Source organism: Lithobates pipiens, unplaced genomic scaffold, assembly GCF_037356315.1.
Source record: "Lithobates pipiens isolate NorthernLeopardFrog02 unplaced genomic scaffold, aLitPip1_a1.2 Scaffold_22, whole genome shotgun sequence".
NCBI lineage: Eukaryota > Metazoa > Chordata > Amphibia > Anura > Ranidae > Lithobates > Lithobates pipiens.
In genome coordinates this window covers 324,695,378-324,983,735 of record NW_027507784.1, presented here as the reverse complement: position 1 = coordinate 324,983,735, position 288,358 = coordinate 324,695,378, and the positions used below count along the sequence as shown (strand labels likewise).

Below are 288,358 nucleotides of genomic sequence, written 5' to 3'. Positions count from 1 at the left end.
GAATCACACCGCAGAGCCCTTTGGTGTGGGCCTTTTTTGAGACGAGTGCATCAGATCGCACCGCTGCTATTTGCAACATATGTCTCAAGCGTATCTCACGTGGCCAATACATCAGCCGCTTGGGCACCACATGCTTGACCAGACATATGTTGACCTGCCATGCAGCTCGTTGGCAAGCGTACCTCAAAGACCCACACCAAAGAACAAAGCGGACCTCTCCTTGCTCCTCATCAGCTGGCATCTCCAACCCCACTAGACCTTCAGTCCTCTCTGAAACCTGCTCTGAGAGGAATGAAGGTGTAGAATTAGGTGTGTCACAGCCAAGTGCTTCCGGGAACTCTGCTAGCGGTACACCCACGTCCGATTATAGCAGGCAAATGTCCCTGCCCCAGCTGCTGGACCGGCGGAAGAAGTTCACTCCCAGCCATCCACATGCCCAGCGGTTGAATGCTAGCTTGGCTAAATTGCTAGCACTTCAACTGCTGCCTTTTCAGTTGGTAGACTCGGCCCCCTTCCGTGAGTTTGTACAATGTGCGGTTCCTCAGTGGCAGGTCCCCAAACGCCACTTTTTCTCACGGAAGGCGATTCCGACTCTCTACCGGCATGTGGAAGGCAATGTCCTTGCCTCGCTGGACAGGGCGGTCAGCGGTAAGGTGCATATTACCGCTGACTCATGGTCCAGCAGGCATGGACAGGGACGTTACCTGTCTTTCACGGCCCATTGGGTCACTCTTCTGGCAGCTGGGAAGGATGCAGGACAAGGTGCAGTAGTGTTGGAGGTTGTTCCGCCACCACGCCTCCAAAATGCTACTATTGGTTGTGACACACCTCTCTCCTCCACCCCCTCCTCTTCTTCTTCCTCCTCCATGGCCTCTTCCAGTGCTCTGTCCTCAGAACCAGCGGTGCTCCGTAGGCGTTCCAGGGGCTACGCAAGTACGCAGGCAAAACAATGCCATGCCGTGCTTGCGCTGGTTTGTTTGGGGGACAGGAGCCACACTGGGGCGGATGTTTTGTCAGCTCTGCAGGGGCAGGCCGAGAGGTGGTTGACGCCACGCCAGCTTAAGCCAGGAATGGTGGTTTGCGACAATGGCACCAACCTCCTCTCCGCCCTCCGACAGGGACAACTGACCCATGTGCCCTGTGTAGCTTAACTTGGTGGTGCAGGTACCCCGGCTTACAGGATGTCCTGAAGCAGGCCAGGAAAGTCTGTGTGCATTTCCGCCGATCATTTAATGCCTGTGCTCGGCTGGCTGAGCTCCAAAAGGAGTTGAACCTGCCCAAGAACCGCCTTATATGTGACATGCCCACCAGATGGAACTCAACATTGGCCATGCTGCAGCGGCTGCACACGCAGCAGAGGGCCATCAATGAGTACCTGTGCGACTACGGCACCAGGACAGGGTCAGGAGAGCTTGGTTTTTTCTCACCACGCCAGTGGGGCATGATCAGGGATGCATGCACTGTCCTGTCACCGTTTGAGGAGGCCACAAGGATGGTGAGCAGTGACAGTGCATGCATCAGTGACACTGTACCTCTTGTCCACCTCTTGGAGCATACACTGCGTGGAATAATGGACAGGGCACTTGAGGCAGAACAGAGGCAGGAAGAGGAGGACTTCCTTGCCTCTCAAGGCCCCCTTTATCCAGACAGTGTTCCTGCTGTGCCACCCATCACACAGGAAGAGGATGAGGAGGAGGAAGAGGAGGAGGAGGATGATTGTGTCAGCATGGAGGTGGAGGCTGGCACTCAGCATCAGCAGCAGCAGCAGCAGTCTTGTAGGGATGATTTACAGTCCCAAGAAACACGTGGACTTGTACGTGGCTGGGAGGAGGTAGCTGCGGATCATGTTGTCCTTAGTGACCCAGAGGACTCCGGACCGAATGCCTCAGCTAACCTACGCTGCATGGCCTCCCTGATCCTGCAAAGCCTGCGGAAGATTCCTCGTATTCTTCGGATCAAGGAGAGGGACCATTACTGGCTGGCCACTCTCCTTGATCCACGGTACAAGGGTAAGGTTGCCGACCTGATCTTGCCATCGCAGAGGGAGCAGAGGATGAAACATCTCCGGGATGCCTTGCATAAAGGTCTGTGCAACGCGTTCCCAGAGACTGGGAGGTTACAAACTCCTGGTCCTGGACAACGTGTTGCTGAGGCATCGGTCAGAAGGAGCGGTGGAGAAGGTGGCCGTCTGACTGATGCTTTCAGACAATTTTTTTAGTCCGCAGCCCCAAGGTATGATCGGTTCCAGCACCCATCGCCACCGTCTGATTTACATGGTGCAGGAATACCTAGGGGCAAGGTCAGACTTGGACACCTTTCCCACCGAAAATACTCTGGCTTACTGGGTCTTGAGGACGGATCACTGGCCAGAGCTTGCACAGTATGCAATTGAGCTACTGGCCTGTCCTGCATCCAACGTTCTTTCGGAACGCACCTTCAGTGCTGCTGGTGGCTTTGTTACTGATCACAGGGTGCGCCTGTCCACCGAATCAGTTGATCGACTGACCTTCATCAAGATGAATCAGTCTTGGATCACCCACAGCTACCAAGCACCTGAAGCTGATGTAACCGAATAATTTTTTTTTTTTAAATACCACATCCCTTCAAGAGTGCCTATGCTGATGCTGAGTGACTGTCCTGTTATGTTGATTGTCTATCCTCTTCCTCCTCCGCTGATATGTTGGAAGAACATTTCTGGTTCTGGTTGATGCCATCAGCCCAATTTTTCTGCCCCTGTTTAACAGGGGCGTTTAAGTACAATTTTTGATGCAATGCTTTGCAGCAGGGCTAATTCCTGCAATAAAACTAGAGTATATGGCAGAGGTTGCAGTGTGGTGGCACCAGCACCAGTGCCTAAGGCCCAATTTTTCTGCCCCTGTTTAACAGGGACATGTAATTACAATTCTTGATATAATATTTCACAGGAGGGCCCCTTCCTGTGCCCACCCAGAGTAACGGTGAGGACTTATAGTGTTGTGGCACCTGCACCACAACCACCAAAGGTAAATTTTTCTACCACTGTTCAACAATGGCATGTAATTACAATTCTTGATATAATCGTTCACAGCAGGGCGCTCCAGCGCCCACCAAGAGTCACTTTGAGGGCTTACAATGTTGTGGCAAAACCAACACCTTGTTCCGCCATTTCTGCAGAGCATATAGGGCAGGCCCCTACTTTCAAACATCCAACTTACAAACATCTCCTACTTGCAAATGGAAGGAGACAACAGCAAATGAGATGAAAAAAGATGGACGACAAAACAAATTATACAGGGGTGATAACCCTTCCCTATGTTTTCCAAAAAGCTTAAAAATAGTTTTTTTGACTGGAGCTACACTTTAAAAATGTACCAGTTGAAAATTACAAACAGATTCAACTTAACACAACAAACCTACACAGTCCCTGTCCTGTATACTGCTGTTCTGAGTATATAGGGCCTGGGGGCCACACGCATTTCCTTTTTTTAATATGGGTACAGAGTTCCCCTTAATATGCGTACAAGACCCAAATAGGCTGGTAATGGGCAGGGAGGGCTACCCATGCCATTTTTCTCAATGATTTTCAACCATATTGCAGGAGCCAGATATAACATTAAAACCGCAAGCAGTTTTAAATGGTGTTATTTCCGTTTAATGTCATTTTGTGCAGGGACTGTTCTAAACACGGGAAACACGTGGCACTTCACAGGCATACTACAGACACCCCCCAGGCACCATATTTAAAGGAATATTTCACTTTTTTTTTTCACTTTAATCGTCATTAAAATCAGTGCTCCCGCCAAAACGGCCATTTTAAAAAACATTTTAGGCATTGACCCATGTCCCCTGGGGCAGGAGCCAGGTCCCCAAACCCTTTTTAGGACAGTATCTTGCATATTAGCCGTTAAAATTAGCACTTTTCATTCGAGTCCCATAGACTTCAATGGGGTTCTAACGTTCGTTCGAATTTGGGGTCCGTTCGAAAGTTCTGGTGCGAACCGAACCGGGGGGTGTTCGGCTCATCCCTAATCCCAAACACTGAAAAAGGCTTACAGCTGATGGACTTACACCCTGGCAGCCATCAGTCATCCAGGCATGAATAAATCCATTTAGTCGCCAGCTGAAGGAGAATTTTGTTGATGTCCCCCCCCCCCCTCTTTCATGCATAGGAACATATTCCAAGGCAAATAATTTAATCTTCGATACTTGGAAATGCTTGGAAATAATGGTATAGACCCATATGCCTACTGATTGGGGTTTCAATTTTTTTTTCATTACAAGGGAACATGTTTCCCTTGTAATGAAAAAAAAATTGAAACCCCAATCAGTAGGCATATGGGTCTAATCCGAAAAAAATGGCCTTTTGGTCTTTCCCACATATAATCCTTTACATTCGCACTCAATGTAGTAGACCACTCCTATTGATTGACAGTTTGCATAGAATTTCGGTCTATATTGCTCCCCTTTGGGGAGAATTAAAGATGCAGTTTTCATCAAAAATCTGCAAAAACCACACCCCCCACAGGGTGCAGTACCTTCTTGCGTTCTTGCTGCTACCTTGGTATCAAGATTACTATGTACCGTTTTTAATCTAACCTTCTCATCTTCTTTTTTTGTTTGTTTTTTTGTATGTATTATATTATCTCTATTTTTTTAATTTTGCTTGACGATATGCTTTAAGCACGATCGACTGTAACCTCTATTCATTAGACAAGTCTGCAAGGCTTTAGCCTCAGCCTCAAAGTCATCCTTCCGACTACAATTCTTTCTTGGCAATATAGATAAAACTCATTGAACAAAAGAGCATGGGAACCTCCCTCAGTCCATTACCAGGCCCTTTGGGTCTGGTATGAATATTAAGGAGAACCCCGAACCAAAAAAAATAAAAAATTGCCTGGGGGCCCCCCTAAAATCCATACCAGGCCCTTTGGGTCTGATATGGAAACTAAGGGGAACCCTGCTCCAAATAAAATAAAAAAAATGGTGTGGGGTCCCCCAAAATTCATACCAGACCCTTATCCAAGCACACAACCTGGCAGGCCACAGGAAAAGAGGTGGACGAGAGAGCGCCCCCCCCCCCCCTCCTGAGCCGTACCAGGCCACATGCCCTCAGACCCCCAGATCCCAGCCTCCCCCATGTGAATTAGTAACAGGGTACATATGTACCCCTACCATTTCACAAAAAAGTGTCAATATGGTAAAAAGACAAGAAACAGAGTGTAAGTTCATGCCGCCCGACGGACCGAAAAAGAAAAAAACAGCCACAGCCGACCCGCTTCCATGGGAGGCTCCCACCGACTGACACGTCTTTGCTGTTACAGCTCATATATAACTGAGAGCGGGGCCACCTGGTGACGTAATCGGGTGACTCCGTCCCCTCTGATGGCACAAGAACTACCCCGTGGTGTCAAAGGGAGGCGGCCTTACTCGCTTACGTCACTGGGTGGCCCCACTGTTCTCTGATGCCACGGGGAAGCAGAGGGGGTGGAGTCACCCAGTTACATTACCGGGTGGCCCCGCCCTTGGTTATATAAAAGCTGTCGTGAAAACGCATCAGGCTGCAGGAGCCTCCCATGGAGTCGGTTGCAGCTCGGTTGCGGCTTTTTTTGGTCCGTCGGGCGGCGTTAACTTTATACCGCGGGACATTTTTTTTTTTTTAATAAAGGACTTGTCCCAAGCTGCCTCTTGTCTTTTTTACCACTATGACACTTTGTGAAATGGTAGGGGTACATTTGTACACCGTTACCAATAACCACGGGGAGGCTGGGACCTGGGGGTCTCATTGTTAAAGGGAGCTTCCAGATTCAGATAAGCCCCCCACCCACAGACCACCATCACCGGGCAAGGGTTGTAGGGATGAGGCCCTTCTTCCCATCTACGTGGGGACAAGGTGCTTTGGGGGGAGTGAAGGGTGCAGTATGTGCATTAGCTCTGGAGCAGTTCTGGCACTCCACTAGGCCAAACAATTGCAACCATTTTACCCTAAGTTCTGGGATAGCACTTCTTTATTGCAAGTGTATCTCTGTTTGTTTTTTTGTTATTAATACATTTATCTTTATGACTTGATGGTGAGTATTATCTGTCATAGAAAATAAATGTGTTTGCATTAAATTCACTGTAGATCAATTTATTGTCTACGCATTTTTACCTTAATGCATTTGAGTCATTTTATCAAGCTAACCTCCAAAAGACTAAAACTAACTTTCTAAATCAAAGAAAAATATTTTTCTGAAAAAATATATCTTGAATACAGAGTACAAGGATGATTTACAGTAAGGAAACTGGTTAATGAAAACAAAAAAGGAAAAACATTGGCCTTCTTGGGGAAACAAAAACTCTCAAAAGGACTGTCTCTCTGAGGTTAATTATCAATATCTTGCAGCATTTTCTAACAATTCCTGCTGCAATTAATTGGCCCATGAGAATGTCCTATCCCCTGATTCTAATATTCTAAAATTGCCTTCATAATATTCCTTTTTTGCATAAAACACAAGGGATTACATAAAAAATGACTAACTCTTATAAATGTATTTTATGTAATTCATTCTAGTTCATTCATCCAGTTCCACCTGGATTTTATGATCTTCTGAGTAAATTAATTGGTGACATTTGTAAAACAGTATCAACGTTATGTGATAAAACTGGTATTGTATTAGGACTAGATTGTTGCATATTTTTTTCCATACATACTCATTCATATTTTCTTTTCTTTACCTATTAAACTTATTAGTATATTATATTGCTGTATTGGGAAGTATGTTTTTTTCTAACCCTCCAAAATACTTAACTACAAACCCCTCCACTTCTGTCTCCAAGGTTTTTATTATTTGTTTTACGTATAATAGATAGGATATGTGGGGGGGCGCGCGCATGTGCGACCCCCGTGGGATCGGCTACATGTCTGAGTAGCTCCACACTACTCACACGGTTTGTTAAGCCTGCATCCTGGGGCCAGATCTCTGCGAATTTCACCACAAACACCCCCAACACCCCCAGGGTCAGGCTGTGCATGTCGCAGAAGAAACAAAAGGCCAAGGGAATAGCGCAGAAGTCTCTCACTAACTACCTGCTGTGGACTCAGGAGAGATTTAGCATTTAACAAGATGGCGCCGGAGCCCTCATCACAGCTCTCGCAGGACTCCTCCGCACCTCTGCAGGACAGTGAGTACACAGCTCCTCTCACAAAAGAGGACTTAGATAAAAGTCTGGAATCTATCTATAGCAAATACCCTGTCACAAGAGATTGCTGCTTTAGGGGCCTGTACTGACTGCTTGGAGACCACGGCGGGCGCACGCATGTGCGCTACGGCACGCACAGTGACAGTTGTTGGAGCCCTCTGGCCTATTTAAGCCTGCTGCAGATGCATGCAGGTTGCTGGATTGTCGTCAGCTTCCTGTATCCCATGTACCTGCTGCCTGTATCTGATTCCTGTTGACTACTCGGCTTGCCTGACACTTCCTGCTCTCCACCTGTACCAACCTCCAGCTTGGACCTGAATATGCTCCAGTCTCCACACCTGTACCTTCATTTGTCCGCACAGTGTTTGACTCCTGGCCTGGCTACCGACTCTGTTCCTGGTTAATCCTATTGTACCTCTTCTTGGACTGATCCTGTTGTGTATGACCCCTGGCCTGGCTTGACCTTGTTCCTGGTTGCTCCACGGGGATACTTCCTCAACCAACTGCCCAATCAGCTTTACCAGCGCACCCCAGCTGCCCTGCAAACAGAATCCAGAAATCCGTGTACCTTTTGGCACCGTACTCCCTGTCTCACTCCCAGGGGTTTGCTGCACTTAGCTGCAAGGGACGCCCTCTCAGAAATCCGCGCTTGCACCAAGGACTTGACACTGCTGCTTATTATTGGCACAAGATGGCTCAATTTCCTTTCCCTGACACTATAACTGTCTGCCTTACACTTATGCTTCTTGATGTCAGAGCTCCACCTAGTGACCATTTCTGGAAGTTCCTCCCTGCAGAATACTACAGCCTGTGGATAATATCTTTTCTTACTTCCTAGAACTGCCAATAAACATAATGAACAGATGGTAGGATCACTCCATCACAGAACTTACCAAGACACTTGAGTATTTTCCTACATTGCTACCTAACGACTTATTGATGCTTTTTAAAAAAAAAAAAACCTCATCATTTAGTTGGTAATGGAGTTGTACCTGAACGCCTTCCACTCTAAGAGGTTTTAATTTGGCCCCTATACATGGAAACAGACTGCAATATATTGTCCCCAAAAACCTGATCTCTTGACATGCCTGCATATTGTAAATATTTCAGGCTCAGTGGGCTAGTTCCGCGAAGGTGGATGCTAATTCCTCGATGCTAGGTCGAAGTCACTCCGCTCATATCTTGACTTCTTTTAGAACTATGGATATGACTCCTAGAGTTAGGCGCTCCTACGCCCCTTACATATTACGTTTTTATGTTTTAGGATTATGCTATTTGCATCCTGACCCTAAATTGAACCAGCACACAACTAGATTGCTGGACTTTTTTTCTGGTTATACAGTTTATGGTTATGTTCATGTTTCTTAAGTTACTGAAGCATATCAGTCAAAGCTTAAATTATTATGGTCACAATGCTGCCCTCTTTATATGAGATTCCCTGGTGAGCACTACCTTTGTGGTGGAGAATATTTATAAGTCATTGCCTTTCCTACTATATCTTTCAGATGAACCTAACAGAATTTCATCTTATCTATGGTGATTACATGCGTTACGCATAATGTGCAAGGCTTTAATTCTCCCCACAAGCGTAAGAAAGCCTTTGCAAGTTATAAAAGGTTGGGCGCACAAATTATTTTACTACAAGAGACTAATTTTGCCTCCAATAATCATCCCTCCTACTTTCACAGAATGTACAAACTGGCTTTTTATACTTTGTACTCAAAGTGTAGAGGAGTAGCTATATTGTTAGAGAACACATTCTCCTGTGAAGTACAAAACGTTTACATGGAACCAGACAGCAGATTACTTATAATCAAGGGTCTGGTGGCAGGATGGGAACTTTACAATTGCGAATGTGTATGTTCTCTACTTCCTTTTTTACAGCCTTTTTTAAAATCCTTGAAAGATATTCCTCAGCGCCTAAGTTTGTAGGCGGTGACTTTAACCTTGTTGCCCACCCCCAGATAGACAGGAGCACCGCCTCTCTTTTCTCGAAAGCATTCCCTAAATCACTGACCAGAACACTACAGTCTTTACAATTAACTGATGCCTGGCATTCACATAACTCCGGAGCTAAGGACTTTTATTCCCACCCCCATAATTCTTTTGCCAGGGTTACAATGTTATGGTATGTAGTCCAAATTATCTACTACTCTAATTGGTTTGCAAGACACTTCCTAGACTTGGCATTTAAATGACTCTCTGCTTACAGATCCCATTATCCGCCAATAAATTTCTACTGCTATTTCTACTGCTATCCAGGAGTACTTTACCTTAAATGCCACACAAAATATATCCCCTGGTACTCTGTGGGTGGCTCACAAGGCAGTTTTGAGAGGCCATCTCATCAGTATTGCCTCAAGGTTTAAAAAAAGACTACCACAATTGGAAACCCAACACCATCAAATAGACAGCTAATATCTCAGAAACAGCTGGAGTTAAATACCCTGTTATCAGCCAAAGTGGAAGAATCCCTCCGATGGTCAAAAGCCAAATTACTCTTACGTAGCAATACGCCATCCTCTATGTTCGCCCGTAAACTTAACCATACCTTGCATACCCCCATCTATATAAATTCCACCATGCCACATGTGATTTGGTATCACTCCCTAAGGATGTCCTTAACATTTTTGAAAACTTCTTTTCCACCCTACTTGCCCATCACCACTCCTCCACCCCTCACAGGCATCACTCAATTGGCTAACCTCTCTTCCTCTTTTTTCCTTGTCATCTTCTCAGCTGGAATCTCTGAACACTCCCTTTACAGAGGAAGAAATACTGGGAAAAAACAAATCCTTAAAACGTCCGCTTGCTCCAGGCCCAGATAGGTTTACTGCCAGTTACTATAAACATTATGCCTCCATTTTAACCCCACGATTAACCACAGTGTTTAACAAAATTCTTAATGGTGATCATTTCCAGAGGGAAATTACTTATTCACCATTCACTCCCACAAAACTACAGACCGATATTGGTCATTAACCACTTACCCACTGGGAACTTAAACCCCCTTTCTAACCAGACCAATTTTCCGCTTTCCGTGCGTTCACATTTTGAATGACAATTAGTCAGTCATGCAACACTGTACCCATATGAAATGTTTGTCCTTTTTTCACACAAATAGAGCTTTCTTTTAATAGTATTTAATCACCGCTGGGTTTTTTATTTTTTGCGCTAAGAAAAAAAGACCGAAAATTCAGTTATACAATTTAGCAAATTAGTACTTTTTCTTCATAAATTTTGGCCAAAATGTATACTGCTACATATCTTTGGTAAAAAATAATCCAACTCGGTGTATATTATTTGGTGAAAGTTATAGAGTCGACAAGCTGAAAATTGATCACACCTGAAATACTTCAACCTCTGCATGTATGCGGATGACGTTATGCTCTCTTTGACTCAACCCCAATTTATTCTCCATTTTATCTAAATTTGCCTCTATCTCTGGACTAAATTTTACAAAATCTACAGCTCTACCAATCAATATACCTGCTGCTCAGTGTGAGACACTCCGAGGGTCCTTTCCATTCCAATGGTCCATTGATAAAATACCTCATCTTGGCATCTACATCACACCAAAGTTATCTTCCATTTTTGTAGTGAACTATTCACCATTTGTAACCCATCTTCGGGGTTTGCTTAAAGTCTGGAGTGCCTATTGAACTTCTTTCTTGGGAAGAGTCACCATGTCAAAATGACTCTGTTACCTAAACTATTATATCTGTTTAGAACTCTCCCAATCACTATCTCAAAAACCTTTATTGACAATCTACAAAAAGAGGTTAATAGATGTCAGGGCTGGCTCAGCCCTTCCTTCTCTGAACTGGCCGCTCAGCTGTCAGCTAATTGCCAGCTCTCATCTCTCTCCACAATTTACCAGCTGTTGTGGATCCGTTCGTCAGTCCTGCCTACTTAAGGATCACTAGATCACTTCATACCGGCCTTCGCCTTGGTCCCATCACTAGAAACCATCTCCTGCGTTTATGTTTAAAGACTGGCTTTGCTGACATCCCTTCTGGCTCCAGATCCTGCTTGCTGTTTCTCTACTTGGATCCCTGACTTCTGGCCTGGCTGATTACCCGATCTGGTTACCGAACTCTGGCTTGGCTGATTATCTGATCTAATTACTGGACTCTGGCTATGCTTTGACTACGCTTACTCTATTTGCCTTTTTATTTTTATTAATAAACAAGTGGGATTTTACTGTACTTCTGTCTCGGTCTGGTTTATGGTTTCTGATAGTAGGCGAAGGCCATGAATTCAGAAGATACAGTCAATCCACTTATTGGTAATATTTTTTCCAGACTGGATGAGCAAGATCACTGCATGGATCAGTTTGCCATGGTGTTACAAACACTCCAGAGTCACACGGCTCACCTGGACTCCCCCACTATGACTGCTTTGGTACAACCTGAGTTGCAGGCCATCCCTGCTGCTGCACCAGTCTCTGTGCAGGCAGCCGCCTTGAGTATTACCTCTATAAGAGGTATGTCTGGTTCTGCCCCGCTTCCCCAGCGATTTGGGGGCAATCCAGTTAAATGTAGATTGTTTCTCAACCAGGTTGAGATTTACTTTGAGATGCTGCCCCAGGCGTTTCCCCACAGACAGAAGCAAAGTAGGTTTCATGATATCTTTGCTTTCTGAGAGGGCCTTGGCCTGGACAAACCCTCTATGGGAGATGCAAAAACCTGTTGTCTTGAGTTACCCTGACTTTGTGGCCTCCTTTAAAAAGGGTATTTGACATTCCCGCATGCTCCGTTTCTGCTGCCAAGTGCATTATGTCCATCAAACAGAGTACGGGAACTGTTGCCGACTACGCCATTGATTTCTGTACTCTGGAAGCAGAGGTTGCTTGGAACAATGAGGCCCTTGTGGCTGCTTTTTCTCATGTTCTCTCGGATTCCACCAAGGATGAGATAGCAGCCCGAGATATAACCACTGAGCTGGAGAGCTTGATCTCGTTTGCCATGCTCCAGTCTCCAGACTCAGAGAGACTTTCTTTTAATAAGTGCTTGCGGAAGCCTCCTGTAAGTTTGCCTCCGAGCTTTGCAGTCCCACCCGTGCCTCCCTCACCTCCCATGCCTCCAGAGTTTGTGCCTTTATTGTGGCCAGGCAGGTGACTTTTTGAAGTCTTGTCCTACCCATCCAGGGAATGCTAGAACCTTGAGGTCCTGTCATGGACAGACCTTAGGTGGTGCTGTTTTATCCCCAGTTATTCAAAAGGATAAGCCCCTGGTTTCGGTAACCCTTTCTTGGGCTGAGTCGTTCATCGAGATACAGGCTCTAATCGACTCTGGGGCTGCAGCCCTGTTCATTGATGCTGCCTTTGTGCCACAGCACTCGATTCCGCTGCAGCTGCGTGACACTCCACTTGTCATTGAGGCTCTTCACGGGAGATCTCTACAGCCTGCCTATGTGAGTCATGAGATGGTTCCATTGTCCATGGCTGTAGAGGCTCTTCACTGCAAGATAATCCAATTCCAAGTTGTTTCTGCTGGTTATTGGTTATCCTTGGTTACAGAGGCACAACCCCTCTTTCGATTGGCTCCATGCTGAGGTTCTCTCCTGGTCACCACAATGCAGTGAGACATGCTTTCAGAAGGTAGCCAAGGTCCTGTGCCCCTCTTCACTCTCCTCCCTGCTGGAGGAGTACCGCGATTTTAGCGATGTCTTTGGCAAAGGTCATGCCACACCGGCCTTATGATTGGGCAATTGACCTTCAACCTGGTGCCATATGCCCTCGTGGCCGGGTTTACCCTTTGTCTGTCTTGGAGGATAAGGCCATGGAGGAGTATGTTGCAGATGCACTTCCTATATCCTTGTATCTAGAGAGACATCACCAGAAGACGATAGGGGGTTTCAGGAGGTCAGACATGCTCCCTTAAAAATGGGAGAAAAATTACTCAGATTTAAATAAACAGGGGGGTCCCCAGCATACAGGATTCAATCAACCCACCCAGCAGAGGAATAACAATGAGCACTTTATGTGAGTACATCTAACAGGTATTCCCCTCTGAGGCAGAGATCCCCAGTGAAGTATCAAAATAGAGCTAGATTCCCTCCACATTTTTATAATGGTTATGGAGTGTCTCCACGAGGAGACAGAAACGTGGATACCTATAATGAATACAGAGAAAATCCACCCTTTACAGGACAAAGATGAAAAGGAAATAGAGGGAGGAGCTATTTAAGACCTTACTATAGACCCCAATACCAATGACAGGGGGAATGGAGCGGCTGGAAAGATGCCTAGCGTCCATCCCAGGAGTCATACCATGCCCCCAAAAAGCCCCACTGCCCACCACAACACCCAAGAAAGTGAAAAAAGAGGATGTAGAGGTGGGCGCAAGAAACAAAAAAAGCGCAGTTTAGAATAAGGATTATTTAGCTTTGCAGGCATTCAATTTTCACAGGAAGAACTACAAATATTAATGGAGGGACTTAAATATGCACCCACCACATTTCTAGACAAATTTGAGTTGTACATAGATATTGAGAAATTCGCAAGGAAGCGATCAATATTAAAAAAAAAAAATGTTTTAATGAACATAAGTTTGAAGAAAAAAAAAGAAGAGGAACCGACTTTTTTTTTTTTTTTTTTTTTTTTTTTACGTAGAAATCTTACTAATAAATCTATTGTTAACCTTAAATCAACTACCCATAAATATGTAGGGGGTTTTTAAAAAAATGCTGCAAGACTAAATAAAAGATCTCCAACCTAAAAATAATAGGACTAATGGAAAAGGGATATATGCCATTAAGGAATTGGAAAAGAAAAAGACTTGTTATTAGGCCAGCAGATAAGGGGGGGGGGGGGGGGGGACATTCTAACTAAGGTTGATTATGAGGTGGAGATGTAGAGAATTCTGGGAGCTAATGACACCTATAAAAATGTAAAAGGTGACCCTTCATTGAAGCTAAAGAAAAAACATTATGGATGCATGAATAAGGGCAAAGAAATTGCAATACTGAATAAGAAAGAAGTGAAATATTTATGTCCACAAGCCCCCCGTATACCAGTAATCTATCAGGTGCCCAAAATGCATAAAAATAGCTTGAAACCCGTCCTGGGAGTTTCACAAAATCTTCCTCTATAAATATATTGGCGTCTGAATCATCATATAAAGTTCTCACACGCTGGTATTTGGTTCCTGCAAGAATCGCCAAATTCTCAACAGGCAAAACTGGCCTCTGCTTTTGTGGCTGTCCAGAAAAAGGTACCTATATACATACCTGGTGGCATTACCCAATTGTACAATCATTTTGGAAAAAGATCTGATAATTACAAAATTTTTTGATCGTCCAATTTTTCCAGACCCAATTATAGCTCTCTTTAATTTAAAACCAGCCTTTCTGAATCAGAAACAATTCAAATTAGTTCTTACACTCCTGATAGCCGCAAAGCAGACTATAGCCAATGTGTGTAAAACAGACGTGGTGAATATTGCAGAAAACAAAACGTAGAATGAATCAATCTTTCATCCATGCTAAAATGGACGCTATAGATAAAAACCAGATGACAAAGTTTGGATAGGGGGGTGTTTTATGTGGCGCTACCTCAATATTAAGTGAATCCTGAACAGGTCTCAATAAATGTGAACTCCCCAAAAAATATATAGTATATAACGTAAATCAATCTAGTCCATATACAATAATAATTAGTAAAGTGCAATAATTTTCAAAACCTGTGTGTAAAATGTGCAATAATGTAAATAGCAAAAAGGACATAAGAATCAATTCCATATATAAAAAAATACGTGCAAATGTGCAATAATGCAAATAGCATAACACACAATCAAATGAATAAATTAATAAAAACCATTAAATGGTGTTGCTAGCGGGGGGTGTTGGGTCTGCATGACTAACTTTTCCGGTCGGCGATCGGCCTTGCAATCGATCTTGCTATCTGTTGCCCCGACCGATCGTGTGGTCATGCTACATTGGCAGGCAGTCGGATGTGTTTCATGGTTCGCTTTTTTCATTGTGCGGCGGTGGTGCGTTCGATCGCGTGAGTGGATCTTGCGACCTGCAGACGATCGATCGCGCTGTCAGTCGGTGTTTTTCATGTGATCAAGTTTGCAATCTATCAGGCAAGTGATCTTGCGATCTGTCGGGCGATCGGTCATACGATTGATCTGCGATCTGTCAAGGGTACGATCTGACGAGTCATTGTAGGTTTGATCTTGTTATCTGTCATTTTATGTCAATTTGTATGTTAATGGCATGCCAATTCTGGGCCTTGCTGATTATCACAAGTTGACTGCAGTCATACCTTTGGGGGCATGCATGACCTCCATCACTGGAGTACAGCACTGTTCAGCTGTTCTTTTTGATTTGCATTATTTTCTGTTCATGATTGTTACATCCGGTGGGTTCACTTCAGTCACTTGTGATATATTTCAGGTCAGGATTTCTGCAAGGTGCATGGGAATGCTTTTCATTACGGGTGCTAGGTAGTTTAGTTACATGGGGTCTGTCACGTCTACAGATCCGTACAGGCTGAGGTTACATTTTTAATTGATTGTTGGACCACAATCTTTTCGCCTGTACCTCACACACCGCACCATCATTCATATCTACCAACCACGGTCTGTGGGTATCGTAGTGTTCGTTGTTAATTGCCTGTATTTGCGCTGCAAGTTTCTCGGGCTTAATCATTCCATACACCTTAATAAGTGACCAACCAACCTCATTTTACGCGCTGTTGGTCTGTCATCTTTTAGCGAGGCACCTAGGGGTGTTGTTGGTGGTACTGTTGTGTCATTCTCATTCCTCTCAGTTAATTTCTTCTTAGATATCGTTATGTCTTACGTATCGGAGAGCGATGAATTTGTGTTCATCCCACCTACCCCTCATAGGGTTTCAGAGCATGGCAGCTTAACTTCTTTGAGGAATTGGACAGTTCCTAGGCTGATAGCGGAGCTTCATCAGAGGGGTATTTATTTCCCGGTCACGGCTAGGAAAGCTGAACTTTTCAGGTCATTGTTTCCAGCTCCTTCTCAACCGCTGTCATCTACCAGCGTGGAGCATGCTTCGGTGCATAATTCCTTGACTCAGATACATGCAGTTTTAAATACACTCTCGACCTCCATGCTGCAGTTACAGGATAGAATGGAGGTTATTGAAGCCTGCTCCGTCAGTGCAGCAGCAGCAGCAGCCAGCTTGGGGGTGCCTGCTGCACCCCCAGCTCTGGTTCTTCCAAGCCCGGCTACAGGTAATGTCCTATTGTTACCTTCGGCAGCTCCTTCGCCGTTGGCAATATTGCCTTCCGGGTCCCCTGCCCATTTCATTCCTGCCAATATCAAAAAAATATATTTTAGAAGGAAAGGATGTCAACTTAGCCTCACTACTAATAGCAAGATGTTACTGAGAACAAATCTTTTGCTTGTGGAGAGGTGTCGGTGGTGCTCAAGACTAAGGATCCCAGGCTCAGTCGCAAACTCAGTGTGCCAGAATTTGTACTAGCGTTTGGCACCTTCAGAGACGTTGTATGTTCGGTCAGTCTGGGTAGGAGGGAAGAGTTTGACTTATACCTGCATAAGGTGGTGGATTTGGCGCACAAGTACTGTGGTTTCACTTTTTATGATTATCATTGTTCATTTGCAGCAAAGGTAGTGGCTACTTGGGCTCAGTTTCAGGTGGTGACATGTTGGGGCAATATCGACATGGAACTATTTTGCAGGCATTTCGCTAACCAAAAGTCTCCGGTTTGTGCCAACTGCCAGTCATCAGCACACACCACAGCTTGATGTCCAAACTGAGTCCTCCAGCCAACTGGGGACCTCCAAACAGGTGGCTGGTGGTTCCTCGGGTAGTTCAGACCAGGTGGACAAAATGGGTAGACCTATTCGTTATCTGGGTAAAGCCCAGCTGTGCCACAATTACAATCACACTGGGTGCAATTACAACCAATGCAGGTTGTTGCATGTTTGTGCGAATTGTTTCAGAGCTTACCCCAAATCCGCCTGTCATGTCAAGCCGTTAAATATGTCATGATTATGCCAAATCAATATCTCTTTGCTTGGGGATTATCTGGAAAATCACCCATCCTCAGGGTTCAGACGATTTTTTCTGGAAGGTTTTTCTTCAGGTTTTCATACTGGACTTATCACTCATCCTACCGAAACGTTCGAGTGCAACAATTTGAGGTCAGCGAAGAATTTCCCTGCTATTGTATATTAGTTTATATAAGTTGCTGCAGACAGAAGTGTCCAAAGGGTTCCTGCTTTGACATTTTTCATCGTCACCTTTTTGTATGTGGAGGGTCAGTCCCATCGGGGTGGTCTGTGGAAAATTTTCAAATAAATATCGCTCGATTTATGACTTATCCGTGTCTCATTCATCTCATATCCCTAGTCTCAATTCACTCATCCCCTCTGAAGAATTCTCTCTAAAATAGTCATCAGTGGATTTGACAATCCAGCATATGGTGCAGTTAGGCAGGGTGTTTGGCTGTCCAAGGCTGATATTGCTGATGCGTTTAAACTACTTCCCATTGGTCCGGCTCTCTCGTGGCGCAGGCAGTATTATTTCGCTTCCAGGTTAACATTTGGGTCAAAAAGCAGCCCTTACTTGTTTGATACCTTTGCCCAGGCCCTTCACTGGATTTTGGACAAATGCAAAGTTTGTCAGAGGGTAATCCACTATCTGGATGATTTTTTTACTTTTGGAAAACCCAGAGGAACCACCCAGGGATTTGCAGGTCCTTACAGGACTGTTTGCAGACTTAAATGTCCCTCTAGCTGCACATAAGATGGAGGGTCCAACAAAATTTATCATTTTTTTGGGGATCACGCTTGATGCCAATCTCATGGTGGCTAGCCTTCCCTTGGAGAAGTTGGTCAGAATACGCCAGACCATTCATCTGTTTGTCCGTTCACCAGTATGCTCCAAGCAGGAATTGCAGTCGCTATTGGGGATGCTTAATCACGCTATGAGAAAAATCCCTCAGGGTAGGGCGTTTGTGTCAAGGTTGCTGGCTCTTCTTTCTCAATATCATGAGTCTGATACAGCGGTCAAGCTATCAGCAGATGCCCAAGCGGATTTGATCATGTGGGATCCGTTCCTGTGTGACTGGAATGGCATCTCTATGTTCATTCCCCAGCCAATGGATAATTCCCCCAGTGTTTTTTCGGACGCCGTGTCAGTCGGTTTTTCTGCCCTCTTTGGCCCGAGAATGGTTGGCCAGCCATTGACCCCCTGAAGTTTTCCACCTGCCTAAATTTGCCCTCACCTCAGCTTTGTTTGAAATTTATCCAATTTTGGCAGCACTTGGACTTGGGGGTCCAGCTTGGTCAGGCAGTTCAGTCATCTTCTTCATGGATAATTTGGCCACGGCTAAAATTATCAATAAAGGCAGATCAGGGTCCCCCTGATCATGTCTTTTAATGTGTAGGTTGACCTGGCTGGGTTTGACATATAAGTTTCATTTTCAGGGGGAATTCATCAGTGGGGATCTCAACAGTGTGGCTGATGCTTTATCCCGTCTCAACATGCCTCGTTTTTTCTTACAGCATCAGGAGGCGGAATGGATGGGTCAACTTGTCCCCCCTTACTCACTGTTAGTCATGGACTAAAAACTTTTTGGGTGCAGGCGGTCGACCTGGCCAATAGGTCGCTGTCCAGGAATACACTAAAAGCATACACGACGAATTGGAAGACTTTCCTCAGGTTTACGTCGTTATACCCTTCCAATCACCCTGAGGACATTAACTATGTCATGTCTTTCCCTGCGTATTGTCACAGTGTACTGGCATTAGCTGCAAGTACCATCAAGACATATTTAATCGGGGATTCAACATTTCAGATCCCTGCAGATGCCTGACAGTGCATCCATTTTTGCCACTCACCCGCTGAAAGCCATACTCAGGGGCATTCAGAGAACCCAGGGCAAAGTTCAGTTATCTCAGCAACTTATCACTGCTCAGATTTTCCGTGGTTTGTCGGACATACTGTCTTCTCCCTTCAGTACAGGTCCTAGCATAGTGCTCAAGGCTGCTATTTATCTTAGTTTCTTTGGGTTCCTCCTTCCCGGGGAAGTGTCTCAAGCCAGCTGTCATGCTCCGTTTCTACTTAGAGGTAGACTCACCAGATTCCCTCAGCACTATGAGTTACAGCTGCCCAACAACAAGAACAGACAAACTGGTCAGGGGTTTGTGGTGATATACTACCAAATAAACAACGCCTGGTGCCCGGTGGAAGTTCTGGACCCACTTTGCAACCTATTTGTAGCAACTCCTGTTGGTGGGCCACTGCTCCTGTTCCCTATCCATCCTATTACTTCTAAACAATTCATTTCATATGTAAGGATTTTACTCACCAGATTAGGCATGGATCCAAGACGTTTCTCGGGACATTCATTCAGAATTGGGGCAGCTTCCAAACCGGGGGTCCCGTCTTACATCATCAAGCACATGGAGCGCTGGAGGTCATCCTGCTACAGCAGGTATATTCCCGAAACTCAAATGGAGGTTAGAAGGGCGTTTGCTACGTTATTGGATTAAATATTATGTTTAATTAAAGCTTCATACTATACCTATCTTGTGTCTTTTTCCCTCTTTTAGGCATACCGTCCAGGGAGACCGAAGCACACCGCATGTTTTGGTAGTTAGGGTTTACGATGTCATGAGGGAAGACTCTGACTACAAGTAGGAGAAGTCTGAGGGAGTATATATCCCTCCTCCTCCTACAGCTCCTTCGTCGGCTCGTCTTCCGGTTGCCCACCCACCCGTTCCCCATATTTTCATTTAATTGCATTTCACTACACACATTAGCTTACTCTCATTCAGGGTATGCCCTCTTTTAGGCGTAACATTCAGCGAGACCGAGGCACACCACAGGTCTTGGTAGTTAGGGTTTACGATATCATGAGGGAAGACTGACTACAAATAGACATATATCTCCAACCATTAGCAGCAAGGGGAAAAGCCTTCTTCAAAGATAGTTGTGATATCATGACCTGGCTGCAAGAACAAGTGGTTGATGACTCCACTCTGTTGGTTAATATAGATGTGGAGTCATTGTACACCAACACCAAACAAGCCGATGCATTGAAAGCAGCTGAATGGGCATTACATAGATTTACAGACATTAAACAGGAGCACATTTAGTTTATTTTGGAAGTACTGGACATGTCTATGTCAAATAATTACTTTTGGCACCAAGGAGAATTGTTTAACCAGATAAAAGGTGTGGCTATTGGGACAAGATATGCCCCTAGCATAGCCAATATATTTTTAAATAAACGGGAGGGGGAAGAGATTTTCCACAATATATTGCTTACGTTTAATTATGGTGATTGGACTTTTTTTTGTGTGTATTATTTATGAAGTTTCTTTCTTTCCTGGTTTGTTTCTACACTATTAGAGATATCAGATATACATTTTGATTGTAGTAGGTCATATTAATAACTATTTGTTTGTGTTCTGAGGAAGCGCCACACATTTTTATATATTGTTATTCACTTAAGTGATTATCCACTCTTAAACATAGCTAGGTGGTGCTGTGGTGCCGTTGTGTTTGGCGCAAATCCACAGAGCAGCGTGGTATCTGTAAAGAGTGTGTGTGTGTGTGTGTGTGTGTGTGTGTGTGTGGGAGCTGGGGACCGGATCAACCCCCCCTAGACAGAGACCAGGAGAAGCGAGACAAGTGACCCAGGGGGACTGAGAGAAGCCATCGGGAGTGATGGAGGACAGCGCCATACCCCATTGACAGGACCGGGAGAGAAACCGAGGGGACTGTGAGGGACAGATCTGACCAAGAGAAGGGGCAGGTAAGTGAGCCACAGACTGCAGTGGGTAAGTGACAGGCAGTCAGGGGAGCAGTAACAGGCTGACTGACCAGGGGAGACCATAGACACTGACAAGCCCTGCAAGTGTCAGATTGCAAAGGCATTTGAGCAGGAGCTGAACGGTCATAAACAATCAAAGAACTGACTGACCATGTCTAGTGGGGGCGTGTGTATTGTGGAGTACCTGAGTATTGGGAGCACCTGAGTATTGTGGAATAACGGAGGATTGTGGAATGCATTAAAAAGGGGAATAATTCCAGAGATAAAATGATAATTCTCCCACTCTACAAGACTCTGGTCCGGCCTCATCTGGAGTATACTGTCCAGTTCTGGGCACCAGTCCTCAGGAAGGATGTGCTGGAAATGGAGCAAGTACAAAGAAAGGCAACAAAACGAATAAAGGGACTGGAGGATCTTAGCTATTATGAGGAAAGGTTACGAGCACTGAAGTTATTCTCTCTGGAGAAGAGATGCTTGAGAGGGGATATGATTTCAATTTACAAATACCATACTAGTGGTGGCCCCACAATAGGGATAAAACGTTTCAGTGGAAGGGAGTTCAATAAGACACTCATTAAAATGAGAAGAAAAGAGGTTTAACCTTAAACTGTGTAGAGAGTTCTTTACTGTAAGAGCGGCAAGGATGTGGAATTCCCTTGTGGTGGTGGTTTCAGCGGGGAGCATCAATAGTTTCAAAAAACTATTAGATAAGCACCTGAACGACCACAATATACAGGATTACACCCATGTATACTCACTTGCAGTGTAGAGTGGATTTGCCTTTAGTAAATCAACCCCACAATGTAGCTTTAAGGTATCTCCCATGTATCTTACCATGTTTAATTTTTAAAGCTCTCCCTCACTTCACTGTAAATACTTTTTTGCATTAGCAAAGGTTCCTCGCTCCATTTAGGTGGCAATAACTCACCTATCAGACCTCCAAAGGGCCAAATATAAACATGAAAAAATGTTGTTGTCCCCAACTCATTTCAAAAGTAATTCAAGCCTGAAACAAGTTTGTTTTTGTTGGGCATTTTGCTTTACGGTGACTCCAAATACACTGATTAAAGAAGGTCATTCGTGTGAACTTGAAAGCAATAGTATTGCTGTTAAAGTAGTTAACAAACTAAATATGGTTTCTATGGGGCCTAGCCATCTCGACTGGCAATACCATGATTGATGTACTGTAATGCCCATACTTTTTTTTAATCTTGTATGCAAAAGGTAAGCTATGCCTACTTTACCACTAAGAGGCATCACAGAATGTGCAACTGCTTGGTTCCTGGATCCTTTGGCACGCTACTAGTCTAGAGTACTAGGTGCCCTCCAGGCACTTCCCTAGAGGCCTAAGCAATGAGTTCCTTAAAGAGGAGGGCCGTTTAAAAAAAAAAAAAAGTCGGCAGCTGCTGCACACTGCAGCTGCTGACTTAATAAACACACTTACCTGTCCAGGGCGCCCGCGATGTCGGCCGCCCGAGGCCGACCCGTCCCTCGGCTCTCGGGTCCCGGCGCCACCATTCCCTCTAAGGGAAACAGGCAGTGGAGCCTTATGGCTTCACTGCCCGTTTCCTACTGCGCATGCGCGAGTCCCGCAGCACTTTCTGAATGGGACGCGCTGTGTTCTGGAACACACAGTTCCCAGAACACAGCGCGACCCATTACCCAGAAGACGTCGCGACGAGGAGAGAAGACAGAAGATCTCCGCGGAGGAGGAAGAGGAAGATTAGGATTATGTGCCTAGCAACAGGCATTTCTGGTAAGTAAAAAAAAAAATTTTTTTTGATTTTTTTTTTTTTGATTTTTTTGTAATTTTTAATATCTTTTTGTTTTCAGTGTGGCCCTCCACTTTAACCACAGGCCTTGTTTGCTAATCATTGCTTTGTAGGGGGATGTGTTACACCGTAGTTTTATTCTGTTAGCATTTTTGGCTGTTGATCCTATCCTATACAATGGTTTACTAACCTGCCTGTTGACATTTCCAATCATTTATATTATTTAAACAAGAAAAGATCATTTCCATAAGATCGTGTTTTATATCCTTAATAAGAATAACTATATGGTCCCTGTCCCACTAGCAATATTGCCATCAACAGCCACAAATAATTTAGATATATAGACTAGAGAAAGGGGCAGTATGCATGAAATATGCTGCCATATAAACAGTATTTTAGAGTAGTAACCATCCTAAGCATCCTGTCCATGTAAGATCAGATCTCTGCTACAGTTTGCATTATAACAAATGTTTTTAAACATTAGGACTGTGCGCTATTTGTCTTCTATCATCTAAACCTTCCTTACACGATCCAAAAGTGAGAAAAATGGCTATAGACACACACTTTTCATTGTTTATATATTTTAAATAATTTAGTTATATTACTGCTACACACTGAATGTCAAACAACCTGGTTAAAAAAAGATTGAAATAAAAAACTTTATGCCAGGGGAGAAAAACTTCAGGAGGGTGGCTTTAGTTTGGCTTGATGGTAATTGGTGTTTCCCTTAGGGCTTCCCTTTGTTTCAGAGTAACTGCAGAGAGCAGAAGCATATAAAATAGCCCTGTGTTCATTTGGTGCCTAAGAAGAGATACAGAAGCTCATGTTGCTCTAGAGTTTGTGTATTCTCTGTGTATTGAATGAGTTACCTCTAGGTAATTCTGATGTTCCCCCAGAATCCCCAAAAAGGTAAGTGAACCGGCTTCACTCTTTGCTATATTCACAATATGCTACCCCTTTACATATAAACACATTCATCAGTCACCGTGGGTCTTCAATCACAGGGATGTTTAAAAAGACACATACTTTTTTCAAAAAGTATAGTAGTTTTAATTTTTTAGTTTTAGTTTTAATTTCAAATATTTAGGTGACACCATTGAGTATCTCAACAACAGGCAGCACCAGATGCTTGTGTCAGAAAATGGGTAATCTTTAGCTTTGAAGTCAAAAGCTTAGTAGCACAGGTAAAAGTGTATCAGAGCAATACAAAGAAAAGGCTTTTTGTCCAATAAGGTACTACAAGTACCTTTTGTTCGCTTCTTTTAAAGAGTATCAGGAGGTAGGTTTGATAGAAAAATTAAGATTTAAAGGGAATGTATTTTGTTTTGTTTTTATATACTTTATTTATACATATTAGGGCCCTAAAAATAATATTATTTTCAATTCAGTAGACAAAAAAAATGTATGTTTATGAATATTTCATTTTTGCAACTAGTTCTTTTAGTAATTAATAATCTTATTATTACTTATGGTATGTAAGTAATGTATACCGTCTGTTGTTTTTATCTAGTGAACAGGCAAGTCTTTTGCTTGATTATATCCTCTTGCATAATTACCTGTATATTTTACATTAACTTCTGTATTTTTGCCTCTTTAGGCAAAAATACATAAGAAAAGAAAACGTTAATGTTTTAACTAGTGATAGGCTTCAAACAACTAATGTTAAGTTGCATAAAAAGTAAACATTTAAATCTATACTTTGTCCAATTGATAATACCACTAAAATAATGTTTGTTACAAAGCAAAATAAAATGTACATGTTAATAAAGGCCTTTAAAATAACATTTAAAAAAAATGTTTTTTTTCTTTCTGATAAAAACAATAACTAAATTAAGAAAGCAAGGGGGTAATTGATTGGGACTGGTTAGGAATAACATATGATTAATACGTTATTATAGGAACAAATAGAAGTTAAGTAAAAACAATTTTTGTTAATAAAACATTTGTCTTCTTTGTGAGATTTCTAGAACTGGTGTTATTCACAGGACAAAGGACAGTGCTTTGATCTATACACCACACATTTTACATCAGGAAAACATTTCCCTTATGTGGTAATTTCTGAAATGGATCTGTAAAGAGTAAAACAAACCTTCTACACCAATTTGAATATAGTAAATTACCTTACATCAAATTTACATCCTAAACATAGGGTACCATTTTGCAAACAAATGATGTGAAATGGACTTTACAAGCCCTAGGGTTGTTCTTCATATATGTTCATATTTTCAGTTAGAGCTTCTCATTTGCCTATAGTAGGTTGCTGGTGCATATGAAGGGAACCACTATTTGTTTGACAATTTTATACCCACCACAAACTTAATGGTAATAGGGCAATAGCGTATATTGGAGGTTGATTTATAATACACATAAAGGCTGTTAATTTTGGAAAAAGTGTAGGCTCACTTGGCTTAGAACAAATATGTTTATTAGAAAGGTGCTTATTTTGAACATCCAAATCACATGCAAAGGAAATATTAGAACAGGGTGCAGGATTTAAAAGGATTCAGAGGCAGGAAAACTGATAAATAAAAATAAGAAATAAGAAATAAAAAAAGAACGCTAGGCTTGTTTTATTTGGATTCAATTAAAAAATGTAAATCTTGAAAATAAAATATTATGTTAGTTAATTTGTCATGCCACACTGACAGAGTTGAGCCAAACGCCCCCTGCTTCGGTTCGCACCAGAACTCCCAAACATGTAAAAAGTTTGGACCCAAGCTGCAAACTCTATTAAAGTCTATGGAACCCCAACTTAAAAAATCAAAAGTCCCCATTTTTTATGTGGGTTTATAAGGGTTATGTGTTATATTGGCCATAAAAAGGGCATGGGGGTCCGAGTACTGCCTTGGGGGACATGTTTAAATGCAAAATTATAATTTTTTTTTTTAAAAAGGATAGTTTTTACAGGAGCAGTGATTTTAATGATGCTTAAAGTGAAACAATAAAAATGAAAAATTCCTTTATATAGTGCATGAGTAGGGGGATAATGTACCCCATGCTCATTCACATAGGGGAAGGCTGGGATCTGGGAGCCCCCCTTGCTAACCACTTACCCACTGGGCACTTAAACCCCCTTCCTAACCAGACCAATTTCAGCTTTCGGTGCTTTCACATTTTAAATGACAAATTTCTCAGTCATGCAGCACCAAATCCCTATAAAATGGTTGTCCTTTTTTTCACACAAATAGAGCTTTCTCTTGGTGGTATTTAATCACCGCTGTTTTTTTTTTTGCACTATAAAAGAAAAAAAAAAAATGACTGAAAATTCTTTAAAAAAAAAAAATGTTTCTTCGTTTGTTATAAAATTTTGCAAATTAGTCATTTTTCTTCATAAATTTTGGCCAAAATTTATACTGCTACATATCTTTGGTAAAAATAACCCAAATTAGTCTATAATCTTTGGTCTGTGTGAAATTTATAGAGTCCACAAGCTATGGTGCCAATCTCTGAAAATTGATCACACCTGATGGTCTATCGCAATTCCTAAGAACCTAACAAGCCATAAAAGTATAAATACCCCCCCAAATTACCCCTTTTTGGAAAGTAGACATTCCAATGTATTTAGTAAGAGACATGGTGAGTTTTTTGAAGTTGTAATTTTTTCCCACAATTCTTTGCAAAACCAAGATTGTTTTTTCTACAAAATTGTCATATTAGCAGGTTTTTTCTCACACTCAGCATATGCATACCACAAAGTACACCCCAAAACACATTCCACTACTCCTCCTGAGTATGACAATACCATGTGTGAGACTTTTACACAGCCTGGCCACATACAGAGGCACAACATGCAAGGAGCGCCATCAGGCTTTCTAGAAACATAAATTACACAATTTCTTGACTACCTCTTAAACATTTGAAGGCCCTGGAACACCAGAACAATGGAAACGCCCCAGAAGATTACCCCATTTTGGAAAGAAAACACCCCAGAGTATAATCTTTAAGGCATAACGAGTCTAATGAATCTTTAAGGCAAATTGCATTTTTTTCTACAAGTTTTTGGAAAAATGTGGAAATAAAATAAAAATGCATTTTGTTTTATTTATTTTTTTACACAAAGTTGTGCATTTATACAATATTTCTAACACATAGCATTTAAATACCAAAAATTACACCCCAAAATAGATTCTCCTACTCATCCTGAGTACGGCGATACCACATGTGGTAGATTTTGCACAGCCAGGCCACATAGAGAAGCCCAACATGCAGGGAGCACCATCAGGTTTTCTAGGGGCATAAATGTCAAATCTAATTTGACTACCTATTACACTCTTGTGAGACACTGATGGGCACAGTCGGGCACTGTAGTGGCATGGATGAGCATGAATGGTGATGGCTGGGTATGGCTGAGTACAGCTGAGTATAGCTGGGTATGGCTAGGTATTGCTGGGTATGGCTAGGTATTGCTGGGTATGGCTAGGTATTGCTGGTTATGGCTGGGTATGGATGGGGGTGGATCGGATGGTTGAGTATGGATGGTTTAGTATGGATGGCTGTGAGTAAGGATGGGATTCCTGCTGTGGGCACTAAAGATCAAGCCCACAGTGCTACTGCACCCGATCTCTCCCTTCTCCGCTCATACTGTACCGATCGGCACAGAGAGAGGAGAGAGGAACCAGACAAGACGCTGGTTTGTTTACAAGTGATCGCTCCATCATTTGACAAAGCAATCAGGTGGTAAACAGCCCCTGTAAATGGCCATTTACTGTGATCGGGACCCAGCGGTCACAGATACTCCCATGTGCATGCTCCAGGGGGCACATGGGATTGCGATTCTGGGAGGGCATACCATGAGTTATTGAGCTGCGCTGTAGCCATCATTCGACTATAGCACGGTTGTTAAGTGGTTACAGGGGGCTTCAAGACTCCGATAAACACCCTGCCCCCAGACCCCGACAACCACAGACCAGGGTTGTGAGGAAGAGTGCCCCTGTCCAAAAGCACCCCCCCATGTTGAGGGCATGTGGCCTGGTATGATTCAGGAGGGGGGGGCACTCGCTCACCCCCACTTGCCTAGCCTGCATGCTTGGATAAAGGTCTGGTATAAATTATGGGGGGGACCCCACGCCATTTTTTTCACATTTTTCTATTGGCGACAATGGTTTATTTTTCATTCAGCTGTCAGGAGGGAAGCCCATTGACAGCTAATAACTCATCCATTGTTAGGCATGCAGGCATGCAGCAGCTGGATTCCCAGCCCACTCTACCAACTATTCACTATGCCCTGATTGGGCAAAGCCTTGCCCAATCAGGGGTTAGAGTACACTATGCAGCGCAAATTTGGGAGCTTGCCGAACAGTTGACGTTCGGGCCAAATGTATGCTCGATCCAAACCGCTCACCCAACACTAATGATAGACTTATTTTCTGATTATGTTGACATAAATACTAAGTGTTCTCATTCTGCATCCCACAGTAGTATGAATCTGAACATTTTATTTTTGTGATCCAAAGGACACCACACATGTCAACTAGCCTTTGTGTTAGCTGGCTGTGAGCTCCTCTGAAGATAACTTTATGTTTATTTGCTGGGGGAGAGTATGGCATCAGGAATATATATAATATATATATATATATATATATATATATATATATATATATATATATATATATATATATATATATATATATATATATATATATATATATATATATATATATATATAATCATATACACACTGCATCAGCAAGTACTAAAAAAAATCTTATAAAGATATCTATGTTTTGATTGTTTTAAAGGGGAAATCTCTCTTTTTAGATATGTATGTTTACAAAAATTGTCACACTCTGAACTTCAGAAAATGGTACTGAAATGTTATGGTTTTAGGAAGGATAAAACCTGAGGTTCTACAGGATTTACAAACAAGATAATTTTTTATTTTTTTTGCAAAATCTTTTTTTTATTAAATTCTTCATTAGCATACACAATTATGCCACACAGGGGCCAAACCTTTGCCCATGCAGGGGCAGTTATTCAGACGCGTCAACATTAATATCAAATGCTTTGGTTATTATACATTTATTAGACTATAATAGTAAAATGTCATAAAATGTATTTTGCTTTGATTTTTACATTTTCATCACCTTACCTGATTAGAAGCGTAACCCCATGGTGAGGACTGATTCCTGAATGTTGAGAATTTCAACTTTATATATTCAATTTAAGAGATAATCAAAATAATCCTCATCAGATTCCTGTACAAGTATGCACAAAAAATCTTTATATCTTTTTAACTCTACTCTTTGAAAAAAAAGCCGTGCAGATTATTATAGGAATATCTTATGGAAAGCAACAAATCTATGCTAGAATTCTACATTTTACCATTCTTCATGAAAGCTGACAATAAACTGTTTATATTCAACATTGTCTTCTTTTTCCTAATCTATTTCATTGGAATTCTGGTAAACCTCATTATCATTACAGCGATATGTTTTGATTTCCATTTGCACACCCCGATGTATCTATTTATCTGCAACCTGTCCATTATTGATATATGCTACACAACTGTTAATATTCCAAAACTTCTCTACATTTTACTCTCTGGGAATAACATCATAACCTTCACACAATGCTTTATCCAGATGTATTTTATTTTTCTATCAGGCATTACTGAGATCACAATTATATTTATAATGGCGTATGACCGATATGTTGCCATTTGTTACCCTTTAGACTATCACCGTATACTTAACAAGAAAATCTGCACATTATTAACAATGGTCATCTGGATCAGTGGTTTTTTAAATTCATCTTTGCTTACAAGTTCCATCTTAAAAATGTTCTTCTGTTCTTCTTTTACCATTCACCAGATCTTCTGTGATGCTAAAGCTCTCATCAACATTGCCTGCGGTGGCACTGAAATGTTTTACATCGTAATGTATATAGAGTGTTTACTATTTGGGCTCTGTCCAGTCGTCTGCAACTTGACATCATATGTACAGATTATCAGGGTCATACTACGAATTAAATCTAAGGATGGCAGAAAAAAAGGCTTTCTCCACCTGCTCATCCCACCTCATAGTTATGGCCATCTACTATGGATCTGGTACAGCTGTGTACATGACCCCACCATCAGATCGCTATGACCTACTGGAACAGATCTTAACAGTGTTCTACACTACAGTGGTTCCCATGTTGAACCCCCTCATATACAGTCTACGAAACAAAGAAATAAATAATTCTTTGCAGAAACTGTTGCCATAATACTAACAACACAACGTTTACTCAAGCCCTGAGACTTCTGTTTGTGGTCATACGTCAGTAACAGTAGCCTGACGTATATATGAAGAGACCTACACAAATGCTAGCAAAGAGAAACCCCTGTGGTGGTAGACTTCAGAGACACGTACAGAAAATGAAAAATAGATAAGAAACAAAATTTATTGATTAAACTATCATAAAAACATTACATAGAAAAGCAATTTAAGTGCAGTAAGCTATAAATCTCGTTACCCTACGCGTTTCAGAATACCGAACGTCTCCTTCCTCAAGGGTGTAAATATAACAAAAAGCACATTTCTATTCAAAAACACAAATAACAGAATATTAGGACATGAGAGTAATTGCATATATTGATAAACATTATAGAAATCTCTAGATAGTGTACTTACAAATCAAAGAGAAGTGTTACATTCCATGCTGTTTTTCATTAAAAGCAACAGGACAGATCAGGCAATGGGAGTGGTCCCTTAAAGAGGAGCTGCACCTAAAAAAAAAAAATATTAAAAGCCAGCAGCTACTAATATTGCAGCTGCTGACTTTTAATAAAATCACACTTACCTGTCCCAGGTTCCAGCGATGTCGGCGGCAGATGACGAGCGATCGCTCGTCTCGCTGCTGTCACCGCCGCCATCCTCTGTCAGGGAATCGGGAAGTGAAGCATGATGGCTTCACTGCCCAGTTCCCTACTGCGCATGCGCGAGTCGCGCTGCGCGTCTCTTATGGTCCCCCGCTGTGTCTCTGGGAACTGTGTGTTTCCCAGAACACAACGGGGGGGGGGGGGGGGGCGGAGCGTCTGCGGGGGTCTGCAGCGGTCTGGGTGGAAGTGGGTGCAGTTACCTGGAGTATCCAGGTAACTGCACCCCCCTCCCCCCTGAAAGGTGCCGATTGTGGCACCTTTCAGGGGGGAGGGATAAGATTAGCGGAACTTCCCCTTTAGGGTGAAGAACCGCTTTAATCTCCAAGGTTCCCAGAAAATTGGATGATGTCGAGAATAACTTGTAGATGTATTTGCCATGGGTGGAAAAAATAGGCTCCTAAAATCCCCAACTCTGAGTGGGCTGGGAGAAACACTGGGGCAAAATAGCACTTGGCCCTGTAAAAGCAGGAGTAAAAATAAATCTTTAAGGGAGGTGAATTTGAAAAGTGACTGAGTAAGTTTTAAAACTCATATATAACATCTCAGATTATTTAGGATCAATTGAATGTGTATAGTATGTAGTATTAATCTATGTGTACCTGAGGCAATAATAGAAGTATGATGTGTGTTTTGGTATAAGTTCCAAAACATTCATTTATCTTTTCATACTTTTTCTTCATAGCTACTACTGGACATTTATAAGATGAAAATGGATACGGATATAAATAAAATAAACATGGGGAAAGGAATTAAATAAACATGAAATAAGATATAAAATAATAATTAACCACTTCCCGACCAGCGCACGACGATGCACGTCGACAGAATGGCACGGACAGGCATATTGGCATGCAGGTACGTCCAATATTCAATGCCGCCCTGCCATCGGGAGCGCGCCGGCGGCGGCGCGCTCCCGCGTTGGTCGGGACCCCCGTGAGTCCGGTCGTGGGTGCCGCAGACTCGATCGCCTCGGGCATCTCCGCGATCATCTCACGGAGCGGCCGAATAAGGGAAATGCCGTGTAAACAGCATTTTTCCTTTCTGCCTAGCAACTAGTGATGCTGATCTCTGCTCCATGTGATTGGAGCAGAGATCAGTGTTCACTAAATAAAAGCCCAACCCCCCCCAGTTAGTAACACACCCCTAGGAACACTTAACCCCTACACTGCCACCCACTTGTTAACCCCTTCACTGCCAGTGTCATTTACACAGGAATCACTGCAATTATATAGCAGTGATTACTGTATAAATGACAATGGTCCCAAAAATGTGTCAAAAATGTCCGATGGGTCCCCCACAATGTCGCAGTCACAATAAAAAAAAAAAAAAAAAAAAAAAAAAAAAAAAAACGCTGATCGCCGCCATTACTAGTAAAAAAAATAAAAAAATAATAAAAAATTATTAATAAAAATGCTATAAAAAACGATCCCTATTTTGTAAACGCTATAACTTTTGCGCAAACCAATCAATCGCTTATTGCGATTTTTTTTACCAAAAATATGTAGAACAATATGTATCGGCCTAAACTGAGGGAAAAAAATGTTTTTTTATATATTTTTGGGGGATATTTATTATAACAAAAAGTAAAAAATAATGCGTTTTTTTCAAAATTGTCGCTCCATTTTTGTTTATAGCGCAAAAAATAAAAACCACAGGGGTGATCAAATACCACCAAAAGAAAGCTCTATTTGTGGGGAAAAAAAGGACGTCAATTTTGTTTGGGAGCCAAGTCGCACGACCACGCAATTGTCAGTTAAAGCGACGCAGTGGCGAATCGCAAAAAGTGGTCTGGTCTTTGACCAGCAAAATGGTCCGGTCTGCAAGTGGTTAAGGAAATCAATGTAATGTAATCAAGAAAACAAAATCCCCTAGCGCAATATGTTTAAAAAATCTGTATCTTTAACCACTTACAGACTGGACTATTTTGCTGGTCAAAGACCAGACCACTTTTTGAGATTCGGCACTGCATCGCTTTAACTGACAATTGCGCGGTCGTGCGACGTGGCTCCCAAACAAAATTGATGTCCTTTTTTTCCCACAAATAGAGCTTTCTTTTAGTGGTATTTGATCACCTCTGCGGTTTTTATTTCTTGCGCTATAAACAAAAATAGAGAGACAATTTTGAAAAAAAACACATTATTTTTTACTTTATGTTATAATAAATATCCCCCAAAAATATATAAAAAACATTTTTTTCCCTCAGTTTAGACCGATACGCATTCTTCTACATATTTCTGGTAAAAAAAATAAAAAAAAAAAATAAAAAAAAAAAATCGCAATAATCGATTATCGATTGGTTTAAGTTATAGCGTTTACAAAATAGGGGATAGTTTTATGGCATTTTTATTAATATTTTTTTTTTTTACTAGTAATGGTGGCGATCAGCGATTTTTATTGTGACTGCGACATTATGGCGGACATATCGGACATTTTTGACACATTTTTGGGACCATTGTCATTTATACCGCAATCACTGCTATATAAATGCAGTGATTTCTGTGTAAATGACACTGGCAGTGAAGGGGTTAACCAGTGGGTGGCAGTGTAGGGGTTAAGTGTTCCTAGGGGTGTGTTACTAACTGTTGGGGGCTGGGCTTTAATTTAGTGAACACTGATCTCTGCTCCAATCACATGGAGCAGAGATCAGCGTCACTAGTTGCTAGGCAGAATGGAGAAATGCTGTTTACAACGGAATGTCTTCATTTGGCCGCTCCGTGAGACGATCGCGGGTATGCCCGCGGCGATCGAGTCCGCGGGTCCCACAACCGGACTCACGGGGGTCCCGACCAGCGCGGGAGCGTGCCGCCGGCGGCGCGCTCCCGATGGCAGGGTGGCAAATTTAAAGGGACGTACAGGTACGCCCATTTGCCTGCCCGTGCCATTCTGCCGACGTACATCGACGTGTGCTGGTCGGCAACTGGTTAATAACAGAAGTGCACTTACATATTTTCCACAGAGGGGTTTACCAAGCAAGTAATCTCCAACCGCCAGTGTTTTCCGGCAGTCAGATAGCTTAAAGGCGTCACGTTCAGGCCCTGCCTGATGCACATTTTGTCAAAGAATAACATCTTCAGGGGAATTGGAGTCAGCTACACTATCACTCAATGGGGATCCCGCAAATTTAAAAAAGCAGTTAGCAGGCTTTCAACAAGTTTAAATGTATAATAAAGCTTCTTGTTAAGTGATGATCAAAAACGTGTGTTTAACCACTTCAGCCCCAGAAGAATTTACCCCCTTTCCTGACCAGAGCACTTTTTTTTTGCGTTTCGGCACTGCTTTGCTTTAACTGACAATTGCGCGGTCGTGCGATGTGGCTCCCAAACAAAATTGATGTCCTTTTTTCCCCAGACAAATAGAGATTTCATTTGGTGGTATTTGATCACCCCTGCGGTTTTTATTTTTTGCGCTATAAAACAAAAAAAGCGCGACGATTTTGAAAACAAACGCATTATTTTTTACATTTTGCTATAATAAATATCCCCCAAAAATATATAAAAAAACATTTTTTTCCTCAGTTTAGGCTGATGCCTATTCTTCTACATATTTTTGGTAAAAAAAAAAAAAAAAAATCACAATAAGCGTTTATTGATTGGTTTGCGCAAAAGTTATAGCGTTTACAAAATAGGGGATAGTTTTATGGCATTTTTATTATTCATTTTTTTTACTAGTAATGGCGTCAATCTGCAATTTTTATCATGACTGTGACATGATGGCGGACACATCGGACATTTTTGACACATTTTTGGGACCATTGTCATTTATACAGCAATCAATGTGATACAAATGTACAGATTCCTGTGTAAATGAAACTGGTCCCAAAAATGTGTCAAAAATGTCAGATGAGTCCGCCATAATGTCACAGTCACGATAAAAATCACTGATTGCCGCCATTACTAGTAAAAAAAAAATAATAATAAATTTTTACAGGCTGTCCCCGTCAGAACACAATAGCACAGCGGGGGAGATCACTGTACTAACATTGGATTGTTAGTGCAGTGGCTCCAACTTGAGCTGTGAGTTTTTTTTCTTTCAACACGATGTGTTGAATGGGAAAAAAAAAATAAAAAAAAAAAAAACACTAGTGATGTGTACTAGACTTAAAACAAAAAACAACTTAAACATAGAACAATTGTATGCTTTATAATCTGTGAACAGATACAAATATAACTGCTGCTGTAAAGATCAGAGACTTTATCTCTTTAATAGTGTAGTGAACAGCACTTGAAAACAAAAATGCCATGAAAACACGTGAAATCAGACTGCATTGTCCATTTAGATTTTAATTTAGCCTTGATCAGTTTTGAGTGGAGTATTGTTTTAATGTTTTAATTTTGGGTTGAGCACTGAGTTTCTTTATTTTTTTTTTTTATTTTTTTAATTAGAAGTATCACACTATATCTGCTGTCTATGACTGAGGTATTTTTTATTTTTTTCTGGGCAAATATTTGAAAAAGTATTTAATCTTTACATTCAAATTTGTTCACAATGTACAAAGAATTTTCTTATATATTTTCATGTTTTTAATTATTTTACCACACTATTAAAAGTTATGTATTATACTATGTATTTACGTTTTCTTGAACACCTTCAGTGAGTTTGCATTTATTGATTATGGGTGTGACATTGTATTTTTTATTTATATAAATGTTATTAATATTTTTATTAATTCATTTTATAGATTTTAAATTATTGGTGGAGCGCTGTGTTTATATGTTTTTTATATACTTTTTCTCACTTTTTAGCACTGCATACAAAACTTTACAGAGGGTTCAGTCATACTACGAACAAAATATTGTTTAAATGTGTTGCTACTTTTATAAAAAAAAAAAAAAAAAACACTTTTCTCTAACTATGTATTGTGCATGTCATTCAAAATGTAGCTTAGTGCTTTATTGGCAATTTAAAGTGTATCTAAATACCAGAACAAAAATGCAATTTATTGCAGCTCATCAGTCCTTATAGCTGGAGCCTGCATTTCTTTTTCTTTATTTCCACCTGATGATCCAGCCAGTAACACTTCCTGTACAAGGATGACAACGCTGTCTTTCACAGAGAGAACTCAGGCAAGGCTGATAACAACGTTTGAGAATTCAGTGCAGCAATGTCAGCTCACTACAGCCAGTTAGGAGCTCAATGGATTTCTGATAGGATCCATGGGGTTTTTTCAGTTATGAAGGCACTTTCACACTTGGGGGGGGGTGAGAGCGTCTGCCCCACTTTACCGTCATTTTAGCAGTGCTTTTTGGCTGCTAGCCAGGACATTTAACCCCCGCTGGTGCCCGAAGAAGTGAATAATAGAGCCCGCAAAGCACCGCTGCGGAAGCGCTTTGCAGGCGCTTCGGCAGCAGAGCCCATTCATTTCAATGGGTAAGGGCGTTTTAGGAGCGGTGTACACAATGCTCCTAAAATGCCCCTGCCCATTGAAATGAATGGGCATCGCTGCCGAAGCGCCTACAAAGATACTGCTTGCAGGACTTTTTTTTTAATAGCTCCAGTGTAAAAGCACTAGGACTTTCATACTGGAGTGACAGAAGAGGCACTTTACAGGTGCTTTGTAGGTGCTATTTTTACCGCTAAAACACCTCCTGCAAAATATTGCATCAAAAATTGTAATTGCAGGCCCCTGTTAAACAGGGACTGAAAAATTGGGCCTTAGTCACTGGTGGCGGCGCCCAGAACCAAAAATGTTCTTAAAAGCTATCAGCATGATCATTGAGGAGGAAGAGGATAGTCACTCAGCAAAAGCATAGGCAGTCTTGAAGGGATCTGACATTTAAAAAAAAAAAAAAAAAAAAAAAAAATCAGCATCAGGTGCTTGGTAGCTGGTGGTGATCCAAGACTGATTCATTCTTATTAAGGTCAGTCGATCAACCGAGTCGGACAGGCGCACCCTGTGATCGGTTACAAAGCCTCCAGCAGCACTGAATGTGCGTTCTGAAAGAACACTGGATGCAGGACGGCACAGTGGTGTAGTGGTTAGCACTCTCACCTAGCAGTAAGAAGGTCGCTGGTTCAAATCCCAACCACGACACTACCTGCTTGGAGTTTGCATGTTCTCCCTGTGCCTGTGTGGGTTTCCTCCGGGTACTCCGGTTTCCTCCCACAATCCAAAGACATGCAGGTAGGTTAATTGGCTTCTGTCCAAAATTGGCCCTAGTATATGAATGGGGACCTTGGATTGTGAGCTCCTTGAGGATAGGGATGTGGGTGTAGCAATGTACAGGGAAAGGGACAATTGTAGACACTCACTCAGGTTGAACTGGATGGACTGGTGTCTTTATTCAACCTAACTAACTAACTAGGACAGGCCAGTAGCTCAATTGCATACTGTGCAAGCTCTGGCCAGTGATCCATCCTCAAGACCCAGTAAGCCAGAGGATTTTCGGTGGGAAAGGTGTCCAAGTCTGATCTTGCCCCTAGGTATTCCTGCACCATGTAAATCAGATGCTGGCGATGGTTGCTGGAACAGATTATACCTTAGGGCTGCGGCCTAAAAAAATTGTCTGAACGCAATGGTCAGACGGCCACCTTCTCCATTGCTCCTTCTGTGACTGACCAAAGCAACACGTTGTCCAGGACCAGGAGTTTGTAACCTCCCAGTCTCTGGGAACGTATTGCACAGACCTTTCTGCAAGGCCTCCCGAAGAGGTTTCATTCTCTGCTCCCTCTGCGATGGCAAGATAAGATCCAAAACCTTATCCTTGTAACGTGGACCAAGGAGGGTTGCCAGCCAGTAATGATCCCTCTCCTTGATCCAACGAATATGAGGATCCTTCCACAGGCTTTGCAGGATCAGGGAGGCCATGCAGCGTAAGTTAGCTGAGGCATTTGGTCCGGAGTCCTCTGGGTCACTAAGGACGACATGATCCGCAGCCACCTCCTCCCAGCCATGTACAAGTACACGGGTTTCTTGAGACTGTAAACGATTCCTAAAAAACTGCTACTGATGCTGAGTGCCAGGCTCCACTTCCATGCTGCCACAATCTTCCTCCTCTTCCTCCTCGTTCTCTTCCTGTGTGATCGGCAGGTCAGCAGGAACACTGTCTGGATAAAGGGGTCCTTGAGCGGTAAGGAAGTTCTCCTCTTTCTGCCTCTGTTCTGCCTCAAGTGCCCTGTCCATTATTCCATGCAGCATGTGCTCCAACAGGTGGACAAGAGGGAGTGTCACTGATGCATGCACTATCACTGCTCACCATCCTCGTGGCCTCCTCAAATGGTGACAGGACAGTGCATGCATCCCTGATCATGGCCCACTGACGTGGGGAAAAAAAACAAGCTCCCCTGACCCTGTGCTGGTGCCATAGTCACACAGGTACTCATTGATGGCCCTCTGCTGCATGTGCAGCTGCTGCAGCATGACCAACATTGAGTTCCACCTGGTGGGCATGTCACAGATTAGGCGGTTCTTGGGCAGGTTAAATTCCTTTTGGAGGTCAGCCAGCCAAACACTGGCATTATATGACTGGTGGAAATGCACACAGACTTTCCTGGCCTGCCTCAGGACATCCTGTAAGCCCAGGTACCTGCCCAAGAACCGCTGTACCACCAAGTTAAGTACGTGGGCCAAACAGGGCACATGGGTCAGTTGTCCCTGTTGGAGTGCAGAGAGGTTGGTGCCATTGTCGCAAACCACCATTCCTGGCTTAAGCTGGCATGGTGTCAGCTCTGCAGGGGCAGGCTGAGAGGTGGTTGACAGAATCTCTGCCCCAGTGTGGCTCCTGTCCCCCAAGCACAGCAGCACAAGCCCCGCATGGCATCTTTTTGCCTGCGTACTTGCATAGCACCTTGAACGTCTATGGAGCACCTCTGATTTCAAGGACAAAGCATAGGAAGAGGCCATGGAGGAAGAAGAAGAGGAGGGGTGGAGGAGAGAGGTGTGTCAGAATCACCAGTAGTAGCATTTTGGAGGCGTGGTGGCGGAACAACCTCCAACACTACTGCATCTTGTCCTGCATCCTTCCCAGCTGCCAGCAGAGTTACCCAATGCAACGTGAAAGATAGGTAACATCCCTGTCCATGCCTGCTGGACCATGAGTCAGCGGTTATATGCACCTTACAGCTGACCATCCTGTCCAGCGAGGCCAAGACATTGCCTTCCACATGCCGGTAGAGAGCCAGAATTGCTTTCCTTGCGAAAAAGTGGCGTTTGGGAACCGCACATTTTACAAACTCATGGAAGGGGGGAGAGTCTACCAACTGAAAAGGCAGCAGTTGAAGTGCTATCAATTTAACCAAGTTAGCATTCAACCGCTGGGCATGTGGATGGCTGGGAGTGAACTTCTTTTGGCTGTGGAGCAGCAACTTGGACAGGGAAATTTGCCTGGTACAATCAGACATCGCTGTACCATTAGCAGATTGCCCGCCTAATTCTACACCTTCATTCCTCTTAGTGCGGGTTTCAGAGAAGACGTGCGAACAGCTGGTGTTCGAATCGAACATGCATTCAACTCGAACACCAAGCTGATCCCTCATTTTTAAGAATACTAGAATGTGGAATGTTTTTATAAAATATATTTTTCTGTCACTTTCACTTGTTGCTCTCCATCTCACAACAATCTTTCCCCAAAACTCACACAGGTGTCTTTACAATCCACAAAACAATACCAAATTTTAAAATTAATAATTTTTTTGTCCTTTTTATTATTTCCAAATTTATTAATATTATATATATATATATATATATATATATATATATATATATATATATATATATATATATATATATATATATATATATACATACATACACACACACACATACACACACATACATATATATATATATATTGTAATGTTCGGGGGACCAGGTAGATCGCAGGACACAGGCTTTGCACACAAAGGGTTTATTAAACTTAAATCGCTTTACAGCAGCCAAAAACAAAAGGAAAAAGGTTTGTAGTCTCACCGACTTGCAAAGTCCAGAACAGCTGTCTTTATCAGAAACAGAGCTTGATCTTGATCTTGATGGCAGGTAGCTTCCCCTGCCAGGAGACTTCCAAACAGGACACTGCTGTCCACTTCAGTTGCTGCAACCCAAAACAAACACCATCCACCATGTCTTCTCCACTCCTCCACACCCATCTACCACTTCCTGTCTTGTTTTTTAAAGGCACTCCCTTAACAGGTGGGTTAATCAATTTTATTCATTTAAAAAGACCACAACCCAAACAGAGGGGAAATATAGCGTCCTTCCAGGACCCAGCCACGGCGTCCTGTACAATATATATATATAGTAATGTTCGGGGGACCAGGTAGATCGCAGGACACAGGCTTTTCATACAACAAAGGGGTTTATTAACTTAAAGTGGTTTGGTACCTGAAAATGAAACTTCAGGTTATTAAAATCAACAGATAGCATACTTACCTAAACGAACCCTGAAAAAAAAATATATTATTTACTTACCTTTTATTTCTGATGTTTCAGCTGACTTCCGGGTTGTCCTCCCGTGGGAGTAGGCATGGCTATCGTCCTCGCAATGGTCCCTGGGAAATTTGTAAGCTATTTCCCAAGAATCCATGGGGGACAATGAAATTGCGAAATCTCGCGAGATTTCGTTAGGACGCCGGTCACGTAACGAGGGCGTGTACGAATTTGCCATTTTTAAAGTGGGCAGGCAGCTGTATCTGCCATTACCACTATTGCACACTGAGCATGTGCAAGATGGAGCGGAGCATGCTGGGAGCCAGACGTCATCATATACCAGGAAGTAAATGCCTGTGGGCTTCAGACGCCCACAGTTAAAATGGAAAACGCCAGAGCAGGTTTTTATAAGTCATCCTGAGGAAAAGATTCGTCGCGCCGGGGGTCAAATAAACGCCGGACGTGGATGCCAATCGAAGGTAGCACTCGCCCACCTGTGACACAGGTAAGAAAAAAAAAAGAGCGGAATCCCGCTTTAAATAGCTTACAGCAGCCAAAAACAAAAAGGAAAAAGGTTTGTAATCTCACCGACTTGCAAAGTCCAGAACAGCTGTCCTTATCAAAGCAGAGCTTGATCTTGATGGCAGGTAGCTTCCCCTGCCAGGAGCCTTCCAAAAAGGACACTGCTGTCCACTTCAGTTGCTGTAGTCCAAAATAAACACCATCCACCATGTCTTCTCCACTCCTCCACACCCATCTATCACTTCCTGTCTTGTTTTTTAAAGACACTTCCTTAACAGGTGGGTTAATCAATTTTTATTCCCTTAAAGAGACCACAACCCAAACAGAGGGGAAATATAGCGTCCTTCCAGGACCCAGCCACGGCGTCCTGTACAATTATATATATATATATATATATATAATTTCCATAATTTGAGCCCAAAAAAATGTGATATGTGTACCAACATCAGAAATCAAAATGTAATTTCCAAAAATGTGAGGATAATATTCTGCTCTCACCCACAAAAAAAACACCAAATATCACAGAATAAATCAAGAAGAATAACTCCTGAGTAATGTAATTCCATCACCTGTCCAAAGAAATGCAGTATTTATGTGTAGGAGGTTACAACATGTGGCAGCTCCATGGCTTAGAGGTTAGAACTTCTGCTTAGCATCACTGGGTTTAAATCCCCAACATGTTACTTCATGTAGAGAAGTTGTCTAATCTCCCATGTCCTATAACTATGTCGAAATGTAGTATTTATGTGTAGGAGGGTTCCACCACCATTGTAAATCTTGCCAGATACACTATTTAGCCAAAAGTATTGGGACAACTGCCTTTACACACACATGACCTTTAATGGCAGTCCAGTCAGTCCGTAGGGCTAAAATTTGATTTGGCCCACCCTTTGCAGCTAGAACAGCTTCTGGGAAGGCTGTCCACAAGGTTTAGTGGGTCTATGGGAATGTTTGATAATTCTTCTATAAGTGCATTTGTGAGGTCAGGCACTTATGTGGATGGGAAGGCCTGGCTCGCAGTCTCCGCTCTAATTCCTCCCAAAGATGTTCTATGGGGTTGAGGTCAGGACTCTGTGCCGGCCAGTCAAGTTCATCCACCCCAAACTCACTCATCCTATGTATTTGGAGTGGAGGAACTTAACTGGCCTGCAGAGTCCTGACCTCAACCCAATAGAACACCTTTGGGATGAATTAGAGCAGAGACTGTGAGCCATTCCTTCTCATCCAACATCAGTGCCTGGGAGAATGGTTAAACATTCCCATAGACACACTCCTAAACCTTGTGGACGGCCTTCCCAGAAGAGTTGAAGCTGTTATAGCTGCAAAGGGTGGGGCAACTCAATATTGAACCCTACAGACTAAGACTGGGAGGCCATTAAAGTTCATGTGCATGTAAAGGCAGGCGTCCCAATACTGTTGGTAATATAGTGTATTTTGTTATAGGAAAACTGTTTTTTTATATATCAATTCACAGTCCTGGTTCTTTCAAACTCGGGCCAAACACATAACTACAGTTCTAGAATAACTCTTCTAAATCTTGTAAATCATTTATATGGATAATGTCCATAAAGAGTACTATGCCATTTTATAGTTGCACTTCACAGTTCTTTTTTATAATGAATGTTAAACTGACTCATACCTGAGCAGTCCATTCCTAGCATATGGAACCAAATCTTAAGACAAATCAACAGATACAGAGATAGCAGTAGCTGAATATATATTTAAATCATAACTTTTCTATAAAACTGCAGTTTGTCCCTTCCCACCTCCTGCCTCTAAACTCAAGAAGAAAAATGGTATATATTGCAGATTACTAGTCATTAGGTGTGGTGACTGCATTCATTTTCCAGGGTTTTTTTTCCTTTCACCTGGTGATCCTGTCAATACCACACTTCCACATGGAGCAGAGATCAGTGTCACTTGTTGCTAGGCAGAACGGGGAGACAGCCTCCCTGTGAGACGATCGCGGGTATCCCCGCGGCGATCGTGCCCGCGGGACCCACGACTGGACTCATGGGGGTCCCGACCGGCACGCGCAAGACGGCAAATACAAATGGACGTACCTGTACACCAATATGCCTGCCAGTGCCATTCTGCCAACGTACATCGGCGTGCGCCATTCGGGAAGTGGTTAATGGGATTTATTTTCCCATTTTTGCCAAAATTCGGTTTTATTGGATTTCTTTTAAAATACAAAAAAATATATATTTTTTCCAAATTTCGCTCTTTTTTTGCTTATATCACAAAAAATAAAAAATGGAGTCGTGAAAAAAAAAAATACCACCAAAAGAAAGCTCTATTTGTGCAAACAAAATGATAAACATTTAATTTGGGTACAGTGTAGCATGACCATGCAATTGTCATTGAAAATGTGAGCACACCGATAGCTGAAAACTGGCCCTGGAAGGAAGAGGGCGAAAGTGCCCAGTATTAATATGGAGCACCACAAATATCTGCTTGTGCATTGTGATGCGCTGGCGTGTGGGTGCATTGCGCTCTGTTATATTGCATTGGGGCTGCCATTCAAAATGACCGTTTATTGCATTTTATTGTGCATTACCACAAAGCAAAAACACAGTCTATCGCAGGATGTTTATAGAACTGTCATCAATGACATGTCATTTTCTGATCATTTTTGAAGAAGAGCTGTGGTCAAGGATATTATTGCATTTGCATTGTATATTAACGCTCTTTGAAGTTTCCACTTTGTGCGTTTTTTCAATCCTGTGAGCTTCTCTCTTCCCAAGAAACCATTATACACTCAGCTCTTTTGTTGGCTATTCAGTTTTCAATCTTTAGTCAGTCTCCAATAGATATGCCAACACAATGTCATTAAAAACCCCACCTATTCAATCTATTCACTCTGTATGTAGATAGGTATGTCCTTTCACTACATAATTAGTAGTGTAAACTGTTAAATCAGATTGTAAGATATTTAAACAGTATGTAGATGCTGACAGCTAAAAGGCTTCGGGATTGATCTACTCAATGAATGACTTAAAAGTATTGTGAAGACAGCGTTGGGTTGATTTAGAAGATAAATTCAGTAAACAGTACTCAAAAGCCTCATACAATGTTGTACTAGAATAAGAAACTACAAAAAAAAAAAAAAGAACAATTAATAAAATCAAATTTAACGGAAAAGCAGAAAAGTTTTATCGCCTCCATTCTCTGCACGACTTGCCACTAGGGAACTGAGGGAGATCACCAAAGTTTAGGGCTAAAGCCCAATGAACTGCTCTAAACAATGTGTCAGCCAGTTTCTGGCAGGGGGGACAACACCTCTGGTATACCAGCAAAAAATTGGCACATAGGAAATGTGAGAGATAATTTAACCCATAATACAGGCCACCATCGATGATGCATGCTGCCATAAGGGTTTAATTGCTTTGCAACTGCAAAAAATAGGGAGATGAGTCCCCATGTCAGGACAAAATCCCTGAAGCACGTGTCAGGTTCAAGCAGGTACATTTTATGTAGCTTAACAGGGGTGTAAGTGCCACCTGGTGTGCAGTTTAACCACAGTTTCCTTGATTGCAATAAATTTAGTGCACCTGTGCATATTGGACAATATAGCCTGCCAGTCCTTGGCCCGAAAAGTCTTGGCCTGTCTCAGCCTCCCACTGTACCATAGCCAAAGACTTAAATAGTGCCTCTATCCCTGGAAGAAACACTCTACATCTGCTCAAACGCTGAGGTCCGGCTCCGCCTGCCAACCTAAAGTATTCAGAAAAGTGTCTAATTTGAAGGTATCTAAAAAATAGAACAGAGGAATAAGATAAAAGTAGCATTATGTTGAAAATATTCCAAAGTGACTGTCCCCGATCAATCCAACTTTTGCATTAACAATCATTTTCTATCTAAATGCTTCTCTTGTGTAAAGTACTTTGTTATGCAGTTTTACAAAATATCCATTGTGTATTTGTAACGGTACATCCCAATCAATAAATCAGTAATTAAAGTGGAGCACCACCGAAAAGGGGAAGCTCTACTTTTTTGTCTCCTCCTCCCATCCGCTACCACATTTGGTACCTTTTGAGGGGGAGAGGGAAGCGGGTACCCGCTCCCATTTCCTGCTCAGTTCACTGCGGCAAACTGAGCAAGAAGTTAGCCCCTCCTCCTTCCCCTACAGCCATCTGGGACAATTCACAGGTCCCAGAAGACTGTGGCTCATTCACAAAGGTCAGCTCCCATTGGCATATGCACAGTAGGAAACTAGGCTTTGCTGCCGGTTTTCCTCAGTCAAGATGGAGGCAGCAGTACCTGATAGCAAATCTAAGAATCGGTTTGGGGAGGACACTTCTGGATACCTGGACAGGTAAGTGCCCTATTTTTAAAAAGTCATTAGCACGGAGCCTTCCACGTGACCAATAGTGACCCGCAATCGATCAAACAAGCGGAGCGCTGCGCTCCAAGCCTCTCCAACACACAAGGTGGACGCCACCTTGTGTCCAACTTGGATTAACATCCTTCAGCGTTTACTGCACCTCCGTCCCGGAGCACAGGGAGCAGGATTGGCCCTTTCTCTTCCACTCCTCCAGCTCAGCATGACGGCGCCCCAGCCCTACAGTCCAGCCATTAACAAAAGTGAGTGACTTTTGGAACTCCGTTCCAACCATTTTTTTACACTTGTATATGAACTCTACTGGTTCCCCCTGTCTCTGGGAGATAATCACCCACAATCATTAAATCTACGTGCACAATAGACTACACTGACAACACAGCCCTGTTTTTACCAACATCTCAAAGTCACGGATAGAAGATCCCAGGGTTAATTTATCATCAAGCAACTGTTGTTTTATTGTCGTGATTGACTGATGTAAAGGTTTTAAGATCCCAGGAGGATCAGACGTCTTTTATTGAGTTTTTTTCTTTTTCATTTAATAAATTGTCTTTAAGCTTTTTACATCAGACTATGAGTCTCTCTGATGCGCTGTTCTTCTGATGGTTCAATTTTTACAGTATTTGTAGCTGCTGACGTTTCATTTTTGAGGGGGCAGCCTGGAGCTCCTCTTTAAAGAACTTATCTCTACAGGGAAGGAAGGAGGGGGCATATCCCCATTGGACAATCTGTACTTCTGTTTTGCCTGAAGACTGGGAGCTGTTAAACATTGCAGTACCAGAAGTTCAGAGCCAGGAAGAAGACTGGGCATCAATTACATTCTTAAAGCCTAACTCCAGGTTTTAGTGAACTTTAAAAAGTTAATTTGGACCAAGCTGGTCCAAATAAATGATTTCCTTCATTTACAGATGCAGCAGCTGTGTGAGCTGATTAAACCTTATGTGCATCAGCTACATACAGTATACAGCACTGTGTTTCTGCAGCGGGATGAGAACTTTTGGTACTACCCCTGAAACAAGAATAAGTCAGGCTGGCTTCTAAATCTCTACCTCAGAGGAATCCTTGTGGTAATTTATTAAATTCAAAGCTTTATGTGAATGGCTGAGTAGCATTCAGCCCAACTCGATTTTGTACTAGAAATGGGACGGGAAGGCCACAGGCCGCTGCAAGAACACAGTGCTGTATGCTGGATGTAGCTGATGCTTCGTCCAGTTCATAAATCGCAAACAGCTGTGAAAGGAATAGTTTGGACCAGCTTGGTCCAAGTTAACTATAACCTGGAGTTAGGCTTTAAATCTTACAAACACAGGGATCTTATATTCTACCTACACAGAAAGTTAGCCATCACTGGGTGGACCCTGGTGAAGTCTGTCAGTGGACACTGTGGTCATGCCTGAAAAGTTGTATTATATATATATATATATATATATACACATACACATTTTTTGGGCATTTGTTTAAAAAAAAATCCCGGTGCTTTTTTTTATTCAGCCGTCAGCAGGGAAACCCATTGACAGCTGATGATTCATCAGTTGTTAAGGGAGCGGCAGCTGGCTTCCCGGCCTCGTTCCTTAACGTTCCTGGCAAACACCCTGCAAATTCTGGTGTTCAGCAAATGGAAAACCCCAAGCCTTCACTAGAGTGTATGTATACATTATCTTACAAAAGTGAGTACACCCCTCACATTTTTGAAAATATTTTATTTATTCAGTGTTGTCACAGGAAAAGCTATAATAACACTTTGCTACAATGTAAAGTAGAGAGTGTACAGCTTGTATAACAATAATTTTATAATAAAAATCCCCTCAAAATAACTCAACACACAGCCATTAATGTCTAAACCGCTGGCAACAAAAGTGAGTACACTCCTAAGTGAAAATGTCCAAATTGGGGCCAATTAGTCATTTTCCCTCCCTGTGTCATGTGACTCGTAAGTGTTACAAGGTCTCAGGTGTGAATGGGGAGCAGGTGTGTTAAATTTGGTGTTATCGCTCGCTCTCTCTCTCTCATACTGGCCACTGGAAGTTCAACATGGCGCCTCATAGCAAAACTCTCTGAGCATCTAAAAAAAGAATTTTTGCTCTACATAAAGATGGCCTAGGCTATAAGAAGATTGCCAAGACCCTGACCCTGAAACTGAGCTGTGCATGGTGGCCAAGACCTTGAGGCGATTCAGTTCATATTGTGTGCTATACAAGTATTTACCGTATATACTCGAGTATAGGCCGACCCGAATATAAGCCGAGGCCCCCAATTTACCCCCAAAAAAACTGGCAAACTTATTGACTCGTGTATAAGCCGAGGGTGAGACATGCCTGTCCATCCCTGTGTGTGTGTCCGTCCATCCCTGTGTGTCCGTCCATCCCTGTGTGTCCGTCCATCCCTGTGTGTCCGTCCATCCATCCCTGTGTGTGTGTGTGTCCATCCATCCATCCATCCCTGTGTGTGTGTGTCTCCATCCATCCATCCCTGTGTGTGTGTGTCTCCATCCATCCATCCATCCATCCCTGTGTGTGTGTGTCTCCATCCATCCATCCATCCCTGTGTGTGTGTGTATCCATCCATCCCTGTGTGTGTGTGTGTCTCCATCCATCCATCCATCCGTGTGTGTGTGTCTCCATCCGTGTGTGTGTGTGTGTGTGTGTGTGTGTGTGTGTGTGTGTGTCCAGCCTACCTGTGTCCCGAGCCTTTGTCCCGAGCCTCCGTCCCGTGTCGTGCCTTGCCTTCGTCCCGTCCCGTCCCGTCCCGTCCCGTGCCGTGCCTTGCCTTGCCTCCGTCCCGTGCCCTCTTCGTCGGCGGCCATTGTAAAATTCAAAAGCCGCGCCTCCTCCTTCGCCTGTGATAGGCGGAACACTGAATTTCCCAGCAGCCTGTGTTCCGCCTATCACGGACGTCGTATCATCCTCGTCCGTAGTAGGAGGATGAGACGATGCCCGTGATAGGCGGAACACAGGCTGCTGGGAAATTCAGTGTTCCGCCTATCACAGGCGAAGGCGGAGCCGGAGGCGCGGCTTTTGAATCATAGAATGGCCGCTGTCTGTCTGCTCGACACGCTGATCGAGCGGGCAGACAGCGATGACTCGAGTATAAGCCGAGGGGGGCACTTTCAGCCTCAAAAAAGAGGCTGAAAATCTCGGCTTATACTCGAGTATATACGGTAATTCATTCATGCAGCAGTTTAACAGGACGTGTTCCACTCAGAACAGGCCCCGCCATGGTCGACCAAAGAAGTTGAGTGCACGTGCTCAGCATCATATCCAGAGGTTATCTTTGGGAAATAGACATATGAGTGCTGCCAGCATTGCTGCAGAGTTTGAAGAGATGGGTGGTCAGCTTGTCAGTGCCCAGACCATACGACGCACACTGCATCAAATTTATCTGCATGGCTGTCATCCCAGAAGGAAGCCTCTTCTAAAGATGATGCGCAAGAAAGCCTGAAAACAGTTTGCTGAAGACAAGCAGACTAAGGACATGGATTACTGGAACCATGTCTTGTGGTCTGATGAGACCAAGATAAACGTATTTGATTCAGATGGTGTCAAGCGTGTATGGTGGCAACCAGGTAAGGAGTAGAGTGTCCTGCCTATAGTCAAGCATGGTGGTGAGTGTCATAGTCTGGGGCTGCATGAGTGCTGCCGGCACTGGGGAACTACAGTTCATTGAGGGAACCATGAATGCCAACATGTATTGTGACATAATGAAGTAGAGCATGATCCCCTCTCTTCGGAGACTGGGCCGCAGGGCAGTATTCCAACCTGATAATGACCCCAAATACACCTCCAAGATTACCACTGCCTTGTTAAAGAAGCTGAGGGTAAAGATGATAGACTGACCAAGTGTGTCTGCAGACCTAAACCCTATTGAGAATCTGTGGGGCATCCTCAAACGGAAGGTGGAGGAGCGCAACCTCTTCCAGCTTCGTTATGTCATCATGGAGGAGTGGAAAAGGACTCCAGTGGCAACCCGTGAAGCTCTGGTGAACTCCATGCCTGAGAGGGTTAAGGCAGTGCTGGAAAATAATGGTGGCCACACAAACTATTGACACTTTGGGCCCAATTTGGAGATTTTCACTTAGGGGTGTACTCACTTTTGATGCCAGCAGTTTAGACATTATTGGCTGTGTTAGTGTAAATTTGCTGTCCCCTCAAAATAACTTGTTATACAAGCTGTACACTCACTACTTTACATTGTTTTATTACTGAAAATTGAGAATCTTTTTTCCCCCCCCATTTGTCTTTTTTAGTTTATTTAGCAAAAAATAAACTGGTGATTAAACACAACCAAAAGAAAGCTCTATTTGTTTAAACAAAAATGATCAAAATTTCATAAGGGTACAGTGTTTCATGACTGCGAAATTATCCTTCAAAGTGCGACAGCGCAAAAAGGTGGAAATTGGCCTTGGCAGTTAGGGAGTAAAAGTGCCCAGTATTGAAGTGGTAAAAAAGCACACACACACACACACACACACCCTCTCTAAAGGTTCCCTAAAATAGAAGACACTTGGAGGGGTCTGTGGTTTTTTAAATTACTTTTTATGAAGCCGCCAATTAAAGCGGAGTTACGCTTTAAAAAAAAAAATTAAAGTCAGCAGCTACCAATACTGCAGCTGCTGACTTTTAATAAATCAGACACTTACCCGTCCCAGGGTCCAGCGATGCGGGGGATCGAAGCCCCGCTCATCTCCGCCACTCGCATTGTAACTGTGGACGCCCAGCTGTGGCTTCACAGGAAGGCACCCACTGCGCATGCGTGAGCCGTGACTGGCTGTGCAATCATCTGGGACCTGTGACGTGTCTCAGATGATTGCCTAGAGCAGTGATGGTGAACCTTGGCACCCCAGATGTTTTGGAACTACATTTCCCATGATGCTCTGGCACTCTGCAGTGTACTGGAGCATCATGGGAAATGTAGTTCCAAAATATCTGGGGTGCCAAGGTTTGCCATCACTGGCCTAGAGGGAGGGGGCAGAGCCGATCTCCCTTCCTGCGCTGAGGAAAGTGATGTCAGGTGCCCAGGCGCTGAAGGAGGCAGATTACGAGGGACCCCCTAGCAACAGTCATTAAGGAGGTTAAGTTAAAAAAAAAGAAATTTTCTCCAAATTCATTTTTTTTTTTTAATGCACATTAATAAAAAATAAATAAATTCTTCTGTGCAACTCCACTTAATTTTCCAACAGCTTTAACAAATGAAAACATTTTAATGTCAGTGCTGCTGTAGCACTTTCTGTACATCAGAGATGCACCCCTTAACAGGCAAGATTAAGACCCCACACAAACGTTATTGCAAGTAAATGGACAACTTTTATGTTTTAAGCGTTAAAAAAAAAAAAAAAAAAAAAAAAAAAACAGACTGCTCCTTGCCAAATTTTTTTTTTTTTAAACCCTGGGGTCCTGATACTCTTCATTTTGACATGTAAAATACTTAATTTGCCTACCATGTAATTATTCTAGTAAATAGGTGAATTACCGGTATCTGAATAACACAGCAGTGCTCACATTCAAATGCAAGAGGTGAGATCAGATGTACTAATCTTGTGTAAATGGAGGTAGTTTCTGTGATGCTCCTCAAGCTTCACCCCCCGCCCCCACAACTGGCTTGGTCCCTGGCTTGACACAGAAGGCTGCTCTGCAAGCGTCTCCTTCGCTGGTTTGGGTCCCTGACTTGCTCACCGCCTGAAACTTCCCGATTCTCTACCGTGCCCTTCGGTGAGAATATGTATTCGGTCAATGGCGGCTGGTGCTCAAATTTTTTTTTGGGGGGGGGCATAAACAAACTGAAAAAAATAAGCATCAATTACAGCCACCGTGCCATCAAAACGCAGCTATTGTGCCCATCAATTGCCACCACTGAGCTATCAAACGCAGCCACTGTGCCCCATCAAATGCTGCCAGTGTGCATCGCCCGGCACTTACCCGTCTCGCAGATGGTCAGCGGCATTGTCCTGCATGCTCCTCGATGTCTTCTTCTGTCCTCTCTATCAGGCGTTCAATCACAGCGCCTGATGTTTCAGCCAATTAGGTAACAGACCCGAGCACCTGATTGGCTGGCTGAGAGATGGTTCAGTCTTAGCAAAGCAAATTCCTTCGCTTTGCTATTGCACAGCTGAGTGAACAGCGAACACACAGCATTGCACCCGCTGTTCACCTTTTTGGGCGCCTATTAGAACCTATGGCTCTAATCAGGTGCTTCCAAAAAACACCCCCGCCGCTGTAATTCAGGTGCCGGACACCTGATTATGGAGTTTCAGCGGCAACCATAGATTCATGCAATGCATGAATCTATCTATGGTGATAGGGCTGTGCCAGAAGAGAAGGGGTGGTGCTCCTGGGCCCTTTGATCACCTCTGAGTTTTTATTTTTTGCACTATAGACAAAAAAGTGTGACAATTAAAAAAAAAAAACATAATTTTTTACTTTATGTTATAATAAATATCCCCCAAAAATATATAAAAACATTTTTTTCCCCTCAGTTTAGGCCGATACATATTATTCTACATTTTTTTTTTTTTTAACAAAAATAATTGCAATAAACGTTTGATTGGTTTGCACAAAAGTTATAGCATCTACAAAATAGGGGATAGTTTTATGGCATATTTATTTTTTTACTAATAATTGCGGTAATCAGTGATTTTTATCATGACTGTAACATTATGGCGGACACATCGGACAATTTTGACACATTTTTGGGACCATTGGCATTAATACAGCGATCAATGCTATAAAATTGCACTGATTACTGTAAAAATGTCGAGTGTGTCCTGGGGAGTGTTTCTAACTGGGGGGATGGGCTGTGTGTGACACCACACTGATTGCAGATCCCGATGACAGGGAGCAGACGATCAGTGTCCTGTCATTAGGCAGAACGGGGAATTGCTGTTTACATCAGCATCTCCCTGTTCTTGAGCTCCGTGATGCGATCGTGGATATCCCCGTGGCGATAGAGTCCGCGGGTCCCGCTGGCATGGTCACAGTGCTCGCGCCAGATGCGCACACGGCGGGAAATTCAGAGTAACGTACAGGTACGTTCCTTTGCCCAGCCTTGCCATTCTGCCAACGTATATTTGCTGACAAGTGGTTAAACTGATAACCTGTAAAGGCTTTTAGCATTAAAGTGGTTCTAAAGGCAGAAGGTTTTTTTTTATCAATATTATTATTATAAAGGATGTATATAGCGCCAACAGTTTGCACAGTGTTTTACAATGTAGAGCAGGGCAGTGCAATTACAATACAGTTCAAAACAGGAGGGTCCTGCTCGCGGAGCTTACAATCTAAAAAACGGGAGCGGTTGCATTCTCTGCATTAAGGAAAAAAACCTTCTGCATGAAGCTCCCTGACAGCCGCCTAAAAACTTTCCTGAGCCCGATCTCGATCCAGAGATGTGCACGAGAGCCAAGGCACTTTCCATTCTCTCCCTCCTAATTGGCTCAAACAAAGCAGCTTGAGCCGTTGGCTCCTGCTGCTGTGAATAACATCCAGTGAGGAGGAAGCAGGGGGCGGGGCTGAAATGCACAGAGTGTTTCAAAGCACATACAGAGCGTGGCTCGGAAGCAAGCCATGTGAGTGCCCCATAGTAAACAGCTTGCTATGGGGGCACTTGGCAGGGGGACGATCCAGAAGTGCTAACGGGACACCTAAGAAGAGTTAACGGCTGTTCTGTGCAAAACCATTAAAGAGGAAGTAAACCTTGATGAGTTTACTTCCTCTTTCATTCCCTGCAAAGGCAAAGCATAATTAACTACTATGCATCGCATAGTAGTCCATTATGTGTCACTTACCTGACACAGGAGCCAGCGATGTCACCGCTGTCCCCTGTAGTCCGGCGTATCCATCTTCTCGGTGGGGTCTCGCTGCTCTGCCGCTGTCATTCGGCGAAGCCGCAATGACGTCACTCCCGCGCATGCGCACGGGAGTTGACACGCGCGCCATCTTCGACGTAGACAGCGGTGCCTGTCTTTCAGCAAATATCTCTTAAACCGTGTAGGTTTAGGAGATATTTCTTGGACCTACAGGTAAGCCGTAGGCCGCGTACACACGGGCGGACTATCCGTCCAACTAAGTCCGTCAGACAATCCGACAGACAGTCCGTCCTACTTTTGAATGAACGGACTTGACCACACACGACGAACAGACAGTCCGCTGAAAGCTTGCGCGATGACGTGTACAGCACGTACGACGGGACTAGAAATACGACGTCCAATACACTGCAATGCAACCTTCGGCCGTGTAAATCCTTTCTGAGCATGCGCCATACTTAGTCCGTCGAACTAGCCTACTCACGAGCGGACTGTCCGCTGAAACCAAGTTTGGACGGACAATATTACGGAAATTCCGAAAGGCTTAGTCTGCCAGACTGTCCGCTGAAAAAGTCCGCTGAAGCCCACACATGAGCGGATTGTCCGCTGAAACACGTTTCAGCGGACCAAGTCCGTCAGACAGTCCGCCCGTGTGTACGCGGCCTTAATCTAGGCTTACCTGTAGGTCAAAGTGTGTTGTAAGGGTTTACAACCACTTTAAACAGAGCAGGTAAGTATCACGTTTGCAAATGCTTGTTTTTTTTTTGTTTTTTTTTACGTAACAATCACTTTATCACTGTGAATTATGTCCCTGAAACGACTGCTCTCACTCTTTGCAGCGATTGCTCACATGTGGGCCGCAGTTTACAGTTTACAAATTCTCACACTGAGTTGTGCTTTTTATATGGGGTGTGTGTGGGGGTGCTTATTAAAAAAAAAAAAAAAAAAAAACCTTATATATTTAACTTTATTGCTATCACAAGTGAACTAATAAACACCCAATGTGATAGCATGGGTAGGTGACAGGTCCTCTTCATGGAGACACTGGGGGTCTATTAGATTTCATACCAGTATCCCAAAGGCTCTTTCAAAACCTTGGGGACTACATTCTGCTTCAGTATAGGTGTGACAGGCAAATTTACAGCCCAACCAGATATTTGGATGGAAACTGAAAATGTTGCACAGATGTCTTTATTTTCTCTGCCAATTGTTATGCAAGGAGTCCTAAGTCTCTTTTAATTCTCCTAAATGGTTCTTCTCTTGCATGAAATCTCAAATAGACATGGGCGCTGTCAAAAAATTAGTTTCGTTCCCTTCAGTTTCGTAATTTGTGTACGAAATTCAATTCAGATTCGTACGAAATACGAATTTGTTAGATTTGTAAACTTTTCGTAACAAAAGTATGTTATGATGAATTTATCATTATGAGGGGTTCCCACCATCCCTGTGCTGCGCTGACTTCCTGGGTTTTTAACTTTTAGGTTTGTTAACTTTTCGTAACAATTAAGAATGTTTGTTATGATGAATTTATCATTATGAGGGGTCTCCACCATCCCTGTGCCGAGTTCCCGGGTCTGAGTGTACATCCGCTGTGCCTATTATGAGGGGTTCCCACCATCCCTGTGCTGTGCACAGCATTGGGCTGTCTCCCAGGGGTATGCCTTCATTGTCTCCACAAAAATACTTGTACCTTTAGTTTCTATATGCTGTTTGGCCATACTATTGCCGCGTACACACGGGCGGACTGTATGGCGTACTTAGTCTGTCGTACAATCCGACGGACAGTCCGTCATACTTTCGACTGAACGGACTTGACCACACACGGATGCACAAACAGTCTGTCGAAAGCTTGCGCGATGACGTGTACAGCACGTACGACGGGACTAGAAATAGGAAGTCCAATACACAGCAAAGCACCCTTCTGCCATGTAAAGCCATTCTTAGTCCGTCGAACTAGCCTACTGACGAGCGGATTGTCTGCTGAAACCAAAGTACGACGGACAGAATTTCGAAAAATCCGAAATACTTAGTACGCCAGACTGCACGCTGAAAAAGTCCGCTGAAGCCCACACACGAGCGGACTGTCCGCTGAAATGTGTTTCGACGGACTAAGTACGCCATACAGTCCGCCCGTGTGTACGCGGCATTAGTGTCACCAGTAACTACTAAGCTCCATATGGATTGGATTATGTTCTCTATTGGCCATCCCCATTGATGGTAATATACTGACTGAGACTTCTTTCCTGCCCCTGCTATAAGCAACTATCAATTTTTGTTTGTACTCATCAGAATGTGCCACTTGCTGTCTATTCTATCACAGCATGGTTGACCGCTCCATATATTTGGATCTGTCTTGGTTGCTATGACATTTGTACTTAAGGCGCAGCCCATTAGAAGATAGTGAGATTTATTGTTGCTCTCTCTTGCTACATCTTTGAGCCTTTTGCTGTGGAAGCCTTTAGGGTGAAACGCATAGACACAATGCACAAGGGCTCAATGTACAATTTATATAATTTCATATGATTTTTATATTGTTTTTAACACTGTTATGATATTGTATTTTTCAATAAAATAAAAAAAAATGTTTTACTTTCCTATTTTCTTCCATGCCTTAAAAGTCCAACCTGTTTATCTATTTGGTATCTTCTTTGTTTTCCCTTGATATATTATGGATGTGGCATTGTGGGTGCTCCCTCCTTCCTATTTCTCGAGTTCCCGGGTCTGTACACCTGCTGTGTCCATTATGAGGGGTTCCCACCATCCCTGTGCTGTTCTGACTTCCTCTGATTGGTGAACAAAACACCAGTCATGTTTCTGTTAACGAATTTCAGATCAAAATTAACGAAATTTCGTATAAAATTCGTAAGCATAGAAATTCTCATAGGGTTCCCACCATCCCTGTACTGACCTGGAATTTTAACTTTTAGGTGCGTTAACTTTTCGTAACAATTATGAATTTTCTTTATGAATTTGGATCCGAAATTCGTAAACGAAAATTTCATATTTCATACGGAATTCGTATGCATAAAAATTTTTATTTCGGATTGGTACGAATGTACGAATTTCTGGAAATTCGTACGAAACGAATGCACATGTCTAATCTCAAATGCAATAGTTTTGGGAGACTGATGGGGTCACTTAAACCTAATCCCTAAATTGAATCATGATGAAAAAAGTACTACTATGCCAATAAAGCACATTATAATACCTCTTATGTGAGATCCCTTCCTAGACGTTGAAAAATAATTGATGAAGTCATCGCTTGCAAACTGCCCATGGTGGGCAAAAGATCTGTTTTGAAACAATAGCACATGGTGATACCTGCCCCCCATTGTGAGACAAAGACACAAATCCTCAAAGTATAATGAGTGGCATAGCCAGCAGGGGTGGCTAATGGGATATAAAAAGACACCAGAGGTCAGAGCAAAATACTGACTTTCATTGAAGGAGTTCCTACAGAACACCATAGAAAAAAATGAAGACCCTTCTAATCCTTGCTGCTCTTTGCTATGTGTGCATGGCTTTACCTGTTCAGGTGAGTAAAAAACTCATTTATATCTTTAATAGCTGCAATGACAATGTATTTTTTTTTTTTTGTATGGATTTGCCTAACCTACATGTGCAGGTTTTAGTAGTATGGAACTGAAATCTCCATCTATAACTCGTTTCTGGGACTAGTTTTAACAAAGTTTGTCTTCTCTATGAAAAATGTAATAAATAGTCCCATATTCATGTATGTGGCACAGACAACTCTTTGAATTTTCCTGAAACTGCCAGAACTGATGTAATGAATTAAAAATATTTACAGGTAAAATGGTTGTTTTACATAATTAGCTGATCGTTTCCATTGTCCAATTAAAATAACTCCAATGATCTAATCTAATGATCTAATTGATCAAATACATAACTAGCTTATTACTTCTGTTATCCAATTAAATTCCAATGATCCGATCTATCTAATGATCTAATTAAGCTTATCGTTTCTATTGTGTTCACCTAATTCCAATAATTGATAACATTAAAAAATATCAAACATGTTTTCATGAAGTACTAGAAAAATAATATAAATTAAGCATTTATTAAGTGTACTCTCCAGACTTCTCCAGACATCAACCCAACATTTTATTTTTAGTATCAGATTAAACAATCTTGTTGTGTTGGTCTTTACTTACTAATCAGGCTTAATTGAATCACTTATTCTGTTGTCCTGCCTAAATGACCCCCCATCAGATTTTAAAGGACCTAAACTCTGATCCATCATGTAGGGCAGGTATAAAGTATTATACTGGTAAAGACTTGTTGGTTGTGTCAACATGAAGGACAAATATGATTACTCAGTAAGTTATATTGAGGCAACATGTATGAAATTTGAAAATAGGAAAACAATGGAGCCAAAACTAACCAATCAGCTTATATCTTTCTGTAATCCATACTAGATGAATTGATATGCAAGATGTTGAGTAATGACTACCTTTGTTAATGGAATTCTATGTCTATTTCATCAGAACTTACAACAAAGGAAGAAGAGGGAGATAGATGAGGAGACACAAGGTAAGACCTGAGGGGCTGGTTAAAGTTCTAAACATGAGCTGGAGGTCATACTGGACTGGTAAAATAGTTTGTCCAGTTATGGAACCATGCTCCAAAAAATCTGTACACGGACCAGAATACTTATGTAGCCTGATCGTATGTTGCCTAAATGTTACCCATCTTTGGATTATTCCAAGCAATCTACAGATTTGAAAATCCAAAATAAAATTTTCCTCTATCTGGGTTTCACAAAATAAATGTTACCATTCAGAGGGTATGTTTAGTGCAGTGTTATTCTTTTTAAAGTATTTATTCAAATATCTTGATAATTTTTTCTGGTTCATTAGTTATAAAGCATGCCATCTCATACAGATATGCGTACAAAACATAAATCACAATGTTCGATGTTCCACTCGTGGGGGAGTCATGGTAAAGATCACAAAAGGACAATATGGGGGGGGTACAGATTTGGAAGACAGTGGAAAGATCGTTTAGGGCTCCAAGGGGGTAGCATCAAAATCAGGAGGAAAATACTGTACTTTTCGATCCACGGCTTCCAAACTTTAGTGTATGGCTTCTCCTTATCTTGGAGGGTTGCCGCTATCTTGGCATGTATCATTGCCTAGGTAACTTTCTATAATAGAGAGTGGAAGTTTCTGACGCGTTGCACAATTTCTGACAATGGTCTGTTTTCCAGCAGTTGTGATATAGAAGAGGAAGCGAGATCGGTTCCTTGTCAACTATGAGGGTGTGACATTGAGTGGTGCTGTCTAGGGGTCTGGAGGAAATGATTCGTCATATAAGTGGAATAGGATAGAAAAAAATATGCCAGCCCAAAAATATTGTACTGGGATCCACCTTCTTTACTATTTGTCTATCTCTGCAGAACTGTTCACAAAGCTTGATCCGAACATCTGAGCATAAGTCGGGCCTGTAATACACACATATGTATATATAGTAACATTATAATACATGTAAGCCTTACTCTGTCTTTCTCCTCTTTACAGATGACACAACAGACAATAAAACAGTGACTGATCTGATTGAGGAAATCAATAAAGGTAAGATTCTGTGCTAAATATTCTGGCCCATTAAACCTTAAAAGGGAGATTCCACTTTACAAGTAAAAGGTGTGTGATTATATATATATAATCACTATCTCTAATGAAAAAGTTATATAGATATAGTAAAAAAATATAATATAAATATATAATCTAGAATTAAATGTTATAATTGAATAGTAAATTACCTGCTCAATCTAAAGCCCTTTTATTACAATCTTCTAAAACTGTCAATCAGTGAGCCAATGACATGAACAGTAAACATAATCTTTGGCGGTGTTCTGTACACCAACTGTGTGGAGAACACCATATGTCATTTTTTTATCAGAAGTCTGCACTAAGATGCAAGTGACATTTTAGGTATCCTAGGAAATGGTAATTTCATTTTGGTGAGATACTCCTAAAGGTTAGTTACTTCTAAAGAGATGAAAACACTGCTGCAGCTTTCCTCATTAGAACACTAGAAGTGCACCAGGTGGCTGTAATAAGCAAAGTTTTACATTCAGAAATTTATTTTGAAATGTCAGATTGGTAGAAACTGCTTTTTCTCCAGAACAGAGAAAGGTAGAACTCTGCTACAAAGTTAAAATCCTTGCAATGTATATGGGTCACCCACAGAGGATTTTGTTTTTCTCAACAAAAGTGGCGGTACCCTTGAATAATAAGCTTCACATATTTACTCGCTGCTACATATACCATTGAAAGTGTTTGTTATATCTGTTTGATTAGCGCAAAAACTACCTGATGATTCTGATGGAAATACAGTAAATGTGTAACTTTCTGTGGCATCAGACCTGCCCATTTATTTCTGTGGGCTATAGGACACCTCTCCCATGATATGGTAATAGAGGGGGAGATGTTCAATAACCCAAACATATTTAAGTTCTAACTGACAACTCTACTCGTTTATACATAAAGTACTGTAAGTGAGGGCTGTTGACCTAAGAATAGGAAGTGTATACTGGCTGTATCAGATGAATAAAAGACGAGAGGGGGGCTTAAAGAAACTTAATAAAGCCCCCACAAGTAAGAACTGGTAAATTGCAATATATTACATTTTTTGTTCTCGAGTTTAGATCATCTTTAACCACTTCAGCCCCGGAAGTTTATACCCCCTTCCTGACCAGTGTGTTTTTTTTGCAATATGGCACTGCATTACTTTAACTGACAAGTGTGCGGTTGTGTGACTCTTTATCCAAACAAAAATTATAAAATAGGTCTCTTTTTTTTCCCCACAAATAGAGCTTTCTTTTGGTGGTATTTGATATTTTTTTTGTGCTATAAACAAAAAAACACTGACCAGTTTAAAAAAAAAAAAAAGGTTTTACTTTCTGCTGTAAAACCTATCCAAAAACTTCATCAATTTAAGCCAATATTTATTCTGCTACATATTTTTGGGAACCGATAACACCAATACAGTGATTAGTGCTTAATGCAAAATGCAATGTCACTGCATAAATGACACTGGTAGGGAAGGGGTTAACATTGGGGCGATTAAAGGGTTAAATGTGTGCCTAGGGGGTGATTTTTAACTGTGGGGGGGATGGTTTGACTGGGAGAAGAGAGAGAGATCCGTGTTCCTGTTTAACAGGAACACAAGATCTACCTCTTCCCCAATGACAGAAAGGCCATCAGCCTTGTTTACCGCCATTCTGTCTCTCTATGAACAATCGATGGGTTCCCGGCAGACATCGCATCTCCCGAACCCAGCAGATTGGCTCCCGCTGTGTCCAATCACAATGGGAGCGGGTAACGGGGGGCATACACCCAACACTCGGAAGAAGCGAACAATGTACGGTATGTTGATTCACGCAGCCGGGTTGCCCTGCCACAGTACATATACGGTGGGTGTTCCGGAAGCAGTTAAAGGATACATTTCATAAGAGCAACAACATTTCATAAATGGTTCGACTGCCTACTTCTAGCTTTAAATGTTGGTTGTCATGTTGACTCTTTCAATTCATTGGGTAACTGACCTGGAACAAGTATGCAGATGAGGTTGTTCTTATTTTGCTGATTTGCACACTTTATTCCAGGTCTGTGACAGTTAAATATCATAATTTTTTAGGACACTACCAATGGCAACTCCCATTTAAATTTTTTTTTACCCTAAAAAGGACCTTTAGTGGGCATGTATATATGATTGCGATAATGGGAAATTCCCAGGACAGCACATGGGATCAAACGACACAATCCTGTTTAATTTAACAAACACTGGGTATTTATCTTTTAGGACTAATAATGTCCGGGGAATATGTCGTTGAGGATTTGGACATCGCTTACAGCAAACAAAGAAGCACTAATGATTGCCCCAAGGACATCTGCCTGTGGCCAAAATCCAGCAATGGAAGCGTTTATATTCCATACGTTATATCCAGCAAATACAGTAAGTACTTTTTTTGTCCATCCATGTTCAAGTGAAACTTTGGTCAAAGAGCTTCTTTGGCAATTATTTGGTAATGCGGTGTGTTTTATTGATTGAGAACTATGAATGTTAATGACTTATTCACTTTTAAAAGTACCAATGCATAAAATAGCTATTGCAGTCTTACAGAGAATACTAACTCCATCAACTTGGTGGTTAATAATGTCAACCAGAAAGAATTGTCTTCATTAGTGGGACAGCAGTAACTACCAATGGAAAGTTATTTGAAGTAGAACTGTGACTTCCCATTAAAAAAAAGCTACCATACTTAACTGTAAGCACACCTGAACTTGAGGTTTCCTGTAAAGCTGCAGTGTCTGGGAGGGTGTACATGTGAGATACGACTGAGTTAGAACAGCCAAATTCATGTGATCTAGATTGAAGAAAAACAAAGATATTGGGCCAAGTCATGCAAATCATTCCCTTTTTTTTTGCTTTATGGTTCGCTGTGCGTGTAGAACCCACCAATGTATACTAGAGGACAGAGCCAGTCACTTCCCCTTGCATACAATGGGTTTTGATTTTGTGTGGGGGTTGGGATTTTTATTTTTTAAGATATGGAACCTATGATGCAATGAAAGAGGAACTTAAAATGTTTATTTTTTGCACTATGCTGTGTTTATAATTGTGGTAGCAACTTGGACATCCATTTCTCAGCTTTGTAATGGAAAACTTGCAATCACTGCAGCCCTCCTTTTAAATGACCCTTTAAATACTCCACTCACAGGATCAGCTTTGACCAACACTCCGCATAGGTGTGTGTTTGTTGGGCCAGCCTCCCAATGTGTGCACACATTGGGGTTGATGGTTAACATGTTGGGAGGCTGCCCCATGGAGTATGTAGACATACCAATGTGTCTGTTAAAGCAGATCCAGCTGGTGGTGTAGGGATTAAATTCTACCTTTGGTCTTCCCTTTTAGCCTTGGCTACAGGGGCCCGGAACAGTACACAGAATGAGATGGGTGTTACTTATTTTCCACCAATAAGGGGTACATGTTTGGATGACTTATTCCCTTTATAATAAGGGTAAGATCCCATACTCATTATTATCCAATCATAAAATACACTTGTTAGAATACATTGAATTATACATGATAGAGGCCTAGAGACGATTCAGTTCGCATTGTGCGCTATACAAGTATTTCATTCATTCATGATATATACCAAGATTTTCACTAAACTTTTCCAGCAAACCAGGGGCGTAACTAGAAATCACAGGGCCCCATAGCAAAATGTTGTATGGGCCCCCCCACCAAAAAAAAATGAACTAATGCCATTAAACAACAGACTACCACACTCATGTGGCACAGTACCCAGGCAACAGCTTATATTAATTTTGAACAACAAAGTATGCAGTATACTGTATGCAGCCCCTGAAGGGAACACATTGCTGACCTCCAGGCCTTCTAACCAATTTCTGTTCTGTTATATAAAATGAAATAGTTCAACTCACCATAATGCAAAATCAGTGGGATCCCTGAGCGTGTCACTTGCCATCATCGCCTGCCACCAGATGCAGATTGTAACTTGTCACACGTTGCGAAATGTCACCTACCACATGCTGCGGATTGTACACTTGCCACATCCCAGATTGTCACTTGCCAAGTCACCTGCCACACATTATGGATTGTCACTTGCCACGTCCTGGATTGTCACTTGCCACGTCACTTGCCACACATTATGGATTGTCACTTGCCACGGCCTGGATTGTCACTTGCCACACATTAAGGATTGTCACTTGTCACATCACCTGCCACGCGTTGCGGATTGTCCACTTGCCACGTCGCCTGCCACCAGATGCAGATTGTCACTTGTCACACATTGCAGAATGTCACCTGCCACATGTTGCGGATTGTCCACTTGCCACGTCCCGGATTGTCACTTGCCACGTTACCTGCCACACATTACGGATTGTCACTTGCCATGTCCTAGATTGTCACTTGCCACGTCTCGGGTTGTCACTTGCCACGTCACCTGCCACACATTACGGATTGTCACTTGCCACGTCACCTGCCACACATTACGGATTGTCACTTGTCAGGTCACGGATTTTCACTTGCCACGTCACCTGCTACATGTTACGGATTGTCACTTGCCACATCCAGGTTGTCACTTGCCACATCACCTGCCACACATTACGGATTGTCACTTGCCACGTCCTAGATTGCCACACATTACAGATTGCCACTTACCACATCCTAGATTGTCACTTGCCACACATTATGTATTGTCACTTGCACGTCCCGGGTTGTCACGTGCCACGTCACCTGCCACACATTACGGATTGTCACTTGTCACATCACGGATTTTCACTTGCCACGTCACCTGCCACATGTTACGGATTGTCACTTGCCACATCCAGGTTGTCACTTGCCATGTCACCTGCCACACGTTACGGATTGTCACTTGCCACGTCCCTGGTTGTCACTTGCCACGTTGCCTGCCACACATTATGGATTGTCATTTGCCACGTCATGGATTTTCACTTGCCACGTCACCTGCCACACGTTACGGATTGTCACTTGCCACATCCCGGGTTCTCACTTGCCACGTCACCTGCCACACATTACGGATTGTCACTTGCCACGTCACCTGCCACACATTATGGATTGTCACTTGTCACGTCACCTGCCACATGTTACGGATTGTCACTTGCCACATCCAGGTTGTCACTTGCCACGTCACCTGCCACACATTACGGATTGTCACTTGCCACGTCACCTGCCACACATTACGGATTGTCACTTGTCACGTATTTTCACTTGCCACGTCACCTGCCACATGTTACGGATTGTCACTTGCCACATCCAGGTTGTCACTTGCCATGTCACCAGCCACACGTTACGGATTGTCACTTGCCACGTCCCTGGTTGTTACTTGCCACGTTGCCTGCCACACATTATGGATTGTCATTTGCCACGTCATGGATTTTCACTCTCCACGTCACCTGCCACACGTTACGGATTGTCACTTGCCACGTCCCAGGTTGTCACTTGCCACGTCGCCTGCCACACATTATGGATTGTCACTTGCTCTGCCACTTTCCCGCTGTGTCACAGAGTCAGCCAGCAGATTATCAGTCAGGCAGCAGAGAGATAATGTCATCTCTCTGCTTCCTGGCTGCCTGCACAGTGAGGGGGAACTGCACTGCAGGGATGAGAGGGCGGCGAGAGATGATGTCATCTCTATGCTCCCCCGCCCGTCAGCTCCCTGATTGGCCAGCCCGCTCACGCCCACTCTCTCACCAGCGGACCGGCCACTCTCATCTGCCTCCCACTATCACCCGCGGAGCCGCCCGCGGACCACCCGCGGAGCCGCGGAGCCGCCCGCGGACCACCCGCGGACTACCCGCGGGCCGCCCGCGGACCACCCGCGGAGCCGCCCGCGGAGCCACGGCACCTATCCTCACCGGGCCCCACTTGACTGCGGGCCCCATAGCGCCCGCATGTGTTGCTATGGCGGTAGTTCCGCCACTGCAGCAAACAATTTAATTTAGCTGCCTGGCTGCTATGTTAGTCTTAATAAAGGGACTTATAATTCAAGTTTCAATGACTTAAGTAGCACTCTACAGCCTAAAATATTATTCATCATTAAACAATAATTTAACTCTTCAGGTAGAATATCTGAAAGGCCGAATTATGTACTAGATTTCAAATTTGATAATTCATCAGCTTATGGTAGAAAAGTCCAAAATGAACCCAAAAGTCCTTCCTTTACAGCACTGCAAAGTGCAAAATACATGAAGCTATTACGTCCACTTGAATCTATGTACACTGAGAAAATACTACATTTGTTTAGCTATATACGCGTCTGTATCTTCTACAGGTGTCTATCAATCGCAAATAATAAAGTCTGCGATGGCAGAAATTGAAAACCTCACCTGCATCCATTTTATCAAGCAGACATCAGAGACCGATTACCTTAGTTATGAGACTCAGGATGGGTATGTATGAATGGCACGTGTCCAAATATGCCTGTACAAAGCAAATTAACAGGTTACTTTAAGTTTTCCACTCCTAGATAAAGGTATATTCTATTACAGGGGTCTCCAAACTTTTTAAAGTGCCAGTTTACTGTCCTTCAGACTTATGGGGGCCAGATTGCGGCCATCTGGAGTACAAAATCCACCACCATTGGTGTCATTGGGAGGAACTGTGCCCCTTCATTGGAGTCAGCAAATAAAATAGCACCTTGTGCCCTTCTGTTTCTTGGCTGTCTATCTGTGGCCCCACCTACTGATCTCTGAGAGGAGGAAGAGCCAGAGCTGCAGAAAGTAACAAATACATCCAGGGAGAGGGAGAATGGTGGTAGGCTGTGCAGGGGGAGGTTGTTAACCTATATTGTAAGAAAGCCAAGTTCAGGGGTCAGTAGTGAGTGACACAGACTTTAGGAGTCATCAGGGTTTCAGAGTTTAGTGGTCATTACCAAGTGATGTGGCATTCGGGGGGTCAGTAGAAAGTGTTGTAGAGTTCAGGGGTCAGCAGTCAGTAGTAAGTACCACTGATTACTGACCTAACATGTGCCATGTTGGTCCTTGGCCCCTCCAATATATCTCCACAGATGCTGTGCTCTACCTTTCCCTATTCAACACGGCCTTATTCTTTACCAGGGGTCATCAAATTTTCTAAACAAATGGCCAGTTTACTGTGCTTCAGACTTTAGGGGGCTGGAATATGGTCAATGGAAGTAGAAAATATCTTGGGATCAGTGGAAGTAAACAATGCTTCTTTTTTTAATTCATTGAGATGAATTGTGCCCCATCGTTGGTGTCATTGGATGGGCAGAATCATGCCCCATCATCTGTGTCATTGTGAGTAATGGCACCCCTTTGTTGTCAGTGGGGTGAATTATGCCCTATTGTTGGTGTCAGAGGATGATATATCCTCCCCCCCAAGGGCCGGTTAAAAGCAAGTAAAGGGCAACATCTGGCTCCCAGGCCAGTTTGGAGACCACTGTTCTATACTATGTGAATCATAATCAGACTCTGTTGGGTTACATCTCTAAGTTATTCCTGTCAGAAACCATGAAATCAGACCGAGACAGAAGTACAGTTAAATCACACTTGTTTAATAAAAGTAAATAGAAAAAACGTAGTCAAAACATAACCAGAGTTCAAGAACCAGAGCGAATAGTCAGACAAGCCAAAATGTCAGGGAGCCGGAGATGAGCGTAGTAAAACATCAAGCAAGATGTGGAGCAAAAGGGATGTCAGCCAAGCAAGTCTTTAACAGGAAAGCATGAGAGCATCTCTGTGATGTTGACCAAGGTGAAGGCAGAGATCCTTTGGGCTGGACAGTTTAAGTAGGCAGGACTGACGAGTAGGATATCAACAGCTGAGTAACTGTGGAGAGATAGGAGCTGGCAATTAGCCGACAGGTGAGAGGCCAGTTGTGATAAGGAAGGGCTGAGCCCAGCCATGACAATTCCTAACATTTAGTGCAATGAGAAAACACTTCATGTTTAAGGCAAGGGGCCCAACACTTAACAAAATGCCTCTGAGAAAGGTCTAATTTACATAGAAGTTGTGTTCCAGCCCACTGTCATCCTCTAGGTTTCAGACTAAAGCTGCAGTTTCTTTTCAGATGCTGGTCTATGGTGGGACAAATTGGAGGTGTACAGACCATCTCTTTGGATACTTCAGGATGTATAATGAAGGGAATTGCCATCCATGAATCCCTACATGCCCTGGGTCTCCACCATGAACATGTGAGGAAGGACAGAAACAACTATGTGAATGTCCTGTTAGATAACATCATAGAAGGTATGTCATTTTGCATGATTTTCAGCTGAGACACTGAGTACTGAAGTCATTGAATCAGTATGACCTCAATGTAGATGGCCTTTTTTGGTATCAACTCTTGCCATGTGTACATGCAGCCAAGTAAAATGTTTGCTAACTTACTAGAAGTTAGAGTCATATGACACAATTGAGAACATTCCATCATAAAATCTTCTATCAGTGGCTGCCCCTTCCATTAGCTATCCTAATGACAGTACAGGAAAGATTATATTCCCACCTGCTAGCTTAGCTCGGGCATGTTTACAAAGAGGCAGCAATAGGTCACTTTTTTTTTTTTTGCCATAAGTGACATGTGGATGCCAGGGCAGTATTTATTTTCAAAACGAAACTTGATATCTAGTTTTGTATGTTAACTGCTACGTTAGTCCTGCTAGGATGGATAACCAAAAGGCTAAAAATTCACCTTTTCCAAGGCAATACTTCCTGTTCATGATGGCCCCATGTCTGATGGCCTAAGCACTGGGTCACATTTCTGCTGAAGGTGAGAATAAAGCCCAGCCCCATACACACTATCAGATTTTCTGCTGATTTATTTATTTTTTCCTTCAGATTTACCAAAACCATATGAGGTCAAACCTTAGGAGTTTCAATTTGTATGCAATCAGGCAGGCCCTTGCACTACATGGTTTTGGTATATCTGAAGGAAAAAAATCTGCAGAAAATCTGATAGTGTGTATGGGGGCTTAAAGAGGAAGCAAATCCTAATGAGTTTACTTCCTCTTTCATTCCCTGCAAAGGTAAAGCATAATGGGCTACTATGCATCGCATAGTAGTCCATTATGTGTCACTTACCTGACACAGGAGCCAGCGAAGTCCCCGCTGTCCCCTGTAGTCTGGCGCATCCATCTTCTCATGGGTCTTGCTGCTCCGCCGCTGTCATTCGGCGAAGCATGCGCACGGGAGCCACCACTCACGGCATATCGCCGTTGACCGCGGCACGCTCGCATGCACCGTAGACAGCGGTGCCTGTCTTTCGGCAAATATCTACTAAACCATGTAGGTTTAGGAGATATTTATTCGACCTACAGGTAAGCCTTAATCTAGGCTTACCTGTAGGTCAAAGTTGGTTGTAAGGGTTTACAACCACTTTAAGTTCTGATTGCCTGATGAGAGAGATATATATATTTATGTTTAATATTCTCATCCACTGAGTGAAAACAACTAAAACTGAATTGGGGATGTTCTTGGGTGATAAGCAGTGTCCAGGCTTCTCTGGAAGGGGATCAAACCACATAATGAATGCATTGTGTTTCATTGTATAGACCAGGGATATGCAATTAGCGGACCTCCAGATGTTACAGAACTACAATTCCAACGAGGCATAGCAAGACTTAGAGCCACAAGCATGACAGAGGCAGAGGCATGATGGGACTTGTAGTTTAGCAACAGCTGGAGGTCCGCTAATTGCATATCCCTGGGATAGACTAAATAAGTGTCATCTGTAGAAGATGGACAGTGCTATAGCTAAAGACTTGGTCCATAAAAAAAAAAAAAAGTTACTCATTCCTTGTTTTTGTCACTGGTGTGAGCATCTGTTATCTGTTTTGTTTTCAATTTAGGCTACACTTATGCTTTCACGGAGATTGATACCCTCAACGTTGATCTAACCGACTACGATTACGGCTCTATCATGCATTACGCTAGGTGAGTCTACTTAGATTAACTTTTTTTGTAAAAAGCATCAATCTTTCAGATGAGCAAACAGAAGTGTTTAGGTGGCTTTTTTTTTTGGAGGTCTTATATTAGTTTTCTACTCTTACGTTTCCACTGCTGTCTGTGACCCCGTTAGTAGGATTTTACTTCCTGTTCTCATGACTGCAGGAGAAGAAATGAGGGGAGTAGTTGTTAAAAGGCCAGGAAGATGCAGGCAGTATTAACCAGACACCGGGTCTAACACCTCATGGGTTTTACTGAAAAGGCATTACTGTTTGTAGCTCCATAGGGAAGATTTTTCATTACATTCTATCCAGACACCCAACTGGAATTTGGGGGAAATCTACTCCACAGGGATGCAGATTACAAACAAAAACCAACAGTACTATTTCTATTTCTTTCTTAGTCTGCTACCATTCAGCACCTTTTGAAACGTAGAGTCTCATTTAGGATAAACAGCAGATAACTCTCTTCATCATACTTTGCCATTTTACTGCAAAATGTATCTTACAGAGTTCTTTCTGCTTTACACAGAGAAGCAATGTTCTTCATAATCATAACTAATACCCCTTTCACACCGGGGCGCATTTTAGCGCTACAAATAGCGCCTTTCATACCTCCCCAGTGTCAAAGCCTGAGTGCTTAACACTGGAGTGGTGCGCTTGCAGGGCAGGGAAAAAAAAAATCCTGCAAGCAGCATCTTTGGGGTGGTGTTACAACGGTGTATACACTGCTCCCAAACACCCTGCATTTACTGCTAACGCACCCTACCCCATTGTGAAAGTAGCCTAACTGGGCCATTTTTTTTAATTAGTGGGCCAGGGCTAGCAGCGGTATGTATAGCGTGCCATGCCAAAACGAAGGTAACGGTTGCAGATTGAGCAAATGGTTTTGGCACACCGCAGCAAACTGAAGTTGAAGAGCAGAACACATACTGTGCCATAGTAAAATACAGGGCCAACTAAGACAAAGGGGGGAAAAAAGGGGTGGAAAAAATGCCGCTGTGTCTAGGGTGTCTGTCTATGGTATGGTGTCATTGAGATTAAGAGGAGGACTGTGCCCCCGTTCATACCGGTGCAACTTGCCATGTGATTTGGACCTGTCAAATCGTATGACATGTCACACCCTATTGATGGCAATGGAACTGTTCAAATCTGTGGGATGCTCACTTTGCAGTACTGCACCGATTTGAAAAAGTAGTTCCTGCACTACTTTTGGTGATTTCAGGTGCGACTTGCATAGACATCTGTACATAGTGCGACTTGGCTGACATCTGTGTGACTAACATGCACCTTTGAAATAGTGCGATTTGAAGTTAAGTCACATGATTTCAAACTCAGATTAAGAGGGAACCAGGGCTAAAGTACTATGTGGGTAGTATTGGGCCTGGTAGACTCTAGGTGAAGGAGGATTGAAGGACTCTTTAGGGGCTTAGAGTGGTAAAGGGGAGCTCTGAACTGAATTTCCATCGCCTGCATGGCAGTAAATCTTGGAGCTCACCTGTGTCAGACCAACCAATACTTTTTTCCAACAGAAACATTCAGGGCACTCTTAAGCCTTGTGTACATTGGCCAAATGCGGGGAGACATCACCTGGTTCAATAAAAAATAATAATAATAAAATGGGCAACATTTGGCCTGTGTTTAAGTCAGTTGGTCCAAAAGAAGCCATCCTGTGAGCAGAAAGAGGAGGGCCGATCCGAGTCTATAGACACCCACAAGTTGTCTCAGCATTGAGCCCATTTGGAAGCAGCTTCTTATGGTGGCACACAGAGAAGAGAAGAAGCCAGGAGTTCCGGAGTGGGACTCGAGAAGGAGTATTTTTTTTTCTCTTAAGATAAACATGTTATACTTACCTGCTCTGTGCAATGGTTTTGCACAGAGCAGGTAAGGCCCCTTTCACACATGCTGATGGTATGTCCGTATTTCATCCATCCGTTTGCGGATGAAATACGGACATACATTCATCCCTATGGGATAGCGGGTGTCTGCGGATGAGCATCCGCAGACACCCGATTTCGTCCGCCTCCGCAACAGTCCGATTCTGCAGACGGAGGAAAATCCTATTTTTCTATCCGTCTGCAGAGCGGATCGGATGAACACGGACACACGGTCCGTGCTCGTCCGATCCCCATAGAGGAGAGCGGAGAGCTGACAGGGCGGTCCCCGCACAGTGTGCGGAGACCGCCCTGTCCGCAGCAAGCTCAGCGGGGACAACGGAGCGATCCCCGCTGAGCGAGCGGATCTTCACGGGGCGGATCATTACTGATCCGCCCCGTGTGAAAGAGGCCTAAGTATAAACATGTTTATTATTTTAAGAGAAAAAATATTGAGCGTTAATCACTTTAAGTCACTCATTTTTGGTTTCCTCCCTACAGATATGCCTTCACCAAAAACGGCCTGCCTACACTGAAAGCCATTCCCGACAACAGTGTCAGTTTTGGACAGAGGTTTGCCATGAGTGCTTTGGATATCAAAAAACTGAATAACCTGTATAAATGCTGTAAGTTTTTGTCAAACTAATGTAAACTATACTAAATGGATGCCTTTTCTTTAACAGTTTTCCAGTAACCTTAACTTATCGCAAACCATTTTGCACTAGGCTTGACTTCTTTAGGGTAATTCTGATTAACTGCAATGTGGTCCTGTACTTTGCTCCTAGCATTTTGCCCCCAGCAATGTTTGTCAGATGGTATTCCTGGAAGATACAAACCTGTTAAATGTATGCATTACTTTATTAGGCTATAATTTGTTTTCCCCTCATCTCCAAGGAGGGGTGTTTCACAGTTACATTATGAATAGTGGGTAACATTGATCATCCATAACGTTTTGATCACCCACCATAACCCATTGAACTATGGTCTCCACCAGACCTTTGAAGGTATGCGGTGGTATTGTATCTTGCACAAAGTCATCAGTAACCATCCTTTAAGTACTATAAATTGTGAGGTGAGGCCTCCAGGATTGGATTTGTTTTTCCAGCACATCCAACAGATGCTTGAATTGATTGAGAACTAGAGAATTGGAGGCCAAGTCAACACTTAGAACTTATTGTTGGGTTCCTCAAACCATTCTTGAATTCATCAGATCAGGCCACCTTTCTTCCATTGCTCTGTAGTCCGGCCCTAATGTTTACATGCCCATTGTAGGCACTTTTAGCGGTGGATACGGGTCAGCATGGGCACCATGACCGGTCTGTGGCTATGCAGCCCATGCACAACAAACTGCAATGTAACCATAATTTCTGACGCCTTTCTACCTGAACCAGCATTAACTTTTTCAGCCATCTGAGCTATAATAGCTCTTCTATTGGATCAGACCACAAGGGCAAGTTTCGCTTCTCACATCCTTCAATGAACCTTGGCTGCCAATGATACGGTCGCCAGTTCCCCAGTTTATCTTCCTGGGACCACTTTTGGTAGGTCCTGACCACTGCAGACTCAGAACATTCCATGAGAGCTGCAGTTTTCGAGTGGTCTGGCCCAGATATCTAGCGGTTATACCTTGGCCCTCGTCAAAGTCACTTAAATCCCTTTGAGTGCACATTGTTCTGCTTTCAACACATCAAATCCAGGAAAACATGTTCACTCGCTGCCTAATATATCCCACTCATTTCCATGTGCCATTATAACGATTTAAATCGGTGTTTATCACCACTAACAGGTAAAGTGAATGTTATGGTTGATTGGTGTCTACTTGTAGATTGTAAAATACACACTGGCAAAGCACCAGGGTCATAGTCCTCTTTAATCACTTGAGACCCGCAATACGTCTATTGACGTCATGGGGTTTCGCTGGTTATATCTAAATGATGCCTGAGTCCACAGACATCATTCAGATATTGCCGTTTTCAGCCGGCGATTCCCTACACCATAAGAACGATCATAGCGGCTGTTCCGCCGCTTGATAGTTCTTGCGGGAGGGGACGCCCCCCCCTCCCTCCGGTGCTTCTACCGACTCACCGTTTCCATCGGTGAGCCGGCCCCAGCATGTGATCATAGAGATTTCCGGCAGACTAGATTGTCCCCGGAGTCTCTATGATCGTTCGGAGGCCTCGGTATTCAAATTAACGGCGCCGATCTGGCTAGGAAGCCATGATCGTGTTTTTTTTTTTTTGTTTTTTTTTAATTCTTCCCAGCCTAGAGGTGAGATATGGGGTCTTATTGACCCCATATTTCACTGTAAATAGGTCCGATCGTGTCATATTCCTATTACAGGGGATGTTTACATTCCTTGTAATAGGAATAAAAGTCATCAATTTTTTTTTTTTTAAGTGTAAAACTAAAAAAATAAAAATAAAATTAACAATAAAAAAAATAAAAATAAATTTTAAGCGCCCCTGTCCCCGTGAGCTCGCATACGTAAGTCCCGCCCACATATGAAAACGGTGTTCAAACCACACATGTGAGGTATTGCCGCGAATGTTAGAGCAAGAGCAATAATTCTAGCCCTAGACCTCCTCTGTAACCCAAAACATGTAACCAGTAAAGAATTTTAAAGCGTCGCCTATGGGGATTTTTAAATACCAAAGTTTGGCGCCATTCCACGAGCGCGTGCAATTTTGAAGCGTGACATGTTGGGTATCTATTTACTCGGCGTATCCTCCTCTTTCACATTATGCCAAAAAATTGGGCTAACTTTACTGTTTTTTTTTTTTTAAGCATGAAACTTTTTTTTTTTCTGAAAAAAACGCGTTCGAAAAATTGCTGCGCAAATACCATGCGAGATAAAAAGTTGCAATGACCGCCATTGTATTCTCTAGGGTCTTTGCTAAAAAAAACGTATATAATGTTTGGGGGTTCTATAATTTTCTAGCAAAAAAATTAGGAATTTTACATGTAGGAGAGAAATGTCAGAATTGGCCTGGGTCTGAAGTGGTTAAAGCTGAACCCCTGGCAGGTGTAGCTCTGTGCCAAGACATCATCACTTAATCTTTATCCCTGTACAGGAGATCTCAAAGAGGGAGACAATCGGGTGTGCTGCAGTGCAAGGCACATGTTGAAGGGAGGAGAGCAGAGTGACCAAGATGACCATATTTGTTTCCTGCTTCTCCTTTCACTGTCCAGTCAGTGTTGGTAGGACCTGTAAAAAGTGAACTGCAACACAGAAAGATGGGGCTATGGGACTGTGTAAACCTCAAAAATGTATGAACTGAACTTCAGTTTCATTGCATTTCATCTATTTTTGCGGTTTGCCTGGAGCAGTGTTTCTCAACTCCAGTCCTCAAGGTGCCTCAACAGCTCATGTTTTCAGGATTTCCCTCAGATGAAATGGCTGTGATACTTCCTAAGGCAGGGAAACTGATCAAATCACCTGTGCAAAATAATGGAAAGCCTGAAAACATGACCTGTTGGGGCTCCTTGAGAAACACTGGCCTGGAGTTCAGCTTCAATTATTGATGTCTGAATTGTTTCTGATTTATGTTTAAATTGCTTCCGCTTTGTTTTCTGTTTTTCCTTTTTTCCTTAACAGCTTCTATTGGTCAGACAACCACCAAAACTCCAACTACTACGACCACCACTGCAGCACCTTTGTTCATACCCAATAGTAAGATTTTGTCAGGCTGAGTTTAAGTATGTGTGTATGTCCAAAACGGGGTTTTTTTTTTTTTTGTTTTGGTTGAGTAGAGGGTTAAAACTTTTTATATGTATGTTATACTCTGAACTCTAAAATATTTGATTTGCCATCACTTTCTGTTTTAGTGACAGTGGTCAGTAGGACAAACAGTGGGGGAAACCTCATCAGCAGGATCACAGATAGCAATCAGCTGTCAATGGATCTAACATTCTGTGCTCTATCCAAAACTAAAAACAAACTTACTTTGCATACGTTTAAAAGAGTAATTAGATGAAAAATGATATTTGTAATTGGTTTTAGACGCTCTTATACCTTCTATCCAGCTACATGTTCAGCTGTTATGACCAGCGTGGCTATATGTTTGGCATTTTCAAGATGGAGCAGCACATTCAGCTCAATATGCAGTGATTAGAGCTATCACTTATATCCAATATTGCTTCTCTCATTACTTGATTTGCTGCAGCTTGGCGACCATATATCCTAAAAAAAAAAAAAAAAAGACTATAATTTTTTTAAAGCAAAATGACAAGAACTCTTGGGAAGATCCCTTCCCAGGGATACTCACTTTAGCTGCATTCCTCCAATTCTCCTTTCCTCCAGCGTCAGGAGTTCAAACTCTGTGGTATGATTTGTCAGAGCTTACACATTGAAACTTTTCCCCCCTCCGCCCATATGGCAATGTTTGGGCCTGATTGGTCACTCTGGCCTGAGTCTTGCATCTGTGTATGAGGTCACATGCACCTCCTTATCCAGAAAGAACAGGCAAAGCGACAGATTCTTTAAACCCCGACTTGACTCTTTAGGTACTGCAAACACATCACATAAGTGGGTCAGATGTACAAAAAAAATGAGAAATTCTAAATGGTAATGCCTTTACAGTATTCTGTGACCATGTAAGCACAGGATCGCATAAAAAAATATATATATCTGAGTAAGTTTTGATACTTGCCATTATGTTGGCCTGTTGGTTGAAACACCATCTCTTTGATGCCTTTAACCCATCCAGTCTCCACCATGTGCAATAGCCCCCCTGTTGGCTTGCACATCTGTAGTGATGTGCAAGCCAATGGGAGAAATTGCAGTGTTCGGTGAAGGAGCAGATAATGAACACACCAGAAAGTGTGGAAAAATTCCAGCCTCTCTTTTAGGAATATATAGTCCTAAGCACACAGCAGAGGTAGTATTAACATACATCTATTGCTGAGCTCAATCTTAGCAATGGTTAAAATGCTGCTATTAATGTCAGCAAGATGCTAAGTAGATATGTCTGAATTGCCTGTAGCCAATCACCCAGCACTTACATGCCCTTGGACATCCTTCAAACAGCACTCTGTGCACAGCAATGGCTTATACAAGCTGCCGGTCTGCGTCGTGAGAAAGCGTGCACGCCAGGCCTCACCGGGCCTGCCCATGACTACCTCTCAATCCAGAAAATGAAGGAGGAGTGCATGTACATGTAACAGCAATCCGGGGGGGGGGGAGGAGGAGGAGTGAGTACACTGATGCCTGCTGGATCCCCCCCTATCCCCCTATGAGTAGCTGCTGACAGGAGTCTAGAAAACAGACCCTCCACAGGTACTGCTTGACACAGCTATCCATAGGGACTAGTATGAGTTTAACACTACATATGTTAAACGCCCTCTAGTGGTTATAATTATAAATGCAGGCAAGACAACATCTTCTTAAAGAAGTCCATAGGAATGTCCCAGGATTAGGGATGAGCTTCGTGTTCGAGTCGAACGTACGTTCGACTCGAACATTGGCTGTTCATCCGTTCGACGAAATCCGAACTCTTGGTCCGTTCGCGTCAAAATTCGTGTGGCGCGCACGGCCCACAATGCACTGCGATGGCGCAGTGCATTGCTGGCTCATGATTGGCCAAGCATGCACTGTGACCCCGCATGCTTGGTCAATCGCAGCGCCAGTAGCGAGGAGAGCCATGATTGGCCACAGGCATCCTGCCTGTGGCCAATCATAGCTCAGGCTGTGTAGTGCACGCCCCACACTATATAAGGCCGCCTTTGAGGCGGCCTCGTGTAGTGTGTTGGCATCTGAAGCAGTGGGTGTTCTGTGTACCTTCAACACAGTACACACCGATCGTTTTTGGCAGATTTCCTATCTTGCTGTTGTGTAGTGGTTATTGTCTGTGCCCTGACCGCAGTATACACCACTATATTCACCTCACCTATATAGCTAGTGATCTATCTTTAATAATAGAGCTTGCAGTCAGTAGTGTTAGGAGCTGTCTGCGTGCTCTGTACCCAGTACATACCGCTATAATCCACCTACATAGCTGTTCTCTATTTGAGCCCAATTGCCATCTGCAGGAGTTATTGGAAGTTGTGTGTGTGCCTCCAGCACAGCACAGTATACATCTGTATATACCCCTTTTATCTCTGCTGTTCTATAAAAAAGGCATCTGCAGGAGTTAGTGGGTGTTGTGTGCCTCCAGCACAATATAAACTACCCAACTACTGTTTTACCCAACTCCCTTCAGGCCATTACCATGTCTGGAAGGCCAGCAAGGAGAGGCAGACAGGCGCGAGTCGATAAAAGAGGGCAAGCAGGCTCTGTGTCTAGAGACAACAGTGCTGGTCGTGGACGTGGTGCATTGTCATCAGCACGTGGCCATGGGACATGCTTGTCCTTCTTTTCTGCAGCTGGACATGTTGAACCGCAACATGCCAACGACTTGGTAGAGTGGATGACCAAGCCCTCTTCATCCTCCTCATCCTCTCACCCAGTCTCAGGGTAGTAGCAAAGCAGCTGCCAACGCATCGTCTTCCCTCCTCTCAATGTCATCATCAGTGACTCTTTCCCTAGACCCACCACGTCCTCCTGAGGAGTCTCCTGAACTCTTTGAGCACAGTGTTGGGTACATGCTCCAGGAGGATGCCCAGTGTTTGGTGGGCTCTGATGATGACACTCAGCTAGAGGAAGGCAGTAGCGTGAGCGCAGAGAGAGGGGATGCTCAAGAAGGACAGCAATCTGGCAGTCATGTTCCACAAGCTGCAGCATACTGCCAGGTTTGCTACAGCGATGAAGAGGGAGGGGATGATGAGGGCACTGACTCCACGTGGGTGCCTGGGAGGAGGAGGAGGCACATGTCCAACGAGGCAGGATGCCCTCCGGGGGCCAGCTTAGGGGCAGCACACCGACTGAATCACACCGCAGAGCTCCGCCTGCGCAGAGCGCTTCCTCTGTGCGTTATTCTAAAAGTTCTTTGGTGTGGGCCTTTTTTGAGACGAGTGCATTAGATCGCACCGCTGCTATTTGCAACATATGTCTCAAGCGTATCTCACGTGGCCAAAACATCAGCCGCTTGGGCACCACATGCTTGACCAGACATATGTTGTTGACCTGCCATGCAGCTCGTTGGCAAGCGTACCTCAAAGACCCACACCAAAGAACAAAGCGGACCTCTCCTTGCTCCTCATCAGCTGGCATCTCCAACCCCACTAGACCTTCAGTCCTCTCTGAAACCTGCTCTGAGAGGAATGAAGGTGTAGAATTAGGTGTGTCACAGCCAAGTGCTTCCGAGAACTCTGCTAGTGGTACACCCACGTCCAATTATAGCAGGCAAATGTCCCTGCCCCAGCTGCTGGACCGGCGGAAGAAGTTTACTCCCAGCCATCCACATGCCCAGCGGTTGAATGCTAGCTTGGCTAAATTGCTAGCACTTCAACTGCTGCCTGTTCAGTTGGTAGACTCGGCCCCCTTCCGTGAGTTTGTACAATGTGCGGTTCCTCAGTGGCAGGTCCCCAAACGCCACTTTTTCTCACGGAAGGCGATTCCGGCTCTCTACCGGCATGTGGAAGGCAATGTCCTTGCCTCGCTGGACAGGGCGGTCAGCGGTAAGGTGCATATTACCGCTGACTCATGGTCCAGCAGGCATGGACAGGGATGTTACCTGTCTTTCACGGCCCATTGGGTCACTCTTCTGGCTGCTGGGAAGGATGCAGGACAAGGTGCAGTAGTGTTGGAGGTTGTTCCGCCACCACGCCTCCAAAATGCTACTATTGGTTGTGACACACCTCTCTCCTCCACCCCCTCTTCTTCTTCATCCATGGCCTCTTCCAGTGCTCTGTCCTCAGAACCAGCGGTGCTCCGTAGGCGTTCCAGGGGCTACGCAAGTACGCAGGCAAAACGATGCCATGCCGTGCTTGCGCTGGTTTGTTTGGGGGACAGGAGCCACACTGGGGCGGATGTTTTGTCAGCTCTGCAGGGGCAGGCCGAGAGGTGGTTGACGCCACGCCAGCTTAAGCCAGAAATGGTGGTTTGCGACAATGGCACCAACCTCCTCTCCGCCCTCCGACAGGGACAACTGACCCATGTGCCATGTGTAGCTCACGTCCTTAACCTGGTGGTGCAGCGGTTCTTGGGCAGGTGCCCCGGCTTACATGATGTCCTGAAGCAGGCCAGGAAAGTCTGTGTGCATTTCCGCTGATCATTTAATGCCTGTGCTCGGCTGGCTGAGCTCCAAAAGGAGTTGAACCTGCCCAAGAACCGCCTTATATGTGACATGCCCACCAGATGGAACTCAACATTGGCCATGCTGCAGCAGCTGCACACGCAGCAGAGGGCCATCAATGAGTACCTGTGCGACTACGGCACCAGGACAGGGTCAGGGGAGCTTGGTTTTTTCTCACCACGCCAGTGGAGCATGATCAGGGATGCATGCACTGTCCTGTCACCGTTTGAGGAGGCCACAAGGATGGTGAGCAGTGACAGTGCATGCATCAGTGACACTGTACCTCTTGTCCACCTCTTGGTGCATACGCTGCGTGGAATAATGGACAGGGCACTTGAGGCAGAGCAGAGGCAGGAAGAGGAGGACTTCCTTGCCTCTCAAGGCCCCCTTTATCCAGACAGTGTTCCTGCTGTGCCACCCATCACACAGGAAGAGGATGAGGAGGAGGAAGAGGAGGAGGAGGATGATTGTGTCAGCATGGAGGTGGAGGCTGGCACTCAGCATCAGCATCAGCAGTCTTATAGGGATGATTTACAGTCCCAAGAAACACGTGGACTTGTACGTGGCTGGGAGGAGGTAGCTGCGGATCATGTTGTCCTTAGTGACCCAGAGGACTCCAGACCGAATGCCTCAGCTAACCTACGCTTCATGGCCTCCCTGATCCTGCAAAGCCTGCGGAAGGATCCTCGTATTCTTCGGATCAAGGAGAGGGACCATTACTGGCTGGCCACTCTCCTTGATCCACGGTACAAGGGTAAGGTTGCCGACCTTATCTTGCCATCGCAGAGGGAGCAGAGGATGAGACATCTCCGGGAGGCCTTGCAGAAAGCTCTGTGCAACGCGTTCCCAGAGACTGGGAGGTTACAAACTCCTGGTCCTGGACAACGTGTTGCTAAGGCATCGGTCAGAAGGAGCGGTGGAGAAGGTGGCCGTCTGACTGATGCTTTCAGACAATTTTTTAGTCCGCAGCCCCAAGGTATGATTGGTTCCAGCACCCATCGCCAGCGTCTAATTTACATGGTGCAGGAATACCTAGGGGCAAGGTCAGACTTGGACACCTTTCCCACCGAAAATCCTCTGGCTTACTGGGTCTTGAGGATGGATCACTGGCCAGAGCTTGCACAGTATGCAATTGAGCTACTGGCCTGTCCTGCATCCAGCGTTCTTTCGGAACGCACCTTCAGTGCTGCTGGTGGCTTTGTTACCGATCACAGGGTGCGCCTGTCCACCGAATCAGTTGATCGACTGACCTTCATCAAGATGAATCAGTCTTGGATCACCCACAGCTACCAAGCACCTGAAGCTGATGTAACCGAATAATTTTTTTTGAAATACCACATCCCTTCAAGACTGCCTATGCTGATGCTGAGTGACTGTCCTGTTATGTTGATTGTCTATCCTCTTCCTCCTCGGCTGATATGTTGGAAGAACATTTTTGGTTCTGGGTGATGCCAGCAGCCCAATTTTTCTGCCCCTGTTTAACAGGGGCATTTAATTACAATTTTTGATGCAATGCTTTGCAGCAGGGCTAATTCCTGCAATAAAACTAGAGTATATGGCAGAGGTTGCAGTGTGGTGGCACCAACAGCAGTGCCTAAGGCCCCTTCCTGTGCCCACCCAGAGTAACGGTGAGGACTTGTAGTGTTGTGGCACCAGCACCACAACCACCAAAGGTCAATTTTTCTACCACTGTTCAACAATGGCATGTAATTACAATTCTTGATATAATCGTTCACAGCAGGGCGCTCCAGCGCCCACCAAGAGTCACTTTGAGGGCTTACAATGTTGTGGCAAAACCAACACCTTGTTCTGCCATTTCTGCAGAGCATATAGGGCAGGCCCCTACTTTCAAACATCCAACTTACAAACATCTCCTACTTGCAAACGCAAGGAGACAGCAGCAAGTGAGATGAAAAAAGATGGACGACAAAACAAATTATACAGGGGTGATAACCCTTCCATATGTTTTCCAAAAAGCTTAAAAAAAGTTTTTTTGACTGGAGCTACACTTTAAAAATGTACCAGTTGAAAATTACAAACAGATTCAACTTAACACAACAAACCTACACAGTCCCTGTCTTGTTTGCACCGCCTGTATACTGCTGTTCTGAGTATATAGGGCCTGGGGGCCACATGCATTTCCTTTTTTTAATATGGGTACAGGGTTCCCCTTAATATGCGTACAAGACCCAAATAGGCTGGTAATGGGCAGGGAGGGTTACCCATGCCATTTTTCTCAATGATTTTCAACCATATTGCAGGAACCAGATATAACATTAAAACCGCAAGCAGTTTTAAATGGTGTTATTTCCGTTTAATGTAATTTTGTGCAGGGACTGTTCTAAACATGGGAAACACGTGGCACTTCACAGGCATACTACAGACACCCCCCAGGCACCATATTTAAAGGAATATTTCACTTTTTTTTTCACTTTAATCGTCATTAAAATCAGTGCTCCCGCCAAAACGGCCGTTTTTAAAACTTTTTTTTGCATTGACCCATGTCCCCTGAGGCAGGAGTCAGGTCCCCAAACCCTTTTTAGGACAATATCTTGCATATTAGCCGTTAAAATTAGCACTTTCCATTTCGAACGTTTGAGTCCCATAGACTTCAATGGGGTTCTAACGTTCGTAACGAGCGTGGGGTCCGTTCGAAAGTTCTGGTCCGAACCGGGGGGTGTTCGGCTCATCCCTACCCAGGATCTTCTTAACTTACCATTCCCGTTGCAGTGTACAAACTGGAATACTCACAGTGACCCAATCTTCACCCATCACGGTGGGGTCCCCCTTTTTAATGTGGGTGTGGATATTCTGCAGCAGGAAAAAAGGAGAGGAGGTTATTATGACTTCTATTTCTTGTATAGGAACTTTGGTGAACTCTGACGGCGCTATGAGGACTTTGCCATATCACACCTTTTGTGGTTGCAGTTCATGGTGCCTGCAATCTAGCTGCATCATTGGGTTTCATTATTATTATTGGCTTTTACAATACTGCGTGTTTTTATTATATATTATTATACCGGCTTGTGATTTACATTTTACCAAGTTCATAAATCTATGCAGTTGAAAATAGAACCAAATACATGTTATATACTGAGATATTTTCTCTTCCAGCTTGTAAGGGCATTCTGACGCTGACTGCCCCACAGGGAATTATCACTTCCCCCAACTTCCCGAAAAACTACAACAATAATACCTACTGTCAATGGACAATCAGCACCACCTCTAAGGTAAGGATGTGCAATATAGCCACATTTTTATGTATGATGGCTAGTTAACTAAATTCTCTAACTAATTTGATATGTGCCAAAGCATCATCATAATAATGTTAAATCCAAAAGCAAACATTTCTCATATTGCAGCTTACCAATTTGTATATGTAATGGCTGCATTTTTTATTTTTAGGCTTTCTTTCTTCTATTTTCATCTTGTGACCTGGCCAGTAAGTCGGTTGCTTTTCGAAAAGAAAAAACCCCTCTCTTTCAGTTATAGGGATGAAACAAACCATTTAACGTTGGCAGGGGTTCATATATTGATCAACATTTATGTAAAACCTTTATCCCAAAAAAGGAAAAAAAACTGTTTGCTTTAACTGCCTATAAAGTGTTAACTGGAGTTTGGCTTCAATTTTTTTAGTGTAGTTAAATCTACTAGTAGTAACACTGCCCCCTGTTCTTCATCCACAAAGGAGACACTCTAAAACAGGAGGTGTGGTACTGGCCAGATGATCAGGTGAAACACAGAGGGAAAAACTCTTAAGAAAACAAATGCAGCCATTACATCTAATGATGGCTAAGCTGCAAAAATTGCGGTTTTGATTTTGGGCTTAATACTGCTTTAATGGAAAAAAATATTTACGGTACTTATTTTTGTTCTCAGTCTTATTTTTCAATATTGTCCTGTCTTTTTGTCCCGTGTCACCCTACAAGGTTCCTGAGATATTAAATTTGCTCATTTTTTTTCCAGATTAAAATCACCTTCACAGATTTTGATGTAGACGGTGACATGAAGAGCGGCTGTACTGATGAGCTTAATATCTATGACTCGCAGTATATGTTTGTTGCATACGGGAGGTTCTATTGTGGGCAGACATTGCCAGCATCCTTTATATCCCGGGGGAACATCATGCAGATCATCTTCACCAGTGATTCCACTATCTCTAGGAGAGGGTTCAGACTTATATATGGACCAGGTAAGCTCAGTCACAATCCTTGTCCTTATTTTATCATCGCCTAAAATAGCAAATTTTATAGGTCTGATGGCCCAGCTTTGATATGATGATCCCAGCTTTAATATGGTAACATTTTATTTGACCTTTACATGGATTAGGGATCAGAGTTAAAGTAGAGCTATAGACAAAGAATTTTTTCCATTTTGGATAGAGTATTTGAGTCACTGTCTGTGTCCTATTGGAGAGATATCCTTTCACTTCCTGTCCCATAGCCAAAACGGGAAGTGAGAGGAAATCCCTGCAAATTAAGTGAATTTCTTGGGGAACCCCAGGTCACTAGAACTAGTATCCCCATTGAAAGATTTCCCCTCAAGTCTAATTTTGGGTTTTACCCACAAAAGTAGTAATTTTCACTTTCAATGATAATGGTAAACAGGACAAATGGAGGGTGAATCTCCTGAAATGACAGGTGTTCCAATTCATCTCCGCTCTATCCAAAACAAAATAAAAGTTTTGCCTTTAGTTAGTTAGGTTAGTTAGTACTTTAAAGCTTGGAGGTGTGTCAACTTTTTCTTTGTTGATTGTAGGAAAAGTTAAAACTCCTTATTAGGCTTTTCGTAGCTCTCCGGGACTCATTGTTATCAAAACAGGAAACTGTTTTACCAGACCACCTATTTTCTCTGAACTACGGACCTCAAACCGAAAACTGGTCTTAAAGCTGATCTTCACCCTTAAAGCATTAATTCCTCCTATCGACCCCTTCTAGGCATAGTGTTTTTTGTTTTTTTGAGCACATTGATCCCTTTGCCTCCTGGGTTATGCATCTCAAGAGGCAGAGCCTTTCATTCAGCAAAAGAGGAGCAGGCAGGCCCAGCAACACATCATTGGGAGCTGGCAGCATCCTGTTGATGTCACACATCGGCAAGTGGGTGACCCAGGACAGAGGGATCGCAGAAGAGAAGAGGATCTCAGCAGGAGAATTCTGGATCCACTGGGTGGGTAAGTATCCGAATTGTGCAGGAGGAGACCTTTTGGTAAGCAGGGGTTAAAAAAAAATAATAATTTGGGGAGGGGTTGGTGGTGATCAGCTTTATGTAGAATAAAAAATAGCCTAAATATTTCTACTCCCATGTCTAGGCAATGCATGTAAAACTCAATTAGAACGTATTCAAATTGTGTGGAATAAATCTTCAAAGGGTCACAATATACCCAATAAGGGTCTGGCCTACTTGGAGACACTGTCCCCTTTCCCATGCAGGACAAAGGGACATCTCTTTACCCACCTTATCAGTTGGGATGAGTTTCAGGTAGACCACGAGTTCAACTTGAACACATAAAAGATAAAAGTGCAGCGCTTAACCTATGAAAATAAAAATGTGACTTAATATATAAAAATTTATAAACTTTGGCAAAAAACCCAAACAATGAAAATCAAAATATTAGTGAATCCAAATGCAGTGAAAATCAATAGTGAAAAAGTATTCTCAAAAGTTAATTATCAAATAAAAAACCTTCTTCAGTAATCCAAAAGTCCAATACATTTGAAAAAAATTGTGAAAAAATTCAGAAAGTGTATAGTAGAGCTACACAGTATAAATGTCCTATGTGAGTGAACAACAAAAAGTGTGGTTGATCATTGTTTGTTCAAACAAAAAATAGTGCTTGACCACGTGGACCATTCACTGCTATAGGTCAGTAATGAATGGAGACTTACCAGATCAACGGTCGGTATACGCAAATACGGTCATCCAGACGGTTCGATGCGGAAAGCTGGAAAACGACCCAGTCCCTCAGATGTTCCACAATCACCGAATCAGTTCGAATCCTCTCGTGAGGCCGGTCTGCGCGGGTGGGAGTTATAAAGCTGAGGGGTCTGGCTTCTGCTTCCTCTGGAGCTCCCTGAAATCAAAACCTTTTGATTTCGACGAGACGAGGGGATTCAAACTGATTCGGTGATTGTGGAACATCTGAGGGACTGGGTCGTTTTCCAGCTTTCCGCATTGAACCGTCTGGATGACCGTATTTGCGTATACCGACCGTTGATCTGGTAAGTCTCCATTCATTACTGACCTATAGCAATGAAGGGTCCACGTGGTCAAGCACTATTTTTTGTTTGAACAAACAATGATCAACCACACTTTTTGTTGTTCACTCACATAGGACATTATTTATACTGTGTAGCTCTACTATACACTTTTTGAATTTTTTTTTCACAATTTTTTTCAAATGTATTGGACTTTTGGATTACTGATGAAGGTTTTTTATTTGATGATTAACTTTTGAGAATACTTTTTTACTATTGATTTTCACTGCATTTGGATTCACTAATATTTTGATTTTCATTGTTTGGGTTTTTTGCCAAAGTTTATAAATTTTTATATATTAAGTCACATTTTTATTTTCATAGGTTAAGCGCTGCACTTTTATCTTTTGTGTTTTGTTGTGCCTAGTATCTTGGTTATAGTGTTCAGCTGCTGTTCTTTTAATTTTTAATTTTTTTTAAATAAATTTTTGTTACTAAGCGCAGATTTTTTATATTTTTTTTCTCAACTTGAACACAGCCTGCCCATAGTTCTATGTACAGGAAAACAATTTGGACAGTTTACTTGCCTGCCCAAACACCTCAAGCTGACGCAGACAGAAATCTGTAAATTATCAGTGGTAACCTACAGCATCTAAAATTTCAATTCTTGCCATCTTAAATTGTAACATGGTATCATTGACCAAATATGGCCATGACTATATTTGTTCAATGATATTGTCCAGTTCCTGGATCTAGGTTCCAAAAGCACCTGGGAACTTTCACTTAAGATAGGAGTAGCAGCATGGAACCATCATGGCACTCATGGTTGACACTGGATCTACATTGCTGGACACCTTGATTAGTATTGGATTGACATAGTGGGACATATTTTTTTGGTGGGAAGACTTATTTTTAATAAAGGACTATAGTGTCGTTAACTGAATGAGTATGGGGCAAATAGTACTCCTTGTACGTGAAGTAAAGAACAAGGGCTTGATGTCTGGGGGTTCCTTGCTGTAAAATGGCTTCCAGATTCCAATAAATTGCCCCTTCCCACTCCACCCATAGTCTGTAGTGGGGCTCAATGTTATGAAGTTATGTAGTGTTCGAATTTCAAGATGTGTTTGTAAATCCTCCTCCAAATTTAACCCCAGGCTAATTCACTAACATACCCCATACCTTGCTGCTTTGTGATAATTTTGCAGCCCATGCTAAGATTGGCTGTTAACCTTCTAACCAGGGAGAATTGACAGCAACCCCCCATTCATAACCATTCTTGTGCCTATGATCAGCTGTTAGACAGGAGCATTGTTACAAGGAGCAGGTCATACAGCATGTTCATTATTCATGGAAGCTCCTAGTATTTTCCAGGTTGTGGAATATCAGGGAGCAGTGGAGGACTACAGGAAGGTGAGTATATGTGGGTCAGGAAATGGACATGCATGCATGAATGCATGAACAAAGTAACGGCATTAAATTGCAAATTGGGCACTTTAGTGATGAACATTTTAGTTACTGAAACATTTTTGCCAAGAGTTAAACCGGTGTTTGCGCATAAAACATTTCCTAAGCAGTGGACTGCAACCTAAAATTGATAATAAAAAAAAGCAAACCTTTAGTAACAAACATGTTACAATTACCTGCTTTATGGAATGGTTTTGCACAGAGCAGCTCTGATCTTCCACCAACTCTCCTGGCTCTTCTTCGTCTTCGAGTGCCCCCATAGCAAGGGGCTTGCTATGAGGGCACCCGTGCATGCTCGTTTACGTGCCCCAAAGAATGAGGCTTGGGCCCACCCCTGCTCCCTCCTCACTGGCTGTCTCTCAGCCAATGAGGAGGCAGAGACCCAGGAAAGCAGATGCTCTTGTGCACATCGCTGGATCGTGATCAGGCTCAAGTATTGGGGCTGTGGGAATAGCTGCATACTGAAGTTTTTTTAACCTTCATGTAAACCTTATCTGCTATAAGGCCTCATACACTTTTTAAACGACTGAGCACCTCACCAAGGTGCAAAATGGCCACATGTGACCCCCCAAAATCAGGTTTTCCTTCTTTTATAGGTCTTAGGGCAGGCATGTCAGAGAACCTTTGTCATGTGAAGGTAACAATAGATACCATTCTGTTTGGCTCATGTACTTGGGCCAAAGTGCTGAAGCTAGCTTAGGGAGCAGGCAGAATTCATTTAGAGCTGCACATGTAAGCTAGGGATAGCTGTATACCACTTTCTAGGATGGGTTTCCCTAGTAATAGTGGACCAGGCCATGTAATGTATGCTAAAACGATGACCTGTAGTCTCCATTACAAGCCTTCGTGACAAGGTAACAATGCAAGGGCACAATCTGAAGACTAAGCATTATCACCTTATAAATAAAAGAGCCTAAACAAGGATCTTCATGGCAGGATCACCAGGTTTTGATGAAAGTAGTAGATTTTTCATTTAAAACATTTTAAAAAGAATATCACAAGATTGAATTAACTGATTTTATATCTAGCTGAAACTTTTTTTTTTCTCTTGCAGCATAATGTATGAAAACCTCCAGGACTGATTTTTTTATTTTTTTTCCCCCGATTTTGAAAAGGGGCAGATTTACAAAAAAAAAAAATACATGATTTACAAAGCAGTATTTTACAGTACAGTGTTTTAATGTTACTTTTTATGCAAGTGTCTTAAGTGTGTGTATATATTTTAATGTAAAAAACTTTTTTTTAATGGGTGTTTTGCGTAATACAAACACCCAAAGTTGTAATAAAGAATAAATGTTTTTTTCTTGCTTATGTATGGAACTTTTTGTTTTATCATGTTTAACACCTTCATGACTAAGGGTAAAATGAACCTTAATGCACACACCCAATATTGTAAAACTGTACATATAACTGCAACTACTTTGTTTATCCAGGTGGGACTTTACCTTGATGACAAATTAGGCTTTTATTTGATAGTAAATTGTAACAGATATGATTTTTTTTTTTTATTATTATCAAAGGAAACCTGGCCCAAAATGGCAAACTTTTTTTTTTTTAATGTAGCTGCAGATTTCTACTACCATAACCTACCACTAAAGAACAGAAATCAATTCTCCTGCTCATCACAGCAATACCATATATGTGTGTGTTTGTTGTATGTACTCGTAGGAGGGCCATAAAACACTATGGCATCCAGCAAGACACCACATATCTGCATGTGTGGGAATGCTGTCTCCTATGGCAACAGTGTTTAACCGTTCCTAACACAAAGCATAACAGTTCTTTTACTTCCACTACAATCACTCCTTGTAGTTCCTCAGGCCACTGAGCTCCCGGTCCCTCACTAGACCCACTTATTTACTGACACTGAATCCCTTGAGCTTCATCAATCTTCATCCCCTCCTCTGATGGGTCCCTAGCTTGGCACTCAAGATATATCTCAAGCTTCACCCCCGCTGGCCAGCTCAATCCCTCACTTGACACACAAGGGTGCTCTGCAAGAGTCACCTCTGCTGGCTGGGTCCCTGGCTTGATACCCACTGAAGTTTCCCGGGTGGTGATAATGCTGCTCCGGGACTTGCTTCAGTTACTCACTGTGGTAACTGATAATAAGGTGGATGGTCGCATAATGGCAACCGCTTTCCTTCCGTCCCAACCCTGCTCTGCTCTCCTGCTTCTGGATAGACCCTCAGACAGCCTAGCAGCTAAATGTGCCGGGATAGGCCCAATCTCCAGCCTAGCAGTCCAGGCAGTACATTACACGTCCACCCAGACAGCCATCCAGGTGGCACAGAACCAAGATCACCTGACTCTACTCGAATATATAGAAATCCCCTGCCCATTGGCTTAGATAACCTATATAACCTGCCTTTGCGTTTTGCTTCTCGTATCTAGTTACACAAAGTACCCAGCCACTTAGTGGTAGAAGAGAAAATTGCAAAAAGGCCAAACTTAGGGAGAAATAAATAGATCTCTAACAAGCAACCAGGATAATTATTCCTGGCAAGTAAATTAGTGAGGAGCAACCCTGCCTAAACTCCAGGGTGCTACATCTTTTTTTTCCCCTGCAGGGAGAAAGACCATGCATTTTCTCTCCATTCAGAAGAGAAAAACCACATGGGCTGGTAGCAAAATGAATGATGACTTTTTTTAATCCACGGTTGTGCAAAAACCTAGAACGAAAATACCATGTGAAACACACACAAAAAAAGGGCACTTATGGTGTGCTTTGTCCATCCCCTGAAGGCAGCTCCTGACAGGGACATAGGATACTACTGGAATGCCTAGCCATGAGGCCTGGCAGACCCTGTTCTTATAGATCAGCCAAAGCCAACAATCAAATACTAGGTCAAGGGGAATAAAAATACATAGACATACCAAAACCTAGTTAAAAAAAAAAAAAAACATATATACAATCAGCCACAAAAAAGGGATCAGAAATACCCAGATTGTGGTTAATGCAGCATTGTCACAAGTGCTTGAGCCCCGTGTCTGTGTTTCGCTGTCCAGCTTCATCAGGACACACATAGGGAGATGTACACACGGTCAGAGATTCAGACGGAATGTGTCCTATCGGACCGTTTTGTCAGATATTCCAACTGTGTGTGGTCTCAATCGGACTGTATCCATCGGAATATCCGATGGACCAACTTTTCCAACTTTCTGGTAAAATTTTCCGACAAAATGCTCCGATCGGACATACTCCGATCATGTGTAGCCTACTCCGACGGGCAAAGTGCCACGCATGCTCAGATCAAATTCCTACACCAAAGCTATTGGCTACTAGCCTGAACGTAGTCCCATCGGAATGAAATAATGTTATCACGTTACGTACAATCAGATTTTCCGACCGTGTGTATGCAACAGTTTCGGACAAAATCCAACGGATTTGGTTGTCAGAATGTCCGACCGTGTGTACAAGGGCTGACATATACATAAACAACAACAAAATATACATTAGTAACATTCTTTACAATGTAAATGGTCATGCACTCAATCTCCTGGCCTAGATGTGAGGGCCTGCATGTAAAGTTTCCCTGGGAGGGCACCAGACAGGGCCGGATTAACATAGGGGCGTTTGGAGCTGAAGCTCCAGAACCCCATCATATTATAGGCCCAAACACTTTAAGTACATACAAATAAGCCAATCACCACGGCCCGGCCGTCGGCCGCTATATATCTTTGTCATTGCCAGGCAGCTGCATTATTTATAGGCCCACATATGACATTTCAGCCAGCTAATGTAATTGCGGCACGGCCGGCTGATATAATGTTGCAGTTGCAGACAATGCTGGCGGTACCAGTGCGCCGCCGAGGCTGAGCGTGCTCGGCATACTGTAGGCGGAGCTTGACGTCCCGACTGGTGTGACGTCATCCGGAGGCCTTCCCCAGCGTCCCGAGGCTTGACTGGGAAAGGACTGGACGGACTCTTGTGTGCAGGCGCCGGGCGGTACTGTGAGCGGCAAGCCACAAGAAATATCTGCATTAAGGACAGCCTGGACAGCACAATTAAGTTCAAGTAAGCCACGGGCACTAGACTCAGGCTGAAGTGGTTAACTTACATTTTGGGGAGGGGGGGGCGGAGTCTATATAACTGCAACTCGATAGTGACTGTGCATCTCGTCAGTGTCCTCTATCAGTGCCACCTATTAGTACAGCTCATCAGTGCCATCCAATCAATGCTAGTGCCACCTATCAGTGCCCATCATTGCAGCTCATCAGTGCTGCCTATCAGTGCCACCTTGTCAGTACCCATAGGTCCTGCTTGTCAGTGCCGCCTATCAGAGCCCATTAGTGCAACTTATCATTGACCATCAGTGCTGCCTGTCAGTGCCGCCTATCAGAGCCCTGTCAGTGCCTATTCGTGCATTTAATCAGTGCCCATTACTGCAGTTCATCAGTGCCACCTATCATTGACCATCAGTGCTGCCTATCACTGCAGATCATCAGTGCCACCTATCAGTGTCACACATCAGTGCCGCATAATAGTTTTGTCTCACCAGTGCCACCTTATCGGTGCCCATAAGTGCTGTCTGTCAGTGCCACCTATCAGAGCCCATTAGTCCAGCTCATCAGTCCCACCTATCAGAGCCCTATCGGTGCTGCTCATCAGTGCCACCAATCATTCACTATCAGTGCAGCTCATCAGTGCCACCTATCATTTACTATCAGTGCAGATTATCAGTGCCACCTATCAGTGTCAGTGCCACCCATAAGTGCCCATCATTGCCACCTTATCAGTGCCCATAAGTGCTGTCAGTGATGCACATCAGTGCCCATTAGTGCAGCTCATCATAGCCCATCGCTGATGATCTGCATATCAGTGCAGATTATCAGTGCTCCATATCAGTACAGCCTCATCAGCGCCCCCTTATCAATGCCCATCAGTGAAGAAGAAAAATTACTTATGGCAAAATTTTATCACAAACTAAGAAAAACTTTTTTTTTAACCGGTTCCCGACCAGCACACGCCGATGTACGTCGACAGAATGGCGCGTACAGGTATGTCCAATCTTCAATGCCGCCCTGCCATCGGGAGCACGCCACCAGCAGCGCGCTCCCGCGCTGGTCGGGACCCCCATGAGTCTGGTCGCGGGACCCGCGGACTCGATCGCCGCGGGCATACCCGCGATCGTCTCACGGGATGGCTGAATGGAGGAAATGCCGTGTAAACATTCTGCCTAGCAACTAGTGACGCTGATCTCTGCTCCATGTGATTGGAGCAGAGATCAGTGTTCACTAAATGAAAGCCCAACCCCCCCACAGTTAGTAACACACCCCTAGGAACACTTAACCCCTACACTGCCACCCCTGGTTAACCCCTTCACTGCCAGTGTCATTTATATAGCACTGATTACTGTATAAATGACAATGGTCCCAAAAATGTGTCAAAAATGTCCGATGGGTCCCCCACAATGTCGCAGTCACAATAAAAATCACTGATCGCCGCCATTACTAGTAAAAAAAAAAAAAAAAAAACATTATTAATAAAAATGCTATAAAACTATCCCTATTTTGTAAATGCTATAACTTTTGCGCAAACCAATCTATCGCTTATTGCGATTTCTTTTACCAAAAATATGTAGAAGATTACGTATCGGCCTAAACTGAGGGAAAAAAGTTTTTTTATATATTTTTGGGGATATTTATTATAACAAAGTAAAAAATAATTCAAAATTGTCGCTCTATTTTTGTTTATAGCGCAAAAAATAAAAACCGCAGGGGTGATCAAATACCACCAAAACAAAGCTCTATTTGTGGGAAAAAAGGACGTCAATTTTGTTTGGGAGCCACGTCGCACGACCGCGCAATTGTCAGTTAAAGTGACGCAGTGCCGAATCGCAAAAAGTGGTCTGGTCTTTGACCAGCAAAATGGTCCGGTCTGTAAGTGGTTAAACGTGTCTTTTTTCATGTTTAGCAAAAAATAAAAACCCCAGTGGTGTTTAAATACCACCAAAAAAAGGTCTATTTGTGTAAAAAAATTACAAAAATCAAAACACATTCATTTCAGTGGGTGCAGTCTTAATCAATGTGACTCAAGGTGCAGGGACAGTTATTTTATGGGATTTTGGTGCAATTTGGGTGCCGTAGACTACAATGTTAAATCATAAAAGTTGCAAGAAATTCACACAACTTTGGGTCTCAGCAGTGTGAATCGAACTTTGCCATCTTGGAATCCCTCCACAGTGGATGGACTGCTAGGGCCCAGTCGCAAGAGCAACCTTTATGGCCCTGGTAGTTCCGCCATTGCTGCAGGTGGTCCCTTGTTGGTGTCTTTTTATTCTTGATACATTGTATCTCTGGTCTGTGGTCATTTTTCGGGTGAACATATTTGGTCATTTTTCGGGTGAACATATTTGGCCATTTTATGGGTAGGTTTTTGGACTTTTTTGCATGAGTTTCTAGTTTCTAGCTTTTTTTTTTTTTTATAATTCTTTTTAGGCAATTGAAAGTTACCAGATAAAAACACATGCCTTTCAGACCCTCGAAGTCTACTGGGGCAAAAACAGTTGACTCTGATCTAGAAGAAGCTCATCTACTTTTTTGAGCTGCTGTCTTCAAGCGGTACTACACTCAGATGTGAATGGGCACCATTCAGTATAATGGCAATACTAGTGTTGAGCGCTAAAACACTTTTGGTGGAGCTTCAAATAGCTCAGGTATTAAAGCGGGAGTCCACCGGGACTCCGCGTTTTTTTTTTTTTTTTAAAAAGCCAGCAGCTACAAATACTGCAGCTGCTGACTTTTAAAATAGTGACACTTACCTGTCCAGCGCGCCCGCGATGTCGGCACCCGAAGCCGATCTCTAGATCGCTCTGTCAGGTCCTGCCGCCGCCATCTTGGGTATGGGAATCAGGAAATGGAGCCTTTCGGCTTCATTTCCCGGTTCCCTACTGCGCATGCGCGAATCGCGCTGCGCAATAAGGACGGTCCCCGCTGCCTCTGGGATCTGTGTGTTTCCCAGCAGGCAGCGGGGCACTTGCGGGAAGGGGCGGGCACTTGCGGAAAGAGGCGTAAGTTACGCCCCTTTCCGCAGAGAGCTATCCCGGAAGTGGGTGCAGTTACCTGGATTATCCAGGTAACTGCACCCCCCTCCCCCCTGAAAGGTGCCGATTGTGGCACCGGAGGGGGGGAGGGTTCCGATGAGCGGAAGGTCCACTTTAGGGTGGACCTCCGCTTTAATGGGGCCTTAAAGTGGTTGTAAACCTCAGATATGAAATATGAACAAAGCATATCCCCTCTATAGTGTGTACATATGTAAATTAAGAGCACTAAGTGTTATTTCTGCCAGCTGCTTTATTCCTCTGCTGTCAACATGAATCACTTCTGTCACCATTTTTTTTGGTTTGGTTTCAGGAAAACTTGTCAGAAGTGATTCATGTTGACAGCAGAGGAATAAAGCAGCGGGCAGAAATGACACTTAGTGCTCTTAATTGACATTAAAAATGACAAATGTTGTATGAGTACAGTGTTGCATGACCGCGCAATTGTCATTTAAAGTGTGACCGCGCTGAAAGCTGAAAATTGGCCTGGGCAGGAAGGGGGTGAAAGTGCCCATAGGAAAGTGGTTAAAGGACAAATTCACCTTTGGGACCATGTAACATGTTTCCACTTCAGCATATCCCCTATCCCCTATCCACTGGATCTAGTGACAGCAAGAGGAGAATCTTCTCCCTCAACTCGCTGTCACTATTTAAAAAAAATACATTGTGAAAATAAATAGTGGAATAATCGGATATAAGGGAATGTTAATCTATGATGCTGGGGGTTATTATTGCTGCTACTGACACCAATGATGTGGGTTGTTACTGTGTAAACTGCCACTGATGTCACGCTGGGGGGTTATCATTGCTGCTACTGATATGAATGCTTTTGGTTATTCTGTAAATTGGCACTGATGTTTTCGGTTATTATTATGGAAATGGGGGTTATTTTTTACACTGGCTCTGATGCTGGGTGGATATAATTGCAGAAACTGGTACTAATGCAGTGGGTTATTGTGTAGACTGGCACTGATGCTCCATCATTAATTATAGCTGATGTGTCAAAAAATATGTTTATAGCAACCATATGAACTGTGCAGGGTAAAATAAAGTATTTTTCAGTAACAACCCATGCAATCCATAAATACAAACAAACCAAAACAAATCGGTTCAGAAATGAAGTTCTGTGTAATAAAATGGAAGGACATGGGGGGAAAAGTATTGAATCTGCTAACTGAAATGTATTTAATACTTGGTACAAAATCCTTTGTTGGTAATGAAAGCTTCAAGACACAGGCTCCTGTATGGAGAAACTAGTCGCATGTGTTGCTCAGATCTTCAAATCTTGTCTTCAAACCTTGAAGGTTCTGTGGACTTCTTTTATGAACTCAGATCTTTAGTTCTTTCCATATATTTTTTATTGAATGCAAGTCAGGTGATTGGCTGGGCCATTCTCCCAGCTTTATTTTCTTTCTTTGAAACCAATCAAGTGTTTCCTTGGCTTTGTGTTTGGGATCATTGTCTTACTGTAATGTCCACCCTCATTTCATCTTCATCATCCTGGTAGATGGCAGCAGATTTTTATCAAGAATGTCTTTGTACATTTTTCCATTTATCCTTCCTTCAATGATATGAAGTTTGCCAGTACCATATGCTGAAAAAAAGCCCTGTCCACACCATGATGTTCCCATCTCCAAACCTCACTGTTGATATGGGGGTGTTTTTAGGGTGAAGTGACCCCCAAACATGGTGTGTATTATGGCATCCAAAGAGTTCCATTTTGGTCTCCTCTGACCAGACTATTTTCTCCCCGTATTTCACAGGCATGTCTAAATGTTGTGGAGGAAATGTTAACCAAGCTTCAACATGTTTTTTATTCAGCAATGGAGCGTGCATACAGGCCATAGCAAGGAGTGTTTTCTTCAAAACAATTGTACCTGCCAATTCCAGGTCTTTCTGAAGCTCTCCACAAGTGATCCTTTGCTCTTGGACCACTTCTGATAATTCTTTTTACGCCTCTGTCAAAAATCTTGGGAGGAGCACATGGTCATGGCCTGTTTATGGTGAAATGATGTTCTTTCTACTTCTGGATTATGCCCCAACAGTGGTCACTGGAACATACAGAAGTTTAGAAATCCTTCTGTAACCAATGCCATTGTTTTTTTTCCAACAAAGTTGTGAAGGTCTTGAGAGATCTCTTTGCTTTTACCCATCATGAGATGTTTCTTGTGTGACACCTTGGTAATGAGACACCTTTTTATAGGCCATCGGTTTAAACTGAACCAGCTGATAGTAATTTGTACTAACAAGGGACAAGATTGCTTTCCAATTACTGATTGATTTCAGCTGGTGTCTTGGCTTTCCATGCCTTTTTGATCCTCCATTTCTTCATGTGTTTAATACTTTTGCTCTGTGTCATTCCATTTTTTTTACACAGAATTTCATTGCTGAACGTATTTTGTTTTGGTGTCTTTGTATGTATGGATTGCATTTGGTTAACATTTCATGTCAATAGCACCTTTAGAAATATATTTAACTAGAAAAACGATGGCGTGTTCAATTGTTATTTTACCCGCTGTATATGTAAGTAGAGCTGGCTTTACAAATGCCAAATAAATCAATGTGGCCTTCTGCCCGGTTGCATGGGCCTAAGGTGTTAAGGAGCTCCTGGAGAAAGTACTGTAATTTTTATTTTATTTTTACACATAAGGATGATAAAACAACGTAGTGGTTGGGAGAAAGTGAAAGCCAAGAAAGAGGAAGAAAAACAAATCCAAAAACTCTTGTCTAACACCAAAAAAATTACAGAATTTTGTAGAAAGAGCACACCTAGAACAAGTGGTGCAACTGATATACTTGCTTGAGCTTCAAGTTCAACCAGTGCAGCTAATGTCAGTACAAGTTTGGTTGTTTCACATGCATCAGATGAAAGTGAAACTAGTGCAGGAGCAAGTGGATCCACTGAGTTGGGCTCAGAACAGCAAGATGAAATTTATTCAGATGATATTGGAAACTGGAATATCTGATTCTTTGAGGGAATATTTTTGCCAAAAAGGAGTTGATTGTCAACATAGGGACAGTGATTTTAGAGCTTCAGAAAAGACATGTCCAGGTGAAACTTTTACAAAACACTGTACAAAGTCTGTTTTTCCGAGAACAGTTGAACGGAGAAAAAATTAAGCGTGAATGGCTGTTATTCTCCAAAAACTGGTTTGTGCTTTTTTGCAAACTATTTTCAAAAGAGGAAATCCATTTGGCTTCAAAAGGGTATTCAGATTGGCGACATTCCACAAGAGATTTAAGCAGGCATGAAAATAGTGCTGGCCATGGAAAAGCAATTGAAGACCTCATCAGGAGAAAAACTTCTGGCCAACGAATAGACAAAGGTCTTGTTAAACAGTTTGAGAGTCAGAAAAAATATTGGCATGAAATACTTTGTCGCATCCTGAGTGTGATAAAACTACTGTCATCAAGAGGTCTTCCTTTTCGAGGAAGTGATGAAATTATTGGATCCGTACATAATGGAAATTATTTGGGCTGTCTTGAACGGTTAGCTGAATATGATCCATATGATTCTTGCTGACCATATTCAAAAGCATGGCAACAAGGGAAGGTGTCACATATCGTACTTATCATCAACGATATGTGATGAGTTTATTGAACTGATTGGTCAGCAAGTGCTACAGCAGATTGTAAAAGAGATAAATAAAGCCAAATATTATTCAATTTCTGTTGACTCAACCCCTGACATAGCACATTTTGACCAACTGACAGTCATATTTCGCTATGTACTACCTAGTGGTCCAGTGGAGCGTTGTACGAAATTCATTCCAATATAATGGACACACTGGTATGGAGCTAACAAACATTCTTCTTCAATTTATGGATGAAAATGGAATTTCCATCAAAGATTGCAGGGGTCAAAAAAGGCTTTAGTACCAGAGATGTCCTTTCAAATGTTTTCAATTATGAATCCACAAAGGGAGAGATCTGCTTACAAGCAAAGGGCCTAAGCAATGTCATGGATCAGCTGGAAACTGGAATAATGGTTTAAGTATGGTCTGTCATTTTACATAGGTTTCACAGAACCAGTCAGGCCGCGTACACACGCGGGGACTGTTCGCTCAACTTTGTCCGCTGAACAGTGTTTCAGCGGACAGTCCGCTCGTGTGTGGGCTTCAGCGGACAGTTTGACGAACAAAGTTTTTCGGAAATCCCGAAAAACTGTCCGCTGAAACTTGGTTTGAGCGGACAGTCCCCGCGTGTGTAGGCTTGTTCGTCAAACTAAGTTCCGCGCATGCTCGGAAAGAATTTATACGCTGAAGGTTGCATTGCAGTGTATAGGACGTCGTTTTCTAGTCCCGTCGTACGTGCCGTTCACGTCATCGCGCACGGTTTCAGTGGACTGTTCGTTCGTCGTGTGTGGGCAAGTCCGTCCATGCTAATTTTGAGCGGACTGTCCGCTGAAACTGTTTGACGAACAAAGTTGAGCGAACAGTCCCCGCGTGTGTACGCGGCCTCAGTGTCTCCAAGATACTAAATTAGATTTGCACACAGCAACAAAACATGCTCAATTCTCTGAAGGATTTTGTGCAGTCTCTCCGTTCTAGATTCTCTGCATTTGAAGAGCAGGGTAAAAATATTTCCGGCTGCGAGGAGTACCAACTACAACGTGGAAGCAAAGTGAAAAGAAATAGGAGGTGGGACTATGGTGATGCCGAAGATGCTGATGCTGATATGACACCCTCTGAAAGGTTTAAAGTGCACACCTTTTATCCAATAATTGACCAACTGACAGAATCACTGAGGCCGCGAACACACGGGCGGACTGTTCGCCCAACTTTGTCGGAATTCCCGTAAGACAGTCCGCTGAAACTTGGTTTGAGCGGACAGTCCGCTCGTGTGTAGGCTTGTTCGTCAAACTAAGTTCCGCGCATGCTCAGAAAGGATTTACACGCCGAAGGTTGCATTGCAGTGTATAGGACGTCGTTTTTCTAGTCCCGTCGTACGTGCCGTTCACGTCATCGCGCACGCTTTCAGCGGACTGTTCGTTCATCGTGTGTGGTCAAGTCCGCTCATGCAAATTTTGAGCGGACTGTTTGTCGGATTGTTTGACAAACTAAGTTGGGCGAACATTCTGCCCGTGTGTACGCGGCCTGAGGCACAGGCAAGCAGCATACAGCATAATCCAAGAGAGATTTGGCTTTCTATCAGAAATATGCACTCTAGCAGCTGATAGTCTACGTTCCAGAGCCAGTACACTATTGACAATATATCCTGAAGATCTTGAACCCCTATTTGCAGAAGAAATTGTACAGTTTTCCTCTATTTTTAAAATGTACCAATCTTCCCCTGCAAATAAAGACATTCATGGGAGTCAAGAAACTCAAATGTAGGGATGAGCCGCACACCCCCCTGTTCGGTTCGCACCAGAACCTGCGAACAGACCTAAACTTCGTGTGAACTTTAGAACCCTATTAAAGTCTATGGGACTCGAACGTTCACAATCTAAAGTGCTCATTTTAAAGGCTAATATGCAAGTTACTGTCCTAAAAAGTGTTTGGGGACCCGGGTCCTGCCCCAGGGGACATGGATCAATGCAAAAAAAAGTTTTAAAAATGGCAGTTTTTTCAGGAGCAGTGATTTTAATAATGATTAAAGTGAAACAATAAGGCCGCGTACACACGGGCGGACTGTTCGCCCCAACCTTGTTCGGCAAACAGTTTCATCAAACAGTCCGCTCAAAATTTGCATGAGCGGACTTGCCCACACACGAGCGGACTGTTTGACGAACAAGGTTGGGCAAACAGTTCGCTCAACTTTTGAAATGAACGGACTCGCCCACGTAAGGCGGAGGCAAATCCGCCCATTTCGAGCGCGTGTACAGGTAGGCGGGGCCCGCGAAGGAGACGTCGCGGGCTCCGCCGCCTGGAATGGGCTTAAAGGGGAACCCCAACGCCGAAAAAAATCGGCGTGGGGGTTCCCCCCAAGTCCACACCAGACCCTTGTACGAGCACGCTACCCGGCCGGCCAGGAAAGGGGGGCGAGCGAGCGCGCCCCCCCTCCTGAGCCGTACCAGGCCGCGTGCCCTCAACATGGGGGGTGCCTTGGGGAAGGGGGGGCCGCGCGGCCCCCCCACCCCAAAGCACCTTGTCCCCATGTTGATGAGGACAAGGGCCTCTTCCCGACAACCCTGGCCGTTGGTTGTCGGGGTCTGCGGGCGGGGGGCTTATCGGAATCCGGGAGCCCCCTTTAAGAAGGGGGCCCCCGGATACCGGCCCCCCACCCTATGTGAATGAGTATGGGGTACAATGTACCCCTACCCATTCACCTGTGAACTAAAGTACAATAAAAAACACAACACAGAGAAAAAATATTTTATTGCACAGCTCCGGGGGTCTTCTCGCCGGACTCCTCCGCTATGTGTGTGTAGCTCTTTTGCTAGCGGAGGAGTCCGGCTTTCTTCCTCCCCGCCGCCGGCCTCTTCTCCCGACTTCGGGGGTCTTGTCCCCCTCTTCGGTTCTTCTGCCGGGCCACCGCGCCTGGTCCGGTGGCCCGGTCTTCTGTCGCCGTCTTCCGTTCTTCTGTCGCCGCCTTCGGTTCTTCTGCCGGGCCACCGCGCCTTCTTGTAGCTCTTTTACAGGCGGTGGCCCGGTCTTCTGTCGCCGCTGTCGTCGCCGCCGCCGCCGCCTTCCGTTCTTGTTCTTCTTCTTGTTCTTCTTCTTCTTCTCCTGGAGATGTTGACTCGACGATCTCTCCGGCCGGAATGCCAGGGACACGCTCCGCTGCCACTTATATAGTGACAATGGGGCGGTGTCACATGGTATATGTCACATGGGTTGGTCACATGGGTTGATGTCACATGGGGACTATGACATCGTAAGGGGGCGGGGTCACCATGTGACCAACCCATGTGACATATACCATGCGACACCGCCCCATTGTCACTATATAAGTGACCGCACAGCGCGGCTCTGGCATTCCGGCCGGAGAGCTCGTCGAGTCAACATCTCCAGGAGAAGAAGAAGAAGAACAAGAAGAAGAACAAGAACGGAAGGCGGCGGCGACGACAGCGGCGACAGAAGACCGGGCCACCGCCTGTAAAAGAGCTACAAGAAGGCGCGGTGGCCCGGCAGAAGAACCGAAGGCGGCGACAGAAGAACGGAAGACGGCGACAGAAGACCGGGCCACCGGACCAGGCGCGGTGGCCCGGCAGAAGAACCGAAGAGGGGGACAAGACCCCCGAAGTCGGGAGAAGAGGCCGGCGGCGGGGAGGAAGAAAGCCGGACTCCTCCGCTAGCAAAAGAGCTACACACACATAGCGGAGGAGTCCGGCGAGAAGACCCCCGAAGACCCCCGGAGCTGTGCAATAAAATATTTTTTCTCTGTGTTGTGTTTTTTATTGTACTTTAGTTCACAGGTGAATGGGTAGGGGTACATTGTACCCCATACTCATTCACATAGGGTGGGGGGCCGGTATCCGGGGGCCCCCTTCTTAAAGGGGGCTCCCGGATTCCGATAAGCCCCCCGCCCGCAGACCCCGACAACCAACGGCCAGGGTTGTCGGGAAGAGGCCCTTGTCCTCATCAACATGGGGACAAGGTGCTTTGGGGTGGGGGGGCCGCGCGGCCCCCCCTTCCCCAAGGCACCCCCCATGTTGAGGGCACGCGGCCTGGTACGGCTCAGGAGGGGGGGCGCGCTCGCTCGCCCCCCTTTCCTGGCCGGCCGGGTAGCGTGCTCGGACAAGGGTCTGGTGTGGACTTGGGGGGAACCCCCACACCGATTTTTTTCGGCGTTGGGGTTCCCCTTTAAGCCCATTCCAGGCGGCAGAGCCCGTTACGTGTCCTTCGCGGGCCCCGCCTACCTGAACACGCGCTCGAAATGGGCGGACTTTCCGAGCGGGAACAGTCCGCTCATTTCGAAAGTACAGCGGACAAGCCCACACACGGGCGGACTGTTCGCTCAAACACAGTTTCAGCGGACAGTTTTTCGGAATTTCCGAAAGACTTTGTCCGTCCAACTGTCCGCTGAAACTGTCCGCTGAAAGCCCACACACGAGCGGACTGTCCGCCCAAACACTGTTCAGCGGACAAGGTTGGGCGAACAGTCCGCCCGTGTGTACGCGGCCTTAGTGTATTATTCCTTTAAATTTCGTAGCTGGGGGGTATTTATAGTATGCCTGTGAAAGGGCGCATGTTTCTGGTGCTTAGAACTGTCCCTGCACAAAGTGTCATTTGTGCAGGAAAAAAAGTCTTTTAAAATCACATGCGGCTAAATTGTCGGCTCCCGTAATACAGGAACACTCAATGAGTGTTCTCTCTATTAGCCGACAATTCATTCATTGATAAAAAAAAAAAAAAAAAAAGCGTGGGGGTTCCCCTAAATTCAATTACCAGGCCCTTCAGGTCTGACATGGATATTAAGGGGAACCCAGTGTCAAATTTTAAAAAAAAATTGACGTGGGGGTCCCCCTAAATATCCATAACCAGACCCTTCAGGTCTGATATGGATATTAAGGGGAACCCCGCATCAAATAAAAAAAAAAAATTGACAAAAAAATCCTTCTTCTGTCTCCATTGCGGAGACACTGCGGAGATCCCAGCGCTGACGTTTCTTATATTAGGAGGGCGGGGCCACTCGTCACCTGACCCCACCCCCTCTGACGCTGGTGAAGGGAGCCAGGGGTTCCCCAGTGACGTATGGGTGACCCCGCCCCCTCTGATGTAACGGAAACCTGCGTTACATCAGAGGGGTGGGGTCACCCACACGTCACTGGGGAACCCCTGGCTTCCCTCTCCAGCGTCAGAGGGGCGGGGTCAGGTGACGGGTGGCCCCGCCCTCCTAATATAAGAAACGTCAGCGCTGGGATCTCCGCAGTGGAGACAGAAGAAGGATGTATGGACAGCGCTGGACTGAGAGATCCCCCGTCGCTGGATATGATCATCCATCGCTGGACCCCGGAGACCCGTCGCTGGATAGCAAGAGTGGATTAGCACCGCTGGAATCTTTTTTTTATTTTTAATAAAGGAATTTTTCAAAAGTGCGTTTGTCTTATGTAACCATTTTGACACTTTCTTTGTGAAATGCTAGGGGTACTTTTGTACCCCCTTGCCATTTCAAACAGGGGGGGGCCGGGATCTGGGGGTCCCCTTGTTAAAGGGGGCTTCCAGATTCTGATAAGCCCCCCCGCCCGCAGACCCTCACAACCACCAGCCAGGGTTGTGTGGATGAGGCCCTTGTCCTCATCAACATGGGGACAAGGTGCTTTGAGGGGTCACAGACCCCCAAAGCATCCTCCCAATGTTGAGGGTATGTGGCCTGGTACGGTTCAGGAGGGAGGGGGGCCGCTCTCTCATCCCCCCCTCTTTTCCTGCGGCCTGCCAGGTTGCGTGCTCGGATAAAGGGTCTGGTATGGATTTTTAGGGGGACCCCCACGTCAATTTTTATTTTATTTGATGCGGGGTTCCCCTTAATATCCATGTCAGACCTGAAGGGCCTGGTAATTGAATTTAGGGGAACCCCCACGCTTTTTTTTATTTTTATTTTTTTATCAACGAATGAATGAATTGTCGGCTAATACAGAGAACACTCATTGAGTGTTCTCTGTATTGCGGGGAGCCGACAATTTAGCCGCAAGTGATTTTAAAAGACTTTTTTTCCTGCACAAATGACACTTTGTGCAGGGACAGTTCTAAGCACCAGAAACATGCGCCCCTTCACAGGCATACTATAGATACCCCCCAGCTACGAAATTTAAAGGAATAATACACTTTTATTTTTTCACTTTAATCATTATTAAAATCACTGCTCCTGAAAAAAATGCAGTTTTTAAAACTTTTTTTTGCATTGATCCATGTCCCCTGGGGCAGGACCCGGGTCCCTAAACACTTTTTAGGACAGTAACCTGCATATTACCCTTTAAAATGAGCACTTTAGATTTCTCCCATAGACTTGTAAAGGGTGTTCCGGCTTTTCGAATTTGCTGCGAACAGCCCAAATTGTTCACTGTTCGCTGAACAGGCAATGTTCGAGTCGAACATGCGTTCGACTCGAACTCGAAGCTCATCCCTACTCAAATGTACAAGTTTATGATTGCACAATCCCTAGTCAGTGCATTTCCAAATACATATGTGACCCTCCGCATGTATTTGTGTTTGATGGTCAGCAACTGCAGTGGTGAGCGTTCATTTTCAGCATGACGTGTAAAAAATGAACTAAGATCTTCCATGGGTCAGGAACGTTTAAATGCACTTTCTCTGTTCATTGAAAATGGGTTGCTGAACAAGCTTAATCTTGATTCTACAATTGAGGAATTTGCAAGTAAAAAAGCAAGAAATGTAAATGTGTAGTTTTATTTTGATTCATATAGGTTAAATGCAGTTTACAGCTCAGTGAATAACCTGTTTGTGTGTTTATAACTAGTGGTTGCGATTTATTTCAAGAGTTACTCTCTGCACCATAATCATAACAGCAGGCTGTATTGATTATGATGCTTTAATAATAATAATAATACTTTAAAGCGGGATTGCACTGTGGAAAAAAATATTAAAAGCCAGCAGCTACAAATACTGCAGCTGCTGACTTTTAATAAATGGACACTCACCTGTCCCGGGGTCCAGCGATGCCGGCAGCCGAGGCCGATCGATCGGCTCTCGGCTGCTGCCGCCACCATTCTAGGTGAGGGAATCAGGAAGTGAAGCGCTGCAGCTTCACTTCCTGGTTCCCTACTGCGCATGCGTGAGTCGCGCAGCGCAATAGGAATTGTCCGCGGGACCCGTGTGTGTCCCAGCAGACAGCGCGCAGGGACAGGAAGAGACATAGACTACCGTGGGAGTCTATGCACGGAAGGTGGGTGTAAATACCTGTCTTTGACCGGTATCTGCACCCCCCTCCCCCCTGAAAGGTGCCAATTGTGACACCGGAGGGGGGGAGGGTTCCGATCAGTGGAAGTTCCACTTTAGGGTGGAACCCCACTTTAAAGGAACATATTTTTATGAGCCAAACATCATACACATATAATTTATATTGTTTATATGGTTTACGTTTATTTAAAAAAATGGTTGTTGTGTCTGTTCTATTTATAATGGTTTTATTTAATTAACAAGTTTTCTATTGATTACAAAAAATAAATATTTTCAATATATTTCTGTTTTGGCACTTTAATGGTAATTAAAATATTTAATTTGTTTTAACAAAAAATGTTTGCATCTTCATTTTATTTCCATAAAAAGGCCCACCGAAATCCTCAGCCCCAGGCCCATGTTGCTCTTAATCTGGCCCTTTCACCAGAGCATAAAGTACCAAGCAGTATGTATCCAAAGTTATCTGATTTAATCAGAGAGCTAGAGGATGAGATAAAAAACAAAAAAAACAAAAGAGCAATGGAAAAACATGGAATGTCTACTAATAGATGCTTCAAAGGAGTACAGTTATGCAGTCATTTCATGGACCATTTTAGCCATAAATAGCACCCCAGAACAGACAAGATATAAGAAGAAATGAGATATATATATATATATATATATATATATATATATATATATATATATATATATATATATATATATATATATATATATATATATAATATTATTCCATAAAAACATACTTGCTAGTTTTAAGAACAATCCATGTATTGAAAGCTACAGTGAACCTGCTGATACTTCTTTCTCTGTATAGGCAGCAACCATATCATAATGACAAGCTATTCATTGCATATTTTTAAGGAAGGGATTAAAATATAAGGTATGTTTCCAGTCGCTGCACTTCATATATGCCCAAAAGAGCCAAAGCCTGTATAAATCCAAACAAAATAAATATCATTCATCCAATGTCCCATTAAAAATGTACACAACCAAGACAATAATAGCTCAAGATGTCCAGATAACTCGCCTGTAGCCAAATGGTGGCCCAGTAAAAGACATGGGACAGACATCTCGGCATTAAAGCGGGAGTCCGCCGGGACTCCGCGTTTTTTTTTTTTTCTAAAAGCCAGCAGCTACAAATACTGCAGCTGCTGACTTTTAAAATAGTGACACTTACCTGTCCAGCGCACCCGCGATGTCGGCACCCGAAGCCGATCTCTAGATCGTCTCTCGGGTCCTGCCGCTGCCATCTTGGGTATGGAATCAGGAAATGGAGCCTTTCGGCTTCATTTCCCGGTTCCCTACTGCGCATGCGCGAGTCGCGCTGCGCAATAAGGACGGTCCCCGCTGCCTCTGGGATCTGTGTGTTTCCCAGCAGGCAGCGGGGCACTTGCGGAAAGGGGCGTAATCTACGCCCCTTTCCGCAGAGAGCTATCCCGGAAGTGGGTGCAGATACCTGTACTGTACAGGTATCTGCACCCCCTCCCCCCTGAAAGGTGCCAATTGTGGCGCCGGAGGGGGGGAGGGTTCCGATGAGCGGAAGGTCCACTTTAGGGTGGACCTCCGCTTTAAGTAAGCTCCCTCCACCAGAAAAGATGCCTACCAGGGCCAATGACCACCATAGCCATGAGGGGTGATCTCCTAGGGTGGCCGATTGATGCAAAAGGCAGCATCAAAGGGTGCAGTGGCCATCCCTATCCAACCCCAACATGACCGAAAATATCCATACAATACCTCCAAGTTGGAGCCGCTAAAGCGCGGCAAATAAGCTGCTCACATGTAAAAGTAGTGGATCTGGATTTCCCTTTGTTAAAAGCCTTAAGGCACGTTTGGCTATAGCCTCTATCCAGTAATCTGTCACGAAGGAGATCAGCTTCTTGTTGAAACACTCGATCAACAGAGCAGTTTCTCCTTAAGTGGCTAAAGGGGATACTTTGTATCAATGGGCGAGGATGCTCACTGGAAACATGTAAAATTGTATTCCCCCCGTAGGTTTATGGAAAAGAGAAGTATTAACCAAGCCATCCAAATTAATGTTGACATTGATATCAAGAAATGCAATACTTGTAGAGCTACACCCAATAGTAAACTTTAGATTGTAGCTGTTTATAATACACATGAAATGTTCACGCTCCATCTGTGACCCTGCCCACAATATAAATATATGTTGGATAGTAAATCGTTATGTTTCTCAGCTGCAAATAAATCATGTTCCCCCCAGGTACAGCTTAGCATAGGAGGGAGCACAACAGATGCCCATTGCAACTCCCTGTACCTGAACGAAGTACATCAAACAAACACATTCTGTGTAAGAAGTTTCAAAATTAATTGGTTAATCTTGTAAGTTGTTTTGCCTATTTCAATGAGGAATCTTTGTATGGTTTGAAGGCCTAACTCATGGGGTATAGAGGAATATAAAGCCTCAATATTGATGGCTACCATAAGGCAGCTGTCAGGAACATGCAGGGCTCGAGTCCTGCGGGAACGCATGGGAACGGTGTTCCTGTACTATTTCCACAACAGGAACAACGTTAATATTAGCCGCCTGAGCCTATCCTGTGTACTCCGCAGCCGCCTGAGTGACTGGTTGCTAGGCTGGGGCTGCTCCGTGTCTAGCAACCGGTCACATGAAGTCGGCCATACACATGGGCACACACTGACAGGAGTCAGTGGGCAGCGCACCTACGGCCCGGTCTACGGCTGAGCAGCACCTCCAGAGCAGCCAGCCACAGACACACCGCTTGGATTCGGACTGTCCCCTCCCTCCCCTCTGCCCAGTGCCAGACAGTCCTGGCCTCCTGGGGCCACCACCGATCCAGAGCCGCTGCACTGCTGCCAGTTTACTTCTCTCCTGAGAAGAGAATACCAGGTTAGTGTGTTAACTAAGTTGCAATCTGCAATACATACCCTGCCAATACTCTGCTGTACTCACCCTGCCAATACTCTGCAATACCCATCCATGCTCAGCCAATATTACATTGGGGGAGATGACGTGGATATTACAGTGGGGGAGATGTATATTGCAGTGGGGACTATATGGTGGTGGCATTTTAACAGGTTTTTGCAAATTCAATTATTTGCTGATCCGAAAAATGATCCGATCCGAAAAATGATCCAATCCGAGACTCTGATCTGAGGAACGATCCAATCCGTGAGTTTTTTGATCCCTTGCCGATAATCTTGCACGGCAAGGGCAACGTTATTCCAGTTTGTGGGATATTTTCTAATGGGCTGTGTAGCATAGAATTTGGAACAGGGTGTATTTGTGTTAGAATTTCCCTGCGAGGGAAAGATCATCACCCGTTGTTTTGATTATTCTGTTTGACAAGTTAACTTATTTTGTTTTTGTAAACTGGCACTTTACAATAAATGTTGTACTGTATTTTCTGTGAAATATATATATGTATATGTGCGTACTTTTTTTTTTTTTTTTTTTGGTGGGAGAGTGGATCTTGGGTGGGAGTTCCCACACTTTTTCCCCAGGACTTGACCCCTGGGTACATGCATCCCATCCAATGCTTTCAAAAGATACGGATTATCTTTAACCACTTAATAACCGCCCTATAGCCGAATGACGGCTACAGGGCGGTTTCTTAACTCTGGGAGGCCGTCATATAACTCCCGGAATGGCGCACACTCGAGAGCATCCTGTGGACCCGGCGCATCACGGATCACGGTAAACGGCCCCTCATAGCGGCCGTTTACCACGTGATCGCTCCGTCAAATGACGGAGTGATCACTTGTAAACAAACCGGCATCATGTTTTGACGCCGGTTCCTCCCTCCCTCCCCCTCTCTGTACCGATCGGAACAGCGGAGGGGGAAGAGATAGGTGTCAGCAGCGATGTGGGCTGCATCTGCAGTGCCCACATCGCTGCTCACCGAAAATTAACCCCTCAATTCCCTGCAAATACTCTGCAATACCCTGCCATTACTCTGCAATACCCTGCCATTACTCTGCAATACCCTGCCATTACTCTGCAATACCCTGCCATTACTCTGCAACACTCTGCAACACTCTGCAACACTCTGCAACACTCTGCAACACCCACCAATACCCTGCAATGCTCTGCAACACCCGCCAATACCGTGCAACACTCTGCAATGCAATACTCTGCAACACCATACTCTGAGATACCCAGCCATACTCTGAGATACCCAGCCATACCCAGCCATAGTCGGTGATACCCTGCAATACCCAGCCATAGACACCCCCCCCCCCCCTCCCGCCGCCCTCCGATGCTTCTACCGACTCGCCAATACAATCAAATCCAGAATCTTTTTTTTTTTTTCAGGCTTCCCAGCTTAGAGATGAGATGCGGGGTCTTACTGACCCCATATCTCACCGTAAAGAGGACCTGTCATGCCATATTCCTATTACAAGGGATGTTTACATTCCTTGTAATAGGAATAAAAGTGATCAAAAAATTTATTTTTGGGGAAAAAAATGTCAAACTAAAATAAATAAAGTAAAATGAACAATAAATTATTATTATTATTTTTTTTTTAAAGCGCCCCTGTCCCCATGTGCAGAAGCGAACGCATACGTAAGTCCCGCCCACATATGAAAACGGTGTTCAAACCACACATGTGAGGTATCGCTGCGAACGTTAGAGCGAGAGCAATGATTCTAGCCCCAGACCTCTGTAACTCAAAACACATAACCAGTAAAAAAAAAAGATTATATCGTCGCCTATGGGGATTTTTAAGTAGCGACGTTTGGCGCCATTCCACGAGCCTGTGCAATTTTGAAGAGTGACATGTTAGGTATCGATTTACTCAGTGTAACTTCATCTTTCACATTATGCAAAAATTAGGCTAACTTTACTGTGTTTTTTTTTTTTAAGCACAAAACAGTTTTTTTTCCAAAAAAAAGCATTCGAAAAATTGCTGCGCAAATACCGTGCGAGATAAAAAGTTGCAACGACCACCATTGTATTCTCCAGGGTGTTTGCTAAAAAAACATATATAATGTTTTGGGATTCGATGTAATTTTCTAGCAAATAAATGATGATTTTTACATGTAGGAGAGAAATGTCAGAATTGTCCTGGGTGCTCCAGAACGCCTGATGGCGCTCCCTGCATGTTGGGCCTCTGTATGTAGCCACACTGTGTAAAAGTCTCACACATGTGGTATCACCGTACTCGGAAGTAATAGCAGAATGTGTTTTGGGGTGTAATTTGTGGTATGCATATGCTGTGTGAGAAATAAACTGATATGACAATTTTGTGAAAAAAAAAAAAAAAGTAAAAAAAATCTTGATTTTTGCAAAGAATTGTGGGAAAAAATGACAACTTCAAAAAACTCATCATGCCTCTTACTACCGTATATACTCGAGTATAAGCCGAGATTTTCAGCCTCTTTTTTGAGGCTGAAAGTGCCCCCCTCGGCTTATACTCGAGTCATCGCTGTCTGCCCGCTCGATCAGTGTGTCGAGCAGACAGACAGCGGCCATTCTATTCAAAAGCCGCGCCTCCGGCTCCGCCTTCGCCTGTGATAGGCGGAACACTGAATTTCCCAGCAGCCTGTGTTCCGCCTATCACGGACATCGTATCATCCTCGTACTACGGACGAGGATGATACGACGTCTGTGATAGGCGGAACACAGGCTGCTGGGAAATTCAGTGTTCCGCCTATCACAGGCGAAGGCGGCGGCGCAGCTTTTGAACTTTACAATGGCCGCCGACGAAGAGGGCACGGGACGGGACGGGACGGGGGCAAGGCAAGGCACGACACGGGACGGATGCAAGGAGGCAAGGCACGGCACGGGACGGAGGCAAGGAGGCAAGGCACTGGACGGAGGCTCGGGACAAAGGTAGGCTGGACACACACACACACACACACACACACACACACACACACACACACACACACACACACACACACACATGGATGGAGACACACACAGGGATGGATGGATGGATGGATGGAGACACACACACACAGGGATGGATGGATGGATGGATGGAGACACACACACACAGGGATGGATGGATGGATGGATGGAGACACACACACACAGGGATGGATGGATGGATGGATGGAGACACACACACACAGGGATGGATGGACGGACACACAGGGATGGACGGACACACAGGGATGGACGGACACACAGGGATGGACGGACACACAGGGATGGACGGACACACACACAGGGATGGACAGGCATGTCTCACCCTCGGCTTATACACGAGTCAATAAGTTTGCCAGTTTTTTTGGGGGTAAATTGGGGGCCTCGGCTTATATTCGGGTCGGCCTATACTCGAGTATATACGGTAAATACCTTGGAATGTCTTCTTTCCAAAAAGGGGTCATTTGGGGGGTATTTGTACTTTTCTGGCATGTTAGGGTCTCAAGAATTGAAATAGGCCGTCAGTACTAGTGATGGACGAACTTCCGACGGGACGTTTCGCGAACGCGAAACGCGAACGGGCACAAACGTTCGCGAAAACGACCGTTCGCCGCGGGCTCCATTGACTTCAATGGGAGGCGAATTTCGCAAACCTTTAGGTCGAATTTGCGGCCACGGGGTAATTATTAGGGGGTAGCACGTAGTCCCACCACCTGGACAATAGCATAATACATGTATGAGGTGAATTTGGGATCGATAACTACAAGCATTTTTTTTTTATTTGGGAAATTGTTCTGACAATTCAGGACTATGGAGCTAATGAAGGCAATGGAGGAGAGGGAAGGTCAGGGACCAGGGTAGGCAAACAAGAGGGTGCAGGAGATACAGAGCACTGACAGCAGCACCGTAATACAGAGCACTGACATCAGCACCGTGACATACAGCGCTGACAGCAGCTCCGTGACATACAGCGCTGACAGCAGCTCCGTGACATACAGCGCTGACAGCAGCTCCGTGACATACAGCGCTGACAGCAGCTCCGTGACATACAGCGCTGACAGCAGCTCCGTGACATACAGCGCTGACAGCAGCACCGTGACATACAGCGCTGACAGCAGCTCCGTGACATACAGCGCTGACAGCAGCTCCGTGACATACAGCGCTGACAGCAGCTCCGTGACATACAGCACTGACAGCAGCTCCGTGACATACAGCGCTGACAGCAGCTCCGTGACATACAGCGCTGACAGCAGCACCATGACATACAGCGCTGACAGCAGCTCCGTGACATACAGCGCTGACAGCAGCTCCGTGACATACAGCGCTGACAGCAGCTCCGTGACATACAGCACTGACAGCAGCTCTGTGACATACAGCGCTGACAGCAGCTCCGTGACATACAGCGCTGACAGCAGCACCGTGACATACAGCGCTGACAGCAGCTCCGTGACATACAGCGCTGACAGCAGCTCCGTGACATACAGCGCTGACAGCAGCTCCGTGACATACAGCGCTGACAGCAGCTCCGTGACATACAGCGCTGACAGCAGCTCCGTGACATACAGCGCTGACAGCAGCTCCGTGACATACAGCGCTGACAGCAGCTCCGTGACATACAGCGCTGACAGCAGCTCCGTGACATACAGCGCTGACAGCAGCACCGTAAGCAGCCCCAGGAGGAAGTCAGCACAGCACAGGGATGGTGTGATCCCCTCATAATAAGAACCCCCAGGAGGAAGTCAGCACAGCACAGGGATGGTGGGAGCCCCTCATAATAAGAACCCCCAGGAGGAAGTCAGCACAGCACAGGGATGGTGGGAGCCCCTCATAATAAGAACACCCAGGAGGAAGTCAGCACAGCACAGGGATGGTGGGAACCCCTCATAATAAGCAGCCCCAGTAGAAATATGACACCGCTCAACCTCTTCAAAGAGGAGGGTAGGGGCATATAGTACGGTGTGCTTTTTTGGGTCAGGGAAGTGAGCCAAATGAATTAAGAAGGTCTGTGTGCTTGATTCCAAAAATTGTTTATAGACATATACATGGTCTACTGATCACATGTGTTGAATTCCTCCGAGATCCATGCCTCATTCATTTTTAGAAATGTGAGGTAGTTAACACTGTCGTGAGCTAGGCGAGTACGCTTATCGGTCACAATCCCCCCTGCTGCGCTGAACGTCCTTTCGGACAGGACACTGGATGAGGGGCAAGCCAACAGTTCGATTGCAAATTGGGCAAGCTCTGGCCAGAGGTCAAGCCTGCCCACCCAGTAGTCTAGGGGTTCATCACTCCTCAGAGCGTCCACATCGGCCGTTAACCCAATGTAGTCGGACACCTGACGGTCTAGGCGTTCCCTGATGCTGGATCCGGATGACACCTGTCGATGGGTCGGCTGAAAGAATGACCTCATATCCGAAGTCACCAACACATCTTCAAACCGGCCTCTTCTTGCAGGCGCTGTTGGATTGGTACCCGCAAATCCTTCTCTGGGAGTGGGAATTGCTCCTCTGCCAGCGCACGCAAAAGCAGAATGCAGCATTTCTCGAAGCAAGGCCTGGAAGTGCTGCATTCTGACAGCCCTCTGCGACGGCGGTAACATTTCCGCCATTTTGTGTTTGTACCGGGGATCTAAGTACGTTGCCACCCAGTACTGGTCCTTGACCCTCATGCTTTTTATACGGGGGTCCCTATTAAAACACTGGAGCATGAAGGCCCCCATTTGCACTCAAGCGGAAGGTATGTGGTGGTGGTGGTGTTGTTGGTGGTAGTGTCTTTGGGGGTGCACATAGCAGAGAGTGAAGAAGAGGGTGCAGATCGAGAGGATGAGGAGGGTGCAGAAGAATAAGGCTGAGTGAGCCACTCAACCAAGTCTGGTGCGTCCTTTAAAGTAATTGAACGCACCTTCTGCAACTTCCCACTTTGGCTCAAGGCTGTTGCTCCTGCCCTACCCCTACCACCCCTGCGGAAGGGCCTGCCTCTTCCTCTGCCTGTCATTTTTTAAATCACCCTGTGACAAAACTCTTAGTCCCTATACCGCTGAAGGACTGCTGCAGTATAGGGCAGCGGTCAGCAGTAGTGCACGTCAACCCTATGTATTGTGGACCGATAGCGGTCCTTACAGAACAGCAGACTGTACTGCACTCAGGCCTATGTACCGTAGCACCCTATACCAAGTTACCAGTCCTTATAAAAACTTTTGTGGACCAAGCAGGTTGTGTGTTAGTGATTAGCAGACTGTACGTCAGTCCCTATACCAATGAAGGACTGCTGCAGTATAGGGCAGCGGTCAGCAGTAGTGCACGTCAACCCTATGTATTGTGGACCGATAGCGGTCCTTACAGAACAGCAGACTGTACTGCACTCAGGCCTATGTACCGTAGCACCCTATACCAAGTTACCAGTCCTTATAAAAACTTTTGTGGACCAAGCAGGTTGTGTGTTAGTGATTAGCAGACTGTGCGTCAGTCCCTATACCGCTGAAGGACTGCTGCAGTATAGGGCAGCGGTCAGCAGTAGTGCACGGCAACCCTATGTATTGTGGACCGATAGCGGTCCTTACAGAACAGCAGACTGTAACGCACTCAGGCCTATGTACCGTAGCACCCTATACCAAGTTACCAGTCCTTATAAGAACTTTTGTGGACCAAGCAGGTTGTGTGTTAGTGATTAGCAGACTGTACGTCAGTCCCTATACCAATGAAGGACTGCTGCAGTATAGGGCAGCGGTCAGCAGTAGTGCACGGCAACCCTATGTATTGTGGACCGATAGCGGTCCTTACAGAACAGCAGACTGTAACGCACTCAGGCCTATGTACCGTAGCACCCTATACCAAGTTACCAGTCCTTATAAGAACTTTTGTGGACCAAGCAGGTTGTGTGTTAGTGATTAGCAGACTGTACGTCAGTCCCTATACCAATGAAGGACTGCTGCAGTATAGGGCAGCGGTCAGCAGTAGTGCACGGCAACCCTATGTATTGTGGACCGATAGCGGTCCTTACAGAACAGCAGACTGTAACGCACTCAGGCCTATGTACCGTAGCACCCTATACCAAGTTACCAGTCCTTATAAGAACTTTTGTGGACCAAGCAGGTTGTGTGTTAGTGTTTAGCAGACTGTGCGTCAGTCCCTATACCGCTGAAGGACTGCTGCAGTATAGGGCAGCGGTCAGCAGTAGTGCACGGCAACCCTATGTATTGTGGACCGATAGCGGTCCTTACAGAACAGCAGACTGTACTGCACTCAGGCCTATGTACCGTAGCACCCTATACCAAGTTACCAGTCCTTATAAGAACTTTTGTGGACCAAGCAGGTTGTGTGTTAGTGTTTAGCAGACTGTGCGTCAGTCCCTATACCGCTGAAGGACTGCTGCAGTATAGGGCAGCGGTCAGCAGTAGTGCACGGCAACCCTATGTATTGTGGACCGATAGCGGTCCTTACAGAACAGCAGACTGTAACGCACTCAGGCCTATGTACCGTAGCACCCTATACCAAGTTACCAGTCCTTATAAGAACTTTTGTGGACCAAGCAGGTTGTGTGTTAGTGATTAGCAGACTGTACGTCAGTCCCTATACCAATGAAGGACTGCTGCAGTATAGGGCAGCGGTCAGCAGTAGTGCACGGCAACCCTATGTATTGTGGACCGATAGCGGTCCTTACAGAACAGCAGACTGTAACGCACTCAGGCCTATGTACCGTAGCACCCTATACCAAGTTACCAGTCCTTATAAGAACTTTTGTGGACCAAGCAGGTTGTGTGTTAGTGATTAGCAGACTGTACGTCAGTCCCTATACCAATGAAGGACTGCTGCAGTATAGGGCAGCGGTCAGCAGTAGTGCACGTCAACCCTATGTATTGTGGACCGATAGCGGTCCTTACAGAACAGCAGACTGTACTGCACTCAGGCCTATGTACCGTAGCACCCTATACCAAGTTACCAGTCCTTATAAAAACTTTTGTGGACCAAGCAGGTTGTGTGTTAGTGATTAGCAGACTGTGCGTCAGTCCCTATACCGCTGAAGGACTGCTGCAGTATAGGGCAGCGGTCAGCAGTAGTGCACGGCAACCCTATGTATTGTGGACCGATAGCGGTCCTTACAGAACAGCAGACTGTAACGCACTCAGGCCTATGTACCGTAGCACCCTATACCAAGTTACCAGTCCTTATAAGAACTTTTGTGGACCAAGCAGGTTGTGTGTTAGTGATTAGCAGACTGTACGTCAGTCCCTATACCAATGAAGGACTGCTGCAGTATAGGGCAGCGGTCAGCAGTAGTGCACGGCAACCCTATGTATTGTGGACCGATAGCGGTCCTTACAGAACAGCAGACTGTACTGCACTCAGGCCTATGTACCGTAGCACCCTATACCAAGTTACCAGTCCTTATAAAAACTTTTGTGGACCAAGCAGGTTGTGTGTTAGTGATTAGCAGACTGTGCGTCAGTCCCTATACCGCTGAAGGACTGCTGCAGTATAGGGCAGCGGTCAGCAGTAGTGCACGGCAACCCTATGTATTGTGGACCGATAGCGGTCCTTACAGAACAGCAGACTGTAACGCACTCAGGCCTATGTACCGTAGCACCCTATACCAAGTTACCAGTCCTTATAAGAACTTTTGTGGACCAAGCAGGTTGTGTGTTAGTGATTAGCAGACTGTACGTCAGTCCCTATACCAATGAAGGACTGCTGCAGTATAGGGCAGCGGTCAGCAGTAGTGCACGGCAACCCTATGTATTGTGGACCGATAGCGGTCCTTACAGAACAGCAGACTGTACTGCACTCAGGCCTATGTACCGTAGCACCCTATACCAAGTTACCAGTCCTTATAAGAACTTTTGTGGACCAAGCAGGTTGTGTGTTAGTGTTTAGCAGACTGTGCGTCAGTCCCTATACCGCTGAAGGACTGCTGCAGTATAGGGCAGCGGTCAGCAGTAGTGCACGGCAACCCTATGTATTGTGGACCGATAGCGGTCCTTACAGAACAGCAGACTGTAACGCACTCAGGCCTATGTACCGTAGCACCCTATACCAAGTTACCAGTCCTTATAAGAACTTTTGTGGACCAAGCAGGTTGTGTGTTAGTGATTAGCAGACTGTACGTCAGTCCCTATACCAATGAAGGACTGCTGCAGTATAGGGCAGCGGTCAGCAGTAGTGCACGGCAACCCTATGTATTGTGGACCGATAGCGGTCCTTACAGAACAGCAGACTGTAACGCACTCAGGCCTATGTACCGTAGCACCCTATACCAAGTTACCAGTCCTTATAAGAACTTTTGTGGACCAAGCAGGTTGTGTGTTAGTGATTAGCAGACTGTACGTCAGTCCCTATACCAATGAAGGACTGCTGCAGTATAGGGCAGCGGTCAGCAGTAGTGCACGGCAACCCTATGTATTGTGGACCGATAGCGGTCCTTACAGAACAGCAGACTGTAACGCACTCAGGCCTATGTACCGTAGCACCCTATACCAAGTTACCAGTCCTTATAAGAACTTTTGTGGACCAAGCAGGTTGTGTGTTAGTGTTTAGCAGACTGTGCGTCAGTCCCTATACCGCTGAAGGACTGCTGCAGTATAGGGCAGCGGTCAGCAGTAGTGCACGGCAACCCTATGTATTGTGGACCGATAGCGGTCCTTACAGAACAGCAGACTGTACTGCACTCAGGCCTATGTACCGTAGCACCCTATACCAAGTTACCAGTCCTTATAAGAACTTTTGTGGACCAAGCAGGTTGTGTGTTAGTGTTTAGCAGACTGTGCGTCAGTCCCTATACCGCTGAAGGACTGCTGCAGTATAGGGCAGCGGTCAGCAGTAGTGCACGGCAACCCTATGTATTGTGGACCGATAGCGGTCCTTACAGAACAGCAGACTGTAACGCACTCAGGCCTATGTACCGTAGCACCCTATACCAAGTTACCAGTCCTTATAAGAACTTTTGTGGACCAAGCAGGTTGTGTGTTAGTGATTAGCAGACTGTACGTCAGTCCCTATACCAATGAAGGACTGCTGCAGTATAGGGCAGCGGTCAGCAGTAGTGCACGGCAACCCTATGTATTGTGGACCGATAGCGGTCCTTACAGAACAGCAGACTGTAACGCACTCAGGCCTATGTACCGTAGCACCCTATACCAAGTTACCAGTCCTTATAAGAACTTTTGTGGACCAAGCAGGTTGTGTGTTAGTGATTAGCAGACTGTACGTCAGTCCCTATACCAATGAAGGACTGCTGCAGTATAGGGCAGCGGTCAGCAGTAGTGCACGGCAACCCTATGTATTGTGGACCGATAGCGGTCCTTACAGAACAGCAGACTGTACTGCACTCAGGCCTATGTACCGTAGCACCCTATACCAAGTTACCAGTCCTTATAAGAACTTTTGTGGACCAAGCAGGTTGTGTGTTAGTGTTTAGCAGACTGTGCGTCAGTCCCTATACCGCTGAAGGACTGCTGCAGTATAGGGCAGCGGTCAGCAGTAGTGCACGGCAACCCTATGTATTGTGGACCGATAGCGGTCCTTACAGAACAGCAGACTGTAACGCACTCAGGCCTATGTACCGTAGCACCCTATACCAAGTTACCAGTCCTTATAAGAACTTTTGTGGACCAAGCAGGTTGTGTGTTAGTGATTAGCAGACTGTACGTCAGTCCCTATACCAATGAAGGACTGCTGCAGTATAGGGCAGCGGTCAGCAGTAGTGCACGGCAACCCTATGTATTGTGGACCGATAGCGGTCCTTACAGAACAGCAGACTGTAACGCACTCAGGCCTATGTACCGTAGCACCCTATACCAAGTTACCAGTCCTTATAAGAACTTTTGTGGACCAAGCAGGTTGTGTGTTAGTGTTTAGCAGACTGTGCGTCAGTCCCTATACCGCTGAAGGACTGCTGCAGTATAGGGCAGCGGTCAGCAGTAGTGCACGTCAACCCTATGTATTGTGGACCGATAGCGGTCCTTACAGAACAGCAGACTGTAACGCACTCAGGCCTATGTACCGTAGCACCCTATACCAAGTTACCAGTCCTTATAAGAACTTTTGTGGACCAAGCAGGTTGTGTATTAGTGTTTAGCAGACTGTGCGTCAGTCCCTATACCGCTGAAGGACTGCTGCAGTATAGGGCAGCGGTCAGCAGTAGTGCACGGCAACCCTATCTATTGTGGACCGATAGCGGTCCTTACAGAACAGCAGACTGTACCGCACCCAAGCCTATGTACCGTAGCACCCTAGACAGACCAAGTTACCAGTCCTTATAAGAACTTTTGTGGAACAAGTGAGTTGTGAATGATTAGCAGACTGCAGCAGAAGGGCAGCAGTCAAGTATAATATTCTTTCTATATTTGGAAGAAAGAATATTATACGTGTACAAGCCTATTACCGTACCACTGATACCAGTCCTGAAAAGAACCTTTGTGGAACTAATAGTAACAGCAAGTCTTTAAAATTATCCTCACTGCCTGACACACTGCTTCCTGCCTGTCCCTATACAAATTGGCAAAAAAGAGTAGGCTGGAACGATTAGCTGGAACAGCTCTTTTGTGGACCTGATAGTAACAGCTAATGATGATGATGATGATGATGATGAAGAAAGACTAATCTGGCTGAGCTGTCCCTAAAATAGCAGCATACAGCGCTCTGTCCCTTTATCTAAACTGACAAAAGAAACTCAGGCTGCTGACCTAACACCTATACCAGTCCTGAAAAGAACTTTTGTGTACCAAATAGCTAGCGTTTTCTCTGTCCCTACTCCACACAGGATCCTTTCCCTACAGTGACAGAAGAAAGAATGTAAAATGGCCACCGGATCGGGTGTATTTATAGGTTAGGGGGAATGTCCAAGTGTCCATGAGCTGTCATGTCTCAATTGGTTGTCCTGTAACACATGATAAACGTGTCACGAAAGGTTAAAGTTCTTGTATACATTAAACACGTAAGTCCGCCGGGGCGAACGACGGAAAAAGGCGTTCGAACCCGCGGACGGCGAAAGTCGGAAATTCGCCGCGAAACGACCGCCGGGCGAACCGTTCGGCCATCACTAGTCAGTACTTCAGGTGTGATCAATTTTCAGATATTGGCACCATAGCTTGTGGACTCTATAACTTTCACAAAGACCAAATAATATCCACCAATTTGTACTTATTTTTACCAAAGATATGTAGTGGTATAAATTTTGGCCAAAATTTATGAAGAAAAAATTACTAATCTGCTAAATTTTATAACAGAAACAAAGAAAAATTCATTTTACAGAATTTTCTGTATTTTTTCTTTTATAGCACAAAAAATAAAAAACCCAGCGGTGATTAACCACTACAATACAGGGCACTTTCACCCCCTTCCTTCCCAGCCCAATTTTCAGCTTTCATCGCTCTAGCGCTTTCAGTGACAATTGCGCGGTCATGCTACACTGTACCCAAATGAAATTGTTATCATTTTGTTCGCACAAATAGAGCTTTATTTTGGTGTTATTTATTCACGACTCCGTTTTTTTTTTTTGCGATATAAGCGCAAAAAAAGCGGAAATTTGGAAAAAAAACTATATTTTCTTTTTTCTATTTGAAAAGAAATCCAATAAAATCTAATTTTGTCATAAATTTAAGCCAAAATGTATTCTGCTACATGTTTTTGGTAAAAAAAATTCCGTTAAGTGTATAATAATTGGTTTGTGTGAACACGGACATATGTACGCAAATGATCATGTACATATGTGTGCAGGTGATCACGTACATATGTGTGCAGATAATCATTGGGACATGTGATTTTAGTGGGACATATGTGGGGGACATGTTTTTATTATTAGGGACATGTGTTTTTATTATTTGGGGACATGTATGTTTTGGGGACATGTGTGTTTTGGGGACATATGTGGGGACTGTGTTTGTACTGTGTGGTGTGTTGTGTGTTGACACTACACTGATGATCAGTGAGTAAAAAGCTGTAAAAAGCAGCCCATACTCACTGATCATCAGCCGGCTGCAGCGTTCTGCTCTCCTCTCCTCAGCGATGACTTCCGTGTGAGGAGAGGAGAGCCGATTGCCTAGCAACCGGCTGTTTGTTTACATCACATGACGGCCGTGATTGGACACGGCCGTCATGTGATCAGGAGGGCCAATCACAGAGCCCTCCTGCCGATCCGAGATGTGCCGTGTCCGGGTGACACGAGCACATCGGGATCGCGCCGCTGCGCGGGCACGCGCGCGATCCCGCTACTTCTGAAGGACGTTCCTGAACGTCCTATCAGGAGTAGACGGCTCCCACCCGGCCGTATATATGCATTGGTCGGGTGGGAAGTGGTTAAATACCACCAAAAGAAAGCTCTATTTGTGTGAAAAAAAGGACAAAAATTTCATATAGGTCCAGTGTTGCATGACTGAGTAATTGTCATTCAAAATGTGAGAGCACCGAAAGCTGAAAATTGGTCTGGTTATTAAGGGTATTTAAGTGCCCAGTGGTTAATAAAGGATGGTAGAGTGGTCACATGTGGGTGGAAATATTTGCCTACTAATTAACTAGCTCATTTTGTTTGAGACCCCATTCCCGAGATTATAGGCAGTCCTGGGGGTTTAGAGATATTTTTATGGGTTTTTGGGAGGGCGTAAAATGTAGGGGTTCTGGGGTATGGAACCTGGATACCTTCATAGATTTCTTTATTAATTATACCTTCCACATATGCTTGAAGTGACATCCCCAAATTCCCAATTAAAATGACCTATTACATCCTCTTTTGGGCATATATGCAGTGCAGCGGCTGGGAAAATACCTTATGTCTGATCGCTTACTTAAAAATATTATATGGATTGTTCTTAATATAGCAAGTAGGTTTTTATAGTGTGTGTATATATATATATATATATAAATAAAATGTGTCAAGAGGATAGAACTGGGTGGGCATCACCATAAAATATACCTCTTTGCAGAGGATATGCTCGTCTTCTTGGCACATCCTCATACTTCCACCCCTAATCTGTTAGCCATACTAGACAACTTTGCTTGGATATCTGGACTGCATGTCAACCCCAATAAATCTAAACCCACTTAACACTTCCCTATCACAATCAGAGCTCAAACAGGCTAGGTCCTCCCTGACATTCACTTGGGTGACGCACCAACTCCCTTATTTTCGTATCCCTAGATACACCCTATATCTTCCTAAACTGAGTGGAGGCTTAGGCATTCCCAATTTCTCATCTTATTATTATGCTGCAGTACCATGCAACAGTAGAAACACCACTGTGGGTAGCTATTGAATCAGTAGACTGCGACCCCATTTCAGTAGCAAACATGCTGTGGCTACAACCGAAAGACAGAGTTTACATCTGAAACCCCATTACTAAACGTTCCCTAGCCATAAATCTGTTAAACTTGATTGAGGCTTTCGGACTACCTAGATCGGAAATCTTCTGCTACTTGCAAGTTAACATTTTTTACTTGCCATACCTCAGTGCTGGATCCCCACTGAGCCAGCTGACACAATTTGAATGCATCTGCAAAAGTGACCCACACATCTGGGGACTAATATTAATCCTATATCAACTCTTGACTGCTAACCCTGACAATACATCACCATCCTACACACACACACACAGTGTATTCTGTTAGAAGTTATATTGTGTAATGATTGTCATCAAAGGCTATTTACATCTTTATTTGCAAAGAATGCTATCTCAACCTTTGAAAGCCTGGTCAGCCAATGAGCCTTGGAATTGACAACTATGTTAACAAGTAATTTGCATTTCAATCAAGATTTGACTTCAAAGACTTAAGCTAGCTAGTTCCCAACCGTTTTAGTAAAACATAAATTGTATTGTTCTTCCTAGCTACGCAGAACAATTCTGTTGAAGATATCGCCATGCATTGTTTTCCTTCCTTCAGGGCCGTAGATAATTACTTTTTTCCTGGTGGAGGGGGGGGAGGGGTTTCAGGTCTTTCAAACAACGCTTGAGCCTGAGCGACACACTAAGAAACTGTGGGTCACAGTGGTTACCTGCTGTTAGGGACACATTTCTGACCCTGGAGGCAGAGAGATTTTATCCGAGGGCAAAAAATGTATCCCTACCTGCAGGTAACCACTGGATGTGCAGATACAGGAAGATGCATGTTTACAGCAGCAGACAGCCTTGACTCTTTTCAGGCCATCACTCTGTTGTACAGGCTGAGCAGATATTGGAACATCTAAAATCCCGGGTGCAGGTATTTGCAGTATACTTGCTGCCCCATGGTCATGTAGGATGTATGAATGAGACCTAAGACTAGATTGTAGCTAACCTTACTATGCAAGTTGAGCAAGGGGCAACATATTGTGACAGCCAGTAAATTCAGGGATTTATTTAAACCTTAAAAAACTGTGTTCTAAGAAATTTTATGAAATGTTTTAAGAGATGGAAAGAAATATATATTGTACACTGCCTACCACATAATGGTGCCCATTGAATAAAAGCCAACCATATTCACCAGGTGCAGTCTTGTGGTAAACCCAGCTTTTGAACTTGTACCTACAAGTAAGCCTACAATAGCGCTTACCTGTAGGTACAGTGAATATCTCCTAAACTTGTTGTGTTTAGGAGATATTCACATGGAAATTATGTGATGATGTCACCGGTGCATGTGCTCTGAAGGGACGGCATACCACTTGGTTTTACTTCTCCTGGGGAGGAGTGCATTTCGCTCTGCACTTTTGTGACCCATTTTTAGCAGACAGCCATCTATAGCCCACTGTTAGGGATGAGCTTAGTTTTGGACTCGAACATCGGCTGTTCGGCAAATTCCAAACATTATGGGCCGTTCGCTCCAAAGTCGAGTGGCGCATCACGGCCCATAATTCACTGCGGCATCGCAGCACATTGCTGGCTGATGATTGACCAAGCATGCACTATGACCCGCATGCTTTGGCCAATCACAGCGCAGAAAAGACGGAGAGCCGTAATTGGCCAAAGCCAGGGTGGCTTTGGCCAATTATGGCTCAGGGGGTTTAGTACATGCCCCACACTATATAAGGCTGCCTGCAGCTGTAGCAATTACAGTCTGTGTGTTATGCCACCTGCATAGTGTACACCAAATCTACCCAAATTGCTGGTGTTCTGCTGATCCTATACCGCAGGCAGCTGCAGTAATTAGTCAGTGTATTGTGTATTGTGCACCTAAAGCTACCCCAATTGCTGGTGTTCTCATAGTAATACTACTACAGGCAGGCAGTTGATTCTGCTAGCTGCAGTATAATCGGTATATTCCTCCCAGCTTTGTGCAGCTACATCTCCCTGCAGGCCATTAGTATGTTGGGAAGGCCAACAAGGAGAGGCAGACAGTCACGAGCCAATAAAAGAGGGCAAGCAGGCTCTGTGTCTAGAGGCAACAGTGCTGGTCGTGGACAAGGGGTATCCTTATCATACTACTGGTGATTCTGACACACCTCTCTCCTCCACCCCATCCTCTTCTTCCTCCATGGCCTCTTCCTGTGCTTTGTCCTCTGAACCAGCGGTGCTCCGTAGGCATTCAAGAGGCTACGCAAGTACGCAGGCAAAACTATGCCATGCCGTGCTTGCGCTGGTTTATTTGAGGGACAGAAGCCACACTGGGGCAGATATTTTGTCAGCTCTGCAGGGGCAGGCCGAGAGGTGGTTGACGCCATGCCAGATTAAGCCAGGATTGGTGGTTTGCGACAATGGCACCAACCTCCTCTCCGCCGTCCGACAGGGACAACTGACCCATGTGCCCTGTGTGGCTCACGTCCTTAACCTGGTGGTGCAGCGGTTCTTGGGCAGGTACCCGGGCTTACAGGATGTCCTGAAGCAGGCCAGGAAAGTCTGTGTGCATTTCCGATGATCATTTAATGCCTGTGCTCGGCTGGCTGAGCTCCAAAAGGAGTTGAACCTGCCCAAGAACCGCCTTATATGTGACATGCCCACCAGGTGGAACTCAACGTTGGCCATGCTGCAGCAGCTGCACACGCAGCAGAGGGCCATCAATGAGTACGTGTGCGACTACGGCACCAGGACAGGGTCAGGGGAGCTCGGTTTTTTCTCACCATGCCAGTGGGGCATGATCAGGGATGCATGCACTGTCCTGTCACCGTTTGAGGAGGCCACAAGGATGATGAGCAGTGACAGTGCATGCATCAGTGACACTGTACCTCTTGTCCACCTCTTGGAGCATACACTGCGTGGAATAATGGCCAGGGCACTTGAGGCAGAACAGAGGCAGGAAGAGGAGGACTTCCTGGCCTCTCAAGGCCCCCTTTATCCAGACAGTGTTCCTGCTGTGCCACCCATCACACAGGAAGAGGAGGAGGAGGGGGAGGAGGAGGAGGAGGAGAAGGATGATTGTGTCAGCATGGAGGTGGAGGCTGGAACTCAGCAGCAGTCTTGTAGGGATGATTTACAGTCCCAAGAAACCCGTGGACTTGTCTATGGCTGGGAGGAGGTAGCTGCGGATCATGTTGTCCTCAGTGACCCAGAGGACTCCAGACCGAATGCCTCAGCTAACCTACGCTGCATGGCCCGCCTGATCCTGCAAAGCCTGCGGAAGGATCCTTGTATTCTTCGGATCAAGGAGAGGGACTATTACTGGCTGGCCACTCTCCATGATTCACGGTACAAGGGTAAGGTTGTCGACCTTATCTTGCCATCGCAGAGGATGAGACATCTCCGGGAGGCCTTGCAGAAAGGTCTGTGCAACGCGTTCCCAGAGACTGGGAGGTTACAAAGTCCTGGTCCTGGACAACGTGTTGCTGAGGCATCGGTCAGAAGGAGCGGTGGAGAAGGTGGCCGTCTGACCGATGCGTTCAGACAATTATTTAGTCCACAGCCCCAAGGTATGATCGGTTCCAGCATCTGATTTACATGGTGCAGGAATACCTAGGGGCAAGGTTAGACTTGTACACCTTTCCCACCGAAAATCCTCTGGCTTACTGGGTCTTGAGGATGGATCACTGGCCAGAGCTTGCACAGTATGCAATTGAGCTATTGGCCTGTCCTGCATCCAGCGTTCTTTCGGAACGCACCTTCAGTGCTGCTGTGACTTTGTTACCGATCACAGGGTGCGCCTGTCTACCGACTTGGTTGATCGACTGACCTTCCTAAAGATGAATCAGTCTTGGATCACCCACAGCTACCAAGCACCTGAAGCTGATGTAACCAAATTTTTTTTTAAATATCACATCCCTTCAAGACTGCCTATGCTGATGCTGAGTGACTGTGCTGTGTGACTTTTATGTTGATTGTCTATCCTCTTCCTCCTCCGCTGATCTGTTGGAAGAACATTTTTGGTTCTGGGTGATGCCACCAGCCCAATTTTTCAGCCCCTGTTTAACAGGGGTGCTTAATTACAATTTTTGATGCAGTGCTTTGCAGCAGGGCTCATTCCTTCACCACAACTAGAGTATATGGGAGAGGTTGCAGTGTCGTGGCACTAAGGCCCAATTTTTCAGCCCCTGTTTAACAGGGGCATGTAATTACAATTCTTGATATAATATTTCACAGCAGGGCTCGTTCCTGTGCCCACAGAGAGTAACTGAGGACTTATAGTGTTGTGGCACCAGCACCAGCACCACAACCACCAAAAGCCCAATTTTTCTACCACTGTTCAACAATGGCATGGCAATTCTTGATATAATCGTTCACAGCAGGGCACTCCAGCGCCCACCAAGAGTCACTTTGAGGGCTTACAATGTTGTGGCAACACCAACACCTTGTTCCGCCATTTCTGCAGAGCATATAGGGCAGGCCCCTACTTTCAAACATCCAACTTACAAACGTCTCCTACTTGCAAATGGAAGGAGACAACAAGAAGTGAGATGAAAAAAGACGGATGACAAAACAAGTTATACAGGGGTGATAACCCTTCCCTATGTTTTCCAAAAAGCTTAAAAAATAGATTTTTTGACTGGAGCTATATTTTAAAAATGTACCAGTTCAAAATTACAAACAGATTCTACTTAACACAACAAATCTACACAGTCCCTGGCTTGTTTGCACCGCCTGTATACTGCTGTTCTGAGTGTATAGGGCCTGGGGGCCCCACGTCTTTCCTTTCTTTAATATGGGTACGGGGTTCCCCTTAATATCCGTACAAGATCCAAAGGGGCTGGTAATGGGCAGGGGGGCTACCCATGCCATTTTTCTCAATGATTTTCATCCATATTGCCGGAACCAGATATTACATTAAAAACGCAAGCAGTTTGAAATGACTTTTTTCCCGTTGAATGTCATTTTGTGCAGGGACTGTTCTAAACACGGGAAACACGTGGCACTTCACAGGCATACTATAGACACCCCCCAGGCACGATATTTAAAGGAATATTTCACTTTTTTTTCCACTTTGTCATTAAAATCAGTGCTCCCGCCAAAACGGCCATTTTTAGGACAGTATCTTGCATATTAGCCATTAAAATTAGCACTCTTTATTTCGAACGTTCGAGTCCCATAGACTTCAATGGGATTCTAACGTTCGTACGAATTTGCGGTCCCTAGCTGAGATGCCCAATATACCCATAACCTGACCTTGGGTTGCCCTTCTCATACCAAGTACCCGGCCACCTAGTGGTAGAAGAGACAAGTACAACAAGGCCAAGCTTAGGGAGGAATCAAAAAGATCCCTATCAACCAACCAAAATAACTACTCTTTACAAGTAAATTTGTGAGGCGCTCCTATACTCCAGGGTGCTATACACACTTTGCAGGGATGGATGGGCAGATGTATAGAAGATGGTCACTATTTGGTGTTTATTTGCACAAGGTTGAGATTACCTTGTATGTTATCAGAGTTAGAGCAGTGCTGCACCTCATTTATTTCAGTTATTTTCAATTTTTTTTTCATTTGGTGTTGGCCAGGGCAACTTTTTAAGCAGGGACAAGCAGGGTTTCAATTCATGTATGGGCAGGCTGGTTGTACTAAATTTGATCGATTGACAATTTATTGTACAACCAACCTGCAGGATCTTTTACATGCGATTGCTGCTAGCAGTAATCATTGTGTTCTGCCAGCCAGGAAGCTCCAGCAGAACACAATAGTGCTGTGGGAGTGATTCGCCCATTAATACTGACTGCGTTTCTAGGAAAATCAAGCAATTTTCTTTCCCTCCACCATGATAATCAAATCATCTTCAGCTTGCCTAAGTTTACGATTGTGGTTGGGGAGAAGATTGACAGTTGAGCCACATTTTTAACTCCCAACTGTCCCCTATAAGCTGCAAAGACGGATGATTGGGGTTGTATAATTGCCACAGCTCCCCCCCCGTCATATGCTTTGGCAGTACTATCCCACTAAATACAACCTATTTAAGAGAATGGGGCTGAGCCATAACCACCCTGCAACCGTAGTTGTGGAGAGGTGGTGGGGCTATCAGAGGTGTTGAAGCAGCGAGGAGGAGACATAACACCTTCCAATTGCCTGTCAAAAGCCCTCTGAAAAGCAACCCATTGTTGATCTTCAGAGAGCAATGATTATGCAGCAGAGTCCTAAGTCTTTATTTAATTCTCAAAATGCTTCCACTGTTGCATGAAATCTCAAATACAATATTTTTGAGAGACGGATAGGGTCACTTAAACCTAACCCCTAAATTGAAGCATGATGAAAAAAAATTATTACTATGTCAATAAAGCACATTAAAACACTTATGTGCGATCCCCTCCTAGACGTTCCAAAATAGAAAAATAATTGGATGAAGTCATCGCTTGCAAACTGCCCATTGTGGGCAAAAGATCTGTTATGAAACAACAGCACATGGTGATACCTGCCCCCCCATTGTGAGACAAAGACACAAATGCTCAAAGTATAATGAGGGGCGTAGCCAGCAGGGGTGGCTAATGGGATATAAAAAGGCACCAGAGGTCAGAGCAAAATACTGACTTTCATTGAAGGAGTTCCTACAGAACATAGAAAAAAATGAAGACCCTTCTAATCCTTGCTGCCATTTGCTATGTGTGCATGACTTTACCTGTTCAGGTGAGTAAAAAACTCATTTATATCTTTAATAGCTTCAATGACAATTTTTTTTATTTTATTTTTTATCTACATAGGCAGGTTTTAGTAGTATGGGACTAAAATCTCCATCTAGAACTCATTTCTAGTTTTAAAGTTTGTTTTATCTATGAAAAATGTAATAACTAGTCCCATATTCATGTATGTGGCACAGATAAGTGGTGTAATGAATTAAAACTATTTACAGGTAAAATGGTGTTTTTACATAATTAGCTGATGATTTAATTGATCAAATACATAACTAGCTTATTACTTCTGTTATCCAATTAAATTCCAATGATCCGATCTATCTAATGATCTAACGGATAAAATACGTAATTCGCTTATTGTTTCTATTGTGGTTTCACCTAATTTCAGTAATTGATAACAAATATCAAACATGTTTTCATGAAGTAGTAGAAAAATATAAATTATTTATTAAGTGTACCTTTTTTAAATTTCATTATTCACTTTATTACTAATTTAAACCGGAAAGTGATAACCCACAGCTTTATTCATTTCTTACCAGAGATCAGCTCGGGCATGGTTGGACTCGAACTGTCCAGAGTAATTGAGTCTGCTCCATTGTTTATTTTCACTTTTTTATTTTTACTTTTTTGCCCGAGTACAGATCTGTTTGTCTTAAGTATGTTTGATATATTTAGGCCGGCTATAGATCAAAATAAACTGGTCTTATATAAAGGCATCTGAGGCCAGACTGGTTGTTCTGAAGTCAATCAATTGATGGGGAAATCAAGCGATTTTCTTTCCTTCGACCCATGGTTAAAGGAAGGAAAATGCATAATCCATGGCTTGCTTTACTGTTGACTGACTCACTACGTCTACTGGAAGTCTATTCCAAGCAATACCTATTCTTTCAGTAAAATAACGCTCTCTTATTCCCCATACACACTATTCGATTTTCTGCTAATTTTTTTTTTTTCCTTCAGGTTTACCAAAACCATGTAGTGCAAGGGCCTGCCTGATTGCATACAAATTGTAACTCCTTATGCCCTGTACACACGACCGGACTTTCCGGCAGAAAAGGTCAGATGGAATCATTCTGTCGAACATGTGTGGGCTTCATCAGACTTTTTCTTTCTAAAATTCTGATGGACCTAGAGATAGAACAAGTTTCAAATATTTCTGCCAAAACCAGTTCCTATCGAGAAAACTATTTGTCTGTATGCTGTTCCGACGGACCAAAAACGACGCAAGGACAGCTATTGGCTTACTGGCTATTGAACTTCCTTTTTCTAGTATCGCATTCTAACAATCGGACTTGTATGGTCGTGTGTAGGCAAGTCCGTTTCAGCGGAACTCCAATGAAAACTCCTTCGGAGTTCAGTCCGACGAGAAGTCCGCTCATGTGTATGCGGCATAAGGTTTGACCTCATATTATATCGTTTTGGTAAATCTGAAGGGAAAAACTCAGCAGAAAAATGGATAGTGTGTATGGGGCTTAAGATTTTGTTTTGAACGTAATGAAAATACTGCCTTATTCACCCCTTCAAGGTATTTAAAGGTTTCCATCATGTTCTCACCCTTCTTTACTCCAGAGTGTACACATTCAATTTCTAAAGTCTCCTCTGATATATTTTTATCTCTCAGACCTTTCCCCATTTTTGTTGCCCCTATCTGAACTTGTTCTCTCTTATCCCTATCTTTTTGTAAGTGAGGTCTCCAGGACTTGACACAGTATTCTAAATGAGGTCTAACTAAAGATCTATATAGGGGATTACATAGTTTGGTTGAACTAGATGGACTTGTGTCCTTTTTCACATCCTATTTAAAAAGGAAAAAAAAATGATATATTATATATATATATATATATATATATATATATATATATATATATATATATATATATATATATATATATCTACACATACACACACACACTAATAAAAAAAAAAAATGTGTGTGTATATATAATATTTTGTTATTACAATCCTGCACCCACAGTTGACCCAAGGGAAGGCGAAAAACCCTAGCAAAGCATGATCATTTGAATGACACCAAAAATCAGGGCGTGGGTCTGTCATGATTGTTGAGTCATGGCAACATGCATTGTGGGAAGCATGTCACCCAAAAAAAGTCTCACTAGCTACTTCTGGGTGAAGTGCTCCTCGCAATTTATTGTGAATCCCACGATTTGTCATTCACACATCAGTGATTTCAAATCGCAGGCAAATTTGCGGCAACTCGGATTCAAGACACAGAAGTGTGAATGCAACCTTAGCTAACCAGCACTTCTGAATTCTCCAGAAATCAGCCCAGCATTTTGTTTTTAGTATCAGATTAAACAATCTTGTTTTTTTTCTTTACTTAGTAATTTAATTAAGCCTGATTACTTATTCTGTTGTCCTGCTTAAATGACCCCCCCCCCCCCCATCAGATTTTAAAGGACCTAAACTCTGATCCATCATGTAGGGCAGGTATAAAGTATAATGGTAAAGACTTGTTGTTTGTGTCAACATGAAGGACATACATGATTACTCAGTACGTTATATTGAGGCAACATGAATGAAATTTGAAAACAGAAAAGCAATGGAACCAAAAGTACCCAATCCGCTTATATCTTTCTGTAATCCATACTAGATTAATTGATATGCAAGATGTTGAATAATGACTACCTTTGTTAATGGAATTCTATGTCTATTTCATCAGAACTTACAACAAAGGAAGAAGAGGGAGATAAATGAGACACGAGGTAAGACCTGAGGGTGTGACGTTGAGTAGTGCCGTTTAGGGGTCTGGAGGAAATGATTCTTCAAATAAGTGGAAAGGGGTAGAAAAAAATGACAGCCCAAAAACATTGTATTAAGATCCACAAATCCACCTTCTTTATTATTTGTCCATCTCTGCAGAACTGTTCACACAGCTTGATCCAAAAATCTAAGCATTCACAAGTCTGGCCTGCAATACACACATATATGTATATATAGTAACATTATAATACATGTAAGCCTTACTCTGTATTTCTCCTCTTTACATGTCACACAACAGACAATAAAACAGTGACTGATCTGATTGAGGAAGTCAATAAAGGTAAGATTCTGTGCTAAATATTGTGATCCATTAAACCTTAAGGGGATTCCACTTTTCAAAAAGAAATTTTTATTAAATTTATATATATATATATATATATATATATATATATATATATATAAATATCTGTATTAAAATATATTACATTTTGTAATTTAATAGTAATTACATGTTCATTTCAATCTACAGCCCTTTATTTTATTTTTTTTACAATCTTCTAAAACTGTCCAAAAAATGCTATATGGTGTTCTCTACACAGTTGGTTTACAGAAGACCGCCAAAGATTAGGTTTACTTCTCTTGACATTGACTCGCTGTTTTTATCATAAGTCTGCACTAAGATGCAAATGACATTTTAGGCATCGTAGACAATGGTAATTTCATTTTTGGTGAGATACTCCTAAGGGTTAGTTACTTCTAAAGAGATGCAAACACTGCTGCAACTTTCCTCGTTAGAACACTAAAAGTGCACCAGGTGGCTGTAATAAGCAGACCCTTCCATTCGGAAATTGGTTTTGAAATGTCAGATTGGAGGAAACTGCTTTTTCTCCAGAACAGAGAAAGGTAGAACTCTGCTACAAAGTTAAAATCCTTGCAATGTATATGGATCACCCACAGAGGATTTTTTTTTCTCAAAAGTGGCAGTGCCCTTGAATAATAAGCTTCACATCTTTACTCCCTTCTACGTATACCATTGAAAAAGTGTTTCTTATATATGAGTGATTAGTGCAAAAACTACCTGATGATCCTGCCGTAAATACAGAGAATGTGTAACTTTCTGTGGCATCAGACCTGCCCATTTATTTCTGTGGGCTATAGGACACCTCTCCCATGATATGGTAATAGAAGGGGAGATGTTCAATAGCCCAAACATTTTTAAGCTCTAACTGTGACAACTCTACTGGCTTATTCCTAAAGTACTGTAAGTGAGGGCTGTTGACCTAGGAACAGGAAGTGTTACTGGCTGTATCATCAGATGAATAAAAGACGAAGAGGGGGGGGGTTGAAGAATCATAATATAGCCCCCACATGCAAGGACTTGTAAATTGCAATATATTACACTTATTTTGTTCTTGTGTTTAAATAACCTTTAAAAGGGTGCACTTCATCAGAGCAACATTTCATAAATGCTTCTCCTGCCTACTTCTAGTTTTAAAATGCTGGTTGTCATGTTGACTACTTTCAATTCATTTGGTAACTGACCTGGAACAAGTATGTGGATGAGGTTGTTCTTCTGATTTGCACATTTTCTTCCAGGTCTGTGACTCTAAAGAAGTAATGAAACCAGAGGGTCGGCATAACAGCCAGTTAAATATCCTAATTTTCAGGACATAGCCGATGGCAACTGCCTTTTTTTATATATGGGCATGTATATATGATTGTGATAATGGGGATATTTTCAGGACAGCACATGGGATCAAATGATACAATCTTGTTTCATTTAACAAACATTGGGTATTTAATCTTTTTAGGACTAATAATGTCTGGGGAATATGTCGTTGGGGATTTGGACATCGCTTACAGCAAACAAAGGAGCACTAATGATTGCCCCAAGAACATCTGCCTGTGGACAAAATCCATTGATGGAAGTGTTTATATTCCATACGTTATATCCAGAGACTATAGTAAGTACTTTTTTGTCCATCCATGTTAGAGAGGGAAATTTTGGTCAAAGAGCTTCTTTGGAAATTATTTGATAATGCTGTGTGTTTTGATTATGAATTTTAATGACTTATCCACTTCTAAAAGTATCACATAATGCAGAAAAAAATGGCTATTGCAGTCTTAGCCCTTGTACACACGGTCGGAGATTCCGACAACCAAATCCATCGGAGTAATTCTGACGGATTAATTCCGGAAGAGGTCCGGAAGTGATGTTGTATACACACGGTTGGACTAAGTTGTCGGAAAATCCAATTGTACATAACGTGATGACGTTATTTCATTACGACGGGACTACGTTCAGGCTAGTAGCCAATAGCTTTGGTCTAGGAATTTGATCTGAGCATGCGTGGCACTTTGTCCGTCGGAGTAGGCTACACATGATCGGAGTATGTCCGATAAGAGCATTTTGTCGGAAAATTTTACCGGCAAGTTGGAAAACTTGGTCCGTCGGATATTCCGACGGAAACAGTCCGATGCAGACCACACACAGTCGGAATATCCAACAAAACGGTCCGATAGGAAACATTCCGTCGGAATCTCCGACCGTGTGTACAAGGGCTAAGAGAATAATAACTTCATTAACTTGGTGGTTAATAATGTTAACCATAAAGAATTGTCATAAATGGGGCGGCAGTAACTACCAATGGAAAGTTATTTGAAGTAGAACTGACTTTTTTTTAAGTGGGAAATGTGCTACCATACTTAACTGTAAGCACACCTGAACTTGATATTTCCTTAACTGTAAGTTGCAGTGTCTGGGAGGGCGTACACGTGACATACTGGCGAGTTAAAACAGCCAATCAAATTAATGTGATGTAGATTGAAGAAAAACAAAAAAAAGATATTGGACCAAGTCATGCAAATCATTCCTTTTTTTTCTCTTTATGGTTCCCTGTGCATGTACTGTAGAACCCACCAATGTATACTACAGTACGGAGCCAGTCCTTTTCCCTTGCATACAATGGGGTTTGGTTTTGTGTGGGGGTTGGGTCTTTTATGCAAGATATGGAACCTATCATGAAATGGAAGAGGAAAAGGGGGAACTTCAAACGATTCATTTTTTTACACTATGTGGTGTTTGTAATTGTGGCAGCAACATGGACATCCATTTCTGGGCTTTGTAATGGAAAACTTTCAATCACTGCAGCCCTTCTTTTAAATACTTCACTCATAGGATCAGCTTTGCTCAACACTCAGCATAGCTTTGTGTTTGGTGGGGCAGCCTCCTAACGTGCACACATTGGGGTTGATGGTTAACATGTTGGGAGGCTGTCCCATGGAGTGGACATATACCAATATGTCTGTTAAAGCTGATTCAGTTGGTGGAATACCAGAAGGGCTGATGTATGTACTATTGCTAGATTTCAAATGTGATATTTAATCAGCTTATGGTGGACCAGTCCAAAGTGAACTCAAAAGTCCTTCCTTTACAGCACTGCAAAATACCTGAAGCTCTCACGTCCACTTGAATCTATGTACACTGAGAAATACTACACTTGTTTAGCTATATACTCATCTGCATCTTCTACAGGTGTTGCCGAATCCCAAGTAATACAGTCTGCATTGGATGAAATTGAAAGCCTCACCTGCATCCGTTATATCAAGCAGACATCAGAGACTGATTACCTTAGCTATCGGCCTCAGAGTGGGTATGTATGAATGGCATGTGGCCAAATATGCCCGTTCAGTGCAAATCAACAGGTTACTTGCAGTTTTCCACTCTAGATAAATGTATACAGGGGGTCACCAAAGTTTATAAACAAAAAGGGCCAGTTTTCTGTCCTTCAGACTTTAGGGGGCCAGACTGTGGCCATCAGGAGTACAAAATCCACCATTATTGGTGTCATTGGGAGGATTTGTTTCCTTCATTGGTGTCAGTGAATAAAATAGCACCCTAAGGCCCGGATAAAAGCAAGCAAAGGGCCACATATGGCCCCCAAATCTTTTAGCTTCTCTGCTGTTCTGTTCAGCCTCTGAGGATACACCACTTGCCTCCTCCCCAATGTGTGCGGTGCTCAGGGGCCCCAAGAGGGATATGAACAACAAGTGTGGAGAAATGCCATTCTGTTCCTCCTATGTCTTGGCTGCACATTGGGGGAGGGGGCTGTTATTGGCTGCCTATCTGTGGCCTCACCTACTGAACTCAGGGAGAAGAGGAAGAGCCGGAGCTGCAGAAAGTAACAAATACATCCAGGGAGAAGGAGAATGGTGGTAGGCTGTGCAGGGGAGGGTTGTCAACCTGCATTGTGACACAGAAGGGTTACTTACTACTAACTTCTGCAGTCTGTCACTACTGGCTCTGTATTAAGTGACTCGGGGATCAGTAGTAAGTGATGCCAAGTCCAGGGGTCAGTAGTGAGTGACAGACTTTAGGGGTCATCAGTAAGTGACTCAGGAGGTCAGTAGTAAATATTTCAGCGTTTAGGGGTCATCACTAAGTGATGTAGCATTTGGGAATCAGTCGTAAAGTGGGGTTCAGGTCAGTATTAAGTTCCACTTATTACTGACCTAACATGTGCCCCAATGTGTAATGTTGGTCCCTCCAATATATCTCCACAGATTCTGTGCTGTACATTCCCTGTTTAACATGGCCTCATTCCTTACCAGGGGTCATCAAACTTTCTAAATAAATGACAAGTTTACTGTCCATCAGACTTTAGGGGGGCTGGACTATGGTCATTTGAAAACATCCTGGCATCAGTGGGAGTAAACAATACTGCTTTTTTATGTCGGTCAGATGAATTGTGCCCCTTTGTTGGTGTCGGGGGGGGGGGGGGGTTATGCCCGATTGTTGGTGGCAGAGGATGAAATATTGGTCCAAAGGCCGGTAAAAGCAAGCAAAGGGTCACATCTGGCCCCCAGGCCAGTTTGGAGACCACTGTTCTATAGTACGCAAGTCAACTCAGACTCCGTTGGATTACATTTCTAAGTTATTCCTAACATTCAGTGCAATGAGAAAAGTACACACATTTGTTTGTGTTGGCACACTGTGCACACTTCGTGTTTGCAGACAAGGGGGCCTTAAAAAAATGCCTAATAATTTACATAGAGATTGCATTCCAGCCCACTGCCATCCTCTAAGTTTCAGACTACAAGCTGCAGTTTCTTTTCAGATGCTGGTCTATGGTGGGACAAATTGGAGGTGCCCAGGCCATCTCTTTGGATACTTCAGGATGTATAATGAAGGGAATTGCCATCCATGAATCCCTACATGCCCTGGGTCTCGACCACGAACATGTGAGGAAGGACAGAGACAACTATGTGGTTGTACTGATGGATAACATCATAGAGGGTATGTCATTTAAGTCATTTTGCATGATTTTCAGCTGAGACACCGAGTACTGAAGCCATTGGATCAGTACAACCTCAACGTAGATGGCCTTTTTTGGAGGTCAATTATTGCAATTTGTAGATGCAACCAAGCAAAACTTTTATTAACTTCCTGGCAGTATCCATGCCTGCCTCTTCCATTAGATATCCTACTGAGAGCACAAGAAAGATCATATTTCCACCTGCTAGCTCAGCTACGACATGTTTATAAAGAGGCAGCAAGGGGTCACTTTTTTTGCCCAATAGTGACATGTGGATGCCAGGTTTGTGTTTTTTTTTTTTTTTCCAAAACAAAACTTGATCTAGTTTTGGTGATTTGTACATAAAATTAAGCCTCGTACACACAATTGGATTTTCCGTCAGGAAATGTGTGATGACAGGCTGTTGGCGGAAAATAAGGCCATGTGTATGCTCCATCGGACAATTGTTGTTCAGCGAACAAATGTTCGATAGCAGGTTTTAAAATTGTCCACTGACAAATGTCTGTTGGATTTTCCAAGTGTGTGTACACAAGTCCGTCAGACAAAAGTCCAAAGTACAAACACGCATGCTCGGAAGCAAGGACGAGCCAGAAGCTATCGGTCTTGTAAACTAGCGTTTGTAATAGAGAACATTTATGATGTGGCAAATTATGAAATCTCGAAATGCATTGCACAATTCTCTTCTTATTTAATGGGATAATAATGAAGCTGCTTTGCTGGTGATACTGATATAGAGTTATTGCAAACGAATTTTCAAAGGCTTTATTTTTCTAGTGATATCAAGAATATGATTTTTTTTTTTTCTTAATTGGGCCACAACACCATTATCCCGTAGTTTTTAAGATCAAAAGATACAACTATGTTGGTGTCCCTTGTCAATTTTACATTGTTTTTTTTTAAATGTAATCGCCTACTCCCAAACTGTCATTTGAAGTAAATCTCATAGCCAGGTATTATTCTCCACAATTTTTTTTATTTTACATTCAAAAAAGAAAAATATAATTTGCCAATAGAACTTTTACTTTGTACAATTCTATGCATTCAAAAATATAGAAAATATACCAAATCAAATCATTATTCAACCAAAAAAATCATGTCAAAGCAATAACTACAAGGCCAATAATAAATAACACGTTATCTCCTCCGATTCCGGAACATGTCTGGTTGACGAATGGCCATTCAGAAACGAAATTAAAAGTGCGAAATGAAAAGCGTGAAACACTCAAACTTCTACTAACCTGAAATTAGCAGGAGCCCAAAGGGTGGCGCTAAAGAGCTGAAAAACAACGTAGTATGTCACTACATTCGTATTTGTACGCAAGACAAGTTTGGGCCAACGCCCTTCGGACAAATGCCCACGGTTTTGTTGGTCAACAATGCGATCGTGTGTACGAGGCTTTACAGTCCTGCTAGGATGGATAACCAAAAGGCTACAAATTTACCTTTTCCAAGGCAATGCTGATCCAGGCTTCCTGTTCATGCTGGCTACATGTCTGATGGCCTAAGCCAGTGATGGCGAACCTTGGCACCCCAGATGTTTTGGAACTACATTTCCCATGATGCTCAACCACACTGCAGAGTGCATGAGCATCATGGGAAATGTAGTTCCAAAACATCTGGGGTGCCAAGGTTCACCATCACTGGCCTAAGCACTGGGTCACATTTCTGCTGAAGGTGAGGATAAGTTCTGATTGGCTGATCATATGATCTTTGTTTTTAATATTCTCATCCTCTCTGGAATGAAGCATTGGTTGTATGGGGCCCAGAACAACTAAAAATGTAATTGGGACTGGGGATGACAAGCAGAGTCCAGGCTTTTGTCTGGAAAGGGGATCAAACCACACAGTAATTGCATTGTAGGCTTGAAAAATGTGGTTGCATTGTACAGACTAATGCCATCTGAAGGTGGACAGTGCTATATAACTAAAGGCTGGGTCCATAAGAAAATTAAATTTAACAAACTACTCATTCATTGTGTGTTTTTGTCACTGGTGTGAGCAACTGTTTTTTTCCTTTTCATTTTAGGCTACACTTATGCTTTCGCAGAGATTGATACCCTCAATGTTGGTCTAACCAAATACGATTACGGCTCCATCATGCATTATGCTAGGTGAGTCTAGTTTGCTGCTTTTTACTAAAAAGTTTTATCTATCTCTCAGAGAGCGCCCGATGAGAACACAAAAGTGTTTAAGTGGCTCTTTTGGAGGTCTTATATTAGTTTTCTTCCCTTAAGTTTCCACAGCTGTCTGTGACCCTGTTAGAAGGATTTTACTTCCTGTTCTCATGACTGCAGGAGAAGAAATGAGGGGAATAGTTGTTAAACTGCCAGGAAGATGCAGGCAGTATTAACCAGACATCAGGTCTAAGCCCTCATGATTTTACTGAAAAGGCATTACTGTTTGCATCTCCATAGAGAGTTCTAGCAGTGCTACCTATAGCGTGCCATGCCAAAATGAAGGTAATGGTTGCAGATTGTGCTAATGGTTTTGGCACACCGCAGCAAACTGAAGTCGAAGAGCAGAACACATACTGTCCCATAGTAAAATACTGGGCCAACTAAGACTAAGGAAAACATTTCCCTGAGTTTAGGGTGTCTATGGTATGATTTCATTGGGATTAAGAGGAGGACTGAGCCCAAGTTCACACCGGTGCAATTTGACAGGTCCAAATCACATGAAAAGTCGCACTATATTGTCGGCAATGGAACTGTTCAAAATCGGTGCGACGCTGACTTTATAGTGCTGCACAGATATGAAAAAGTAGTTCCTGCGCTACTTTTGGTGATTTTAGGTGCACCTTGCATAGACATCTGGGCATTAAGTCACATAGATGCCAGCCAAGTCACACCTGAAGTCTTTCTGACATGCAACATTGAAAATCACACAAAGTCGGATTCAGTGTGAACAAAGGCTAAAGCTAGGAGGCTAGGGTGGGGGCTATGTGGGATGTATTGAATGAAGTGGCCCTGGTTGGCTCTGGGTGAAGGAGGACTGAAGGACTCTTTGGGGCTTAGAATGGTAGAGTAGAGCTCTGAATATAATTTCCATCACCTGCATGGCAGTAAATCTTGGAGCTCACCTATGTCAGTACAAACAATACAACAGAAAAATTCAGGGCACTTTTAAGCCCCGTGCACATTGGTTGAATGTGGGCAGACATTGCCTGGTTAAATAAAAAAAATAGAGGACATTTGGCCTGTGTGTATGTCAGTTGGTCCAAAAGAAGCCATATGCTTGGCCAGCTTCTGTCGGACGAGAATGCTGGAAAACCAGAAGCTGATTGGAGTGTTCTGTTGGGCGACCGTCCCCATGTCAGAAGACGGCTCAGCGGGCAGATCGCTGTACTATCGTCAGATCATTAGTACAGCAGCTCCGACCAGAGCTGTTGGCTTGTACCAGGCTTTAGCTTCCAATGTTCTTTATGTGACAATTCAGCAATTTTAATTAACAATGTATTAGTCAATGGCTATTTCACCTGAACATGCTCTTAAGGCATTGCTTGTTCACAAAAAGCAATTGCTGGCTGATAGATTGTTAAATGCTTTTACACTTTGTTGAATTGTTGCAATAAAAAAAAATGGATGCCCATTGCCCTGAATGTCTGTTGAATAAAAATGTTCACAAAATATGCTTTGTGATTCAGCAGTTTTGGGACTCTGAATTAGTTCCCGGTACCTGCAGCTAGAGAGGTCACTAAGGGCTTGTTTTAATGCATTTTTACTGTTTAATATTGTTACTATTGTGTAAACAGTTGAATGTCTATAAATTGACAATTCAAATTTAAAGTGTCTGTAAAGTCAAATCCTGTGAACAGAGAGGGGGGGATCCAAGTCCATAGACACCCACAGAGTGGCTCAGCATTGAGCCCATGAGTATGCTGCAACAGGAAGCAGCTTCTTAGGCTGGATTCACACCTATGCATTTTTTTTTTGTGCATTTTGCATATTTGCTCTGCAGAAAGTGTCCCATAGGAAACCATGTTAAATGGACTGTAGTACAAATCTGCAAAATGTGAAAAGCACTAAAAATGCGTAGGTGTGAATCCAGCCTTATGGTGGCACGCCAAGAAGAGAAGGAGCCAGGAGTGGACCCCAGAAGAGGATTGGGGCTGCTCTGTGCAAAACCATTGCACAGAGCAGGTAAGTATAACACGTTTATTATTTTACTTTCAAAGTATTTTATTTCAATAACAGAATACAAGAGAGGCTGAATCAACCAGCTAGACAAGTAGTCATAAAATAATTACAAACATATGGTTACAGTCTTGTTAGCCAACATATCATCCTGCTAGACATTTAAAGAGAGAGGGGAAGTCATAGCCAAGCACATATGAAAGCAAAAACAACGATCTAAGGTGGTGAGCCCGGTTCCCTTCCGCAAAAAAAGGGGGGGGAGAGTGAGCGGGCGAGCCTGCTTAATTCAGGACCTATAGACTATTCGACTCGACTGAGGAGTCTTAGCTCTCATGTCGGGCCCCGTCTGAATTGGTTCAATGAGGTACCCTCATCCCTGTGCCCCTCTCGGGATCACACTGCGCAGGGAGAGGGTCTCCCAAATATAGAAAGGACCCTCCCAGCCACCCCTCCGTGATGTGCAAGGTCGGATATGCGAGGATGCTGTAAAGGTCGACCCGTGCCCCGGGGGAGTGGAAGGCAAGCCTTCCAAAGAATCGGAAAGAAGAAATAAAAGGAAGAAAAGAGTAGAGAGAGAAAGGGTAAGCATGTTCGTTAGGTTCCCAATGGTCAATCCCTGCCTAGTGCGTGAGTCGGGGGAATCCCAGGAATGAGAGAGATCCCCACGAAATGGGCCCAGGGTTCCGAGATTAACTCAAATTTTTGCGTGCAATCATTGAGAGAGCTCACTATTTTCTCTTGAGTCATAATCCATGAGATTTTTCGTATCGCTCGCCTAACGGAGATTGTAGATTGCTTCCAAGCTTTAGCTAAGGTCATTTTCGCCCCCAAAAAGATAAATTGGATTAGTTTCCACTTATATTTAGGTACGTGAGGAAGATGTCCGTTCAATAAGGCAGTTTGTGGTGACCTAGGAAGCTCGTGACCTGTCACTTTCTGGATGATTGAAAACATTGTTTTCCAGTAGTGCCTAATTCTGGGGCATTCCCACCATACATGTGAGATTGTACCTAGCAGTTGACAACCCCTGAAGCACAGTGGGTCGGCTGTCGGGAACATTTTAGCTAGTCTTGCGGGGGTTAGGTACCACCTAGTGACTGATAAATTAGTGAAAAAATCGCGCTACCAACTATCAATCAAAAGAAAACAAGAAAAACAAACGAAAAAATGTGTCTTAGTGCACACATTAATACTGCTGCAGTCCTGCTGTATACCCAAAAATATACCTACTCACATGAATTACAAAAAAGAACCGCGCTGTCCTAAGTATAAACTTAGGTCGTGTATAATCCCAATAACGAATAAATCGAAAATTTAATTACCTCAATTCGTGAAATTGTATCGGTAACTAATATCTCAAAACTTAGATCTAGTGATAAAAAATATATGTGTAGGGTACCGTCTGTAACTAGAACCTAATAGGTGTAAATGGATACCCCATAAGTATTAGCTCACAGATAATAATAATAAACAAAATAATACATATAAAGGAATAATTTAAGTGTTGTTGACAAATTACTAATAGTCATATAAATTGTCCCATTAGTTGAATCAGTCCATGAAAAGAACACCACCACGTGTCGGAAATATGATTATAACTTATTCGGAATTTCCAGTAGTTCGACAACTGTGAGCGTGCACCACCACCATAGATAAAGATGGCTCCTTACCAGATGTTTTAAGATTATATGCTCTAAACGTCAGACCAGGCTGTAAATATTCCTCAGACATCCATAGGTTCCACCATAGGTCAAATGGTTAAACAGTCAGGTTCCAATATTTGACAATAACCGGTCGGCCATAAAGAGGAGGAAAAAGCTCCAAATAGTGTAAAAACGTTTTATTAAAATATTAAAAACAAGAAATGCACTTACAGAAAGTCAAGCACAATGGGGCATGTCACAGTAGGTAGCGCCGGCCGGACGCGAATCCTCCACTCCAGTACCCTTTCTCCAGTTCGTTCGTTAAGAGGCAATGAATAGCGTGTCACACCGCCCGACGCGTTTCGTGAAATATCACGTCTTCTCGGGGCTCGGGTGACACGCCATGTTGCCTCCTTTTTATATGGTGTCCCAAAGTCCGGGCCTCCCCCTCTCCTGGGCGTCACAGACATCGTGGGCGGTTCAAAGGCCGAAATTGGCGCCAAAATTGCGTCATGGTACATCAGCCAATCCCACTAGATAGATCACTTGTCCTATCATCATTGGTTCACCGCTGGACGCCAGCGGGAACCAAACCTCGCTGTCAAAACTACGTCAGAAAAAAACTCCTCCACATAGGGCCGGAAGTGACGCGCTGTTAAACGTAGCATAAAAATTTGGCCAATCGCCGTTGTTTGCCCATAGAACAACAGCGGGGACCACGCCTCAGTGTGGAAGCCGCGCCGGGACTTCCATCTCTGCGCAAATGCGGAAGTGGCGTCACGAGCGGCGTAAAATTTGGCCAATCGCCGCTGTTTGCCCATAGAACAACAGCGGGGACCACGCCTCAGTGTGGAAGCCGCGCCGGGACTTCCATCTCCGCGCAAATGCGGAAGTGGCGTCACGAACGGCGTAACCTCCCTACTGGCAGCGCGATTGCGTCATAACGACGTATCGTTCCTTGTTGGTCAGCGTACGTGGATCTACACCCGGAAGTAGATAGAGGTGTGGCAAGGACCAAGCCTCGCTTTCAGACCCCCCACTCAGATTGCAAAAATTAGAACTAAACGGAACAGAAAAAGAACGAAAACAATACTGGCCCCCCGCATAAAAATGGGCACCAGACGAACCCCCATGTCCCCACAGATGTCTTAACATAAAGGACATAAAAGACACACCACCTAGTGACTATTTTTATGTTTGCTTCCATAAGGGAAGTGTTTAAGATTCCTTTAAAGGCTGTGGCGAAAGCAGATTGCCAGGACTCAAGGCTCCAGTGAAACTGGAGGTCCTCCTCCCAGGATGACATGTAGGAGGACTTTCCCGAGGGTTGTGATAGTGAGGCATAGATGAGTGAGATCCCTCCCCTCTGCTCCACGGCTTGGCCACACCAGAGTTCATATACAGAGAAGCGTGAAGGATTTGCTTTGTCTGGTAAAAGGCTGTGTAGAAAGTGGCTAATTTGTGTGAAACGAAACCTTTCAGTACGTGGAAGGTCTAGTTTGCGAACGCAGTGCGCAAGGGAGATGGGTCCATTGATAGAGAAATAATGTCCTATGCGGTACAGCCCTTTGTCCAGCCACCACTGAAAAGCTTGGATGTCCATGCCCGGAGGAAATTTTGGATTATGGAATATATGGGACAAAGGAGTTAGGGCAGAGGTTATGTTCGGGTTCTTCTTTAATTTATCCCATAACGAGATGGAATGTGAAAGAGTAGGGGCCAGGATAGGGGGTCTGTTTTTAGGCGTGGCCCAAAGCAAGAAATCCAGAGTATTGTGTGGGACTGCTTGTCTTTCTATACGTTGCCAGTCAGGTTTCTCCCCATTGAAGTATATCGCTGAAAGCTGTGCCAATCTGGCCGCTTGATAATATCTATGCAAATGGGGGAGGCCGAGGCCACCTTGTTTGCGGGGTAAATATAGGATATGTTGAGAAAATCTGTAACCGGAGCCTCCCCAGACAAATTTCAGGACTTTGCTTTGGAACGACCGAAGACGATCGGACCGTATCGGGATTGGTAGAGCTCTAAAAAGATATAATAATCGTGGCATCAGGGTCATTTTAACGGCATTGATTCTGCCTAGCCATGATATGTTTTGTGTGGACCAAAATTTTAGGTCTTGTTCCAGCTTGTGAAACATGGATGGGTAATTCTTTTCATACAGAGTGTTGAATTTGGGGGTTAGGTTTATGCCTAAATATTTAATAGTGTGATCATTCCAATCAAAGCGGAAGTTCAATTTAAGTAGATCCACCAGAGCCGGGGGGAGAGATACATTGAGAGCTTGGGACTTGGAGAAGTTCACTTCCAGGCCAGATACTCTTGCGAATGAGGACAGGGTGCTACATAAATTCTGTAGGGAAATAAGGGGGGAGGTGATATAAATCGTCTGCGAACAGACCGCATTTGTGCTCCTGGGGCCTGCAGATTACCCCTTTGATATCTGGGTTTGTCCTGATCGCAATAGCTAGTGTTTCAATCGCAATAGCGAAGAGTAATGGAGATAAAGGACACCCTTGCCGCGTGCCTCTCGCTATTTCGATGGAAGTGGATAGGTATCCCTGAGATCTAATAGCAGCTGTGGGTGTAGAATATAGAGCTTCAATGATTCCCATAAAGCGTTCCCCGAACCCCCACCTATCTAAGAGTGAAAACGGGTATTGCCATGAGACCGAGTCAAACGCCTTTCGTATATCTAAGGAGAGCAGCATGCCTCGTTGTTTAGGTCCCCCTGGCCAGTTAGATTGGAGAATAGAAATAATATCTATAGTGCGTCTGGTCTGGTCCGGTCCCTGACGGCCTGGTATAAAGCCTACCTGGTCTTTGTGAATGTAAGAGCGTATAAAAGGAGTTAAGCCTATTTGCGAGGATTTTGGTGAGGATTTTGAGGTCATTATTTATCAGGGAAATTGGCCTATAATTGCCCACTTCTTCCGGGTTTTTGTCCGGTTTCGGGAGTACCGTTATAAAAGCTGAGTTTAAGTCAGGAAGTAGCGGGGAGCCGTTCACTTTGTCGTTGAAAAAATTTGTCAGGTGGGGAGCTAAAACTTCGGCAAAGGATTTATAATAGGGTACCGATAAGCCATCTGGTCCCGGGGCCGAGCCCCTCTTTAAGTCCTTAGTGACTGCTAAAGTCTCTTCTATAGAGATCCTTTCCTCCATGGTGGCCTTGTGGGTATCCGAGATGGATGGTATGGATAAAGTGTCTAGGAATTTCGTTATGAGATTAGGGGAACTAAGACGGTCTTCTTTGTATAGTTTAGCGTAAAATTCCTGAAAAGCAGAAATAATCTTAGTGGGGTCAGAGGTGGTTATGTGGTCGTGAGTTCGAATTTTAGGGATGGTCCTAGCTCGGGTCCTTGGGGAGAGTTTGTTGGCCAGCATGTGCCCTAGTTTGTCTTTATGAGAGTAAAATTTGGCCCCGCTCCATCTTAATTGCTTCTCGGCTCTTACTGTCAGAGCTAGGTTTAATTCTAGCCTGGCAGAGTCCAATTGGGATGAGGAAACATTATGGGGGTCCCTCTTATGTTGGGCTTTGAGTTCAGTATAGGTTTCTTCAAGCTTGCGGATGGCAGCTACTCGCTCTTTCTTGAGTTGTGATGCTATTTGAATGAATTTCCCTCTAACGGTAACTTTGTGTGCTGCCCATAAGGTCTCTGCGGAAATCCCTTCTGTCTTGTTGCGTTCAAAATACTCAAGAAGTGCGGTATGAATCTCTGGACACCCTAGCGGGTTCCGATAGGAGAGACTCATTGAGTCTCCAGTGGTAATGTTTAGGTCTGTTAAGTGGGTTGTGTAATGTGACAGTCACTATGGAGTGGTCCGAGAGGACAGTATCTATGATTTTTGGAGTTCGCCATAAGGGGCAGCAGTTTTGTGGGTAGGAGCACATGGTCTATCCTGGCATAGGATTGGTGTGGGTTGGAGAAGTGTGTGAAATCCCGTTTGGTTGGATTGGCTTTTCGCGCCATGCATCTGCCAGGCCATAATTATAAATCAGTTTAGCAAATTTTAAGCTAGTGTTGGAGGGGCGGATGAGTTTGCTTTTGTTCCGGATTGGACTTATCAAGTCCTAGGTCCAGGGCAGTATTGGAGTCTCCCCCATGACTATGCTCCCTTCCAGGTGAGGGTCAAGAGTAGACATCATGGACTGGAAAAACTTGTGTTGTCCCTTGTTAGGGGCATAATATGAAACAAAAGAATATACCTGGCCGTCTATGGTCCCTTTTAACCAGGATGAATCTCCCTTTTGGATCTTTATAATTCGCTTGCCAAGCGAAATTACAAGATCTAGCAAATAAAATTGCCACACCTTTCGTTTTGTTTTCGGTTTTTGCAAGGTAAAACTGGGGGAAATGGTGATGTAGGAAATTAGGGCTGTACCGCATAGGAAAATTAGTCTCTTGAATCAGGACAACGTCCAATCTAAGGGCTTTGTAGCTATTAAAGAGCTTTCGCCTTTTCACAGGGGAGTTTAGGCCCTGTGCGTTATGAGAAGCTACCTTGAGTGTAGAGCCTGGGTGGTCAGCCATTGTAACAAAGAGAGGGGATGCCAGCCATACCTGCTTCATGTACCTCTGGGGAGTCCCGAGAGCCTGTCGTCCCCAGGAGGAATCCATTAATCCGGCGCATAAAGCTGTGAACGACCTTTAAGTAGTCCTGGAGGAAAAAAGAATACAGAATGACCATTGAGTTAATGAGAGAGTGATAGAAAAGAGATCCCAGGTGGGAGGAGGAAAAAGAGGAGAAAGAGAGAAGGAGGAGGAGGTCTTAGAGGACAACCTCAGGTTTGTCGGGGTAACCACCTGGAGACCCTGTTGACCCCAGGAGGCTACCTCCGCTAGAAACGCCTGCTCCTCTGAGGGCAGACTTCCTTGCCCACTGAGCATTAAGGTCGGTGGGGAAGGTGGAGGCGCATGTACCGAGTCCAACGCCCCGGCACTACTGTAAACAAAATAAAGTTGTGCAACCAGCACTAAACCAGTGAATTATATAGGTAGAGCTAAACATATAGCAGATCGCTCTGCAAGGTAGCATAAGTCTAATAAACTTACTAAATGCTAAGTACGTGTGAGAAAAGGGAGACATTTCCTGGAAGGAAGAAGGGATAAGAGGAAAATAAAAGTGCAAACAAAACATAATGGAGACATCAAGATCTTGCTGTGGACCTCTAAGTGGGACCCGGGGAGTGCAGAGTCGAATAAAAATGACTGAGCTGAGATCCATCTGAAAGGAAGGAGTCCATCCTTGAACAGGAACATTCCATGTAGGGGTCTCGAACAGTTCTGTGATAAAGAGAAACTGTGCAACGGTGCAAACAACCAAACTTGATGCAGTCTAGATTGCGTCCCCCTCTATTAGGCAAGAAAAGGGCGTCAAAGAAAACTGAGGCACTTAGAGGGGAGATCGGAGATGGATCCAACAGTTGGAGGGGGGAGAGAAAAGAAAAGAAAAAAAAAAGGGGGGGGAGAGAGGGTGAAACAAAGTCCTCAAGAAAGTGTGGTGGAGCCGAGGCTCACATCAGGTGGGGGGAAGTTCCCCGGTATTACTCCATCCTGGAGTAGTATATGGGATTGAGAGGCCAGAAAGCTTGGGGGTAGCTCAGCTTCAGGTCTGCAAAAGGTCCTTTGTCCTCTTCGACAGTTGTTGGTTCCACAGGGGTGTGAGCGGACTAGTTGGTGGTGGGCGCTTGGTCGGGTTGTAATTCGGGTTAGAAGTGTCCATATCTGTTTCCGTAGCAATGAGTTTAAGAGATAGGAGGGTCCTTTCTCCATCTTGGAGGCTGGAGAAGGAGTGAAATTTGCCCTTGTATTGAAACTTGATGGCAAAAGGGAAAGTCCACCAGTATTTTATTTCTTTTTGTGCAAGGACCACCAGAAGGGGTTTAAGGGCTCTCCTTCTCTGAATCGTGGAAGGGGAGAGGTCAGCAAAGAGTTGAATAGGATGCCCTTGAAAAGAGAGTTGTTTTGTCTCCCTAGATTGCTTCATGATCTCCTCTTTGACAAGGTAAAAGTGTGGCTTGGCAATGACATCTCTAGGGGTTCCGTCTTTTCTGGGGGGTCCTAGGGCCCTGTGGACCCTATCCAGCTCCAGACGGTGCTGTGGTATATTTGGTATCAAATATTTAATGATATCTTGGGTGGCTTGTGACACATTAGAAATGGATTCTGGGAGTCCTCTGAACTGGAAATTATAGCGTCTGGATCTATTTTCGAGTTCATCAATTCTGAGTATGGCAGTGTCCAGTCTATCCTGCAGGGTCTGGATGTGTGCTGAGTTTTGATTGGTCGCAGAGACTGTCATGTCCAATTTGTGCTCTATAGCTTCCATTCTAGCTCCCAGGGTCTGGAAATCTGTTTTTATGTCCCCTGTTATCTTAGCTGCAGTAGAAGCTAAACCTCTTTCCAGGAGGGCTGACATCTTCAACAAAAGATCATCAGTGTGGGTGCCATGCTCAGAGAGGGGGAGAGATGGGGGGAGAGATGGGGGGGATTCCCCTGGTGGTGGATTGAGAATTGGGTCTGCTGGGGAGTAAGGAGGATCACCAAAGTTTCTGCTGAGCAGAGAGTCAGTGGATGCAGGTGAGGGGGTGAGGTGCTGTGCGGGTCCACTGGGTTGAGGTGGGGTGTAGGTGAGTGAGGCGGGGGCGAGTACTTGCCGCATCTCCGCGTGGTATTCTCTCCCTGAGGCGCGCTGCTGGGTCGCGGCGGCCATCTTGGTACACCCCGGCGGTGAGGACTCTTCGAATTGAGGCACTAAGTCTCTACGGGGCTTCCTTCCAAGCATACGGCTGGCTTCTCCGGACCGTCCGGGTGCCGAATCGCCCGTTTTGGCTGCTGGCAGTGCGGGTGGCCGTGCGCTGTGGGTGCCGTTGGTGCTGGACTCGGCGGAGCTCTGGCTCAAGCGGCCATCTTGGAGACTCCGCGCATGCACGTTTATTATTTTAAGGAAAAAAAAATATTGAGCGTTAACAATCACTTTAAGTCACTCATTTTTGGTTTCCTCCCTACAGATATGCCTTCACCAAAAACGGCCTGCCTACACTGAAAGCCATTCCCGACGACAGTGTCAGTTTTGGACAGAGGTTTGCCATGAGTGATTTGGATATCATAAAAATTAATACCCTGTACAACTGCTGTAAGTTTTTGTCAAACTAAGCTAAACTATATTAAAATGGATGCCTTTTCTTTAACAGTTTTGATCAAAGGGGAAAGTGCAATAACCTTAACAGCTTTGTTTTCTGCTTTTCCTTAACAGCATCTGGTTCGAAAGCTTCTAATGGTCAGACAAGCACCACAACTCCAACTACTACCACCACCACAGCACCTGCTTTGTTCATACCCAATAGTAAGGTTTTGTCAGGCTGAGTTTAATGCCCCGTACACACGATCTGACTTTCCGACAACACAACCTGCATTTTTTTCCAAAGAACGTTGGCTCAAACTTGTCTTGCATACACACGGTCACACAAATGTTGACGGAAATTCCGAATGTCAAGAAAGCAGTGACGTACAAACACATACGATGAGCTGATAAAAATGAAGTTCAATAGCAAGTGCAGCTCTCCTGCTTGATTCCAAGTATGCGTGGACTTTTGTGCATCGGACTTGTGTACACACGCTCGGAATTTCCGACAACAAGTTTTGTTGTCGAAAAATTGGAGAACCTGCTCTCAAACATTTGTTGGCGGAAAGTCCGACAGCAAATGTTCTATGGAGCATATGCACGGTCGGGACTTTCCAACAACAAGCTCACATCCAACATGTATTTTCAAAGTCCGATCGTGTGTACCTGTCATTAGTATGTGTGTATGTCCAAAATTATATATTTTTTGGTTGAGTAGAGAGGAGGGTTAAAACTTTTTTTTTTTGCCATGTATAGTATGTTATACTCTGAACAAATAATTGATTTGCCATCACTTTCTGTTTTAGTGACAGTGGTCAGTAGGACAAACAGTGGGGTAAACCTCATTAGCAGGAACACAGATGGCAATCAGCTGTCAATGGGTCTAACATTCCTTGCGCTATCCAAAACTAAAAAACAAAATTGCTTTACATACACTTGAAAGAGTCATTAAATAAAAAATTATATTTGTAATTGGGTTTAGACACTCTTAGCCCTTGTACACACGGTCGGAGAATCCGTCGGAATGTGTCCTATCGGACCGTGTCATCGGATAATCCGACTGTGTGTGGTATGCATCGGACTGATTCCGTCGGAATATCCGTCGGACCCAATTTTCCAACATACCCTGTTCAACATACTCCGATCATGTGTAGAGAATTTTGATCTGACCAAGTGCCACGCATGCTCAGATCAAATTCCTACATCAAAGCTATTGGCTACTAGCCTGAATGTAGTCCCATCGTAACGAAATTACATCATCACTTTCTGAAAGATCGGATTTTTCGCCAACTTTGTCCGACCGTGTGTATGCAACAGTTTCGGACAAGATCCAAAACGGACAAAATCCGACAGATTTGGTTGTGGAAATCTCCGACCGTGTGTACAGGGGCTTATACCTTCTATCCAGCTACATGTTCAGCTGTTTACGACCAGCGTGGCTATACATTTGGCATTTCCAAGATGGCGCAGCACATTCAGCTCAATATGCAGTGATAAGATCCATTGTTCATATCCAATATTGCTTCTCTCATTACTTTATCTGTTGCTGCAGCTTGGCGACCATATATCCTAAAAAGACACATTTTTTAAAGCAAAACTGACAAGAACTCTTCGGAAGATCCCTTCCCAGGGATACTCACTTTAGCTGCATTCATCCAATTCTCCTTTCTTCCAGCGTCAGGAGTTCAAACTCTGTGATATGATTTGTCAGAGCTTACATATTGAAACTGCCCCGCCCCCCCCCCCCCCCTCCCGGTTGACAATGTTTGGGCCTGATTGGACACTCTGGCCTGAGTCTTGCATCTATGTAGGAGGTTACATGCACCTCCATATCCTGAAAGAATAGGCAAAGTGACAGATTCTTTATACCCAGACTTGACTCTAAGTACTGCAAACACATTACATAAGTGGGTCAGATGTACAAAAATGGAGACAAATTCTAAATGGTATTGTCTTTACAGTATTTTGTGACCCTGTAAGCGCAGGATTGCATAAAAACTGATATCTGTTAGAATAAGTTTGATACTTGCCATTATGTTGGCCTGTTGGTTGAAACACCATCTCTTTGGTGCCCACCAGCCAGGGCCGCTGATAGGCCAGTACATCTGGCCCTGCTGTACCGGGCCTGACCAGCAGGGGGGCCCGGGCAACCTGAACTGCGAAAATTCTATGAATAAGAAAAAAAAAAAAAAGTTCCTCCTCCACCGATCAGTGATCGCCCCATAAATAAAGCTATCAGCAGATAACATCCAGCCGAACAACATCGCGCCGACCCTATCCCCCCAACCCAACCAAGCGCCCCACCATCCACCATTCCCGCCCCCCCCCCCCGGTCGGAAAAGTTTTTTTTTTTTTTTCTCAGATGTGCTCGACACTGTGTATGCGGCTGTAGTGGGGAGGACTCTTTCTTCTATTTCGGGCGCGGAGGAATACATATTCTGCACCCGCTCCGCACACCGCACAGCTTTAGCATAGAAAGGTTACGTGACTACACGTGACTAACAAGGAGCAGAGAGAGCAGGGGCCGGGCGATCTTGAAGTTGGGGACAAGGTGAGGGGTGTATTCATGAGGCATAAAAGATGACACAAACTGGACTGACCTGCTTTTGTGTCATACTTATAGTGATTAGAATCCTGTATTTTAAAAATCTTAAGCAATTTTGTACTTTAAGGCTGGGTTCACACTGCTGCGGCTAGGAGACCCGGATGTGATTCGCACCGCACTGCAAATCACATGCGATCTCTGTGCGATGCGAGTTCAGCCATACAGATAGTATGGCTGAATTCGCATCGCACCCGGCCCAAACTCGCACAGGACCCTTTTTTTGGTCCGCAGCAGAATCGGATCGCATGGGTGTTCACACCATGCGATCCGATTCCTGTCCGAGTTTGCAGATCACACTGCGATATGCGAACTGATCTGGGGGTGTCATTAACATTTCACTGACACTCCCAGCAGTTCGCATAGGGCCGTGTGAACTGCCGCCGGGAGGTATGCGATGCGGGAACCCGCCGCGGATTCGTGGCGTTCCCGCATCGCTGCAGTGTGGACCCAGCCTTTTGAAACATAATTTTAATAATTGCACTTTAGGCTTGGTTCACACTGCAGTGATGCGGGAACGCCGCGAATCCGCGGCGGGTTCCTGCATCGCATACCTCCCGGCGGCAGTTCACACTGCCCTATGCGAACTGCTGGGAGTGTCAGTGAAATGTTAATGACACCCCCAGATTAGTTTGCATATCGCGGTGTGATCTGCAAACTCGGACAGGAATCGGATCGCATGATGTGAACACCCATGCGATCCGATTCTGCTACGGACCAAAAAAAGGGTCCTGTGCGAGTTTGGGCCGGGTGTGATGCAAATTCAGCCATACTATCTGTATGGCTGAACTCGCATCGCACAGAGATCGCATGTGATTTGCACTGCAGTGCGGTGCGAATCACATCCGGTTCTCGTAGCCGCAGCAGTGTGAACCCAGCCTTAATGAATTCTAGCACATGTAAACACAAAAGAATACCCATTTTTTTTTTGTTAAATATAAAAGATGTTGCACCGAGTAAATAAATACCAAACATAGCATGCTTTAAAACGATGCCCACCTGTGGAATGGCAGCACACTACGGTAAATTTATATTATCCATAGACGGCGCTTTAAAAGCCTTTAGGCTGGGTTCACACTGCAGCGATGCGGGCACGCCGGGGTCTGGGGAGGGGCAATGGGTGGGGCCAGGGGTGGGGCTGGAGGAGGGACTAGGGGCGGGGCCAGGGTGGAGCTGAAGGGGGCCCCGTCAGGTAGGCTGTACGGGGCCCCATGATTTCTATCAGCGGCCCTGCCACCAGCCCATACAGGTATTTAACCCATTCAGTCTCCACCATGTGCAATAGCTCCCCCTGTTGGCTTGCACATCTGTAGTGATGGGCAAGCCAATGGGGAAATTGCAGTGTTCGGTGGAGGAGCAGATAATGAACACACCAGAAAGTGTGGAAAACTTCCAGCCGGTGGTGATCACCAAAAGGCAGCATTACAAGTAAAGAGCATCTTTTACCACAGGTATGGAATTCTTTACATGCTATCCTGTGCTGGGGGTTGCTTATAAAGCCTAATTCACACAGGCCAAATGTTGGGCATGAGCGGGTGGTTCAATAGAAACCTGCTAACATTCGGCCCCGGTGTACTGCAGCTGGTCCAACAGAAGCCAGCTGTTTGGCCGGTTTTTGTCTTGGGGCATGACCAAAAAAGATCTGCCAAATGGTTCCTGATGGTGCATTCTGGTGGGGAGGCTGCTTCCTGTCAGAGCACAATAGCAGAGCAGGGGAGATGACTGTACTAACATCGCATAGTTAGTACAGTGTCTCTTCCTGAGCTGTAAGGCTGGGTTCACAATGGAACCCACTGCGGATCGCACAGGAGCGCTGTGCGTCCCTGTTCCCCATTTCAGGGATGAATCGGGGCTGAATCTATGCCTGAATTCGCCTGAGCCAAAGACGCACAGCGTTTCTGTGTAGTGCGCTCCGCAGCTGCAACAGAAATATGTGAACCGGCTCCTTAGGGAGCCAGTCACATTCTCCTCCCATGAAAATTGAATGTGGGGAAAAAAAAATTGCATAGGTTTGAACGCAGCCTAAGGGTTTTTTTTTTTTTCAGCCCTGCTGGGTTGAACAAAAAAGAACTAGTAGTGTGTAACAGGCTTAAGACGACCTGCACTAGAACAGTGATAGCATCATATATTTTTGGTTAAGGGTGACCACACATAGCACAATAAAACGAATGCAAACATCAGTATTTGTGAAAAGTGAAAGGCCTGTGTCCCACGGAAAACAAATGCCCCTAATGATCCCAAGTGTGTAATGGGTTTATTTACTAAAACTGGAGAGTGCAAATTTTGAAACAGCTGTGCATAGAAACCAATCGGCTTCCAAGTTTTTTGGTCAATGCTTAATTGAAAAAGCTGAAGTTAGAAGCTAATTGGCTACCATGCAGAGCTGTTGCAGATTTTTCACTCTCCAGTTTTATTAAATCAACCCCGGAGTGGACATTCTTCAGCAGGAAAAAAAGGAAAGGAGGTTATTATGACTTCTCCTTGCATAGGAACTTTGGTGAGCTCTGACAGAGCTATGAGGACTTTGCCTCATCACACCTTTTGTGGTTGAAGTTCTTCATGGTCCCTGCTATCTAGCTGCATCCTTGGGTTTTTTAATATAGGCCGGCTTGTAATTTACATTTACCAAGGCTATAAATCTATGCAGTTGAAAATAGAGCCAAATAAAGTATATCTGTGTTATACTGAGATGTTTTCTCTTCCAGCTTGTAAGGGCATCCTGACGCTGACCGCCCCACAGGGAATTATCACTTCCCCCAACTTCCCGAACAACTACCCAAAAAATGCCTTCTGCCAATGGACAATCAGCACCACCTCTAAGGTAAGAATGTGCAATATATACAACTTTTTATGCATGATGGATAATTACATAAATTCTCTAATTTGCTATGTGCCAAATCATGCCAAAGCAGAATCTCAATATTTTGTTAAAAGTAATGTTAAATCCTAAAGCAAACATTTTTCATATTACAGCTTACCAATTTGTATATGTAATGGCTGCATTATTTTTATTTGTATTTTCATTTGATGATCTGGCCAGTAAGTCTGTTGCTTTTCAAAAGAACAACCTTTCTTTCAGTTACAGGGATTAGACAAACTATTTAACTCTGGCAGGGGTTCATACCTTTATCCCAAAAAGGGAAAAAAAAAACAGTTTACTGTAACTGCCTATAAAGTGTTAACTGTAGTTTCGCTTCAATTTGTTAGTTACTCCCCTCCCCCCAGACTGACACTGTCCAAAAGGTGCCCCCTGTTCTCCTTCATCCAGAATGGGGACACTAATACAGGAGGTGTGTTAGTGGTCAGATCATCAGGTGAAAACAGAGGGGAAAAGTCTTAAGAAAGCAAATGCAGCCATTACATCTAATGATGGATAAGCGGCAATATTACAGTTTTGATTTTGGGCTTAATACCGCTTTAATGGAAAAAATATTTACTTCATATTTTTGTTCTTAGTCTTATTTATCAATGTTGTTCTGTCTTTTTGTCCAGTGTCACCATACAAGATTCCTGAGATATTAAATTTGCTCGTTTCATTCCAGATTAAAATCACCTTCACAGACTTTGATGTAGACGGTGACATGAAGACTGACTGTACTGATGAGCTTTATATATACGACTCGCAGTATATGTTTGCTGCATACGGGAGGTTCTATTGTGGGCAGACATTGCCAGCATCCTTTATATCCCGGGGGAACATCATGCAGATCATCTTCACCAGTGATTCCACCATCTCTAGGAGAGGGTTCAGACTTGTATATGGACCAGGTAAGCTCGGTCACAATTCTGTCCTTATTTTATCATTGCCTAAAATGGCAAATTTTATAGGTCTGATGATCCCAGTTTCAATATGGTAATGTTTTATTGAATCTTTACATTGATTAGGGGATCAGAGTTAAAGTAGAAATATAGAGAACTTTTTTTTCCATTTTGGATAGAGTAAGGGAGTTTTTTTTTCCCGCTGTCTGTGTCCTATTGGGGAGATATCCCTTCACTTCCTATCCCATAGCCAAACAGAAAGTGAGAATAAATTCCTGCAAATTAAGGGAATTCTTTGGGGAACCCCATGTTACTAGAACTAGTGTTTCCATTGGAAGATTTCCTCTCTATTAGGCCGCGTACACACGGGCGGACTGTCCGCCCAACTAGGTTCGTCAAACAGTTTGACAAACAGTCCGTTCAAAATTAGCATGAACGGACTTGACCACACACGACGAACGAACAGTCCGCTGAAAACTTGCGCGATGACGTGAACGGCACGTACCACGGGACTCGAAAAACGACGTCCTATACACTGCAATGCAACCTTCGGCGTGTAAATCCTTTCTGAGCATGCGCGGAACTTAGTTTGACGAACAAGCCTACACACGAGCGGACTGTCCGCTCAAACCAAGTTTCAGCGGACAGTCTTACGGAAATTCCGAAAAACTTTGTTCGTCAGACTGTCCGCTGAAACTGTCCGCTGAAGCCCACACACGAGCGGACTGTCAAAGTTGGGCGAACAGTCCGCCCGTGTGTACGCGGCCTTACTCTTGTGAGAACCCAAAATTTGATTTTCTTTTACTTTCAATGATAATGGTAAACAGGATAAATGGAGGGTGAATCCCCTGAACTGACTGATGTTCTAATCCATCTCCACTCTATCCAAAACGAATTAAACCTTTTGCTTTTAGTTATATTTTAAAGCTTGAAGCGTGTGTCAACCCAACTTTTTCTTTGTTGATTGGAGGAAAAAAGTTAAAACTCCTCTTGGGCTTTTCGTAGCTCTCCAGGACTCATTGTTATATCAAAACAGGAAACTTTTACCAGACGACCTATTTCCCCTGAACTATGGACCTCAAACCAAAAACTGGTCTTAAAGCTGACCTTCACCCTCAAAGCATTCATTCCCCCTATCCACTCCTCCTCTTCATAATTAGTGGGGGTTTTTTGTTTTTTAGATTAATTTTTTTAAAGAAAGTCTTTGGTCCTGCCCCCTCTTGCATATCACTCGCCTAGGCGAATGATGAGCACAATGCTCCCTTTGCCTCCTGGGTTATGCATGTCACATATCCCAGGAGGCAGAGCCTTTCATTAAGCAAAGAAGGAGCAGGCAGGCCCAGCAGCACATCATTGGGAGCTGGCCACCTCCTGATGTCACACGTCGGCAAGTGGGTGGCCCAGGACCAAGGGATGGCAGAAAGAGACGAGGATCTCAGCAGGACAATTCTGGATCCACTGAGTGGGTAAGTATCCAAATTGTATAGTGGACACCTTTTGGTAAGCAGGGGGTTTAAAGAAAAAAAATGGGGAGGGTGAAGATCAGCTTTATGTAAAGTTAAAATATAGACTAAATATGTCTAGGCCATGCATGTAAAACTCAATTAGAACTTATACAACCTCATACCCAATGAGGGTCTGGCCTACTTGGAGACACTGCCCCCTTTCCATTGCAAGGCCAAGTGACTTCTCTTTACCCAAAGAGCATCTCTTTACCCACCTTACCATTTGGGATGAGCTTCAGGTACACCATGAGTTCAACTTTAACACAGTCCACCCATAGTTTTACATATGTGCAAACCATTTCCCAGTTTGCTTGCCTGCCCAAACCTCCAGCTGATGCAGGCAGAAATCTGCCATTTATCAGTGGTAACCTACAGCCTCTAAATTTAATTTCTTGCCATCTTAAATTGAAAAAATATAGTCATGATCATATGTGGTCAATGACACCATGTTACAATGATATTACCCAGTTCCTGTTTTTTTTGTTTAAGTTCCAAAAGCACCTGGGAACTGTCATTTACAAAAGGATCATCATGGCAGTCATGATTGAGACTGGATCTATAGTGCTGGACACAGTGGTTGGTATTAGATTGATATAGTGGGTCATATTTTTGGGGGGGCAACTTTTTATTTTTAATAAAGGACTATAATATGGTTTATTTGTTTACTGTGTGGTTTACTTCAAGCACAAGGAGTACCATTTTCCCCATACTCAGTTAGGAATGAGGGCCAGATGTCTGGGGGTACCGTATTGTAAAAGGGCTTCCAGATTCCAATAAAGTGTCCCCTCCCACCCCACCCATAGTCTGTAGTGGGGGTCAGTGAATTGGCATTGTTTGGAGGAAGATTCACAAACCCATCTTGAAATTTGAACACTAAAGCCCCATACACACTATCATTTTTTTCTGCTGAATTTTTCCTTCAGATTTACCAAAACCATATAATATAAGGTCAAACCTTAGGAGTTTTAATTTGTATGCAATCAGGCAGGCCCTTGCACTACATGGTTTTGGTAAACCTGAAAAAATAAATCAGCAGAAAATCTGATATAGTGTGTAAGGGTCTTTACACACCCCATAGCTTGCTGCTTTGTGCTATTTTGCAGCCAATGCGAAGATTGTCTGTGTCAACCCTTTAACCAGGGAGAGTGGGGACAGCAACCCCCCATTCATAACCATGCTTGTGCAAATCATTGGCTGTTAGACCCAAGCAATGTTAAAAGGAGCAGGTCGTACAGCATGTTCATTATACATGGAAGCTCCAGGAATATCAGGGAGCAGTGGGGGACTGCAGGTAAGGTAGGCATATGTGGGTCAGGAAATGGACGTGAATGCATGAACAAAGTAACAGCATGATTATTATTATATTATAGTTGGACTACAACCTTAAAGTGATATTAAAGGTTTACTTTTTTAATAACAAATATGTTATAATTACCTAGTCTGTGCAATAGTTTGGCACAGAGCAGCCCTGATCCTCCACTTTTTTGGCCCCTTGCTGGTGCTCCTGGCTCCTCCTCTTCTCTGAGTGCCCCCACAGCAAGCCATTTGCTATTAGGGCACTCATGCGTTCTCACTCCCATGCCCCAAAGAATGATGCTCAACCCGACGCCTGCTCTATCCTCACCGGCTGTCTCCTGGGTTCTCCATCATTGGCACTAAGGGTAGTAAGATACCTGAAGCATCGTGCCTGCTCCCCCCTCAATGGCAGCCTCTCAGCCAATGAGGCAGAGAGCAGCTGCTCTTATGCACATCGCTGGATCATGACCAGGCTCAGGTAAGTGTTAGGTAAGCTGTGGGTGGAGCTGCATAGCAAAGGTTTTTTACCTTCATGCATATAATGCATGAAGATAAAAAAGCCTTCAACCTTTGAAACCAGTGAGGAAGTGGTGCCCTTATCAACTGGAGAACAGCCAAGGCTTTGTTCACTTTTTAAACCACTGAGCACCTCACTAAAGGTGTAAGAGGGCCACATGTGACCCCCAAAATCAGTTTGCCATGCCTGCTCTAGACCTAAAAAAAAAGAAGGAAGAGAACCTGTCATGTTAAGGTAACATTAGATGCCATTTTGCTTGGCTTGTGTACTTGTGCCGAAGTGTTGAAGCTAGCTTAGGGAGCAGGCAGAATTTTTTTTAAATCTGCACATGTACACTGGTGATGGCTGCATGGCACTTCCCAGGGTGGGTTTGCCTAGTGACAACAGTGGACCATGCCCGTGTAATGTGCGCTAAAATGATTTTCTCTAGTCTACTCTCTATCACAATCCCTTGTGACAAAGTAACCATACAAGAACACAATCTGAAGACTAAGCATTGTAACCCTATAACGAAAAGAGCCTAAACAAGGATCTCCATGGCAGGATCACCAGGTTTTAATCAAAGCTTAGGGTCATCTTTAAAACATTTTAAAGTATAACACAAGATAGATATCAAATCAATTCATTCAATCTAAAACATCTTTCTTTTCTCTTGCAGCATAATGGATGAAAACCCTCAGGACTGATTCCTCTTCCTCCCCCCCATTTTGAAGAATTTTACAAAAACTACATTTACAATGCAATATTTTAGAGTACAATGTTTTTAATGCTACTTTTGTATGCAAATGTCTTTAAAGCTAAATGTGTGTGTGTGTGTGTGTGTGTGTGTGTGTGTGTGTGTGTGTGTGTGTGTGTGTGTGTGTGTGTGTATATATAATATGAAAATTTGTAACAAACTTTTTTTAGTGGGTGTTGTGTAATACAAAACATCCAAAGTTGTCATAAAGAAAAAAAAGGTTTTATCTTACTTAAAAGTCTGGAAATTTTTTGTTTTGCCACGTTTAACCCCATCAAACCTTAGCGCCCAGACCCAATTTTGCTACTTTGTCACTTGTGTTAGTAAAATCTACATATAAATTGCAATTACTTTGTGTATCCAGGTGGACATTACCTTGTTGCCTTCATGACAAATTGTTACAATCTACCATCAAATAAAAGCCCAAATATCTCATGATGTAAAAAAAAAAAATAATAATTATCAAAGGAAAACTGGCCCAAAATCGCAAAGATATATATATTTTTTAATCTAGCAGTAAATTTCTTGCTACTACCATAACCTACAACTAAAAGAACAGAAATCAATTTTCCTGCTCCTGACGTTAACAGCAATACCACATACGTGTGTGTCTTTGTATGTACTTGTAGAAGGGCCCAGAAACAATAGTATGCATTGTTTTTTTAACCATTTCAGCCCCGGACCATTTGGCTGGCCAAAGACCAGAGCTCTTTTTGTGATTCGGCACTGTGTCGCTTTAACTGATAATTGCGCGGTCGTGTGACGTGGCTCCCAAACAATTGACGTCCTTTTTTCCCACACAAATAGAACTTTCTTTTGGTGGTATTTAATCACCTCTGCGGTTTTTATTTTTTGCGCTATAATAAAAAAAAATAGCAACAATTTTGAAGAAAAACGCATTATTTTATACTTTTTGCTATAATAAATATCCCCCCAAAAATATATAAAATATCAAAAAAATATATAAAATATATTTTTTCCTCAGTTTAGGCCAATATGTATTCTTCTACATATTTTTGGTAAAATAAATCGCAATAAGCGTTTGATTGGTTTGCGCAAAAGTTATAGCGTCTACAAAATAAGGGATAGTTTTATTGCATTTTTATTAATAATTTTTTTTTTTACTAGTAATGGCGGCTAGCAGCGAATTTTTTATTTTTTTTTAGTCGTGACTGCCACATTATGGCAGACGGATCAGACATACAGCAATCAGTGCGATTAAAAATATACTGATTACTGTGTGAAGGGGCTAACTCTAGGTGGCGCTGTAGGGGTTAAAGCGGAAGTCCACCGGGACTCCGCATTTTTTTTTTTTAAAAGCCAGCAGCTACAAATACTGCAGCTGCTGACTTTTAAAATAGTGACACTTACCTGTCCAGCGCGCCCGCGATGTCGGCACCCGAAGCTGATCGCTAGGTCGTCTGTCGGGTCCTGCCGCCGCCATCTTGGGTATGGGAATCAGGAAATGGAGCCTTTCGGCTTCATTTCCCGGTTCCCTACTGCGCATGCGCGAGCCGCGCGGCGCAATCCGGACGGTCCCTGCTGCCTCTGGGAACTGTGTGTTTCCCAGCAGGCAGCGGGGCACTTGCGCAAAGGGGCGTAATCTACGCCCCTTTCCGCAGACAGCTATCCCGGAAGTGGGTGCAGTTACCTGGATTATCCAGGTAACTGCACCCCCCTCCCCCCTGAAAGGTGCCAATTGTGGCGCCGGAGGGGGGGGATTCCGATGAGCGGAGGTCCATTTTAGGGTGGACCTCCGCTTTAAGTGTGTCCTAGGGAGTGATTGATGTCTATGTAGAAGATTTGTCACTTTTATGGACACTTATGATAGTCGTCACTAATTGGTAGTCCTGACTAGGGATGAGCCGAACACCCCCCGGTTCGGTTCGCACCAGAACTTTCGAACGGACCCCAAATTCGTACGAAAGTTAGAACCCCATTGAAGTCTATGGGACTCGAACGTTCAAAATTAAGTGTGCTAATTTTAACAGCTAATATGCAAGATACTGTCCTAAAAAGGGTTTGGCTCCTGCCCCAGGGGACATGGGTCAATGCAAAAAAAAGTTTTAAAAATGGCCATTTTGGCGCGAGCACTGATTTTAATGACTATTAAAGTGAAAAAAAAAGGGAAATATTCCTTTAAATATCATGCCTGGGGGGTGTCTATAGTATGCCTGTGAAGTGCCACGTGTTTCCCGTGTTTAGAACAGTCCCTGCACAAAATGACATTTAACGGAAATAATGTCATTTAAAACTGCTTGCGGTTTTAATGTTATATCTGGTTCCTGCAATATGGTTAAAAATGTTTTATGTATCTAGCCCACGAATCTCCATGCCAAACTTGTTAAAGGCTTTACAGGAGTACGGGGAATTATCTAACTTTAAAATTAACCCAAGCAAGTCAGAAATCTTAAACGTAAATATAAATTCGAGAGAAGAACTTGACATTAAGAGAGAATTCCCATTTCTATGGCAAAAAGAAATTAAATATTTAGGGATTAAACTGACTGCATCAATAGAAAAAATATACCAAATAAACTATATCCCCCTTCTAGAAGAATTGAGAGAAGAAATAAGGAGAATGAGAACAACAACCCTGTCATGGTTGGGAAGAATTAATGCCTTAAAAATGATTATTCAACCTAAAATCCTTTATAAATTTTACAAATTTACAAATTTACAAATATATACCCCCCCTCTATATTTTAAAATGATACATTCTTTAATTTCTAAATTTATCTGGAACAACAAGAAACCTAGAACCCCACTAAAGACTTTGCAAAAGGGAAAAGACGAGGGGGGTCTGAATGTCCCAGACTTTAGAAAATATTACGAAGCAGCAGTGTTAACACGGGTGGTGGAATGGGCAAAATTAGAAAGTAAAAAAAGATGGGGAAAAATAGAACACAGTTTATCAGGCACAAATCTAGGTAGAGAAATCTGGACTCCTTTAAAATATAGATCACTAGGGAAGACAACACCTTTGGTCACAAAAAATGTGTTTAGAGTATGGGAGGGAATACACAAAACATAACAAGTGGAAATATAATTCCCCTTTAATTTATTTAAAAGATAATGATTTTTTTGCACCTGGTAAAAGTACAATAGGAGGGAAATGGATAAAACAAGATAATATGCAATTACGACACATAATTAAAGAGGGGAAATTGAAAACACTAGCAATATTACAGAAAGAAAATGATTGGATGGATTTGAATGAGTGGCGATACCTGCAGCTTAGACATTTCGTCTCAAGACTACCACAACCGCTTAGAGATGGAGAAAATTTGACTGCCTTGGAGCGGATATGTGAGGGGAAATCCCCAAGGGCAGGTATTGCCCAGTTTTATAAGGTCTTGAGACGGGAATGTGAAGCGGAGGTACAAACTTTCATTAAAAAATGGGAAGAAGAGATAGGAGCACGGGGTGAAAACCAAAATATAGAAAAAATATTGAAGATGGTGCACAGATCCACGGAAAATAGTAAGATGATAGAAACAAATTATAAAATTTTAGTAAGATGGTATAGGACCCCAGATATAATGGCAAAGTACCAGGAGGGACAATCTCGGAAATGTTGGAGGAATTGTGGACAAACGGGAAGTTTGGCCCATATATGGTGGGACTGTCCCAAGATTAAAGAATATTGGAGAGAAATAATAAGATATATAGAAGTAATAGCTAAAATACAGTTAGCTGAGAACCCATGGATATGCCTATTCCATGCAGTAGATACCCCAATTAAGGAGTATAAGAATTCCCTTACAAGCTCATTAATAAACGTGGCAAAAAGTCTGATTCCGAAAAAATGGAAAGAAATAGAAGCACCCAAAGTAAAGGAATGGTTAGGAAAAGTTGAGGAAATGTATAGTATTGAAGGGCTGGGAATGGAGGAAGAAAGAGATGCCATGTGAAATGGAAATACTGGAAAATCTTTAGACAATCTATGATTTTTAACGAGGTAATGGGTCGGTAGGGGTGAATGAATGAATGAATGAAATACTTATATAGCGCACAATGCGAACTGAATCGCCTCTAGGCGCTGTGGCGAGCTTTGATCATCTGCTAAAAGAGGAAGGTCTTGAGTTTTTTCCTAAAAGCCAGGTGATTTTCTTCCAGGCGGATGTTGATTGGTAGAGCATTCCATAGCCGAGGCCCTTGGACAGCGAATCTCCGATCCCCCTTGGATTTATACCGGGCTTTGGGCACGAGGAGGAGGTTTTTGTTGGCTGATCGAAGACTGCGGTTTGGTGTGTAATGATTTATTTTCTCCATTAGGTATTGCGGAGCTTCTCTATGCACGCATTTGTGGGTGAGGCAAAGGGTCTTGAACGTGATCCGATTTTTTACGGTTAGCAAATGTAAGCTCCTCAGTGAAGGAGAAATGGATTCCCAGGGTTTTTTTCCTGTTATCAGCCTTGCCGCCGTGTTTTGGATCAGTTGTAATCGCGCAAGTTGATATTGTGGTAATCCTATGTAAAGCGAGTTTGCGTAGTCTAGTCGTGAATTAATGATTGTTCCAACTACCACTGCTTTGTCATTCTTTGGGATAAAAGGGATGAGTCTGCGAAGCATGCGCAGCAGATGGTGAGATCGACTGACTACTGCTCCTATTTGCGCATCCATTGACATTTGTGCGTCTAAAATAACCCCGAGACTCTTCGCTTTGGTCTTTGGGGAGATAGTCTGCCCAAAGACGGTTGGTGGAGACCAGGAGGTTTTGGTTGCGGGCTTATGATTTGGGTGTAAGATAAGAAGCTCTGTCTTTGATTGGTTCAGCTGGAGGGAGTTGGTGGTCATCCAGTCCTCTATTGATTTGAGGCAGTTTTCAAGTTGTTGTTGGTGATCTTTTTTTCCATTGATCCGGAAATAAAGTTGCGTGTCGTCAGCGTAAGAGTGGAAGCAGAGATCTGAGCATCTGATGATTTGAAGGAGTGGGCGAATGTAAATGTTGAAGAGAACGGGTGACAACGGAGAGCCTTGAGGGACTCCGCAGGTGACTGCCCGAGTTTCGGAGAGGAATTTTCCTAGTTTCACTGTCTGTGACCGATTTCCTAGGAAGGACGCGAACCAATGGAGATCTATGTCTTGGACTCCGGCTACTTCTGTGAGGCGGACGAGTAGAGTATTGTGATCTACTGTATCAAACGCTGCACTTAGGTCTAGCAGTACGAGGAGACACGGCTCTCCGTCATCTGCCGCTTCGAGGGCGTCATCCCAAATCTTGAGGAGAGCTGTTTCTGTTCCATGACCCGGGCGGAAGCCTGATTGCAGCGGGTCCAGGAGTTTGTGAGTATCCAGGTGAAGTTGTAGCTGATGTACTACAGCTTTCTCCATGATCTTAGAAATGGTGTTGAGGCTTGTAATTGGCCTACGGTTGTTTGGATCCTGAGGGTCCAGGTTTGGTTTCTTGAGTAGAGGTTTGACGATGCCTTGTTTGAGGATGCTGGGAACAATCCCTTCGTGGAATGATCGGTTTATGAGGTGGGTTATGGTTGGAGCCACGATGTCGGAGCATTCTTTCAGTAGTTTTGTGGGGATGATGTCAATAGGTGAGGTACTGTCACGCAGTTTATTAATGATGTTTTTTGCGGTGTCTACGGTAATTGGGGATAGTGAAAATTTCGGCGGTTGCGGTATGTTGGTGCAGACATCCTCTTTGTGTATTTGCTGGCTGGGGTCGGATGTTTTCTTCTGACAAATTGTTTCCCTGATGGTTTTGACTTTATCGATGAAAAAATCTGACAGTTTGTCACAGTAATCCTGGGATTCGCTTTCTGGGGGTTCTAGGCACACCGGATTCATTGATTGATTAACCAGTTTAAACAGTTCCCGTGGTTGGGGAGAGGGGTGGGAGGGAGATAATTTAGAAGAACTCGAGAAGTAAAGAAAGAAAACCAGGATAATGTGAAAAATTGAAGGGCATGAATGTATTTTGGTCCTATGGTTTTCTTTTAATACTTGAATATGTTTTGTACGCAATTTAAATGAAAAATTTAAATAAAGATTAAAAAAAAAAAATCATTGAGAAAAATGGCATGGGTAGCCCTCCCTGCCCATTACCAGCCCCTTTGGGTCTTGTACGCATATTAAGGGGAACCCCGTACCCATATTAAAAAAAGGAAATGCGTGTGGCCCCCAGGCCCTATATATACTCAGAACAGCAGTATACAGGCGGTGCAAACAAGACAGGGACTGTGTAGATTTGTTGTGTTAAGTTGAATCTGTTTGTAATTTTCAACTGGTACATTTTTAAAGTGTAGCTCAATCTCCTACAACTGACTGAAAGCTCTATTTAAAACGAGCAAGATAGTTAGCTATATAGGTGGATATAGCAGTGTATACTGCGTTCAGAGCACGCAGACAGCACGCACAAGCTCCTAACACTGACTGCAAGCTCTATTATAAAAGATAGATACAATCGCTAGCTATATAGGTGAATATAGCGGTGTATACTGCGGTCAGGGCACGCAGACAACAACCACTACAGAAGAGCAAGAACGAAAAATCGGCCGATAACGATCGGTGTATACTGTGTTGAAGGTACACAGAACACCCACTAACTGCTACAGACGCCAACACACTACACAAGGCCACCGCGCTGGCGGCCTTAGACAGTGTGGGGCGTGTACTACACAGCCTGAGCTATGATTGGCCACAGGCATCCTGCCTGTGGCTAATCATGGCTCTCCTCGCTGCCGGCGCTGTGATTGGCCAAGCATGTGGGGTCACAGTGCATGCTTGGCCAATCATGAGCCAGCAATGCACTGCGCCATCGCAGTGCATTGTGGGCCGTGAGCGCCACACGAATTTGGCGTGAACGGCCCATAACGTTCGGAATTCGAACGGGCGAACAGCCGATGTTCGAGTCGAACGTATGTTCGACTCGAACACGAAGCTCATCTCTAGTCCTGACCTGGACCTATTATATATTCATAAATTTGTCATCTTACTTTATTTTGGATCATATCTATTGTGTTTATTTTACATATGTATTTGGATTATTTCACTGTATAATTCACTCACTCTGAAATCTGCGCAGATTATTATTTAGTGGAGAAAAATAAAATGAGTGGCTGTGCAATAGTTGAACTGGCTAGGCCCTGAAGCCTGGTAAACAAAAATTGCCCCAGACTTAAGCCAGAAGGCCTAGCCCTAAAAGGCGCAGGGCAGAAAGTTTTTAGTGACTGTGACCATGTGCCTTTTCATGCAGTGGGGTTCCACACCCAAGTGTTACTAAGAGCACCCCTAAGATGACCACCCCCCCCCCAGGGGGTACAGACACCATAGACTCTCTGCTTTCCCAGCACATGACCAAACAAGGAACTGGGCCCAACCAGTTTTCCCTGAGGAATTACTCCCATGCCTGGGTTTGTTCCAGCTGGTACTAGCCTTCATCATACCACACTATACAGCCAGCGATTCCTAGCATAAAGGCTAAAATGATGGCGTAGCACCCCCTACTGGACACTGACAAGAACAGATACTTCACTTGGGCACTGCATATATGTGTTACTGTGTCATTATGAGGTTAAAGTCCCACCTTTTTGTATCAGATTTCAAGCTGCTTTGCTAGTGTTTAGGGAGTGTTCAGGACGCAATCAATGCGCCCACAAACACTCCCACTGCAGGGGCGGATCCAGAGTCTAGTCTCGGGAGGGGCACTGCCAGAAAATACGTTTTTTTTTTGCGGGCAATTTATCGGGGACATGGCTGGTGCTAGCGTTTCAATCATGACGGCACCATGGTTAATATGGTGTCAGGATGTTGGAAGCGCATTATTTTTATTATTACATTGTTATATAGAATGTTATATAAAATGAAATGGTTCAACTCACCATAATGCAGAATCAGTGAGAGCCCAGAGTGTGTCACCTGCCACCAGTTGCAGATCGTCACTTGCCATGCCACACGTTGCGGACTGTCACTTGCCACGCCACCTGCCACCAGATGCGGATTGTCACTTGCCACGTCACCTGCCACACGTTGCAGATTGTCACTTGCCACCAGATACGGATTTCCATGTCACCTGCCACACATTGCGGACTGTCACTTGCCACGTTACCTGTCACACGTTGCAGATTGTCACTTGGCATGTCACCTGCCACACGTTGCAGATTGTCACTTGCCACACCATCTGCCACCAGATACAGATTTCCACGTCACCTGCCACATGTTGCGGACTGTCACTTGCCACGTCACCTGCCACATGTTGCAGATTGTCACTTGCCACGTCATCTGCCACCAGATACGGATTGCCACTTGCCATGTCACCTGCCACACATTGCAGACTGCCACATCATCTGCCACATGTTGCAGATTGTCACTTTCCACGTCATCTGCCACCAGATACGGATTTCCACATCACCTGCCACACATTGCGGACTGTCACTTGCCACGTTACCTGCCACATGTTGCAGATTGCCACGTCACCTGCTACACGTTGCGGATTGTCACTTGCCACGTCACCTGCCACCAGATACAGATTGCCACTTGCCATGTCACCTGTCATTTGTTGCCAATTGTCACTTGCCACGTCACTTCCCTGCTGTCGGGGCGGAGGGAGTGATTGTGATGAGTATGGACAAGATGGAGGGATGAGGTGATGCAGGTAGGAGGGGCCAGCACACTCAACAAACTCAGGGGCGGACGCATAAAGGGAAGATTGCTGGCGCTCTGCCTCTGTCACACAGTGCCCCTATAGTGTCATATTTTGCTCCCCATCACAGAATGCTCCGGAAGTGATGTTGCAGCCAGAAATTTAGCACTGCGCATGCACGATGCGTTCCAAACACTTGCGCCATGCGTTTCAAATGATTTGCAACAATGCAGACCAGTGAAACAGTCAGATAATGTCAGAGAAGTGAGGGGAGGTAATCCCCTCCCTGAGCCACAGTTACCTGCTCTCTCTTCGCCGCTCTGTCTAAAGTTAATGTCACGATTACCTCCCCTCACTTCCGTGACATTATCTGACGGTTTCACTGACCTACATTGTCGGAAACCCTCTGAAACGCATGTGCAAGCATTTGGAACGCATCGCGCATGCGCAGTGCTAAATTTCTGGCCGCAACGTCACTTCGGGAGCATTCTATGATGGGGAGCAAAATATGACACTACACCGCTCCTCCAGGCAGCTCCTGTCACGTGACGTCGGCTCTGAGTCTGAGACTCCGAGTCTGACGTGAGTCACGTGACTGTCTCAATGACATCACTCGTTGCTAGACGCCAGGCGGGCAGGCGCTAGCAACGAGTGCAGGGTTGCCAAGCCAACGGCTCAGCTCCACCCACCTCCTAGCTCCTCCTGGTCCAGTCCCGCTGTGTAATACACCAGAGTCTCTCTCTCTCTCTGCGCCGCTGATCGCTGATGAGACAGAGAGAGAGACTTGGGCATAGCAGCGCTGCAGCCTGCAAGTCAGTCGGTGACAGTGTGATATTTTCGGGGGGGGCAATTGTCCTGTTGCCCCCCCCCTGGATCCGCCCCTGTCCCACTGTACACTCATTTGTCCCTTGTCTGTGTTTGATTGGCAGGGACTGGAAGATGGTGGGAGGGGCTTACTGCATCACTTCCGGTTTACCGGCCACCACTTACTGTGCTATGTGCGACATCCACTGCGCCTGTGAGTAACGGTAAGTGCCGGCGCCGCGGGCCTCAGGTTCAGACTTCTCCTGCACTGCACTTGGACTCACTTGTCTCATACTGAGATCTAGCTGTTCCTCCACACACACACACTTCCCTGCACTTCTCAGCAGTCATTGATTCTAATCTCCACTCAGACTGGGCCCATGCCAGAGCGGATGATTGCGTGGCTGGACTGGAGTCTGAAACCATTAGGGTAACATTTTGGGGATTATTTCTGCTCCACCTGGATGTCATGTATGTATAATATACAATCTATCTCTCTCTCTATAATATATATATATATATATATATATATATATATATATATATATATATATATATATATATATATATATATATATATATATATATATATCTGTATACAGTACACTACATAATATACACAAATTGTGATTTCATCTGTCCTTTGTAGTCTGTGTAGTGTATACAGCTTTATACACCCACCTTCTTCCTTCCTGTATATAGAATCACAATTTATGTATACAGCTGGTAGGCACTAGACTTGTGCAATTAGTTTAGTTCCGAATTAGTTTAACGAATTTAGACAAATTCGTTCATTCGGAAATATCCAATGAAAACCCGTTTAACTAATTTTTCCAAATGTACAAACGTAAGAATTTACAAATTTTTTAATATTTTGAAAATTCGGAAATCTGAAATACTTAACTTAACTATTACTAACTATAAAATTATAGGTATTGTAATTTTTCAAATTTGCCCGTTAGTGAACGTAACAAATACAAATTTATCCGAAGTTACAAATTATCTGAAATAACGCATGCTGTATCCAAATGAATGGAACGTAATGAATTAATAAAAACGTATTATTATTTATTATTAATTTGTTCGTTACATTTGTTTAGCTGCGGTATTCGTTATTTTGGATAATTCATAACTTTGGATTAATTCGTATTCGTTACACTCCCTAACAGCCAAATTTGAAAGAAATTACAAATACCTATAATTTAATAGTTAGTTACCATTTCAGATTTTCAAATTTCCGGGTTTTCAAATTTCCAAATTTTCTAATTTACGAATGTACGCATTTACAAATTTATGGATTTACGAATGTATGAATTTAAGAATGTACGAATTTACTAATTGCGATCATAACGAATGACCCAAAAAAAAAAAATTAAAACGAAAAACAAAACACATTTTTTGGCAGTGCACACGTCTAGTGGGCACAGATAGACAGCAATTGGTTAAACATGCAACAAAATGCACAGAAACCTGCATTTTGTCTCGTGTTTCACAAACGTTGGATTCGAGGTGACATTAATTGTTGATGGCACCCAAGCATAGGTAGCAGACGTGTGTTTTGCTGTTTGTTTGTTGCGTGACAAAATGTGCCAAAACGTGCAGTGAAAAAATCCGATGCCCTACAACCAAAAAGATTCTGGAGCTACTTTGGGATGCCCAATCAATTAAATGTTCTGCCACAGGCGTGATGTGCATTAACGTGTGAAAAACAAGCAGAAAAAAAACCTGAGCAGGATCATACCGTTGACTTACCCAGCCATGGCAGAGCTAAAGCTGAATAAAGATCAATAGATTTTTTTATGAAAGTATTCCTTTTTAAAATGTTCATTTGATTTTCTAATTAGTGGGGTGAAAATGACATTCGTTTTCAACCATAGTGACGAGAGAATCAGAAGGAGCAGGATGGACAATTTTTAGTGAACCAACATTTTTCTAATGGTGTATGTGTTTTTTGTTTGGGGAATTATGAGTTTAGAAGGGGATTCACCTAAAAATCCCAGGTTGTTGTTGCCAACATCCCATTAATTATATCTATAAAAAGATAAGGTTCCCCTCAGGAAGAGTACACAGGGGATTTTTAGGGAAACTAAATAAAGAGATTAAAGAGTATTAAGATATTAAGATATGTATAACAAACTTTATTGAGATAGTATTAAAAACCATATGGAGCATAAAATTAGAGCTAAAACAATGCAGTTGATATAATTGAAATTGTTGGTCTCTTTTTTTTTTGACCAACACATTTCAGGATCTCAATGTTAATCCCTTCAACAAGGACATTTCTTTCAGGAGAGATCAAGCCAAATGACAATCTATAATAGAGCATAATAAGAGTTTGAGTATAAGAAACCATGGACAAAGAATGAGCATCATGGGAGATGGGACGAGGATCACTCACCAATCCACTGTATACTGTATTTTAGCACTGCCAATATTTGAGTATGTGTATACGGATATATGAAACTCATATGTATTGGTCAATGGGGAAGTAATGACCCCACTGTGGTACCACAAACAACAAGATCTGGAACTTAATGGATATGGTACCTGGATCTGTAGGGTCGTTCGGGGAATTACATTCATTTCACAAATCAAATGTTAAAAGCAAATTAATTTTCTTATTACATTTGTCAAGCCATTGAATGTCCTGAGAATTTACGTGTGAATGTTTGGTTAGAAATCTACTAGTGTATACCCCAGTGGCGACTCGTCTAGTGGTGCCACCCCCAAAGCTAGTCTTCATAAAAATAAAAACAATTGTCTCTTTAAGTGTGGGGCGCCGGACACTCTATGGGAAGCATGACGTGTGTGCAATCACGTGATTGTGGCTAAGAAGCTCGATTAGCTTCCTTTAGAGTATTCTCAGGGCGCAGAGCATTGCGTCCTGAACATTCCACTGTAGGATTATGCTTCCGTGGTGGTTTATGATTGACACTGGTCGGGTCACTACTGGTTTCTCAAGTCAACAGGGGGCTCCATCAGACTCTATCCTCGTGAGTTTGTGCTGTATTCTGCTGGCCTAAAGGGGGTGCATTAGCGTCAGCACCCTGGACATCTTTCCTGCATCTCTTGCATGGTGCCCAGGACCACACACAGTGATTGCCCCTCTGTGTCAGCTGACACCACCATATCTCCCCTCTGACAGCCTGAACACCGAGTACACACAGGAATCCTCCTCCCCCTCTGCTCCGATGTTCTCATATATGCACACAGGAGAGGGAGGGACACTGCACTGCTGCAAGCTGCACTGATGATCTAAGGCCTGTCAGTCACTGTGTATAGTTATGGATGGATACATAGGAGGGGGACAGAGTAATCAGGAAGGGGGGCGGGTGGGTAACAGGGATAAACAGTAGGGATGGGCCGAACAACCCCCAGTTTGGTTCGCACCAGAACATAACGAACAGGCAAAAAATTGAGCAGAACACACAAACACCATTAAAGTCTGTGGGATACGAACATGAATAATTAAAAGTGATGATTTTAAAGGCTTATATGCAAGTTATCATAAAAAGTGTTTGGAGACATTTTTTAATGCTTAAAGTGAAACAATAAAAATGAAATATTCCTTTAAATATCGTTCCTGGGGAGTGTCCTTGGCATGTCTGTAAAGTGGTGCATTTTTCCCGTGTTTAGAACAGTACCACAGCAAAATGACATTTTTAAAAGGAAAAATTGTCATTTAAAACTGATCGGCTGTAATGAATTGTTGGGTCTCGACAATATAGATAAAACTCATTGAAAAAAAAAGATCATGGGATCCCCCCCCAGTCCATTACCAGGCCCTTTGGGTCTGTTATGAATATTAAGGGGAACCTCCAAACCCCAATTTTTTTTTAAATTTGCGTGGAAGTCCCCCTAAAATCCATACCAGGCCCTTTGGGTCTGATATGGAAATTAAGGGGAACCCTGCACCAATTTTTTTTTTAAATGACATAGGGGTCCCCCAAAATCCATACCAGACCCTTATCCAAGCAGGCAACCTGGCAGGCTGCAGGAAAAGAGGGGGAATGAAAGAGCGCCCCCCCCCTCCGGAACTGTACCAGGCCACATGCCCTCATCATGGGGAGGGTGCTTTGGGGTAGCCCCCAAAGCACCTTGTCCCCATGTCAATGGGGACAAGGGCCTCATCCCCACAACCCTTGCCTGGTGGTTGTGGGGGTCTGTGGGTGTAGGGCTTATCGGAATCTGGAAGCCCCCTTTAACAAGGGGACCCCCAGATCTCGGCCTCCCCCCCGTGTGAAATGGCAACAGGGTACAAATATACCCCCTACCATTTCACAAAAAAGTGGTTGTACAGACCCAGAAACTCAGCACAGGGATGGCGAGAACTCCTCCTAATGGGCACAGCTGCCAGCAGGTGTACAGGCCCGAGAAATCAGCACAGGGATGGTGGGAACCCCTCATAATGGGCACAGCAGATTGCAGATCTGGGAAATCTGAGATATAACTAGTAGCACCCATGAGACAAGGAGAAACTGGCAGGTGGTTTATCTCTCCAGCATCCACTGTGTAGCGCCGGCTCCTGAAAAGCATGCACTATATGTTTTTGCAATTTAATGTTACCCTCAAAACCGTAGTTTGGTTTGGGTTTAATTGTTCTACATTTTTGACCTCTGCATCAGTCTGACTCGACTGCAGGGTGTTCTGCCTGGCCACAAGGGGTGCTGTCACTTTTGGCAGGTATTGGAACACCGTTTAGTTGGGTTCATTAAGGTTACTCTCTCTTGGAACCAGCGCAGTGGGAGTGTTGCTCTTGCTGTCCCTTTTGGGAGAGGGTACTTAAGGTGTGGATGTCACGTGCTTCGGGGTTCCGGTCCAGAATTATGTTCTGACTGCATGGTCCTGGTCCCCCTGATCAGCCCCTAGGACTTCCATGGCCTGGGGTGCAGATCCACTCGACTTTACGTCTCAGAGCTGGCTAGCCCGAGGAGAGGAAACTGAAAGGAGGAGTCGGAGGTGGTTCGGTGCAATCTCGGTTAGTGGAGAGGCCCAACAACTGTGAAGTTATCCAGGGGAGGACTCTTCAGGAGAAGGCCACGCAAGGGTTGGCTTCTCAACAAGAGCCTGGACAAGTTAAAGGACCCAAGTGAATCCAACCTCGTGCGGTATCGCCGCACTGGCTGCAAGATACTGGTAACACATGAGTGTCCTACAAGTTTTCAAGTTTCCCTTAAGGCCGGGTTCACACCGCTGCGATGCGGGAACGCCGCGAATCCGCGGCGTTTTCCCGCATCGCACACCTCCCGCCGGCAGTTCACACTGCCCTATGCGGACGGCTGGGAGTGTCAATGTTATGTTAATGACACCCCCAGATCCGTCCGCATATCGCAGTGCGATCTGCCGACTCGCACAGGAATCGGATCGCATGGTGTGAACCCCCATGCGATCCGATTCTGTTGCGGACCAAAAAAAGGGTCCCGTGCGAGTTTGCTGCGGGAGTGCTGCGAATTCAGCCATACTATCTGTATGGCTGAACTCGCATCGCTACGGAGATCGGATGTGATTTGCGGTGCGAATCACATCCGGATCTCCCCCCCGCAGCAGTGTGAACCCAGCCTAAGTGTTCTATAGCAAAGTCTGTGGCAGAGACTTGTTCCTGACTCAAGAACCCTGTTGGCTGCTAGGCCTGGTGAGAGAATAACTAAACAATTAGGGTGAGGATCCAGCTGTGAATGGCTATTCTCTGGATTTATTGAAGTGAGATATTTTTTCCTACTGAATTTGACATTGAGAGTACCTGGCCTTTTCACCTAAAACCCACTGATCCTATATTGAGAGACTGTATTGTCAACTACCTTTCGCAAATGAAAATCCCTTCAAGTGGCTCTGTCGTCAGTCTCCGCAGTTCTCGGGCCATCTACCTCAGGAAATACCTAGACGCATATGAGGTGAAGAAGGTAACAGTAGGCCCAATAAATTCAGCCGTTCCTTCGGGGGTCAGTGCTACAACTGTAATACCAGTTCTGGTTGGACTGACCCTTTAAGCTGAGCTGCAGCATTTTCTGTACTGATTCTGCGCAGCGTCAGAATATTATATTAGGTTACACTCAGCAGCACGGGTATGGGGACAGATCCTCAGTTTTTTCCTTGTGCACAGCTTCCTCCATCATGAGCATTACGTCAATCTTTTTTTTTTCCCCCCTGCAGCCTATTTTTAGAACTTTAGTATTGTGTTTAATATTGTGCCAAAAAAAAAAAAAAAAATTTAAGCATTTATAAAAAGATCACTGCTGCTGGCCAAATAGATTTTTTTTTTCTTTGAGCCCTGAGGTCCTGATAATCTCTCGACACGTAATTTGCCTACCATGTAATTATTCTAGTAAAAAGGCGAATAACCTGCATAACAGAGCAGTGTTTATATTCAAGAGGTTAGATCAGATATACTAATCTTGAGTAAATGGAGATGGTTTCTGTCAATTCACAATGAATGCTTCTTTTAATGGATACAGTAAATAAATAACTTTTTCTTAACTCTGATGTCCCGAACACACGGTCGTAAATTCCAACGGAAAAAGTCAGGTCGGATTATGTTGTCAGAAAATCCGATCGTGTGCGGGCTCTATCGGACTTTTTCTGTCGGAATTTCCGATGGAAAAAGTTAGAGCTGGATCTAAAATTTTCCGACAACAAAATCCGATCGGACTTTTCCGATCATGTGTAGAGAATTCCGACGCACAAAGTGCCATGCATGCTCAGAAAAAATTTGGAGATGAAAGCTATTGGCTACTGGCTTCTACGTAGTCCCATCATACGTTTTGTACGTCAAAAAAAAACTGCAGAGGGGATCAAATACCAAAAGGAAAGCTATTTGTGGGAAAAAAGGACATCAATTTTGTTTGGTTACAACATCGCACAACCGAGCAATTGTCAGTTAAGTCAAAGCAGTGCCCTATCGCAAAAAATTGCCCGGTTATTAAGGGGGAAAAACCTTCCAGGGCTGAAGTGGTTAAAGACAAAAACATTTTTTTTTAATCTTTTGTTTTTAAGGGTAGAGGAGAGCTTTGGGCTCTTTTAGACTTCAAATCTCCCCATAAAGAGGACCTGTCATGTTGTATTGTTAAAATTCAAAAATTTAAAGATCACTTTTATTGCTATCACAAGGGATGTTTACATTTCTTGTGATAGCAATTTATAAATAAAATATATAGCAATATTTTTTTTATCTCATGGGAATAGAGAAAGATTGTGTGTTAATACCAAGTAGGAACACCAACCGATCTCCTCCCCTAGTTAGTTTCATTCCCTCACAGTTAAAAAACACCTAGGGAACACATTTAACCCCTTGATCACCCCCTAGTGTTAACCCCTTCCCTGACAGTGACATTTATACAGTAAATCAATGGCTATTAGCTCTGATCACTGTATAAATGTCAATGGTCCCAAAAAGTATCACATGTCCGATCTGTCTGCCGCAATGTCGCAGTCACGATAAAAAAATCGCTGATCACTGCCATTACTAGTAAAAAAATAAAAATAAAAAATAATAAAAATGCCATAAATCTATTTGGGATATTATAGCAAAAAGTAAAAAATATTTTTTTTCTTTTCAAAATTGTTACTCTTTTTATAGCGCAAAAAATAAAAGCTGCAGAGGTGATCATATACCACCAAAAGAAAGCCATTTGTGGGTTAAAACGGAAATCAATTTTGTTTGGGTAGAATGTCGCACGTATGCGCAATTGTCAGTTAAAGCGACGCAGTGCCATATCGCAAAAAATGGCCTGGACAGGAAGGGGGTAAATTTTCCGGGGCTGAAGTGGTTAAAGGGAACTTCAGATGGGGTTCTTCAAAATGTCTGTTCTCACATGCAGTCAGGTCAAGATGTTGTTTCAAGCAATGGCAGAATTTTTAAAATTAATACTTTAATTGTAACACTTCATATGTAGTCTATGTCATTACATGTGCTGCTTGCTGTAAACAATATCTGGGAGACATTAGGGGGAACAAATCTACAAATGTTACAAGACACTTTAATTTGGACTTTAACTAGGGACAATTCTCCACCATGTAGACAATTAAAGAAAAAATAATACCGTTTAGAGCCAGTTCACAGTGAGGCAGCACGACTTACAGTGTGACTGGCTCAGGCAACCTGCACATGACTTCAGCAGCGATTTCTATATAGAAGTCAATGCAAGTCGCCCCCAAAGTAGTACATGAACCTTTTTCTAAGTCAGAGCGACTTGAGTCGTTCCCATTGGTTCCATTGTACAGAATGGAGCGCGACTTGTCAGGCGGCTAAGTTGCCTGATAAGTCGCCCCAGTGTGAACCGAGTCTAAGGGTAAAGGTTTATGTGAAAGAGAAGTATTCTGGATTTTTAAATTACAAAAGTAGAAAACCTAATGGATTCAATTATGAATGTGATGTGACTCACTATTATGATTAGTTTGGATTATTTTGCATGAATTTTTTCTTGCATTTTGATTTTAGTCATATCTGAAAATAAATAAATATATATATATATATATATATATATATATATATATATATATATATATATATATATATATATATATATATATATATTGTGGCAGCACGCAGGTAAAATCACCTGGTTGTATTCAGGATGGGAAATATGTGTGTCCTAGATTCAGGCTTTATGCAGACTTTTACAATTAGAGGGGAAGAGTTAATGAGCCCAGCTGTAGTAAGTGGGCTCATTAAGACCTCTACAAAAAACCCCAGCATGCTTAGGGAGATGCTCCATCCTGGAACCAGTTTTGTGTGTATAGACTGGGGAGTCTGAGATCTGTTCTGTGCGGTGAGTTAACGCCTGTGTGGCAAACCCCTACAATAGAGACAGGGACTGGGGCAGCACAAGGCTGCACCCAGTTGTTAGACAGGGAGTCTACGTGTGTAGTTAGAGGTCAAGCTGACCAGGATTTTTTTTCTTGTTTTATTTTGTTTGGCTGTTATATGTATCATTGCATGTAGCCTAAATAAACCGGATCTTTTGTTTTTTTGCACCTACACCGCTGTCTGCTGTGCACCCATCCAGGGGGTCACACACACCCGCTACCGAGCTAACCCCCTCACTATATATATATATATATATACACACACACACACACACACACACACACACACACACACACACACACACATTTTTCCACATATATCCATATTTATATTCAATTAAATGCATTTTTGTGAATATATACACATACAATTTTCTTCATTAGTGGTTTGTCTATACAGAGATTATTATGTGATATTTACACCTCTGCAATAGATATCACTACCTCATCTTTCTTCCCCTGTTTTTCAAGAAAATTTATAATTTTCTTTGTCACTCTGCTTTCTACATGTCCCTTGAGGTAATTTTCTATTTTAGGTAGATGTGTTTATTATCCATACTACATCTGCTGTAGAAAACATTATCTCTCTCTCTCTATATATATATATATATATATATATTTTTTATTTTTATTTTTTTTTGCCTATTAATGTGATGTTAATGTGTTACAATGCAAGCCTATGGACAATTCTATAGCTTAGTATTTGGCACTAGTGATGGCCGAACGGTTCGCCCGGCGGTCGTTTCGCGGCGAATTTCGGCTGTTCGCGGTCCGCCGGACTATTGGTGGCGTTCGCCCGGCGGACCTCCGTGTTTACTGTGTAAAAGAACTTTGACCTATGATGACACATCCATCATGGGGTACAGGACAGCCAATTGAGACATTACAGCACATGGACACTTGGACATTCCCCCTAACTTATAAATAGACCCGATCCGGCAGCCATTTTACATTCTTTCTTCTGTCACTATAGGGAGAGGTTGCTGTGTGGAGCAGGGAGAGATTGCAGTGACCCAAATCGCTAGCTATTTGGTACACAAAAGTTCTTTTCAGCACTGGTATAGGTGTTAGGTGTAGTTCAGGATAGGCAATGTTGTGCTAGTGATTGTTGCAGCAGCCTGAGTGTCTTGTCAGTTTAGGGAAAGGGACAGGACGGTGTGTGCTGCAGGGACAGCCAGTTTAGTCATTAGCTGTTACTATCAGGTCCACAAAAGTGCTATTCCAGTTATTGTTCCAGTAGCCTCTGTTTTGTCAGTTTATATAGGGACAGGCAGGAAGCAGTGTGTGAGGCAGTGAGGGTCAGTTTAATCAGTAGATGTTACTATATTAGGTCCACAAAGGTTCTTTTCAGGACTGGTATCAGTGGTATGGTAATAGGCTTGTACACGTATAATATTCTTTCTTCCAAATATAGAAATAATATTATACTTGACTGCTGCCCTTCTGCTGCAGTCTGCTAATCAGTCACACACAACCTAATTGTTCCACAAAATGTCCTTATAAGGACTGTTAATAACCTGGTGTAGGGTGCTATAGTACATAGGGTTGAGTGAGGTACAGTCTGCTATTCTATAAGGACTGGTATAGGTCCACAATACATAGGGTTGAGGTGCACTACTGCTGACCGCTGCCCTATACTGCAGCAGTCCTTCATCGGTATAGGGACTGAGAGTTTTGTCACAGGGTCATTTAAAAAATGACAGGCAGAGGAAGAGGCAGGCCCTTCCGCAGGGGTGGTAGGGGTAGGGCAGGAGCAACAGGCTTGAGCCAAAGTGGGAAGTTGCAGAAGGTGCGTTCAACTACTTTAAAGGACGCACCAGACTTGGCTGAGTGGCTCACTCAGCCTTACTCTTCTGCACCCTCCTGATCCTCTCGATCTGCACCCTCTTCTTCACTCTCTGCTATGTGCACCCCCAAAGACACTACCACCAACACCACCACCACCACATACCTTCCGCTTGAGTCACAGGAATTATTTTCCGATCCATATCAAGACATTTCTGATGCGCAGCCACTCTTGGTATTGGATCAGGAAGAGGAGGTAGCAACAACCGCTACTCAGCAGTCTGACGACAGTACCCAGATCAGCCCAAGGAGGAAGTTGGTCCCCGGTGTTGCTGCCTACTCCGAGATCTCTACTTATAGCGGTGGGGAAGGTGACGTTGATGATGACGTGTCTAGTGATGTCACGTGGGTGCCCACAAGAGAGGAAGAGGAGGGGAATTCAGAGGGAGATATGGACCAGCAGATAAGGAGGAGAAGCAGGAATAACTTACATTGCACAGGAGGGACAAAGCAGACTGCAAATGTATCAGGAGCGAGTCATCGACCATGTACGGTCACATCTGGTGCTCCCAGGACACCGGCACATGGCTCCGCAGTGTGGGCTTTTTTTTAACATGTCCGCTGCTGACAATAGCGTTGCCATCTGCAATCCTTGCAGTCAACGCATTAGTCGCGGTAAGCCCAACACTCACCTAGGGACAACCGCCTTAAGAAGGCACATGAGCAGCCATCATTGAGCAGAGTGGGAGCAACGGAAGACACAAAGCCACACTCCAGGCTCTCAAGGTCCAGCCTCGTCTTCTACTTCTCCTTCTCCTCACAATTGTCCTCCACTCCACCTTCCATCACGCCAAGCTCACGTTTTTCTGTAAAAAGGCAGGCTTCCGTGGGCCTAATGTTCGAGCATAAAAAAATGATGACGCCGGATAACCCTCTTGTCCAACGGTTGACGGCTGGCTTGTCAGAACTCATAGCCCGCCAACTACTGCCATATAAACTGGTGGACTCGGAGGCCTTTCGAAAATTTGTGGCCATTGGAACACATCAATGGAAGGTCCTAGGAAGGAAGTATTTCTCAGAGAAGGGCATCCCAGAGCTATATGGCCATGTTCAGCGGCAAGTGAATGTATCTCTGGCACACAGTGTCGGTGCCAAGATACATCTGACCACAGACACGTGGTCTAGAAAACACGGGCAGGGAAGGTATATCACTTTTACTGCCCACTGGGTGAACCTTCTGACGGCCATCAAGCATGTAACCCGTGGCACCCGTGTAGATTTGGTTTTACCACCACGGATTGCATGCAGGCCTGACTGTTCTTCTCCTCCTCCTACTCCATCCTCCTCCCTCTCCTCCTCGGCTGACTCCTCCTTTTCCGCTGCTAGCGTCTCTTCCGCTGCGCCGCCCAAGCTCCCAGAACCTATTCGACATGCCAGGTGAGACGTTGCCATGCCGTGCTGCGTCTGTTGTGCCTGGAAGCCAAGAGCCACACTGGCCCGGCACTCCTTTCAGCTTTGCGTTCAAAGGCAAATCAGTGGCTAACACCGCTCAATTTGACAGTTGGTAAAGTGGTGTGTGACAACGGTGCCAAATCTGCTTAGCGCATTGAAACAGGGCAAAATCACGCACGTGCCATGCATGGCACATGTCTTAAACTTGGTCGTGCAGCGATTCCTTGTCAAATACCCTTGGGTCCAGGACATCTTGCGGCAGGCAAGGAAAATCTCGGCCCATTTCAGAAGATCTTACACGGCCATGGCTCGCCTTGCTAACATTCAGCGGTGACACAATCTGCTGGTCAGACGTCTTATTTGTGATTGCCCGACGCAATGGAACTCAACCTTCTATATGCTTGATAGGCTGCTCCAGCAGAAACGTGCAGTTAACGTCTACCTGTATGAACTCTGCGGCAGAACAGGTTCTGGGGAGCTGGGGGTTTTTTCACCGCGCCAGTGGCTGCTCATACGCGACGCATGCAGACTTCTGTGGCCATTTGAGGAGATCACCAAACTGGTCAGTCGCAGCCATGGCGCCATCAGTGACATGGTACCTTATGCCTTCTTTATGGAGCGTGCATTGCGTCGTGTCATTGATCAAGCTGTGGAGGAGCAGGAGCGGGAAGATGAGAAAGGCGCAATGCTGGATGAATTCCCAGGGGGGCTACTCTATCTGAGACAAGTGAACAACAGGACTCTGAAGAGGAGTCAGAGGAGGATGGTGCCGGGGCGGATGAGGAGGAGAAAGAAGAGCATGCTTTAAACCTTTCTGGGATCCCTGTTGTGCGTGGATGGGGAGAGGAGAATGAAGAGGACGACATTATCCTGGATGATGAGCAGGAGCCAGGCCACCACACCGCTTCCACTTTAGTGCAAATGGGGGCCTTCATGCTCCAGTGTTTTAATAGGGACCCCCGTATAAAAAGCATAAGGGTCAAGGACCAGTACTGGGTGGCAACGTAATTTTGACCCACGGTACGAACACAAAATGGCGGAAATGTTACCGCCATCACAGAGGGCTGGCAGAATGGAGCACTTCCAGGCCTTGCTTCGAGAAATGCTGCATTCTGCCTTTGCGTGCGCTGGCAGAGGAGCAATTCCCACTCCCAGAGAAGGAGTTGCGGGTACCAATCCAACAGCGCCTGCAAGAAGAGGCCGGTTTGAATAGGTGTTGGTGACTTCGGATATGAGGTCATTCTTTCAGCCGACCCATCGACAGGTGTCATCCGGATCCAGCATCAGGGAACGCATAGACCGCCAGGTGTCCGACTACATCGGGTTAACGGCCGATGTGGACGCTCTGAGAAGTGATGAATCCCTGGACTACTGGGTGGGCAGGCTTGACCTCTGGCCAGAGCTTGCCCAATTTGCAATCGAACTGTTGGCTTGCCCCTAGTCCAGTGTCCTGTCCGAAAGGACGTTCAGCGCAGCAGGGGGGATCGTGACCGATAAGTGTACTCGCCTAGCTCCCGACAGTATTAACTACCTCACATTTCTAAAAATAAATGAGGCATGGATCTCGGAGGAATTCAACACATGTGACCAGTAGACCATGTATATGTCTATAAACAATTTTTTTAATCGAGCACAGAGACCTTCTTTCTTCATTTGGCTCACTTCCTTGTCCAAAAAAAGCACACCGTACTATATGCCCGTACCCTCCTCTATGAAGAGGTTGAGTGGTGTCATATTTCTACTGGGGCTGCTTATTATGATGGGCTCCCACCATCCTTGTGCTGTGCTGACATCCTCTTGGGGCTGTACCTCTGCTGTGCATATTATGGAGGATCTCCCACCATCCCTGTGCTGACTTTCTCCTGGGGCTGTACCTCTGCTGTGCATATTTTGAGGTGCTCCCACCATCCCTGTGCTATGCTCATTATGAGTAGTGATGGACGAACTTCCGACGGGACGTTTCGCGAAAGCGAAATGCGAACGGACCCAAACGTTCGCGAAACCGAACGTTCGCCGCGGGCCCCATTGACTTCAATGGGAGGCGAACTTTGCAAACCTTCATGTCGAATTTGCGGCCACGTGGTAATTATTAGGGGGTAAAACGTAGTCCCACCATCTGGACAATGACATAATACATGTATGAGGTGAATTTGGGATCGATAACTACAAGCATTTTTATTTTATTTGGGAAATTGTTCTAACAATTCAGGACTATGGAGCTAATGAAGGCAATGGAGGAGAGGGAAGGTCAGGGACCAGGGTAGGCAAAGAAGAGGGTGCAGGAGATGATCACCAGCAGCGTGACATACCGGAATGACACATGCACCGTAATACAGAGCACTGACAGCAGCACCGTAATACAGAGCACTGACAGCAGCACCGTGACATACAGCGCTGACAGCAGCACCGTGACATACAGCGCTGACAGCAGCACCGTGACATACAGCGCTGACAGCAGCACCGTGACATACAGCGCTGACAGCAGCACCGTGACATACAGCGCTGACAGCAGCACCGTGACATACAGCGCTGACAGCAGCACCGTGACATACAGCGCTGACAGCAGCACCGTGACATACAGCGCTGACAGCAGCACCGTGACATACAGCGCTGACAGCAGCACCGTGACATACAGCGCTGACAGCAGCACCGTGACATACAGCGCTGACAGCAGCACCGTGACATACAGCGCTGACAGCAGCACCGTGACATACAGCACTGACAGCAGCACCGTAAGCAGCCCCAGGAGGAAGTCAGCACAGCACAGGGATGGTGTGATCCCCTCATAATAAGAACCCCCAGGAGGAAGTCAGCACAGCACAGGGATATCATAAGCAGCCCCAGTAGAAATATGACACCGCTCAACCTCTTCAAAGAGGAGGGTAGGGGCATATAGTACGGTGTGCTTTTTTGGGTCAAGGAAGTGAGCCAAATGAATTAAGAAGGTCTGTGTGCTTGATTAAAAAAATAGTTTATAGACATATACATGGTCTACTGGTCACATGTGTTGAATTCCTCCGAGATCCATGCCTCATTCATTTTTAGAAATGTGAGGTAGTTAACACTGTGGTGAGCTAGGCGAGTACGCTTATCGGTCACAATCCCCCCTGCTGCGCTGAACGTCCTTTCGGACAGGACACTGGATGAGGGGCAAGCCAACAGTTCGATTGCAAATTGGGCAAGCTCTGGCCAGAGGTCAAGCCTGCCCACCCAGTAGTCTAGGGGTTCATCACTCCTCAGAGCGTCCACATCGGCCGTTAACCCAATGTAGTCGGACACCTGACGGTCTAGGCGTTCCCTGATGCTGGATCCGGATGACACCTGTCGATGGGTCGGCTGAAAGAATGACCTCATATCCGAAGTCACCAACACATCTTCAAACCGGCCTCTTCTTGCAGGCGCTGTTGGATTGGTACCCGCAAATCCTTCTCTGGGAGTGGGAATTGCTCCTCTGCCAGCGCACGCAAAAGCAGAATGCAGCATTTCTCGAAGCAAGGCCTGGAAGTGCTGCATTCTGACAGCCCTCTGCGACGGCGGTAACATTTCCGCCATTTTGTGTTTGTACCGGGGGTCTAAGTACGTTGCCACCCAGTACTGGTCCTTGACCCTCATGCTTTTTATACGGGGGTCCCTATTAAAACACTGGAGCATGAAGGCCCCCATTTGCACTAAAGTGGAAGCGGTGTGGTGGCCTGGCTCCTGCTCATCATCCAGGATAATGTCGTCCTCTTCATTCTCCTCTCCCCATCCTCGCACAACAGGGATCCCAGAAAGGTTTAAAGCATGCTCTTCTTGCTCCTGCTCATCCGCCCCGGCACCATCCTCCTCTGACTCCTCATCAGACTCCTGTTGTTGACTTGTCTCAGATAGAGTAGCCCCCCCTGGGAATTCATCCAGCATTGCGACTTCCTCATCTTCCCGCTCCTGCTCCTCCACAGCCTGATCAATGACACGACGCAATGCACGCTCCAGAAAGAAGGCATAAGGTACCATGTCACTGATGGCGCCATGGCTGCGACTGACCAGTTTGGTGATCTCCTCAAATGGCCGCAGAAGTCTGCATGTGTCGCGCATGAGCAGCCACTGGCGCGGTGAAAAAAAACCCAGCTCCCCAGAACCGTTTCTTTCGCAGAGTTCATACAGGTAGACGTTAACTGCACGTTTCTGCTGGAGCAGCCTATCAAGCATATAGAAGGTTGAGTTCCATCGCGTCGGGCAATCGCAAATAAGACGTCTGACCGGCAGATGGTGTCGCCGCTGAATGTCAGCAAGGCGAGCCATGGCCGTGTAAGATCTTCTGAAATGGGCCGAGATTTTCCTTGCCTGCCGCAAGATGTCCTGGACCCCAGGGTATTTGACAAGGAATCGCTGCACGACCAAGTTTAAGACGTGTGCCATGCACGGCACGTGCGTGATTTTGCCCTGTTTCAATGCGCTAAGCAGATTGGCACCGTTGTCACACACCACTTTACCAACTGTCAAATTGAGCGGTGTTAGCCACTCATCTGCCTGTGAACGCAAAGCTGAAAGGAGTGCCGGGCCAGTGTGGCTCTTTGCTTCCAGGCACAACAGACGCAGCACGGCATGGCAACGTCTCACCTGGCATGTGGAATAGGTTCTGGGGAGCTTGGGCGGTGCAGTGGAAGAGACGCTAGCAGCGGAAAAGGAGGAGGCAGCTGAGGAGGAGAGGGAGGAGGATGGAGTAGGAGGAGGAGAAGAAGAGTCAGGCCTGCATGCAATCCGTGGCGGTAAAACCAAATCTACACGGGTGCCACGGGTTACATGCTTGACGGCCGTCAGAAGGTTCACCCAGTGGGCAGTAAAACTGATATACCTTCCCTGCCCGTGTTTGCTAGACCACGTGTCTGTGGTCAGATGTATCTTGGCACCGACACTGTGTGCCAGAGATACATTCACTTGCCGCTGAACATGGCCATATAGCTCTGGGATGCCCTTCTCTGAGAAATACTTCCTTCCTGGGACCTTCCATTGTGGTGTTCCAATGGCCACAAATTTGCGAAAGGCCTCCGAGTCCACCAGTTTATATGGCAGTAGTTGGCGGGCTATGAGTTCTGACAAGCCAGCCGCCAACCGTTGGGCAAGAGGGTTATCCGGCGTCATCATTTTTTTACGCTCAAACATTAGGCCCACGGAAGCCTGCCTTTTTGCAGAAAAATGTGAGCTTGGCGTGATGGAAGGTGGAGTGGAGGACAATTGTGAGGAGAGAGGAGAAGGAGAAGTAGAAGACGAGGCTGGACGGTGAGAGCCTGCAGTGTGGCTTTGTGTGTTCCGTTGCTCCCACTGGGCTCGGTGATGGCTGCTCATGTGCCTTCTTAAGGCGGTCGTCCCTAGGTGAGTATTGGGCTTACCGCGACTAACGCGTTGACTGCAAAGATTGCAGATGGCAACGCTATTGTCAGCAGCGGACACGTTAAAAAAAGCCCACACTGCGGAGCCATGTGCCGGTGTCCTGGGAGCGCCAGATGTGACCGTACATGGTCGATGACTCGCTCCTGATACATTTGCAGTCTGCTTTGTCCCTGCTGTGCAATGTAAGTCATTGCTGCTTCTCCTCCCTATCTGCTGGTCCATATCTCCCTCTGAACTCCCCTCCTCTTCCTCTCTTGTGGGCACCCACGTGACATCACTAGACACGTCATCATCAACGTCACCTTCCCCACCGCTATAAGTAGAGATCTCGGAGTAGGCAGCAACACCGGGGACCAACCTCCTCCTTGGGCTGATCTGGGTACTGGCGTCAGACTGCTGAGTAGCGCTTGTTGCTACCTCCTCTTCCTGATCCAATACCAAGAGTGGCTGCGCATCAGAAATGTCCTCTTGATATGGATCGGAAAATAATTCCAGTGACTCAAGCGGAAGGTATGTGGTGGTGGTGGTGGTGGTCGTGTTGTTGGTGGTAGTGTCTTTGGGGGTGCACATAGCAGAGAGTGAAGAAGAGGGTGCAGATCGAGAGGATGAGGAGGGTGCAGAAGAGTAAGGCTGAGCGAGCCACTCAACCAAGTCTGGTGCATCCTTTAAAGTAATTGAACGCACCTTCTGCAACTTCCCACTTTGGCTCAAGCCTGTTGCTCCTGCCCTACCCCTACCACCCCTGCGGAAGGGCCTGCCTCTTCCTCTGCCTGTCATTTTTTAAATGACCCTGTGACAAAACTCTTAGTCCCTATACCGATGAAGGACTGCTGCAGTATAGGGCAGCGGTCAGCAGTGGTGCACGTCAACCCTATCTATTGTGGACCGATAGCGGTCCTTACAGAACAGCAGACTGTACCGCACTCAAGCCTATGTACCGTAGCACCCTATACCAAGTTACCAGTCCTTATAAGAACTTTTGTGGACCAAGCAGGTTGTGTATTAGTGTTTAGCAGACTGTACGTCAGTCCCTATACCGCTGAAGGACTGCTGCAGTATAGGGCAGCGGTCAGCAGTGGTGCACGTCAACCCTATCTATTGTGGACCGATAGCGGTCCTTACAGAACAGCAGACTGTACCGCACTCAAGCCTATGTACCGTAGCACCCTATACCAAGTTACCAGTCCTTATAAGAACTTTTGTGGACCAAGCAGGTTGTGTATTAGTGTTTAGCAGACTGTACGTCAGTCCCTATACCGCTGAAGGACTGCTGCAGTATAGGGCAGCGGTCAGCAGTGGTGCACGTCAACCCTATCTATTGTGGACCGATAGCGGTCCTTACAGAACAGCAGACTGTACCGCACTCAAGCCTATGTACCGTAGCACCCTATACCAAGTTACCAGTCCTTATAAGAACTTTTGTGGAACAAGCAGGTTGTGTGTTAGTGATTAGCAGACTGTACGTCAGTCCCTATACCGCTGAAGGACTGCTGCAGTATAGGTGAGCGGTCAGCAGTGGTGCACGTCAACCCTATCTATTGTGGACCGATAGCGGTCCTTACAGAACAGCAGACTGTACCGCACTCAAGCCTATGTACCGTAGCACCCTATACCAAGTTACCAGTCCTTATAAGAACTTTTGTGGAACAAGTGAGTTGTGAATGTTTAGCAGACTGCAGCAGAAGGGCAGCAGTCAAGTATAATATCCTTTCTATATTTGGAAGAAAGAATATTATACATGTACAAGCCTATTACTGTACCACTGATACCAGTCCTGAAAAGAACCTTTGTGGAACTAATAATAACAGCAAGTCTTTAAAATTACCCTCACTGCCTGACAACACTGCTTCCTTCCTGTCCCTATACAAATTGGCAAAAAAAGAGAACGATTAGTGGTTACTGGAACAGCTCTTTTGTGGACCTTGATAGTAACAGCTAATGATGATGATGATGATGATGATGATGAAAGACTAATCTGGCTGTCCCTGTAGCATACACCGTCCTTTCCCTTTCTCTAAACTAACAAAAGACACTCAGGCTGCTGCAAGAATCAGCAGCACAGCAAACCTATCAACACCTAACACCTATACCAGTCCTGAAAATAACTTTTGTGTACCAAATAGCTAGTGGTTTATCTCTCCCTACTCCACACAGGAACCTGTCCCTATCGTAACAGAAGAAAGAATGTAAAATGGCCACCGGATCGGGTGTATTTATAGGTTAGGGGGAATGTACAAGTGTCCATGTGCTGTCATGTCTCAATTGGCTGTCCTGTATCACATGATAAACGTGTCACCAAAGGTTAAAGTTCTTGTATACATTAAACACGTAAGTCCGCCGCGGCGAACGACGGAAAAAGGCGTTCGAACGTGCGGACCGCGAATGTCGGAAATTCGCCGCGAAACGACCGCCGGGCGAACCGTTCGGCCATCACTAATTATGAGGGGCTCCCACCATCCCTGTGCTGTGCTGACTTCCTCCTGGGGCTGCTTATTATGAGGGGCTCCCACCATCCCTGTGCTGTGCTGACTTCCTCCTGGGGCTGCTTATTATGAGGGGCTCCCACCATCCCTGTGCTATGCTCATTATGAGGGGCTCCCACCATCCCTGTGCTATGCTGACTTCCTCCTGGGGCTGCTTACGGTGCAGGTGTCAGTGCTGTATATCACGGTGCTGATGTCAGTACTCTCTATCATGGTGCTGCTGTCAGATGACTATCACGGTGCAGGTGTCATTGCTGTATGTCATGCTGCTGATGTCAGTGCTCTCTATCACGGTGCTGCTGTCAGTGCTGTATTTCACGGTGCTGGTGTTAGTGCTTTATGTCGCGCTGCTGATGTCAGTGCTCTCTATCACTGTGCTGCTGTATATGATGGTGCTGGTGTTAGTGCTTTATGTCACGGTGCTGCTGTCAGTGCTCTCTATCATGGTGCAGGTGTCATTGCTGTATGCCACGCTGCTGATGTCAGTGCTCTCTATCACGGTGCTGCTGTCAGTGCTGTATATGACGGTGCTGGTGTTAGTGCTTTATGTCACGCTGCTGATGTCAGTGCTCTCTATCACGGTGCTGCTGTCAGATCACTCTATCACGGTGCAGGTGTCATTGCTGTATGTCACGCTGCTGGTGATCATCTCCTGCACCCTCTTCTTTGCCTACCCTGACCTTCCCTCTCCTCCATTGCCTTCATGCACTCCACAGTCCTGAATTGTCACAACAATTTCCCATATAAAAAAAGAATGCTTGTAGTTGTCGATCCCAGATTCACCTCATACATGTGTTATGTCATTGGCCATGTGGTGGGACTATGTTTGCACAGCTATTAATTATTTTGTGGCTGCAAATTTGACCTGTAGGTTTGCGAAGTTCGCCTCCCATTGAAGTCAATGGGGCCCGCCGCGAACGTTCCGGTTCGCGAACTGTCGGCCGCGTTCACGAAACGTCCCGTCGGAAGTTCGTCCATCACTATTTGGCACCATCTAGAAGTCAAATACAGGAAGTGGACTGGGATAACTTTGGTTTTTCAAGCATTAAATACAATACAGGAAGTGACTGATTATTTACATTTGAAGGTTGATCTTTTAACCAGGATGCTTGGTGACCTACCCATGGGCACCCTCTCTTGCATGCTTGGTAGGACATAAAAAAGGACCCCGAGCGGCCATTTTGGGTCTCTTGGGATCGCATGGCCTGCCTGTGAGGAGGCCTCCCAAGAGAGGGGGGTACAGCCATCGCAGAGCGCAACTTCAACAGTTTGTGTAAATGACCTGACGGCGCCAGAGACATAGTGACCAGATTGGAGAGATCCAGAGACACTCTGAGCAGAGGACCGGGTCCACGAACCCAGCTGACAGAGAAGCAAGCTACAGTCAGCGGACCAAAGCTACTACACGGAGCTCCGATCCAGTTGGTGAGCGGGTTACGGCCCACATTATCAAGGCTGGGTTAGCCCTTCCTCCTCTGGGATGGCTGCTCAGCTGTCAGCTAATTGCCAGCTCCCATCTCTCTCCACAGTTACCAGCTGTTCCTTATCCAGCTCATCTGACCTGCCTACTTAAAGCTGTCCAGCTCATGTCATATCTGCCTTCGCCTTGGTCACATCACAAGAAACCATCTCCTGCGGTTCTGTTCAAAGACTGGATTGCTGACATCCCTTCTGGCTCCTTATCCTGCTTTCTGTTGCTCTACTTGGATCCCTGACTTCTGGCCTGGCTGATTACCCGATCTGGTTATTGAACTCTGGACTGGCTGGACTACTCCATCCGGTTACTGGACTCTGGCTATGCTTTGACTACGCTTTCTCCATTTACCTTTTTATATTTAATGAACAAATGTGATTTAATTGTACTTCTGTCTCAGTCTGATTCATGGTTTCTGACACACAGTTTAACTTTCAAACGCAGCTAGACTCATACACAGGCCTATCTACTCTGACATCTTAAGCCTCATAATATAGTTACTGAAGTTACACCAGCAGCACCTTTACCTCAACTTAAACTTACTTTAACCTGTGGATTACAAATCACAAGGAGTTCCTTTAGCTAGCGAAGACAAGAAGATCAAGGACTATGTACTTTAAGTGAGATCTCACGCATAGCTTTAAAAGTAGGGGGAGCTCCCGGGTATAAATTTATATATATTTTGTTTGCAATTTTTTATGTTGAAATCCATTGTACTGTCATCCTATGTTGGGATGACAGCACAATTACTGTAATCACATTTTGAAACATATTCACAGTAAAATATATTTGGTTAAGTATCCAGTTGTGTGGAGTGTTTTTTTTTCTCCCAGCAGGTGGAGCCAGTGAATCCTGGGGTTACAATACAGGTATATTGTATCATATTATCTTGTACTTTATTGTATTGCACCACAGCTGTGTCAAGGGGACTGAGCCAATTCAGAGGGGGTTCATTAGCACAGGGAACAGATACAATGCGGTTTTAAGACAAACACAAGTTACGCACTTTTCATGAGAGAGTGAGAGAGAGAGAGACATCGAAATTTTGTTTCGGAATTTCATTATCGTCCGAACAATACATTTAGTTACTCCCGAAATTCGTTTGTATTTATTTTGCTTAGTTAAAAAATGCATTCATCCGAAAATCTGAAATAATTAAGGTCAAATCTGTCATAGGCTTATGGTGTCTGTGGAATGTTGTAGGACACTAGTAATAATTATATTATTATTAATAGTCAACCAACTTTAGAATTCTTCTATAGCCTATGGGCGGAGCATTTGACCATAAATGTCCACTCCTGTTGACTGCCTCACCGAATCTTCATGTTGAATCTTTTCTCTCTGTCGAATAATCTTTAACTAAGAGCTAAGATTAGGCACATTCGACCACAGGTTCGATGGACACAGATCGCTATTGTCAGCGTCATGTCAAATCTCCTATCTATATCAAACTGTTATTGCAACGAAAGCGAAAATAACTTTTTTTATGTTGGATCTTTCGGTTTTTGGATTTTGCACGTTTGTTATTTGTTAAAATAACGAAAATACCGTACCCGAAATTTGGGCGAAAATGCATTCGGACGAAAACGAATGCACATGTCTAACACACACACATGCACACACACTTTTTCTGTGGTGTGTGTTTGGAGTAGAGCCAATTAAGTACTTTCATGTCATTTGGCTGTGTTATTACTATTTAAAACATGTGGCTATTAGTGTTTATGGGTTATGATTAAACAAATTCATGAAACGCGTCAACCATGCTCCCCTCCGTGCTGTCATGATGCTATAAATGCTTTTATACTAATAAAGCAATTTTCTTTATCCTTGGAGTGCGGTCAATCGTTTTTTCCCCTAAAAGACACTTAGAGGGGTCTGTGTTTTTTTTTTTTTTTTTTTAAGAAGCTGTCAATTAAGATAATTTTCCAGTAACTTTAGAACTCTTCATTTGCAAATGTCTTGATTTACAGAAAGTGCTGCAAGATTAGGACACCCCCATGAAGGTTATTGAAAATTTTTTAAGCATTTCATAAATAAAAAATAAAAAAAAGAAGAAGATCACTGCTCCCGGCCAAATAGATTTTTTTTCTTTGAGCCCTGAGGTCCTGATAATATCTTTTTGCCTACCATGTAATTATTCTAGTAAATAGGTGAATAACCTGAATAACACAGCAGTGTTTATAGTCAAATGCAAGAGGTCAGATCAGATGTAAATGGAGGTAGTTTCTGTCAATTCATGATGAATGCTCCTTTTAATGGATAAATAAATAACTTTTCCTTAACTCTAATGCCCCGTGCACACGGTCGGATTTTCCAAAAACGGAAAATGTTTAATGGGAGCTTGTTGTTGGAAATTCAGACCGTGTGTAGGCTCCAGCGGACATTTTCCATCCGAATTTCCATCACACAAAATTTGGGATCTGGATCTCAAAATTTTCCGACAACAAAATCCCATGTAAATTCAGATTGTGTGTACACAATTCCGACACACAAAGTTCCACGCATGCTAAGAGCTGCACTGGCTATTGAACTTAATTTTTCTTGGCTCGTTGTACGTCACCGCGTTCTTGACATTTGCAATTTTCGACAAGATTTGTGTGACCTATCAGGGCAGAAGTTCATAAATGGTATTGAAGACAACCCATTGAGAACTGAGCTAACCACCACATGGAAATTGTGGGGGCTTTTAGCCGATTCATGTATCTATTACAGACAGCAACCTGAATCTGTTGGTGCCAAACATTAAGACAGGAAATTGTGCCCGATTCTGTCGGAGTCTGGCACTGAGGTCTGAAGGTCCATAATACTCCCGTCATTCCCAGCCCTGCACCCATTACACTAACAGGCACTTGGCCAAGTGTTGTAGTAGGGGTGGGTGAGGTCTGCGTTAGTGACAAGTTTTTAAAATGGTGGTAGACTGGTAGTATAAAACTACTTGAATTTTTCACCCATGTTGGTGATGCAACCAAAAAATTATTCACATGGTGGCTTAACCAGTTGCTAATCGCCTAACTGGGAATTTACGGCATTTTATGCTAAATACCAGGGTTATAGCTACAGCTAGATGCCATAACCCCTCTGGGACACCACTATGGGGTCTAATAGACCCCCAGTGTCTCCATAAAGAGGACCTGTCATCTGCCCATGCTATCACATTTGGGGCTTAGTTTTTCCGTCAGACAGCCGGCTTTCAGATAAAAGTGATCGCAGCGTCAGATTTGACTGCGTGACCACTTTTAGAAAGGGCAGGAAAGGTGCTCCCCTCCCCCTTCTGCCGCTTCCTGTGCTTACGTTAACGAACAGTGAGCCCAGGAACTATCTGGCATCAGTGTTTTCCTTAAGAGATGCGCAGTGGCAAGATGGCTACCACTCATCTCTATTTGGAGGACCAGAGCGATGTCATACATCACTTCCCATTCTCAGGACATGTAAACGTGTTTATTTATTATCAAAGTGTATTTTTTTGACCCAAAAAATTGCGTTTGAAAAACTGCTGCACAAAAACCGTGTAACATTGCAGCCACCAACTTTTTTTCTCTAGGGTCTATATATAACGTTTGGGGGTTTTAAGAACGGTAATTTTTCTAGCAAAAAATACAGATTTTTACTCGTAAACAACAAATGTCAGATAAAGGCTGGGTCCTTAGTTCTAAAGAAAATTACTGCCAGAAAAGTGCTATTAAGGCTAATAGCAGCCATAGATGTATTGAATCTCACTTGGCTAAGCAGGGACAAGCAAAGTTTCAATCCATGTATGGGCAGGCTGGTTGTACTAAATTTGATCGATTGACTTGAGTACAACCAACCTGTCAGATATTTTAAATGCGATTGCTGCTAGCAGTAATCATTGTGTTCTTCCACCCAGAAAGCTCCAGTAGAACACAATAGTGCTGTGGGAGGGATTTCCCCCCCATTAACACTGACTGCGTTTCTAGGGAAATCAAGCAATATTCTTTCCTTCTACCATGATAATTGAAAGATGGTGGATGGTGGAGGTTAAGATAATCGAATTATCTTTGGCTTGCCCAAGTTTACACTTGTGGTTGGGGAGAACAGGGGGGGGGGGGGCTAAAGACTGTCAGTCGAGCCACCTTTTTACCTCACCCAACTGTCCCTTATAAGCTGCAAAGACAGATCATTGGGGTTGTATACTTGCCACGGCCCCCCCTGTCATATGCAGTGGCAGTACCATCCTGCTAAATACAACCTATTTAAGAGAATGGGGCTGAGCCATAACCACCCTGCAACCGTAGTTGTGGAGAGGTGGTGGGGCTATCAGGAGGTGTTGAAGCAGCGAGGAGGAGACATAACGCCTTCCAATTGCCTGTCAAAAGCCCTCTGAAAAGCAACCCACTGTTGGTTGATCCTCAGAGAGCAATGTTTATGCAGCGGAGTCCTAAGTCTTTTTCTAATTCTCATAAATGGTTCTTCTCTTGCATGAAATCTCAAATACAATATTTTTGAGAGACGGATAGGGTCACTTAAACCTAACCCCCAAATTGAAGCATGATGAAAGAAATTACTACTATGTCAATAAAAGCACATTATAATACCACTTATGTGCGATCCCCTCGTAGACGTTCAAAAATAGAAAAATAATTGATGAAGTCATCTCTTGCAATCTGCCCATTGTGGGCAAAAGATCTGTTATGAAACAATAATACATGGTGATACCTGCCCCCTCCCCCCCCCCCCCTTGTGAGACAAAGGCACAAATGCTCAAAGTGTAATGAGGGGCGTAGCCAGCAGGGGTGGCTAATGGGATATAAAAAGACACCAGAGGTCAGAGCAAAATACTGACTTTCATTGAAGGAGTGCCTACAGAACACCATAGAAAAAATGAAGACTTTGCTAATTCTTGCTGCTCTTTTCTATGTATGCATGACTTTACCTGTTCAGGTGAGTAAAAAACTCATTTAAATAGCCATCTAATCATTTAACTGATAAAATACATAATTAGCTCATCGTTTCTATTGCGTTTACCCAATTCCAATAATTGATAACATTAAAATTCTCATATGTTTTCATGAAGTGCTAGAAAAATAATATGAATTGAGCATTAAGTGTACTTTTTTTATTATTTCAATATTCACTGTATTACTAATTTTAAACCAGAAAGTGTGGCTGTGTGATAATAACCCCCAGCTCTATTGATTTCTTACCAGAGATCAGCTCGGGCGTTTTGGACTTGAGTCCGAACTGTCCTGAGTAATTGAGTCGGCTTTTTTTTTTTTTTTTCTTCTCTTCTTGCCTGAGTATAGATACATTTGTCTTAAAGCGTTTGTATGGTCAAAATATGAACTTTAACCTACAGGTAAGCCTATAATAAGGCTTGCCTGTAGGTAAAAAAAAAAATATCTTCTAAACCTGTACGGTTTAGGAGATATTCCCCTTGCAATGAGCCGCTGACTGCAGCGGTGCATGCGCACAGGGGATTCTCGGCTAGACACCGGACCTTGCCGGAAATTAATCTCCCGCGCACATGCACGGGATTGACATCACAGCTCTGGCCACTCACAGACGCGATACCCGGAAGACACGCAGAGGGAACATGTCAGCTTCCACGGCGTGGATCGGGTGACATGTCGGGGCCTCGTTCTAAGGCAAGTATTTCATAATGAGCTAGTATGCGGTGCATACTAGCTCATTATGCCTTTTGCCTTACAGGTGTGCAAAAAAATTTAAATTAAATGTCAGTAGTTATACAACCGCTTTAAGAATGTTTGAATACATTTAGGCCGGCCATAGATGGTTCAAAATAAACTAGTCTTATTTCAATGTATCTTTGGCCAGACTGGTTGTTCTGAAGTCGATCAATTGATGGGGAGGAAAATCAAGCGATTTTCTTTCCTTCAACCCGTGGTTAAACCCTGGTTCACATGACATGTCAAAATCGGCAGCAATTGCACCATCCAAATTGGTTCGACACTGCATTTGTGGCGCCGTACCAATTTCAAAAAGTAGTTTCTGTATTACATTTTGCAATTTCGGGGTCCAATTTCCATTGACATCTGTGCAGAGACCCGCACAGATGTCTGAAATCTCAGCCGAAAATCGGGACCGACATGCAGAAGTGAAATTGTGCGAGTTCAGCTGAACTCGAGCTGCTTCATTCCCGCAGTTCAGTGTGAACTTGGGCTAAAGGATAGAAAATTGAAAATCTATGGCTTGCTTTACTGTTGACTGACCCACTACCTCTGCTGGAAGTCTATTCAGAAGAAAAAAAAAAAAAAAACTTTCAAAATGAATCTTAGAAATCATTATTTTTACTGAAAGAAGAGCAACAACTCTTCTTTCAGTCAAATAATGATTTCTAAGATTCATTTTGAAAGTTTTTTTTCCTTCTAGTTTGAGATCATGTCCCTGTGTTCTTAAGGCTCCAATACACACTGGAGCTCATAAACTACTGTTTTTTTTTTTGAGTTTTGGCATTATTTTATTTTTTTAACAGCCCATAAACTCCAATCTGTTATCCTATGTGTCAATGGCACACATGGACGTTTTTGAACTTTTACCAGCAATGGGGTTTATGGGCTGTTTTTTGATCATAAAATAACGTTCAGGAGTCGTTTTTCTGACCACAAAAAACGCCAAACGTTGATTAACGCTCAAAAAACGAGGCTCACCGGCGTTCTTTTTTTTTTTAAACGTTTTTGATCCATTGAAAACGTTTTTTTTTTTTTAAATGCTAACCCGGAAAAACGATAAACGCTATTGTAAAAACTTTAAAATAATGTCATAAAAACTCAAGTAGCTTTGCAGTGAAAAACTCACTGCAAAGCTACTGGTGTTTTTATAATGTTATTTTAACGTCCAGTGTGCATGGAGCCTTAAACTAAGATTAAGATCACAAAGATAAGATTGTGCTCTTAATCTTAGCTTTATAATGAAAATCCTGCCTTGTTGAACCTTATTCACCCCTTCAAGGAATTTAAAGGTTTCAAGGATGTTCTTACCCTTCTTTACTCCAGACTGTACACATTAAAATTCCTAAAGTCTCCTCTGATATATTTTATCCCTCAGACCTTTCCCCATTTTTGTTGCCACTTTCTCAACTTCTGGACTCGTTCACTTATCCCTAACTTTTTGTAAGTGAGGTCTCCAGGACTTGACACAGTATTCTAAATGAGGTCTAACTAAAGATCTATATAGGGCAGGGATATACAATTAGCACAACTACAAGTCCAACGAGGCATAGCAAGACTGACAGCCACAAGCATGACACCCAGAGAGCAAGAGGCATGATGGGACTTGTATTTTTGCAACAGCTGGAGGTCCGCTAAATGCATAGGGGATTACATAGGTTGAAAAGACAAGTCCATCTAGTTCAACCAATTTATTTATAATATATATATATATATATAAAAAATTTTTTTTTTTTTTTTATATTACACTCCCCTATACACAATCCTACACCCACAGTTGATCCAGAGGAAGGCGAAAAAAAACCCAGCAAAATATGATCATTTGAATGATACCTCAAATCGGGTGATCCCCGCCCCCCCCTGATGCTATGGGAAAGCCATAGGGATGTCCCTGTGTGCCAGACGGGGGTGGGGTCACCCGGCAACGTCATTGTGTGGCCCCGCCGTCAGTTATAAATGAGCTGCCACCTGAGAGGGTGATCATTATGGCGGGTGCCTCCCATAGAGGCAGATCGGTGGCAGCGTGTGTCTTTTCGGTCCGTCAAAGTGCAAGAAGAAGATGAATTGACTGTCCCAAGCCATTGTTTTTTTTTTTTTTTTTTATATTTTCACACTTTTGTGAAATGGTAAGGGTACATTTGTACCCAGTTACCATTTTACATGGGGGGGCTAGAATCTGGGGGTCCCCTTGTTAAAGGGGGCTTCCAGATTCCGATAAGCCCCTTGCCCGCAGACCCCCACAACCACGGGGCAAGGGTTGTGGGGATGAGGCCCTTGTCCCCATAAACATGGGAACAAGGTGCTTTGGGGGGGGGGGGGCCGCTATCCAAAAGCACCCTCCCCATGTTGAGGGCATGTGGCCCGGTATGGTTCAGGAGGCAGGGGCGCTCTCTCCTCCCCCTCTTTTCCTGCGGCCTGCCAGGTTGCGTGCTCGGATAAGGGTCTGGTATGGATTTTTGGGGGGACCCCACGCCATTTATTTTTTTACATTTTGGCGCAGGGTTCCCCTTAAAATCCATACCAGACCTGAAGGGCCTTGTATGAAATTTGGGGGGACCCCCACGCATAAATATATATATTTTTTGGTTAGGGGTTCCCCCTTCAGTGCTCCCTTCTTGTAAGCCCTGACACTCCAGCACTGCCACCATCTCCTCAAGCACTTTCCAACATTCTTTCCCTCTTCTCTATGGTTCTGCAGTGCTGGCTGAATAAAAAATAAAAAGAAACCAAAGTGGAGGCGGAGCATCTATACTGCAAGGCCGGCTCCTGCTTACAAGAAAGGGAGAGAATTACCAAGCCTCAGAGATCCCGTTGGAAGGGATGCAGGCCACAGGAGGGGAGATAAGTTGGCAGGTTTGTTATGAGGGTTTGTGTGCAGGGACTCAAAAAAGGGTAATAAAGTGGCAGGGAGGTTCAAGGGTGGGAGGAAGGGGGGGGGAGGGCTTGTGGTCGGAGCCAGAGTAGTACGTAGCCTGTTTCAGTTGATTTCTGCATGCCACTGCCCAGTGTCCTCTGCAGTGACAAAGCAATCTCTTTCAGACAGGCGGCAATTTTTCTCTGACATGTTGGTGTTGTATATCTTTCAATTTTTGCACTGGTAAATACAGCTGGATCAAACAAAAACCGTGTCTGTCTTCATTTCAGGCTGCAAAGGAACAAAATGGGAATTTTTTTTATATTATTTAAAAAAAAGATTCTTTACTATACCCACTGTATGGAATTTATATTGTTCATTTTAATTGCTTTACTTATTTTTCTCATTACGGCCGTAAGTGGAGCCTCATGTCTAAGTTTTGCCTAAGGCCTCACCAAGCCTAGATCAGCCTCTGGTTCCACTGTAGTGTGTAGGGGATCCTATAGAGTCACCTCAAATCAGGGTTTATTAAAAGGGAGGTTTTCTATTGCTAACATTTGTAAAACTATATCTTTTCTGGAAAATGCTAAAATGCAAGCTCAGCAAAAGCCTATGAAGTCTATGGGACCCGAACTGGAAAAATCAAAAGTGCCCACTTTGAAGGCTTATATTCAAGTGATTGAACAAACAATGGGTACGGGGGTCAGGGTAGTGCACTGGGAGACATCAATGAAATAAATAAAAGCTTTTTAAATGTAGCAGTTTGGTTTGGGTGTAATTATCTAAATTGGTCCTCAGCATCAGTCTGACTGGACTGTGAGATGTTCAGCCTGGCCACAAGGGGCACTGTCTCTTCTGGCAGGCATGGAACTGTGGTCTGGTCAGGCGTTTAGCTTACTCTCTTTCGAAGCCTGCCCAGTGGGAGTGGCGCTCTCGCTGTGCTTCTGGGAGAGGGTACATAAGATGCGGATGTCACATGGTTCGAGGTTCCGGTCCAGTATGATGTGCTGATTACATGGTCCTGGGTCCTCCTGACCAGCCCCCAGGAAGGCTATGGCCTGGGGTGCGGATCCATCCGACTTTGATGTCTTGGAGCTGGTTAGCCCAAGGCAAGGAAACTAAAGGAGGATTCTGAGGTGGTTGGGTGGAGTGTCTGGTTCGGGAGAGACCCAGTATACTTCGAGCACTCCAGGGGAGGACTCTTAAGAAAACCAATCTGTGCGTGCTGTTCTTCTAAACAAGAGCCTGGAAGGGCTGAAGTAGCCGAGAGAATCCGGTCTTGTGGATATCGCCAAGGAGGCTGAAAAATCCAGGTATCCTACAAGTGTTTCAAGTTTAGTTTCCCTACATGTTCTGCAACATCTGTGGCAAAGACTGTTCCTGAAGTAAGCACCAAGTTGGCTGCTAGGCCTTGTGAGAGAGGGACTGTCCAACCTGAGTGATCATCCAGCGGCGAATGGCTATTCTCTGGATGCAGTCAAAGTAAGTTCTTTAACGTTTTTGGACTTTGACACTAAGAGTACCTCAACTTCCTTTTCCAACCCTCTGATCCCAAGTTAAAGACTGTTCAATTGTCTGAGTTTTGCAAATAAAATCCATTCAAGTGGATCTGTTGTCAATCTCAAGTTACTGGGCCATCTACCACGGGACATCCCCTAGACATGCAACAATGAGAACAGAGGGCAACGGTAAGCCCAAAAATAATCATCAGCTCCTTCGGGGGTTAGTGCTACATTAAAAAAAACACAATTTTTAAATAAGCAGCAATTTACTGATGCTTAAAGTGAAAGCTTAAAAATAAGAAACAATAAAATTGGCCTTAGTAAAGCCCTGTAAAGTGGCACATCTGTACTGTGTATAGAAGCTGCTGCAGCAATAATTGCATTTATAAAGTAAAAAAATAAAAAATTTCACTGCAAGCTTTTATTTTGTAAACAGCTTGACTTTGGGTGTCAGAGGTGCCTTTGCACGATCACCGCAGCCCTATAGAGGTACTCTTGATGAAAGCAAGAATTGGCCTTGCTGTCAAAAATTGATACGATATGAACCTGTCAAAACAGGTGCATAAAAATTGGTCTTTGGTTGTTTGGATGGGTTCTGAGACTTTCCCCTTGTTGTTAGGTGGTTAACCACTTACCGACCACCGCACGACTATATACGTCAGGGTTTGGGAACCTCGGCTCTCCAGCTATTTTGAAACTACAAATCCCATGAGACATTGCAAGACCTTAACAATCACAGGCATGACTCCTAGAGGCAGAGGCATGATGGGATTTGTAGTTTCACAACAGCTGGCGAGCCGAGGTTCCCTACCCCTGATATACGTCCTGACTTTGAAGAGGGATACCTCGGTAATGGTAGCAGCTGCTGCCACATCCGAGGTATCCATCTCTTCAGGCAGCAGTTCGGTTAATAATAATGGTGGTCTCTGTTCGCCTCCGTCGTGGTGGAGGGCGCAGGAGGGGGGGCCCCTCTCCCACCACCAATAACGTAAAACCACTGCGCAAATACGGTGTGACAGAAAAAAAAAAAGTTAAATGTTTGGGGGTTCTAAGTAATTTTCAAGCAAAAAAAACTTGTTTTTTTTACATCTGAAAAACAAGCTTGGTCCTTAAATGGTTAAGGAGTGTTGCCAACCAAAAGTGATCCTTTTCCTTGATGCCACGTATTCCTCGGGTCCTTTCGCAGGCTTTGAAGCATGAGGGAGCACTCAAGTTATTTGTACTTTTACATGATAGGGTCTCAAGAAATAAGATAGGCTGTCAGTACTTCAGGTGTGATCAATTTTCAGAGATTGGCACAATAGCTTGTGGACTTCTATAAAGCTGGCCATAAACCTATGGATTATCTGCAGATTTTCTATGGTTAGATGGAAACAGTGGGAGATTCCTCCATCCACACAGTTTAGCGAACATGGAGAAATCTGTTACACTTTTTCTATCTAACCATAGAAAATCTGCAGGTGTACGGCCAGCTTAACTTTCACAAAGACCAAATAATACACACCGATTTTGATTATTTTTACCAAAGATATGCAGCAGTATAAATTTTTGGCCAAAAACTTATGAAGCAAAATTACTAATGTGCACAATTTTAAAACAAAATGAAGAAAAATGCATTTGAAAGTATTTTCAGGTCTTTTTTCTTTTATAGCGGAAAAAATAAAAAACCCAGGAGGTGATTAAATATCACCAAAATAAAGCTCTATTTGTGGGGGGGGGAAAGGACAAAAATGTCATATGGGTACAGTGTTGCATGGCTGAGTAATTGCCATTCAAAATGTGAGAGCACCGAAAGCTGAAAATTGGTCTGGTTAGGAAGGGAGTTTAAGTGCCTAGTGGGTAAGTGGTTAACAACATGTAATAAAGATGTGGAGTATGTGGATGCACTTTAATAAATGGAAAGTGGTGTTTGTAGTAATGAGTAATCAGGTTGAAGTGCACCAAAGACACACTCCACTAACACCCTACGATATACTGCACCGACGCACTGTAAACCTGCCCTGACAAAACAAACTGACACTAATGTAAATATAAATGGTCACCACACTCTCGTTGAACTATCACTAGATACACACTAACCTGATATGCTACACTGAAAATGTTATCACAATAGAATTAATCGCACACTAACTCTTTAGCAGCACTGAACAGAGCCCTGTTCTATCTCACTCCAAGCCAATATCACACTAGTGCAAACGCACACTGCTATTGAAAAGAATACTGTTATAGTGTTGGGTGTGACTAAGAGCAATAAGCCATGATTGGATAGAGTCATCATGACAGCGTCCAATCATGGCTCTGACAGAGCTATGTGCCCTGATTGGGAAAAGCTTTCATTGCTTCAGCGCAGTTGTGGCAACCCTCAAACGCCCTCGCGATAATTTGGGTGTTCGAACGGGCCAGCAGCCAATGTTTGGCCCAAACTCTTGCTCAAGCCAGACCGTTTGCCCATCCCTAGGCACTAGTAGTTTTGTAGAAAGGTCGTTCAGAAAATTGGCGCTGATAAAGAATTATCTGAAGACCATGATGACCCAAGAGAGACTAAGGGCCGCTTCACACTGATTCGTTTTTCCTGCATTTTTTCCTTGCAAGAAAAAGGTTCCCCTTTAAATCCTATGGGACTTTTCAAAACACTACATTACAGGTGCAGTGCGTTTTGAAAAGTCCTGCATGCTGCAGTTCTACCAACCACACCAACCAAAAAGAATGGAAAGTGTGGCAAAATAATGGTGAATACAGCATGTTTTTGCATGTTTGGTGCATTTTTGAGTCACGTTCATTTTTTCACATGTGCAGGCAACACAAAAATGCACAGCAAATGCATCCAAAACCCAGCAACATTTTGCTATAGAATGGTGTGAGAGTACCCTGAGGTTCCATTCACACCTAGGCAATTTAAATCGCAGGCAGAATCGCTGCAATTCTGCCTATGATTCCAAATCATGAATGCGATTTGCAATGCCATTACTTCTTAATGGCACCCAAATTACAGAGCAAATTTTGCCATGATAAATTGCACCGCAATCGCGGCAAAATCTCAATGCGCGAAGCTTGTCACTAAAAATGGAGCAGGAGCTTCTTTTGCGTGAAAGCACCGCAATTCATCTGCCATTAAGAAACAATGGCATCACAAACTTGTCCTGCCGTGATTTGAAATCGTGGTAATTCCACCCAGGATTCAAATCATCTAGATGTGAATAAAGTGTTCTGTGCCTACTGGCTTTCGAGAGCAGTGTCTTCAAGATGATAGAGTTTGAGTTAGGCAGCCCATAGATTATGTGATGGCCTTCCCTTCCATCATGGCTGAAAGGTGGGAAAAATGCACAATTCCCCCATTAACAAAGTCAGTATTGATGGGGGGAATGCCTTCCACAGCGCTATTGTGTTCTGTCAGTGGGAGGGCACGGGGAGTGTTCCACTCCGGTTATAGCCGCAGGCAGTAATCGCATGTAAAAAATCTGACAGGCTGCTTGTACCCAAATCATATCGATGGATTGACTTGGGTACATCCAGCCTGACCATACATGAATCGAATCTTGGCCTGTCCCTACTGAACAGGACAAGATTCTATCCATCTATGGCCAGCTTTAAGTGGAGGTCCCTCAATCGCTGCAAAAATTAAAAGCCAGCAGCTACACATACTGCAGCTGCTGGCATTTAATAATCAGACACTTACATGTCCTGGAGTCCAGCGATGCCAGCACCGCAGCTCATGTTTCCATCAGCTGTCGGGTGCATGCCACCGCCACCATTGTGGGTAAGGAAACCCAGTGTTCTGGCAGATAGTGCCCTGCCATCATATAGTGCCCCCCCCCCGTACTGCGCATGCGCAGTACGGGGCAGAAGAAGCTTTGGAAAATCTCAGAAGAGGAACGGCACCTGCGTGGTGAGTGGAGGTGGTAGCCCCACCATCCAAGCGGACATAGGGTTGTGAAAATTAGAGGGCCCCTCGCGGGTGAGCTTCGCTCGCCACGCTTTGGGCTCGGCCTCGCTGCACTCAGCTCTTTTATATTCCAACTCTATGTCCACTTGGATGGTGGGGATAGAACCTGGACTCATGGCACAGGTGCCGTTCATCCTTGGCTATTTTCAGAATCTGTGTGAGCTGTGTACTGCGCATGCGCAGTACACAGCGGACACTATCCGATGGGGGACCATATATGATAGGACACCGGCAATGTAGCCTTATGGCTTCACAAGGGATCCCTACTGCGCATGAGCGAGGCTCCGCTCCTCTCTCCTACTGGCCTGGCAACGGGAGGGAGGAGGAGGGAGCCCGGTGGTCAGCCGAGCGGTAATGTCAATATCTACGGCTGTAGCTCCCGGAAGTGGGAACAGGATTCCTGACAAGGACAAGTATTGTCCCCTCTCCCCCCTGAAAGGTGCCAATTGTGGCACCGTAGGGGGGGGGGGGGGGGAACGACATATGAGTGGAATTTCCACTTTTAGGTGGAACTCCACTTTAAAAAAGGTAAAGATTTTGCAGATGCCAAGTGGAGGAAGGAAGACTTTTTGCAAATCTTGTAGTGCAGAACTGTGATGTATGACTTGCTAGTTCCAACAATAATCTGTGTAACGCGTAGTCTTACAATCAATAAAATTAGATGGAGAAAAATCAGACAAGTGTATACTTTGGAACCTATATTTTTAGAACAAATATGGTTTATCATTTATTTCAGTTGACAGTTTTATTTGTCATATAAATATCTATGTTGAGGGCCCCCGTACTTGAAGTCTCCCAGCCCCCCCCCCCCCCCCCAGATCTAAATCCTGCACTGTGTGAATGTCCTTCAGATCATAATTAATATCAACTCATTCTTCAATTATAGTGACCCTCTAAAACCCAGTGTGCCATAAAACCTGTGTAACCAATCCCATGATGAACAGTCAATACACTCCTTAATAAATCACTATGACCAGACCAAGGTGATCGTCCAAAGCATGTTCTCCCATTCCTCTGGGCACAGACACACCTTTGTGACCAACCCAAAACTAATTTCTATTAGGAAGGTCAGACACGCTTGGATTTCTTTGCAGGTCCACCCAGTTAGCCAATTCTTCAGTCTGGTTCCCGTGTCACCTTTCCACCTTTAGACCCCTTTCACACTGGGGCATTTTTCAGGGGGTTTTCAGGCGCTTTAGCGTTAAAAAAAGCGCTTGTAAAGCCTCATCTGCAGTCCCAATGTGAAAGCCCAAGAGCCCTTTCACAATGTCAGCACCCAAAAAACGCTTGTAAAGCGCCACTTAAACTAGCGGCGCTTTACCAGCGATTTGCAAGCATTATTGGGGCACTTTTAACCCCTGCTAGTGGCCAAATAAAGGGTTAAAAGCGCCCACAAAACGCTGCTGCCAATAGCGCTTTTCAGGCGCTTCTCCATTGATTTCAATGGGAAGGGGTGCTTTAGGAGTGGTGTATTCACCGCTGCAAACAAGCTGCATGCAGGACTTTTTTTGACGCCCTGCCAGCACAGCGCCTCAGTGTGAAAGCACTCTGGCTTTTACATTGGGATTGCAGTTGCGGCTTCTTTCAAGCGTTTTACAGGCGCTTTTTTTTTTTTAACGCTAAAGTGCCTGAAAAACGCTCCAGTGTGAAAGGGATCTCAGTGTGAAAGCACGTGGGCTTTTACATTTGGATTGCAGTTGCAGCTTCTTTCAAGCGCTTTACATGCGCTTTTTTTAATGCTAAAGCGCCTGAAAAACGCCCCAGTGTGAAAGGGGTCTAACCGCGCTCATTGGGCAATCAATCAGCATCATCACCTCTATTCAGATAGTAATGTGGGTTTTAGGCTTAATTCACACCTATGCATTTTTTTTGTGCATTTTGCAGATTTGCACTACAGAACGTGTTCCATAAGAAACCATGTTAGATGGACTTTAGTTCAAATCTGCAAAATGCAAAAAGCACCAAAACTGCATAGGTGTGAATCCAGCCTTAAGAAGAATTTTCCAGGTGTGATCCATTATATAAGCCTGTCCCACCTACCTAATATGATTTAGTTCAGGTCTGGACAAAAGGGTGTGTTGTGTGTCCAGAGGAGAGATTAAACAAGGAGTGTATTCATTGCACATGATGGGAATTGTTATACACGGAGAAGAGGATTTCATGGTTTTTGGCACACGGTTTTAAAGGATGAATATATTTGAATACAAAGAATGTGAACAATGAATGGATTTTAATCTCAATGAATTTCACAAATGTTATGACATCATTGTATTAACCACCTGACCTGCGAAAGATTTACCCCCCCTTCATGACCAGGCCAATTTTGCGATACGGCACTGCATTATTTTAACTGATTGCGCAAGGCTTACATAAATTAAATGCATGTCCTTTTTCCCCACAAATAAAGCTTTATTTTGGTTGTATTTTTTCACTTCTGTGGTTTTTATTTTTTGTGCTATAAAGAAAAACAGGCCCACAATTTGGAAAAAAAAAAGTATATTTTATTAAATAGTTATATTTTTTACTTTCTGCTATAAAACATCCAATAACAAAATAAAAAAAAAATCTAATTTTCTCATAAATTTTTGCCAATATGTATTCTGCTACACATTTTTGGTAAAAATCCCAAAAAGCTTATATTGATTGTAGATGCTACAACTTTTGCACAAACCAAACTATGGGTTATATACTAGAATTTTTATTTATTTATTATTACTAGTAATGGCGGCAATCAGCGACTTATATAGTGGGACTGCGATATTGCGGCAGACTAAGGCTACTTTCACACTGCAGTGCCCGGCCGTTCGCGCTAAAGCACAGCTCGTTTTTTGCGGCGCTTTTTACTTTAAAACAAAAAGTAAAAAGTCCAGTTTTACGGCACTTTGGAAGCACTGCCCATTCATTTCAATGGGCCGGGGGGGGGGGGCTTTGAGGGTGCTAAATACAGCACTCCTAAACCGCCCCAAAGATGCTGCTTTCAGGACTTTTCGTAGCGTCCCCCAAGTGCACCGCCTGGGTGTGAAAATATTCACTGGGGTTGATTTACTAAAGGAAAATCCACTTTGCACTACAAGTGAACTTGGAAGTGCAGTCGCTGTAGATCTGAGGGGAAGATCTGCTAATTACAGTATCCAATCACGTGCAACTAAAATGCTATTTTCCTTGCATGTCCCCTCGGATCTACAGCGATTTGCCTTTAAAAAAAAACCCACTCAAATGAATGGGCGGCGGTTTTCAGGTGCCATTTATAATGTTGAGTGCATGAAAACCGCCTCAGTTTGAAAGTAGACTGACACTTGTGAAACTTTTGGGGAACCAGTGACACTAATACAGTGATCAATGCTAAAAATATGCTCTGTCACTGTACTAATGACATTGTCTAGGAAGGGGTTAAACAGCTAGGGTGATCAAAGGGTTAAATGTGTGCTTAGCCAGTGTTTTGGTGTACACTGTGTGCTGCTTTTACTAAGGGTAGTGATGGATATTATTCCCTGCGTTGTAGGGAATGATGATTCATCACTTCCCAGCTGACAAGACAGAGCTCTGCCTTGTTTACATAGGTAGGGCTCCGTCCTGTGTGTCTTACCAACAATGGTAAGAGTACTCGCTGATCGCCTACTTTCACACTGATGCGGCAGAGCAGCATCTTTGGGGCATTTGGGAGTGCTGTAAATAGCCACAAAATGGGACTTTCTACCATTTTTGTGGGTAAAAAGCACCCCGCTAGCAGCCAAAAAGTGCTGCAAAAATGAGTGGCGCTAAGGCTACTTTCACAGAGACGCTTTACAGGCGCTACAGCGCTAAAAATAGTGCCTCTCCAGTATGAAAGCCCTAGGGATGGTCAAAAAAGTCCTGCAAGCCGCATTTTGCAGTGAGCGGTCTTATTCACCGCTCCCAAAGCGTCCCTTCCCATTGAAAACAGTGGGGCAGTGTCGCAAAACCGCTGGCATAGCACCGATGCAGTGGTGCTATGCCGGTGGTTTTAACCAGTGGCTGAATAGCGCCGCTAAGACGGTAAAGCGGCACTAAATATAGCGCCACAATGCCCCAGTCTGAAAGTAGCCTAAGTGAAGTACTATTAGTAATGTGTTGTAACATCAACTGTAAAGAATTAGGTCAACACAGTCCCAGAGAACCCATGCTAGTGTCCCAGATGCACTTTCAATTCCTTTGTGGCTACTTTCTACTTCAGTAGGGTCTTTCACCCCTCATAGCTCATAGCCTATAGTCAAATGCCAAACAGTCTTTTGTAGGCTGCAGCACCGGAATAGAGGGAAGATAGGAGAAATGGGCACCTGAAGAGGCGAATAATGGGAAGCAATGCATAAATGGTGTTGTAGACATCATTTAAGAATTCAGTTGGCCACTAGGGATGAGCTCAGGCGTGCTTGCATGGTCCACGTGCTGAGCCCGCCAGGAAGTTGGCGCAGCACTGCGCTAATCACAGGCAGTGAGACATTGCCCGATCTCTGCAGCCGCACATCGGGGCAATGTCTCACTGCCTGTGATTAGCGCAGTGCTGCGCCGACTTCCTGGCCCCTAAAACCACAGAGATGATCAAATACCACCAAAAGAAAGCTCTATTTATAAGAAAAAAAGGACGTCAATTTTGTTTGGGTACAACATTGCACAACTGCGCAATTGTCAGTTAAAGCGACCCAGTGCCGAATCGCAAAACGTGCTCTGATAGGAAGGGGGTAAAATCTTCCGGGGCTGAAATGGTTACAGGGACTTCAGCACTGATAATCCCCACCATAAGTCCCACCAGTGCTGCCTACCAGTGCTTATTAGTGCCCATCAGTTGAGAAAAATTACCTGTTTGAAAACTTATAACAAAACTATGAAAAAAAATTTACAAAATTTTCTCAAAAAATAAAACCCAGATGTGATTAAATACTACCAAAAGAAAGCTCTATGTGTGTGAAATAAATTATAAACATTTTATATGGGTACAGTGTTACACAATCACGCAAAAGTATGACAGCGCTAAAAGTGGTTAAAGTGGTGGTAGTATAAAAAAAATAAAAGAAAACCTGAATTTTTCACCCATGCTGGTATTACTACTGAAACTGGTGGAAATGGTTGGCTGAATTAAGAACACAGAAAAATACCATGATGTCCAAATGTACACTTGTGGTGGGGGAAGGGGACAAAACAAGTGATTGAGCCAAATTTTTTACTACCCCAACTACCCCCCTTAAGCTGCAAAAGATAATTAAATGGGGTTATAAAGATGACATGAACTTTTCTTCAAAGACGTTTGAAAGTAGGTTCAAAAATTGCAAGAGATGATCAAAGCTGGAATGACTTTAATCAAGCTATGGACATCCTTACACAAACACCTGTTGGTATAATACAATAGTACATGGCAACACCTCCCTCATTTAGTGTAACAAATTTCTAGTGACACGGAGCATCAAAGTATAATGAAGGGTGAGGCCAGCAGAATTGGCTAGTGGTATATATAGGAGGACATCAGAGGCTAGAACTAAGGTACTAAACCAGAAGCCTCTCGGAAAGGAGTCTCTACAGAGCAGCATAGAGAAAAATGGGGACCTTACTACGCCTTGCTGCTATGTGCAGTGTGTGCTTGGCTTTACCTGTTCAGGTGAGTACAAAACCATTACACAGGGCAGGTAAAACATGTTTGTTAATTAAAAATGATTTCCTTTAGTTTCACTTTAATCGAATATTTGATGACATTTGGAATATCAAGCATGTTTTCATGATGTGCTTAACATTTTCACTTCATTACTAATTTAAACCAATAAGTGTGGTTGGGTGATAACACCAGATCTGTTGATTTCTTACCAGGGATGAGCTCAGACATGTTTGAACCATCCTGAGCTGTGGGCTGGCTAGGAAGCCATTATTGTCAGCAGCCAAAGACAACAGAGGCATTCCCTTCCCTGCAGTCACACATAACCACGACACTACCTGCCTGGAGTTTGCATGTTCTCCCTGTGCCTGTGTGGGTTTCTTCTGGGTACTCTGGTTTCCTCCCACACTACAAAGACATGCATGTAGGTTAATTGGCTTCTGTCCCAAATTGGCCCTAGTATATGAATTGGGACCTTGGATTGTGGGCTCCTTGAGGGTAGGGACCGATGTGAGTGTGCAATGTACAGGGATAGGGACAATTGTAGACACTCAGGTTGAACTGGATGGACTGGTGTCTTTATTCAACCTTACTAACGATGTAACTATGTAACTATATATACACATGCCCCTTGCGGTTGCATCCATCTACAATTGGCTGTGGGCTTTGACAGCTTCTGCGCGGGATAGCTCAGGCTCATGTCCAAACATAGCTGAGCTCATTCCTATTACTTAATAAAAAACACATCTTAACAGCATTACCATTGAGTAGAACTGATCTGCAGAGTTTGAATTTCACAATTTTCTTTATTAACATTTCCTGTGAATGCCTTCATCTGTCATGAGAAATTCTAGCTTAAAACTTTTTTCTAAATTTAGGGGGGTAAGTAAAAAAATTGTTCTGGCAGTCCATGTCTTATGTGTATAAGTATTTGTTGTATATGTGACCTGACCTCAAAATTAGCCAAAAAATGTTCAGGGTTAGGGCCTATAACATTTCCCTTTGTTCTCCAAACACTTATTGTTATGGTGTAATGATTCATTTTCCAGTTCTTGTTAAAAAATGTCCCAATTGTAGGTTTTGATCAAAAGATGGAGGTTCCCATAGAATTCCACAACTCTTGACAAGTTCATGAATACTGGTGAAAGTCTTGGCTAAAACACCTAGTGTATTCTACAGAATTCAGACCAGCATTTTGTTTTTAAATTAGTTTCAACAGTATTGTCTGTTTTTGTAGTTTTTAGCTACTAGTCAGGACTAATTTAAATTACTACTTTTTCTATCCTACGGGAATAATCCCCACCCATCAGAATTTAAAGGACCTGAACTCTGATCCTTCATGCTGGGCAGGTGCAAAGCACCATACTGGATAAAATGTCTTCTTAGCCAATATGAACAGCAAATGCGATTATTATTCAGTAATATTGATAAGTCCTATTGAAAAATTTATGAAAATTTTAAAATGAAAATACAGTGGAAGGTTTTTCTAAAAAGGAGACAATTGGCTTCTATGATTCTGTAATCCTTACTAGACAAATTGATACGCAAGGTGTTGCTTATTGTCCACATAACATCCACCATTGTTGTTAATTGAATTGTATGTCTATTTTGTCAGAAATTACAAGAAAAGAAGAAGTGGGGGATAACAGAGACACAAGGTAAGATCTAAGGGACTTGTTAAAGTTATGTACAAGCATGAGCTGGTGGTCAGACTTGATTGGCAATTGGTTTGTCCAGTTATGAAGTTATGCAATTAAAAAACAGTATACAGACCAGAATATGTATTGTAGCCTGATGGTATGATTCCTAGATTTTATCAATCTTTGGATTATTCTAGGTGAACTGCAGGATTTAAAAATATCAAAATCTGGCCACAGACTTGACAAGACTTTTGGCTAAACAAGATCCGGTGACACTATAGCTGAAACACATCAGCAAAATCTTTTGGCCGTCTCGTCTTAAAAAGCTGGTCACCATTTTCAAAAGTAGGGACAAGCTGTAGAGAAGGCTAAGAGGGTACTTTCCACAGAACTTTTACACATTTTAATCTTTAACCACTTGTATACCAGCAACATATACAAACAGTGGCTGTTGGCACACGCCACAAGCCAACTGTCAGCTTTCTGTTGAAAGTGATTTGGATGAATGTAAAGCCCCCATGGTACTGATCTGCCACCCAAATACTTCTCACATGTGCTCCCAGCTCTGCTGTCCTTCCTGTCAGTTTGGAATAAGCATGGCAGGTATCAACAGCTGGAGAGGAGGGCAATCTTCCATCCAGTGAATGAACTCAGAAGTAACTAATATTTAACAGTGATGGGCTCACGTGTTTAGACGTAAGTGTGGGACCTATCTGAGCTATCCAGCCATGAAGCTGTCAAGGCCAACAGCCAGACATAGACAGTGGAGGCTTTCCATGCCCCAAAGCAACACATACACAAGGTGATGTCCACTCTGACAGATTCTTGGCAGGATATCTTAAGTGGTTTTGGATTTGTGTCCAAACATGCCTGAGCTCATCCGTAATATTTCTAACCTGCATGGTTTAGGAGATATCCCATGTATTTGCATGTGCAAACTGAAGCAATGGCATGTACGTGCCGTTTCCGGTGGCTCGTCATCGCAGCTCCAGCCAATCACAGCCCCAGAGCCGCGATACCCGGAAGTAACCCCCAGGAGTCATGATGCTGGCCGGTGCTGTGTACGGGCACCGCAGCAAGGGCTTAGATCTCAGGTGAGTATTACATAATGAGCTAGTATGCTATGCATACTAGCTCATTATGCCTTTTTCTTGCAGATGTTAGTTTTTTTGTTCTTTTTCAAAGTGGGTTTACAACCAATTTAACTTTTTCTATTTGTGCCTGGCCTGTCTCCCTTCTCTATTTACTTAAATATGAACTCTTAGGCTAGGTTCACACATGTCCGGCTGCAGTTTGCATTCCAGAGTCCGGTGCAGTTTTGTTTACCTGTTCAGGTGGGATTTTTATTTTTTTTTACTTGAATTTTCACTTAAACTGGACCCAAAAACGGACCGTGATGCCCTGGACATGTGTGAACTGGCTCCATTGAAAGCCATTCCGGTTTACATGTTATGTGAATTGGATGTGGTTAAAAACCTCATAAAATTAGCATAAATGTGAACTGAGCCTTAGAGGATCCAAGCATACTCATTTAGGTGATAACCTGTCAACAAGCCTCTGTGAATCAATGGACAACCTTGCATTACATGGCTGATCATCTTTTAATTAGCTAGCTAGACAAATGAGGCATAGGTTCCGACTTTATGATGTGAACAAGAGCAACCTTTAGGCCAAACTATATTGGCAAACGACACCTCCGCCATGACTCCAGTTATTAAAGGAAAGAGGGCTTAAATGGAAATACCGGGTAGTCGCTCACACCAACCCCATATGTAGTTCCATTCAGCCATATAATAGATTGGACTATACCGGTACTTGGTAATTGAAAAATACTAATGAAATTTAAAATCAATATAATGTTTAATAAAGATATAAAACAAAACAATAATGAAATATCACTTGAAGAAGTACAATAATATGCACATCACAGTTGAGGTATTCCTGACGGGTTCTCCATAGGGAACATTCAACCGTAGAGAGTGCACAATAAAATTTCCTCGACTAGTTTCGCGGGAAAAGGCCCGCTTCTTCAGGAGGATATCTATATAAAAGTATCACAATCATTAGATAATACACACATGTAAATATATAAGCAATACAGTTATCATAATGTTATTGATTTTACATACACACATTCCCTATATGTTTAAAAAGGAGATCAGCTCACCCTACTTCAAGGAACAGGCTGCAGGTAAGGAGATCCACAAAGTCCCCCCACGGTGAACATGGGGGATTGGTAAACGCCGGCTCTGAATAAATAATATTATAATAATTTCTCAATTAGGTAGGGGTATATCTTGAATTAAGGAAGGAAAGGGAAAGGGGGGGGGAGAGAGAGAAGGAGGACTTCGTGAGGGTGAAACCGTGATATTGGGTGACAAGAAAAAGTGGGGGGGGGGGGGGGGGTTGGTGTGAGCGACTACACCCGGTATTTCCATTTAAGCCCTCTTTCCTTTAAAAACTACAAATTCTGGATGATGGTACATTATACAATATTTATAAAGATTTAGACCAGAGGCGATACTCATAATATGACTCCAGTTACATGAACAAGAAAAAATGTGTTTGAAAATGAGACCCCCCCCCCCCCCCCCCGGTACTTTAATTTTCCTATATTAAGGTTTCACAAAATAAATGCAAATGTTCAGTTGGTAGGGTGAGTACAGTGTTACCCTTCTTACAGTATTTTTCTATAAGTCAACTTTGGTTACTACTTATCTCTGCAGGACCATTAGCTTGATCTGAACAAAATCCAGGCCTGTATATATACTATATAATAGTAAAATGATAACCCATGTAAGCTTTACACTGTATTTCTCCTCTTTACATGTGACACAACAGACGTTAGAACTGTGACTGACCTGATTTATGAAGCCAATAATAAAGGTAAGGTTTTGCGCTAAAATGATTAACAATCCTAAATAACAAAGTAAACGTTACTCTTAAAGTGTCACTAAACTCTCATCATACAAAATTATAAATAAATGGTGTACTCAGTCACTATGAGATTTGTTTTCTGTATTCTTTAACCACCTTTAGACCGGACCATTTTGCTGGTCAATGACCAGAGGTCTTTTTACAATTTGGCACTGCGCCGCTTTAACTGGTAATTGCGCGGTCATGCAATGTTGTACCCAAACAAAATTTGCGTCCTTTTCTTCCCACAAATAGAGCTTTCTTTTGATGGTATTTGATTGCCTCTGTGATTTTTATTTTTTGCGATATAAATGGAAAAAGACCGCAAATTTTGAAAAAAAAAGATATTTTCTACTTTTTGTTATTAGAAAAATCCAATAAACTCAATTTTAGTCATACATTTAGGCCGAAATGTATTCAGCCACATGTCTTTGGTAAAAAAAAAGTCAATAATTGTATATTTATTGGTTTGCGCAAAAGTTGTCACATCTACAAACTAAGGTACGTTTTCTGGAATTTACGCAGCTTTTAGTTTACGACTGCCTATCTCATTTCTTGAGGTGCTAAAATGTCAGGGCAGTACAAACCCCCCCCAAATGACCCCATTTTGGAAAGTAGACACCCTAAGGAAATTGATAAGTGGCATGTTGAGCCCATTGAATATTTTATTTTTTTGCCTCAAGCGATTGAATAATGACAAAAAAAAATTTTTTTTTTTTTTTTTTACACAAAGTTGTCACTAAATGATATATTGCTCACACATGCTATGGGCATATGTGAAATGACACCCCAAAATAAATTCTGCTGCTTCTCCTGAGTACGGGGATACCACATATGTGGGACTTTTTGGGAGCCTAGCCGCGTACGGGGCCCCGAAAACCAAGCACCGCCTTCAGGCTTTCTAAGGGCGTAAATTTTTGATTTCACTTCTCACTACCTATTACAGTTTTGAAGGCCATAAAATGCCAAGATGGCACAAAACCCCCACAAATGACCCCATTTTAGAAAGTAGACACCCCAAGCTATTTGCTGAGAGGCATTTTGAGTCCATGGAATATTTTATATTTTGCCACAAGTTGCGGGAAAATTACAAACTTTTTTTTTTTCACAAAGTTGTCACTAAATGATATATTGCTCACGCATGCCATGGGCATATGTGAAATGACACCCCAAAATAAATTCTGCTGCTTCTCCTGAGTACGGGGATACCACATATGTGGGACTTTTTGGGAGCCTAGCCGCGTACGGGGCCCCGAAAACCAAGAACCGCCTTCAGGCTTTCTAAGGGCGTTACAGTTTTGAAGGCCATAAAATGCCAAGATGGCACAAACCCCCCCCAAATGACCCCATTTTGGAAAGTAGACACCCCTAAATTTAGGGGTACACTAGTGAGACTAGGTAATAAATGGCGGGTGCCCTGAAACTATAAAAAAATAACTAACCAACCAGCGTCACCTGTAACAGTTATATGGTGATCACTGGTGAAAGGGTTAACTAGGGGGCAATCAGGGGGCTTTATGCGGTAGTATATGGGGGTCCCTGGCACTATAAAAAGCTGAGGCGAACCTAAATACCTACCTGCCTAACTAGCGTCACCTGTGACACTAATACAGCGATCAGAAAAACGATCGCTTATTAGGCTGGGTTCACACTGGAGCGATGCGGGAACGCCACGAATCCGCGGCCGGTTCCCGCATCGCATGCCTCCCGGCGGCAGTTCACACTGCCCTATGCGAACTGCTGGGAGTGTCAGTGAAATGTTAATGACACCCCCAGATCAGTTCGCATATCGCAGTGCGATCTGCAAACTCGGATCGCATGGTGTGAACACCCATGCGATCCGATTCTGCGGCGGACCAAAAAAAGGGTCCCGTGCGAATTTGCGGCGGGTGCGGCGGGTGCGGCGAATGGCTGAACTCGAATCGCAGAGATCGGATGTGATTTGCACTGCAGTGCGGTGCGAATCACATTAGTTCTCATAAACTGCTGCAATGTGAACCCAGCCTTAGTGACACTGGCGACGGGGGGTGATCACGGGGTTAAACCTTTATTGGGGGGTACATTAGAACTAAAGGGGGCTAACCCTAACTGCCCTAACAGTTATTACAGTCACAAATGACACCAATGCAAAAAAAATAAAATGCATTGGTGTCACTGTGACTGGGGGGGGCAGGGGTAATTGGGGGGGTGATCGGGGGGTAAAGGGGGGGTGTGAGTGTGCCTGGCATGTTCTACTGTGAAGTGTCGTGTTGGTGCAACTCACCGATTTTTTTTTTAATTTAAAATAGGTTGAATTAAAAATAAATATGACCTGACACAACCAGCAACTGCATGCCTCCATCCCTGATATGTTAATATAAAAGGAAGGAGAGATAATGGGACTTTGCATGAGGCACGTCATTGCAAAATGATGATGCATGAACTATATATGTATGTTAATATAAAATAAGATAATCCATGATATTGAGAAACAATATATCAATGAATATAATGTAATCATAAAAGATTAACATACCAAATATAATGATAAAGTATTTAATACAGACTATCTTTGGACATGATTGGTATAAGAAATTCAAAATAGATAATACAGATCATATAAACATGATTACACGATGAATTCATAACTTAGTCATACATCCAATATATAACAATATTAAAAATAAAAAAAGCATAATTTGGACAGGCTCGTCTTGGCACCCTTAGTTAGAAACACTGCGCGTTTCATGGCTTATTTAAAACACATACGACAAAATTGGGTAAACAAAGTGTAAATGATTTAAACATTTCTATGGTGCATGGAAAATTGTTTGGTTGTTTTAATCCCTAACCCGTTTTACTTTTCTCCCTACCTTTGGGTTTTGTTCTCTCTTCATTTTAGCATTGTCACATACAGTGCTTAAGCACATAACCCATTAAGAGTTTATAGTAGTGGGTTCCAAGATTGACACGTGTTGTGCAACTGATTATCACCTAACGAGTTCTCATTGTCTCACTTTGCCTTGGTCATTATTATGTGGAACAAATGATGGCAATGCTGGTTGTTCGTCATATGTTGTGTTATCTTTTAAAATTGTTCAATAAAAATTATTGGAACATAAAATTACAGTGCCATCATCCATATACAGAAAGGACCATGTAAACTAAACAGTGTGTGTTTAATATCACTTTAAAAAGGGAATTCTACCATCTTAAAAAAAAAAAGAAAAAAATATAGCATCTAAAATTGTCATAGGTTAAATTACCTTTTGGTTCAATCTGAAGCCCTTGTACTACAATCTTCTAAAACTGTCAAAAAATGCCATATATGTGATGGCCTTATCTACACAACACCACCAGAAATTAGGTTTCTTGCTTCTGTGATTGGCTTAACGATTTTATTAGATGTCTGCACTAAGATGTAGATAACTTTCAAATATAACTAATAGGGAAAACTTGTCCGGGTTTTATTGCCGTCTGTCTTCCTCTCTATTTGTCCTGTTTGTCGTTATCACTGAAAGTGAAATAAAAAATAAAAAAAAACACACAGATTGTGTTGTCCCCAGATAAGGACTAGAGTGAAAATCTTCCAATGTGTACCCTAGTTCTGATGACTCTAGGGAGGAGTATGGAGTCTACCAATGGGGACCCTTATGGTTTTTTTTTTTTCTTTCTAATCCTAAAAAAAGTCCCTTTAATGTACATGTATGTATGAATGCGATAACTGGATATTTTTAGGGCAGAATTTTGGATTAGATGACACACTCCCGCTTCCTTTAACTCTTTTAGGACCAATACTCTTTGGGGAATATGTAGTTGGGAATTTGGACATCGCTTACAGCAATAAAAGGATTGGTAGTGGATGCCCCAAGGACATCTGCCTGTGGGGAAAATCCAGTGATGGAAACGTTTATATTCCATACGTTATATCCAGCGACTATAGTAAGTACTTTTTTTTGTCTATCCATGTTAAAGTGGAATTTTGTCAAAAGACCTTCATTGATAATGATTTGCAATGTTACTTGTCCTACTGATGGAGAACCTACATTTTAAATGACTGATCCACTTTTAAAAGTATTGCATAATGCATAAAATGGCTATTGCAGTCTTACAGAGAATAATACAACTATCAACTTAGTGTTTAATAATGTCAACATGTATTAAAAGAACACTGTCCTCACAAGTGGTACAGCAGTAACTACCAATTGAAAGTTATTTGAAGTAGAACTATGACTTCCAATTAAAGAAAAGGTGCTACAGCATTTATTTGTAAGCACATTTGCACTTAACTTTTTCTTAACTGTGAGCTGCAGTGTCTGGGAGGGGGTGCACTTGAGACACAAGTGAGCTAGAATAGCCAATGTAGATTGGAAGAAACAAGAAACCCTTCCTTTAAATGATGAGTAAAACAAAGTTTGTCATCTCAAAAAACAAGCACTTTTATTCCTACTTATAGGACAGTGGGCCAAGATATGCAAATCCTAACTTTTAGGCTCCATGGTTTGCTCTACGTGGAGAGCCCATTGATATATACTACAGATCAGATACAGCCTAATTATACAAAGTCGGTCACTTCCCCTTGCATACAATGGTTTCTGATTCTGTGTGGGAAGCTAGTTTTTTTTGTGCTAGATATGGAACACATGAAGTAATGTTAGCCCTTGTACACACGGTCGGAGATTCCGACAACCAAATCCGTCGGATTTTGTCTGAAACTGTTGCATTCACACGGTCGGACAAAGTTGTCGGAAAATCCGACGTGATGACGTTATTTCGTTACGACGGGACTACGTTCAGGCTAGTAGCCAATAGCTTTGGTGTAGGAATTTGATCTGAGCATGCGTGGCACTTTGTCCGATCGGAATTCTCTACATATGATCGGAAGTATGTCCGATCGGAGCATTTTGTCTGAAAATTTTACCAACAAGTTGGAAGACTTGGTCCGACGGAAACAGTCCAATGTAGACCACACACAGTCGGAATATCCGACAAAACAGTCCGATCTGACACATTCTGCCGGAATCTCCGACCATGTGTACAAGGGCTTAGAGGAAAAGGGGAAGCTCAAAGTGACTGTTTTATACACTTTACTCTGTTTATCTTTGTGGCAGCAACTGGGATATCCATTTCTGGGCTCTATAATGGATTTCTTGCAATCAATGAAGCCCTTCTTTACATGACCCATTAAATACTCCACTCATAGGATCAGCTTTGACGAACACTCAACATAGGATAGTGTTTGGTGGGGCAGCCTCCCAATGTGTGCACACATTGAGGTTTATGGTTAACATGTTTGCAAGCTGTCTCGTGGAGCGTGTAGACATACCAACGTGTCTGTTAAAGCTGATCCAATCTGAAGGGTCACTTAAAGGGTGGATTTTTGTCACAGTGATGTACTGTTGCTAGATACAGTATCCAATCTGATAGTTAACCAGCTTGGTAAACCAGTCCAAAGTAAACCCAAAAGTCCTTCCTTTACAATACTGCAAAGTGAAAAATACATAAAGCTATCACTGCCATTTAAATAAATGTATACTGAGAAAAGAATAAAGTCTGTTTAGTTATATAGTCATCTCTATCTTCTACAGGTGACTCCCAATCACAAGTAATACAGTCTGCAATGAAGGACATTGAAAGCCTCACATGTATCCGTTATATCAAGCAGACATCAGAGGTTGATTACCTTAGATATCAGCCTCGGGATGGGTATGTAATGACTAACATGTGTTCAAATATGTCCATGCAGGGTAAAGCAACAGGTTAATAGCAGTTCTTACCATTAGATGAATGTATGTTTGATGAGCTTCCCTGTTCTATTCATCCCCTTGGAGTGAGGTCAGTGGTGTATCCCCCATGTGTGCGGTGCACACAGGCTCAAGGGAAGTGAAGCCCACTGTGCCCTCACACATTGCACAACATATGTGGGAAAACAGTTAAGTTCGACCTTTTGTACTCTAGCTGTGTTAGATCTGTCACTTACTACTAACCTCTGTACTCTGTCACTATTGACCACGATCTCTGTAGTAAGTGACTCACAGGACAGTAGTAAATGATGTAGAGTTCAGGGGTCAGTAGTAAGAAGCATTATTCGGGGGTCAGGAGTAAGATGCAGAGTTATGGAGTCAGTAGTTAATGTCAAAGAGTTTGGAGGTCAGTACTAAGTATCTCTGAACATGTACCCCAAATGTCTAATGTTGGCCACTTACTCATCCAATGTACAGATACTGTGCTTTAATTTTTATTCACACCTCTTTAAGCCACTCCCAATATTTAGTGCAATTTGAAGTCTCCTACTTTTTTGTACTTGTTTCCAGGCAGGAGGGCAAAGTTTTAAATCCTGCACACAGGCCCACTGCTTTCAAAAATTAGCCCTTGAGTGAAGTATAATATTAATGAGATTGTGTTCCAGCTCACTGCCATCCTCTAGGTTTCAGACTACAGCTGCAGTTTTTTTTTCAGATGCTGGTCTATGGTTGGACGAATCGGAGGTCAACAGACTATCTCTTTGGATATATCAGGCTGTATATCGAAGGGAATCGCCATCCATGAATCCCTACATGCCCTAGGTCTCCACCACGAACATATGAGGAATGACAGAGATGGATATGTGAATGTCCTGTGGAATAACATCCAAGACGGTATGTAAATGAAGCAATTTGCAGGGTTTTCAGCTGAGGCACTGAAGCCATTGAAACAGTATGGCCCAAATCACAGTTGACCTTTGTTGAGGTCCACTGTTGGAATCTCTACACACAACCAATGAACATCAACTTTCTAGAACTAGTGTCACATGACAACATTTTAGAACATCACACACTCTCAAAATGCTGTATCTGTGCCTGCCTTATCCATTAGATATCCTGCTAACAGGCTTCTATTTAATGCTGGCCTTATATCTGATGGTCTACGCACTTGGTCACATTTCTGCTGAAGGTTAGGATCAGTTCTGATTGGCTTATCCTCGCCTTCAGGAGAGATCAGATGATCTTTGTTTCTTTATTCTTATTCTCTCTGAAATGGCAGAACCAAAACACAATAACTGAAATGTTCACCGGGACTGAGGATGTCCTTGGGTGGTAAGTAGAGTCCAGGCTGCACAGTGAAAACAATGTAGGTTTGGAGAATGTGGAGCTGACTAAAAAAGTGCATCTGAAGAGCGACAGTGCTAAAACTGAATACTGGCACCATAAAAATGATTAATAACTAATCATATTGTGTTTTTGTTACTGGTGTGAATATCTGTTTTGGCTTTCATTTTAGGCCTTGCGTATGCTTTTAATAAGACCGATACCTTCAATGTGGATCTCACCAAATACGATTATGGCTCCATCATGCATTATTCCAAGTGAGTCTAGTTTGCTGTAGACTACTTTTACTAGAAATGTGTATTTTAATCTTCCAGCTTAATGAGGCACAGAAGTGTTTTTTTTTTTTTTTTTATACGTTATACCAATTTTCTTCTATTAACCACTTCAATACCAGGCACTTAAACACCTTCCTGCCCAGACCAATTTTGAGTTTTCAGCGCTGTCGCACTTTGAATGACAATTGCGCGGTCATGCTACACTGTACCCAAATGAAATTTTTATCATTTTTTCCCACAAATAGAGCTTTCTTTTGGTGGTATTTGATCACCTCTGCGGTTTTTATTTTTTGCTAAACAAATAAAAAAATACCGAAAATTTTGAAGAAAATTTTTTTTTTTTGTTTCAGTTTCAAAACTTTGCAAATATGTAAGTTTTCTCCTTCACTGATGGGGTTACACTGATGGGCAATGATAAGGCGGCACTGATGGGCACCGATGAGGTGGCACCAATGAAGTGGCACTGATGAGGTGGCATTGATGGACACCGATATGTGGCACTGATGGGTGGCACTGATGGGCGACACGGATGGGCACTGATAGGTGGCACAAATTGGCACTGATAGCTGGCATGGATGGGCATGGATAGGTGGCACAGGTGGGCATGGGTAGTCGGCACAGGTAGGCGGCACAGGTGGGCATGGGTAGTCGGCACAGGTGGGCATGGGTAGTCGGCACAGGTAGGCGGCACAGGTGGGCATGGATAGGCGGCACAGGTGGGCATGGATGGGCACTGATAGTACAATATATTATAATACAATGCCGCCTAATGGATGCCAATCAGTGCCAAACAATAATGCATGCCAATCAGTGATGCCCATTGTGGGCACTGATTGGCATCCATTGTGGCACTGACTGGAATCCCTGGTGGTCTAGGGTGGCATACCTTGTCCTGGGCATCCCTGGTGGTCTGGTGGCGTCCCTGGTGGTCCAGTTTGGGCATCCTCGGGGGGGGGGGGGGGGCTGTGCTGATAATCGATCAGCACAGACCCCCCCCCTGTCAGAGGAGCAGCCGATCGGCTCTCCTCTACTCGCGTCTGACAGACGCGAGTGAGGAAAAGCCGATCACCGGCTTTTCCTATTTACACTGTGATCAGCCGTGATTGGACACGGCTGATCACGTGGTAAATAGTCTCCGTCGGAGACTCTTTACCGAGATCGTAGTTGCCGGGTGTCAGACTGACACCCCGCAACAACGATCGCCGCGATGCGCGCCCCCGGGGGCGCGCAGCGGCTCATAATCCTGATCACGTCATATGACGTCCGATCAGGATTATGCAACCACTTTGCCACCGTCTATTTGTTATAGGGCGGGCGGCAAGTGGTTAAATTTCTACTGCTGTTTGTGACCCTGTTGGGAGGATTTCATTTCCTCTTTCTGACAGCAGGGCAAAAAATGAACAGAGTGGTTGTTAAAGGGACAGTATTAATCTGACAGCGTCTAACCCCTAAAAATTTTACTGATATAGTGTTGATGAGGTTTGTGTTCCCACAGGGAAGATTTTTCATTACATCCTTTCCAGATACCTAACAAACATTAGAGAAAATCTATTCATTGGGTATGCAGGTAACGCACAAAAACCCACAATTTTATTTGTTCCTCAGTCTGTTTCTGTTCAACCCATTTGCAATGACTGAGAATGCAGATCAAAGTATTCTGGTTGGAGGGCTGTCCCCCTGTCAGAACACAACATCTCAGTGGTTAAGATCGCTTTACTAATATCAGACTATTAGTAAAGCATCTGACCGGAGCCTCCAGTTTTTTTTTTTACTAAATGTGTTGTGTGTAACAGGCTTTAGAGTCTCATCTGGAATAAAAAGCAGATCACTCTCTCTCCATCATTCTAAGCTAGCGTTTCTCAACTCCAGTCCTCAAGGCGCCCCAACAGATCATGTTTTCAGGATTTCCCTCAGATGAAACAGCTGGGGTAATTACTAAGGCAATGAAACTGATCAAATCACCTGTGCAAAATAATGGAGAGCCTGAAAACATGACCTGTTGGGGCACCTTGAGGACTGGAGTTGAGAAACATTGTACTATGAAGTAAAAACTTGGATTGCAAGCATAATTCATTCTGGAAACATGCTTGTAATCCAAAGCACTTGCACATATAAAAGCAAATTTCCCTATAGGAAATAATGGAACCTCAGATGATTTGTTCCACAACCATTTATTCATAAGTCCTTCAGTCAGTTTATAGTCTATATAAAAAGATTATAGCAAATGTGATAGATTGTGTAACCTTAACCACTTGCTTACTGGGCACTTAAACCCCCCTCAGTCCCAGACCAATTGTCAGCTTTCAGCGCTGATGCACTTTGAATGACAATTGCACGGCCATACAACACTGTACCCAAATGAAATTTTTATCATTTTTTTCCCACAAATAGAGCTTTCTTTTGGTGGTATTTAGTTACAGCTCAGAGTTTTATTTTTTGCTAAACAAACAAAGAAAGATGCAAAAAAAAAAAAAAAAAAAAAAATCATGTTTAATAGTTTGTTATAAAATTTTGCAAACGGGTCATTTTTCTCCTTCATTGAAGTGCGCTGATTAGGCGGCACTGATAGGCTGCACTGGTGGGCACTGATAGGCTGCACTGGTGGGCACTGATAGGCTGCACTGGTGGGCACTGATAGGCATAGTTAAGGCGGCACTATTAGGCACAGATAAGGCGGCACTGATAGGTGGCACTGCTGGGCACTGGTAGATGACACTGATGGGCACGGATAAGTGGCACTGGGGTGCAGCACCTTTGAGGCAGATTGTGGGCACTGCTGGGTGGCACTTACTTTTAAAACATTTGGCACTGCAGGGGGCAGGTGGGCACTGGCAGGGGGCAGGTGGGCACTAGCAGGGCTGGCCGTGATCGGGACTGATGTCCTGATCACGGCCGCCGGTGATCGGCTTTTTTTTTTTCTCCTCGCGCTGTCAGCGCGAGGAGGAATGATAGCCGATTACCGGCTCTGTTATATCACATGATCAGCTGTCATTGGCTGACAGCTGATCACGTGATAAGGGGTCGGGATCGACCCCTTGCACGGATCGGTGATCAGGCGAGTCTCATGGACTCGCCGATCACAGAGCGCGCCGCGCGCGCCCCTCAGGCCACTCGTGCACGGGACGACGTCAATAGACGTAGTCCCGGAAAAGGAGATCCGCGCTGTAGCCGTCATTTGGCTATAGCGCGGATCTCAAGTGGTTAAAAATGTCCATCCACAAATGGCAGCCTCCACAAGGGGATTAGAAGCAAAATCCAGCAGGAATTAGAGTATAAAAGAGAAGAGAGGTGCCTCTAAGTGAAGCAATATGGTTACATTTATTGAAGGTCCAACATTTAGCAACTCACATGGATGATGATTAAAAGAGGCACATCTACATATGTAAGCATCCGGGGTAAAGCTGTCCACATAGACCATCCTCTACACCGCCGGCTCTCACCGCTGTCAGTCTGCAATCGTGACCCGGAAGACTACCCTGCAGCAGAGCGATCTAAAAAGGAGGCTTGAAGCGCAACATGGAAGGGATGACATAGATGGTGGTGCAGAGGATTGCTAAATGTTATACCTTCATTAAATGTAACCATATTGCTACACTTAGGAGGCACCTCTGAGACATGACGCTGCTTGTACATCAAGTCAAAGTTTTAGTTGAAATTTTTGCCTTTTCCTTTAAAAACACTCAACACCAAGTTACACTCGATCCTAGGTTTTACTGTACTAATGCATACAATGGACTGTAAAAAAATGTATCTTACAGTTCTGTTTGCACTGAGGAAACTAAGCAATGTTTTTAATAAACATAATTGGGAACCAATCAGTGGGCCAGAGAATGCGGGACAGGGGATGAAGAATGGGGTAGGTCTATCAGCAGCATGCTGTATGTAATGATTGCAGCATGCACCAGTAGTTTAAATGGTTTTGGCCTACTGAATTAATTAAACTAAAGCTTATTGCCGCGACCACTGTCCCACAGTAAAATATGGGGCTAACAGTGGTGAAGGAAGGTATGAGGAGGTTAAAAAAAAAAGAAAATGTCCCTATGTCAGTGGGAAGAAAACTAGCTATGGTGTCAGTCCAAGGCATCAGTGGGATTAAGGACTGAATCTAGAATGTGGGGGTTCTGTGGGATATATTGAAGAAAGGGGCCCTGGTTGGCCCCAAGGGGTTTGATGGACTCTTTGGGGCTTAAAGGGGGAGAGGGAATTTCTAAGTTTATACCTACTTCACTTGTCTTGATGTACTCAAAGTTCAGACCTCTATCACAGAGCCCACCAAAAAACGATGGCTGCTTTTTCTGTCTCTGGTCATGTGATGGCACATGAAAAAAGGTGAGACAAGAAGAGAAGCAGTCTGCCGTCATACCCCAGTGTTATCTGCATTAAGGTGGTCTTGCTCTCACCCCCTCTCATCGTTCTCTTCCACCCCAAGTAGTCTTCCATTGGTCGGAGGTGAGAACAGAATCCTAACTCCAGCAGTTATCCATTCTCTGCCTTGCAAGAATGACTCTATGGTCACTCAGTAAACAACTGGAGAACTGAGCCCGGCACCCAGAGAGCTAAAAGCCTAGGTGAAAACCCAGAATCTCTGGGTGTAAAACAAAGTTCCTGGGTATGTTCATAAAATGGCAACAAAAATGCATTGCACTCGTAGTCTTTACCTCAGAGGAAGGGGGGAGGGGGGGGGGGAATATAAAAAAATAAAATAAAATAATCAGGTCACATCCAAAAGAGGACTCGCAGACACCGCTATTTCAAATCACAGCAATAGATCTTGGCACTCACCTGCTTCAATCTAGCAAGTCTAGATGCAGGTATTATGAAGTAATTCATAGTCTCAAAACTGCTTGACCACAGACACATTCAAGATACCTTTAGCTTCTAAATGTTCTTTATGTGACAATTCAACATAAAGTTTAAAATCCAAATCAATGACTGTTGGCTGATATTTTAACCACTTGAGACCCACGCTATAGCTGAATGACGGCTACAGCGTGAACCTCCTTTGCCTGGACTACGTCTATTGACGTCGTTCCATGCACGAGCGGCCTGCGTGCCCCCTGAGGGGTGCGCGCGGCGCGCTCTGTGATCAGCGAGTCTGAGACTCGCCTGATCACCGATCCGAGCAAGGGGTCGATCCCGACCCCTTATCACGTGATCAGCTGTCAGCCAATGACAGCCAATGATAGCTGATCATGTGATACAACGGAGCCGGTAATCGGCTATTATTCCTCCTCACGCGTGATCGGGACATCAGTCCCGATCACGGCCAGCCCTGCCAGTGCCCCCCGTCGGTGCCACCCAGCAGTGCCCATAGTGCCACCCAGCAGTGCCCACAATCTGCCTCAACAAAGGTGCTGCACCCCAGTTCCACATATCCGTGCCCATCAGTGTCATCTACCAGTGCCCATCAGTGCCCATCAGTCCCATCTATCAGTGCCACCCATCCGTGCCATCTTATCTGTGCCCATCTTTGCCCACCAGTGCAGCCTATCAGTGCCGCCTCATCAGCGCACTTCAATGAAGGAGAAAAATGACCTGTTTGCAAAATTTTATAACAAACTATTAAACATAATTTTTTTTTTTTTGCATCTTTTTTTGGCTTGTTTAGCAAAAAATAAAACTCCCAGCTGTAATTAAATACCACCAAAAGAAAGCTCTATTTGTGGGAAAAAAATGATAAAAATGTCATTTGTGTACAGTGTTGTATGCCCGCGCAATTGTCATTCAAAGTGCATCAGCGCTGAAAGCTGAAAATTGGTTTGGGCAGGAGGGGGGTTTAAGTGCCCAGTAAGCAAGTGGTTAAATGCTTTCAAAAACTTTCCTGAATTAGAAGTGGAGTTTAGAAAAAAACATTCACAAAATATACATGGTGATTAAGCAGTTTTGTAACTATGAATTCCTTTATAATACCTGCAGCTAGAGAGGTCAGTAAGGGCTTTTTAAAGGCATTTTTACTGTTTAGGATTGTTACTATTGTATAAAATAAATAGTTGAAGGTCTACAGCAGAACATTTTAACTTGTCACTCATTTTCGGTTTTCTCCTTACAGGTATAGCTTCACCAAAAATGGCATGCCTACACTGGAAGCCATTCCCAACAGAAGTGTCAGTTTTGGACAGAGGATTGCCATGAGTAGTTTGGATGTCACAAAAATCAATACCCTGTACAGCTGCTGTAAGTTTTTGTGAAATCGTATACTAGAAGGATGCATTTTTTTATAAACAGTTTAGATCAAGGTGGAAAATGTAGTACCCTAAGTGACCAATTGCAACCCACCTTGCACTAGCCTGAGTCTGATTAGCTTCTATGGGGCACTGTAATTTTCCCTTAGCATTTTACTCCTAGCAATGTTTGTCAGCTGGTAGTCTAGGAAGATACAGACCTGTTAAATGGATACTGTACTTGGTTTAGTTTGCCCATGGGTGCTCAGTGGCCCTATAACTGTGGCAATATTATAAGTCCCATCATGCCTCTGTCTTTGAGTGTCATGCTTGTACCCATCAGTCCTGCAATGACTCATGGGACTTGCAGTTCTGTAATAGTTGGAGGGCAGCAGGTCAACACCCATGACCTATATTTTTCCCCCCATTTCCAAGGGGACTATTTGAAAGTTCCAAGACTGATAGCTGGTAGCATATGCTTGTATATTTTAATATGCATACTGACAAAGCCCCAGATTCATAATTATCTGTAAAGCTGAACCCCAGGCAGGTGTAAATGAATGCAGCTCTGCGTTTCTATATAATCAAATGCAAGCAGTACCTAAATCAGGCTTGGCATGTGCTTCTTCTAGGCCCTGTACAGGAGATCTCAGAGAGGCAATCAGGTGTGCTGCAGTGTAAGGAGTATTTTGATAGAAGGAGAGCAGAGTGATCAAGATGACCATATCTGTCTACTACTTGACCTTTGAGTGTCCAATCTGTGTTGGTAGGACCTGTAAAAGAACTGCAACAGAGAAAGATGGGGGGGTCTCCCCCTCCCCAGCCAGGAATACAGGACTGTGCTGTGTGACAGTGTTGTGTAAATCTCAGAAATTGATGAACAGAAATACATTTGCATTGCATTTCACCTTTTTATCGGTGTGCCATGAGTTCAGCTTCAATTAATTATCTTTGAATTGCTTCTGAAATGTATATTCTGATTTTCCTTAACAGCAAATTCTAATGGCCAGACAAACACCATGACAACTCCAGCTACGGTCTTATCCAATGGTAAGGAAGTATAAGCCTTGATCATTTTTCCTATGTCAAGTCACTTACCTCTTCCAAAATCTGATACCTTTTGATGGACTGCGTGTGCGTATTATATATATATATATATATATATATATATTTTATTTTTCTGCCCATGCACAGTACATGCTACTCTACACTCTAAATTTTTTGATTTGCCATCACTTTTTGTTTTAGTGATAGTGGTCTGTAGGACAAACAGAGGGGTGAACCTCACCAGCGGGGACACAACTGGCAATAAGATGTCAACACACACTAACTATCCAAAACTAAAAACAAAAATGCTTCACTTACACTTTAAAGAATAATTAAATAAAAATTTCATTTGTTCTTGGGTTTAGATACTTTTAGGACTATATCCAGCTACCTGACTTGTGTTATGATCAGAGTGATTATGTGTGTTTGATATTTCTAAGCTGAAACACCGTATTCAGCTCAATATGCAGTGTTGATGATATGCAGCCAACATTGTATCTTGTATTTAATCTGTGCTTACTTGATCATATCTATCAGATGTTGCAGTTTGGCAATTGTACGTCTTAAGCCTCATACACACGATAGGACTTTGTACAAACTTTCCCTTGGATTTTTGTACAAAGGGCGTCGGCCCTGAACTTGTATTGCATACACACAGCAGGACTTTTTCAGCCAACTTTCACCAGATCACGTGGTTTTTCTGCTCTTTACCGCCACCTTTGGTCAACTTCTGTATTGTTGTCTGATCTTTTGCATTGGTTCTGAGCATGCCTGTTTGTACTTTGTACAAAAGTCCTATGGTTTTCTGTACACACGATCAGACTTTGCTCCATCGGACTTTTGTTGCCAGAAAGTTTGTCCGTTCGCACAGCCAACAAAAGTCTGATGAAAACCAAAAAAAGTTGGTCCGATGGAGCGTACACACGGTCGGATGTTGCTCCAAAACAGCTAATTTGCATGTTTGTTGTCAAAAAGTCTGATCGTGTGTATGGGCCTTTAGACTGTCATTTTGCCCAGAGAAAAAATAAGAACTCTTGGAAGATCACCCTCCCCCCCTTCCCAGTGATAATTCCCCCAATGCTCTTTTCCTCCAGTTTCTGGAGTCCAAACCTATGGCAAGATTTGTCAGAGCTTTTACAGGGAAACCTTTTCCCGTCCTCCCATGTGACAGTGTTTGAGCCTTATTGACCATTCACGCCTACATGCTGCTTCTTTAGAAAAGGTCTCACGTTCCCCCCCTACCCAGAAGGAATGGACAAAGTGACAGATTCTTTTTACCCCGATCTGAAACTTTAAGTACTGCAAGCACATTGCATAAGCGAGTCAGGTATACAAAGATGGAGAAAAATTCAAAATGGTATTCCGTTTACAGTAGTGACCCTGTAAGCACAGGATCTCAAAAGAAAAAAAAAAAAAAGAAAAAATTACATACCAGATAGAAGTAACTCAAACCTTGCCTTCATGGTGGCCTGTTTGGTGAATGGGAAAATAAAAATAAAAATCACATCATTTGGTGGAGGAGCAGGCAATACACATACCATAAAGTATGAAATACTTGAGGCTCCTGGTGAGCACCAAAAGATAGCATTACAACTAAACAGGTAATTATAGAACATCTTTTATCACAGGTATGAAATTCTTTACAAGCTATTCTGTGCTCACAAGGTTGCTTTTAAAACAACCCAAAAACAGGAGCTAGAACAATGGTAATGTTATCAGATGTTTTTGGCTAAGGGTGGCCACACAGCACAATATATGGAAGTAAGGCAGGACATAGATGTTGTGATTCTTTTTTTTCCCCCTACAACTATAACAACAGGTTGCAGGAAACAATATCATACAGATTCTCCCATCACAGTCAGTCAATGTTGATAGGGGAATCAGTCACGTGGTGCAATTTTGTTCTCCTGGTGGTAGGGGTTTCTGGACCCATCCTATCCATGTGAATATTGATAGCGGCTATAGCCACTGGCAATCACATGCTGAAAATCCGACATGCTGGTTGTACCCAAGTCGATCAATGGACTGACTTGGGTATACTCAGCCTGGCCATACATGGTTCAAAACTCGGCTAGTCCCTGCTGAAATAGGCAATATTCGAACCATTTATGACCAACTAAATGCAACAAACGCCAACAGTTAGCTTGTGGATGTGTACATTCTTCATCAGGGCTTATGAGGGCTTTGTCATATCAAACCTTTTGTGGTTGCAGTTCGTTATGGTGGCAGTTATCTTGCTGCATCCTTGGGTTACAGTTTATCCTAATACTGCAGGTTTCCATTTTTTTTTTAAATAAAAGCATGTGATGTAGCTTTACCAAGTCTATAAATCTATGCAGTTGAATATAGAGTCAAATACATAGTATAGCTGTTTTATGCTGAGATGTCTTCTCTTCCAGCTTGTAATGGCACCCTGAAGTTGACGGCTCCACAGGGAGTTATCACTTCCCCCAACTTCCCAAACAACTACACCAATAATGCCTTCTGTTACTGGAACATCACCACCACCAACTCTCAGGTAAGGATGTGCAATATATCCAAACTTCATGTGTGATGGATAATTACCCACATCTAATTTTTCATTTGCGAAATCCTGCCAAAAGCAGAATTTTTTATTTTTTCCTCCTTCTCTCGCTTTGTTTTTAATTCTTGTTTTTTATTTTTTTTATTTATTTTATCCTTTTGTCCCATCTCACCATACAATACACCTGACATATCAAATATGCTCCTTATTCCAGTTAAAGATCACCTTCACAGATTTTGATGTAGATGGCGACATGAACAAAGGCTGTGCTGATAATCTTCTGATCTACAAAGGAAAGTATGCATTTGCCGCATACATGAATCTCTTTTGTGGGCAGACACTGCCACCTTCCATTACTTTCCAGGAAAATGCCATGCAGATCATCTTCACCAGTAATTCCGCTGTCTCTAGGAAAGGGTTTAGACTTGTATATGGACCAGGTAAGTTCAGTCACACATCTATCCTTTATCAGTCATTGCTTAAAATGGCAGTTTTATAATTCTGATGGTCCAGATTTGGTATCATTATCCCAGCTTCAACATGGTAATTTTTAGGTGGTGTTTACATAGATTAGGAGATCAGTGTTAAGGCTTAAAGTGTGTGTCAACCCAACTTATTTTGTTGATTGGAGGAAGAATTCAAACTCCTGCCAGGCTTTCATTGCTGTTCTGGAATCAATATCATACCTTGCTGGCAATGTTTTTCCAGACCAACAATTGTCCCTGAATTTGAAGCCTTAACCCAAATACTGGTCTTAAAGTGGAACTTCACTGAAAAAAAAAAAAAACAGAAGTTCCGCTCTCTCTTCTCCCCCCTCCTCTTCTTTTGGAGCATTGTTGTTGTATTTTTGGGTAGGGGAGCAGGTACCTACTCCCCACTTCCACTGGTATCACCTAGGTGATTCTATTGGCAGCTCGCTCCCTCCCTGCCCACAACCTTGTCACATGTCCCAGAAAGCTTGCACATGCACAGTGGGGAGGTGTCTAAAGACATAAAGCCCCAAAAAAGTCCCAATTGTAGCTTCTAATCCTTCATCTAGGTCATGTGTGTAAAACTCAAATAGAACCGAGACAAATTATGTGGATGGGTGCCAAGTGTTAGGTCCCCCCAGCTGGCTGATGAATTCCAATCTCTTGTTGAATCTTCTTGGGTATTAAACAAATGAGTACTATCTATATCAGTGATAGCGAACTTTGGCACCCCAGATGTTTTGGAACTACATTTCCCATGATGCTCTGGCACTCTGCAGTGTACTGGAGCATCATGGGAAATGTAGTTCCAAAACATCTGGGGTGCAAAGGTTCGCCATCACTGATCTATATGCTGTGTTGGTCCTTCACTATATGTGGGGTCCAGAATTTAAGCTTTTTCTTAAATAAATATTAAACATTGTATACACTAAATTGTCTGTCTCATCTGTACCAGTAAAGTCCAAATCACAAAATTATGGTTTTAGTTACTGGAGAGTACACGTGGTACATTCTTAGCAGCCAGATGTTTTAGGCCTCATGCCCACTGGACGTTATAAAAACACCAGTAGCGTTAGCTGTAGATGTAGTATGAGTTTTGCAGCATTTTCATTAGCGTTTGCACTCTTTAGTTTGGACACAGGATAACGACACAGGATAATGTGCTGGGGAGTTTACTGGCTGCAGAAAAAAAAGATATCTGAAGCCAAAAAAAGCAGCTGAAAAAATGCCCAGTGTGCGTTTAATCATAGCATGTTATAGTTACAATAGTTTAGCCAAGAGTCAAACCAGTGTTTGCTCATAAAACATTTCCTAAGTATTGGGCTGCAAGTATACGTAAGGGAGTGAAGCCTTTATCAACTTGGGGGACCAGCCAGGGCCTCATTCAGTTTATATTTTAAACCACTGAGCACCTCACCAAGGTGCAAGAGGACCACATGCGATCCCTCAAAAAACACTTTGACACGTCTGCCCTAGACCTATGAAAGCTGAAAGAGAACTTTTGTCATGTGAAGGTAACAATAGGTGCCATTCTGTTTGGCTCGTGTACTCAGACTGAGCAAAACTGCAGAAACTAGCTTAGATAGCAGGCAGAATAGGATTACATCTGCACAGAATCAATGTAGTGGTGAACTAGAAAAACAAAATGGCATTGAGTTAGAAAGTACTGTATCATAAATACTTGTCATTTAACAGGGCCAATGTTAAGGCAGTGCAGTCGGCCCGCCTGTACTGCATACCTCCCAACCATCCCGAATTGCTTGTTAAAGTCCCGCCTTGGGAGGTCTGTCCCGGGCACCTTCATTCCGGGACAATAGTCTGGAATTGCCCCCTTGGCCGATCTGATGCCCCCTAAAAATGCCACCGCATAGCCGTTGTCCCTCACTGCCCGGTGTACTGTTGGCCGGGACATGCTTTATTATTCACCCACAGGTGCTGCCCCTGGCTCACTGTCCAAACAACTGGTTGCTAGACAAGGCCCGTCTGGTCTCTAGCAACCAGTGACATCATGACGAGGAGGAGAGCAGGGCCCCAGCATTCAGAGAAAGCCCCAACTTCCCCCCCCTCGAATATGGGTCTTGCCTGAAGGCTGTTCCTGCTGCTGGAAGGTAGGAGAAATGCTTCCTGCCCCGAGAATGCATAGAATGCATTAAGATAAAAGAAAAATCTTCTGCCTTTACAACCCCTTAATGAACACAGTGAGCATGTGGTACCAATCGCTCCTGTGTCCATTAATTGCTAAAGCATAGTAAATTTTACTATGCTTCAGTTTGTGAATGAACAGCCTCAGAGCACTTCCTGTGCATTCATCTGTGCAGCTGAGGCTGCAGAAAGACTGATGAATCCCTGTCCTCAATCTCCTTGAGTCTCAAATATGAGACATCAAGAGTCTGTTTAGACCAATGATATTTCACCAAAACCCCCTAACAGAGCAGCTAGAAAAATGCAAAAAAAATTAAACACATTTAAAAAAATGTATTGAAAGAAAATAAGGACTTGTGCACATGTGTTCTGCTTTCTATAAATTTCTGCCATGCAGGGGATGGGCCCTGTCAGGTAGGCTATATGGGGCCCCGTGATTTCTAACAGCAGCCCTCCCATTTAATTTTGCGTAATGTGTGCCAACAACCCGTAGTCTCCACCAGAAGCCCTTGTGACAAAGGGAATGTGCAAGAACACCATTTGAAGACCAAGCATTGTCACTTTAGAACTAGAAGTGTCTTAACAAGGACCTTTATGGAAGGATCGCCAGCTGTAGATTTAAAATGTTAAAAACATTTTAAGGGTCCATGCACACTGATTAAAGAAAATCGCTGCTTCCACAGGAGTTTTATGCTTTGCCTATAGTAGCAGCTCAGTGTCCTCCTATGTGTCCATACACATTAGGATGATTAAAGGCATATTTGGAGCTTGAAGCGTTTTGAGGCAGAAAAAAAAAAAAAAAACCCTTCTGGTTTGCGCTTCTCATCTGAGCTTTTTGGCAGAAAAAAAGCCTCTAAACTCACCTAAACATGTGTACAAAATATAATAAGGAAACTGGCATTTTTAAGCCCGGAGTGCTTGGAGCCTAAAGATTGATACAAGATTGAAGTAACTAATTTTATATCTACCTGAAACAAATTCTCTCTCTTACAGCATAATGTCTGAAAACCCGACTCCTTAAAACTCTCCAGACTGATTTTCCTTTTCTCTGAAGACAGGAGGTGGATGACAAAGACACAATTTACAATATTTTACAGTATGTTTTTATAGAACTGTGTATATATATATATATATATATATATATATATATATATATATATATAACCAAATTGATTCCTTAAATCAGCAAGTCCCAATAGTATTAGTACAGGTATTTAGATACAATTTACACAGTATTTTACATAATGTACAATCACACGAGTCCCTGCCCTCAAAGAGCTTACAATCTAAGGTCCCTAGGACACAGGCATACACATACTAGGGGCAATTTAGACAGGATCAAACTAACCTACCAGCATGTGAGAGGAAACCCATGCAAGCACAGGAAGAACATGCTTCATGCAGATAGGTTCCCGATGGGGATTTAAATTGGAGACTGTAGTACTTCAGAGCAGAATAACGTCTTAGGACCTAATACCAGTAATGCAGTAATAAATGTCCAGTGTGCGTTAATCATAGTATGTAATATTTACAATAGTTTAGCCAAGAGTCAAACCAGTGTTTGTTCATAAAACATTTCCTACGTATTAGGCTGCAACTATTACGTAAGGAGGTGAAGCAGCCAGGGCCTCATTCAGTTTATATTTTAAACCAATGAGCACCTCACCAAAATACTTGTTTTCATCAATAGATCTCCCAAATATGTTCTGGATGATTCCCAACTAGTGATGGACGAACTTCCGACGGGACGTTTCGCGAACGCGAAACGCGAACGGACACAAACGTTCGCGAAAACGACCGTTCGCCGCGGGCTCCATTGACTTCAATGGGAGGCGAATTTCGCAAACCTTTAGGTCGAATTTGCGGCCACGGGGTAATTATTAGGGGGTAGCACGTAGTCCCACCACCTGGACAATAGCATAATACATGTATGAGGTGAATTTGGGATCGATAACTACAAGCATTTTTTTTTTATTTGGGAAATTGTTCTGACAATTCAGGACTATGGAGCTAATGAAGGCAATGGAGGAGAGGGAAGGTCAGGGACCAGGGTAGGCAAACAAGAGGGTGCAGGAGATACAGAGCACTGACAGCAGCACCGTAATACAGAGCACTGACATCAGCACCGTGACATACAGCGCTGACAGCAGCTCCGTGACATACAGCGCTGACAGCAGCTCCGTGACATACAGCGCTGACAGCAGCTCCGTGACATACAGCGCTGACAGCAGCTCCGTGACATACAGCGCTGACAGCAGCTCCGTGACATACAGCGCTGACAGCAGCACCGTGACATACAGCGCTGACAGCAGCACCGTGACATACAGCGCTGACAGCAGCTCCGTGACATACAGCGCTGACAGCAGCTCCGTGACATACAGCGCTGACAGCAGCTCCGTGACATACAGCGCTGACAGCAGCTCCGTGACATACAGCGCTGACAGCAGCACCGTGACATACAGCGCTGACAGCAGCTCCGTGACATACAGCGCTGACAGCAGCTCCGTGACATACAGCGCTGACAGCAGCTCCGTGACATACAGCGCTGACAGCAGCTCCGTGACATACAGCGCTGACAGCAGCTCCGTGACATACAGCGCTGACAGCAGCTCCGTGACATACAGCGCTGACAGCAGCTCCGTGACATACAGCGCTGACAGCAGCTCCGTGACATACAGCGCTGACAGCAGCTCCGTGACATACAGCGCTGACAGCAGCTCCGTGACATACAGCGCTGACAGCAGCTCCGTGACATACAGCGCTGACAGCAGCACCGTAAGCAGCCCCAGGAGGAAGTCAGCACAGCACAGGGATGGTGTGATCCCCTCATAATAAGAACCCCCAGGAGGAAGTCAGCACAGCACAGGGATGGTGGGAGCCCCTCATAATAAGAACACCCAGGAGGAAGTCAGCACAGCACAGGGATGGTGGGAACCCCTCATAATAAGCAGCCCCAGTAGAAATATGACACCGCTCAACCTCTTCAAAGAGGAGGGTAGGGGCATATAGTACGGTGTGCTTTTTTGGGTCAGGGAAGTGAGCCAAATGAATTAAGAAGGTCTGTGTGCTTGATTCCAAAAATTGTTTATAGACATATACATGGTCTACTGATCACATGTGTTGAATTCCTCCGAGATCCATGCCTCATTCATTTTTAGAAATGTGAGGTAGTTAACACTGTGGTGAGCTAGGCGAGTACGCTTATCGGTCACAATCCCCCCTGCTGCGCTGAACGTCCTTTCGGACAGGACACTGGATGAGGGGCAAGCCAACAGTTCGATTGCAAATTGGGCAAGCTCTGGCCAGAGGTCAAGCCTGCCCACCCAGTAGTCTAGGGGTTCATCACTCCTCAGAGCGTCCACATCGGCCGTTAACCCAATGTAGTCGGACACCTGACGGTCTAGGCGTTCCCTGATGCTGGATCCGGATGACACCTGTCGATGGGTCGGCTGAAAGAATGACCTCATATCCGAAGTCACCAACACATCTTCAAACCGGCCTCTTCTTGCAGGCGCTGTTGGATTGGTACCCGCAAATCCTTCTCTGGGAGTGGGAATTGCTCCTCTGCCAGCGCACGCAAAAGCAGAATGCAGCATTTCTCGAAGCAAGGCCTGGAAGTGCTGCATTCTGACAGCCCTCTGCGACGGCGGTAACATTTCCGCCATTTTGTGTTTGTACCGGGGGTCTAAGTACGTTGCCACCCAGTACTGGTCCTTGACCCTCATGCTTTTTATACGGGGGTCCCTATTAAAACACTGGAGCATGAAGGCCCCCATTTGCACTAAAGTGGAAGCGGTGTGGTGGCCTGGCTCCTGCTCATCATCCAGGATAATGTCGTCCTCTTCATTCTCCTCTCCCCATCCTCGCACAACAGGGATCCCAGAAAGGTTTAAAGCATGCTCTTCTTGCTCCTGCTCATCCGCCCCGGCACCATCCTCCTCTGACTCCTCATCAGACTCCTGTTGTTGACTTGTCTCAGATAGAGTAGCCCCCCCTGGGAATTCATCCAGCATTGCGACTTCCTCATCTTCCCGCTCCTGCTCCTCCACAGCCTGATCAATGACACGACGCAATGCACGCTCCAGAAAGAAGGCATAAGGTACCATGTCACTGATGGCGCCATGGCTGCGACTGACCAGTTTGGTGATCTCCTCAAATGGCCGCAGAAGTCTGCATGTGTCGCGCATGAGCAGCCACTGGCGCGGTGAAAAAAAACCCAGCTCCCCAGAACCGTTTCTTTCGCAGAGTTCATACAGGTAGACGTTAACTGCACGTTTCTGCTGGAGCAGCCTATCAAGCATATAGAAGGTTGAGTTCCATCGCGTCGGGCAATCGCAAATAAGACGTCTGACCGGCAGATGGTGTCGCCGCTGAATGTCAGCAAGGCGAGCCATGGCCGTGTAAGATCTTCTGAAATGGGCCGAGATTTTCCTTGCCTGCCGCAAGATGTCCTGGACCCCAGGGTATTTGACAAGGAATCGCTGCACGACCAAGTTTAAGACGTGTGCCATGCACGGCACGTGCGTGATTTTGCCCTGTTTCAATGCGCTAAGCAGATTGGCACCGTTGTCACACACCACTTTACCAACTGTCAAATTGAGCGGTGTTAGCCACTCATCTGCCTGTGAACGCAAAGCTGAAAGGAGTGCCGGGCCAGTGTGGCTCTTTGCTTCCAGGCACAACAGACGCAGCACGGCATGGCAACGTCTCACCTGGCATGTGGAATAGGTTCTGGGGAGCTTGGGCGGTGCAGTGGAAGAGACGCTAGCAGCGGAAAAGGAGGAGGCAGCTGAGGAGGAGAGGGAGGAGGATGGAGTAGGAGGAGGAGAAGAAGAGTCAGGCCTGCATGCAATCCGTGGCGGTAAAACCAAATCTACACGGGTGCCACGGGTTACATGCTTGACGGCCGTCAGAAGGTTCACCCAGTGGGCAGTAAAACTGATATACCTTCCCTGCCCGTGTTTGCTAGACCACGTGTCTGTGGTCAGATGTATCTTGGCACCGACACTGTGTGCCAGAGATACATTCACTTGCCGCTGAACATGGCCATATAGCTCTGGGATGCCCTTCTCTGAGAAATACTTCCTTCCTGGGACCTTCCATTGTGGTGTTCCAATGGCCACAAATTTGCGAAAGGCCTCCGAGTCCACCAGTTTATATGGCAGTAGTTGGCGGGCTATGAGTTCTGACAAGCCAGCCGCCAACCGTTGGGCAAGAGGGTTATCCGGCGTCATCATTTTTTTACGCTCAAACATTAGGCCCACGGAAGCCTGCCTTTTTGCAGAAAAATGTGAGCTTGGCGTGATGGAAGGTGGAGTGGAGGACAATTGTGAGGAGAGAGGAGAAGGAGAAGTAGAAGACGAGGCTGGACGGTGAGAGCCTGCAGTGTGGCTTTGTGTGTTCCGTTGCTCCCACTGGGCTCGGTGATGGCTGCTCATGTGCCTTCTTAAGGCGGTCGTCCCTAGGTGAGTATTGGGCTTACCGCGACTAACGCGTTGACTGCAAAGATTGCAGATGGCAACGCTATTGTCAGCAGCGGACACGTTAAAAAAAGCCCACACTGCGGAGCCATGTGCCGGTGTCCTGGGAGCGCCAGATGTGACCGTACATGGTCGATGACTCGCTCCTGATACATTTGCAGTCTGCTTTGTCCCTGCTGTGCAATGTAAGTCATTGCTGCTTCTCCTCCCTATCTGCTGGTCCATATCTCCCTCTGAACTCCCCTCCTCTTCCTCTCTTGTGGGCACCCACGTGACATCACTAGACACGTCATCATCAACGTCACCTTCCCCACCGCTATAAGTAGAGTAGGCAGCAACACCGGGGACCAACCTCCTCCTTGGGCTGATCTGGGTACTGGCGTCAGACTGCTGAGTAGCGCTTGTTGCTACCTCCTCTTCCTGATCCAATACCAAGAGTGGCTGCGCATCAGAAATGTCCTCTTGATATGGATCGGAAAATAATTCCAGTGACTCAAGCGGAAGGTATGTGGTGGTGGTGGTGGTGGTCGTGTTGTTGGTGGTAGTGTCTTTGGGGGTGCACATAGCAGAGAGTGAAGAAGAGGGTGCAGATCGAGAGGATGAGGAGGGTGCAGAAGAGTAAGGCTGAGCGAGCCACTCAACCAAGTCTGGTGCATCCTTTAAAGTAATTGAACGCACCTTCTGCAACTTCCCACTTTGGCTCAAGCCTGTTGCTCCTGCCCTACCCCTACCACCCCTGCGGAAGGGCCTGCCTCTTCCTCTGCATGTCATTTTTTAAATGACCCTGTGACAAAACTCTTAGTCCCTATACCGCTGAAGGACTGCTGCAGTATAGGTGAGCGGTCAGCAGTGGTGCACGTCAACCCTATCTATTGTGGACCTATAGCGGTCCTTACAGAACAGCAGACTGTACCGCACTCAAGCCTATGTACCGTAGCACCCTATACCAAGTTACCAGTCCTTATAAGAACTTTTGTGGACCAAGCAGGTTGTGTATTAGTGTTTAGCAGACTGTACGTCAGTCCCTATACCGCTGAAGGACTGCTGCAGTATAGGGCAGCGGTCAGCAGTGGTGCACGTCAACCCTATCTATTGTGGACCGATAGCGGTCCTTACAGAACAGCAGACTGTACCGCACTCAAGCCTATGTACCGTAGCACCCTATACCAAGTTACCAGTCCTTATAAGAACTTTTGTGGACCAAGCAGGTTGTGTATTAGTGTTTAGCAGACTGTACGTCAGTCCCTATACCGCTGAAGGACTGCTGCAGTATAGGGCAGCGGTCAGCAGTGGTGCACGTCAACCCTATCTATTGTGGACCGATAGCGGTCCTTACAGAACAGCAGACTGTACCGCACTCAAGCCTATGTACCGTAGCACCCTATACCAAGTTACCAGTCCTTATAAGAACTTTTGTGGAACAAGCAGGTTGTGTGTTAGTGATTAGCAGACTGTACGTCAGTCCCTATACCGCTGAAGGACTGCTGCAGTATAGGTGAGCGGTCAGCAGTGGTGCACGTCAACCCTATCTATTGTGGACCGATAGCGGTCCTTACAGAACAGCAGACTGTACCGCACTCAAGCCTATGTACCGTAGCACCCTATACCAAGTTACCAGTCCTTATAAGAACTTTTGTGGACCAAGCAGGTTGTGTATTAGTGTTTAGCAGACTGTACGTCAGTCCCTATACCGCTGAAGGACTGCTGCAGTATAGGGCAGCGGTCAGCAGTGGTGCACGTCAACCCTATCTATTGTGGACCGATAGCGGTCCTTACAGAACAGCAGACTGTACCGCACTCAAGCCTATGTACCGTAGCACCCTATACCAAGTTACCAGTCCTTATAAGAACTTTTGTGGACCAAGCAGGTTGTGTGTTAGTGTTTAGCAGACTGTACGTCAGTCCCTATACCGCTGAAGGACTGCTGCAGTATAGGGCAGCGGTCAGCAGTGGTGCACGTCAACCCTATCTATTGTGGACCGATAGCGGTCCTTACAGAACAGCAGACTGTACCGCACTCAAGCCTATGTACCGTAGCACCCTATACCAAGTTACCAGTCCTTATAAGAACTTTTGTGGAACAAGCAGGTTGTGTGTTAGTGATTAGCAGACTGTACGTCAGTCCCTATACCGCTGAAGGACTGCTGCAGTATAGGTGAGCGGTCAGCAGTGGTGCACGTCAACCCTATCTATTGTGGACCGATAGCGGTCCTTACAGAACAGCAGACTGTACCGCACTCAAGCCTATGTACCGTAGCACCCTATACCAAGTTACCAGTCCTTATAAGAACTTTTGTGGACCAAGCAGGTTGTGTATTAGTGTTTAGCAGACTGTACGTCAGTCCCTATACCGCTGAAGGACTGCTGCAGTATAGGGCAGCGGTCAGCAGTGGTGCACGTCAACCCTATCTATTGTGGACCGATAGCGGTCCTTACAGAACAGCAGACTGTACCGCACTCAAGCCTATGTACCGTAGCACCCTATACCAAGTTACCAGTCCTTATAAGAACTTTTGTGGACCAAGCAGGTTGTGTATTAGTGTTTAGCAGACTGTACGTCAGTCCCTATACCGCTGAAGGACTGCTGCAGTATAGGGCAGCGGTCAGCAGTGGTGCACGTCAACCCTATCTATTGTGGACCGATAGCGGTCCTTACAGAACAGCAGACTGTACCGCACTCAAGCCTATGTACCGTAGCACCCTATACCAAGTTACCAGTCCTTATAAGAACTTTTGTGGAACAAGCAGGTTGTGTGTTAGTGATTAGCAGACTGTACGTCAGTCCCTATACCGCTGAAGGACTGCTGCAGTATAGGGCAGCGGTCAGCAGTGGTGCACGTCAACCCTATCTATTGTGGACCGATAGCGGTCCTTACAGAACAGCAGACTGTACCGCACTCAAGCCTATGTACCGTAGCACCCTATACCAAGTTACCAGTCCTTATAAGAACTTTTGTGGAACAAGTGAGTTGTGAATGTTTAGCAGACTGCAGCAGAAGGGCAGCAGTCAAGTATAATATCCTTTCTATATTTGGAAGAAAGAATATTATACATGTACAAGCCTATTACTGTACCACTGATACCAGTCCTGAAAAGAACCTTTGTGGAACTAATAATAACAGCAAGTCTTTAAAATTACCCTCACTGCCTGACAACACTGCTTCCTTCCTGTCCCTATACAAATTGGCAAAAAAAGAGAACGATTAGTGGTTACTGGAACAGCTCTTTTGTGGACCTTGATAGTAACAGCTAATGATGATGATGATGATGATGATGATGAAAGACTAATCTGGCTGTCCCTGTAGCATACACCGTCCTTTCCCTTTCTCTAAACTAACAAAAGACACTCAGGCTGCTGCAAGAATCAGCAGCACAGCAAACCTATCAACACCTAACACCTATACCAGTCCTGAAAAGAACTTTTGTGTACCAAATAGCTAGTGGTTTATCTCTCCCTACTCCACACAGGAACCTGTCCCTATCTTAACAGAAGAAAGAATGTAAAATGGCCACCGGATCGGGTGTATTTATAGGTTAGGGGGAATGTACAAGTGTCCATGTGCTGTCATGTCTCAATTGGCTGTCCTGTATCACATGATAAACGTGTCACCAAAGGTTAAAGTTCTTGTATACATTAAACACGTAAGTCCGCCGCGGCGAACGACGGAAAAAGGCGTTCGAACGTGCGGACCGCGAATGTCGGAAATTCGCCGCGAAACGACCGCCGGGCGAACCGTTCGGCCATCACTATTCCCAACTGTTATGATTATTATACTGTATTTGTTGTGTGGCTACAATTACTGTATGTACATGTTCTTTTTATTTGTGGAAAAATTAAACATATTGAAAAAAATATATATACACACCCGTTTGCAAAATTTTTCATTCTTTGTTGCATCTCAGTTCTGCTGATCCCCTGCAGCCATTACCCATTTGCATGCACTTGCTTCTCATGTGGGATTTCTTGACAGTGATAACACTTGACCATGTCTACATACTGGGTTTTCAATTGGTCAGTGGTGTCTTTAGGTTTGTAAAGACCACTGTATTGTCAAGCAGGTTGGGGGGGGGGGGGGGGGAAATTAAGAAATTAGCTTTCATCGGGGCTACCATTTATTAAGAGTTCTATAATAAATACCAACAGTTTGGTTACACTTTGAGTTACCACAGTGGTACAATGAGACCTAACATTGAAGAACATTGTCAACTAAACATTACATAGGATTCCAAAATGTGTGAAATGATATTGCATAATGTGAAAGCAGAACTTGGGTAGTTTTTGTTGTTTGTTTTAAGTACAATAGGCTTGAAACAGCTACGGAGGATGACCCACCATTAGGGATAAATCTACCCAGGCTCAAAATTTTGGAAATGCTGCTTGAAGTTCAACAAACCTGAACTGAGTAGTGAACCTCACTGAAGTCTATGGGTGACAAATCTTGTTAATACTGGTCATTTTTAGGTCTGTTTGGCAAACTGCCGCAAAAAAAAAAAAAAAAAAAAAAAGGAATGAGAAGCTGGGCACTGCCATGGGGCACATGTACCACAAACAGAATACCAAACAGCAGGGAGAGGGTCTTCAATGCAGCTTGGAGGGCAAATTTAAAAACACAAAAAAAGTTCAATAGCCTGTTATGGAACAGAACAATCTTCACCGACAGTCTCAACAACATAGTATAGTAGCAGTGCATACTAGGCTGTGAAATTGACTTTTTTTCTTTTAGTTTTAATATATAGTTTTATTGAAAAAAAATTAAATTTTACAATGAAGGGGAAAAAAAATTACATAAAACATTACTTATTAGATGTGACCTGTGAAACCAGTGACCACCAGTAATACATATTACAGCATACCCTCCTTTCCTTCAACATCTGCTAGGGGTTGTGCAAATGTATTGCTACAAAACATTTTGCTGTGAATGCTTTACTTTCAATCATTATACAAGTTGGCAAAGTGAGCAGTAAAAATAAATAAATAAAAAAAAAAAGTACCGGGTAGAAACCTGGTAGATTCAAGAAACTCCATCCACGGATTCCGAACTTAATTTTCTTTGCTGTGGATACAAGCTCTTCCATCCACATTGTACGATTTATTCTCCACTACCCACTCCCCTATTGATAGGGATTTCCAATATCTTGGAATTAAAGCTCTACCTGCTAACAGCAAAAATCGAAATATACCCTTTTCTGATAGATTTAATAGATCCTGAGATCAGGGAAAGAAGCGCTACCTTCAGAGTCTCAGGCCATTTTTTGCCAGTGACTAATTACTTAGTTTAGATATAGCCAATCAATTGGTTTTATAATTGGGGAGGACCAATAGTATGCCTCTTGATTCACCACGTCTCCAGCCTTGGTCAAACATAGCCGGATTCATTTTGTTTAAGAAGACCGGACAGAGATACCATCTTGTCAGAATCTTATAGTTGAGTTCCTAGGAGTAGGAAGATAGAAGGATTTTGAATGTGAAAACACTTTATCCCAGTCCTCAGGAGCCAAATTTTTACCCAATTCTCGCTCCCAATCTCGGAGATAAAAAGGGTTGCTGAGAAATGCATGTGCTAATAAAATGGCACCTCTTTTAGATTTTTTTCTTTTACATATAGCTTGGCTTACATCCACAGTACCCCAATCTGAGTAATTGCAGATGGAATGTTGTAATTTAAAAGGGAGGGAGAAAAACAGTATGGGGATCTCCTTAAAATACCAGCCAACCTTATCAGGCATGCATCTTGGGTGGCCAGGAAAGGAAAAACAGAGTGCATGTGGCCCCCTTACTCTATCAGACCAGGCTATATGCCTTTTAACATTGAGGTGGCCATTGCATGAGAGTCAGCAAGCCCACCCGGCAAAGCACACTTGTCCCAATGTAAAAGGAAAAGTGCCTCTTCTCCATCTATGATGCCACAAGGAGGAGGTGCGGGTAATATGGGGGTTCTCACAGTTGAATCTTTAAGCACCCTTGATTAACTTTGCAGCTTCTCCCAATTTATCTCCTGGAATCACCCCCTTCCATAAGTTTATGACTTGTGCTTCACCAAAGTGATGCCAAGCCAAAATTATTTTGCCCAGAAAGCCATCAGCCAGTCATGATTGATTATTCCAAAAAGCTGTCCCTGACCTCCACCAGACACAGCATATGGAATGCAATAAGGAAGGAGGTAGAGCAGTGTTACAAGGATGAGGGTTAAAGTGCTGGAATTGAGAAGGAGGAAATGGGGCAGGTTTCAAGGGGCATATTTCACACCACTCAAACCCAAGGAGTTGTATATGAGTGGGACGAGATGGTGAGACTTGGGGTCCTTTACTGCAGGCAATTTGTGGTATGAACTTATGTTCAAATGCCTGTGTAAGGACCCTAGGATTCATATAATCATCATAGAGAGACCACTGTTGAATGCTTAACATATTTGATCTGATACACTGATACAATGAGTAGCAGCTAATCTATTTCTGCCATAGCAGAGAGCTTCAGTTTGTATGCAATCAGGCAGGCCCTTGCACTACAGTTTTGGTAAATCTAAAAGGAAATCAGACAAAAAGGTGTATACAGTGGAACCTCATATTGCAAGTAACTCGGTTAATAGCGTTTCGCAATATGAGCTATTTTAAAAAAATCCTGACTGACTCGGTTTGCGAATGTTGTCTCGCAAAACGAGCAGGATTCAAGCCTCTGCGGTGTGCAGTACCACATTTGGCCAGAGGTGCAGGGGCACCAGTGACACATTTGGAACTGTTCAGAAATATTCAGTTCTTGAGTACATCCGAGCAGGGGCATAGATAAGGGGGGGGGGGGGTAAGGGGTGTTCAACCCCCCCCCCCCCCCCGGGCCAAAATGAAATGCATGGTGTCCCTGCTCTGCAGCCGCACATGGCACCAGCAAACAGGCAACACTGCAGTCAGTGCCCCACAGAGTATAATAATGCTGCAGCAAGTGTAATAGATCATCATACCCGCATGCATGTTGTGATACACCGCCATGACGGTCTATCGGGATCGGGCTGAAGGCTGACAGATCTATTACCATGCAGCACAGTGGGAGCCGGCAGTGCATGTAGTCCTGCCCACTGCACACCATGTATTCCCATTCACTTGCAGTGCAACTCCCACCTTGGGCTTGGAAGAGGAGCTTTGCCTGGGCCCTGGAGCGCCAGTGCTTGTAAAGTGCTGTGTAGCCGCTGGCCCCCCACATGAACTGTTGCTGTCCTGTCCAGGTATGTCCCTCTTTCTCTTCTGGCCTAGTCTCAGAGAGTGTTCTCAGACTGCTGTGCTGCTGCTGGCATTCTGCTGTTCATACTAGGTAATCGTCAGTGAGAGACTGTCTGATTCTGTGTGGCAACTGGCAAAGTATGTCATTGAGGCTGGCTGGGCTAAATATCGCATTGCTTGTGTTACTGACAGTCCAGCTTGGCACTGACAAGCTTTTTGTGGTGCTCACCAGCGTACTGATTCAGCAGTTGACACCACAACATGTCTGCCAATGTCAGAGCCAGGCTGAACTTTCTGCTGCCCTCAGTAGTATGCCTTGGCACTGTTTTACCCCTTGTTCATACATATGTGGTACAAGAAACGCTGCGATTCCTGTGTGTTTCCCACACTGCATTGCAATCACACCATGTTTTTGATCTGCTGCAGGTATCAATTCAAATTTAACAACTCCCCCAAAAAAGTCACACAGTGTTTGCCTGAACCAGATCACAGGGTTGGTTTAAAAAAAAAAAAAAAAAAAAGAAGATGCCTGTGTTTCTTTGGTGCGATTCAGCCCATTCAAAATGGGCTCAAATCACAACATATAGAATCACATTTGTAAATTGCACAGGAATGCGGTGCAGTTCCTGTGGGAAACCAAATCATAGAGTGAAACCAGGTTTACTGTGTTGGTTGCGGTGCAATCAAGGCTCATTCATTTTGAATTGGCTCAAATCGCAAAGTCATGCATGCACCAATTTTGCGGTTCGCATGGTCGCTTTGTGAATGCGATCTGGTGCAGGCAAAAACACTGTTTTGCAGCCTTTAGTCTGCCTGTAAAGTGGTATATCTGTATTGTGTATAGAGGCTGCTGCAGCAATAAAAAAAAAAAAAAAAAAAATCTATTTTTTTTCCCTGCAAGCTCTCTTTATTTTGTCAACAGCTTGGTCTTTGGGTTCAAAAAAAGGGGGGAGCAAGGGGAATAAGGGGGACAAGGGGGACATTGGGACTTTACATGAAGTATGTGGTAGCAAGAGAGTACAAGGTGAACTAATAGGAATTTTATTAATAGTTGTATTTATTTTTTTATTAATCGTTGCAATTGGATTTACAAGAAATAAATACAATGATAGAGTAATAAATATCTTATCTGCTGCTCTGCTGGTGCCTTGTGTGGATGTGCTGCTGTGCCGTCCGGCTTCCATCTCCAATTCCGGGAGCCGAGACGCACACTGCTAGTCTCCTCCCATCCTTGGCGTCATTGGACGCCTGATGGGTGGATGCTTCTCACTGTGCGTCGACGTCACGCAATTCACGCAGGATGTGCAGCGTCCTTTTATTGCTGCTACGTCCTTGCAGTTGAGTTTTACACACTGCTGGCATTATGGGGGTAGTTCGGAGCCGCCAGACCGGAGATACATACTATCCGGCTGACGGAAGCCCTTCTCCCCCCACTCCGCCATGCGGCGTGACGGTGGTGGGACGACTTGTGGTGGTACTCATGGGGGCGGCTCTTTGGGGGGTGTGGTCACTCGAGGCTTTTTATACACCACATCACATGCGGTCTTTTAATTTAATCTCTCACTCCTTCACTGCATTCCTATCGCTAACAGCGCTATGTTTGGTCCCCTCACTTTTTTGCTCAGTGAGCCCTCACTTTTATATTTTCCTTTTCTTCTTATCATTCAGCTCCCCTTATTATCTTTCTTAATCCTTCACTCTATCCACATCTTGCAAATCTCCTAATGGTTCTAAATTTTTCACTCTCTATAGAAGTGCCTCGTGGTGACTCTATGCCTGCTTGTACTGCGGCCTTTTGTGGCTATCTCCATTGAGTTACCCACCACGGCTCCCGGTTGGGGGTGTATATTGGACGGCTTGCGGCACCCACCTACTAGACCATCAGTGCACTCACCTAAGTGAGTAAGCATGTAATAGGTGTGGGTGACTTGTTTACCCCACCCTTTTTCATGCGTTTTTATTATTATTTTTATTTTTCATTTACCTTACTTCTGAATATCATATTACTCTTTATTATAGATTGAACACGTGCTCTGCTCCTGATGAGTGGTACAAAGGCCACGAAACGTGCGTAGAGCGATCATATGCCGTGCCTCTTTTGAATACATTCAGATTCTGACATTACTATACATTACCCTAATTGGTGCAAAAAGACCTTGGTCCTGCAGGCATTATGCTACATGTGCTTTTATTCAATTCTGCTGCGGTGAACTTTGGAGTTTCATGATACTTTGTGATATTCATGTTATTATCATGCTGTACTATTATTATCACTATTACCATTATCATGTATTGTTTATTACTCTATAATTGTATTTATTTCTTGTAAATCCAATTGCAACGATTAATAAAATTCCTATTAGTTCACCTTGTACTCTCTTGCTACCACATACTTCATGTAAAGTCCCAATGTCCCCCTTGTTCCCCTTGCTCCCCCCTTTTTTTTTTAATACAATAGGGATGGAAACGCATGACCTTACCAGGCCATAGTTTCATTTAAAGTCCCGTGTGATGGAAGCACATGACCTTACCAGGCCATAGCTTTGTGAAAAGTCCCAATTAATGTCCATTATGCATCACTTGGTCTTTGGGTGTCAGTGGTGTCTTCACACTGCAACCCTATAGAGGTACTCTTGATGAAAGCAAGAATTGGCCTTGCTGTCAAAAATTTATATGATAAGGACCTGACAAACAGGTGTGTAAAAATTGGTCTTTGGTTGTTTGGTGTTTGGATTAGTTCTGAGACTTTTCCCTTGTTAGGTGGTTAAGGAGGGTTGCCAATCAATAGTGATCCTTCTCCTTGATGCCACGTATTTCTCAGGTCCTTTCGCAGGCTTTGAAGCATGAGGGAGCCCATGCACAGCAAGTTTGCGTAGACACGAGAAACAGACTCCTCGGGGTTACTGAGGATTACAGTATCTGAAACTGACTCCTCCCAGCAGGGCCAGTACAAGGGGTGGGCAGGAGGGTCAGCTGCCCCTGGTGCAATGGTTTATTGTAGGGGGGCACCCTGACGGAAAGGGGGAGCGCAATTTGGCATCTTTGCCCTGGGCGCTGGATGACCTTGTCCCGGCACTGCCTCCCATCCATTTGCTACTCCCAAGGGTTCTGGTGATTGAAAACCAACTCTTAAGGTTTGCGACGTATGTCTTCCTCTGCTTCAATCCCTCCAAAACTGCCAGAATCCTCCTCCCTCTCCTCCTGTGTCATAGGAATAATGGTGTCTGCATAAAAAAGGGCCTTGAGAGGAAAGGAAGTCTTTATTTTCCTCCTGCTGTTTTTCCTGTCAATCAAGTGCCCTGTCCATAATGCCACACAGAGTCTGCTCCAGCAAGATGATAACAGGGATTGGGTCACTGATGCATGCATTGTCACGGCTCACCATCTGTGTCGCCTCAAATGGTGACAGTACAGTACATGCATGCTTTATCAGCAGCCTTTGGCAAAGGTAAAAAAGCTGAGCTGGCCTGAGGTTGTTATTGTGCCATACTCACAAGGTACTCATTGATGGCCCTCTGCTGCATGTGCAGCTGCTGCAACATAGCCAAAGTTCAGTTCCACCTGGTGGGCATGTCACAAATCAGGTGATTTATGGGCAGGAAGAATTCCTGCTGAATTTCAGCCAACTGAGCACTGGCTGTGTATTACCGCCTGATATGGCTAAAGAATCTTCTGGCCTGCTTTAGCAGATCTTCCAACCCTGGGTACCTATTTAAGAAACATTACACCACTAAATTGAGGACATGTGCCAGGCATTGCACATATGTCGAAAATGCAAAGAATATTATTGCACTAACCTATATAAAAAAAAAAAGAAAGTGAACCAAGCTGCTACACACGAACGTGACAAAAATTCATATACAAAGAAAAACAAAAATGTAGCGCTGAAAAAAGTATTGATAATGACAATGAAAAAAAAAAAAAAAAAAAATTATATTATATTATATTATATTATATATATATATATATATATATATATATATATATATATATATATATATATATATATATATATAGTGAAGTGACTGTAACCAACCCAAATGGTACGATCCTAATACACAAAAAATGCAAAGGCTAATAGTCCCCAGAGCCCATACACACATATATATATATATATATATATATACACACATATATACACACATACATAAATACATACACACACATATATATATATATGTATAACTACAAAGACTAAGAAAAACACTAAATTGCACGTGTGTCAACTTTCCCTGTCCAATGCTGGTGCAATGATTTTTGCCACCCTAGGCCAGGGATCTGCAATTAGCGGACCTCCAGCTGTTGCAAAACTACAAGTCCCATCATGCCTCTGTCTTTGGGTGTCATGCTTGTGGCTGTCAGTCTTGCTATGCCTCATGGGACTTGTAGTTCTGCAACAGCTGGAGGTCCACTAATTGCAGATCCCTGCCCTAGGTGAAACCTAATTTTGCCACTCCACCCACTTTGACCTGCCCATGCATAAACCCCACCTTTTTATAGATTGCTACCATTTTGGGGGGTGGAGTCAGTCACAGAGCCTGGATATGTACACAGATAATCAAGGCACTGAGTGCCACCCCCATCAGTGGGTGTACAGACCTGGGAACTCAGCACAGGGATGGTGGGAACCCCTCATACTGGGCACAGGAAGTGTACAGATCTCTGGGCAAGGGGTCAGAATTTACTAGAACTGAGCTGTATTTTCTTCCTGCAGCTGCAGGTGGAAGGGAGAGTTTTCCAGGGTGGTCACCAGCAGAAGAAAAAAAAACAGAGCAGACACACTGACCGCCCTGCACAGCACTGATATCAGTAATAGCATTGTGTAGCTGGACACTGATCACTCACCCACATCCTCTGCTTCCACCCTGCCCCACTGTGACCTGTGCGATATGACTGGGGGTGGGGGAGGGACGTTCCAGGGAGCTCAGGGTTATTAAGAGGAAGAGCTGAACTGGCTGGTATATCATCCTGCCATGAAAGCTGCAGAAGGAACTGTTTACTGTGCCATGGAATGGGTGGGCTGGGTGTGTGCAGAGCAGTCAGTGGGGTGGATGTGCTGCGATGTAAAGGTTTGGGGGTCAGTGGTACGTGATAGGGCAGCATTTACAAGCACCAGTCTCTGTATTTTCCTCCATTGGTATCTCCCTATACATGAGATCTGCGGCTCCCCTCAGATAGGACTTTATGCTTGTGTGTCAGTGCCCAAGATGAGTGTCGGGAGCTGGCGGAAGCTGCTGCAGCACTGCCCTCTGTCCTGCATTTTTCCAAGTTGCAAGTAGTGTTACCTAGTGTGCTGTGAATGAAATGTATTGTCCCTGACCATGCTTGCTGGACTACGTGCCAGCAGTGTGGTACAGAGAGGAATGGCATTACTTAGAGACTGGGAAGCTGCCATTGTGGTACAGCACATTTACAAAAGAGGGCAGAATTCACCAGATGGAAAGGCAGAAGTTGTAAAGCCAGCACTTTGACAAGCTTGCATTTAGATACTGGGCAAGTGGGGGAGAGTGACTTTTTGCTGCAGTAGATGGGGTAGAGAAATGTGCTGGCTATAGTCTACAGCTGGTGTACTACTGGAAGATGTGTCTCCCCCCCCCCCCCCCCTCGTGTGTATATAAAATGAATAAAAAGATTTGATAAAAAAAAGCATGTAATACCCAAATGGTTGGTGTTTTTGCCACGCTTGATGTGCTTGAGAAAAAGTTTGAAAATTGCAAAAGTGCTGAGCTGTGTGAAGTGGGCCAGGAGATAACAGCTCCGTAGTGTGATGGAATTGGGTGGCTTCTCTCTACTCTTCCATGATGGCTGTCTCATTGGTGTTGTGCCTCACCCTCACTTTCCTCCTCTGCACTATCCGGCACCCAAGTCGCATCAGTGAGATCATCTCCATCTCCTCCAACCTCATTATCACTGGAGACAACTTGGCAATATGCTCAGGCTGGGGGAACATGACTGCCAATTTATGAACCAGTGTTCTCCCCTCTCTGTAGGCTCATGTTCCTATCATCCTCAAACTCAGAGCAAACATCTGAACCAAGTGATGGCTGTGCATCAAGGAGCAAGTGGCTGACGCTTAATTCAAATAACTTAGCGGACTCCTCTATGCCTGATGCTGGGGCTATGGCAGGAATAGCTGTGGACAAGGAGGTAGAATAAGCCACTCTGGAGTGGACTGCGCACTATACTCTGCTTGGGTAATGAGGATGAAGATGGTTTATTAAGCCAGTCCACCACCTATTCTGCATGCTGTGGCTGGCTAGCATGGGCAATATCACTAGAGAGGGGAATGATGCCCTGCCTGAGAACTGACCATGTCCACCTTTGCCTTTGAACACATACACTGCTGGCCCCCTCACAGAGCCATGGGAATGTCTGCTTCTCCTTGGTCTCCTCCCAATCATGATGGGGGGTGCTTATTAACAAAATTTTATAAAGATGTGGCATACGTGGATGCACTTTAATCAATGGAAAGTGGTGCTCACTACACAGACACAATACAATATACTGCCATAAAACTGCACTAAATGTAAAACTGCACTGCAATATACTACAGTAAACATGCATCTACACACTGAAATATACTGCAGTAAACCTGCCCTGACAAAACAAACTGACACTACTGTAAATATGAATGGTCACCAAACTCTCACTGAACTATCACTAGATACACACTAACCTGATATACTACACTGAAAATAGAATCATTATCGCACACTAACTCTCTAGCAGCACTGAACAGAGCCCTGTTCTATCTCTCTCCATGCCAATATCACACTAGTGCAAATGCACACCACTATTGAAAGAATACTTTTATAGTGTGGGGTGTGACTAAGAGCACTGAGCCATGATTGTATAGAGTCATCATGACAGCGTCCAATCATGGCTCTGACAGAGCTATGTGCCCTGATTGGGAAAACCTTTCATTGCTTCAGCACAGTGCATTGTGGTAAGGGTTGCCGCTTCATCCCTTTGAGCCCAAACACATATTATTACACAAGTTCTGTGGCTGATTAAGGTGATAATTAAACTCACTTGGTGCATTATCTGCATTTAATTAGCCACAGAACCTGTGTAATTAATATGTGTTCGGGTTTAAAGGGATGAGGTGGCAACCCTAATTTTGTGGTAGTCCAGCAGGCCGAAAAAGCGGTCAAGCGCCCCGATAATTTTGGTGCTCAAACAGGCGAACATCCAATGTTCGGCCCAAACTCAGGCTCGAGCCAAACCGTTCGCCCATCCCTAGTCACTAGTAGTTTCCGAGAAAGGTCGTTCAGAAAATTGGCGCTGATAAAGAATTATCTGAGGACCATGATGACCCAAGAAAGACTAAAGGGCCCTTTCACACTGATACGTTTTTCCTGCTTTTTTTCATTGCAAAACGTTACAGGTGCATAGTGTTTTGAAAAGTCCTGAATGCTGCAGTTCTGCAAACCGCACCAAAAACGCAGCCTCCCATTGAAAATTATGGAAAATGCGGCAAAATCATGGTGAAAACACATCGCAATTTTGCATGTTTGGTGCATTTTTGATTCATGTCCATTTTTTCACATGTGCAGGCAACCCAAAAAGGCACAAAAAATGCATCAAAAACACAGCAAAATTTTGCTACAGAGCAGTGTGAGAGTACCCTGAGGTTCCATTCACACCTAGGCGGAATCGCTGCAATTCTGTCCATGATTTCAAATCACGGCAAAACGCAGGACTTGCTTGCAATGCCATTACTTCTTAATGACACCCAAATTACAGAGCAAATTTTGCCACCATAAATTGCACCGCAATTGCGGCAAAATCTCAATGCGCAAAGCTTGTAACTAAAAATGGAGCAGGAGCATCTTGCATGAAAGCACCGCAATTCATGTGCCATTAAGAAATAATGGCATCGCAAACATGTCCTGCTGTGGTAATTCCGCCCAGGATTCAAATTGTCTAGGTGTGAATAAAGTGTTCTGTGCCTACTGGCTCTCGAGAGCAGTGTCTTCAAGATGATAGCGTTTGATGATTTAGGCAGCCCATAGATTATGTGATTTCCTTCCCTTCAATCACGGGTGGAAGGTGAGAAAAAAGCACAATTCCCCCATTTACAAATTCAGTATTAATGGGGAATGCCTTCCACAGCGCTATTGTGTTCTGCCAGTGGGAGGGCACGGGGAGCGTTCCTCTCCGGTTATAGCCACAGGCAGTAATCGCATGTAAATAATCTGACAGGCTGCTTGTACCCAAATCAATCGATGGATCGACTTGGGTACAACCAGCCTACCCATAAATGGATCAAATCTTGGCCAGTCCCTACTGAAGCAGCCAAGATACTTCCCATCAATGGCCAGCTTAAAGCGGAGGTCTGCCCACTGCTGGAAAAATTAAAAGCCAGCAGCTAAACATACTGCAGCTGCTGGCTTTTAATAATCGGACACTTAAGTGTCCTGGAGTCCAGCGATGTTGGCACCGCAGCTGATGTTTCCATCAGCTGTCGGGTGCATGCCGCTACCATTGTGGGTAAGGGAACCCGGCAATGTAGCCTTACGGCTTCACGAGGGGATCCCTACTGCGCATGCACGAGGCTCCACTCCTCTCTCCTACTGGCCTGGCGACGGGGAAGAGGAGGGAGCCCCGCGGTCAGCTGAGCGGTGATGTGAATATCCACGGCTGTGGCTCCCGGAAGTGGGAACAGGATTCCTGTCACACACAGGTATATTGTCCCCTCTCTCCCCGAAAGGTGCCAATTGTGGCACCGGAGGGGGGATAAATGAGCGGAAGTTCCACTTTTGGGTGGAACTCCACTTTCATGTAAAGATTTTGCCGATGCCAAGTGCAGGAAGGAAGACTTTTTGCAAGATCTTGTAATGCAGACCTGTGATGTATGACTTGCTAGTTCCAATAACCTGTGTAACGTGTATTATTACAATCAATAAAACTGGGGGAAGAAAAATCAGGAAAGCGTATACTATGGAACCTATATATATATTTTTTTTTTAGAACAAATATGGTTTATCATTTATTTTAGTTGACATTTTTATTTGTCATATAATTTAATCTCTATGTTGAGGGCCCCCGAACTTGAAGTCTCCCAGTCCCCCCAAGATCTAAATCCTGCACTGTGTGAATGTCCTTCAGATCATGATTAATATCAACTCATTCTTCAATTATATTGACACTCCAAAACCCAGCGTGCCATAAAACCTGTGTAACCAATCCCATGATGAAAAATCAATATACTCCTTAATAAATCACTATGACCAGACCAAGGTGATCGTCCAAAGCATGTTCTCCCATTCCTCTGGGCACAGACACACCTTTGTGACCAACCCAAAACTAATTTCTATTAGGAAGGTCAGACACGCTTGGATTTCTTTGCAAGTTCACCCAGTTAGCTAATTCTTCAGTCTGGTTCCTGTGTCACTTTTACACCTTAAGGTCGGGTTCCCACTGGTGCGACATGACACTGGTCCTACTTTGGATCCAACTTTGCCCTGCGACTTGAAGTCAGAGATGCGTCCGACTTCAATGAACAGGGATCCGACTTGGATCCCACATCAATACCAGGCACTGTGTTTGGTATGAATCTTGAGGGGAAACTCGACGTCAAAGTTTAAATAAAAAACCACCATGGGTTCCCCCTCCAAGAGCATACCAGGTCCTTCGGTCTGGTATGAATTTTAGGGGAACCCCCTACACCGAAAAAACAGCGCGGGGGTCCCCACAAAATCCATACCAGACCCTTATCCGAGCACGCAGCCCGGCCGGTCAGGAAAGGGGGTGGGGACGAGCGAGCACCCCCCCTCCTGAACCGTACCAGGCCACATGCCCTACATGGGGGGTGGGTGCTTTGGGGCAGGGGGGAGCCCTGTGGCCCCCCACCCCAAAGCACCTTGTCCCCATGTTGATGTCAGGAAGAGGCAACATGCGGACAAGGTGCTTTGGGGTTGGCCGCTATTGTTGAGGGCATGCGGCCTGGTACAGTCCAGGAGGGGGGGCACTTGCTCTTCCCCACCCCCTTTCCTGATCAGCCGGGCTGTGCGCTCGGATAAGGGTCTGGTATGGATTTTGGGGGGACCCCACACCGTTTTTTCGGCATAGGGAATTCCCCCTGAAATCCATATCAGACTGAAGGGCCTGGCATGCTCTTGGAGGTGGAACCCATGCTGTTTTTTTATTTCAAATTTGGCGTGGAGTTCCCCCTCAAGATCATCAGAGCACTAGTCGCATGCCAAAGTCGGATCAGTCAAGACGGCGATCTGACTTCAGTGATATTCAATGGGCTGAAGTAGGATCAAAGTCGGACCAAAGTAGTGCAGGGAGCATTTTCAAAGTTGGACCGACTTATGTTGGACCGGTTAAGATGGCTTCCATAGGAAAAATTTTGATTTTCACATGTCATGCGACATGGGCTCTCAATGTCAGAGTATTTGTCGCACCAGTGTGAAACCAGCCTAACCGTGCTCATTGGGCAATCAGCATCATCACCTCTATTCAGATAGTAATGGTGGGTTTTAGGCTTGATTCACACCTATGCATTTTTTGTGCATTTTGCAGATTTGCACTACAGAACGTGTTCCATAAGAAACCATGTTAGGCTGGATTCACACCTATGCATTTTTAGTGCTTTTTGCATTTTGCAGATTTGCACTACAGAAATCATGTTAAATGGACTGTGGTGCAAATCTGCAAAATGCAAAAAACACTAAAAATGCATAGGTGTGAATCCAGCCCTAGATGGACTTTAGTTCAAATCTGCAAATTGCAAAAAGTACTAAAAATGCCATAGGTGTGAATCCGGCCTTAGGCTGGATTCACAACTATGCATTTTTTTATGCATAGATTTGCACTACAGAAAGTGTTCCATAGGAAACCATGTTAAATGGATTGCAGTGCAAATCTGCAAAATGCAAAACGCACTAAAACTGCATAGGTGTGAATCCAGCCTTAAGAAGAATTTTCCAGGTGTGATCCATTATACAAGCCTGTCCCACCTACCTAATATGATTTAGTTCAGGTCTGGACAAAAGGGTGTGTTGTGTGTCCAGGGGAGAGATTAAACAAGGAGTGTATTCATTGCACATGATGGGAATTGTTATACATGGAGAAGAAAATTTCATGGTTTTTGGCACACAGAGTTTTAAAGGATCAATATATTTGAATACGAAGGATGTGAACAATGAATGGATTTTAATCTCAATCTGAAGGATTTTCACAAATATTATGACATTATATCATTGTATTAACCACCTGACCTCCGGAATATTTACCCCCCTTTTATGACCAGGCCATTTTTTCGATACGGCACTGCGTTATTTTAATTGATGATTGCATGGTCATGCAAGGCTTACAGAAATGAAATGTATGTCTTTTTTTCCCCCCGCAAATAGAGCTTTATTTTGGTGGTATTTGATCACTTCTGCGTTTTTTATTTTTTGCGCTATAAACAAAAACGAACCAACAATTTTGAAAAAAAAATGTTTTACTTTCTGCTATAAAACATTCAATAACAAAATTTAAAAAAAATCTAATTTTCTCCTAAATTTTGGCCAATATGTATTCTGCTACATATTTTTGGTAAAAATCCCAAAAAGCTTATATTGATTGGTTTATGCAAAAGTTATAGCGTCTACAAACTATGGGTTATATACTAGAATTTGTATTTATTTATTACTAGTAATGGCAGCAATCAGCGACTTAAAGTGGGACTGCGATATTGCGGCAGACTATCTAAGGCTACTTTCACATTGCAGTGCCCGGCCATTAGCGCTAAAGCACAGCCCATTTTTGCGGCGCCTTTGGCTGCTAGTGGGAAGCTTTTTACCTTAAAACAAGAAGTAAAAAGTCCAGTTTTGCGGCACTTTGGAAGCGCTGCCCATTCATTTCAATGGGCCGGGGCGTTTTAAAGTGGTTGTAAACCCTTACAAACCACTTTGACCTACAGGTAAGCCTAGATTAAGGCTTACCTGTAGGTCCAAGAAATATCTCCTAAACCTATACGGTTTAGGAGATATTTGCCCGTAGACAGCGGCGCGCAGGCGCACTGAGCGTGGCATTTCCAACAACGGAGCTGCCCCACGTGTCGGCTCCCGTGTGCATGTGCGGGAGTGACGTCATCGCGGCTCCGCCGAATGACAGCGGCAGAGCTGCGAGACCCCACGAAAGATGGATGCGCCGGACTACAGGGGACAGCGGTGACATCGCTGGCTCCTGTGTCAGGTAAGTGACACATAATGGACTATTATGCGATGCATAGTAGTCCATTATGCTTTGCCTTTGCAGGGAATGAAAGAGGAAGTAAACCCATCAGGGTTTACTTCCTCTTTAAGGGTGCTAAATACAGCGCTCCCAAACCGCCCGAAAGATGCTGCTTGTAGGACTTTTCTTATCGTCCCGCAAGTGCACCGCCCGGGTGTAAAAAGACACACTGGAGTTGATTTACTAAAGGCAAATCCACTCTGCGCTACAAGTGCACTTGGAAGTGCAGTCGCTGTAGATCTGAGGGGAAACTCTGCTAATTTTATTATCCAATCATGTGCCACTAAAATGCTGTTTTTTATTTTCCTTGCATGTCTCCCTCAGATCTACAGCGACTGCACTTCCAAGTGCACTTGTAGTGCAAATGGATTTGCCTTTAGTAAATAACCCCCACTCAAATGAACGGGAGGTGGTTTTCAGGCGCTAATTAGAAGCTATTTCTAGCGTTAAGTGCATGAAAACTGCCTCAGTGTGAAAGTAGACTAACAGACACTTTTGAACATTTTTGGGAACCAGTGACACTAATATACAGTGATCAGTGGTAAAAATATGCACTGTCACTGTACTAATGACACTGGCTGGGAAGGGGTTAAACAGCTAGGGTGATCAAAGGGTTAAATGTGTGCTTAGCCAGTGTTTTGGTGTACACTGTGTGCTGCTTTTACTAAAAGCCCTTTCACACTGAAAGTACCCGGGCATCGGCAGTAAAGCAGCGCTATTTTTATTTTACCCGTGTTTTAGCCCCCCTATTTGGCTGCTGGTGGGGTGTGTTTAACCCCCTGCTAGTGGCCGATAAAAGGGTTAAAACCGCCTGCAAAAAAACGCTGCAGCAATGGTTTGCCCGCGGTACAGCGGGGCTGCCCATTGATTTCAATGGGCAGGGGAATTATAGGAGCGGTGTATTCACCGCTCCTATAGCACTGCAAAGAAGCTGCTTGCAGAACTTTTTGTGATGCCCTGCCAGTGCCCCAGTGTGAAAGGGCTCTAAGAAAAGTGATGGATATTATTCCCTGCTTTGTGGGGAAAGAAGATCCATCACTTCCGCACTGACAGGACAGAGCTCTGCCTTGTTTACATAGTTAGGGGTCTGTCCTGTATGTCTTGCAAACAACGGATGACTGCCGCTACCCGCTGATCGGCATCTGCTCTGTATAATTACAACACAGCCAGTTCGCTGGCATTACACACTTGTGCCCTCTACCCAGAAGTGCCAGATCACATACCAAGTACATGATCCAACACAGCAGAGCCACCTTGCCACTGTACATGTTAATGATACGGTTGGCGAGCGGTTAATGACAATATTGTCCCTATTTGGGGTTCGTAATCACAAGGTTGAGATTACTTTGTATGTTGTAAGAGTTATAGTAGCACTGTGCTTCATTTATTTCAGATCTATTCCAGTTGGTGCTGACTGCTTCACTTTTTGGAGATTCTCTTTAGGGAGAGAATGAAAAGATCTCTTATGCCGCGTACACACGATCGGACTATCCGGCGGACTTAGTACGGTGGACCTAGTCTGGCAGAACACACGCCAGACTTTGCAGCGGAGGTCCGCCGGACTTTCCGAATGACGGACCTGCCTATACACGACCGGACTTTTCCAGCGGACAATCCGCCGGACTTTTGAAATGAACGGACTTGCCCACACACGGAGTAAAGTTAAGCACTCACTTTTATTCCTATTACAAGGAATGTAAACATCCCTTGTAAAAGAAAAAAAAAGAATGACAGGACCTCTTAAATATGAGATCTGGGGTCAAAAAGACCTTAGATCTCATATTTACACTAAAATGCAATAAAAAAATAATTAAAAATTTTGTCATTAAAAAAAAGCTATGGGCGGAAGTGACATTTTGACATCGCTTCCGCCCTGCAGTGTCATGGAGACGGGTGGCCATCTTGCCTCTTTCATCTCTATGCACAGCCACAGGAAGGATCCGATTGCCTTGGCCGCTGTCGATGGCTCCGGTTAGCGGCAGAGGGCACCAGACTGAGGCGGAAGGGGGGTATCCCACTGCCGATAAAAGTGATCTTGTGGCAAATTCACCACAGAAACCACTTTTATCTTGTACCGGACCATTGGCTGAACACGGGGATACCAGGGTTATGACAGCTAGCTGCTGCCATAACAACGATATCCGTCCTCAAAGTGAGGACGTACATCGGCATGTGGCTGTCTGGAAGTGGTTAAGTACCAGTATTCACGTGTTCAGCTTTTATTGAATGAGATACTACTACTCACACAGGGGGGATTTACTAAAACTGGATGGTGCTGTCTCTACAAGGTAACCAATAATATGATAGATATGCCCTAAACAGACGGTCTCAGTGGACACACAGAGCAGTGGCTCGGATCAGGTCTCCCCATAGCAAACTGCTTGCTGTGAGGGCACTCGGCAGGAGGGAGGGGACAGGAGCGCTGGTCAGGGACAGGAGCGCTGGTCAGGGACCCAAGAAGAGGAGGATTGGGGCTGCTCTGTGCAAAACCACTACACTGGTCAGGTTAAACTAAAATCTCAATCTACAGGCATCCACAATCTAACACATTTTAATTTATTTATGTCAGGTACTTATATTGCACTGTCAATTTACGCAGTGCTTTACATATACATTGCACATTCACATCAGTCCCTGCCCTCAAGGAGCTTACAACCTAAGGTCCCTAACTCACATTCATACTTACACATACTAGGGCCAATGTAGACAGGATCGAATTAACCTACCAGCATGTCTGTGGGAGGAAACCATGACTATTGTAGACCAGATGACCCATACACCCCTTGGACTACCAAGCCAACCCCCACTCCATTACCTTACCCATTTCCCATTAAATGGAGACCACACCTTTTATGGAGTAATTATTGACCGTAGCAGCCCCTTTATTAATAACTAAAATAATATTATACAATAACTATATACAACATCTGTCCGATAGTCTCAAATAGTGACATTGGTCTTTGCAGGACCTCCCCCAGAACTACCATAACGATACTAACAATGCACTGCGGTACCTTTTAACTGAACTAGGCCTCCAGCTGACAAGCTAGCTTGGAGACAATCAAACCACTGACTGCAGTGTACCCTTTAACCAAATTCCAGCTAAACCAATGTTAGCTGGAATACCACCAAACAGGCCCATACCACCAATGGGTCCCGTATTCACCTTATCTGGAGTTTCTTCCTTCCCCTGCAAATACCAACACCCGCCAACTGCCACGACTTAGTTAAGGGTAAAAGTTTGTCTCCATTCCATGAGCAGGAGCAATTTTTAAGCGTGACATGTTGGGTATCAATTTACTTGGCGTAACATTATCTTTCACAATATAAAAAAAAAATTCTTACTGTTGTCTTATTTTTTTAATTCAAAAATTTTATTTTTTTTAAAAAAAGTGCGCTTGTAAGACCGCTGCGCAAATATGGAGTGACAGAAAGTATTGCAGTGACCGCCATTTTATTCTCTAGGTTGTTAGAAAGAAAACTATTTATAATGTTTGGGGGTTCTAAGTAATTTTCTAGCAAAAAAAAAAAACATGTTTTTAACTTGTAAACAACAAATCTCAAAAAGAGGCCCGGTCCTTAAGTGGTTAAGCTGTCCCTCCCTTCTTGTGTTATACAGGAGTCCCTCGTCCAGGATCGGCTGAGACCTCATAGTCAGATTCAGATTCGGACTAAACTGGTAGAAAGCATGCCACATCCGATTCAGAAGTTGAAGAGGTTCTTGTTAACCACTTTCAGACCGGACCAATTTGCTGGTCAAAGACCAGACCACTTTTTGCGATTCGGCACTGCGTCGCTTTAACTGACAATTGCGCGGTCGTGCGACGTGGCTCCCAAACAAAATTTACGTCCTTTTTTTCCCACAAATAGAGCTTTCTTTTGGTGGTATTTGATCACCCCTGCGGTTTTTATTTTTTGCGCTATAAACAAAAATAGAGCGACAATTTTGAAAAAAACGCATCATTTTTAACTTTTTGTTATAATAAATATCCCCCAAAAATATATAAAAAAACATTTTTTTCCCTCATTTTAGGCCGATACGTATTCTTCTACATATTTTTGGTAAAAAAAATCGCAATAAGCGATTATTGATTGGTTTGCGCAAAAGTTATAGCGTTTACAAAATAGGGATAGTTTTATAGCATTTTTATTAATAATTTTTTATTATTTTTTTTTTTACTAGTAATGGCGGCGATCAGCGATTTTTATTGTGACTGCGACATTGTGGGGGACCCATCGGACATTTTTGACACATTTTTGGGACCATTGTCATTTATACAGTAATCACTGCTATATAAATGCAGTGATTCCTGTGTAAATGACACTGGCAGTGAAGGGGTTAACCAGTGGGTGGCAGTGTAGGGGTTAAGTGTTCCTAGGGGTGTGTTACTAACTGTGGGGGGGGTTGGGCTTTCATTTAGTGAACACTGATCTCTGCTCCAATCACATGGAGCAGAGATCAGCGTCACTAGTTGCTAGGCAGAATGAAGAAATGCTGTTTACAATGGCATTTCTTCATTTGGCCGCTCCATGAGACGATCGCGGGGATGCCCGCGGCGATCGAGTCCGCGGGTCCCGCGACCGGACTCACGGGGGTCCCGACCAGCGCGGGAGCGCGCCGCCGCCGGCGCGCTCCCGATGGCAGGGCAGCAAATTTAAAGGGACGTACATGTACGCCCATTTGCCTGCCCGTGCCATTCTGTTGACGTACATCATCGTGCGCTGGTCGGCAAGTGGTTAAAAGACTCCAGCATTCTGTGTTACCAAGCATTTAACAAGCAACTGAAATGTTCCCTGCAAGCACCAGTGCTGTAGTACATCCAGGTTAAGACTACTTTCATACTGAGATGGATTTCAGGCGCTTTAGCGCTAGAAATAGCATCTGAAATGCGCCTAAAAACCTGCCTCCTGTTCATTCAGAGTTTGTTTTCACACTGGGGCGGTGCACTTGCGGGACGTTACAAAAAGTCCTGTAAGCAGCATCTTTGGGCCGTTTGGGAGTGCTGTAAATAGTCGCAAAATTGGACTTTTTACAATTTTTGGGGTAAAAAGCACCCTACTAGCAGCCGAAAAGCACTGCAAAAACGAGTGGTGCTTTAGCGCCAACAGCTGGGAGATGCCAATGTGAAAGTAGCCTGAGTAAAGTACTGTTAGTAATGTGTTGTAACATCAGCTGTAAAGAATTAGGTCAACACAGTCCCAGAGAACCCATGCTCGTTAGGGTGCCCACATGTCCCGGATTGCCCAGGATTGTCCCTTAATTCTGATTTTTGTCTCATGTCCCTGGTACCTTCATTCTGGGACAATATGGTGTCCCGGAATGAAAAAAAAAACACACCGCCAGTCCGCCACCCTGATATGATCATTTGCCGAGCTGGTTGCTAGGCTAGGGCCACCCCGCGTCTAGTAACCAGTGACGTCGGCTGACACGTGGGCAGTGCACCCCATGGCTGAGCAGCGCATCTCCAAGACTAATCCACCCACCCCCTCGCTCCTTCTCCACTTTTGGACGCAGCAGCGAAGAGAGAGAGAGCAGCCAGCCAAATATATAAAAAAATATTTTTTTCCTCAGTTTAGGCAGATACGTATTCTTCTACATATTTTTGGTTAAAAAAAAAACTCAATAACTTTATATTGATTGGTTTGTGCAAAAGTTATAGTGTCTACAAAATAGGGGATCGTTTTCTGGCTTTTTTATTATTATTATTTTTTTACTAGTAATGGCTGTGATCTGTGATTTTTATCGGGACTGCAACATTATGGCGGACACATCGGACAATTTTGACACATTTTTGGGACCATTGTCATTTTTACAGTGATCAGTGCTATAAAATTCCACTGATTACTGTAAAAATGGCACTGTCAGTGAAGGGGTTAACCACTAGCTGGTTAGGAAGGGGTTAAGTGTGTCTTGGGGAGTGATTCTAACTGTTTGGGGGAGGGGCTGTGTGTGACACATCACTGATCATAGCTCCCCATCACAGGGAGCTATGATCAGTGGCAATGTCACTAGGTAGAATGGGGAGATGGTTGTTTACATTAGCATCTCCCCATTCTACAGCTCCATGAGGCGATCGCAGGTATCACCAGAGCTTCACAGTCCTCTTCCACCCCTCCATGACAACATCACAGAGCTGGTGTGTGTTGGAGACCGGCTTGTTCTGAGTGGAACCTGTCTTGTTAAACCGCTGTATGATCTTGGCCACCGTGCCGCAGCTTTGTTTCAGGACCTTGGCAATCTTCTTATAGCCTAGGCCCTATTTATGTAGAGTAACAATTCTTTTTTTCAGATTCCCAGAGAGTTCTTTGCCATGAGTTGCCATGTTGAACTTCCACTGACCAGTATGAGAGAGTGAGAGCGATAACACCACATTTAACACACTTGCTCCCCGTTCACACCTGAGATCTTGTAACGCTAATGAGCTACATGACATTGGGGAGGGAAATGGCTAACTGGGCCCAATGTGGACATTTTCACTTAGGGGTGTACTCACTTTTGTTGCCAGCGGCTTACACATTAATGGCTGTGTGTTGAGTTATTTTGAGGGGACAGCAAATTTACACTGTTATACAACCTGTACACTCACTACTTTACATTGTAGCAAAGTGTAATTTCTTCAGTGTTGTCACATGAGAAGATAGAATAAAATATTACCAAAAATGAGAGGGGTGTACTCACTTATGTGAGATACTGTGTATGTATGTATATATATATATATATATATATATATATATATATATATATATACACACATACAGTATATACACACATGGGTTGGACCTTTGGGGTGCACACGCCTATAACTGTTACTATTTATTAACTTCAACTGGATGTGACACCAACTGGACTGTTGGTTATTTTCAGAGCTTCCTTATTAAGTCATTATCATTGTCATTAAGTAGTGATGGACGAACTTCCGACGGGACGTTTCACGAATGCGGCGGGCCCCATTGACTTCAATGGGAGACGAACTTCGCAAACCTACAGGTCAAATTTGCAGCCACAAAATAATTAATAGCTGTGCAAACATAGTCCCACCACATGGCCAATGACATAACACATGTATGAGGTGAATCTGGGATCGACAACTACAAGCATTCTTTTTTTATATGGGAAATTGTTGTGACAATTCAGGACTGTGGAGCGCATGAAGGCAATGGAGGAGAGGGAAGGTCAGGGACCAGGGTAGGCAAAGAAGAGGCTGCAGGAGATGATCACCAGCAGCGTGACATACAGCAATGACACCTGCACCGTGATAGAGTCATCTGACAGCAGCACCGTGATAGAGAGCACTGACATCAGCAGCGTGACATAAAGCACTCACACCAGCACCGTGATATACAGCACTGACAGCAGCACCGTGATAGAGAGCACTGACATCAGCAGCGTGACATAAAGCACTCACACCAGCACCGTGATATACAGCACTGACAGCAGCACCGTGATAGAGAGCACTGACATCAGCACCGTGACATAAAGCACTCACACCAGCACCATGATATACAGCACTGACAGCAGCACCGTGATAGAGAGCACTGACATCAGCACTGTGACATAAAGCACTCACACCAGCACCGTGATATACAGCACTGACAGCAGCACCATAATAGAGAGCACTGACATCAGCACCGTGATATACAGCACTGACACCTGCACCGTAAGCAGCCCCAGGAGGAAGTCAGCATAGGACAGGGATGGTGGGAGCCCCTCATAATGAGCATAGCACAGGGATGGTGGGAGCCCCTCATAATGAGCATAGCACAGGGATGGTGGGAGCCCCTCATAATAAGCAGCCCCAGGAGGATGTCAGCATAGCACAGGGATGGTGGGAGCCCCTTATAATAAGCAGCCCCAGGAGGATGTCAGCATAGCACAGGGATGGTGGGAGCCCCTCATAATAAGCAGCCCCAGGAGGAAGTCAGCACAGCACAGGGATGGTGGGAGCCCCTCATAATGAGCATAGCACAGGGATGGTGGGAGCACCTCAAAATATGCACAGCAGAGGTACAGCCCCAGGAGGAAGTCAGCACAGCACAGGGATGGTGGGAGCCCCTCATATGCACAGCAGAGGTACAGCCCCAGGAGGATGTCAGCACAGCACAGGGATGGTGGGAGCCCCTCATAATAAGCAGCCCCAGTAGAAATATGACACCGCTCAATCTCTTCAAAGAGGAGGGTACGGGCATATAGTACGGTGTGCTTTTTTTGGACAATGAAGTGAGCCAAATGAAGAAAGAAGGTCTCTGTGAGTTCGATTAAAAAAATTGTTTATAGACATATACATGGTCTACTGGTCACATGTGTTGAATTCCTCCTAGATCCATGCCTCATTCATTTTTAGAAATGTGAGGTAGTTAACACTGTCGTGAGCTAGGCGAGTACGCTTATCGGTCACGATCCCCCCGCTGCGCTGAATGTCCTTTCGGACAGGACACTGGATGAGGGGCAAGCCAACAGTTTGATTGCAAATTGGGCAAGCTCTGGCCAGAGGTCAAGCCTGCCCACCCAGTAGTCCAGGGGTTCATCACTCCTCAGAGCGTCCACATCGGCCGTTAACCCGATGTAGTCGGACACCTGACGGTCTAGGCGTTCCCTGATGCTGGATCCGGATGACACCTGTCGATGGGTCGGCTGAAAGAATGACCTCATATCCGAAGTCACCAACACATCTTCAAACCGGCCTCTTCTTGCAGGCGCTGTTGGATTGGTACCCGCAACTCCTTCTCTGGGAGTGGGAATTGCTCCTCTGCCAGCGCACGTAAAAGCAGAATGCAGCATTTCTCGAAGCAAGGCCTGGAAGGGCTGCATTCTGACAGCCCTCTGTGACGGCGGTAACATTTCTGCCATTTTGTGTTTGTACCGGGGGTCTAAGTACGTTGCCACCCAGTACTGGTCCTTGACCCCTATGCTTTTTATACGGGGGTCCCTATTAAAACACTGGAGCATGAAGGCCCCCATTTGCGCTAAAGTGGAAGCGGTGTGGTGGCCTGGCTCCTGCTCATCATCCAGGATAATGTCGTCCTCTTCATTCTCCTCTCCCCATCCAGGCACAACAGGGATCCCAGAAAGGTTTAAAGCATGCTCTTCTTGCTCCTCCTCATCCGCCCCGGCACCATCCTCCTCTGACTCCTCTTCAGACTCCTGTTGTTCACTTGTCTCAGATAGAGTAGCCCCCCCTGGGAATTCATCCAGCATTGCGACTTCCTCATCTTCCCGCTCCTGCTTCTCCACAGCTTGATCAATGACACGACACAATGCACGCTCCATAAAGAAGGCATAAGGTACCATGTCACTTATGGCGCCATGGCTGCGACTGACCAGTTTGGTGATCTCCTCAAATGGGCACAGAAGTCTGAATGCGTCTCGCATGAGCAGCCATTGGCACGGTGAAAAAAAACCCAGCTCCCCAGAACCGGTTCTGCCGCACAGTTCATACAGGTAGACGTTAACTGCACGTTTCTGCTGGAGCAGCCTATCAAGCATATAGAAGGTTGAGTTCCATCGCGTCGGGCAATCGCAAATAAGACGTCTGACCGGCAGATTGTGTCGCCGCTGAATGTCAGCAAGGCGAGCCATGGCCGTGTAAGATCTTCTGAAATGGGCCGAGATTTTCCTTGCCTGCCGCAAGATGTCCTGGACCCCAGGGTATTTGACAAGGAATCGCTGCACGACCAAGTTTAAGACGTGTGCCATGCATGGCACGTGCGTGATTTTGCCCTGTTTCAATGCGCTAAGCAGATTGGCACCGTTGTCACACACCACTTTACCAACTGTCAAATTGAGCGGTGTTAGTCACTGATCTGCCTGTGAACGCAAAGCTGAAAGGAGTGCCGGGCCAGTGTGGCTCTTGGCTTCCAGGCACAACAGACGCAGCACGGCATGGCAACGTCTCACCTGGCATGTCGAATAGGTTCTGGGGAGCTTGGGCGGTGTAGCGGAAGAGACGCTAGCAGCGGAAAAGGAGGAGTCAGCTGAGGAGGAGAGGGAGGAGGATGGAGTAGGAGAAGAAGAGTCGGCCCTGTATGCAATCCGTGGCGGTAAAACCGAATCTACACGGGTGCCACGGGTTACATGCTTGACGGCCGTCAGAAGGTTCACCCAGTGGGCAGTAAAAGTAATATACCTTCCCTGCCCATGTTTGCTAGACCTCGTGTCTGTGGTCAAATGTATCTTGGCATCGACACTGTGTGCCAGAGATACATTCACTTGCCGCTGAACATGGCCATATAGCTCTGGGATGCTCTTCTCTGAGAAATACTTCCTTCCTGGGACCTTCCATTGTGGTGTTCCAATGGCCACAAATTTGTGAAAGGCCTCCGAGTCCACCAGTTTATATGGCAGTAGTTGGCGGGCTATGAGTTCTGACAAGCCAGCCGTCAACCGTTGGGCAAGAGGGTTATCCGGCGTCATCATTTTTTTACGCTCGAACATTAGGCCCATGGAAGCCTGCCTTTTTGCAGAAAAATGTGAGCTTGGCGTGATGGAAGGTGGAGTGGAGGACAATTGTGAGCAGAGAGGAGAAGGAGAAGTAGAAGACAAGGCTGGACGGTGAGAGCCTGCAGTGTGGCTTTGTGTGTTCCGTTGCTCCCACTCGGCTCAGTGATGGCTGCTCACGTGCCTTCTTAAGGCGGTCGTCCCTAGGTGAGTGTTGGGCTTACCATGACTAATGCGTTGACTGCAAAGATTGCAGATGGCAACGCTATTGTCAGCAGCGGACACGTTAAACAAAGCCCACACTGCGGAGCCATGTGCTGGTGTCCTGGGAGCGCCATATGTGACCGTACATGGTCGATGACTCGCTCCTGATACATTTGCAGTCTGCTTTGTCCCTCCTGTGCAATGTAAGTTATTCCTGCTTCTCCTCCCTATCTGCTGGTCCATATCTCCCTCTGAACTCCCCTCCTCTTCCTCTCTTGTGGGCACCCACGTGACATCACTAGACACGTCATCATCAACGGCACCTTCCCCACCGCTATAAGTAGAGATCTCGGAGTAGGCAGCAACACTGGGGACCAACCTCCTCCTTGGGCTGATCTGGGTACTGTCGTCAGACTGCTGAGTAGCGGTTGTTGCTGCCTCCTCTTCCTGATCCAATACCAAGAGTGGCTGCGCATCAGAAATGTCTTGATATGGATCGGAAAATAATTCCTGTGACTCAAGCGGAAGGTATGTGGTGGTGGTGGTGTTGTTGGTGGTAGTGTCTTTGGGAGTGCACATAGCAGAGAGTGAAGAAGAGGGTGCAGATCGAGAGGATGAGGAGGGTGCAGAAGAGTAAGGCGGAGCGAACCACTCAACCAAGTCTGGTGCGTCCTTTAAAGTAATTGAACGCACCTTCTGCAACTTCCCACTTTGGCTCAAGCCTGTTGCTCCTGCCCTACCCCTACCACCCCTGCGGAAGGGCCTGCCTCTTCCTCTGCCTGTCATTTTTTAAATGACCCTGTGACAAAACTCTCAGTCCCTATACCGATGAAGGACTGCTGCAGTATAGGGCAGCGGTCAGCAGTAGTGCACCTCAACCCTATGTATTGTGGACCGATACCAGTCCTTATAGAATGGCAGACTGTACCTCACTCAACCCTATGTACTGTAGCACCCTAGACAGACCAAGTTACCAGTCCTTATAAGGACTTTTGTGGACCAAGTAGGTTGTGTGTGAGTGATTAGCAGACTGTACGTCAGTCCCTATACCGATGAAGGACTGCTGCAGTATAGGGCAGCGGTCAGCAGTAGTGCACCTCAACCCTATGTACTGTGGACCTATACCAGTCCTTATAGAATGGCAGACTGTACCTCACTCAACCCTATGTACTGTAGTACCCTATACCTTACCAGTCCTTATAAGGACCTTTGTGGACCAAGTAGGTTGTGTGTGAGTGATTAGCAGACTGTACGTCAGTCCCTATACCGATGAAGGACTGCTGCAGTATAGGGCAGCGGTCAGCAGTAGTGCACCTTAACCCTATGTATTGTGGACCTATACCAGTCCTTATAGAATGGCAGAATGTACCTCACTCAACCCTATGTACTGTAGCACCCTAGACATACCAAGTTACCAGTCCTTATAAGGAGTTTTGTGGAACAAGTGGGTTGTAAATGATTAGCAGACTGCAGCAGAAGGGCAGCAGTCAAGTATAATATTCTTTCTATATTTGGAAGAAAGAATATTATACGTGTACAAGCCTATTACCATACAACTGATACCAGTCCTGAAAAGAACCTTTGTGGAACTAATAGTAACAGCTACTGTTTAAACTGACCCTCACTGCCTCACACACTGCTTCCTGCCTGTCCCTATATAAACTGACAAAACAGAGGCTACTGGAACAATAATTGAAATAGCACTTTTGTGGACCTGATAGTAACAGCTAATGACTAAACTGGCTGTCCCTGCAGCACACATCGTCCTGTCCCTTTCTCTAAACTAACAAAAGACACTCAGGCTGCTGCAACTATCAGTAGCACAGCACTGCCTATCCTGAACTACACCTAACACCTATACCAGTCCTGAAAAGAACTTTTGTGTACCAAATAGCTAGCGATTTGGGTCACTGTAATCTCTCCCTGCTCCACACAGCAACCTCTCCCTATAGTGACAGAAGAAAGAATGTAAAATGACCGCCGGATCGGGTGTATTTATAAGTTAGGGGGAATGTCCAAGTGTCCATGTGCTGTAATGTCTCAATTGGCTGTCCTGTACCCCATGATGGATGTGTCATCATAGGTAAAAGTTCTTTTACACAGTAAACACGGAAGTCCGCGGGCGAATGGCGCCAATGGTCCGCCGAACGGGCGGACGGCGAACAGCCCAAATTCACTGCGAAGCGACCACCGGGCGAACCGTTCCGCCATCACTACTGTTTGATCCTGTCTTCTCTGATTTTCCCCTTCTTACACATTCCCCAAACCATCTCCTGATAGTACAGAGCCTTGGGAGGCAAGCTGCACATGCTCAGTTTGGCATTTATTGCTAGAGAGTTTTTTTTGGGGAGAGTGCATGTGATCAGCACTGTCCAAACAGAGGGTCAGGGGTCCTGCACCCTCATTGGACAATCAGGGGAGAATGAAAACTCCTCCTACAAGCTTTAACCAGACACTGATAGAAGTCACAAGACTGCTCTAACTGCTGATGAGAAAGGGTATTTAGGAGTTTATATTTACTAAAACTATTTTTCCATGTGTGCTGTGTGAGACCCGAAATGGTGAATGCAGGCTGCTGAGTTTAGTAACACATTAACATTACTTTTCAGTGCTGACAGAAGCCCATTGTTATCTCCAATCAGAGATCAAAACAGTGACTTCTCTTTTATCAGACATCTGGGTCCAAGGTTTAGACAAAACTAATTGTAAACCAAGCTGCACTGCTGTGTTGCATAACCCATAGTGCTCTGGGAATCCTTTGTTACGTATAATGTTTATTTGTAAAACACAAATCATAACATTAAATAAACAAAGATAAAAATAGGGTTATTTATACAGCACAAAAAAAGAGAAAAAATAACTCTGAAAGCAAAGTTGCAGCAGCTAAACTAAATTAGACAAATCCTCCACAAGCCCAATAAAAAATAAGTAAAAAAATGCAATCAATGCTCACAAAAATGCATAAAGGTCACTAATCATCCCAAAAGCAAAAACACAAGAAATAAATCCACTTTTTTTGTAATAATGTTGTAACAGTTACAAAAGTGTCCAGTATGGATGAACTCACTCACTGTGGTCCATTTCTCGATCAAGTAGGTTTAGTTTTGCAGCAGAGTACACAGAGGTACTAGTAATCTTCCTATCACAGCCAAGTGGGATTCATTTATGTTGGCGCAGGGTAGAAATTCCTGGGGGGATTTCTAAACTAAAGTTGACCCCAAAACCATCAATGTTTCCCATCAGATAGGACGTCCTATCCTTTGTGCAATTGTTATCACATTATGCTATACTTATATGCCTGACTTGCAATTTCCCAAAATTTGAAAGCAATGAAAAATAGGTTGGTGCTCTAATATTTCTTAATTGTTTTATTATTATTTTTACCTTCCTCTGGATCAACTGTGGGTATATGATTGTATATATAGGACCATTCATGTATACAGTACATATGTATATACTGTATTCATATCTTTTTCTTTTTTTTTAATTCTTTTATTGGTTGATCTAGATGGACTTGTGTCTTTTTTGAGCGAAAATAACTATGTAACTATGTAATAATAAAAAGGTAAAAGCTCTATAGTAATACTACGAATAATAGTTTATTTTTTTCCTTTTTTTCAGTTTGAAATTTTTATTTTTTTAATACTATATTTTAAATATTTTTAAGGCTTCAGAGTTATCTTGCCCTTCACCAGTCTCATCAGGGCACTCTTGACTTCTTTATTACGTATGGTGTAAATCAGAGGGTTTACCATGGGTGTTACCGCAGTGTATATCACAGTGCAGATTTGCTCCAAGAGCTCTGAGTACCGAGATTGTGGAATCAGTACCACTGATGCTGAGTTTGCATAGTAGAGGAGGATTACGGCGAGGTGGGATGAGCAGGTGGAGAAGAGTTTTCTCTTTCCATCTCTTGAATTAATATTTAAGATGATGGCAATTATTTTTACATAAGACAACACAGTGCACAAAAATGGAACAACGCCAAACAACAACATCTCCAGGCAAAGCAACATGAAGAACATTTCAGTTCCCGCACATGAAATTTGGGTCAGAGCTTTGACATCGCAAAAAAGTTGATGAATTATTTTTGAATGGCAAAACGACATAGTTAACGCTACCTTTGTTATCAATAAAGAATTAGTACAAGCGGAGATCCAGGTGACTGCAATTAATATCAAACAATTCTTTCTCCCCAAAATTTGGTGATAGTGTAAAGGCTTACAGATAGCAACATATCGGTCATATGCCATGATGAATAAAAGAACATCTTCACTGATGCCAAATATTAAGTAAAAGTATAACTGAGTAAAGCATTGAGTAAATGATATTGTATTATTGTCAGTTAGTAACATGTGTAGAAGTTTGGGAATAGGGACTGTTGTAAAACAAATATCTACAATGGATAAATTACAGAGAAACAGATACATGGGGGTGTGTAAATGGTCATCAATATATATCACTGTGATGATAATTATATTTATTAACAGGCACGTGAAATATATTATAAGTAAAATACCAAAAACGTATAGTTTATAATCTGTTTTAAAGAAAAATGGCACAATCTGAAACACTTTAGATGCTGTATAGTTGCCCATCCAAACTGCTCTTCTTTTGTAAGAAAAAGTAAAATATGTTTATGATCAAAAATGCCACAATTTGATTCAGTGTTCTCTTTCCATACTGACATGCTGTGGCATATTTTAAATATACATACATATAAAATTATTACGACAAAGTTTATATGTGTTGGTATTTTAAATAAACGCCTCCCTGGTAACAAAGAGTTGAAGAATTATTATTATTATGGCTCAATGTGAAACTCTTTAAATACTGTACAATTCTTCATCAAAACCGCTCTTCCTTTGTAAGAAGCAATAAAATATGATTATGATCAACGTTGACACCATACATTTTTTTTTTTTAAAACTGCAGATTCAGATGAATATATATCCAGTTTTCATGATGACATGTTGTGGAACATTTTATTTATATGCACATAGAAAAAAAAAAAGATTACTTTATTCCCATTGTAAATAACCACATTATGATAAACATTGTTGTAGAATTATTATTATATCAAGTATCAGATTATGGAATTTTTCCTAATGTTCTTATACTAAAACTGTAGCCACAGTGCCTTGCAAAATTATTCACCCCCTTGGCATTTTTTTGTTTTTTGTTCCCTCACAACCTGGAGTTAACATGGATTGTTTGAGGATTTTCATCATTTAATTTACAGAACATGCCCACAACTTTGAAGATTTTTTTTTTTATTGTGAAACAAACAACAAATAGGACAAAATAACAGAAAAAGTAATTTTGCATAACTATTCACCCCCCTAACGTCAGTACTTTGTAGAGCCAACTTTTGCAGCTATCACAGCTCCAAGTCACTTTGGATAAGTCTCTATGAGCTTGCCACATCTTACCACTGGGATTTTTGCCCATTTCTATTTCCAAAACTGTTCCAGCTCCTTCAAGTTGGATGGTTTGTGCTTGTGAACAGCAATCTTTAAGTCTGACCACAGATTTTCTATTGGATTGAGGTCTGGGCTTTGACTAGGCAATTCCAACACATTTACATGTTTCCCCTTAAACCACTCAAGCGTTGCTTTAGCGGTGTGTTTGGGGTCATTGTCCTGCTGGAAGGTGAACCTCCATCCTAGCCTCAAATCACACACGGAGTGGTACAGGTTTCACTCTAGAATGTCCCTGTATTTAGCACCATCCAACTTTCCCTCAACTCTGACCAGTTTCCCAGTCCCGACTGCCGCAAAACATCCCTACAGCATGATACTGCCACCACCATGCTTCACTGTGGGGATGGTGTTCTTGGGGTGATGTGATGGGTTTGTGCCAAGCATAGCATTTTCTTTGATGGCCAAAAAGTTCAATTTTAAACTCATCAGACCAGAGCACCTTCCTCCATACATTTTTGGAGTCTCGCACATGCCTTTTCTCAAACTCAAAACATGCGGTTTTGTTTTTTGCTGAAAGTAATGGCTTTCTTCTGGCCACTCTGCCATAAAGCCCAACTCTATGGAGCGTGCGGTCTATTGTTGTCCTATGTACAGATGCTGCAGTCTCTGCTGTGGAACTCTGCAGCTCCTCCAGGGTTACCTTAGGTCTCTGTGCTGCCTCTCTGATTAATGCCCTCCTTGCTCGGTTGCCATGAGTTTTGGTGTGCGGCCGTCTCTTGGTAGGTTTGCTGTTGTGCCATGTTCTTTCCATTTGGTTGTAATAGATTTGATGGTGCTCCTAGGGATTATCAAAGATTTGGATTTTTTTTATAACCTAATCCTGACTTTTACTTCTCAACAACATTGTCCCTTACTTGTTTGGAGAGTTCCTTGGTCTTCCCAGCAGTGTTTGGTTAGTGGTACCTTTTGCTTAGGTGTTGCAGCCTCTGGGGCCTTTCAAAAAGGTGTGTATATGTAATGATAGATCATGTGACACTTAGATTACACATAGGTGGACATCATTTCACCAATGATGTGACTTCTGAAGGGAATTGGTTGCACCAGAGCTTTATATGGGCTTCATAACAGAGGGTGTGAATACATGCGCACATGCCAATTATCAGTTTTTTATTTCTGAAAAATAGTTTTATGTATATATTTTTTTAATTTTACTTCAGCAACTTAGACTGCTGTATTCTGATCCATCACATATAATTCAGAGTAAAAAAAAACCCATTGAACTAAAGACTGTAATGTAACAAAATAGGTAAAAAGGCAAGGGAGGTGAATATTTTGCAAGGCACTGTATACTAAAAAATGTATTATGAAAGCCATAGTAAATTCATATATGTAAATGGTGAAGATATATATATTTTTTTTTTAATGAAAGAATTGATTAGAGTATTTAGGCCATAACTGCAAAGAGTACAAAAAGGATTTGACCAATAATTGCTGTAGGTTGCAAATATATAAATGTATAGTCCCAAAAAATGTATATGCGATTTAAATGATTATAAAGCCAGTATTTATAACCATACAGTTCACTTTCAAATTTTAAAATAGAATATTTTGGCTTGTGGTTCCCCTTAAAATCCATACCAGACATGAAGGGCCTGGTATGAATTTTGGGGGGACCCCCACACAATTTTTTTTTTACATATCGTGCGGGGTTTCCCTTAATATCCATACCAAACCCAAAGGGCCCGGTAATGGACTGGGGGGACCCATGCTGTTTTTTACAATGATTTTTATGTATTTTTCCGAGACCCAACAGTACATTACAGCCGCGAGCAGTTTTAAATGACTGTTTTTCCTTTAGAAATGTCATTTTGCTGTGGTACTGTTCTAAACACGGAAATGCGCTTCTTTACAGGCATACTATATGCCTGTAAATATTACATTTTTATTGTTTCACTTTAAACATTATTAAAATCACTGCTCCTGAAAAAAACTGCCATTTTTTAAAACCTTGTACCCAAACAACCGGGTCCCCAAACACTTTTTATGGCAATAACTTGCATATAAGCCTTTAAATTGAGCTCTTTTGGTTTTTCATGTTAGTGTCCCATAGACTTTAAAGGTGTTCCGTGGCTTTTGAATTTGCCACGAACGCCACATATTGTTCGCTGTTCGACTCCAACATCGGGCTCATCACTGGTGGCAGGTAATTGAAGCAGGTGCTAAGTATAAAAAAGTAGAATCATGTATTTTATTTAAACATTTGAAAGTGAACTGTATGGTAATAAATACTGCTTTATGATCATTCAAATTATGTATACATTTTTGGGGCACCTTGTATATATAATTAAAAAATATTCTTGAATATTCTAACTATAGTTACAGTATAGTTATATAATAATATGTTAAAGTGAACCTGGGACCAGATCATGTACCTTAAACTATTTACTAGTTCTGAACAAGCGATGAAATCACTTTAAAGCATTAGGATAAAAATACCAGTTCTCCCCCATACCCCCCTTTTCTGATTACTGGGTGAAAAAACAAAGCTGCATCACTGATTTCACTTACCTTAAGCCACAGTCACATAATCATCTAGTGCTGGTTCCTTCTTTCCTGTTTATTTCCTGCATAGGTCCTTCTTCCAGGTGTCCATGTCAATTCAGAATTGTGTGATTTGCCTAAAATCCGACCGTTAGTAGGCTCTCACTTTAAGGAAATCACTTTAAGGAGGAAGTAAACCCTGATGGGTTTACTTCCTCTTTGTCTCCCTGCAAAGGTAAAGCATAATGGGCTACTATGCATCGCATAGTAGCCCATTATGTGTCACTTACCTGACACAGGAGCCAGGTATCACTGCTCCAGCCACTCACAGCGCCGAAGCAGAGATGACGTCACTCCCATGCATGCGCACGGGAGCCGCCACTAACGGCATAGTGCGCCTGCGTGCCACTGTCTACGGCGCATGCGCCGTAGACAGCTGTCACTGTCTTTTAGTAAATATCTCCTAAACCGTGTTCAACTCCTTTTGGAGCTCAGCCAGCTGAGCACTGGCATTAAATGATCGGCGGAAATGCACACAGACTTTCCTGGCCTGCTTCAGGACATCCTGTAAGCCTGGGTACCTGCCCAAGAACCGCTGCACCACCCGGTTAAGGACGTGAGCCACACATGGATCAGTTGTCCCTGTCGGAGGGCAGAGAGGAGGTTGGTGCCATTGTCGCAAACCACCAATCCTGGCTTAAGCTGGCGTGGTATCAACCACCTCTCGGCCTGCCCCTGCAGAGCTGACAAAACATCCGCCCCAGTGTGGCTGCTGTCCCCCAAACAAATCAGCCCAAGCACGGCATGGCATAGTTTTGCCTGCGTACTTGCGTAGCCCCTTGAACGCCTACGGAGCACCACTGGTTCCGAGGATAGAGCACTGGAAGAGGCCATGGAGGAAGAAGAAGAAGAGGGGGTGGAGGAGAGAGGTGTGTCACAACCAGTAGTAGCATTTTGGAGGTGTGGTGGCGGAACAACCTCCAACACTACTGCACCTTGTCCTGCATCCTTCCCAGCTACCAGAAGAGTGATCCAATGGGCCGTGAAAGACAGGTAACATCCCTGTCCATGCCTGCTGGACCATGAATCAGCGGTAATATGCACCTTACCGCTGACCGCCCTGCTCAGCGAGACAAAGACATTGCCATCCACATGCCGGTAGAGAGCCGGAATCGCCTTCCGTGTGGCGTTTGGGGACCTGCCACTGAGGAACCGCACATTGCACAAACTCATGGAAGGGGGACGAGTCTACCAACTGAACAGGCAGCAGTCGAAGTGCTAGCAATTTAGCCAAGCTAGCATTCAACCACTGGGCATGTGGATGGCTGGGAGTGAAATTCTTTCTACGGTCCAGCAGCTAGGGCAGGGAAATTTGCCTGCTACAATCGGACGTGGGTGTACTGCTAGCAGAGTGCCCGCAAGCACTTGGCTGTGACACACTTAATTCTACACCTTCATTCCTCTCAGTGCAGGTTTCAGAGAGGACTGAAGGTCTAGTGGGGTTGGAGATGCCAGCTGATGAAGAGCAAACAGAGGTCCGCTTTGTTCTTTGGTGTGGGTCTTTGAGGTAAGCTTGCTAACGAGCTGTATGGCAGGTCAACATATGTCTGTTCAAGCATGTGGTGCCCAAGCGGCTGATGTTTTGGCCATGCGAGATACGCTTGAGACATATGCTGCAAATAGCAGTGGTGTGATCTGATGCACTCGTCTCAAAAAAGGCCCACACCAAAGAACTTTTAGAATAACGAGCAGAGGCAGCGCCCTGCACAGGCAGAGCTCTGCGGTGTGATTCAGTCGGTGTGCTGCACCTAAGCTGGCCCCCGGAGGCCATCCTGCCTCGTTGGAGATGTGCCTCCTCCTCCTCTCTCCTACCAGGCACCCACATGGAGTCAGTGCCCTCATCATCCCCTACCTCTTCATCACTGGAGCAAACCTGGCAGTATACTGCAGCTTGGGGAACAGGACTGCTAGATTGCTGTCCTTCTTGAGCATCTCCTCTCTCTGCATTCATGCTACTGCCTCTAGCTGAGAATTATCATCAGAGCCTACAAAACACTGGGCATCCTCCATCAGCATGTACCCAACACTGTGCTCAAAGAGTTCGGAGGACTCCTCAGGAGGACGTGGTGGGTCTAGGGAAGGAGTCACTGATGATGACATTGAGACGAGGGAAGAGGATGCATTGGCTGCTGCTTTGCTAGTACCCTGAGCCTGGGTGAGAGAGGATGAGGAGAATGAAAAGGGTTGGTCATCCACTCTACCAAGTCTTCAGCATGATGCGGCTCAACACGTCCAGCTGCCGAAAATAAGGACAAGCGTGTCCCATGGCCACGTACTGATGACTGATGACGATGCACCGCATCCACGACCAGCACTGTTGTCTCTAGACACAGAGCCTGCTTGCCCTCTTTTATTGGCTTGTGCCTGTCTGCCTCTCCTTGTTGGCCTTCCAGACATGGTAATGGCCTGCAGGGAGATGGGAAAACCAGCAATTGGGTAGTGTATATTGTGCTGGAGGCACACAACACCCACTAACTCCTGCAGATGCCTTTATTATAGAACACCAGCAATAAAGTGTAGATACAGGTGTATATTGTGCTGTGCTGGAGGCACACAACACCCACTAACGCCTGAAGATGCCTTTATTATAGAACACCAGCAATTAAAGGGTAGATACCGGTGTAAACTGTGCTTTGCTGGAGGCACACAACACCTACTAACTCCTGCAGATGGCTCAATTAGAGAACAGCAATATAGGTAGCTACAGGTGTATACTGCGCTGGAGGCACACAACACCAACTAACTCCTGCAGATGACAGATGGCTCAATTAGAGAAGAGCAATAAAGGGTAGATACAGGTGTATTCTGCGCTGAAGGCACATAGACAACACCCACTAACTCCTGCAGGTGGCTCAATTAGAGAAGAGCAATATAGGTAGATACAGGTGTATACTACACTGAAGGCACACAGACAACATCCACTAACTCCTGCAGATGACAGATGGGTCAATTACAGAACAGCAATAAAGGGTAGATACAAGTGTATTCTGCGCTAAAGGCACACAAAACCCACAAACTCCTGCAGATGGCTGATAGCTCAATTACAGAAGAGCAATAACGCTAAATAGGTAGACACAGGTGTATACTGAGCTGAAGGTACACAGAGAACACCCACTAACTTCTGCAGATGCCGGAACACTACACAAGGCCGCCGCCCTGGCGGCCTTATATAGTGTGGGGCATGTACTACACAGCCTGAGCTATAATTGGCCACAGGCATCCTGCCTGTGGCCAATCATGGCTCTCCTCGCTACCAGCGCTGTGATTGGCCAAGCATGCGGGGTCACAGTGCATGCTTGGGCAATCATGAGCCAGCAATGCACTGCGATGGCACAGTGCATTGTGGGCCGTGAGCGCCACACGAATTTGGCGCGAACGGCTTACAGAGTTCTGGCTTCGCCAAATGGGCGAACAGTCGGTGTTCGAGTCGAACATGCGTACGACTCGGACACCAAGCTCATGCCTATTCTGAATGGCACCCCATTGCATGATGGATGATCACTGCAGCACAGTGCACAGCAAAGTGATAATATGCAAGGAGTGATACATCATTTTTGGAGTGTTTTGTTTCATTGGCAGCCAATTAATTTAGAATAGGTTGTCTTTACTCAATGCATCACAGCAGTGTGAATGGCCCTCAGTGTATAATTCAGACATATTATGTAAAGATAAATAAGGGTGTAAATATAAATGTTTCATAAAAAGATTACTTATAGTAAGTAAAAATGAATATGCAGATTCTTTAATATGCCTAGTTATGACGGTCTCATTTAAAGGTTTGTAGCAGAATAAGGTTTTTACAAAATGTTAGAAAAAAAACATTGATGAAGATTTAAAATGTATGGTAACTATGACCAAAGTCAAAAATGACAAATATGATTTAGTCGGTCAGTAGCATTAACACGGCAGTCTTTGCTTTTCTGAGTCCCCTCGTAACATAGTTTATTACCTGGTGATCCTGCCAATAAGTGTGTTGTTTTTCAACTTCCTTTAACAGACCAGGCTGTTCAGCAAAGAATTGAGACAAACCATTTAACACTGACAGGGGTGCTTACAATGGTCAGCTTTCATACATTTTTGTAAAAACCTTATCCCAAAAGGAATAAAAAAAAACTATTGCTGTAACTTCTTAATAAGTGTATGTTAGAGTTGGGCTTTACATTGTTAGTCATCCATGTAAAGTCTATCTAAATCTATTAGCCCATCTAACACCACCTTCTCCACTGATTGACAATGCTGCTCTCCAAGGGTGGCTACATTGTCCCCACATAGATACAGTGGGGAAGTGATTGTAGCCAGCCTATGACAGGAGGTGGTTACTGGACGATCAAAAGATAAAAGTATTTTTGTAATTTTCTGATTTGGAGTTTAGTTACACTTTTAGAACATATACAGAGGTGTCACAAAACCTGTCGTATTCTTGTGTATTGTTATACAAATATCTATCGTGGCCATTTTAGCAACAAAATGACTTAGACAAGGTATCATTTATAAGTTGACAGTATTGTAATGGAAGTAACAGAGAACATGCTTGTCTGTGGCTGTCAACATGTCCTCTTGCAAGTAAAAGAGATTGTGTAGTAAATGAGGTTCACCTTAATGTTACTGTTACCATAGGTGTGCACACGGGGTGTGCCAGGTATACCTGGACATACCCGAATCACCCCTTGTGGTGCAGATCCCCCTGGCTACCTGAGTTCCCCATGTTCAAAAACCCCCTCACACCGCTGCCGGCTTCCTCTCCTCTCCCCTCCCACCAGGTGATGTTTAGGATGAAGAACAGGGGAAGGGGCCAGTAAATAAGTTATTTACCGTCCCCTTCCTTTTGTGAATAAACACAGTGTGTGATCAGTATACTGTGTTCATATAATTGAAGCATAGTATACTATGTTTACTATGCTTCCGTTTGTGAATGAATGGTAAGCTGCTCAGCACAGAGTACGTCCCATTCATTCATTGTCCAGTGCAGTGAGGCTGCAGAGAAAAAGGCCGGGGGATATCTGTCCTCAGTCCCTTTCTCTGCCTCAAACGTGAGACATCTGGGGTCTATGTAGACCCCTGATATTTCACCAAAAAGCCCCCCAATGGGGCACCTAAAAAAGTTGTAAAGAAATTCTAAAAAATGATCTTGTAAAAATGATAAAAAATAAAATTGTAAAAAATAATAAGAAATAAAATAATAAAACTAAAAAAAACTAAGGACGCTGTCCACTGCATTACTGACTCCAATCTTCACTCTACTGACACCATCCACTGCAATAGGCTGCACACACCTATGACTGTTACTATTTAATAACTCCAACTGGATGTGACACCATCTGGACTGTTGGTTATTTTCAGAGCTTCCTTATTAAGTCATTATCATTGTCATTAAAGAGGAAGTAAACCCTTACAAACCACTTTGACCTACAGGTAAGCCTAGATTAAGGCTTACCTGTAGGTCCAAGAAATATCTCCTAAACCTATATGGTTTAGGAGATATTTTCCCGAAAACGGGCACCGCTGTCTACGGCGCATGCGCCGTAGACAGGGGCGCGCAGGCGCACTAAACGCGGCAGTTCCAAGAATGGAGCTGCCGCATTTGTCGACTCCCGTGCGCATGCGCGGGAGTGACGTCATCGCGGCTTTGCCGAATGACAGCGGCGGAGCTGCGAGACGCCACTCCCGTGCGCATGCGCGGGAGTGACGTCATCGCGGCTTCGCCGCTGTCATTCGGCGGAGCTGCGAGACGCCACAAGCAAGATGGATGCGGCGGACTACAGGGGACAGCGGCGACTTCGCTGGCTCCTGTGCCAGGTAAGTGACACATAATGGGCTACTATGCGATGCATAGTAGTCCATTATGCTTTACCTTTGCAGGGAAAAAAAGAGGAAGTAAACTCATCAGGGTTTACTTCCTCTTTAAGTTGATAACATTATCTGAGAATACTTTGTATTTTAGAATAAGGTAGGTGTACATATCTATGTGCATCCTGGATACATTCTGGATTACACAGACTATCCTGTGCTCATATATTACCCTGGCTGTGTAATTGCTGTGACATAATTAATTTATCCTTTGCAGATTAATTCTCTGTGTTTATGTCGTGTAAAGTCTTTTGTGGTTCTTGTGTTCTGGTGTAGGGAGCACATACACCTACTTTAATCCAAAATTGTATTTTCAGCCAATTGTCTTCACCTAAAATAAAAAGAAGTTATGAAAATAACCATTTAAAGTACAATACAAAGTGCCATTAAGCTGGCTGGTGAACGAAAAGATTTAAAATATGACAGGTCCTCTTTCAGGGTTTGTTCACACATCTACCACCAATTAGTGTACTGCACCAGTGAAATCATTTAGGTGTGTATATGTATATCCATGCTGACCCAAAGAATGACCACACTGTACATGCACCCAAAGAATGAATGAATCTTTAGCATATTTGGCTTTGAAGACAATACAATTCTGGAACCAACCATCCAGAATGATCAGATCAGGAAGGATGCAGCCGTGGTCTTGTCAGGATAGGATGTTGTTATCATTTTTGTCCATTATTTTGCATAGTAAAGACACTTACATCAGGTAGGACATGCAGTGTGGTTCACTGAAAGACATCTTATGTGTTAGAATTATTGGAATATTTATAATGTGTCGCTGTTTATGATATTTGCACACTAAAAAAAATCCACCTAAGGGACATATTTACAGTTAAAGCCACACAGCGTATTCATCGTGTCCTGTGGGGCTGATTACAACATTAAATGTTTGCAATACCGAATTATTATATTTTTGACTTATATGTTTTCTCCACCATTTCTGCCACCATCAGATCCTGATTAAACAGGAAGTATCAGGCCATATCCCTCTTTTACATTTACTGACAATCATAGGCGTGTGCACCTCAAAGCTCAAACACACATGACCCCCACCTGCTGTCATAGAAAGGGGACTCTGGTGGTGGGAGACAGTTTATTTACACCCTAAATACGGGGGGTAACGTGTTCCTGAAGTTGAACATAGACTTTAATATAATGGGGGCATTTACATTGGCCACTGGCACCCCCAACCCCCCACCTGGTGCTGCTACTGGATAATGTTAATGCACATGGGGTGATTAGGGTGTGCCCAGGCATACCCGGTAGACCCTGTGCGCACGCCTGTGCTGACAATAAGAATACAGAGCCTAATAAAGTTTTCACCTCTTTACCAGTTTTCACATTATATTGTCTTCAACCATCGATGTACAATGGGTTTATTTTTGTTTTTGACACAGTCCAGCCCAAATATACTCTTTCATATCAGAGTTTACACAGATTTCTGTTAAATTATTTAAATAAATTATGATGAAAATGTCATTAATTGCATAAGTATAAACCCAGAGGCTTAACTAGAACCTTCAGGGCCCCAGTGCAAGAAACCATGAAGGGCCCCCCTGACCCTCGGCTGGGGCCCTTCCCTCTGGGCCTGAGGCCCTTTACTCCTGTCACAGGGCTCTTTATTGTGGTCCCATAGAGGGACCCGTTCACGGGTTCTGCAGTGGGCCCCCTTCCTGCTGTCTTGGGGCTGCCCCACATTGGGAGAATGCCGGAGCCCAGTCGCCCTTTCTTACCCTGACAGTTCTGCCACTAGTGCCAGTAGTTTTTATTTTTGTTATTTTATCTAGGGGCAGCAGGACCTAGGTCAGTCATAGTAGGTGGTCGGGTGTAATTAATACTTTGTTGATCCTCATGGGCTCCTCTACCCCTCCCCCTCGTCTGGGACTTGTAGTCTGGCCGTCTCTGGATCCCCTTCCCCCATGACAGGTCCTTTGCCCTTTCCCACTGACTGGTGTAGGGCTCAGGAACAGGAAGGCAGGGCCAGCTCAGTGATGGGGGTGGGGTTACCAATCTCTTATCCCTTCTCCAATGACAGGTTCTCTTTTACCCATCCCACTGGCCAGGGAATGGTTCAGGGACAGGAGGGCAGATCAGGCTCAGTGACAGGAGGCGTGGTTACCAGTCTCTAATCCTCTCCCCATGACAGGTTCTCTTTACCCCTCCTACTGATTGGTATAAGGCTCAGAGACAGGAGAAAGAGTGTGTTCAGTGACAGGGGCAGGGTTACCAGTCTCTTAATCCCCTCCCCCATGACAGCTCCTCTTTCCCCTTCCCACTGATTGGTATATAGCTCAGGGATAGAAGGGCAAAGCAGGCTCAAGAACATGGCACGGGGTTACAATTAACAAACTGGTCTGGCTCATGCCTGCTCCCGCCATGCTGTCACTGTCCAGGGGGGACAGGGGGGCTGCTGTCTGCACCTCTCTTGCATTTCCCCCCCCCGATGCTCCCCCAACACCATACTGGGTACCATGGATTTTCAGCACACATTTCAGGGCCACATTGGGCCCCCTGGAGCATGGGGCTGGGCTACTATTGAGACCCCTAAAGCTATGCCCCTGTATAAACCCACTGATTTTGGTAGGTACTCTTTTTGGTATTTAATACTCCATGAGTCTGTGTAGCTAGGTCTCTATTTGCTTTTCACATCTGAACAATACGATTTCTCTTCTCAAAGTCTGTCAGGTGTCTTTGTATAATATTTTTGTGTCGTTTTTGAGTTAATGTTTAGGTTCATTGTCAGATCTCCTCACAAGGCTTAGGTTTCATACAGACTGCATCAGGTTTTTCAGCAGGAATTCTCAATATTTTGCTGCCTTTCTGGGCTTTTTTTTTTGAGTAATACGTGCAGGTACTCTCCTTTCCAAGTCACCCATTCTCTTCGCCCCCCTACTCACTGCCCAGTACCACCCCTCTTAGAGAATACAGGGCCAAATATCATTTTGTGGTGGTAAGCTAACTTTATGGAATGTGTTAATGATATGAATAAACTTAAAAAAAAATACAGATTCCCCTTCAGCAATAGACTCCCCCATCAACAATAGATCTCCCATCAATAATAGACACCCCCATCAACAATAGTCCCACCTATCATCAATAGACCCCCAAAACAAAAAAACACCTCCTCTAACAACAATAGATCCACCCCTTCAACTAAAGACCCCTGCTGCCACCATTAGCCAGCATTAATAGACCCCTTACTCAACAGTATCACTCCAGCAACAATTGACCTCCCAGCAACAATTGATCCCACTTCCAGTGACAATAGATCCTCCACCAGCAACAACAGATCTCCCCACCAACAATAGACTACTCCAGCAACAATAGGTCCCCCACCAGCAATAATAGTGCACCCCAGCAAAAATAGACCTTCCAGCATTCCACAGCACCTCTTACCAGGGAAAGAAAAACCATCACATCCTCACTGACAGGACAGAGCTCTGTATTGTTTATACTCTCAGAGCTCTGTCCTGTCTTCCGCCTCACTGATTAGTGGGCGCCGGCGGTCATCCATTAGCCAACACCCACTGAATGACTTGTGCTGTGACTAAGCACAGCACAGCTAGCATGGCGGAAGTTCATTAGCGCACCCCCTTCCCGGAAGTGCTGGATCGTGTAATAGGTATGTGATCCATCACAGAAGAGCTGCTCTCCCACTGTGTAAGATAGATGGGCCGAACAACCCCCCTTTTGGTTTGCGGCAGAACTTTTGAACATCAAAAAATTTCAGCACGAATACCAAACCCCATTGAAGTCTATGGGACCCAACCTGAAAAAAATCAAAAGTGCCTACTTTGAAGGCATATATGCAAGTAATTGGGCATATGATGATTATGGGGGTGTGGGTACTGCCCTGAGGGACATGTATCAATGAAAAATAGTTTGTAAATTTTTTTTAAAGAAACATTGATTTACTAATGCTTAAAGTGAAACCATAAAAATGAGAGATAAAAATGAAAAATTCCTTTAAATATAGTGTCACTTATAGACCCTTTTGCAGCTATAATGACATTTATAAAACCCAAAAACTTACATTTTTCCTGCAAGCTTTCTTTATTTTGTAAACAATGGCTTGGGGAGCCAGTTTGTATGATGAGGCCACCATTTACTGCACTTGGAACAAGATTAGAGATTTTTTAAATTAAATCTGGTATCTCTTTTGCAGACTTTGAATAGAAGTAACAGGTACGGAAAAGTTGGGCTTTGGGTGCTAGTGAGGCCTTCACATCGTACCCTATGGAGATGAAAACAAGAATTGGCCTTGCTGTCAAAAATTGAAATGGCATGCACCAGTCAAACAGGTGCAGAAAATTGATCTTTGGGTGTCGGTGGTGCCTTCACACCGTAACCGTATAGAGGTACTCTTGATGAAAGCAAGAACTGGCCTTCCTGCAAAAAAGTTGAAATGATATGCACCTGTCAAACAGGTGCGGAAAAATTGGTCTTTGGGTGTCGGTGGTGCATTCACACCATATACCCTATGGAGGTCCTCTTGATGAAAGTAAGATATGGCAGTCTTTCCGAGATTCCAGAAAGCACTTAATCAGCGACATCAGCATCAGGGGCTTAACAGTTTCTGCTAATCCAGGACTAATTAATTTTGATAAATGTCAGCTGGTCCACCGAGTCTGTGGACAGACGCTCTCTCTTAGCTGTCAGAAAACCTCCGGTAGCACTGAAATAGATAATCTTCCACCATATGATGCAGATGCTGCCGATGGTATGTGAAAGCTGACAGCCCTGGGTGCGGAGGACTAAAAACAAATTTGAAAGGCATCACTGAGATGACCCGCTTCTCCACCACTTCTCTCTTGACCAACAGAAGCCTCAAAAACTAAATTTTTCATCAGACTGTAACCTACCATAGTCGGAAAAGGCATTATATAAACTCCTCTTTAAGGTGTCCTCAAGAGATTTCATCTTCTGCTCCCTCTGTTGGGACGGGATGAGTTACGAGACTTTCCCCTTGTAACGGTGGTCAAGGAAGGTTGAAAAACCAGTAGATATCATTCTCCTTGATGCCACATATTCATGGGTACTTTTGCAGGCTTTGAAAAATGAGGGAACCCATGCACCACAAGTTTGCAGAGGCATGAGAAACAGACACCCTGGGGTTACTAAGGATTACAGATTACTGGAACTGCCTCCTCCAGCCATGTACTACTCCCAAGGGCTCTGGGGATAGAAAGCCATCTGTTAAGGGTTAACGTATGTTTTGCTCTGCTTCAATGCCTCCAAAACTGCAAGAATCCTCCTCCCTTTCTTCTTGTGTGTTCTGTGGCATGGCAAGCATAATGTCTGCATAAAGGGGGCCTTGAGAGGAAAATAAGTTCTCCTCTTCCTCCCACTGCTCTGCCTCGAGTGCCCTGTCCATAATGCCACGCAGAGTCCGCTCCAGCAAGAACACAACAGGGATTGTGTTACTGGTGCATGCATTGTCATGGCTCGGTAGGAGTTTTAAAAAGCCACTGACCACCAATACTAAGGGATTTTTTGGGGGGGCTTAAGTACCACGGAACACCTTTATTTAAGGGATTTTTTTGTGGGGGGGTTAAAGTGCTTTGGTATTAGCCATGACATACCGCAATTGCACAAAAATGCAATG

General features: G+C 44.1%; 3 protein-coding genes and 1 pseudogene across 5 annotated transcripts; 3 read left to right on the top strand and 1 right to left on the bottom strand.

Moving 5' to 3' along the window:
* Positions 1-23,492: 23,492 nt before the first annotated feature.
* On the top strand, positions 23,493-30,717 carry LOC143924988 (olfactory receptor-like protein OLF4; annotated as a pseudogene). Its single transcript, XR_013261923.1, has 2 exons — positions 23,493-23,628; positions 28,816-30,717. The product of XR_013261923.1 is annotated as an olfactory receptor-like protein OLF4 (transcript).
* A 26,340-nt stretch (positions 30,718-57,057) lies between these two features.
* On the top strand, positions 57,058-86,828 carry LOC143925747 (low choriolytic enzyme-like). The gene is made up of 10 exons (XM_077450199.1): positions 57,058-57,145; positions 58,132-58,185; positions 60,419-60,571; positions 66,253-66,372; positions 67,971-68,055; positions 70,442-70,566; positions 73,536-73,610; positions 81,226-81,341; positions 82,078-82,303; positions 86,824-86,828. The coding sequence occupies exons 1-10, from the start codon at positions 57,058-57,060 to the stop codon at positions 86,826-86,828; spliced, it is 1,047 nt and encodes a 348-aa protein (XP_077306325.1).
* Positions 86,829-130,047: 43,219 nt separating this feature from the next.
* On the top strand, positions 130,048-252,073 carry LOC143925746 (tolloid-like protein 1). The gene is made up of 18 exons (XM_077450198.1): positions 130,048-130,132; positions 131,942-132,094; positions 133,666-133,783; positions 135,248-135,426; positions 137,471-137,555; positions 148,233-148,357; positions 148,478-148,567; positions 153,653-153,768; positions 154,490-154,715; positions 217,397-217,549; positions 219,196-219,313; positions 220,067-220,245; positions 220,868-220,952; positions 227,020-227,144; positions 228,125-228,181; positions 230,578-230,696; positions 230,917-231,142; positions 251,994-252,073. The coding sequence occupies exons 1-18, from the start codon at positions 130,048-130,050 to the stop codon at positions 252,071-252,073; spliced, it is 2,319 nt and encodes a 772-aa protein (XP_077306324.1).
* Positions 252,074-271,211: 19,138 nt separating this feature from the next.
* LOC143924986 (olfactory receptor 1M1-like) lies at positions 271,212-283,522 on the bottom strand. Of its 2 annotated transcripts, none has more exons than XM_077449552.1 (2): positions 283,455-283,522; positions 271,212-273,646 (listed from the first exon to the last, which is right to left on the bottom strand). In XM_077449552.1, the coding sequence occupies exon 2, from the start codon at positions 273,469-273,471 to the stop codon at positions 272,536-272,538; it is 936 nt and encodes a 311-aa protein (XP_077305678.1). In that variant the 5' UTR covers positions 273,472-273,646; positions 283,455-283,522; the 3' UTR covers positions 271,212-272,535. The 2 variants fall into 2 exon arrangements, with proteins under 2 accessions (XP_077305678.1, XP_077305679.1); XM_077449553.1 differs by having other exon boundaries at positions 271,212-273,736; positions 283,455-283,482.
* Positions 283,523-288,358: the final 4,836 nt, after the last annotated feature.

What these genes read in the sequence shown, in the direction of transcription:
- LOC143925746 (XM_077450198.1), top strand. Translation starts at nt 130,048, where the DNA reads ATGACTACCTTTGTTAATGGAATTCTATGTCTATTTCATCAGAACTTA. An exon ending in GTGGAATAACATCCAAGACG is followed by an intron (nt 220,246 to 220,867) that starts GTATGTAAATGA and finishes CTTTCATTTTAG; the next exon opens with GCCTTGCGTATGCTTTTAAT. An exon ending in AGCTACGGTCTTATCCAATG is followed by an intron (nt 228,182 to 230,577) that starts GTAAGGAAGTAT and finishes CTTCTCTTCCAG; the next exon opens with CTTGTAATGGCACCCTGAAG.
- LOC143924986 (XM_077449552.1), bottom strand. Translation starts at nt 273,471, where the DNA reads ATGGGCAACTATACAGCATCTAAAGTGTTTCAGATTGTGCCATTTTTC.
- LOC143925747 (XM_077450199.1), top strand. Translation starts at nt 57,058, where the DNA reads ATGACTACCTTTGTTAATGGAATTCTATGTCTATTTCATCAGAACTTA. An exon ending in GATTGAGGAAATCAATAAAG is followed by an intron (nt 58,186 to 60,418) that starts GTAAGATTCTGT and finishes TTTATCTTTTAG; the next exon opens with GACTAATAATGTCCGGGGAA. An exon ending in CGTTATATCCAGCAAATACA is followed by an intron (nt 60,572 to 66,252) that starts GTAAGTACTTTT and finishes TGGATACTTCAG; the next exon opens with GATGTATAATGAAGGGAATT.